The 275,571-nt window shown below is 44.4% G+C and overlaps 3 protein-coding genes and 1 pseudogene across 5 annotated transcripts; 1 reads left to right on the plus strand and 3 right to left on the minus strand.

Annotated features, from left to right (window-relative positions):
- Positions 1-20,154: 20,154 nt before the first annotated feature.
- On the minus strand, positions 20,155-137,213 carry LOC129863335 (neuronal migration protein doublecortin-like). The gene is made up of 8 exons (XM_055935240.1): positions 137,104-137,213; positions 126,960-127,381; positions 111,471-111,811; positions 66,488-66,590; positions 59,230-59,286; positions 53,177-53,254; positions 27,824-27,966; positions 20,155-22,549 (listed from the first exon to the last, which is right to left on the minus strand). Exons 2-8 carry the CDS (start codon positions 127,318-127,320, stop codon positions 22,493-22,495), a joined length of 1,140 nt encoding a protein of 379 aa, XP_055791215.1. The 5' UTR covers positions 127,321-127,381; positions 137,104-137,213; the 3' UTR covers positions 20,155-22,492.
- Positions 137,214-199,597: 62,384 nt separating this feature from the next.
- LOC129863336 (transmembrane protein 47-like) lies at positions 199,598-216,173 on the plus strand. The gene is made up of 3 exons (XM_055935241.1): positions 199,598-200,157; positions 203,649-203,789; positions 214,535-216,173. The coding sequence occupies exons 1-3, from the start codon at positions 199,962-199,964 to the stop codon at positions 214,714-214,716; spliced, it is 519 nt and encodes a 172-aa protein (XP_055791216.1). The 5' UTR covers positions 199,598-199,961; the 3' UTR covers positions 214,717-216,173.
- Positions 216,174-237,219: 21,046 nt separating this feature from the next.
- Positions 237,220-243,559, minus strand: LOC129863337 (monocarboxylate transporter 8-like). Of its 3 annotated transcripts, none has more exons than XR_008760955.1 (7): positions 243,062-243,559; positions 242,730-242,805; positions 242,016-242,481; positions 241,616-241,762; positions 239,647-239,875; positions 237,559-239,042; positions 237,220-237,448 (listed from the first exon to the last, which is right to left on the minus strand). XR_008760955.1 is itself a non-coding variant. In XM_055935242.1 (6 exons), the coding sequence occupies exons 1-6, from the start codon at positions 243,411-243,413 to the stop codon at positions 238,423-238,425; spliced, it is 1,959 nt and encodes a 652-aa protein (XP_055791217.1). In that variant the 5' UTR covers positions 243,414-243,558; the 3' UTR covers positions 237,220-238,422. The 3 variants fall into 3 exon arrangements, 1 of the variants encoding a protein (XP_055791217.1); XR_008760954.1 differs by having other exon boundaries at positions 242,635-242,779; positions 243,062-243,558; XM_055935242.1 differs by having other exon boundaries at positions 237,220-239,042; positions 242,635-242,779; positions 243,062-243,558.
- A 13,112-nt stretch (positions 243,560-256,671) lies between these two features.
- On the minus strand, positions 256,672-274,039 carry LOC129863338 (interleukin-13 receptor subunit alpha-2-like; annotated as a pseudogene).
- Positions 274,040-275,571: the final 1,532 nt, after the last annotated feature.

Raw genomic sequence — 275,571 nt, forward strand, 5'->3', positions numbered from 1 at the left:
GAGGAGTGGAGGAGAGGAGAAGAGGGAAGAGGAGAGAATAGGAGAGGAGAGGAGGGAAGAGAGAGGTGGAAAGAAGAGGGAGAGGAGAGGAGAGGAGAGGAGAGGAGAGGAGAGGAGAGAGAGAGAGAGAGAGGTGGAAAGAGGAGGGAGAGGGGAGGAGAGGATAGGAAGGAAGAGAGAGGTGGAAAGAGGAGAGGAGGGAGAGGAGTGGAGAGGAGTGGAGGGAAGAAAGAGATGGAAAGAGGAGGGGAGGGGAGGAGAGGAGGGAAGAGGACAGGAGGGAGAGAAGGGGAGAGGAGGTAGGTCAGAGGAGAGGAGGGAGAGGGAGGAGGGAAGAGGAGAGGAGGGAAGAGTAGAGGGAGATGAGAGGAGGGAAGAGGAGAGTAGGGAATAGGAGAGGAGTGGAGGAGAGGAGGGGAGGGAAGAGGAGAGGAGGGAGAGGAGGGAAGAGGAAGGCAGAGGAGAGGAGGGAGAGGTGGAAAGAAGTGAGAGAGGGGAGGAGAGGAGGGAAGAGGAGAAGAGGGAGAGAAGATGAGAGGAGGGAATAGGAGTGGAGGGAATAGGAGAGGAGTGGAGGAGAGGAGGGGAGGGAAGAGGAGAGGAGGGAGAGGAGGGAAGAGGAAGGCAGAGGAGAGGAGGGAGAGGTGGAAAGAAGTGAAGAGGGGAGGAGAGGAGGGAAGAGGAGAAGAGGGAGAGAAGATGAGAGGAGGGAATAGGAGTGGAGGGAATAGGAGAGGAGTGGAGGAGAGGAGGGGAGGGAAGAGGAGAGAATATGAGAGGAGGGAATAGGAGTGGAGGAGAGGAGGGGAGGGAAGAGGAGAGAATAGAAGAGGAGATGAGGGAGAGGAGGAAAGAGGAGAGGATAGGAGGGAAGAGGAGAGGAGAGGGAAGAGAGGTGGAAAGAGGCGGGAGAGGGGAGGAGATGAGGAAAGAGGAGAGGAGGGAGAGGAGAGGAGAGGCCTAGTCAGATGCATTGAACCGAAACGTGTCTTCTGCATTTTTTAACCCAACCCCTCTGAATCAGAGAGGTGTGAGGGGCTGCCTTAATCAAGGCTCAAGAGAAGAACAGCAGATTTTTCCTTACCAGGTAGAGGATTCAAACCAGCAACCTTTCAGTTACTGGCCCAACGCTCTTAACCTCTAGGCTACCTGCCGCCCCGAGAGGGGGAGCGTATGGAAGAGGAGGGGAGGGAAGAAGAGAAAAGGGAGAGGAGGCAGAGGAGAGGAGAGGAGAGGAGAGGAGGGAGGAGGAGAGGAGGGAAGAGGAGAAGAGAGAGAGGAGGGCAGAGGAGAGGAGAGGAGAGGAGAGGAGAGGAGAGGGGAGGAGAGGGGAGGAGGGGAGGGGAGAGGGGAGGGGAGGAGAGGAGAGGAGAGTAAAGGAAAGGAGAGGAGAGGAGAGGAGAGGAGAGGAGAGGGGAGGAGAGGGGAGGAGAGGGGAGGAAGGGAGGGGAGAGGGGAGGGGAGGAGAGGAGAGGAGAGTAAAGGAAAGGAGAGGAGAGGAGAGGAGAGGAGAGGAGAGGAGAGGAGAGGAGAGGAGAGGAGAGGAGAGGAGAGGAGGGCAGTGGAGGGAGAGTTTGTAGGAGGTAAAAGTCAGGTGGGAGGAGAACTTTACTGCCACTCTCTGTTTTTAGTTTAGTTTAGTTTATTAATTCGGCCATTTAAAAAAACAAGCACACATAAAACTTAAAAGCCATATATGCACATGAATAAAATCATCCAGGATAACACACAATAAAGTCTGGGACATATTTCTATTGTGGTCCTCTTGAGACAAGATGGCTATACAAGATCGAACACAGTATGGCAGTGAAATAATAAAACAAAAACTTGATCAAAGTACTAGTGGGAGCTCGTCCGGCTGGGCGCTACCTGTCTCTTCTCCTGATAGGCCCATTCAACAATAGTTAGCATACCTGTTCCATTGTTGCGGATAGAGCAGAGCTAACAGTCCCATGATACTCCACAGCTGTTTGGATGAAACCACAGAAACTAGATTTACCTGCATGATTACCTTTATGCTTCTCTATTGAGATGTCATCAACCGAAAGATACTGTGAGCACTGATAGACTTACAGCAATACAGTCTGGTTCCCTTCAATGTTTCGTCATGCACCTGTAGTCTGTAAAACTGACTGTTTGCATAACTACACCTTATTGACGGATGGTTGCTCTGTCTAAGTTTGTGGAAATTCAGTGCCAAATTAAAAAATAAATGGCCTGGAAATATGCCACATAATTGTCTGTATACAGAGCCATGTACTGTCTTAGTGAGGTAGCATTGGTAATGGGATGAGCTGTATGGTTGTCCACACCATGTAGTGGCCTGGTGGTCCCTGTATGCCATGAGACAGGCTTTAGGAGGAAATTACAGTTATTAGTTTAAAATTCCAGCAGACAGAGAGACACAAATCCTGTCTGGCTGCCTGGCCTCGGTCTGTGTGTGGCAGGGCCAAGTGCTCAGCCAAGGGACAGTCACACAACTCTGAACATGGCAGCAGCAAATGAGGTCAAATCCATGCTAGAGTGAAACACGGCCTGAAGAGATTCCCAAATAAAGGGGAAGCATCTGGACCAGCAGAGATGGAAGAGGGCCATTGAGCAACTCTGAGGTCTCATATACAACCCACAGTTCACAATACCAAGACCAGTAGAACTTGTGATGCAACATAATATAAACTAGCAGACTGGTCTCAGAATAGACGTAACACAGTAAAAGTAAATCCTAGAAACTCAAATTAGTATGATATGGTTACGTAAGATAGGTTACTTTTAAGGGGAAAATAATAGAAAAGGGATTGGGTGGGTGGGCAGGTATATAACATGAACATCTAGCAACCTAAAGGTTGCGTGTTCAAATCTCATCAGAGACAATTTTGCAACTACTTGCTACTTCTCAAAAACTTAGCATGTTAGTTAACGCTTCCCCTAACCTTAACCCCTAGTAATAGCTAACATTAGCGTCAGCCACCTAGCTAACATTCATAACATATCATACGCATGATGAACATCCACAAATTAATACATACCATACAAAATGTGACATATCATACTAAATGGAGTGTCCCCGGATTTCTGTACAGAATAATACGAAATGCTCTGAGACAATGTTGAAACTAGGCTTACGTGACTGAGGCTTCATGAGGAATTTATGTACATGTAGTTGTAACAGCCCAGGGCAGCCCAGCTCTCTCAAGGGTCCAGTTCTAGATTGTGTAACACAACATGACTAGTAGTCTCCATGCTGATGGAACAGGCAGGGCACTTCTTCAGGGCACTTCTTCCCTACTAGGGACCCAGATAGAGAGGAAACCCACCCTGACTCACCCCACACACAACAACTCTCAAGATCCCTCCTAAACATTCTCACCATCAATTGCGTACACAAAGTCAGCGTTAGGACATCATTCATAAGAATAGTAATGGGAAGTCAGTGCAAACGTTGATTCACATTGTTGCTGATTCATTCTCAGAAACCATGTGGGGAATATAAAGCTATATCCTGTCATAGGTCTGTGGAGCTTTGTGTTCAAAGGCAAACAAAGCACAGCCCTCCACTTGTGAGTGTACTGGCAGAGTTGTGTCCCATGAACGGCTATTTATATCAGAATCAGCCTGATCCCTTCTCATCAGTATGAAATCTCCCAATAACCCCTGGTACCATTCCAGTTTCAGAGACATGCTGTCTGAGTCTGAGTTTGAGTGAATATGAAGTCACTTACTGTAGTTAGCGCAGAATTAACCGTGACTCTTCTATTGGTAACTTGTGTCTGGCCCTGCCTGTGTCGGTTAAATACCACAAGACAGGATTGTTAACTATGAACCCATTTCCCTTCTAAATACAACTCTATGGTAACACTCCCTATTCTCAGCAGTTCACACAGAGTGTTGAAACATCTCAGTTGTTTCAGTAATTGCAGTAATTACTCAAAAGCCAGAGCCCGAATTAGTGACCTTGTCATGATGTCTAATATCAGAGTCCTCCCCTGTTGAGGGGGATTCTTAGCAAGTCAGTCTAGTGAAAAGTAGCCAGTGGTGCCAAATAACCTGGTGTAAACCTCAGGATGAACATGTCCTGTTTAATTGCCAACCAGAGCTACAGTACAACAGCCTCCCCTGTCTCAAATCAGTTTCACCATCACCCTTCAGGCAGATGGAACCCAGACTCCTGATCCTCACGCCAGACTCCTAGTGGATTCCTTAGACAATGAATCCATGCAGTGGCAAGTCCTACACATTCCTAGGGAAACGCGCCAAATAAAGGGATGAACTCGTCATGCCCTGACAAGCCGCCAGATGGCAGACAAACCATGTTTTTGTTCTTGCCAATGCCAGAAGTGGTATGGCAAGTGGTTCAGTTGAGCTGGAGCTACAGGGCAGATCTGTTCAATCAGGTAGGTTTTTGGAGTGGCCTGTGTGAACTTTTCCCCTAACCTCTCTGGCAGCTTCATGAAATGTTCCTACGCGCCCTTGCGCCCAGTCCCCCTCGTGGGTAACATACTGTACTGTACTTTTAGTCCCCTAATCTAACCTTAACCCTGGAGACAGGGCCCAGAGACATAAAAACATACATTTTGTCCTGTCAAAGGTTTCTCGGTGGATTATGCTTGACTATCAACTACTCTTGCAATTAAGCTTTTGGGCCATCCTGGATATTGCCCCAAAATCCAATATGTCTGCCTCAATACCATTAAATGGAGGTTTAGGCACCTATAAATAGAAAAAGATCTATGATAGAATACCATTTTCTGAGTTGTGTTATATATCTATGCTTTACTGTGAATCCAAAATGTCTGCCATACTGAGCATTAAAGCCAGGCATCACACCCAAATATTTCCCCCCCTTCTTTAATTCATGTCACAATCAACTTTCACCAGTTGAATAAAGACACAAATATAATACTTTGTTGTATTACACTTTTTCTGAAATATTTTATTATATGCAAGTAAGGCAATACGTGCGATTTCAGTGGGATGCAGACTGTGGCCTTCTCTCAATTGGATTAGCTCACCTCCTCCGTCCTCTCTCGCCTCCTTTTCAAAAAGGTCAAAGGTAATCGAGGAAAGTCAACGAGGAGAGTGAATGTGGACAGAAATGCACTTGTTTAAAATGAGACAGCCCTTCTTCACTCCCATGTCATCAGGCAAATTATCCGAAAAGAAATGCGTAAAATAAAATAAAATAATAAAATATCAAATGTAGCTAGTTGTGCAATACATTTCCTAGATAAAAGGAGAAGTAGGCCTGTCATGTTGTTTTTAACAATGCAACAACTGATTCAAAGAGGGTCAACTACCTCTTACATTATTATGATCCACTTCCATGTCATTGAGTGAATATGAACACACAGCTTTAATAATTAAGGAATAGATTTTGTGTCAATTTGTGTCAATTTGGGGTTGTGTGCAGTAAAAGTTTGGGAGCCTCTGCTATTGTGCAATCTTGTCTGTCCATAGTGGTAACGAAATGTGGTCTTTTGTAGGCGAAGTCACACACACACACACACACATACGAACACACACACACACACACACACACACACACACACACACACACACACACACACACACACACACACACACACACACACACACACACACACACACACACACACAGACACACACACACGTACACACACACACACACACACACACACACACACAATATGTAGTAACTTACTTTGAAGAGATGGTGATTGTGCCTGAATAGCGATTGGTAGTCAGTGTACTTCTCTTTAAAACCTTGTACTGCAGTGGGCTAAATCAGGGTCACACAGAGTGTTTCTTAGCAGTCTTAAACAAGTCTACCTTGACACAAAAGTATACACCTCAAACACATGGTTATGGGCAAATCATAAAGAAGACAACTGTACCATGTCAGTTATAGAGTTGAAATGTGTTCAAGTATGAGTTTGCATCTCAGTATTACACTTTATATACATGCCACTTTATATACATGCCACTTTATATACATGATACTTTATATACATGATACTTTATATACATGATACTTTATACACATGATACTTTATACACATGATACTTTATATACATGATACTTTATATACATGACACTTTATATACATGATACTTTATATACATGATACTTTATAGACATGATACTTTATATACATGACAGAAGACTGAAATACGGTTTGATAAATAACATATTTAGGCTGATTTAATCCAGTTTTCAGACAAATTGATTTGTGGTGCATGCACATATTTAATGAGGTATTGATTAATTTGAATATTTTGTATTAATATTTACAAAAAGTGTTATGCAAAGTATTATATTTGTGCTTACATTCAACTGGTAAAAGTTGATTGGGATATGAATAAAGGGGAAAGAAAGACCCTATAAGGGTATGATGCCTGGCCTTAATATGCTCATACAACAAAATACAACAAGTGTGTGTGTGTGTGTGTGTGTGTGTGTGTGTGTGTGTGTGTGTGTGTGTGTGTGTGTGTGTGTGTGTGTGTGTGTGTGTGTGTGTGTGTGTGTGTGTGTGTGTGTGTGTGTGTGTGTGTGTGTGTGTGTGTGTGTGTGTGTGTGTTTGGTTTGGTATTGTGACAGCAAAATTATCATTTCTATTGTGAAATGCATTCAGTTAAGACTACTGCACTGTCTGATGATGTGTGAAACATGACTACTGATACAATCTCAGGAAATAAGTAGAAGTTGCATTAATATCCAATACAAAATGTGTGAGAGAGGGAGAGAGAGAGGGGGGGAGAGAAACAGAGAAACAGAGAGAGAGAAACAGAGAGAGAGAGCGGGAGAGAGAGGGAGACAAAGAGAGAAAGAGAGAAGGAGAGAGAGAGAAAGAGAGAGAGAAAGAGAGAGAAAGAGAGAGAGGAGGAAGTGTTGTACACTGAATGCTACTCTATGTGTTACAGTATGTTGTCATGGGGATGTTAAAACACTTTCTCACAAATCCTGTTTAGTTTGATGTCACATTTCATCAACAAAAAAGTTACCTTTATTTAACTAGGCATATTCTTATTTACAATGACAGCCTACCCCGGCCAAACCCGGACGACGCTGGGCCAATTGTGCACCGCCCTATGGGACTCCCAATCACGGCCGGATGTGATGCAGCCTGGATTCAAACCAGGTACTGCATTGACGCCTCTTGCACTGGGATGTAGTGTCTCAGACCACTGCGCCACTCGGGAGCCTAAGTCCAATGCTTTTAGTTTTAGAAAAAATGAGGGCTAACTTATTCCTTGCCACCCACTATGAAACTAACTGCAACTCTTTGTTGAGTGTTGCAGTCATTTTAGTTGCTGTAGTAGCTGACGTGTATAGTGTTGAGTCAACCGCGTACATAGACACTTTGGCTTTACTCAAAGTCAGTCGCATGTTGTTAGTAAAAATTGAAAAAAGCAAGGGGCCTAAACAGCTACCCTGGGGAATTCCTGATTCTAACCGGATTATATTTGAGAGGCTTCCATTAAAGAACACCCTTTGTGTTCTGTTAGACAAGTAACTCTTTATCCACATTATAGCAGGGGGTGTAAAGCCATAACACATATGTTTTTCCAGCAGCAGACTATGATCGATAATGTCAAACACTGCACTGAAGTCTAACAAGACAGTCCCCACAATCATTTTATCATCAATTTCTCTCTGCCAATCATCAGTCATTTGTGTAAGTGCTGTGCTTGTTGAGTGTCCTTCCCTAAAAGCGTGCTGAAATTCTGTTGTCAATTTCTTTACTGTGAAATAGCACTGTATCTGGTCAAACACAATTTTTTCCAGAAGTTAACAAAGGGTTGGGAACAGGCAGATTGGTCGGCTATTTGAGCCAGTAAAGGGGGCTTTACTATTCTTGGGTAGTAATGACTTTAGATTCCCTCCGGGCCTGAGGGCACACGCTCTCTTGTAGGCTTAAATTGAAGATAGGATAGGAGTGGCAATATCGTGTGCTATTATCCTCAGTAATTTCCCATCCAGATTGTCAGACCCCGGTGGCTTGTCATTGTTGATAGACAACAATATTTTTTTCACCTCTTCCACACTTACTTTACGGAATTCAAAGTACAATTCTTGTCTTTCATAATTTGGTCCGATATACTTGGATGTGTAGTGTCAGCGTTTGTTGCTGGCATGTCATCCCTAAATTTGCTTATCTTGCCAATCAAAAAGTCATTAAAGTAGTTTATAATATCAGTGGGCTTTGTGATGAATGAGCCATCTGATTCAATGTTGGCTTTTTTCCCCAAAAATGTCATTTATGGTGCCCCAAAGCTTTTTTACTATCATTCTTTATATAATTGATCTTTGTTTTATAGTGTAGTTTCTTTTTCTTTTTCTTTAGTTTAGTTACATAATCTCTTAATTTGCAGTACGTTTGCCAATCAGTTGGGCTGCCAGATTTAATTGCCATACCTTTTACCTCATCCCTCTCAACCATACCATTTTTAAATTCCTCATCAATCCAAGGGGATTTAACATTTTTTACAGTCATTTTCTTAATGGGTGCGTGCTTATTAGTAACTGGTATTAGTACTTTCATAAATGTGTCATGTGCAGCGTCTGGTTGCTCCTCATTACACACCACCGACCAGCAAATATTCTTTACATCATCAACATATGAATCACAACAACACTTCTTGTATGACCTCTTATACACTATATTAGGCCCAGCCTTTGGAACTTTGGTTTCCCTAGATATGGCTACTATATTGTGATCACTACATCCGATGGATCTGGATACTGCTTTAAAGCAAATATCTGCAGCATTAGTAAAGATGTGATCAATACATGTTGATGATTCCATTCATGTGCTGTTTGTAGCTACCCTGGTAGGTTGACTGACAACCTGATCCAGGTTGCAGGCACTGGTTACAGTTTGAAGTTTTGAGTGGGCAGCTTGATGATAGCCAGTCAATATTTAAATCACCCAGAAAATATACTTCTCTGTTGATATCACAGACATTATCAAGCATTTCACACATATTATCCAGATACTGACTGTTAGCACTTGGTGGTCTATAGCAGCTTCCCACAAGAATGGGCTTTAGGTGAGGCAGATGAACCTGTAGCCATATTACTTCAACAGTATTTAACATTAGATCATCTCTAAGCTTTACAGGAATGTGGTTCTGAATATAGACCGCAACACTGCCTCCGTTGGCATTTCTGTCTTTTCGGTGGATGTATTGTTATAACCATGTATTGCTACCACTGTATCATCAAAGGTATTATCTAAGTGAGTTTCAGAGATAGTGAGAATATGAATGTCATCTGTTACAAGCAAGTTATTGACTTCATGGACCTTGTTTCTTAGGCTACATATGGTAATATGGGCTATTTTGAGCACTTTTCTGGGTTGCTTAGATGTTTTTAATGCTTTACTGGGAAGCTTATCAGAGGTAGACTTACTCATGTTATTTACATTGGAGCTGATAGTGCAGGGTGAGCTGCATAAAGTGGTCTTCCTACTATTGCACACCGCCTCAGTGCTAACAGTGTAACTCTGGTTTATAGGCTCATGATTACTGCTTACAAAAGCTGTAGGATAAACAGAGGTATTCAGTGCAATTAGGGGTGCATAAATTAAATGACTTACATTGTGTTTGCCAATGCCCTTAAGATCATGTACATTTTATGCAGCATTATGACGATTCATTGTCACAATGGTAGGGATTAACTGAGCTGGTCTATTGACCAGTTATTGTTTCAACGCAGCCTTGAAAAGCATGGACAGGAGTCCAGGAGCCAAGATGATTTGGATGGACTCCGTCATTCCTGTAAAGTATCTTCTGTTTCCAGAAGGTGTCAAAGTTATCAATAAAAGTAACTCCAGCAGAGCTACAGTAGTCTTTTAGCCAGATGTGTAATGCCAGCAGTCTTCTGAATCTTTCACACCCACGGCCCAATGATGGTACTGGACCTGAAATTATTGGCCGTTTTTGGAGTCTTTAATGCTAAATCAGTTCTTTGAAATCCATTTTCAAATGTTCCCGAGATAGCCTTCCTGATGTCGTTTGACCCCACATGGACTACGACAGTGTCAGCTCCCGGCATCTGTGGTAGAACAGTCGGAAGCAGCCTTGTCATGTCCTGTACTTGTGCTACTGGGTAGCACAGGGTTTTTGCCTTGGGGACCAAAATGTTTCTCACCATAGAGCTGCCTATGATGACAGCCAGTGATGTTGAACGGGCCGGTTTCTCAGGCAGCCTCATCTCTCTCTCTCTCACCTCTTCCTCCTTGCTTTTATGATCACCAGGTGTGCTACTCTGTTGATACAGTGCAGTCTGCTCTCCTCCCATGTTTTAGTCTTGTTGGAAATGTAGTACCAACCTTTAAAATCATCTCTCTCTCCTTCTGTAGCTGGTCTTTCTCTTTAGTCAGGTTGTTGTAACTGATCTGTCGCTGGTCTCTCTCTTCAGTTGCATTGGTCTTGTAAAGGGAAAACCTTAAAGAACCCTTTTGGTTCCAGGTAGAACCCTTTTGGGTTCCACCTAGAACCAAACGTGTAGATAAACTTACAGTGGACAGACATACCTATCATCCCTGCCAGTAGGAGAACACACAGCAGCCTCAGATACACTGCAACAGCTAGGAAGGGTCTCTGTGGACACATAAAAAGATGAGTATATTATTTGTCTGTATAGTATGTGTGTGTGTGTGTGTGTGTGTGTGTGTGTGTGTGTGTGTGTGTGTGTGTGTGTGTGTGTGTGTGTGTGTGTGTGTGTGTGTGTGTGTGTGTGTGTGTGTGTGTGTGTGTGTGTGTGTGTGTGTGTGTGTGTGTGTGTGTGTGTGTGTGTGTGTGTACATTATCTGAGTGTTCAGGTTGTGCTGTTCTTCCTGGGGTCACTGCATCCTCAGTCTCGTTTCTCAAGTCAGGAGATGTGTTTGGAGTTTGGCTCTTCATAGACACCGGCATAGTTGTCGGCTCCACCAACCAACGGGTCCCCTAAAATACACTGTTTTCCACTAACATCTTCATAGACATAAGCAGTGGACCCAGACATCTCCATGATCTACCACTGACTCTGTATGAAAGCTGTCCAGTGAGTTCCTGGACAGGGAACTATCATACCAGGAAGACATAGACTACAGAGGGGAAGTAGAAAACAAAGGCTAGATGTTGACATATTTAAAAAATCATACAAATATCAAACAGCCCCAAGAAAATGCAGGGAGAATCCTGAAATCCTCCTTCCTTTCACCTTCATGCAGATTTGGACCCTCTGTTTCCTCCCAAATATACATCAACATGTTCAGACAGTCCAGGACTAGAAACATGGATCATTATAATGTCCATAACATTGATGAGTAGGTAGGCTTAAAGCTCATTACATTTACATTTTAAATTTAAGTAATTTAGCAGACGCTCTTATCCAGAGCGACTTACAAATTGGTGCATTCACCTTATGATATCCAGTGGAACAACCATCATTTACATTACATTTACATTTTAGTCATTTAGCAGACGCTCTTATCCAGAGCAACTTACAGTAGAGTGCATACATTTTATTACATTTTTTACATTTCATTACATTTTACATACTGAGACAAGGATATCCCTACCGGCCAAACCCTCCCTAACCCGGACGACGCTATGCCAATTGTGCGTCGCCCCACGGACCTCCCGGTTGCGGCCGGCTGCGACAGAGTCTGGGCGCGAACCCAGCCCAGCCTGGGCGCGAACCCAGAGACTCTGGTGGCACAGCTAGTACTGCGATGCAGTGCCCTAGACCACTGTGCCACCCGGGAGGCCTAGAACCACTTTAGAACCACCATTTAAAACCACTTTACAATAGTGCATCTAAATCTTTTAAGGGGGGGGGGGGGGTTAGAAGGATTACTTTATCCTATCCTAGGTATTCCTTAAAGAGGTGGGGTTTCAGGTGTCTCCGGAAGGTGGTGATTGACTCCGCTGACCTGGCGTCGTGAGGGAGTTTGTTCCACCATTGGGGTGCCAGAGCAGCGAACAGTTTTGACTGGGCTGAGCGGGAACTGTACTTCCTCAGAGGTAGGGAGGCGAGCAGGCCAGAGGTGGATGAACGCAGTGCCCTTGTTTGGGTGTAGGGCCTGATCAGAGCCTGAAGGTACGGAGGTGCCGTTCTCCTCACAGCTCCGTAGGCAAGCACCATGGTCTTGTAGCGGATGCGAGCTTCAACTGGAAGCCAGTAGAGAGAGCGGAGGAGCGGGGTGATGTGAGAGAACTTGGGAAGGTTGAACACCAGACGGGCTGCGGCGTTCTGGATGAGTTGTAGGGGTTTAATGGCACAGGCAGGGAGCCCAGCCAACAGCGAGTTGCAGTAATCCAGACGGGAGATGACAAGTGCCTGGATTAGGACCTGCGCCGCTTCCTGTGTGAGGCAGGGTCGTACTCTGCGAATGTTGTAGAGCATGAACCTACAGGAACGGGTCACCGCCTTGATGTTAGTTGAGAACGACAGGGTGTTGTCCAGGATCACGCCAAGGTTCTTAGCACTCTGGGAGGAGGACACAATGGAGTTGTCAACCGTGATGGCGAGATCATGGAACGGGCAGTCCTTCCCCGGGAGGAAGCGCAGCTCCGTCTTGCCGAGGTTCAGCTTGAGGTGGTGATCCGTCATCCACACTGATATGTCTGCCAGACATGCAGAGATGCGATTCGCCACCTGGTTATCAGAAGGGGGAAAGGAGAAGATTAATTGTGTGTCGTCTGCATAGCAATGATAGGAGAGACCATGTGAGGATATGACAGAGCCAAGTGACTTGGTGTATAGCGAGAATAGGAGAGGGTCTAGAACAGAGCCCTGGGGGACACCAGTGGTGAGAGCACGTGGTGCGGAGACAGATTCTCGCCACGCCACCTGGTAGGAGCGACCTGTCAGGTAGGACGCAATCCAAGCGTGGGCCGCGCCGGAGATGCCCAACTCGGAGAGGGTGGAGAGGAGGATCTGATGGCTCACAGTATCAAAGGCAGCCGATAGGTCTAGAAGGATGAGAGCAGAGGAGAGAGAGTTAGCTTTAGCAGTACGGAGCGCCTCCGTGACACAGAGAAGAGCAGTCTCAGTTGAATGACTAGTCTTGAAACCTGACTGATTTGGATCAAGAAGGTCATTCTGAGAGAGATAGCAGGAGAGCTGGCCAAGGACGGCACGTTCAAGAGTTTTGGAGAGAAAAGAAAGAAGGGATACTGGTCTGTAGTTGTTGACATCGAAGGGATCGAGTGTAGGTTTTTTCAGAAGGGGTGCAACTCTCGCTCTCTTGAAGACGGAAGGGACGTAGCCAGCGGTCAAGGATGAGTTGATGAGCGAGGTGAGGTAAGGGAGAAGGTCTCCGGAAATGGTCTGGAGAAGAGAGGAGGGGATGGGGTCAAGCGTGCAGGTTGTTGGGCGGCCGGCCGCCACAAGACGCGAGATTTCATCTGGAGAGAGAGGGGAGAAAGAGGTCAAAGCACAGGGTAGGGCAGTGTGAGCAGAACCAGCGGTGTCGTTTGACTTAGCAAACGAGGATCGGATGTCGTCGACCTTCTTTTCAAAATGGTTGACGAAGTCATCCGCAGAGAGGGAGGAGGTGGGGGGGGGGAGGATTCAGGAGGGAGGAGAAGGTGGCAAAGAGCTTCCTAGGGTTAGAGGCAGGTGCTTGGAATTTAGAATGGTAGAAAGTGGCTTTAGCAGCAGAGACAGAAGAGGAAAATGTAGAGAGGAGGGAGTGAAAGGATGCCAGGTCCGCAGGGAGGCGAGTTTTCCTCCATTTCCGCTCGGCTGCCCGGAGCCCTGTTCTGTGAGCTCGCAATGAGTCGTCGAGCCACGGAGCAGGAGGGGAGGACCGAGCCGGCCTGGAGGATAGGGGACATAGAGAGTCAAAGGATGCAGAAAGGGAGGAGAGGAGGGTTGAGGAGGCAGAATCAGGAGATAGGTTGGAGAAGGTTTGAGCAGAGGGAAGAGATGATAGGATGGAAGAGGAGAGAGTAGCGGGGGAGAGAGAGCGAAGGTTGGGACGGCGCGATACCATCCGAGTAGGGGCAGAGTGGGAAGTGTTGGATGAGAGCGAGAGGGAAAAGGATACAAGGTAGTGGTCGGAGACTTGGAGGGGAGTTGCAATGAGATTAGTGGAAGAACAGCATCTAGTAAAGATGAGGTCAAGCGTATTGCCTGCCTTGTGAGTAGGGGGGGAAGGTGAGAGGGTGAGGTCAAAAGAGGAGAGGAGTGGAAAGGAGGCAGAGAGGAATGAGTCAAAGGTAGACGTGGGGAGGTTAAAGTCACCCAGAACTGTGAGAGGTGAGCCATCCTCAGGAAAGGAACTTATCAAGGTGTCAGCTCATTGATGAACTCTCCAAGGGAACCTGGAGGGCGATAAATGATAAGGATGTTAAGCTTTAAAGGGCTGGTAACTGTGACAGCATGGAATTCAAAGGAGGCGATAGACAGATGGGTTAGGGGAGAAAGAGAGAATGTCCACTTGGGAGAGATGAGGATACCAGTGCCACCACCCCGCTGACCAGAAGCTCTCGGGGTGTGCGAGAACACGTGGGCAGACGAGGAGAGAGCAGTAGGAATAGCAGTGTTATCTGTGGTAATCCATGTTTCCGTCAGTGCCAAGAAGTCGAGGGACTGAAGGGAAGCATAGGCTGAGATGAACTCTGCCTTGTTGGCCGCAGATCGGCAGTTCCAGAGGCTGCCGGAGACCTGGAACTCCACGTGGGTCGTGCGCGCTGGGACCACCAGGTTAGAGTGGCAGCGGCCACGCGGTGTGAAGCGTTTGTATGGTATGTGCAGAGAGGAGAGTACAGGGATAGACAGACACATAGTTGACAGGCTACAGACGAGGCTACGCTAATGCAAACGAGATTGGAATGACAAGTGGACTACACGTCTCGAATGTTCAGAAAGTTAAGCTTACGTTGCAAAAATCTTATTGATTAAATGATTAAAATGATACAGTACTGCTGGCTGGTGAAGTAGGCTAGCTAGCAGTGGCTGCGTTGTTGACTTTGTTTGAAAGTGTAGCTGGCTAGGTAACCTCGATAACTGGCTAGGTAACCTCGATAACCTCGATAATTACTCTAAACTACACAATTATCTTAGATACAAAGACAGCAAAGACAACTATGTATCTAGCTAACACTACACTAATCAAATCGTTCCGTTGTAATGTATTATTAGTTTCTACAGTGCTGTTAGTCGGTAGAAGTTGACTAGCTAGCTAGCAGTTGTTGACTAGGTAGGAGAACGGTGGCGCGGCGACGAAAATAGCTGGCTAGTTAACCTCAATAATTACTATAAACTACACAATTATCTTAGATACAAAGACAGCAAAGACAACTATGTAGCTAGCTAACACTACACTAATCAAAATGTTCCGTTGTAATGTATTAGTTTCTACAGTGCTGCAAGTCGGTAGAAGTTGACTAGCTAGCTAGCAGTTGTTGACTAGGTAGGAGAACGGTGGCGCGGCGCGACGGACGAAAATAGCTGGCTAGCTAACCTCGATAATTACTCTAAACTACACAATTATCTTAGATGCAAAGACAACTATGTAGCTAGCTAACACTACACTAATCAAGTCGTTCCGTTGTAATGTAATAGTTTCTACAGTGCTGCTATTCGGTAGAAGTTGGCTAGCTGGCTAGCTAGCAGTGTTGACTACGTTAGAAGGACGAAAATAGCTGGCTAGCTAACCTCGATAATTACTCTAAACTACACAATTATCTTTGATACAAAGACGGCTATGTAGCTAGCTAAGAAAAATTGCTCAGATCAAACAAATCAAACCGTTGTACTGTAATGAAATGTAATATTACCTGTGGAGCGAAGCAAAGTGCGACTACTCGCTCCAACCCATTATGGTAACCATTTTTGGATTATGGTGGACATTTTATAATTACCCCCAAAATAGTCAAAATTAGTATAGATAATATAACACAGATCAGAAAATGGTTTTCTATCATACAGTTATTTTTTACATTCATAGGTGCCTACACCTCCCTTCAATGGTATTACATTAGAGCACAGTGACATGACCATTAGAGCACAGGGACATGGCCTAGAGAGCACAGGGACATGGCCATTAGAGCACAGGGACATGGCCTAGAGAGCACAGGGACATGGCCATTAGAGCACAGGGACATGGCCATTAGCGCACAGGGACATGGCCATTAGAGCACAGGGACATGGCCATTAGAGCACAGGGACATGGCCATTAGAGCACAGGGACATGGCCTAGAGAGCACAGGGACATGGCCATTAGAGCACAGGGACATGGCCATTAGCGCACAGGGACATGGCCATTAGAGCACAGGGACATGGCCATTAGAGCACAGGGACATGGCCATTAGAGCACAGGGACATGGCCATTAGAGCACAGGGACATGGCCATTAGCGCACAGGGACATGGCCATTAGAGCACAGGGACATGGCCATTAGCGCACAGGGACATGGCCATTAGAGCACAGGGACATGGCAATTAGAGCACAGGGACATGGCCTAGAGAGCACTTATTTGCTTGTGTTTTCTCCTGTTTGATCAGTGTCATGTGAGGCATTTGGGGTTGTGCATGAAGCGATTGTAATTATTCACAAGGGAAATTGTGCTACGCATTGTGTATATGCATTATATCTGTTGTGCTTCTGTACAGGAATAACAAATGTTGTGACAGTGTTCACAACGAACGAATCAGGGACTCAGACAAAGCAGATCGTGTTTTCTTTGTAATCACATTTATTTATTTGTGATCTTTTTATATGACAGCAATGTTCACAAAAATGAAAGCTTCGGATTCTAATTTCACGCAGTTTTGATCTTTACATTGTATAGTTGTGTCCATATAAGGACCATAGAAAACCCCTACCTAACCCAATATTGGTACATACATTAATGTACTAAGCATGCAATCTTACTCAAAAAAAAATCTTACTTAAAAATGTTTAGTTTTACAAAGATAAGTAATTTTTAAAGACAAAACTCACCAGAACTAAATGGACATACGACATATGGCAAGACATATGGCAAGACGTACATGTTGAATTCTATAATTTTGCAAACTATCCTCTAAACTACAGAACCTTTATTTCTTTGCCTTCTAAAGTCTATAACAGTAGAAATATCCATGTGCAAAATGAATATCTCACAAGAAATATTCATTTCAACAAAGGCCAAAAAGTGGGCATGACTGAGAATCGTACACAAGGACAGCCAAATAATCAACACATGAGAAGGAGTTCAGACAATCATGATTATGTTTTTCTGTGCTTTGAATAATCAGTGTTGATCACTCATTGTGATCAGTAATGACCACAGATTTATAATCCATGGCTGATAGGGGATGATTTATGACTGTTTATTCTGTTTTTGACATGCCTTCAAAGGTAAACTGGACTTTGCGTTGTTCCAAATAATACATACAAACATGGTTTAGTTACTTAGCTACATTATCTAAGAAATTAACCATTATATCAATCTGTTTATTATTCTTGAGTAAATATTGTAGTTCATTTCTTTGCAAACCCATTGGTGATACTATTGGTTATTCATCAGAACGTTCTTGAATACAGTACTGTAGACTAGAGAACAAAGGTTTGAATGGTCCGCTATTAGGAGATTCCTAGACTAGACTAGAGAACAAAGGTTTGAATGGCCATCTATTAGGAGATTCCTAGACTAGACTAGAGAACAAAGGTTTGAATGGCCCTCTATTAGGAGATTCCTAGACTAGACTAGAGAACAAAGGTTTGAATGGCCCTCTATTAGGAGATTCCTAGACTAGATGAGGGAAAAAAGGTTTGAATGGCCCTCTATTAGGAGATTCCTAGACTAGACTAGAGAACAAAGGTTTGAATGGCCCTCTATTAGGAGATTCCTAGACTAGATGTGAGAACAAAGGTTTGAATGGCCCTCTATTAGGAGATTCCTAGACTAGATGTGGGAACAAAAGTTTGAATGGCCCTCTATTAGGAGATTCCTAGACTAGATGTGAGAACAAAGGTTTGAATGGTCCTCTATTAGGAGATTCCTAGACTAGATGAGAGAACAAAGGTTTGAATGATCCTCTATTAGGAGATTCCTAGACTAGATGTGAGAACAAAGGTTTGAATGGTCCTCTATTATTTATTTATTTTACCGTTATTTTACCAGGTAAGTTGACTGAGAACACATTCTCATTTGCAGCAACGACCTGGGGAATAGTTACAGGGGAGAGGAGGGGAATGAATGAGCCAATTGTAAACTGTATTAGGAGATTCCTAGACTAGATGAGAGAACAAAGGTTTGAATGGCCCTCTATTAAGAAACTCCTAGCACCATGGTAGAAAGTAGAGTATGATAAGGTACTATTTACAGATTTGCCCAACTGCCCAGTCCATTTCCAATAGACTTTGTCATATAGTGTGTATAGCATGTCTGTCTGTGTGTGTGTGTGTGGAGGGGTTGGTGTGTGTGTTTTGTTTTACTATCCTTGTGGGGACCAAAAGTCCTCACAAGCATATTAAAACAAGGACAATTCATTTAGCCTGTTCCCACAAGCAAAAAAATACTGTTTTAGGCTCAGGGGTAAGGTTTAGGGTTACAATTAGTTTGAGGGTTAGAATTAGGGTTGGGGGTTAGGTTTAGGACTATGGTTAGGTTATGGGTTAGGTTTAGGGAAAATAGAATTTTGAATTGAAATCAATTATTTGGTCCCCACAAGGATAGTAAAACAAACATGTGTGTACAAGCATTTGTGTATCTATGTGTGCATATTTCTGTCTGTGGTGAATAGTCCTGTATCCTTCATAGGGTTGACCAACTCTCAGCAAAAAGATTAATGCCAGAGTTGATTTATTTCTGTAATATGTTATATTCTAGTGGATGAATGACATGAATCTGTATTGATTTATATAAGGTACAAAGTAATTGTGGATGTTTTTAGCCCATACAGGTGGTTGGGTGCATGTGTTGATAAATGCTTTATCTTAGGATTGTCTTATTGCAGTTTTGGTTGCACGCTCCCCAGTAAAATATGAGTAACAATGAAGATATACTGTAGTAAATATGATGGATTTTGGCAGGTTTTGTCTGTCTGTATGGATGCATTTACTAGTAGAAAATAATTGACATGCTACTCTCTCTTCACAACCATCTTGGACACTGCTCTTCAGAGAGAAAGGATGTCTTCCAGCCGCCCTGTTAAGTTTTACCAGAGGAAACCGTACAGAACAGCAGCAGTTATTTAGTGCTTGGCTGTGTTTCCAGCAGGTCTACTAATGTGCCACGGTCACAGCTGCATTGAAAGCAGTGTAAACGTGAGGGGAACTCCCCAGTAGTGTACATCGCAATGAATTCCCCAGACACCCCTGTTTATACTGGAGATGAATGTTTACTGTTGAGACTCGGAGTTTCCATGGCAATGGAGACGGACAAAATGGTGAGTTCTCATGAACAGAATAGAAATACAGCGTTTCTCACTGTGGTACTGCTTGTGGCATTCCTTCTATATAACCATGTTATTATTTACTCATTGTTATGTGTTACTCACTGTGTATTTATTCCTCATGTCACTATTTCCATCTGTTTATCTTTAATTTGGAAATATTGGAACAGGACCTGTAAGCATTTCACTGTTAGTCTACACCTGTTGTTTCCGAAGTATGTGACAAATAACATTTGATACAATGTTTTTGTACCTCTTGATGTCTCAGCATATCTATGCAGCTCTGCATCTCTTTCAGACTTCCCCCTATGACAAACACACATGCATGTGCACACAGACAACCACACGCACAACAAAATACACCCATGTGCAAGTCATTCTGCTGAGCGCTACCAAGGGACATATGAATAGGATACGGACTGTATTGTTACCATGGTAACTTAAACATCATTTTTTACTTGCAGTTTTAAATGGGGGCGATACGATCATCACTTAAAATTCCTTCCAAATTCACCCATGCTTGCATGTTTCTAGAATACAGCTAAGAGGAGCTGCTGCTAATATTACACAGAAGAATCCACTGCAGCACAGCCTGCTTAGTTCAATAGCCTAATAATGGTCAAAAACAGCTAGGACATGGACTGTCATGTGATTTCAACATGATTTATGGATATGACTATGTGTGGATATTGATGTATGGTAGTGGTGTGAATAAAACAATGAGAAAGAAGTGGAAAACAGTGTTGCTCAGTTAAGACTGAGCTAACAGCCATCATTGGAATACAGCCAGAGGGAGAGGTGGAATACAACTCTTTTAATTGCAAAAGGGAATTGATTAATACATAGAACGAAGCACTGAAACAAGCCACTGTGACATTGCAAAAAACACCATCAAAGACATTGTACATTTCCCAGTAACCCAAGTCATAAAGAGAATGATACATTTGCATCATGATAAAGTTATTATCCTGGCAGTCTACAAACAATGAGAGTTCACACTGCGCTGACCGCAGCGCTACAATTCAAGACATTTAAAAATGCTTTACAGTTGGTTAACAAAGAACAAGTCTTAGTTTCCTCTTTATTATTATTTTTTATCCCAAAAAAAGGCACCACTGGAGCTGAGAGGTGTTTCCCACCTCCTGTCTTACATGGTGACTGCAGCTTCACACAAAACAACTGACACTTAATGCTAAGCTGAAGAAAATCTGGGGCAAAGACAAAAGATATCAAACAGCTGGTGAGATAAAGTAGAACTGAAATGTCCACAAAAGAAAAACAAACTCTTAAGGTTTTATTTTACACAGTGTTGATTCCCAGACGGGGTAAAAGTGGACCTGCAGTTGGACTAGCTGTAATGCTGACATCACAATGACATCACCCTGCAGAAGGAGGATGGGAGGAGTCTAGTTGCTTGGCTGCTCAATTGGGTCCAATTTAGATGATTATTTCTGCAGAGTCAGGTAGATCCAGAGAGAGGTGCACACCTGACATACGTAATACATAGTCTGTCTACCTAATAGACTAGTATGTCACTATTCCTTGCGATGACTGCCACAGAAAAATGTCCCTGTATGCCTGCACTAATTCACTTTCCATTACACACTGTGCCCATCAGATTTAATTGGACATTCTCTCCAGGAACATGACATTATTATAACCATTCATGTGTTATTGTTTTAGACATATACGTATATTACTTAGAACGTCATTTTATCAACAATAAAATTCTACTTTTTTTTTTAGAACAAATCCAAAAATGCAATTTCCTCCTATCTAAAAATGTTGCATTCAATCATTAAGCACTAAGAAAAAAATAAACAAGATTTAGCCATGCAAAATGTGAGAAGCTCTACATATTGTTTTTCTATGCTGGTGAAAATCTATTTCCCCCATATGGACATGGTCTGGTCAGATTGGACTAATGGGAGGTCCCAGTAACATACAGACAGTACATGTAGCCTACACGTATGACTACTGGGGCATTACAGATTATCTACATTTCAGATTTCCACATTGCTCGTTTATTAAAAACTTGCCTCAATATAGTACACCTGGCTTTATCACATGAACATTAAAGTCTCCTTAAAATCAGTTTGAAAAAGGAGGAAAGATAATCATGCTAAAATAGACTTAAAAATCCTAAACCCTTTTTTAATAAAAAAAAGATGTGCTTGTTTGTTTTAAAAAAAGGGCCACATTTTCTGGCTTTGGTTGGTTGGTTGGCTTCTACACACTAAGAGGACTTCTCCCCAGTACTCCTACTCTAACGCTTTCAGAGCTTCTTGGCTCCTGTGCCTTGCAGTTTTTTGCCCCTCATAGATAGATGAAAAACATGTTATGTTGATTCAACGTTTGGCAGACATTGTATTGACGTTTGATGAAAGCATGAATGTTAGGCATTAGCTGGGATGTAGCGATGGCTATACACAGTATTTACAGCAGATGAAAAGGACATTCACATCTCATGGCTAAAGAGCCTTCCCCTAAAAATTTTCATTACTTTAACACCTTGAACCATAGCACAGAAAGAGAGATGGACACAGAGGGACATTATTAAAACTTTGACTCAAGTCTGACTACTACACCCCTGGATAAATAGTCCATTTGCTGCTTGGAATTGTTCACATGAATTTGGAAAGTGTGTTGTTTGCACTATATCAGAATGCATGGTTTTCAAGTTAAAAAGACATATTATTAGATATATTGTGGAAACTGCTTTTTTGAAATTGCTTGTAAATAAATGCTCTCCTTTGAAAGTATAACAATAAACATGTAATAGTGAACTTTCACACAATATAATGATTTGGTGAATTTGTTAGAGGCGGTAAGTCGTACATCATTGTCGTATACGCCCAGCATATACATTCTTAACAACATAGGGTATAAAAACATGATCTAGTTGTGAATTCTCAAGCAGCAAAAGGTGGAACAGCCATGGTGGCCAAGGCCAGGTAGACTTAACGCGTGGCACCAGGGAGAGATCAAATGGAGAAGTCCACCAGGAACACTAGAGGGTGCTGGCCGTTAGTGAAGGTGGAGAGCATCAGAGATACATCTGAGTGGTAGGTAGGCCTGGGTGAGAAAGGCAGGCAGCAGCAGCTGACTGACAGACAGAGACAGACAGACAGGAGGCTCTACATAGACTCGCCAAGAGAATCCTCATCATCCAGAGATAGGGGCAGGTAGAGATCCTACAGGGGAAAAGATGGAGGATCATTATCTGAATGAGCTGGGGCAGGGATTTTCAAACTTCTCAAACTAACTTCTTAAAGCTAATTTCCTGCAATTCTATGCATTTTGCCATGGCTACTGCGGTGTTCCTCTGCGGAAACAATGTAAAATAATATATGGGCTTGTGCCCTGAAAACCTGGATTTTGTCATTTTCGATTCTCCCTGACAAACCATGTTTCCATCCACAGTTTTTATGCGAGCCAAGTCATACCGTATGAAAAAAATAACGAGAGTTGTGATGGAAACAGGAACGGTCGGTACAATTACATAATATGGGGTATCTTTTGTGACTAACTATTATTATACATTTTTTGCTTTAATATTGCAGATACAGTGCATTCAGAAAGTATTCAGACCCCTTGACTTTTTCCACATTTTGTTTCATTACAACCTTATTCTAAAATGAATGAAATAATCCCCCCCCCCCTCACCAATCTACACACAATACCCCAAAACCATATATTTTTTTTTGTGCAAGATTATTTAAAAAAAACTGAAATATTACATTTACATAAGTATTCAGACCCTTTACTAAGTACTTTGTTGAAGCACCTTTGGCAGCGATTACAGCCTCGAGTCTTCTTGGGTATTAACCTACAAGCTTGGCACACCTGTATTTGAGGAGTTTTTCCCATTCTTCTCTGCAGATTTTCTCAAGCTCTGTCAGGTTGGATGGGGAGCGTCGCTGCACAGTTATTTTCAGGTCCCTCCATGTTCAAATTGGGTTCAAGTGCGGGCACTGGCTGGGCCACTCAAGGACCTGTCCCAAAGCCACTCATGCGTTATCTTGGCTGTGAGCTTAGGGTCGTTGTCCTGTTGGAAGGAGAACCTTTGCCCCAGTCTGAGGTCATGAACGCTCTGGAGCAGGTTTTCATCAAGGATCTCTCTGTACTTTTCTCCATTCATCTTTCCCTCAATCCTGACTTGTCTCCCGGTCCCTGCCGCTGAAAAACACCCCCACAGCATGCTGCTGCCACCACCATACTTCACCGTAGGGATTGCGCCTGGTTTCCTCTATACGTGACGCTTGGCATTCAGGCCAATGAGTTCAATCTTGGTTTCATCAGACCAGAGAATCTTGTTTCTCATGGTCTGAGAGTCTTTAGGTGCCTTTTGGCAAACTCCAAGCAGGCTGTCATGTGCCTTTTACAGAGGAGTGGCTTCAGTCTGGCCACTCTACCATAAAGGCCTGACTGGTGGAGTGCTGCAGAGAGTGTTGTCCTTCTGGAAGGTTCTCCCATCTCCACAGAGGAACTCAAACTCTGTCAGAGTGGCCATCGGATTCTTGGTCACCTCCCTGACCAATACCCTTCTCCCTCAATTGCTTAGTTTGGCTGGGCAGCCAGTTCTTCCATTTAAGAATGATGGAGGCCACTGTGTTCTTGGGGACCTTCAATGCTGCAGACATTTTTTTGGAACCCTTCCCAAGATCTGTGCTTCGACAGAATCCTGTCCAGGAGCTCTACGGACATTTCTTTTGACCTCATGGTTTGGTTTTTGCTCAGACATGCACTGTCAACTGTGGGACCTTTATATAGACTGTGTGTGCCTTTCCAATTCATGTTCAATCAATAGAATTTACCACAGGTGGACTTCAAGTTGTAGAAACATCTCAAGGATGATCAATGGAAACAGGATGCACCTGAGCTCAATTTTGAGTCTCACAACAAAGGGTCTGAATACTTATGTAAAAAAGGTATTTCTGTTTTATATTCTAGATTCTTAAAAGTAGCCACCCTTTGCCTTGATGACAGCTTGGTACACTCTTAGCATTCTCTCAACCATATTCATGAGGAAAGCTTTTCCAACAGTCTTGAAGGAGTTCCCACATATGCTGAGCACTTGTTGCCTGCTTTTCCTTCATTCTGCGGTCCAACTCATCACAACCCACCTCAATTGGGTTGAGGTCGGGTGATTGTGGAGGCGAGGTCATCTGATGCAGCACTCCATCACTCTCCTTATTGGTAAAAGTAGCCCTTACACAGCCTGGAGGTGTGTTGGGTCATTGTCCTGTTGAAAAACAAATGATAGTCCCACTAAGCGCAAACTAGATGGGATGGCGTATCGCTGCAGAATGCTGTGGTAGCAATACTGGTTAGTGTGCCTTGAATTCTAAATAAATCACAGACAGTGTCACCATCACACCTCCATGCTTCATGGTGGGAACCACACATGCAGAGATCATCCGTTCACAACCGCATCTCACAAAGACACTGCAGTTGGAACCAAGGATCTCAAACTTGGGACTCATCAGACCAAAGGACAGATTTCCACCAGTCTAATATCAATTGCTCATGTTTCTTGATTGAGAGAATGCCAAGAGTGTGCAAAGCTGTCATCAAGGCAAAGGGTGGCTACTTTGAAGAATCTCAAATATAAAATATATTTTGATTTGTTTAACACTTCTTTTGGTTAATACATGATTCCATATGTGTTATTTCATGTCTTCAGTATTATTCTACAATGTAGAAAATAGTAAAGGTAAAGAAAAACCTTGGAAGGAGTAGGTGTGTCCAAACGTTTGACTGGTACTGTATGTATGAAATTTGTTTTGATTTAGAATGGACCATTATCATGCACCTGTATCGAAACAGGCTCAGGAAAAAAATTACAAGCATGCTTTTCCCAATGGTTTATTTTCATGCCAGCCAGGTAGGCTATACTCCTTGTCATGTCTACTCCCGCTCCTTCCCTCCGGAGTTCGAGGTCGCCGGTTTACTAACCACCGGTCCTGGCATTCATCATTACACGCACCAGGCATTCTTCATTAGGCACACCTGGACTCCATCACTTCACTGATTACCTCCCCTAAATCTGTCACTCCCTTAGTCAATACTGCCTGGGGAATGGAACTGTGTGTTTCATGTTTATTTTTTATTTATTTATTTATTTTACCGTTATTTTACCAGGTAAGTTGACTGAGAACACGTTCTCATTTGCAGCAACGACCTGGGGAGTAGTTACAGGGGAGAGGAGGGGGATGAAAGAGCCAATTGTATTACTGGGGATTATTAGGTGACCATGATGGTTTGAGGGCCAGATTGGGAATTTAGCCAGGACACCGGGGTTAACACCCCTACTCTTACGATAAGTGCCATGGGATCTTTAATGACCTCAGAGAGTCAGGACACCCGTTTAACGTCCCATCCGAAAGACGGCACCCTACACAGGGCAGTGTCCCCAATCACTGCCCTGGGGCATTGGGATATTTTTTAGACCAGAGGAAGGAGTGCCTCCTACTGGCCCTCCAACACCACTTCCAGCAGCATCTGGTCTCCCATCCAGGGACTGACCAGGACTAACCCTGCTTAGCTTCAGAAGCAAGCCAGCAGTGGTATGCAGGGTGGTATGCGCTACTCGTGTTTGTTATATTGTTCTCTGTTCCCTTTATTATTAAACTCACTACCTGCAAGTGCTTCCCTACTCCCAGCGTCTACGTTAAACTCCTGTTGTAAATATAAGCAATGTGCTTAATTTCAGGAAAGTTGAGAAATAAATATACTAGGCCTAGCCTATAGAAAGCTGATGGGATCCTCCTCTTTTTATTAGAGGCCATCACTCCGTTTTCTCCTGTAATTGCATAGCCTATAGAAATGTTGCGCAACATGAGCTCATGGGCTCTCATGAAGTGTTTGATTAGATTTTTGATTACATTTGCATCGATGTCAGAGTGATTAGAGGGGCAAGAGAGTGCTGAGTATCAAGCAGTAGCAAGTTTGGTAGGCTACTAACGACCAGCAGCAGCATCAAAGCTTTGAGAAGCCTAATTACCATGACTAAACGGTCATGTGGAATTTGACTGCCTTCATGACTCGTGACCGCGCCATAATATGGTCACCGCAACAGCCCTAGTCCTCCCACTACGACTCTGGAAACAATGCAGTTTATTAGGCTACATATTAAATAACTTATGATAAACTTCACAGGGTGGGGAAAGTGCACAGTAATCTTAATTATCTTTTCCAATAAATATCGAGGGTCTGATTCCGGTGACATGATGATCGATGATTGACTGCCGTTTGATAAATAAAAATATTCTCCATAATAATCTCATCATGTAGACAAGCATGGCACACCCTACTGTATCTGCAAGCCATTGGCTAAAGCCCCAAGAACAGAGTAGACACATTTGCTATTTAACGCAACAGTTTTTGTGACAAAACTATCGGTAGAGCTGAACATGTATTTGGTACATGAAAACTTAAGCAAAAAAGTACTTTGTGTGCACTACATCATCACGCTCGGATTTCTATCTCAACAAGTCTGTTTGGTGGAAACACACCACTGTGTATATATAAAGGTGTATATTTTCTTTATGCGGATTTTAGAACATTCACATGAAAATCTGTCGCCAATTGAGTGGAGACCTAGCTAGTGTCTAGCTTTAATTTGATTGTTAGTTCTCAAAGATGGTATTAATTATTCTTTGATCTGGTTTTGGTCGTTTAAGTTGACAGTTTTCCATCCTGAAAATTGCCCACTTAGTCTTAGTCTAAGAATTTTCTATACAAAAAAAACGTGTAATTGGCTCCAATGACTGTAATTTCCTCGATATCAAATGGGTAGTTCAAGATAGCCATTTATCTACTTCCCTAGAGTCGGATGAACAGAAACAGCTAGCATGCTAACTGTTCCTGTAGACTTCCAGTCATTGCACTAACGCTAGATAGCATTGGCTTGTGAAACTACCTCTAACTTCCTTCATATGGGATGCAGATACATAAAATAAAAATGTTAAAAATCCCCAAAAAATGCAGACCCCCTGAGTACTTCAGCGGACCCCGTGGATCCTCGTTTGAAAACGCCTGAGCTATGGAACAGATCCTGTTCTATGAGTTCTGAGCTGAGCTATGGGACAGATCCTGTTCTATGAGTTCTGAGCTGAGCTATGGGACAGATCCGGTTCTATGAGTTCTGAGCTGAGCTATGGGACAGATCCGGTTCTATGAGTTCTGAGCTGAGCTATGGGACAGATCCGGTTCTATGAGTTCTGAGCTGAGCTATGGGACAGATCCGGTTCTATGAGTTCTGAGCTGAGCTATGGGACAGATCCGGTTCTATGAGTTCTGAGCTGAGCTATGGGACAGATCCGGTTCTATGAGTTCTGAGCTGAGCTATGGGCTTATAGGTGAAGTATGAGAGAGATGAAGAGAGAAGGCAGTATGAGGGAGAACAGGGAAAGAGAGAGAGGGGGGAAGAGAGGGAGGGATAGGTAGTGGAGAGGATGGGGTACCTTCTGCTTGCGGTGGATGCCTGGGCTGTTGGGGGTGGAGGTGGGGGACTGCTTGCGGTGGATGCCTGGGCTGTTGGGGGTGGAGGTGGGGGACTGCTTGGAAATTGGGGTAGAGAGCTGGCTGCTGGAGCCCGTCCCGTTGGCTGTGAGAACCCAGACAGAGTGAGAAAGAAAAGGTGTAAAGAGAATAAGAGAAAGAGAGAGAAAAAGAGAGAGACCAGTGATTTAGATTGTGTAAGACCTGTGTGCCAGTAGTAATGTCTATCACAGCCAGAAGAGGTCTGGCCACTCCTCAGAGCCCGGTTCCCCTCTGGGGGTTTTCCTAGATTCTTGCCTTTCTAGGGTGTTTTTGCTAGCCACTATGCTTCTACATCTGCATTGCTTGCTCTGTGGAGTTTTAAGCTGAGTATCTGTATAGCACTTTATGACAACTGCTGATGTAAAAAGGACTTTATACAATACATTTGATTGATTCATTGAGTGCTTGGCCCTCACTTGGCTGTGGACAGAGTCTCTCTGGGCGGCTGACTGAGTGGGTCCCTGTTTGTTCCTCTCTGCCGGGGGACATTTGGCCATTGCTCTACAGCCCTTTCAGGTTGCTAAGATACCCCTGGCCTAGACAGTGTTCACATCAGAGTGGTGTGATGTCGTAGTTTGTGGAGCAAGACTTTTTAAAAGAGCAAAACTGAATCCCGAAGGAAAGACTAAAACAGATGGCCACTCTCTCTTCCAGGCTGGTAACAGGTACAGTAGCACAAGAGCAGCGCTTCGCAGATGAAGCCAACTTTAATTCCATTAAGCTCATATCTTCATCCAGATCTAAAATGTCTATTTAACTAAATCCAGACAACCAGAACTAAAAAGCCAAGAATGAATGATATGAAAGCAGTATGGACAGAACTAGGTTGGGAAGGCAATGAAGATATGGACTATTCTAGTCCATGCCTATTTCAGAAGATTGGTCTATGGGTGTATATGCTGTAAAGCAGTATAATGACCAGGAGATTAACTTTTCCTGTCACATACAGACAACTTTTAGTCTGATTCCAGGGGTACACAGAAACATGCATCATAGAAAACCTGGATTTTATTTCAAATGAAGAAAAATAACAAAAAATGTGCAACAAAACTAAACAAACAAACAAAACAGCCAAAACAATGAAATACCAAACATAAACAGTGTGATGTCCTTCAAAACCAAACTATTTTGATAATGTGTCTGACTGCAGTGTAAAATTGGGGCCTCTGTTGAGGCTGTAAAAATCTTTTCATTGAGACATTTGTCTTACGTTCTCCTGCTCATGACGTGGCTGCATCAGATCAAATGAAACAGGCCAACACTGGTACCCTCTACCCCTGTCTCTACCCTGTGTTCCCCCACCCATCCTGATTCCATCACCCACCCGGGTGGTTACTCCACCCTCATCACAATAAAGAGGCTGGTTAACCTTGGACACATTAGAAGGACTAGCCACTTGGCTGTCCATCTGCTGCCTTGACAAGCCTGGGCCCCGCCAGTACGCACTGAAATATTAAACCTAACACAACATACCTAATGGAGGTGCACAAATTGAGATAAAAGAGCCAACGTTTGATCAGTGAGTTCAGTCTGAGCCAGCACCTCACTGTGGAGTGACATCAGACCAGGGAGCACGCGACACTAAACCAATCAGTCGGCGTGACATCAGACCAGGGAGCATGCGACACTAAACCAATCAGTCGGAGTGACATCAGACCAGGGAGCATGCGACACTAAACCAATCAGTCGGAGTGACATCAGACCAGGGAGCATGCGACACTAAACCAATCAGTCGGCGTGACATCAGACCAGGGAGCATGCGACACTAAACCAATCAGTCGGCGTGACATCAGACCAGGGAGCACGCGACACTAAACCAATCAGTCGGCGTGACATCAGACCAGGGAGCATGCGACACTAAACCAATCAGTCGGCGTGACATCAGACCAGGGAGCATGCGACACTAAACCAATCAGTCGGAGTGACATCAGACCAGGGAGCATGCGACACTAAACCAATCAGTCGGCGTGACATCAGACCAGGGAGCATGCGACACTAAACCAATCAGTCGGAGTGACATCAGACCAGGGAGCACGCGACACTAAACCAATCAGTCGGAGTGACATCAGACCAGGGAGCACGCGACACTAAACCAATCAGTCGGCGTGACATCAGACCAGGGAGCATGCGACACTAAACCAATCAGTTGGCGTGACATCAGACCAGGGAGCATGCGACACTAAACCAATCAGTTGGCGTGACATCAGACCAGGGAGCATGCGACACAAAACCAATCAGTCGGCGTGACATCAGACCAGGGAGCATGCGACACAAAACCAATCAGTCGGCGTGACATCAGACCAGGGAGCACGCGACACTAAACCAATCAGTTGGAGTGACATCAGACCAGGGAGCATGCGACACTAAACCAATCAGTCGGCGTGACATCAGACCAGGGAGCACGCGACACTAAACCAATCAGTTGGAGTGACATCAGACCAGGGAGCACGCGACACTAAACCAATCAGTTGGCGTGACATCAGACCAGGGAGCATGCGACACTAAACCAATCAGTCGGCGTGACATCAGACCAGGGAGCATGCGACACTAAACCAATCAGTTGGCGTGACATCAGACCAGGGAGCATGCGACACTAAACCAATCAGTCGGCGTGACATCAGACCAGGGAGCATGCGACACTAAACCAATCAGTCGGCGTGACACGTCAGCAAGGATAGTTCCTTAATGGTGTCTAGTATGTATAACAGGTCTAGTATGTAAAACAGGTCTAGTATGTATACCAGTACGTATAACAGGTCAAGTATGTATAACAGGTCTAGTATGTATAACAGGTCTAGTATGTATAACATGTCTAGTATGTATACCAGTATGTATAACAGGTCAAGTATGTATACCAGGTCTAGTATGTATAACAGGTCTAGTATGTATACCAGTATGTATAACAGGTCTAGTATGTATAACAGGTCTAGTATGTATAACAGGTCTAGTATGTATAACAGGTCTAGTATGTATAACAGGTCTAGTATGTATAACAGGTCTAGTATGTATACCAGGTCTAGTATGTATAACAGGTCTACTATGTATACCAGTATGTATAACAGGTCTAGTATGTATAACAGGTCTAGTATGTATAACAGGTCTAGTATGTATAACAGGTCTAGTATGTAAACCAGTATGTATAACAGGTCAAGTATGTATAACAGGTCTAGTATGTATAACAGGTCTAGTATGTATAACATGTCTAGTATGTATACCAGTATGTATTACAGGTCTAGTATGTATAACAGCTCTAGTATGTATAACAGGTCTAGTATGTAAACCAGTATGTATAACAGGTCAAGTATGTATACCAGGTCTAGTATGTATAACAGGTCTAGTATGTATACCAGTATGTATAACAGGTCTAGTATGTATAATAGGTCTAGTATGTATAACAGGTCTAGTATGTATAACATGTCTAGTATGTATACCAGTATGTATTACAGGTCTAGTATGTATAACAGGTCTAGTATGTATACCAGTATGTATAACAGGTCTAGTATGTATAACAGGTCTAGTATGTATAACAGGTCTAGTATGTATAACAGGTCTAGTATGTATAACAGGTCTAGTATGTATACCAGTATGTATAACAGCTCTAGTATGTATAACAGGTCTAGTATGTATAACATGTCTAGTATGTATACCAGTATGTATTACAGGTCTAGTATGTATTACAGGTCTAGTATGTATAACAGGTCTGGTATGTATAACAGGTCTAGTATGTATACCAGTATGTATAACAGGTCTAGTATGTATAACAGGTCTAGTATGTATAACAGGTCTAGTATGTATAACAGGTCTAGTATGTATACCAGTATGTATAAAAGGTCTAGTATGTATAACAGGTCTAGTATGTATAACAGGTCTAGTATGTATAACAGGTCTGGTATGTATAACAGGTCTAGTATGTATAACAGGTCTAGTATGTATAACAGGTCTAGTATGTATAACAGGTCTAGTATGTATACCAGTATGTATAACAGGTCTAGTATGTATAACAGGTCTAGTATGTATAACAGGTCTAGTATGTATACCAGTATGTATAACAGGTCTAGTATGTATAACAGGTCTAGTATGTATAACAGGTCTAGTATGTATAACAGGTCTAGTATGTATAACAGGTCTAGTATGTATACCAGTATGTATAAAAGGTCTAGTATGTAAAACAGGTCTAGTATGTATAACAGGTCTAGTATGTATAACAGGTCTAGTATGTATAACAAGTCTAGTATGTATAACAGGTCTAGTATGTATAACAGGTCTAGTATGTATAACAGGTCTAGTATGTATACCAGGTCTAGTATGTATAACAGGTCTAGTATGTATAACAGGTCTAGTATGTATAACAGGTCTAGTATGTATACCAGTATGTATAACAGGTCTAGTATGTATAACAGGTCTAGTGTGTATACCAGGTCTGGTATGTATAACAGGTCTGGTATGTATAACAGGTCTAGTATGTATAACAGCTCTAGTATGTATACCAGGTCTAGTATGTATAACAGGTCTAGTATGTATACCAGCATGTATAACAGGTCTAGTATGTATAACAGGTCTAGTATGTATAACAGGTCTAGTATGTATACCAGGTCTAGTATGTATAACAGGTCTAGTATGTAAACCAGTATGTATAACAGGTCTAGTATGTATGACAGGTCTAGTATGTATAACATGTCTAGTATGTATAACAGGTCTAGTATGTATAACAGGTCTAGTATGTATGACAGGTCTAGTATGTATAACATGTCTAGTATGTATACCAGTATGTAATACAGGTCTAGTATGTATAACAGGTCTAGTATGTATAACAGGTCTAGTATGTATAACAGGTCTAGTATGTATACCAGTACGTATAACAGGTCTAGTATGTATACCCGTATGTATAACAGGTCTAGTATGTATAAGAGGTCTAGTATGTATGACAGGTCTAGTATGAATAACATGTCTAGTATGTATACCAGTATGTATTACAGGTCTAGTATGTATAACAGGTCTAGTATGTATAACAGGTCTAGTATTTATAACAGGTCTAGTATGTATGACAGGTCTAGTATGTATAACAGGTCTAGTATGTATACCAGTATGTATAACAGGTCTAGTATGTATACCAGGTCTAGTATGTATAACAGGTCTAGTATGTATAACAGGTCTAGTATGTATAACAGGTCTAGTATGTATAACAGGTCTAGTATGTATACCAGTATGTATAACAGGTCTAGTATGGTATAACAGGTCTAGTATGTATAACAGGTCTAGTATGTATAACAGGTCTGGTATGTATAACAGGTCTAGTATGTATAACAGGTCTAGTATGTATAACAGGTCTAGTATGTATAACAGGTCTAGTATGTATACAAGTATGTATAACAGGTCTAGTATGTATAACAGGTCTAGTGTGTATACCAGGTCTGGTATGTATAACAGGTCTGGTATGTATAACAGGTCTAGTATGTATAACAGCTCTAGTATGTATACCAGGTCTAGTATGTATAACAGGTCTAGTATGTATACCAGCATGTATAACAGGTCTAGTATGTATAACAGGTCTAGTATGTATAACAGGTCTAGTATGTATACCAGGTCTAGTATGTATAACAGGTCTAGTATGTAAACCAGTATGTATAACAGGTCTAGTATGTATGACAGGTCTAGTATGTATAACAGGTCTAGTATGTATAACAGGTCTAGTATGTATGACAGGTCTAGTATGTATAACATGTCTAGTATGTATACCAGTATGTAATACAGGTCTAGTATGTATAACAGGTCTAGTATGTATAACAGGTCTAGTATGTATAACAGGTCTAGTATGTATACCAGTATGTATAACAGGTCTAGTATGTATACCAGTATGTATAACAGGTCTAGTATGTATAACAGGTCTAGTATGTATGACAGGTCTAGTATGAATAACATGTCTAGTATGTATACCAGTATGTATTACAGGTCTAGTATGTATAACAGGTCTAGTATGTATAACAGGTCTAGTATTTATAACAGGTCTAGTATGTATGACAGGTCTAGTATGTATAACAGGTCTAGTATGTATACCAGTATGTATAACAGGTCTAGTATGTATAACAGGTCTAGTATGTATGACAGGTCTAGTATGAATAACATGTCTAGTATGTATACCAGTATGTATTACAGGTCTAGTATGTATAACAGGTCTAGTATGTATAACAGGTCTAGTATTTATAACAGGTCTAGTATGTATAACAGGTCTAGTATGTATAACAGGTCTAGTATGTATAACAGGTCTAGTATGTATACCAGTATGTATAACAGGTCTAGTATGGTATAACAGGTCTAGTATGTATAACAGGTCTAGTATGTATACCAGTATGTATAACAGGTCTAGTATGTATAACAGGTCTAGTATGTATACCAGGTCTAGTATGTATAACAGGTCTAGTATGTATAACAGGTCTAGTATGTATACCAGTATGTATAACAGGTCTAGTATGTATAACAGGTCTAGTATGTATACCAGGTCTGGTATGTATAACAGGTCTGGTATGTATAACAGGTCTGGTATGTATAACAGGTCTAGTATGTATAACAGCTCTAGTATGTATACCAGGTCTAGTATGTATAACAGGTCTAGTATGTATACCAGCATGTATAACAGGTCTAGTATGTATAACAGGTCTAGTATGTATACCAGGTCTAGTATGTATAACAGGTCTAGTATGTAAACCAGTATGTATAACAGGTCTAGTATGTATAACAGGTCTAGTATGTATACCAGTATGTATAACAGGTCTAGTATGTATAACAGGTCTAGTATGTATACCAGTATGTATAACAGGTCTGGTATGTATAACAGGTCTAGTATGTATACCAGTATGTATAACAGGTCTAGTATGTATAACAGGTCTAGTATGTATAACAGGTCTAGTATGTATACCAGTATGTATAACAGGTCTGGTTTGTATAACAGGTCTAGTATGTATACCAGGTCTGGTATGTATAACAGGTCTAGTATGTATAACAGGTCTGGTATGTATAACAGGTCTGGTATGTATAACAGGTCTGGTATGTATAACAGGTCTGGTATGTATAACAGGTCTGGTATGTATAACAGGTCTATTATGTATAACAGGTCTAGTATGTATACCAGTATGTATAACAGGTCTAGTATGTATAACAGGTCTAGTATGTATAACAGGTCTAGTATGTATACCAGGTCTAGTATGTATACCAGGTCTAGTATGTATAACAGGTCTAGTATGTATAACAGGTCTAGTATGTATACCAGTATGTATAACAGGTCTAGTATGTATAACAGGTCTAGTATGTATAACATGTCTAGTAGTTAAAACAGGTCTAGTAGTTAAAACAGGTCTAGTAGTTAAAACAGGTCTAGTAGTTAAAACAGGTCTAGTAGTTAAAACAGGTCTAGTAGTTAAAACAGGTCTAGTAGTTAAAACAGGTCTAGTAGTTAAAACAGGTCTAGTAGTTAAAACAGGTCTAGTAGTTAAAACAGGTCTATTAATTAAAACAGGTCTAGTAGTTAAAACAGGTCTAGTAGTTAAAACAGGTCTAGTAGTTAAAACAGGTCTATTATGTATAACAGGTCTAGTAGTTAAAACAGGTCTATTATGTATAACAGGTCTAGTAGTTAAAACAGGTCTATTATGTATAACAGGTCTAGTAGTTAAAACAGGTCTATTAGTTAAAACAGGTCTAGTAGTTAAAACAGGTCTAGTAGTTAAAACAGGTCTAGTAGTTAAAACAGGTCTCGTAGTTAAAACAGGTCTAGTAGTTAAAACAGGTCTAGTAGTTAAAACAGGTCTAGTAGTTAAAACAGGTCTAGTAGTTAAAACAGGTCTAGTAGTTAAAACAGGTCTAGTAGTTAAAACAGGTCTAGTATGTATAACAGGTCTAGTATGTATAACAGGTCTAGTATGTATAACAGGTCTAGTATGTATAACAGGTCTAGTATGTATACCAGGTCTAGTATGTATAACAGGTCTACTATGTATACCAGTATGTATAACAGGTCTAGTATGTATAACAGGTCTAGTATGTATAACAGGTCTAGTATGTAAACCAGTATGTATAACAGGTCAAGTATATATACCAGGTCTAGTATGTATAACAGGTCTAGTATGTATACCAGTATGTATAACAGGTCTAGTATGTATAACAGGTCTAGTATGTATAACAGGTCTAGTATGTATAACATGTCTAGTATGTATACCAGTATGTATTACAGGTCTAGTATGTATAACAGCTCTAGTATGTATAACAGGTCTAGTATGTAAACCAGTATGTATAACAGGTCAAGTATGTATACCAGGTCTAGTATGTATAACAGGTCTAGTATGTATACCAGTATGTATAACAGGTCTAGTATGTATAACAGGTCTAGTATGTATAACAGGTCTAGTATGTATAACATGTCTAGTATGTATACCAGTATGTATTACAGGTCTAGTATGTATAACAGGTCTAGTATGTATACCAGTATGTATAACAGGTCTAGTATGTATAACAGGTCTAGTATGTATAACAGGTCTAGTATGTATAACAGGTCTAGTATGTATACCAGTATGTATAACAGCTCTAGTATGTATAACAGGTCTAGTATGTATAACATGTCTAGTATGTATACCAGTATGTATTACAGGTCTAGTATGTATTACAGGTCTAGTATGTATAACAGGTCTGGTATGTATAACAGGTCTAGTATGTATAACAGGTCTAGTATGTATACCAGTATGTATAACAGGTCTAGTATGTATAACAGGTCTAGTATGTATAACAGGTCTAGTATGTATAACAGGTCTAGTATGTATAACAGGTCTAGTATGTATACCAGTATGTATAAAAGGTCTAGTATGTATAACAGGTCTAGTATGTATAACAGGTCTAGTATGTATAACAGGTCTGGTATGTATAACAGGTCTAGTATGTATAACAGGTCTAGTATGTATAACAGGTCTAGTATGTATAACAGGTCTAGTATGTATACCAGTATGTATAACAGGTCTAGTATGTATAACAGGTCTAGTATGTATAACAGGTCTAGTATGTATACCAGTATGTATAACAGGTCTAGTATGTATAACAGGTCTAGTATGTATAACAGGTCTAGTATGTATAACAGGTCTAGTATGTATAACAGGTCTAGTATGTATACCAGTATGTATAAAAGGTCTAGTATGTAAAACAGGTCTAGTATGTATAACAGGTCTAGTATGTATAACAGGTCTAGTATGTATAACAAGTCTAGTATGTATAACAGGTCTAGTATGTATAACAGGTCTAGTATGTATAACAGGTCTAGTATGTATACCAGGTCTAGTATGTATAACAGGTCTAGTATGTATAACAGGTCTAGTATGTATAACAGGTCTAGTATGTATACCAGTATGTATAACAGGTCTAGTATGTATAACAGGTCTAGTGTGTATACCAGGTCTGGTATGTATAACAGGTCTGGTATGTATAACAGGTCTAGTATGTATAACAGCTCTAGTATGTATACCAGGTCTAGTATGTATAACAGGTCTAGTATGTATACCAGCATGTATAACAGGTCTAGTATGTATAATAGGTCTAGTATGTATAACAGGTCTAGTATGTATACCAGGTCTAGTATGTATAACAGGTCTAGTATGTAAACCAGTATGTATAACAGGTCTAGTATGTATGACAGGTCTAGTATGTATAACATGTCTAGTATGTATAACAGGTCTAGTATGTATAACAGGTCTAGTATGTATGACAGGTCTAGTATGTATAACATGTCTAGTATGTATACCAGTATGTAATACAGGTCTAGTATGTATAACAGGTCTAGTATGTATAACAGGTCTAGTATGTATAACAGGTCTAGTATGTATACCAGTATGTATAACAGGTCTAGTATGTATTCCAGTATGTATAACAGGTCTAGTATGTATAACAGGTCTAGTATGTATGACAGGTCTAGTATGAATAACATGTCTAGTATGTATACCAGTATGTATTACAGGTCTAGTATGTATAACAGGTCTAGTATGTATAACAGGTCTAGTATTTATAACAGGTCTAGTATGTATGACAGGTCTAGTATGTATAATAGGTCTAGTATGTATACCAGTATGTATAACAGGTCTAGTATGTATACCAGGTCTAGTATGTATAACAGGTCTAGTATGTATAACAGGTCTAGTATGTATAACAGGTCTAGTATGTATAACAGGTCTAGTATGTATACCAGTATGTATAACAGGTCTAGTATGGTATAACAGGTCTAGTATGTATAACAGGTCTAGAATGTATACCAGTATGTATAACAGGTCTAGTATGTATAACAGGTCTAGTATGTATACCAGGTCTAGTATGTATAACAGGTCTAGTATGTATAACAGGTCTAGTATGTATAACAGGTCTAGTATGTATACCAGTATGTATAACAGGTCTAGTATGTATAACAGGTCTAGTATGTATACCAGGTCTGGTATGTATAACAGGTCTGGTATGTATAACAGGTCTGGTATGTATAACAGGTCTAGTATGTATAACAGCTCTAGTATGTATACCAGGTCTAGTATGTATAACAGGTCTAGTATGTATACCAGCATGTATAACAGGTCTAGTATGTATAACAGGTCTAGTATGTATACCAGGTCTAGTATGTATAACAGGTCTAGTATGTAAACCAGTATGTATAACAGGTCTAGTATGTATAACAGGTCTAGTATGTATACCAGTATGTATAACAGGTCTAGTATGTATAACAGGTCTAGTATGTATACCAGTATGTATAACAGGTCTGGTATGTATAACAGGTCTAGTATGTATACCAGTATGTATAACAGGTCTAGTATGTATAACAGGTCTAGTATGTATAACAGGTCTAGTATGTATACCAGTATGTATAACAGGTCTGGTTTGTATAACAGGTCTAGTATGTATACCAGGTCTGGTATGTATAACAGGTCTAGTATGTATAACAGGTCTGGTATGTATAACAGGTCTGGTATGTATAACAGGTCTGGTATGTATAACAGGTCTGGTATGTATAACAGGTCTGGTATGTATAACAGGTCTGGTATGTATAACAGGTCTGGTATGTATAACAGGTCTATTATGTATAACAGGTCTAGTATGTATACCAGTATGTATAACAGGTCTAGTATGTATAACAGGTCTAGTATGTATAACAGGTCTAGTATGTATAACAGGTCTAGTATGTATACCAGGTCTAGTATGTATAACAGGTCTAGTATGTATAACAGGTCTAGTATGTATACCAGTATGTATAACAGGTCTAGTATGTATAACAGGTCTAGTATGTATAACATGTCTAGTAGTTAAAACAGGTCTAGTAGTTAAAACAGGTCTAGTAGTTAAAACAGGTCTAGTAGTTAAAACAGGTCTAGTAGTTAAAACAGGTCTAGTAGTTAAAACAGGTCTAGTAGTTAAAACAGGTCTATTATGTATAACAGGTCTAGTAGTTAAAACAGGTATATTATGTATAACAGGTCTAGTAGTTAAAACTGGTCTATTATGTATAACAGGTCTAGTAGTTAAAACAGGTCTATTATGTATAACAGGTCTATTAGTTAAAACAGGTCTAGTAGTTAAAACAGGTCTAGTAGTTAAAACAGGTCTAGTAGTTAAAACAGGTCTCGTAGTTAAAACAGGTCTAGTAGTTAAAACAGGTCTAGTAGTTAAAACAGGTCTAGTAGTTAAAACAGGTCTAGTAGTTAAAACAGGTCTAGTAGTTAAAACAGGTCTAGTAGTTAAAACAGGTCTAGTAGTTAAAACAGGTCTAGTAGTTAAAACAGGTCTATTAATTAAAACAGGTCTAGTAGTTAAAACAGGTCTAGTAGTTAAAACAGGTCTAGTAGTTAAAACAGGTCTAGTAGTTAAAACAGGTCTATTATGTATAACAGGTCTAGTAGTTAAAACAGGTCTATTATGTATAACAGGTCTAGTAGTTAAAACAGGTCTATTATGTATAACAGGTCTAGTAGTTAAAACAGGTCTATTAGTTAAAACAGGTCTATTAGTTAAAACAGGTCTAGTAGTTAAAACAGGTCTAGTAGTTAAAACAGGTCTAGTAGTTAAAACAGGTCTAGTAGTTAAAACAGGTATATTAGTTAAAACAGGTCTAGTAGTTAAAACAGGTCTAGTAGTTAAAACAGGTCTAGTAGTTAAAACAGGTCTCGTAGTTAAAACAGGTCTAGTAGTTAAAACAGGTCTAGTAGTTAAAACAGGTCTAGTAGTTAAAACAGGTCTAGTAGTTAAAACAGGTCTAGTAGTTAAAACAGGTCTAGTAGTTAAAACAGGTCTAGTAGTTAAAACAGGTCTATTAATTAAAACAGGTCTAGTAGTTAAAACAGGTCTAGTAGTTAAAACAGGTCTAGTAGTTAAAACAGGTCTAGTAGTTAAAACAGGTCTATTATGTATAACAGGTCTAGTAGTTAAAACAGGTCTATTATGTATAACAGGTCTAGTAGTTAAAACAGGTCTATTATGTATGACAGGTCTAGTAGTTAAAACAGGTCTATTAGTTAAAACAGGTCTAGTAGTTAAAACAGGTCTAGTAGTTAAAACTGGTCTAGTAGTTAAAACAGGTCTATTAGTTAAAACAGGTCTAGTAGTTAAAACAGGTCTAGTAGTTAAAACAGGTCTAGTAGTTAAAACAGGTCTCGTAGTTAAAACAGGTCTCGTAGTTAAAACAGGTCTAATAGTTAAAACAGGTCTAGTAGTTAAAACAGGTCTAGTAGTTAAAACAGGTCTCGTAGTTAAAACTGGTCTCGTAGTTAAAACAGGTCTCGTAGTTAAAACTGGTCTAGTAGTTAAAACAGGTCTATTAGTTAAAACAGGTCTATTATGTATAACAGGTCTAGTAGTTAAAACAGGTCTAGTAGTTAAAACAGGTCTCGTAGTTAAAACAGGTCTCGTAGTTAAAACTGGTCTAGTAGTTAAAACAGGTCTATTAGTTAAAACAGGTCTAGTAGTTAAAACAGGTCTATTAGTTAAAACAGGTCTATTAGTTAAAACAGGTCTAGTAGTTAAAACAGGTCTAGTAGTTAAAACAGGTCTAGTAGTTAAAACAGGTCTAGTAGTTAAAACAGGTCTCGTAGTTAAAACAGGTCTAGTAGTTAAAACAGGTCTAGTAGTTAAAACAGGTCTATTATGTATAACAGGTCTAGTAGTTAAAACAGGTCTATTAGTTAAAACTGGTCTAGTAGTTAAAACAGGTCTAGTAGTTAAAACAGGTCTAGTATGTATAACAGGTCTAGTATGTATAACAGGTCTAGTAGTTAAAACAGGTCTAGTAGTTAAAACAGGTCTATTATGTATAACAGGTCTAGTAGTTAAAACAGGTCTATTATGTATAACAGGTCTAGTAGTTAAAACAGGTCTAGTAGTTAAAACAGGTCTAGTAGTTAAAACAGGTCTAGTAGTTAAAACAGGTCTAGTAGTTAAAACTGGTCTAGTAGTTAAAACAGGTCTAGTAGTTAAAACAGGTCTATTATGTATAACAGGTCTAGTAGTTAAAACAGGTCTAGTAGTTAAAACTGGTCTAGTAGTTAAAACAGGTCTAGTAGTTAAAACAGGTCTAGTAGTTAAAACTGGTCTAGTAGTTAAAACTGGTCTAGTAGTTAAAACTGGTCTAGTAGTTAAAACAGGTCTAGTAGTTAAAACAGGTCTAGTATGTATAACAGGTCTAGTAGTTAAAACAGGTCTAGTAGTTAAAACAGGTCTATTATGTATAACAGGTCTAGTAGTTAAAACAGGTCTAGTAGTTAAAACAGGTCTATTATGTATAACAGGTCTAGTAGTTAAAACAGGTCTAGTAGTTAAAACAGGTCTAGTAGTTAAAACAGGTCTAGTAGTTAAAACAGGTCTAGTAGTTAAAACTGGTCTAGTAGTTAAAACAGGTCTAGTAGTTAAAACAGGTCTATTATGTATAACAGGTCTAGTAGTTAAAACAGGTCTAGTAGTTAAAACTGGTCTAGTAGTTAAAACAGGTCTAGTAGTTAAAACAGGTCTAGTAGTTAAAACAGGTCTAGTAGTTAAAACAGGTCTAGTAGTTAAAACAGGTCTAGTAGTTAAAACAGGTCTAGTATGTATAACAGGTCTAGTATGTATAACAGGTCTAGTATGTATAACAGGTCTAGTATGTATAACAGGTCTAGTATGTATACCAGGTCTAGTATGTATAACAGGTCTACTATGTATACCAGTATGTATAACAGGTCTAGTATGTATAACAGGTCTAGTATGTATAACAGGTCTAGTATGTAAACCAGTATGTATAACAGGTCAAGTATATATACCAGGTCTAGTATGTATAACAGGTCTAGTATGTATACCAGTATGTATAACAGGTCTAGTATGTATAACAGGTCTAGTATGTATAACAGGTCTAGTATGTATAACATGTCTAGTATGTATACCAGTATGTATTACAGGTCTAGTATGTATAACAGCTCTAGTATGTATAACAGGTCTAGTATGTAAACCAGTATGTATAACAGGTCAAGTATGTATACCAGGTCTAGTATGTATAACAGGTCTAGTATGTATACCAGTATGTATAACAGGTCTAGTATGTATAACAGGTCTAGTATGTATAACAGGTCTAGTATGTATAACATGTCTAGTATGTATACCAGTATGTATTACAGGTCTAGTATGTATAACAGGTCTAGTATGTATACCAGTATGTATAACAGGTCTAGTATGTATAACAGGTCTAGTATGTATAACAGGTCTAGTATGTATAACAGGTCTAGTATGTATACCAGTATGTATAACAGCTCTAGTATGTATAACAGGTCTAGTATGTATAACATGTCTAGTATGTATACCAGTATGTATTACAGGTCTAGTATGTATTACAGGTCTAGTATGTATAACAGGTCTGGTATGTATAACAGGTCTAGTATGTATAACAGGTCTAGTATGTATACCAGTATGTATAACAGGTCTAGTATGTATAACAGGTCTAGTATGTATAACAGGTCTAGTATGTATAACAGGTCTAGTATGTATAACAGGTCTAGTATGTATACCAGTATGTATAAAAGGTCTATTATGTATAACAGGTCTAGTATGTATAACAGGTCTAGTATGTATAACAGGTCTGGTATGTATAACAGGTCTAGTATGTATAACAGGTCTAGTATGTATAACAGGTCTAGTATGTATAACAGGTCTAGTATGTATACCAGTATGTATAACAGGTCTAGTATGTATAACAGGTCTAGTATGTATAACAGGTCTAGTATGTATACCAGTATGTATAACAGGTCTAGTATGTATAACAGGTCTAGTATGTATAACAGGTCTAGTATGTATAACAGGTCTAGTATGTATAACAGGTCTAGTATGTATACCAGTATGTATAAAAGGTCTAGTATGTAAAACAGGTCTAGTATGTATAACAGGTCTAGTATGTATAACAGGTCTAGTATGTATAACAAGTCTAGTATGTATAACAGGTCTAGTATGTATAACAGGTCTAGTATGTATAACAGGTCTAGTATGTATACCAGGTCTAGTATGTATAACAGGTCTAGTATGTATAACAGGTCTAGTATGTATAACAGGTCTAGTATGTATACCAGTATGTATAACAGGTCTAGTATGTATAACAGGTCTAGTGTGTATACCAGGTCTGGTATGTATAACAGGTCTGGTATGTATAACAGGTCTAGTATGTATAACAGCTCTAGTATGTATACCAGGTCTAGTATGTATAACAGGTCTAGTATGTATACCAGCATGTATAACAGGTCTAGTATGTATAATAGGTCTAGTATGTATAACAGGTCTAGTATGTATACCAGGTCTAGTATGTATAACAGGTCTAGTATGTAAACCAGTATGTATAACAGGTCTAGTATGTATGACAGGTCTAGTATGTATAACATGTCTAGTATGTATAACAGGTCTAGTATGTATAACAGGTCTAGTATGTATGACAGGTCTAGTATGTATAACATGTCTAGTATGTATACCAGTATGTAATACAGGTCTAGTATGTATAACAGGTCTAGTATGTATAACAGGTCTAGTATGTATAACAGGTCTAGTATGTATACCAGTATGTATAACAGGTCTAGTATGTATACCAGTATGTATAACAGGTCTAGTATGTATAACAGGTCTAGTATGTATGACAGGTCTAGTATGAATAACATGTCTAGTATGTATACCAGTATGTATTACAGGTCTAGTATGTATAACAGGTCTAGTATGTATAACAGGTCTAGTATTTATAACAGGTCTAGTATGTATGACAGGTCTAGTATGTATAACAGGTCTAGTATGTATACCAGTATGTATAACAGGTCTAGTATGTATACCAGGTCTAGTATGTATAACAGGTCTAGTATGTATAACAGGTCTAGTATGTATAACAGGTCTAGTATGTATAACAGGTCTAGTATGTATACCAGTATGTATAACAGGTCTAGTATGGTATAACAGGTCTAGTATGTATAACAGGTCTAGAATGTATACCAGTATGTATAACAGGTCTAGTATGTATAACAGGTCTAGTATGTATACCAGGTCTAGTATGTATAACAGGTCTAGTATGTATAACAGGTCTAGTATGTATAACAGGTCTAGTATGTATACCAGTATGTATAACAGGTCTAGTATGTATAACAGGTCTAGTATGTATACCAGGTCTGGTATGTATAACAGGTCTGGTATGTATAACAGGTCTGGTATGTATAACAGGTCTAGTATGTATAACAGCTCTAGTATGTATACCAGGTCTAGTATGTATAACAGGTCTAGTATGTATACCAGCATGTATAACAGGTCTAGTATGTATAACAGGTCTAGTATGTATACCAGGTCTAGTATGTATAACAGGTCTAGTATGTAAACCAGTATGTATAACAGGTCTAGTATGTATAACAGGTCTAGTATGTATACCAGTATGTATAACAGGTCTAGTATGTATAACAGGTCTAGTATGTATACCAGTATGTATAACAGGTCTGGTATGTATAACAGGTCTAGTATGTATACCAGTATGTATAACAGGTCTAGTATGTATAACAGGTCTAGTATGTATACCAGTATGTATAACAGCTCTAGTATGTATAACAGGTCTAGTATGTATAACATGTCTAGTATGTATACCAGTATGTATTACAGGTCTAGTATGTATTACAGGTCTAGTATGTATAACAGGTCTGGTATGTATAACAGGTCTAGTATGTATAACAGGTCTAGTATGTATACCAGTATGTATAACAGGTCTAGTATGTATAACAGGTCTAGTATGTATAACAGGTCTAGTATGTATAACAGGTCTAGTATGTATAACAGGTCTAGTATGTATACCAGTATGTATAAAAGGTCTATTATGTATAACAGGTCTAGTATGTATAACAGGTCTAGTATGTATAACAGGTCTGGTATGTATAACAGGTCTAGTATGTATAACAGGTCTAGTATGTATAACAGGTCTAGTATGTATAACAGGTCTAGTATGTATACCAGTATGTATAACAGGTCTAGTATGTATAACAGGTCTAGTATGTATAACAGGTCTAGTATGTATACCAGTATGTATAACAGGTCTAGTATGTATAACAGGTCTAGTATGTATAACAGGTCTAGTATGTATAACAGGTCTAGTATGTATAACAGGTCTAGTATGTATACCAGTATGTATAAAAGGTCTAGTATGTAAAACAGGTCTAGTATGTATAACAGGTCTAGTATGTATAACAGGTCTAGTATGTATAACAAGTCTAGTATGTATAACAGGTCTAGTATGTATAACAGGTCTAGTATGTATAACAGGTCTAGTATGTATACCAGGTCTAGTATGTATAACAGGTCTAGTATGTATAACAGGTCTAGTATGTATAACAGGTCTAGTATGTATACCAGTATGTATAACAGGTCTAGTATGTATAACAGGTCTAGTGTGTATACCAGGTCTGGTATGTATAACAGGTCTGGTATGTATAACAGGTCTAGTATGTATAACAGCTCTAGTATGTATACCAGGTCTAGTATGTATAACAGGTCTAGTATGTATACCAGCATGTATAACAGGTCTAGTATGTATAATAGGTCTAGTATGTATAACAGGTCTAGTATGTATACCAGGTCTAGTATGTATAACAGGTCTAGTATGTAAACCAGTATGTATAACAGGTCTAGTATGTATGACAGGTCTAGTATGTATAACATGTCTAGTATGTATAACAGGTCTAGTATGTATAACAGGTCTAGTATGTATGACAGGTCTAGTATGTATAACATGTCTAGTATGTATACCAGTATGTAATACAGGTCTAGTATGTATAACAGGTCTAGTATGTATAACAGGTCTAGTATGTATAACAGGTCTAGTATGTATACCAGTATGTATAACAGGTCTAGTATGTATACCAGTATGTATAACAGGTCTAGTATGTATAACAGGTCTAGTATGTATGACAGGTCTAGTATGAATAACATGTCTAGTATGTATACCAGTATGTATTACAGGTCTAGTATGTATAACAGGTCTAGTATGTATAACAGGTCTAGTATTTATAACAGGTCTAGTATGTATGACAGGTCTAGTATGTATAACAGGTCTAGTATGTATACCAGTATGTATAACAGGTCTAGTATGTATACCAGGTCTAGTATGTATAACAGGTCTAGTATGTATAACAGGTCTAGTATGTATAACAGGTCTAGTATGTATAACAGGTCTAGTATGTATACCAGTATGTATAACAGGTCTAGTATGGTATAACAGGTCTAGTATGTATAACAGGTCTAGAATGTATACCAGTATGTATAACAGGTCTAGTATGTATAACAGGTCTAGTATGTATACCAGGTCTAGTATGTATAACAGGTCTAGTATGTATAACAGGTCTAGTATGTATAACAGGTCTAGTATGTATACCAGTATGTATAACAGGTCTAGTATGTATAACAGGTCTAGTATGTATACCAGGTCTGGTATGTATAACAGGTCTGGTATGTATAACAGGTCTGGTATGTATAACAGGTCTAGTATGTATAACAGCTCTAGTATGTATACCAGGTCTAGTATGTATAACAGGTCTAGTATGTATACCAGCATGTATAACAGGTCTAGTATGTATAACAGGTCTAGTATGTATACCAGGTCTAGTATGTATAACAGGTCTAGTATGTAAACCAGTATGTATAACAGGTCTAGTATGTATAACAGGTCTAGTATGTATACCAGTATGTATAACAGGTCTAGTATGTATAACAGGTCTAGTATGTATACCAGTATGTATAACAGGTCTGGTATGTATAACAGGTCTAGTATGTATACCAGTATGTATAACAGGTCTAGTATGTATAACAGGTCTAGTATGTATAACAGGTCTAGTATGTATACCAGTATGTATAACAGGTCTGGTTTGTATAACAGGTCTAGTATGTATACCAGGTCTGGTATGTATAACAGGTCTAGTATGTATAACAGGTCTGGTATGTATAACAGGTCTGGTATGTATAACAGGTCTGGTATGTATAACAGGTCTGGTATGTATAACAGGTCTGGTATGTATAACAGGTCTGGTATGTATAACAGGTCTATTATGTATAACAGGTCTAGTATGTATACCAGTATGTATAACAGGTCTAGTATGTATAACAGGTCTAGTATGTATAACAGGTCTAGTATGTATAACAGGTCTAGTATGTATACCAGGTCTAGTATGTATAACAGGTCTAGTATGTATAACAGGTCTAGTATGTATACCAGTATGTATAACAGGTCTAGTATGTATAACAGGTCTAGTATGTATAACATGTCTAGTAGTTAAAACAGGTCTAGTAGTTAAAACAGGTCTAGTAGTTAAAACAGGTCTAGTAGTTAAAACAGGTCTAGTAGTTAAAACAGGTCTAGTAGTTAAAACAGGTCTAGTAGTTAAAACAGGTCTATTATGTATAACAGGTCTAGTAGTTAAAACAGGTATATTATGTATAACAGGTCTAGTAGTTAAAACTGGTCTATTATGTATAACAGGTCTAGTAGTTAAAACAGGTCTATTATGTATAACAGGTCTATTAGTTAAAACAGGTCTAGTAGTTAAAACAGGTCTAGTAGTTAAAACAGGTCTAGTAGTTAAAACAGGTCTCGTAGTTAAAACAGGTCTAGTAGTTAAAACAGGTCTAGTAGTTAAAACAGGTCTAGTAGTTAAAACAGGTCTAGTAGTTAAAACAGGTCTAGTAGTTAAAACAGGTCTAGTAGTTAAAACAGGTCTAGTAGTTAAAACAGGTCTAGTAGTTAAAACAGGTCTATTAATTATAACAGGTCTAGTAGTTAAAACAGGTCTAGTAGTTAAAACAGGTCTAGTAGTTAAAACAGGTCTAGTAGTTAAAACAGGTCTATTATGTATAACAGGTCTAGTAGTTAAAACAGGTCTATTATGTATAACAGGTCTAGTAGTTAAAACAGGTCTATTATGTATAACAGGTCTAGTAGTTAAAACAGGTCTATTAGTTAAAACAGGTCTAGTAGTTAAAACAGGTCTAGTAGTTAAAACAGGTCTAGTAGTTAAAACAGGTATATTAGTTAAAACAGGTCTAGTAGTTAAAACAGGTCTAGTAGTTAAAACAGGTCTAGTAGTTAAAACAGGTCTCGTAGTTAAAACAGGTCTAGTAGTTAAAACAGGTCTAGTAGTTAAAACAGGTCTAGTAGTTAAAACAGGTCTAGTAGTTAAAACAGGTCTAGTAGTTAAAACAGGTCTAGTAGTTAAAACAGGTCTAGTAGTTAAAACAGGTCTATTAATTAAAACAGGTCTAGTAGTTAAAACAGGTCTAGTAGTTAAAACAGGTCTAGTAGTTAAAACAGGTCTAGTAGTTAAAACAGGTCTATTATGTATAACAGGTCTAGTAGTTAAAACAGGTCTATTATGTATAACAGGTCTAGTAGTTAAAACAGGTCTATTATGTATGACAGGTCTAGTAGTTAAAACAGGTCTATTAGTTAAAACAGGTCTAGTAGTTAAAACAGGTCTAGTAGTTAAAACTGGTCTAGTAGTTAAAACAGGTCTATTAGTTAAAACAGGTCTAGTAGTTAAAACAGGTCTAGTAGTTAAAACAGGTCTAGTAGTTAAAACAGGTCTCGTAGTTAAAACAGGTCTCGTAGTTAAAACAGGTCTATTAGTTAAAACAGGTCTAGTAGTTAAAACAGGTCTAGTAGTTAAAACAGGTCTCATAGTTAAAACTGGTCTCGTAGTTAAAACAGGTCTCGTAGTTAAAACTGGTCTAGTAGTTAAAACAGGTCTATTAGTTAAAACAGGTCTATTATGTATAACAGGTCTAGTAGTTAAAACAGGTCTATTATGTATAACAGGTCTAGTAGTTAAAACAGGTCTATTAGTTAAAACAGGTCTATTAGTTAAAACAGGTCTAGTAGTTAAAACAGGTCTAGAAGTTAAAACAGGTCTAGTAGTTAAAACAGGTCTAGTAGTTAAAACAGGTCTCGTAGTTAAAACAGGTCTAGTAGTTAAAACAGGTCTAGTAGTTAAAACAGGTCTATTATGTATAACAGGTCTAGTAGTTAAAACAGGTCTATTAGTTAAAACTGGTCTAGTAGTTAAAACAGGTCTAGTAGTTAAAACAGGTCTAGTATGTATAACAGGTCTAGTATGTATAACAGGTCTAGTAGTTAAAACAGGTCTAGTAGTTAAAACAGGTCTATTATGTATAACAGGTCTAGTAGTTAAAACAGGTCTATTATGTATAACAGGTCTAGTAGTTAAAACAGGTCTAGTAGTTAAAACAGGTCTAGTAGTTAAAACAGGTCTAGTAGTTAAAACAGGTCTAGTAGTTAAAACTGGTCTAGTAGTTAAAACTGGTCTAGTAGTTAAAACTGGTCTAGTAGTTAAAACAGGTCTAGTAGTTAAAACAGGTCTAGTAGTTAAAACAGGTCTAGTATGTATAACAGGTCTAGTAGTTAAAACAGGTCTAGTAGTTAAAACAGGTCTATTATGTATAACAGGTCTAGTAGTTAAAACAGGTCTAGTAGTTAAAACAGGTCTATTATGTATAACAGGTCTAGTAGTTAAAACAGGTCTAGTAGTTAAAACAGGTCTAGTAGTTAAAACAGGTCTAGTAGTTAAAACAGGTCTAGTAGTTAAAACTGGTCTAGTAGTTAAAACAGGTCTAGTAGTTAAAACAGGTCTATTATGTAAAACAGGTCTAGTAGTTAAAACAGGTCTAGTAGTTAAAACTGGTCTAGTAGTTAAAACAGGTCTAGTAGTTAAAACAGGTCTAGTAGTTAAAACTGGTCTAGTAGTTAAAACTGGTCTAGTAGTTAAAACTGGTCTAGTAGTTAAAACAGGTCTAGTAGTTAAAACAGGTCTAGTAGTTAAAACTGGTCTATTAGTTAAAACTGGTCTATTAGTTAAAACAGGTCTAGTAGTTAAAACAGGTCTAGTAGTTAAAACAGGTCTAGTAGTTAAAACAGGTCTAGTAGTTAAAACAGGTCTATTAGTTAAAACAGGTCTAGTAGTTAAAACAGGTCTAGTAGTTAAAACAGGTCTAGTAGTTAAAACAGGTCTATTATGTATAACAGGTCTAGTAGTTAAAACAGGTCTATTAGTTAAAACTGGTCTAGTAGTTAAAACTGGTATAGTAGTTAAAACAGGTCTAGTAGTTAAAACAGGTCTAGTAGTTAAAACAGGTCTATTAGTTAAAACAGGTCTATTAGTTAAAACAGGTCTAGTAGTTAAAACAGGTCTATTATGTATAACAGGTCTATTAGTTAAAACAGGTCTATTAGTTAAAACAGGTCTAGTAGTTAAAACAGGTCTAGTAGTTAAAACTGGTCTAGTAGTTAAAACAGGTCTAGTAGTTAAAACAGGTGTAGTAGTTAAAACAGGTCTAGTAGTTAAAACAGGTCTAGTAGTTAAAACTGGTCTAGTAGTTAAAACTGGTCTAGTAGTTAAAACAGGTCTAGTAGTTAAAACAGGTCTATTATGTATAACAGGTCTAGTAGTTAAAACAGGTCTAGTAGTTAAAACAGGTCTATTAGTTAAAACTGGTCTAGTAGTTAAAACAGGTCTAGTAGTTAAAACAGGTCTAGTAGTTAAAACAGGTCTATTAGTTAAAACAGGTCTAGTATGTATAACAGGTCTATTAGTTAAAACAGGTCTAGTAGTTAAAACAGGTCTAGTATGTATAACAGGTCTATTAGTTAAAACAGGTCTAGTAGTTAAAACAGGTCTATTATGTATAACAGGTCTAGTAGTTAAAACAGGTCTAGTAGTTAAAACAGGTCTAGTAGTTAAAACAGGTCTAGTAGTTAAAACAGGTCTAGTAGTTAAAACAGGTCTATTAGTTAAAACTGGTCTAGTAGTTAAAACAGGTCTAGTAGTTATAACAGGTCTAGTATGTATAACAGGTCTAGTATGTATACCAGGTCTAGTATGTATAACAGGTCTAGTATGTATAACAGGTCTAGTATGTATAACAGGTCTAGTATGTATAACAGTATGTATAACAGGTATAGTATGTATAACAGGTCTGGTATGTATAACAGGTCTGGTATGTATAACAGGTCTGGTATGTATAACAGGTCTAGTATGTATAACAGTATGTATAACAGGTCTAGTAGTTAAAACAGGTCTATTAGCTAAAACAGGTCTAGTAGTTAAAACAGGTCTAGTAGTTAAAACAGGTCTAGTAGTTAAAACAGGTCTCGTAGTTAAAACAGGTCTAGTAGTTAAAACAGGTCTAGTAGTTAAAACAGGTCTATTAGTTAAAACAGGTCTAGTAGTTAAAACAGGTCTAGTAGTTAAAACAGGTCTCGTAGTTAAAACAGGTCTATTAGTTAAAACAGGTCTCGTAGTTAAAACAGGTCTAGTAGTTAAAACAGGTCTAGTAGTTAAAACAGGTCTAGTAGTTAAAACAGGTCTAGTAGTTAAAACAGGTCTAGTAGTTAAAACAGGTCTAGTAGTTAAAACAGGTCTAGTAGTTAAAACAGGTCTAGTAGTTAAAACAGGTCTCGTAGTTAAAACAGGTCTAGTAGTTAAAACAGGTCTAGTAGTTAAAACAGGTCTCGTAGTTAAAACAGGTCTCGTAGTTAAAACAGGTCTATTAGTTAAAACAGGTCTCGTAGTTAAAACAGGTCTAGTAGTTAAAACAGGTCTAGTAGTTAAAACAGGTCTAGTAGTTAAAACTGGTCTCGTAGTTAAAACAGGTCTAGTAGTTAAAACAGGTCTCGTAGTTAAAACAGGTCTAGTAGTTAAAACAGGTCTAGTAGTTAAAACAGGTCTAGTAGTTAAAACAGGTCTCGTAGTTAAAACAGGTCTATTAGTTAAAACAGGTCTAGTAGTTAAAACAGGTCTAGTAGTTAAAACAGGTCTATTAGTTAAAACAGGTCTAGTAGTTAAAACAGGTCTCGTAGTTAAAACAGGTCTAGTAGTTAAAACAGGTCTAGTAGTTAAAACAGGTCTAGTAGTTAAAACAGGTCTCGTAGTTAAAACAGGTCTAGTAGTTAAAACAGGTCTCGTAGTTAAAACTGGTCTAGTAGTTAGTGCTGAGGGAGATTGCTGCCCACTCCTGATTGTTCTCTTCAAATCTATGTCTGTCTATCTATCTTGTTGCCCCCCCCCCCCCCCCGGCACAGACAGCATATGTCACGGATAATAATACCTCCAAGCTCTAGAGACAGATGTGAGGTATTTACAATCTTCCACTACCTTTGTTTCCTTTTCATTTTTAATATTTTCACCAATGCTTAAGGAAAGCAGATCTGGATTAGTATCATTTAGTAATTCATAATCTGCTCACATTATCCTGATCAGACAAAGGCTGGATTTTCTTGTGTCCCCATTTTGATTTGTTACTGGCTGTATTGGGCAACACAGCATGCAGAAAGTGTTGTGTTGAGGTTAGAGGGCAGTGCCCACCAGTAAACACTGTCTGCCTCATTGTCTCACTCACAGTATAGACAGACATGGCAGACGGAACAGACAACAACGGGAACCAGGGTTTAAACACCACGACTGTGCAATCAAATCCTGGACAACAACATGCAAAATACAGACATATAATTCAACATTAAAAAATGAATGAAACAAAATCAATAGAACAGGAAGTCACATTATGATAATGACATATAAAAACAATAACCACCACATGCATCCATGTCAGTTGGTTTAAATCTAGCTGCGTTTAGAATCAGGGTGGGTGGATGGATGCACATAGTAAAGGTGAGTAGTAGTATCTGTAATAAAGTCTATGTGGGCCAGCATGGAGTCACATAGTAGATGAGACAACAATGAGCTCACTCGATTCAGCAGGAGACTTGCTGCGCCGGATCGGACCTGGACTCTTAGAACCTTTCTTCTTCATCATCCTGCACCCTTCTGTGAAGAGAAACGCACGCACAGATAGACAGACAGACAGACAGACAGACAGACAGACAGACAGAGACAGTGTGAGCATCAGACAAACAGGAATCACAGTAGCATCTTTCATGTGAAAGGCAGCATTGACAAAGAAATAGACGTTCATACAAACAGATTGACATGAACACTATAAAATGTTAATTGATACCAAATGGCATACAGATGTGTCTTTAATGAAGTCCATTGTTGCTAAAATGTTTTCAGCAAGGTGGGTAGTTTGGTTGTCTCTGTTGTACAAAGACTAGCTTCATAGTGAGCTTCAGTCTATGTGGTTTCTGTGTGTACAGCAATTATATATTGTGTACGCAAAGCGGTGGGGTTTACTGTCTGTAGACAGTATGCAGAGCGGTGAGGTTTACTCTCTGTAGACAGTATGCAGAGCGGTGAGGTTTACTGTCTGTAGACAGTATGCAGAGCGGTGAGGTTTACTGTCTGTAGACAGTATGCAGAGCGGTGAGGTTTACTGTCTGTAGACAGTATGCAGAGCGGTGAGGTTTACTGTCTGTAGACAGTATGCAGAGCGGTGAGGTTTACTGTCTGTAGACAGTATGCAGAGCGGTGAGGTTTACTGTCTGTAGACAGTATGCAGAGCGGTGAGGTTTACTGTCTGTAGACAGTATGCAGAGCGGTGAGGTTTACTGTCTGTAGACAGTATGCAGAGCGGTGAGGTTTACTGTCTGTAGACAGTATGCAGAGCGGTGAGGTTTACTGTCTGTAGACAGTATGCAGAGCGGTGAGGTTTACTGTCTGTAGACAGTATGCAGAGCGGTGAGGTTTACTGTCTGTAGACAGTATGCAGAGCGGTGAGGTTTACTGGCTGTAGACAGTATGCAGAGCGGTGAGATTTACTGTCTGTAGACAGTATGCAGAGCGGTGAGGTTTACTGTCTGTAGACAGTATGCAGAGCGGTGAGGTTTACTGTCTGTAGACAGTATGCAGAGCGGTGAGGTTTACTGTCTGTAGACAGTATGCAGAGCGGTGAGGTTTACTGTCTGTAGACAGTATGCAGAGCGGTGAGGTTTACTGTCTGTAGACAGTATGCAGAGCGGTGAGGTTTACTGTCTGTAGACAGTATGCAGAGCGGTGAGGTTTACTGTCTGTAGACAGTATGCAGAGCGGTGAGGTTTACTGTCTGTAGACAGTATGCAGAGCGGTGAGGTTTACTGTCTGTAGACAGTATGCAGAGCGGTGAGGTTTACTGTCTGTAGACAGTATGCAGAGCGGTGAGGTTTACTGTCTGTAGACAGTATGCAGAGCGGTGAGGTTTACTGTCTGTAGACAGTATGCAGAGCGGTGAGGTTTACTGTCTGTAGACAGTATGCAGAGCGGTGAGGTTTACTGTCTGTAGACTCCGCCAGCGCCCACCCATCCGTCTAGCGCCCACCCCTCCGTCTGGCGCCCACCCCACCTCTAGCGCTCATTCCTCTAGCATCAATCCCTCTAGCATCAATCCCTCCGTCTAGCGCCCACCCCACCTCTGGCGCTCATCCCTCTAGCATCAATCCCTCTAGCGCCCACCCCTCCTCCAGCGCCCACACCTCCTCAGCGCCCACGCCTCCTCCAGCGCCCACACCTCCTCTAGCGCCCACCCCTCCTCCAGCGCCCACACCTCCTCAGCGCCCACGCCTCCTCTAGCTCCCACCCCTCTGTCTAGCGCCCACCCCTCTGCCCTCCTCTAGCGGCCACCCCTCCGCCCTCCTCTAGCGGCCACCCCTCCGCCCTCCTCTAGCGCCCACTCCTCCTCTAACGCCCTCACTTCCTCTAGCGTCCATCCCTCCGTCTAGCGCCCATCCCTCCGTCTAGCGCCCATCCCTCCGTCTAGCGCCCACCCCTCCGTCTAGCGCCCACCCCTCCGTCTAGCGCCCATCCCTCCGTCTAGCGCCCACCCCTCCGTCTAGCGCCCACCCCTCCGTCTAGCGCCCATCCCTCCGTCTAGCGCCCACCCCTCCGTCTAGCGCCCATCCCTCCATCTAGCGCCCATCCCTCCGTCTAGCGCCCACCCCTCCATCTAGCGCCCACCCCTCCATCTAGCGCCCACCCCTCCATCTAGCGCCCACCCCTCCATCTAGCGCCCATCCCTCCATCTAGCGCCCATCCCTCCTCTAGCGCCTGCTCATCCCTCCTGCGCCCATCCCTCTATCTAGCGCCCTCCTCTAGCGGCCACCCCTCCTCTAGCGCCCACCTCTCCTCTAGCGGCCACCCCTCCTCTAGCGCCCACCCCACCTCTAGCGCCCACCCCACCTCTAGCGCCCACCCCACCTCTAGCGCCCACACCTCCTCTAGCGCCCACACCTCCATCTAGCGTCCAACCCTCCTCCCACCTCTAGCGCCCCTCCATCCGCCCTCCTCTAGCACAAATCCCTCCGCGCTCCTGTTGCGCCCATCCCTCCTCTAGCGCCCATCCCTCTAGCGCCCATCCCTCTAGCGCCCATCCCTCTAGCGCCCATCCCTCCTCTAGCGCCCATCCCTCCTCTAGCGCCCATCCCTCCTCTAGCGCCCATCCCTCCTCTAGCGCCCATCCCTCCTCTAGCGCCCATCCCTCCGTCTAGCGCCCATCCCTCCGTCTAGCGCCCATCCCTCCGTCTAGCGCCCATCCCTCCTCTAGCGCCCATCCCTCCTCTAGCGCCCATCCCTCCTCTAGCGCCCATCCCTCCTCTAGCGCCCATCCCTCAACCCTCCTCTAGCGCCCATCCCTCAACCCTCCTCTAGCGCCCATCCCTCAACCCTCCTCTAGCGCCCATCCCTCCTCTAGCGCCCATCCCTCCTCTAGCGCCCATCCCTCCTCTAGCGCCCATCCCTCAACCCTCCTCTAGCGCCCATCCCTAATCTAGCGCCCACCCCTCCGTCTAGCACCCAACCCTCCATCTAGCGCCCATCCCTCATCAATCCGCCAGCGCCCACCCTTCCTCTAGCACCCACCCCTCCTCTAGCAAACACCCCTCCATCTAGCGCCCACCCCTCCTCTAGCGCCCACCCCTCCTCTAGCGCCCACCCCTCCTCTAGCGCCCACCCCTCCGTCTAGCGCCCACCCCTCCGTCTAGCGCCCACCCCACCTCTAGCATCAATCCCTCTAGCGCCCACCCCTCCTCCAGCGCCCACGCCTCCTCAGCGCCCACCGCTCCTCCAGCGCCCATCCCTGCGCCCTCCTCCAGCGCCCATCCCTCCGCCCTCCTCTAGCGTCCATCCCTCCGCCCTCCTCTAGCACAAATCCCTCCGCGCTCCTGTTGCGCCCATCCCTCCTCTAGCGCCTATCCCTCCTCTCGCCTCTAGCGCCCATCCCTCCGCCCTCCTCTAGCGCCCATTCCTCCACCCTCTAGAGCCTTTCACTCCACCCTTCTCTGTTGTCCATCCCTCCACCCTCTAGAGCCTTTCCCTCCATCTTCCTCTAGCGCCCATCCCTCCTCCAGCGCCCATCCCTCCGCCCTCCTCTAGCGCCCATCCCTACTTCTAGCGCCCACCCGTCCTCTAGCGCCCATCCCTCCGTCTAGCGCCCATCCCTCCGTCTAGCGCCTATCCCTCCGTCTAGCGCCCATCCCTCCGTCTAGCGCCCATCCCTCCATATAGCGCCCATCCCTCCGCCCTCCTCTAGCGCCCACCCCTCCTCTAGCGCCGATCCCTCTGTCTAGTGTCCATCCCTTCGCCCTCCTCTAGCGCCCATCCCTCCCCCCTCCTCTAGCACCCATTGCTCCGCTCTCATCTAGCGCCCCTCCCTCCTCTAGCACCGATCCATCCTCTAGCGCCCATTACTTCACCCTCTAGAGCCTTTCACTCCACCCTCCTCTGGTGTCCATCCCTCCACCCTCTAGAGCCTTTCCCTCCACCTTCCTCTAGCGCCCATCCCTCCTCCAGCGCCCATCCCTCCGCCCTCCTCTTGCGCCCATCCCTCCTGCAGCGTCCATCCCTCCGCCCTCCTCCAGCGCCCATCCCTCCGCCCTCCTCCAGCGCCCATCCCTCCGCCCTCCTCTTGCGCCCATCCCTCCTGCAGCGTCCATCCCTCCGCCCTCCTCCAGCGCCCATCCCTCCGCCCTCCTTCAGCGCCCATCCCTCCTCCAGCGCCCATCCCTCCGCCCTCCTCTAGCGTCCATCCCTCCGCCCTCCTCTAGCGTCCATCCCTCCGCCCTCCTCTCGCGTCCATCCCTCCGCCCTCCTCTTGCGCCCATCCCTCCTGCAGCGTCCATCCCTCCGCCCTCCTCCAGCGCCCATCCCTCCGCCCTCCTTCAGCGCCCATCCCTCCTCCAGCGCCCATCCCTCCGCCCTCCTCTAGCGTCCATCCCTCCGCCCTCCTCTCGCGTCCATCCCTCCGCCCTCCTCTCGCGCCCATCCCTCCGCCCTCCTCTCGCGCCCATCCCTCCGCCCTCCTCTCGCGCCCATCCCTCCGCCCTCCTCTAGCGCCCATCCCTCCGCCCTCCTCTAGCGTCCATCCCTCCGCCCTCCTCTAGCGTCCATCCCTCCGCCCTCCTCTAGCGTCCATCCCTCCGCCCTCCTCTCGCGTCCATCCCTCCGCCCTCCTCTCGCGTCCATCCCTCCGCCCTCCTCTCGCGTCCATCCCTCCGCCCTCCTCTCGCGCCCATCCCTCCGCCCTCCTCTCGCGCCCATCCCTCCGCCCTCCTCTCGCGCCCATCCCTCCGCCCTCCTCTCGCGCCCATCCCTCCGCCCTCCTCTCGCGTCCATCCCTCCGCCCTCCTCTCGCGTCCATCCCTCCGCCCTCCTCTCGCGCCCATCCCTCCGCCCTCCTCTCGCGCCCATCCCTCCGCCCTCCTCTCGCGCCCATCCCTCCGCCCTCCTCTCGCGCCCATCCCTCCGCCCTCCTCTCGCGTCCATCCCTCCGCCCTCCTCTCGCGCCCATCCCTCCGCCCTCCTCTCGCGTCCATCCCTCCGCCCTCCTCTCGCGTCCATCCCTCCGCCCTCCTCTCGCGTCCATCCCTCCGCCCTCCTCTCGCGCCCATCCCTCCGCCCTCCTCTCGCGCCCATCCCTCCGCCCTCCTCTCGCGCCCATCCCTCCGCCCTCCTCTCGCGCCCATCCCTCCGCCCTTCTCTCGCGTCCATCCCTCCACCCTCCTCTCGCGTCCATCCCTCCACCCTCCTCTCGCGTCCATCCCTCCACCCTCCTCTCGCGTCCATCCCTCCACCCTCCTCTCGCGTCCATCCCTCCACCCTCCTCTCGCGTCCATCCCTCCACCCTCCTCTCGTGTCCATCCCTCCACCCTCCTCTCTGTCTGTCTTTCCTGCCTGCGGAGAGCTGATTACACAGTGTCTGTTTGTCTTCTCTCTCCTAACCTTCACGCACCAGGAGTCACACAGCCAGATGTCTGTGTGCCAGTGCTCGTGTGAAATGCCACCGGGTATTCAAAAATCCTTCACACCTAAAGAGCATATTAGACACTCACTTCCCCTCTACACCACGCTCACCCCGCCCCTCTCTGGCAGAGTGGTTTAGTCTATGAAATGCTCTGCTACACCCCCAGGGAGAGGAAATTGTGTAACCCAACGATGACAGAAGTGTTCTTAAAATGACAGAGTTGACTTATCTGAAATAGCCTTATGTATTTAGACTTTTAAAGGGTTAACTAAAGGGCTTTGAGTTCAGTCCACATTTGCCATGGCCAATTGAAGGTGATCCAATTCTGCTTGTAGTGATGCTTATTAAATACTGAGCTACATACTCCCCTCTGTCTCCTGCAATGGCCATCAAAACTGGCTACATTTTTATGTGCAAATTCGATTAAGCAACATGATCCAAATCTATACCAAATATGTCTGTGTATGGTGATAGGGTTGGATTATCTCTGACTGTGCTGTATCAGTTTGGACCAGTGCAGTGTGTGAAAGACAGGGCCACTCTGTTCCTGGCCCCTGGCCCCACCCAGGCCAACTCAGTGGTCTCCAGCAAACATAATATGATGTCAGTGTGATGTCGGCATGACCCCACTGACCTTGGTTATTAAAGGCTCCCTGGGCTGATTTGGGTTTGGTTCCAGAGGGGTAGAGCGCTGAAAGAAAGGAACCACAACATTAAAGCACACGGGCCAACTCCTTCAGTCAAGGACCCAGTGAGAGGGCAGGCAGGGGGTTAGGAAATGGACCCTGCCTAAAACATATCAATCCTACACTGATAGTGTACCGTAATCATGTATTTGATGACTTTCCCTTGTTACTGAGCTCTCTGCTATAGAGAGGTGTGACGAGCTATGGGAGAGGGTGCTGAGTGTGCAGTGGCCCGTGTAGCTATTGTGTGAAAATAGCCTTTAAACACCTGTAGGAAGTGGCCAGGCTGGGTAGTGTAGCTCTACTTTTCTCCTCCACTCAGAGTCAGTATCAGCACCAATGATCTCAACCTGTTACCAACAAGATGAATGGCTGTTCCTCCACCCAGACTTATCTTTCCCTGCTGCTTACTGCACACAACACAGCAGACCAATACTTTACCTTTACATTCACTACACACACACACATGAATACACAAATGGCACACACTATATTTATATTTATTCTGGTATGTAAGAGGTATCTGTTCTAGTGTAGCCTGGAAATGCCTGTCCTACATGTAGGCCTGTCTTTTAAAATGTCATGGGAGGAACACATAGAATGGCCATTCTTAAGCCCTTTCCATTATGGCCCTGGCGGTGCCTGATCCTGTTTGGCATTTGAGGTGCCCTAGAGACTACTTACCACTCTATTTACATGTCTAAAACCTCATTTACATAAACCCCATCTAAATAATGAGCTCTAGTGCAATACTGATTTGAAAGACCTAAGCATTGGACTATAAAGAAAAAACTCCAAAAGGAGGCAAAAGAAGAAGGCTATGTGATGTATTTGCCAGTCACTCCATTGAACAGATAGCTACCATAATCTACATGTGGACTGAGCTGGATGTTGACATAACTGAGTCCGGCCTCTAGCCAAAATCTGGGTTTTCTGGGGTGCTGATATTTTATTTAACTATATATTTCAGAGAGATTATTTCCTTTCTAAATCAGACCTGCGAGTTCCTATCTGCACTGTGCGTGTGTGTGAGTGTGTGTGTGAGTGAGAGAGAGAGAAATATACAGTGACTAAAATATCACAATCACATTGACAGATTAGAGAATTTCACAAAAGGTTACAACACTTCCTATGTTGCAGTGTATACAGTACAAATATAACACACGTCACATCATAGAAAATTGACAATATTGTAGATAGAACAGTAACAGTAACATTTGACGACAGTAAATCAGTGACTTTTGCAGTGTATGAGGGAAACAGGTTCTGGTCCCAGGGACTTAAGCAGGGAACAGTGATTCAGTGAGAGTGGTGTGAAGGGTGACTGGCCGTGTTACAGCGGTGCAGTTAGTGACTGGCCGTGTTACAGCGGTGTAGTTAGTGACTGGCCGTGTTACAGCGGTGTAGTTAGTGACTGGCCGTGTTACAGCGGTGCAGTTAGTGACTGGCCGTGTTACAGCGGTGCAGTTAGTGACTGGCCGTGTTACAGCGGTGCAGTTAGTGACTGGCCGTGTTACAGCGGTGTAGTTAGTGACTGGCCGTGTTACAGCGGTGTAGTTAGTGACTGGCCGTGTTACAGCGGTGTAGTTAGTGACTGGCCGTGTTACAGCGGTGCAGTTAGTGACTGGCCGTGTTACAGCGGTGTAGTTAGTGACTGGCCGTGTTACAGCGGTGCAGTTAGTGACTGGCCGTGTTACAGCGGTGCAGTTAGTGACTGGCCGTGTTACAGCGGTGCAGTTAGTGACTGGCCGTGTTACAGCGGTGCAGTTAGTGACTGGCCGTGTTACAGCGGTGTAGTTAGTGACTGGCCGTGTTACAGCGGTGCAGTTAGTGACTGGCCGAGTTACAGCGGTGCAGTTAGTGACTGGCCGTGTTACAGCGGTGCAGTTAGTGACTGGCCGTGTTACAGCGGTGCAGTTAGTGACTGGCCGTGTTACAGCGGTGTAGTTAGTGACTGGCCGTGTTACAGCGGTGTAGTTAGTGACTGGCCGTGTTACAGCGGTGTAGTTAGTGACTGGCCGTGTTACAGCGGTGTAGTTAGTGACTGGCCGTGTTACAGCGATGTAGTTAGTGACTGGCCGTGTTACAGCGGTGTAGTTAGTGACTGGCCGTGTTACAGCGGTGTAGTTAGTGACTGGCCGTGTTACAGTGGTGTCGTTAGTGACTGGCCGTGTTACAGCGGTGTAGTTAGTGACTGGCCGTGTTACAGTGGTGTAGTTAGTGACTAGCAGTGTTACAGTGGTGTAGTTAGTGACTAGCGGTGTAGTTAGTAACTAGTGGTGTTACAGTGGTGTAGTTAGTGACTAGCTAGTGACAAGCAGTGGTACAGTGGTGTAGTTAGTGATGTTACAGTGGTGTAGCTCGTGACTAGCGGTGATACAGTGGTGTAGTTAGTGACTAGCAGTGTTACAGTGGTGTAGTTAGTGATGTTACAGTGGTATATAGTTAGTGATGTTACAGTGGTATATAGTTAGTGATGTTACAGTGGTATATAGTTAGTGATGTTACAGTGGTGTAGTTAGTGATGTTACAGTGGTATATAGTTAGTGATGTTACAGTGGTGTAGTTAGTGATGCTACAGTGGTGTAGTTAGCGATGCTACAGTGGTGTAGTTAGCGATGTTACAGTGGTGTAGTTAGTGATGTTACAGTGGTGTAGTTAGTGATGTTACAGTGGTGTAGTTAGTGATGTTACAGTGGTGTAGTTAGTGATGTTACAGTGGTGTAGTTAGTGATGTTACAGTGGTGTAGTTAGTGATGTTACAGTGGTGTAGTTAGTGACTGGCCGTGTTACAGCGGTGTAGTTAGTGACTGGCCGTGTTACAGCGGTGTAGTTAGTGACTGGCCGTGTTACAGTGGTGTCGTTAGTGACTGGCCGTGTTACAGTGGTGTCGTTAGTGACTGGCCGTGTTACAGCGGTGTAGTTAGTGACTGGCCGTGTTACAGTGGTGTAGTTAGTGACTAGCAGTGTTACAGTGGTGTAGTTAGTGACTAGCGGTGTAGTTAGTAACTAGTGGTGTTACAGTGGTGTAGTTAGTGACTAGCTAGTGACAAGCAGTGGTACAGTGGTGTAGTTAGTGATGTTACAGTGGTGTAGCTCGTGACTAGCGGTGATACAGTGGTGTAGTTAGTGACTAGCAGTGTTACAGTGGTGTAGTTAGTGATGTTACAGTGGTGTAGTTAGTGATGTTACAGTGGTGTAGTTAGTGATGTTACAGTGGTGTAGTTAGTGATGTTACAGTGGTGTAGTTAGTGATGTTACAGTGGTGTAGTTAGTGATGTTACAGTGGTATATAGTTAGTGATGTTACAGTGGTGTAGTTAGTGATGTTACAGTGGTGTAGTTAGTGATGTTACAGTGGTATATAGTTAGTGATGTTACAGTGGTATATAGTTAGTGATGTTACAGTGGTGTAGTTAGTGATGTTACAGTGGTGTAGTTAGTAATGTTACAGTGGTGTAGTTAGTGATGTTACAGTGGTGTAGTTAGTGATGTTACAGTGGTATATAGTTAGTGATGTTACAGTGGTGTAGTTAGTGATGTTACAGTGGTGTAGTTAGCGATGCTACAGTGGTGTAGTTAGTGATGTTACAGTGGTGTAGTTAGTGATGTTACAGTGGTGTAGTTAGTGATGTTACAGTGGTGTAGTTAGTGATGTTACAGTGGTGTAGTTAGTGATGTTACAGTGGTGTAGTTAGTGATGTTACAGTGGTATATAGGTAGTGATGTTACAGTGGTGTAGTTAGTGATGTTACAGTGGTGTAGTTAGTGATGTTACAGTGGTATATAGTTAGTGACTAGCAGTGTTACAGTGGTATAGTTAGTGACTGGCAGTGGTACAGTGGTATATAGTTAGTGACTAGCAGTGTTTTTTTTTTTTTTTTTTTTTTTTTTTTTTTTTTTTTTTTTTTTTTTTTGGGGGATGGATCAGCTTAGTATTGCGGAAAGAATGTTGCTTCCAATGTAATTGTCTGCATCATTTCCATTCCCCCATATTTTTTTGGGTAAATATATATATCCACATACGTATGCATACATATACACATATATACATACACATACCTATATAGACATACATACTTTTTTAAAGAATATGCCTTTATTATTATTCCCCGCGACCCTACCACCAATCCCCCAATTGGAGTAAACTTATAAACACTTCTGCTTTTACCTTCAATTTCTACATCTTATACCTATCTTACAGACACAGTCCACTTTACAATAGTTCTCTCTTATTTGTTCTTAGTCCTTCCTCTATTTCTGTTGTCCATCCAATTTTATTTCCACTTGTAACTGTGCTATTTCACAAAAGCTCCGCACCTATACACATTTCACAGATCCCGTATGCCCTATATTGTTTATCTTGTTATTAGTCCCACCCTTCAGCTCCACCCAACCCCTCCCATCTATCTTCCAACATCATCCATTTCGGATTTCTATTTGCCATACATTTCTCAACTGTGCTGTGATGCTTCACAAAAGACCTGAACCTTCCTATTCTCATAGCTTCTACAGATTGTAAATTAAAAATAAACATCTTTGCCAAAATAATTATTATATTATTGATTGATTGACTATGGCTTTTCAAATCCCCCAGTATTGCTATCTGTAGCGTTAGTTTTAGGCAAATGTTGCAATTCTTCAGCCATTCCTGGACCTGTGACCAAAAACGAGCTACATATGGACAATACCAAAATAAATGATCTAATGACTCTGCCTCCTCACAACAGAATCTGCAGAGCTGGGAAGATTGTATACCCCATATATATAACATTCTATTAGTTGCAAGAATTTTGTACAGTAATTTATATTGAAAAATTCGAAGTTTTGAATCCGGCGTTGTTTTGCGTATCAATTCATAAACCATGTGCCATGGAATGGGTACATCGAAAATCTCTTCCCAACTATTTTGCAATTTGTATGGCACAGCTGTTAGTTTTTTGGTCCTTAAATGAAATTGGTATATGTTTTTATTTATCACACTTTTCTTTAACCATTTTTGTTCTTTAATACAGGGCCGACATACAAGTTCCTTACTTTTTTCCCCTTCTACTTGCCTCTTCCATTTTTGTGGTAATGCTGCAATTAATTGGTTGTAATTTTGGGTAGAGCAGACTTTTCCATATGTCTGTGTTAGCTGCATGTGTGACATAACTCCACCAGTCCTATTTATGATATCATTCACAAAAATTATACCTTTTTTAAACATTTCTTCGATAAATACAGTTTTTTTATCAATTATTATATTTGAATTTAACCACAATATTTGTTGTACTATTTGTTCCGTCCTTTCAGGTGGATTAAACTGAAATTGCAACCAACTTTCTAAGGCTTGTTTAAAGAATAAGGATATTTTGGAGATCATTTCCTTTTCAAACAACCGAAAATGAGCAGGTGTAATCTGAATAAAGGGAAAAAGGCCCTTCTTGAACATAGGATGAGACATTCGTACCAGTTTACTAGAGAACCAGTTTGGATTTAAGTATAACTTTTGTATGACCGATGCCTTTAGTGAGAGGTCTAATGCTTTAATATTTAATAATTTCTGCCCTCCGAATTCATATTCGTTATATAAATAGGCCCTTTTAATTTTATCTGGCTTGCCGTTCCAAATAAAATTGAATATTTTTTGTTCATATAATTTAAAAAACAGGTCACTAGGTGTAGGCAAAACCATAAGCAAATAGGTAAACTGTGATATGACTAAAGAGTTAATTAGGGTGATTTTTCCACAAATAGACAGGTATTTTCCTTTCCATGGTAGCAAGATCTTATCTATTTTTGCTAACTTTCTATAAAAATTTATTGGAGTGAGATCATTTCTTTCTTTTGGGATTTTTATACCGAGTATGTCCACATCTCCGTCAGACCATTTAATTGGTAAACTACATGGCAATATAAAATGTGTATTTTTTAGTGATCCAATACGTAATATGGTACATTTATCATAATTTGGTTTTAATCCAGAGAGGATAGCAAAGGTATCTAGATCCTCTATGAGGCCCTGGAGAGACTCTAGTTGTGGTTTTAAAAGAAAACATGAATCATCAGCGTACAATGACACCTTAGTTTTTAAGCCATGGATTTCTAATCCTTTAATATTAATGTTTGATCTAATTTTAACAGCTAACATTTCGATGGCAATAATAAATAGATATGCCGATAGTGGACAACCTTGTTTTACTCCTCTAGATAGTTTAAAACTTTCTGAGATGTAGCCATTATTTACTATTTTACACCTAGGGTTACTATACATAATTTTAACCCATTTTATAAGAGATTCCCCAAAATTGAAATATTCTAGGCATTTATATATAAACTCCAGTCGTACTTTATCAAAAGCCTTTTCAAAATCAGCTATGAAAACCAGGCCTGGTGTCCCCGATATCTCATAGTGTTCTATTGTTTCCAGTACTTGCCTTATATTATCTCCAATGTATCGTCCAATGTATCGTCGTGACTAGCAGTGTTACAGTGGTGTAGTTAGTGATGTTACAGTGGTGTAGCTCGTGACTAGCGGTGATACAGTGGTGTAGTTAGTGACTGGCAGTGATACAGTGGTGTAGTTAGTGATGTTACAGTGGTGTAGTTAGTGCTTGTGGTGTAGTTAGTGACTAGCAGTGTAGTTAGTGGTTTGTGGTGATAAAGTGGTGTAGTTAGTGCTTGTGGTGTAGTTAGTAACTAGCAGTGTTACTGTGGTGTAGTTAGTAACTAGTGGTGTTACAATGGTGTAGTTAGTACCTAGTGGTGATAAAGTGGTATAGTTAGTGACTAGCAGTGTTACAGTGGTGTAGTTAGTGACTAGCAGTGTAGTTAGTGCTTTGTTGTGATAAAGTGGTGTAGTTAGTGACTAGCAGTGTAGTTAGTGATTTGTTGTGATAAATTGGTGTAGTTAGTGACTAGCAGTGTTACAGTGGTGTAGTTAGTGACTAGCAGTGTAGTTAGTGATTTGTTGTGATAAAGTGGTGTAGTTAGTGACTAGCAGTGTAGTTAGTGACTAGCAGTGTAGTTAGTGATTTGTTGTGATAAAGTGGTGTAGTTAGTGACTAGCGGTGTTACAGTGGTGTAGTTTTCAGCTAGTGGTGTTACAGTGGTGTAGTTCGTAACTTGTGGTGTTACAGTCGTGTAGTTAGTAACTGGTGGTGTAGTTAGTGACTAGCAGTGTTACAGTGGTGTAGTTAGTAACTAGTGGTGTAGCTGCTCTCACCATTCTCATCCAGAGAGAAGTCATCCTGGGCATAGCGGAACTTCTCTGGGCCACAGGCAATGAAGACATCATCATCACCAAAGAAATCCTGAAGACAGGTGACCTGGAGGAGCAGAGAGACACAGTACCATTTGAGAATGCAGTCCTGCAACAACACATATCAGATGTAAAATAAATCCATCTTAGACAGTGACCAGTGTAACATCTCAGCACTACTACCTCCTTGAGTCCTCATGTTCTCCCAGATCACATCATGCTACTAACAGTGGCGGGAGCAGATTGGCTGAATACCCGGGGCACGGGTGGAGGGGTGTTTGGAGTGTCAACAAAGTAGCATGAGAGAAATATGATGCCAAGTTTTCAAACTACTGGTAGTTTCTTTGAGAAGATATAGCTACTGTATAAAGCGATCAATGCATTTGAACAACAGCATAAATACACCCATTTCACTGTTGCATGTCAAAAACCAAATGAAATGCTAAGTTCCTTAAATCTGCTGAGAATGTTCCAAAGACAAGCAACTATTCTGCACTATTCCCATACGATGTGGGAAGGTTCTATGCAAAATAACCAATGGACAACAAAGCTCTCACCAAGATCTAAGAAGCATATTGTTCTCAGAATGTTATGTGCTAGCTGGGATATTAGTTTGAAATTGGCATGGCAGCTAACTAGCTAGCTAGCTGCTTATCAAAAAAGTACAGCATATAACTGGCTAATTTGACCTCGCAAAAAATTGACCAAACCATTTCTCAATGTTTCTCAAAATTACTGTAGCTGGGTAATTCATTTGATAATGCTTTGTGATACACCCGGTTTGATGATGATTTAGTCCACACAACATGTCACCCTGTCACCTACAGTAGAACAGCCACAGTCATGCTTTTTTTGTCCTAGATAGTGTATCCCTCTGTCCTTCGACTGATATTGGATGTAGATGTCCGATTGATCAGGTCCCAGGCTCCCACGACTGTTATGATTATTTATTTACACGCTAATAAACAAGTTAATTGTACCTAATTGTCACGCCCTGGCCGTAGAGAGGTTTTTATTCTCTATTTTGGTTAGGTCAGGGTGTGACTAGGGTGGGCATTCTAGTTTCCTTATTTCTATGTTGGTGTGGTTGATTCCCAATCAAGGGCAGCTGTCTATCGTTGTCCCTGATTGGAGGTCATATATAAGTTGTCATTTTCCTTTTGGGTTTTGTGGGATGTTGTTTTCTGTTTAGTATCTGTTACCTGACAGAACTGTTCGCTTTCGTTTTCGCTTTGTTATTTTGTTTGAGTGTTTTTTTGATAATAAAAATCATGAAGACTTTCCACGCTGCGCTTTGGTCCACTCCTTTCGACGAGAGCCGTTACACTAATAGAGCAGATATAGTTTCACATGCAGAAGTACACGTATGGCGCGAGAGACTCAACGGGAGGGAGACTAGAACAGACCCAGAAGTTCTGACTGGGCACACGTTTGAGTGCCCCAGGACAGTCCATTAACTTCGTGCTGTTAAATTTTATGGTATGAAATCCTGTGATTTCATTGGGGCAGTTCCCCCCTCATAGAAAATAGCTGTAAAAACATTCCAAGCAATGTTGGCACAGCCTATGCGCCAGCGGTGCTGCTGTCAGAGTCACAGAGGGGCAGAGAAGTAACTGAACAGCTTATTTTGAACAACACATTTTAGAAACAGGAACAATTCACACATTTACCACACTTTCATGAGCATTTAAAACATCATTCATGAATAATATACACACACATATATATATATATATATATATATATATATATATATATATATATATATATAGTTGAAGTCGGAAGTTTACATACACTTAGGTTGGAGTCATTAAAACTCATTTTTCAACCACTCCACAAATTTCTTGTTAACAAACTATAGTTTTGGATAGTCAGTTAGGACATCTACCTTGTGCATGACACAAGTAATTTTTCCAACAATTGTTTACAGACAGATTATTTCACTTATAATTCACTGTCTCACAATTCCAGTGGGTCAGAAGTTTACATACACTAAGTTGACTGTGCCTTTTAACAGCTTGGAAAATTCCAGAAAATGATGTCATGGCTTTAGAAGCTTCTGATAGGCTAATTGACATCATTTGAGTCAATTGGAGGTGTTACCTGTGGATATATTTCAAGGCCTACCTTCAAACTCAGTGCCTCTTTGCTTGACATCATGGAAAATCCAAAGAAATCAGTCAACACCTGAACCAGACTTGTAAAGGTCTACAATTATTTTCTGAATGCTTGGCTGATTTCTTTTGATTTTCCCAGACCTTTAATTATTCCTTATACACGCTACATCAAATATAATCCCTAATGGTTAAGTTTCAGGGTAGAATTATTTAATCATTATCTCTAAACATATAAATAATTTTATCAGGTTCCCACCATGAAGAATGGAGGAGGAGGTGTGATGGTGTGGGGGTGCTTTACTGGTGACACTGTCTGTGGTCTGTGATTTATTTAGAATTCAAGGCACAACTTAACCAGCATGGCTACCACAGCATTCTGCAGCGATACGCCATCCCATCTGGTTTGCGATTAGTGGAACTATTTTATTTGTATTTTTTTTTTTCACCATTATTTAACCAGGTAGGCTAGTTGAGAACAAGTTCTCATTTAAAACTGCGACCTGGCCAAGATAAAGCAAAGCAGTGCGACACAAACAACAACACAGAGTTACACATTGAATGAATAAGCGTACAGTCAATAACACAACAGAAAAAATAAAGTCTATATACAGTGTGTGCAAATGGCGTGAGGTGGTAAGGCAATAAATAGGTCATAGTAGCAAGTAATTACAATTTAGCAAATACCACTGGAGTGATTGATGTGCAGATGATGATGTGCAAGTAGAAATACTGGTGTGCAAAAGAGCAGAAAAGTAAATGAAATAAAAACAATATGGGGATGAGGTAGGTAGATTGGATGGGCTATTGACAGATGGGCTATGTACAGCTGCAGCAATCAGTTAGCTGCTCGGATAGCTGATGGTTAAAGTTAGTGAGGGAAATATAAGTCTCCAGCTTCAGCGATTTTTGCAATTCGTTCCAGTCATTGGCAGCAGAGAACTGGAAGGAAAGGTGGCCAAAGGAGTTGTTGGCTTTGGGGAAGGCCAGTGAGATATACCTGCTGGAACACATACTACGGGTGGGTGTTGTTATCGTGACCAGTGAGCTGAGATAAGGCGGAGCTTTACCTAGTAAAGACTTATAGATGGCCTGGAGCCAGTGGGTCTGGCGACGAATATGTAGCGAGGGCCAGCCGACTAGAGCATACAGGTCGCCGTGGTGGGTGGTATATGGGGCTTTGGTGACAAAACGATTGTCACTGTGATAGACTGCATCCAGTTTGCTGAGTAGAGTGTTGGAGGCTATTTTGTAAATGACATCGCCAAAGTCGAGGATCGGTAGGATAGTCAGTTTTACTAGGGTATGTTTGGCGGCGTGAGTGAAAGAGGCTTTGTTGCGAAATAGAAAGCATATTCTAGATTTAATTTTGGATTGGAGATGTTTAATATGAGTCTGGAAGGAGAGGTTACATTGTAGCCAGACACCTAGGTATTTGTAGATGTCCACATATTCTAAGTCAGAACCATCCAGAGTAGTGACGCTAGTCGGGCAGGCGGGTGCGGGCAGCGAATGGTTGAAGAGCATGCATTTAGTTTAACTAGCGTTTAAGAGCATTTGGAGGCCACGGAAGGAGTGTTGTGTGGCATTGAAGCTCGTTTGGAGGTTTGTTAACACAGTGTCCAAAGAAGGGCCAGATGTATACAGAATGGTGTCATCTGCGTAGAGGTGGATCAGAGAATCACCCGCAGAAAGAGCGACATTGTTGATATATACAGAGAAAAGAGTCGGCCCGAGAATTGAACCCTGTTGTACCCCCATAGAGACTGCCAGAGGTCCGGACAACAGGCCCTCCGATTTGACACAATCTGTCTGAGAAGTAGTTGGTGAACCAGGCGAGGCAGTCATATGAGAAACCAAGGCTGTTGAGTCTGCCAATAAGAATACAGTGATTGACAAAGTCGAAAGCCTTGTCCAGGTTGATGAAGACGGCTGCACAGTACAATCTTTTATCAATGGCGGTTATGTTATCGTTTAGTACCTTGAGCGTGGCTGAGGTGCACCCGTGAACAGCTCGGAAACCGGATTGCACAGCGGAGAAGGTACGGTGGGATTCGAAATGGTCAGTGATATGTTTATTAACTTGGCTTTCGAAGACTTTAGAAAGGCCTGACTTCCCTGAACAGTTGCTTATCGTGGGGACTATTCGATTCTATTGCAGTCTGCCACAGGATGTTTTTGTGCTGGTCGAGGGCAGTCAGGTCTGGAGTGAACCAAGGGCTATATCTGTTCTTACTTCTACATTTTTTGAAAGGTGCATGCTGTCACGCCATGACCTTAGAGAGCCTTTTTATGTTTCTAGTTGGTTTGGTCAGGGAATGATTTGGAGTGGGCATTCTATGTTTTGTTTTCTATGTTTCTTTATTTCTATGTTTTAGCCGGGTATGGTTCTCAAATCAGGGACAGCTGTCTATAGTTGTCTCTGATTGGGAATCATACTTAGGTAGCCCTTTTTCCCTACTATCAGTGTGGGTAGTTAACTTTGTTAGTGGCACTATAGCCCTGTTTAGCTTCACGGTCATTTATTTGTTTTCTTGTTTGGTTGGCGACATTTACTAAAATAAAAGGAATATGTACGTTCACCACGCTGCACCTTGGTCTTCTTCCGACAACGGCCGTGACACATGCTTATTTAAGATGGTGAGGAAATTACTTTTAAAGAACGACCAGGCATCCTCAACTGACGGGATGAGGTCAATATCCTTCCAGGATACCCGGGCCAGGTTGATTAGAAAGGCCTGCTCGCAGAATCAAATCAAATCAATATATAAAGCCCTTCTTACATCAGCTGATATCTCAAAGTGCTGTACAGAAACCCAGCCTAAAACCCCAAACAGCAAGCAATGCAGGTGTAGAAGCATGGTGGCTAGGAAAACTCTCTAGAAAGGCCAGAACCTAGGAAGAAACCTAGAGAGGAACCAGGCTATGAGGGGTGGCCAGTCCACTTCTGGCTGGGCCAGGTGGAGATTATAACAGAACATGGCCAAGATGTTCAAATGTTCATAGATGACCAGCAGGGTCAAATAATAATAATCACAGTGGTTGTCGAGGGTGCAACAGGTCAGCACCTCAGGAGTACATGTCAGTTGGCTTTTCATAGCCGATCATTCAGAGTATCTCTACCGCTCCTGCGGTCTCCAGAGACAAGAAGTGTTTTAGGGAGCGTTTGACAGTGATGAGGGGTGGTCGTTTGACCGCGGACCCATAGCGAATGCAGGCAATGTGGTACTGATCGCTGAGATCCTGATTGAAAACAGCAGAGGTGTATTTGGAGGGCAAGTTGGTCAGGATAATATCTATGAGGGTGCCCATGTTTACGGATTTAGGGTTGTATCTGGTGGGTTCCTTGAAAATTTGTGTGAGATTGAGGGCATCTATCTTACATTGTAGGACTGCCGGGGTGTTAAGCATATCCCAGTTTAGGAGCAATCAATTCACACATAGTGTCTAGGGCACAGCTGGGAGCTGAGGGGGGTCTATAACAGGCGGCAACAGTGAGAGACTTATTTCTGGAGAGATTCATTTTTAAAATTAGAAGCTCGAATTGTTTGGGCATAGACCTGGAAAGTATGACAAAACTTTGCAAGCTATCTCTGCAGTAGATTGCAACTCAATCCCCTTTGGCAGTTCTATCTTGACGGAAAATGTTGTAGTCTGGGATGGAAATCTCAGAATTTTTGGTGGCCTTCCTAAGCCAGGATTCAGACACGGCAAGGACATCAAGGTTGGCAGAGTGTGCTAAAGCAGTGAGTAAAACAAACTTATGGAGGAGGCTTCTGATGTTAACATGCATGAAACCAAGGCTTTTTCAGTTACAGAAACAGAAGTCAACAAATGAGAGTGCCTGGGGACACGCAGGGCCTGGGTTATCCTCCATATCACCCGAGGAACAGAGGAGGAGTAGGATGAGGGTACGGCTAAAGGCTATCAAAACTGGTCGTCTAGTGCGTTGGGGACAGAGAATAAAAGGAGCAGATTTCTGGGCATGGTAGAATAGATTCAGGGCATAATGTACAGACAGGGTCATGGTGGGGTGCGGGTACAGTGGAGGTAAACTCAGGCATTTTGTGACGATAAGAGAGGTTGCATCTCTGGACGTACTAGTTATGCTGGGTGAGATAATCGCATGTGTGGGAGGTGGAACAAAGCAGGTATCTGAGGCATGTTGAGTGGGACTAGGGGCTACGCAGTAAACTAAAACAATGATAACTACCCTAAACAACAATATACAAGGCATAGTGACATTTGAGAGAGACAAAGCGAGGCATAAAGCAATCACAGGTGTTGATTGGGAGAGCTAGCTAAGTCAACGACGGGTAAGACAACAACAGCTAATCGGCTAAGACAACAACAGATAAAATGGCAATGAATGGGCAGAGAGGGTCAGTTAACTACACACAGGGCCTGAGTTCGAGGCTGTGGCCGACAGATAAACAAAAATAAACAAAATGGAGTACTGTGATTAATGAATAGTCCAGCAGGCATCAGCTATGTAGCCAAGTGATGATAGGGTCCAGTGAACAGCAATAGATGAAACAGGGAAGCCGCTGGGTAGTCGTTACTACCTAGCAAGCTGTAGACACAGCGTTTAAAGTTAGCAGGCGCTCCGACGTCCGGCAAAGGCCGTTGGGGGCACAGCGGATGGAGTTACGTCGGCAGACCAGTCGTGGTGGAACGGCGGGGCTTCGTGTCATTTGTTTCTCAACAGGACAATGACCCAAAACACAACTCCAGGCTGTGTAAGGGGTATTTGATCAAGAAGGAGAATGGAGTGCTGCATCAGATGACCTGGCCTCCACAATCACCCGACCTCAACCCAATTAACATGGTTTTGGAGTTGGACTGCAGAGTGCAGGAAAAGCAGCCAACAAGTGCTCAACTCCTTCAAGACTGTTGGAAAAGCATTCCTCATGAAGCTGGTTGAGGGGATGCCAAGAGTATGCAATGCTGTCATCAAGGCAAAGGGTGGCTACTTTGAAGAATCTAAAATATGTTAAACACTTTTTTGGTTACTACATGACTACACATATGTTATTTCATAGTTTTGATGTCTTCACTATTATTCTACAATGTAGAAAATAGTAAAAATAAAGACAAACCCTTAAATGAGTAGGTGTGTCCAAACTTTTGACTGGTACTCTATCTATTTTTAACAATCAGAAGTGGAGCGCCGCCTCTAACGCCCTGATGGGCGGGCCGCCACTGATCAGTAACAACATTACAGTAACAGCTACACCCAGAAAGAGCAGGGAAATTCAGCAGTAAACTTGTGCTCCAAATAGAGGGCCAGTCTCATACTTCATTAGCATTCTCTATTTCTCTCAAGTGTTATTAAAATGCTGACTGTGTGTTCATTTAAAAAAATGTTGCTTATAATTGTGCAAGGTTTGAGATTAGTGAATAGCTATGGGGCTAGCTCCTAGAATTACTTAAAACCTTGTGTTTAATACCACTTAAATTGTAGATGGTTGCGGATTATAAATGATGTGGATAGCAAAGGACTGACTAAAACATGGGATAAAAGACTAACATCCTAGATCAAGAAATTGTATTAGGAGGAACTGAAATCTTCAGTATACAGGAGACGGAGGTGAATGTATCTAAGATGACATCTAGGCAGATCTCCTTCAGCCTTCTAGGCTTGGGCGGTGTACCGCACATACCATATACCAGGGTATTCAGAAAGAGCCACGTGATACTTTTTCAATACCATCTAAACTATTTCTTTTAAGTTTTTTTTTTATACATTTAAATATTTGTAGCTACTTTTAAGTAAAGACCTGCAGTCAACTTGTACTTGTTAGGCGATAAAGAAAATCGTGTTCTTCATTTCAACGGTCACATAATATTTCCTTATGAAGCTTACCGGTAGTTCCCAGTCATGTGGTGTTTGTTTACAAACACACAACATGAGACCGGAACCTTGTGAGTCACTCACTGTTGTGTAGCACGTATCAGGTGATCTACTGTAGTTAGGGTATGGCATTTTAGAACTAAATGTTTGCCAGCTAGAAATGTTATAACTATTAAGTTAACTGTCTAAAATGTGTTAAACGTTCTGAGGTTGTGCATTTGATTTGCTAATTTAGTAGGTGGTTAGCTATCTAGCTAAGTGGTTAGCTTCTTCCAAAATCAAGCTTTGCTTGGTAACAGCAGAAAATCCCCTACTGGATCAAGAGCCTTGCTGTGTAATATTTGTTTTGTGCAGCAAACGATGAGTAGCACTTTTTTTATAACTTCATGAGCTGGGATGTCTGTCCAGCAAATAGTTTAGGTTAGAGATTGTATAAAATGTTTGCAATTCGCTTGTTAGCATTTCGTTTGCATTGTCTATGGGATTTTACTTGTACTTGTTAGCATTGCTAATCTTCGGATTACAGAGGCTCAGTAGGGTTTGAAAATAGTGCCCCTTATGGTCAGTGCCAGTATTACTAAATACCCCGGGATGGTACAAGGTCGGTATGAAGGTATAACAATCTGGATAATGTCAAAGCCTTCAAATGTAGTCCAACAGCAGACAAAAACATTGGTTTACGGCACAGGTGTCAAACTCATTCCATGGAGGGCCGAGTGTCTGCGGGTTTTCGCTCCACCCTTGTACTTGATTGATGAATTAACATCACTAATTAGTTAGGAACTCCCCACACCTGGTTGTCTAGGGCTTTATTGAAAGGAAAGACCAAAAACCTGCAGACACAAGGCCCTCCGTGGAATGAGTTTGACACCCCTGGTTTACGGTATGTAACCACGATTCTCATTGGTCACTATGGGACCAATGACCCGCCAATGACCTGCACAATCTCCCATAGTGAGATGTTGAACCGAGTTGCCTGAAAGAGAACTCGCCTATAACAGCTAGTCCTATAGGTAGTATTCAGCCAATGGAAGAAAGCTGCTTGTGCCTCTTAAGGACACTTGACATGTTAGCATGGCTATTAGAGCCACACATTACAATCACACACACAGTCTAACGTTACTGAGTCTTTCATAAATCACTAATTAGTGTGTTTAACACAGCTCAGTTTAAACCATTCCTCTAGGGTATGCTCCCCTCCACTGCAGCTGTTCATATCAGAGGCTGCTTACTGGACAGATGTCTCTGGCCACACCCCTTTCACTGATGATCCTCCAATAGAAAAGCCCTGTTACTGGGTAACAGGTTTAACCCTGTGGCGCTAGGCTAGGCTATGCTAGTCAGCATTTTTGATGAGGAGGATCCCGGATCAGGGAGGGAGAAGCGGTAGAGGTTTTAATAGGCCCTCCCACACTCCACCTTCAAAACACAGTCCTACTCTCTGGTCTCCCTGGTGACAGGGGGTCCAAGCAGGGGGCCACGCCCCAGAGGTTCAGGCCCTGGAAGGTATTACATCACATCACAACCTCTTTTGTGATACACGTCTAAACTATGAGCTGCTGCTAATTGTGGCGCGCCACACCCCGGCAGCTGCCATGATGCTTGTCTTCTCTACTGGAAATTCTGCCAAAAGTGGAGGATTGTCCGGACGGCATGGCGTCTGGAAGATGTACCCCTTCCATGTCCCACGGGTCCAGGCCATGGCCAGGGGGTAGGAGTGGCACAAACCCTGGGGTCAAACAAAATGACTATATATAATCCCTTTCTTGCTTGCTTTGTAGACCTCTAATTAACGGAACTCTTTCATCGAATGAATGTCTGAGTGTCTGTTGAACATAATATTGTAAGCTTAAAAGTAAATAACTTTTCTATTTCCTTTAATCTTACAATTGCTGTGTGGCATTTAACAGGGATGTAGCTATAATGGTGACCTTTTAAGGATGCCTCTCAGGCAGTCAATCATTTCTCAGATGGGGAGCGTGATGGGGTCCCTCCAACCCCCAACCCAGCCCCCCACCACATCCCTAGTTGGTGCTGATTGAGATGGGATGTAAATGGGGGTCTTTGGAGGTCTCTGGGGGATCCAGGTGTCAGACCCTTTTTGTTGACAACAGCCCATCAAGGCTGGCCGGGCTCCCCAGCTGCACCGATAATGAAATCAATGCAGAGCGGGAGGAGAGGGGGGCTGTGGGGGTGAAGCAAGCCACAGGGCCCTATGAGAGAGGTCATAGTTGGACCCCAGTATGACTATGGTTCATATTTGTCTCTGTCTTTCTGTGTCCCCCACACTCACTCCCCCAAGCTTTTGTTCATGGTCACTCTGGATGAGTCAGAGGTCATTATTAGAGTGATGAGGATCCAGCAGACAGACAAAAGGAGCAATACAGTATAGAGGTCGACTAATTAAATCGGCATGGCAGATTAATTAGGGACGATTTCAAGTTTTCATAACAATCGGTAATTGGCCTTTTTGGATGCCGATTATGGCCGATGAGGAAACTGCATGGCAGGCTGACCACCTGTTACGCGAGTGCAGCGTCAAAATGACCTTGTGGCTGCAAGGAGCCAAGGTAAGTTGCTAGCTAGCATTAAACTTGTCTTTTAAAAAACAATCAATCTTCACATAATCACTAGTTAACTACACATGGTTGATGATATTACTAGTTTATCTAGCTTGTCCTGCGTTGCATATAATCAATGCGGTGCCTGTTAATTTATCATCGAATCACAGCCTACTTCAACTTTGCCAAACGGGTGATGATTTAACAAAAGCCCATTCGCGAAAAAAGAACAACCATTGAACAAATGTACCTAACCATAAACATCAATGCTTTTCTTAAAATCAATACACAGAAGTATATATTTTAAACCTGCATATTAAGGTAAAATAAACTCATATTAACTAGGGAAATTGTGCCACTTCTCTTCGTTCAGTGCAAGCATAGTCAGGGTATATGCAACAGTCTGGGCCTCCTGGCTCGTTGCGAACTCTGTGAAGACCGTAATTAATTTGCCAGAGTCGTAAGCATTCATTCAAACAGCACTTTACTGCGTTTGCACAGTGCTGTTTATGACTTCAATCCTATCAACTCCCGAGATTAGGCTGGCAATAATAAAGTGCCTATAAGAACATCCAATAGTCAAAAGGCATATGAAATACAAATGGTACAGAGAGAAATAGTCGATGCGTCATAATTCCTATAATAACTACAACCTAAAATTTCTCAACTGGGAATATTAGAGAACTGGAAATATTGAACCACCAGCTTTCATATGCTCTCATGTTCTGAGCAAGGAACTTAAATGTTAGCTTTTTTACATGGCACATATTGCACTTTTACTTTCTTCTCCAACATTGTGTTTTTTGCATTTTTTAAACGAAATTGAACATGTTTCATTATTTATTTGAGACTTAATAGATTTTATTTATGTATTATATTAAGTTAAAATAAAAGTGTTCATTGTTCATTCAGTATTGTTGTAATTGTCATTAATACACACACACACACACATATATATATATTATATATATATATAAAAAAAACATTTAAAAAAAATAATAATACATTTGGCCGATTAATCACGATCGGCTTTTTTTGGACCTCCAATAATCGGTATCGGCATTGAAAAATCATAATCGGTCGACCTCTAATGCAGTATAACTTCTTAGAAGACAGAACATTTTGGTCAAATATAATGGTCTATAGAGAATAAGCCTCCCATGTATTGCTTTATGCAGTGATGGTCAACATTAGAATTATATCTCATACTATCTATCAAGTCCACTACTTTAGAATGACAGGTCAGTGACCAGAGTACTGGCCTGAGGGCATCCAAACATGTCCGTGTATGAAATCAGATCATCAATACAATCAGTGACCCTAGACTTGTTATTTTGAGAATTCATCAATTTCTGGAGAAAAACATTGGAACTCATAGCCAGCGAGAAGCGTTTTGGAAACTGTGGTTTGTGAATGTGGGCTGAATAGAAAACGAATGAGTGTGTTGCTGCTGTATGGTGCTATAGGCAGCCCACTCAGCAAAACCATGCGCTTTAGACAAGAGGAGCTGTCATGTCATCCAGTGTGACAGCCACTGATTTTGTGTGGATTTGTGCTGCCAGACACGTAGAGCTAATTGACTGCAGAGCTCCTGATTATAGAAATGCCTGTCTGATCTGACAGCACTATCACTGTGACACACATGGCCTAGAAAGGTCCAGAATGGACATGGACAGTCGGAGGTCCTGGGGACAAAGGCAGGGGAGACTTCCTAGTGAGCAAGACGGCCATTTTGACATCTCTGCAACCAGTTTTGCCAGCTGTGTTGTCCTGTCCTCCATCTTGCTAAGGAAGTATTACATTGAGAAGAGTATTCACGGAAGTCGGAGCAGATCAGGTCTGAGACAGCAGAGAGCATGACACGTTGCCTGTAGACACCAGCTTAATCCTGATTGGGCTCGCTTCCACCAGCTCACATAAGGAACTGTGTCGAGCTAGCCAGGGTAAGGTGGGGCCACTAACCCTCATCTGTCAACTCCTTTCACCTCTCAGCACCACAGCTTACACGGACCAGCCAACCAATAACAACCCTCAGCCAGGCAGACACCACAGCTTAAATTGACCAGCCAGCCAATCACAACTCAGCCAGGCAGATACCACAGTTTACACCGACCAGCCAGCCAATCACATCTCACTAACCATAAGGAGTAGAGGGGTCGGTCAGAGACACGCTGTACACTTACACTAAGATCAAATATCTAATCACCACAAGGCTTTACCCAACCATTAACAGTAAGGATGAGGTTAGGAAATACTGTATGGGTCATTTCAATCATGCCTTTGGTTGCTCTTATTAAAGTACTTATCCAGAGCGATTCAAGTTGTCACCTTTCAAGTCAATACATCACAATTGCAGTTTGATTTCAACTGTGCATTTACTTACATTGTAGTTGCATTGATACTAAATGTATATAAAGTTATACCCTAACATACAGCCACATTTGTTCATAGACCCTCCTCTCAGCCTAGACTTATCACTGAATATTAAAGAGGAAAGCTGTGCTTCCTGGGAGAATAGTGGGTCTGAGTGAGATCATCCTCCAGATATCATATGACGCTTACTGCTGTGAAGATAGAGGCACATCTACATCTATATTAAATGGCTTTGCTCAGGGCTTCATTTTTGCAGGGCAACAGTCACATTGCCACACAGTGAGACAGAGGAGGTTTGGGAGCACAGTCGTAGGATGAGGCTGTGGCTGACAGGGCAGCAGGCAGTGGTGATGTGATCTGAGTGGATGGGAGAGAAGACACCCACAAACATGGACCAGGGAGGAAAGGGGAGGGGGTGACCTTCAACGCGGGTGTGCCTGTCAGACTGGCCACCAGCATTCATATATACAGTAGACACACTCACAGAGAGAGCTGGAGATGAACTCAGGGGAGGAGCCGTCTAGGCCACCAACTAGGCCAGACACTATGCAATAAGAGGAAAGACAGTGCTGTAGCCTCAACAGAGGAACACATCAAGGCCAATCAACAGCTCCCTCAGCACATCAAGGCCAATCAACAGCTGCCTCTTCAACACATCAAGGCCAATCAATAGCTCCCCCCTCAGCAGCATCACTGACATATCATCACACCACTCAGAAAGGGGGATCTACACTGCCTCAAAGAAGAAAAGGAGTTCAAAAACATCTGATGTGAGATGACAGGTCAATGCCGATCCATTCTGTCTGAGTTCATGCAATCGCAGACAAGGCCTTTCTTACTCTTCTGTAAGTCCAAGTCCTTTATTACTACTCTGCCATTGGTCTGATTAGACAGCGCAATTAGATTAGTAGCTAACACTGTAACTAAAGACCTCCACTTCGGGGGTCTGTGAGAATGAGCACGTAACACTAGAACCGCCATAGGCCAACGGCCACTGACGTTTGATTTAGTAAATACATTTTAAAAATCTTCCCGCAAAAAAAGCTACAGTGCATGTCCTGCGCCGACCCGGACTTTTCCTAAATGTTTGTATTTGACACTATTTATTACCTTAAGTTTTTTTTCTCCGCACTTATTCCGCCAAGAAATGTGCTGTAGGACGTTGGTACCCAGCCAGACGCTTTCCTCACTGAATGAATGACAAATAGATGAATGGTCGATAATTGTGCACCTTACTGTACAATATAATAAAAAATTAGGCCTAACAATGATAAGGAGGGTGAATTTAGAAAGACAGAGTTTGTGTTATGTTTATTTATCAGCAGCCTTGCGGGGTGATGTCATTCTATTTTACACTTTACTTTGTAAAAATAAGCTGTTTTGGGAATGTTTTATTTACTATAACTATTTTTCAAATCAAATGTATTGTAAGGGAAACAGAAACATGCTACGTGTTGCAGTAGGCCTTTAGAATAATGCTAAACATTTCCTTGACTCTATCCAGCAAAGCAAACGATGCCAGCCCACTGAATTAATGACAAGTGGATCGAATGGGCGATAAATGTGGAAGTTACTTCACAATCAAATTTTAGTTAGGCCAAACTGAATGATGAGTTTGAAGAGGTTGATTTAATATAGAACAACAATAGTGTAATGAAGAGTTTGAAGAGGTTGATTTAATATAGAACAACAATAGTGTAATGAAGAGTTTGAAGAGGTTGATTTAATATAGAACAAGAATAGTGTAATGAAGAGTTTGTGTAATGCCTATTTATCAGCATTGGCCCTCATGTTATTAATTTGACCGTGTGCCTTGAGGGTTGATACCATTCTCTTTTATGTTTTACTTTGTAAAAAGAAGCTGTTACAGGACTCTTTTTATTTACAGTAACTCTTATTACTAATCTAATTTATTGTAAGGGGAACGAAAACATGTTATGTGTTGCCTAAGATATCTCTGATTTTCTATATATTTTGGTTAGGTCAGGGTGTGACTAGGGTGGGTACGCTAGTTTTGTATGTCTAGGGTTTTTGTATGTCTAGGGGTTTTTGTATGTCTATGGTGGCCTGATATGGTTCCCAATCAGAGACAGCTGTTTATCGTTGTCTCTGATTGGGGATCATATTTAGGTAGCCATTTTCCCCGTTTGTGTTGTGGGATCTTGTCTACATTGAGTTGCCTGAGTGCATACCTGTAGCGACACGTTTCGTTGATTGTTTTGTTAGGTGAGTTTCAGTTGATTAAAATGATGTGGAACTCTACTCACGCTGCACCTTGGACTCATCTTTACGATGAGCGTGACACAGTAGGCCTTTTGAAAAATGCAAAACATTTCCTTGACTCCATCCAAGTTGATGAGCGGGAAACAAACAATGCCAGTCAGCCTGCACAGCCGGCCCATTGAAACTACCCTGAAACTATACCCAAACTAATTTCACACATAATAAAAGTTAGCCTATAGACCTGATTAAATTGACAATAATCTGATGGGTGATAATATTAGGACTATCAGTTGTCAAACTGTACAATACATGAAGCGATGGGTGCATCTTGTAATTGACAGAAAGGAGTATCACTTATCATATCCTCCTTCAGAGTCACATGTAGGTAAAACATTTTGATTTCTATATAGTATCAGAGAGAGCATATTCTGCAGTTTCTATGACACATTTGTCAAATAACTCTCAAAATTCAAGAGGTGCAGCTTCATTTCCAAACGTCATTTTTCTAAGAATATCCGTGCTGTCCATGCATTCGCCACATGACCACTCGCGCGGCAGCATTCCTCTGGCTACTACTCAAAAACTAGTAACATATTAAAATATGCTATTCTGTTGTCAATGTTAGAATTGGAGATAGAAACTGATAATGGTGAATCTTCCACTGGGAGAGTCAAATCAGACACTGAGTACAACATACAATGTGTGTAGTTCACCAAGGCAAGCCCAACCAACGACTGGATGCACTGAGTTGGAGTCGGATGGAGGATTGGATATTGAGCTTGCTGATGAAGAGTCTTCATCTGATTCTGATGTTGATTTTGAGCGTCCGCCTCTGATGCCTGAGCCTCGCTGCAGAAAAACCAGAACAGAGCCAACTGAGACAGTGATTCCACCTGCCACGGTGAGACAGGAGTCTGGGAGGGATGGCACGGTGCAACCGGAGTCTGGGAGGGATGGCACGGTGCAACCGGAGTCTGGGAGGGATGGCACGGTGCAACCGGAGTCTGGGAGGGATGGCACGGTGCAACCGGAGTCTGGGAGGGATGGCACGGTGCAACCGGAGTCTGGGAGGGATGGCATGGTGCAACCGGAGTCTGGGAGGGATGGCACGGTGCAACCGGAGTCTGGGAGGGATGGCACGGTGCAACCGGAGTCTGGGAGGGATGGCAAGGTGCAACCGGAGTCTGGGAGGGATGGCACGGTGCAACCGGAGTCTGGGAGGGATGGCACGGTGCAACCGGAGTCTGGGAGGGATGGCACGGTGCAACCGGAGTCTGGGAGGGATGGCACGGTGCAACCGGAGTCTGGGAGGGATGGCACGGTGCAACCGGAGTCTGGGAGGGATGGCACGGTGCAACCGGAGTCTGGGAGGGATGGCACGGTGCAACCGGAGTCTGGGAGGGATGGCACGGTGCAACCGGAGTCTGGGAGGGATGGCACGGTGCAACCGGAGTCTGGGAGGGATGGCACGGTGAGACAGGAGTCTGGGATGGATGCCACGCTGCAACAGGAGTCTGGGAGGGATGGCACGGTGCAACCGGAGTCTGGGATGGATGCCACGCTGCAACAGGAGTCTGGGATGGATGGCACGGTGCAACCGGAGTCTGGGAGGGATGGCACGGTGCAACCGGAGTCTGGGAGGGATGGCACGGTGCAACCGGAGTCTGGGATGGATGCCACGGTGAGACAGGAGTCTGGGATGGATGCCACGCTGCAACAGGAGTCTGGGAGGGATGGCACGGTGCAACCGGAGTCTGGGATGGATGCCACGCTGCAACAGGAGTCTGGGATGGATGGCACGGTGCAACCGGAGTCTGGGAGGGATGGCACGGTGCAACCGGAGTCTGGGATGGATGCCACGGTGAGACAGGAGTCTGGGATGGATGCCACGCTGCAACAGGAGTCTGGGAGGGATGGCACGGTGCAACCGGAGTCTGGGATGGATGCCACGCTGCAACAGGAGTCTGGGATGGATGGCACGGTGCAACCGGAGTCTGGGAGGGATGGCACGGTGCAACCGGAGTCTGGGAGGGATGGCACGGTGCAACCGGAGTCTGGGATGGATGCCACGGTGAGACAGGAGTCTGGGATGGATGCCACGCTGCAACAGGAGTCTGGGATGGATGGCACGGTGCAACCGGAGTCTGGGATGGATGGCACGGTGCAACCGGAGTCTGGGATGGATGGCACGGTGCAACCGGAGTCTGGGAGGGATGGCACGGTGCAACCGGAGTCTGGGAGGGATGGCACGGTGCAACCGGAGTCTGGGAGGGATGGCACGGTGCAACAGGAGTCTGGGAGGGATGGCACGGTGCAACAGGAGTCTGGGAGGGATGCCACGGTGCAACAGGAGTCTGGGATGGATGCCACGCTGCAATAGGAGTCTGGGAGGGATGGCACGGTGCAACAGGAGTCTGGGAGGGATGGCACTGTGAGACAGGAGTCTGGGAGGGATGGCACGGTGAGACAGGAGTCTGGGAGGGATGGCACGGTGCAACAGGAGTCTGGGATGGATGCCACGGTGAGACAGGAGTCTGGGAGGGATGGCACGGTGCAACCGGAGTCTGGGATGGATGGCACGGTGCAACCGGTGTCTGGGATGGATGCCACGCTGCAACCGGAGTCTGGGAGGGATGGCACGGTGCAACCGGAGTCTGGGAGGGATGCCACGGTGCAACAGGAGTCTGGGAGGGATGGCACGGTGCAACCGGAGTCTGAGAGGGATGCCACGGTGCAACAGGAGTCTGGGATGGATGCCACGGTGCAACAGGAGTCTGGGAGGGATGGCACGGTGCAACCGGAGTCTGGGATGGATGCCACGGTGCAACAGGAGTCTGGGATGGATGCCACGCTGCAACAGGAGTCTGGGATGGATGCCACGCTGCAACAGGAGTCTGGGAGGGATGGCACGGTGCAACCGGAGTCTGGGATGGATGCCACGGTGCAACAGGAGTCTGGGATGGATGGCACGGTGCAACCGGAGTCTGGGATGGATGCCACGGTGCAACAGGAGTCTGGGATGGATGCCACGCTGCAACAGGAGTCTGGGATTGATGGCACGGTGCAACCGGAGTCTGGGATGGATGCCACGGTGCAACAGGAGTCTGGGATGGATGCCACGCTGCAACAGGAGTCTGGGATGGATGGCACCGTGCAACCGGAGTCTGGGATGGCACGGTGCAACCGGAGTCTGGGATGGATGGCACGGTGCAACCGGAGTCTGGGATGGATGCCACGGTGCAACCGGAGTCTGGGATGGATGCCACGGTGCAACCGGAGTCTGGGATGGATGCCACGGTGCAACCGGAGTCTGGGATGGATGCCACGGTGCAACCGGAGTCTGGGATGGATGGCACGGTGCAACCGGAGTCTGGGATGGATGCCACGCTGCAACAGGAGTCTGGGATGGATGCCACGATGCAACCGGAGTCTGGGATGGATGCCACGCTGCAAACGGAGTCTGGGATGGATGCCACGGTGCAACAGGAGTCTGGGATGGATGCCACGGTGCAACAGGAGTCTGGGATGGATGGCACGGTGCAACAGGAGTCTGGGATGGATGCCACGCTGCAACAGGAGTCTGGGATGGATGCCACGCTGCAACAGGAGTCTGGGATGGATGCCACGGTGCAACAGGAGTCTGGGATGGATGCCACGGTGCAACCGGAGTCTGGGATGGATGGCACGGTGCAACAGGAGTCTGGGATGGATGGCACGGTGCAACAGGAGTCTGGGATGGATGCCACGGTGCAACAGGAGTCTGGGATGGATGCCACGCTGCAACAGGAGTCTGGGATGGATGCCACGATGCAACAGGAGTCTGGGATGGATGGCACGATGCAACAGGAGTCTGGGATGGATGCCACGATGCAACAGGAGTCTGGGATGGATGGCACGGTGCAACAGGAGTCTGGGATGGATGGCACGGTGCAACAGGAGTCTGGGATGGATGGCACGGTGCAACAGGAGTCTGGGATGGATGGCACGGTGCAACCGGAGTCTGGGATGGATGCCACGGTGCAACAGGAGTCTGGGATGGATGCCACGCTGCAACAGGAGTCTGGGATGGATGGCACCGTGCAACCGGAGTCTGGGATGGCACGGTGCAACCGGAGTCTGGGATGGATGGCACGGTGCAACCGGAGTCTGGGATGGATGCCACGGTGCAACCGGAGTCTGGGATGGATGCCACGGTGCAACCGGAGTCTGGGATGGATGCCACGGTGCAACCGGAGTCTGGGATGGATGGCACGGTGCAACCGGAGTCTGGGATGGATGCCACGCTGCAACAGGAGTCTGGGATGGATGCCACGATGCAACCGGAGTCTGGGATGGATGCCACGCTGCAAACGGAGTCTGGGATGGATGCCACGGTGCAACAGGAGTCTGGGATGGATGCCACGGTGCAACAGGAGTCTGGGATGGATGGCACGGTGCAACAGGAGTCTGGGATAGATGCCACGCTGCAACAGGAGTCTGGGATGGATGCCACGGTGCAACAGGAGTCTGGGATGGATGCCACGGTGCAACCGGAGTCTGGGATGGATGGCACGGTGCAACAGGAGTCTGGGATGGATGGCACGGTGCAACAGGAGTCTGGGATGGATGCCACGGTGCAACAGGAGTCTGGGATGGATGCCACGCTGCAACAGGAGTCTGGGATGGATGCCACGATGCAACAGGAGTCTGGGATGGATGGCACGATGCAACAGGAGTCTGGGATGGATGCCACGATGCAACAGGAGTCTGGGATGGATGGCACGGTGCAACAGGAGTCTGGGATGGATGGCACGGTGCAACAGGAGTCTGGGATGGATGGCACGGTGCAACAGGAGTCTGGGATGGATGCCACAGTTTGGGTAGAAAAGAGATGAGTTTGTGACATGCAGATGTTGCAGCACATCAGAGATTGTACTGTTGACTTTGTAAACAGAAAAATAAACATTACATGGGACATGTCTAAGGATGAAGTCAAAACATTTATTTCACTCCTTTATGTCCGTGGGGCACACGGTGGAAAGAGCATGGATGTGGAGTCATTTTGTTCTCATAGGTATGAGATGGACTTTTTCCGGCGAGACCATGCCACACAACCGCTTCAGAGAGATTATACGACACCTGCAACAGCTGCACACGAAGCTGTGTGCTGACTGTGAACCCAAAGCATAAAGAGATTGATTAATGTGTAAAGGCACAATACAAATAAAATTGTATTAGTCACATGCGCCGAATACAACAGGTGTCACACCTTACAGTGATATGCTTACTTACGAGCCCATAACCAACAATGCAGTTTAAAAAACATACGAATAAGAGATAAAAGTAACAAGTAATTAAAGAGCAGCAGTGTAATAACAATAGCAAGACTATATACAGGGGGTACCGATACAGAGTCAATGTGTGGGGGCATCGGTTATTTGAGGTAGTATGTACATGTAGGTAGCGTTATTAAAGTGACTACGTATAGATGACAACAGAGTAGCAGTGGTGTAAAGAGGGGGTGGAGGTGGCACTGCAAATAGTCTGGGTAGCCATTTGACTAGATGTTCAGGAGTATTATGGCTTGGGGTAGAAGCTGTTTAGAAGCCTCTGGACCTCTGGTACCGCTTGTCATGCGGTAGCAGAGAGAACCGTCTATGACTACGGTGGCTGGAGTCTTTGACAATGTTAAGGGCCTTCCTCTGACACCGCCTGGTATAGAGGTCCTGGATGGCATGAAGCTTGGCCCCAGTGATGTACTGGGCCGTTCGCATTACCCTCTGTAGTGCCTTGAGGTCGGAGGCAGAGCAGTTGCCATACCAGGCAGTGATGCAACCCGTCAGGATGCTCTCGATGGTGCAGCTGTAGAACCTTTTGAGGATCTGAGGACCCATGCCAAATCCTTTCAGTCTCCTGAGGGGGAATAGGTTTTGTCGTGCCCTCTTCACGACTGTCTTGGTGTGCTTGGACATTGTTAGTTTTTTTTGGTGATGTGGACACCAAGGAACTTGATGCGCTCAACCTGCTCCACTGCAGCCCCGTCGATGAGAATGGGGGCGGGCTCAGTCGTCTTTTTCCTGTAATCCACAATCATCTCCTTTGTCTTGATCACATTGAGGGAGAGGTTGTCCTGGCACCACACAGCCAGGTCTCTGACCTCCTCCCTATAGGCTGTCTCATCATTCTCGGTGATCAGGTCTACCACTGTTGTGTCATCGGCAAATTGAATGATGGTGTTCGTGTCGTGTTTGGCCATGCAGTCTTGAGTGAACAGGGAGTACAGGAGGGGACTGAGCACGCACCCCTGAGGGGCCCCTGTGTTGAGGATCAGCGTGGCGGATGTGTTGTTACCTACCCTTACCACCTGGGGTCGGCCCGTCAGGAAGTCCAGGATCCAGTTGCAGAGGGAGGTGTTTAGTCCCAGGGTCCTTAGCTTATTGATGAGGTTTGAGGGCACTATGGTGTTGAACGCTGAGCTGTAGTCAATGAATAGCATTCTCACATAGGTGTTCCTTTTGTCCAGGTGGGGAAGGGCAGTGTGGAGTGCAATAGAGATTGCATCATCTGTGGATCTGTTGGGGCGGTATGCAAATTTGAGTGGGTCTAGGGTTTCTGGGATGATGGTGTTGATGTGAGCCATGACCAGCCTTTCAAATCACGTCATGGCTACAGATGTAAGTGCTATGGGTCAGTAGTCATTTAGGCAGGTTACCTTAGTGTTCTTGGGCACAGGGACTATGGTGGTCTGCTTAAAACATGCTGGTATTACAGACTCGGACAGGGAGAGGTTGAAAATGTCAGTGAAGACCCTTGCCAGCTGGTCAGTGCATGCTCGCAGTACATGTCCTGGTAATCCGTGTCCAATACAATCAACAAATGATGGTTTTTATATCTTGTCATGAATATATTTCCAGAAATATTTATTGTGGCAATTCATCCTTTACAATTGTTCATGCACTGATGCTTTGGTTTAGGAATATAGCAAAAATGTCACCTGTGACCTGTTTATATTATCATCATCATCTTGTTTGTTTCTACATTGTCAGGTTGATATGCATATGCTAAAGGTGACGCCCGGAAACGTTCTCTAGCGAGTACTGATAGGCTGAAAGGCCAGGCAGTTCTAGTGTTAATGGTTAATCCTCTAGCCTTGATACTATTGAACACAGTGGAGGAGTTATACAGCAGCTCAGCCTAGCCCTCTGTGTATGTGTGTGTGTGTGTGTGTGTGTGTGTGTGTGTGTGTGTGTGTGTGTGTGTGTGTGTGTGTGTGTGTGTGTGTGTGTGTGTGTGTGTGTGTGTGTGTGTGTGTGTGTGTGTGTGTGTGTGTTCTGAGTGATTGTAGGGAGACAACTCCCATCTATAGGCTTTACATTACCATAATTACATGTACACTTCATCTAGAAAGCCATTGAGTAGAATGAGTGAAATCAATGAGCAGGGTAACCACGGAAACACAGGCTCCACACTGTGCAGGGAGCCTGAGAACAGTCTGCCTATCCCAGTTCATCTCCGTCATCTATGTCCACTACAGCAGTCAAGGTTACACAACATACGACAGTTACTACTGGAGAGTTTCCCAGAATTCAGCAGCTCATCTCCTGGACATAGACTTCACATTGCTGCAATGCATCTCCTTCAGTCTGAGAGACAACTGGCCCACTGAAATAACACTTAGGAGGATTCACTGGGTCAAATGTAATTTCATTATATATATATACACTGCTCAAAAAAATAAAGGGAACACTTAAACAACACAATGTAACTCCAAGTCAATCACACTTCTGTGAAATCAAACTGTCCACTTAGGAAGCAACACTGATTGACAATAAATTTCACATGCTGTTGTGCAAATGGAATAGACAAAAGGTGGAAATTATAGGCAATTAGCAAGACACCCCCAAAAAAGGAGTGATTCTGCAGGTGGTGACCACAGACCACTTCTCAGTTCCTATGCTTCCTGGCTGATGTTTTGGTCACTTTTGAATGCTGGCGGTGCTCTCACTCTAGTGGTAGCATGAGACGGAGTCTACAACCCACACAAGTGGCTCAGGTAGTGCAGCTCATCCACGATGGCACATCAATGCGAGCTGTGGCAAAAAGGTTTGCTGTGTCTGTCAGCGTAGTGTCCAGAGCATGGAGGCGCTACCAGGAGACAGGCCAGTACATCAGGAGACGTGGAGGAGGCCGTAGGAGGGCAACAACCCAGCAGCAGGACCGCTACCTCCGCCTTTGTGCAAGGAGGTGCACTGGCAGCGCCCTGCAAAATGACCTCCAGCAGGCCACAAATGTGCATGTGTCTGCTCAAACGGTCAGAAACAGACTCAATGAGGGTGGTATGAGGGCCCGACGTCCACAGGTGGGGGTTGTGCTTACAGCCCAACACCGTGCAGGACGTTTGGCATTTGCCAGAGAACACCAAGATTGGCAAATTCGCCACTGGCGCCCTGTGCTCTTCACAGATGAAAGCAGGTTCACACTGAGCACATGAGCACATGTGACAGACAAGACAGAGTCTGGAGACGATGTGGAGAACGTTCTGCTGCCTGCAACATCCTCCAGCATGACCGGGTCAGTCATGGTTTGGGGTGGCATTTCTTTGTGGGGCCGCACAGCCCTCCATGTGCTCGCCAGAGGTAGCCTGACTGCCATTAGGTACCGAGATTAGATCCTCAGACCCCTTGTGAGACCATATGCTGACACATGCACATTTGTGGCCTGCTGGAGGTCATTTTGCAGGGCTCTGGCAGTGCACCTCCTTGCACAAAGGCGGAGGTAGCGGTCCTGCTGCTGGGTTGTTGCCCTCCTACGGCCTCCTCCACGTCTCCTGATGTACTGGCCTGTCTCCTGGTAGCGCCTCCATGCTCTGGACACTACGCTGACAGACACAGCAAACCTTCTGTGTGGGTTGTAGACTCCGTCTCATGCTACCACTAGAGTGAGAGCACCGCCAGCATTCAAAAGTGACCAAAACATCAGCCAGGAAGCATAGGAACTGAGAAGTGGTCTGTGATCACCACCTGTAGAATCACTCCTTTTTTGGGGGTGTCTTGCTAATTGCCTATAATTTCCACCTTTTGTCTATTCCATTTGAACAACAGCATGTGAAATTTATTGTCAATCAGTGTTGCTTCCTAAGTGGACAGTTTGATTTCACAGAAGTGTGATTGACTTGGAGTTACATTGTGTTGTTTAAGTGTTCCCTTTATTTTTTTGAGCAGTGTATATATATATATTTTTTTACATTAACTCAACTCTGCCCCCCCAACGACCAGATCGACAGAATGCAGTGTCAGCCAGCAGCAGCCAGAAGAGGATATGATGTCATCCCAGTATACCTGCTCCCTTCCAGGCCTGGCTAAAATGGCCATACTAGTGTAATCCCATTAGAGTTAATCCCAGCTCGGTGCCTCTTTCCTGGGTACAGCTCCCTGCTCCGTACCCCTCCACCCCCTCTCCTTCCCTTCTCCCTGGCCCTGCCTCGCTGAGGGGTAGGGCGGGGTGAAGGCACACGGGGGGGGGGGGGCTAGGGTGCGCCACTAATTAAGATGTAGACGTACATTGACATCCGAACATGCAGATTGGCTGTGAGAATAACTTGTGGGCCCGGAAAATGTGTGTAATCCAAACATAGGCTCTCAGTATCATGCTGGGGATAAAATTGTGTTTTTGGCTAATCCTATCCAAGTGCATCCTGGGACAGTGCCCATAGGGGCTGACACACACACACCAGCTCTATTAGGTCTATTGTTATACTGTATGGAACTGTCTTTGGAAACATGGATATACTGCAAGGGGTGTTAGAAATGAGTAGAACTAATCTAGTATCACAGATCAAGTGATAGTGTGTTAGGCTCTGGAACACTGTTGTGTGTGGTATGTTTCTCTATATGGAGCCCGGCAGCAGCTTCTACACACAGCTGAAAGGTGAAAGCACAGGTTGGAATCTTCCCCCGTTGCCATAGAGAAACATGATATATGCTTGTTTTACATTCAACTCTTACGTAGATTTGATCCATACAAATGAGCTCTAAATATTTCAGCGTCTTGTCTCACCATAACCAATTGTACAGCATACAGCTAGGCTCCTATATACAGCTAGGCTCCACAGGAGGTTGGTGGCACCTTAATTGGGGAGGACGGGCTCGTAATGACTGGAGCGGAATCAGTGGAATGGTATCAAATACATGTAATTTCATTTGCTCCGTTCCGGCCATTATTATGAGCCGTCCTCCCCTCAGCAACCTATGCTAGGCCCCTATATAAACAGCAGTTGATCCATACATTGTATGCTATACAGCATTTCCTGTTGCTGCAGGATTATTTCCCTGGTGAAGCAAACTGGCTCAAATTAAGATCCTACATCTGTAGCAGTGATAATGGCACTAGAACCAGCGTTGTTCCATCCTGGCCCCTGGCTGATTCCCCTGGGAGTCTGATAGGTCAACATGGAGCTAATCCTCCACAGCTACTGCCACACTGACCTGTCAATCAGAACATAGATCTGTCAAACAGAGATAACCACCTGATTAAGCAATCATACATAAATATGGCACTGCTCTGTGGATCAATACCCCCTGCAATCACAATGACTGGAAGGATCTCGCAAGCTAATCATGTAACCAAGCAAGCAAAATGTTTTATCTTATTTAATATTACTGAAACAATTAGACTGCAGGCGAGGCACACTGCATTCTCCACTCTGTTGTCTTCGGTTACTGAATCTACAGTATGAAGCCAGCCAAAGAGGAAAAGAACAATGTAATGGGATAGGACTAGGTCTCTCATTCTACATGATCTACATCCCTGTAGTTTCTAAACAGAACCCAATGACCTTTCAACAAAAAGCCCAGTCCAGCAAAATGGAGACAGCAAGTCTTCCACTAGGCACCAACACTTGTCTGAGCCAAAACTAAAGCCCTCTTCAAAGGAAAAGACAATGTGTCTGTTGACTGTAGCCTTTATGCAGTGTGACTGACTGGGCCCTTGAGGAGCATGAGGCTAGTTAGAGAGGCTGGGGCAGAGGCCGAGACCAAGGCAGAGGCAAAGGGATGGTGAGGGAGGGAGACTGAGGCTGCCCAGACAGACAGAGCCAGAGCCAGTGCAGCTCCCTTCTCTAATCCCCTCCCTGTTAAACGTTGACAGCAGGAGAATGATTAGTCCTGTACTCGGGCTCTCAGGGGTGCCAAGGAGAAGCTGACATATTCAAAAGGAAGTCTTATCAGCAACCGCTCACAGGGTGTTTGCGCTGTGATTTCCATAAATCAGGAGTAAGTTGAGGAAGTGAGAGAGCTCACACTCTCCACCCTCCTGCTCTCATCTGCACCGCACTCCCAATACTGGAAGAAGGATGTAGTGTTTGGAGGGGTTGGGTGGGCTGGGATGGGGGTGGGGATGCTAGTTTTCTTTCCTCTTCAGTCTTCCTCACAGCCATGTGGTCCCAGGTGGCCTGCTGCATCTACAGGTTCTATATGGACTTGATCAAACAAATGCAAACTCAATGTGTCCTTGAGGATATTTGTCATGAGTGTTTTTGAAAATACAAGGGGAGTCTGAGAATCTGGAAAACACACACTAGAGGCAACATTCAAATCTGACAGAATCTGTCAGGGTATAACACAAAAGCATGAATGCACTATCATCTTTACACCTCTAGGGACAGATGCTACAAGAGGCAGATGTCTGTACTTCCCTACAAAGACAAAGTGTTGTAACTCTGCAAAAAAATGAACTGCAAAATCTGACTTCAAAGTCTTTTTCTGTCTAGACAGACAGGAATTACTGGTACTTCATGATATATTCTGATCGACTGGCGTGTTCTTGTGTCAGTAAACTAAATACCACATGAATCAGATAAAATACGTGTCCATTACAAGAGATCCATTTTTCTTTTGTAAACCTACCTTCTTTTCTGAGAACTGTCTTATATTTCCAGACATGTTGAAGCAGACATCTGTGTAGGCAGCGTACCGGAGGCTGAAATGTGAAATGTCACAGTCCCTCACAGCCATGACTGTCAAGATTGGGCAATATTAAATAAGATGAGCATCATGTCTCTGTGTGAAAAGGTCAAGCCACGTAGTCATCTAAGCCTCATTTATACCTGGCGCTAACATGCATCCTTTGCCCTGATTTTATCCATATTCTGATTGTGCCCACATTTTCAGATGTGCGTCTACACATGGTATTCAAATGTGTCTCATATATGTCCATGTCCGCATTGTGACCAGATTTCCCGGTCCCTCTCTGTATGCTAATTATTTGACAGCTATTCTTTCAAAATAATATTTATTTGTTATTTTAAGACACATATTGATGCCATAAGTCAATGGCGGTACCTGTCAATGATTTTAGAAGGAGGATAATCATGATTTAAATAGTTTCACTGTCCAGATCAGTCTACACTTGTAAGATATCCAGACACAATGCGTGCCTGACGACCTCTGGAGGTGGTCGGAAGATCAGATCACAATCTGTCTGAAAATGTGGACACAATCAGAATGTGGACAAGATCAGGACAAAGGATGCATGTTAGAACCAGGTATATATGGGGCTCTAGTGTCACCTAGCAACAGGATCCAGTGGTGGGATGACACAAGACACTTTCAAGATGTTTTAATATTAATCCCTGTATTGTCTACATATACAGTACCAGTAAAAAATGTGGACATCTACTTTACTACCTACCTACCTAACACCTATTTTTACTATTTTCTACATTGTAGAATAATAGTGAAGACATCAAAACTATAAAATAACACATATGGAATTATGTAGTAACCCAAAAAGTGTTAAACAAATCAAAATATATTTTAGATTTGAGATTCTTCAAAGTAGCCACTCTTTGCCTTGATGACAGCTTTGCACACGGGTGGCATTCTCTCAACTAGCTTCACCTGGAATGCTTTTCCAACAGTCTTGAAGGAGTTACCACATATGCTGAGCACTTGTTCGCTGATTTTCCTTCCCTCTGCGGTCCAACTCATCCCAAACCATCTCATTTGGTTTGAGGTCGGGTGATTATGGAGGCCAGGTCATCTGATATAGCACTCCATATAATATAAAATATAGATTATTTGGTTACCACATGATTCCATATGTGTTATTTCATAGTTTTGATGTCTTGTAGAAAATAGTAAAAATAAAGAAAAACCCTGGAATGAGTAGGTGTGTAAACTTTTGACTGGTACTGTATGTTCATTTAAATGTGTCTACACAGTCTACATGTATGATCTGTACCACAGTACAGTATGTACAGTATTTACAAAGCATAGTCTATGCCAATATGAAGTGTGTGTGTCTGGGTCTATAGCCACCCTCCCTGGGTGTCCTGTTAAGAGCCTGGCTCCTCCCTGATCTGCAGCAGCAGTAGTGGGTGTCCTGTTGAGAGTCTGGCTCCTCCCTGATCTGCAGCAGCAGTAGTGGGTGTCCTGTTGAGAGTCTGGCTCCGCCCTGATCTGCAGCAGCAGTAGTGGGTGTCCTGTTGAGAGTCTGGCCCCTCCCTGACTCCAGGTGTCCCCCACGCCTAATCCCTGTCTTACCAGCTGTCAGGGCCACATGGCCCCCCCAAACTACCACCAGTACCAGCAGCCAAGCAGGGACCCCACAACTACACCAACTGAATTATTCAAAGCTCTTTTCTTGACACAATTCCAAACAATTGTTCATTCTCCCAGATGCTTTACAATCTGATAGCAGTGGATTAGTGAGTAATAAAGTCAAATCTATTCCTATAAACCACCATCTCAGCAAAACTATTGAGAGTGCCCTCAAGCCTATGGACAATTCTATAATTTCTCTAAAGGCAGTGAAAACATTTGTTTTCCTTCCAATATCAAGTGTAAAGAAATAGTGGAGAAACAACCCAATTACCTAGTCCTAGGCCCAGACGCTTTGCCTTTGAAAGGAATTAATTTTCACAACCTTGGAGAAAGAGTTGCTAGAGGCACGGCTAAGAGAAAGCACTACAGATCACCTCCAGGAGGAGAGCTGATATAGCAGGAATGAAACATACACGCTAGTGTAACCTCGTTCTGAGGTTGAATGATGTGGATTACTGTAGCTATGATATGATTCATGTTATACAAGCCAATAAGAATAACAGAAAATATATGCCTCCCTCATTTTTCAGATAGCAGATGGGGTAATATTTCACAGTTTGACAGCAGAAGATTGGCGCTGTATTTGAAGCAAACATGTACTGCAAACAAAAGGTCCATCATTTGACTATTAATTATAAGTCAGCTGGTTTCAAATAAAAAAATGCACCTAGGCTTTCGATTTAGTGTTGAAAGATAGTCGAATTCCAACAAAAATATATCTATACACGTCGATACACAGCGAACAACCTTTCTTACGACTGGCTTACCATTTTGTCTGAGAAACAAAGACTTCAGTAGTGTCTGAACAAAGCAACACGATTTAATGCCAGATAATTATGGCTGAACACCAGTTCCTTGACTCTGACCTTGATTATTGTGCCAAATCTGACAAGCAGCAGGAAGCATTTCCCCCAATCCCAACTCTGGAATCATCTCTCCTTGTAGAAGAACAGCCACGGGAGGTTTGGCTTGAATACATTTATTCCCATATCACTTTTGGACGGAAATAAATGAATGAAGAAATGACTAGCCCTGAGATACCTCTTCCCTCTCTCTGCATCTCTGCCTGGACTGTCTCCATCCCTACTGTTGCCCCGGGAAAGCATGTTCATTCATCTCCATGCACAACAAAAGCAGAGCAATTAGTGCATTTTGGGTGAGATGGTTGGCTAATGTAATCAGGAAGGAGCACAGGTCTGGGACATGGGAGGGATCTAACTTATCTTACCAACACTTGAGACTCACAACTAATGTTAACGAGGAGTCAAAAGAGATGGAGTTAGAGTCAATGAGTAAACCATCAGTGATCTGCTCCTATTTCATCTGAAAAACAGATATCAGTTGGTGACAGTCAGATGCATGTCTGCTTTCTATTACAGGATGCAGCTGTTTCATATGCATCCAGTGCTCCCCGTTCACATTTATCTTACTATTAAACAATCATGCAAAGATTTATGTAACTCATACAGTATTGCTTAGCATAAGTCAAAAGGAACAACCGTAAACTTTGAGAGCACTTTGTTGGGGTTGTCTTGTGTATTTCAGTCAGTATGGACGGTCAGGTGAGGCCAATCGATAGCCTGTGATACCTTTTGATCTGCCGGGGGCTGTCTGTGGGACTGTGGGGCTTTGCTAGCTGTTGTTGTAGAGCCAGCACAGTAACAGTCAGCAGGCCCTACCACTGCTGTACTTTCCAGAAGACAGGAGCGAGAGGCAAGGGGCGAGGGGAGACAAGCGAGGGATCTTCTTTCTACAGAGCCAAGCAGCCATGCTAAATCATTTCGGCAGCTCTTCCCAGAGCAATTTAGCAACATCTCCGATTCACTATATCATCTCCTTCCATAGACACAGGCTATGATATCGAGAAACAAAACAAGCACCACGTGAAATATTAAAGACCTAGGAACATGGGAAATGAGGTGTAGCAGAGGAGTGCACGCTGCAGTAGTTTCTGCCGCACTAGGCTTTCTCAGAGACATGGAGAGAGCGGGGGGTAAGATGAGCAGAGTAATGTCCCCCATGAGATGAGAAGGGGGGCAGTGGGCAGGACAAGCATGCAGGTGGAGAAGACATGGCTAGGTTTTCTTTAGAAATACATACATGTGCATTCCCAATGTCTGAGTTCATGGCTGAATGGCATTAGAAATGTGAAAGATATAAGATAAAAAATAAATTCCTTTGTGAATGTCATAAGGAACATGCAAAGGAACAGTAGGTATTTATATTTAAGCTGTCTCCACCACCATTACCCACACTATGCACAAGCACAGTGACAGAATAAAGTCCTGAGCCTGAATCCAGAAGGAACTTGCACCTGACCTGAGGGCAAGGCCCCGCTCTACTCCTTCCTCTGCAGACTCCTCCCCATGACTGATAGTGTGGGCTCTGAAGCATGCCTAAAACAGGACCCTTGTATCGTCACAAAACACTGCAATTCCCTCATCACTGCCTGAGTGCAGTTGATAAAGCACTGGGCTACTTTTTCCTATAGATTGTGTGAAAGGTAATAGTGTATGTGCTTTCGTTCTTAATCACATCTGGTCTGTAATGTTGAGCAGAATTGATTACAACATTTTTAGAACAAGCCTAAATCACACTAGGCTGATAATCAACATTTGTTTCAGATATTTTAATTGAAAGGAAGGAATTCGATAGCAAATTTCTTTGCCAGGAATTATTCTGGAAATATATGAGCTTCAGAAATAAAGGAAAATAACACATTATGTAATCCCTCTCGGTCTCTAAGAACAATATGAGTTATATGAAGATGGTGAAATACCATGTGAGTAGTCATAATGGCAAAGATCTCCCTCCCTCCAAATGTTTCTGCTACACATATCAATAAAACCATAGAGCCAATAAACATGCATTGCACACATTTGAGTGGTTGGACACTGACTCCATGTCCCATTTCTATCCATACAGAACACAGATCAAGGAACAACTGCAGGGGAAGGACTGGTGGCCAATAACACCGTGTACTGTGGCTCCTCTGACGCAATGTGGCTTTGAGACGTGTTTGAATGTCAGAGCCTAATCCAGACCGGGCATTAGAAAATAGATTATTTTATATTAGTGTACATCAGCATTCTTTGGGGGGGGGGAAAACCTCTGAAATACCTCCAAGTCCACAGTTAGCTCTCTGATAACTGAACAAGCGTTTTGGTCCCGGAGAGATTGGGAAGGGATCAGGCGTGTCAGCAAAGCAGCATCTTTGATACACTTTACCAAAGTGTCTTAGAAAGTCAAACATCAATGTTCCCCAATAATGTCATTTTTGACAATACCATTTGTTCCAATATATCTTCGTATTACAGTACAGGTAGTGCCACAATATTAGGATATTTGGGGAAATTCTATGAAAGGATGGTGTTTCTTTTCAAAATGGCATATATGTTTACCTCAACGGGGATTAGAATCCTAATCTTTGATTCCAGAGCCATGTTTCAGAACCTCCGCTCCATTACTCTCCAAACAGCCAACTGAAATGACCTATTTACAAAAAAATACAAAATACCTTATCTAGCCCAGCAGTCATGTGTGTTTTCCTGAGGGAGGTAGGGAGTAGGACTGTGATATTTTGGTGCGACCGGCGCTTTGACGCCAGAGAAGAGGAAGCGAAGAGGCTGGTTTAAGGATAAGACAGGCCCATGGAAAGGAGGATTAGCAGGATTTAGAGGCAGTGTCGTGGGTGTGCAGCTCACAACACAAAATATGCTGTTTCTATCTTAGTCACTGTTCTGAAACTTTGAGAACCCTTCAGAGCGGAGACCATGACTTTGTGAAAGCTTCGAGGTGGGAGGTAGAAAACACAAAAACACAATGAGCTACAGGTCACTGTGGTCAATACACCTACTGTGTTCTCTGGCTTAAATGGTTGTCTCATACACTATGGGATCTTCTGAAGCTTTTGTAAAATGGATGACACACCTATGACAAAACGTGAAGTAGGTCACCATATGAGACAGTGACAACAAACATTAAGACAACTTTGGTAAATCCAAGTGTTCAGCAGCGCTGCTGACAGTGCATTGTGACAACGTGTACTGTAAGGGAGGGGGCTCTGCAGCAAATAAGCCGTTTTCTGAAATTCCCATTAGCGGTCAGGTTCAAACGATGGGAGAATCTGGAGAAAATAACGATGCTCCGACATGGGCGCAGTGTTTTGACTTAGGGATGTAAGGCGACCAGAATAAGGGATGCGAGAAACAAGCCTGGGTATATTCAGCAAACAGGGCTGCATGCAGCTCATCAGCATATTCAGGCTTCACGTATTGTTGGGGGGATGGTGAGTCACTGGAGGTGGACTCGGGCTCTGTGGTGGGTTTAGTTACGTATTAACCAAGCTTTTCAGATGGCTCTCTGGGTGGTTTCTCCCCTGCTCTCAGTGTGCCGAGTTGGACTAACTACCCTAAGTAGAGCCCGCTACTAAATAGGACTTCAAGTGAGTGCTTGTAACTGCCCTCTCAACAGACATATGAGCCCTTCTTCAGTGTAACACACTAGATTATTAATTACTGCAACAACCGCTGACACAAATAGAGGTGCGCCACACACACACACACACACACACACACACACACACAAAAAAATCTGTGTTCAGGGAGCCTAGAGGTGGATATTGGACCTGCTTTCTCTGTTACTACACTCCTCTGTTTGTAATCTGATAAGGGCTGACTGAAGAGCCTCTTGCTGGTGAGGTTAAATTAACTCCTATTCTTTTCTCTATATAGAGGTATAGAGTGGCAGTAGGGTAGAATGTGTTAGGGAGCCTGGGAACAGGGTCAGTACTATGGACTGCACATCATCCCCCTCCATCCCATCCCTCTCTCCTTGTGCACTCTGGTAATTAAGTCAGTCCTGTGTATCAGGAAGCATCAGGCAGAGAGGACTGAGGCTTCCCGGGCTTATTTAGGTTGAGATGGTTATGACACTGAAACATTCCCAGCAAAGTACTCAAAATAAATACACACTCAAGTCAAGGAAATGTTCAAATAATGAAAGTTGTTTGCGGGGGACAAAACAAAGGGAGAGTCAAGAGTCTGGTCTTCTCATCTCTCCTACCTTTCAGAATGCCTCGCTTCTCATTCTTTATTTCTAACCTTATTATCTATCCAATTAAAAAGTCTAGAGGGAATGTTCTGATTTATATGCAGCTTGTTTTCTTCCATATAAGGACAAATACTGTAGGTCGTAAGGAGTGGTCACAATCACAGACTCCGGGACAGGAGAGTCGTGTTGTGTGCAGACCACCCAGAGGAACCAGGAGTGAAGGAAGGAGACTACGATGTGTAATGACAACATCCTATGGTCTAGTATTTCATAACCATGGCAGTCAAACCATGCTCAAATCACTACGTTGAAGTTAACATCTGTCCACTGGTCAGTACTATTATAATTAAACATGGTCTTAACAGTCAATCACCATGAACCTTTCTTCCTTAAGCACCAGCTAAGCCCAGCCATGAACTGTTTACACCCTTACCATCGATCAGAAAGTATCGGAGCATGAGGGCCAATGTCAACAGGCTCAGAGACAGTTTCTATCTACAAGCCATCAGACTGCTGAACACTTGACCTGGACTGACCAGCACACACAAACACATCACAACTGCTGCTACCAGACTTATGTTTTCTAAATACTGCACAATTCAAAACACTTGCCTCCCAATTCCCCCTTCTCAAACACATGTAAATATTGAACTATAAATTGTGCCTTCCTGTATTATACTGATGCTAAAATGCTTATTTTAATTACCTTGTTCATATTCTTATCTTTTCTTATTTATTATTGTTGTTACATTGTCGAGACGAAACCTGCAAGTAAGCATTTCATTGGACGGTGTATACCACAGGTGTATCCCATAGATATGACTAATAAAACATAAAACTGTTAAATGAAGAGGTCCCTGCCTGTAAAAGACCATGATCAGCCTATTACAGAGCTCTGATTGGCCCATGCTTGGTTCTTTCAACAGTGGTGAGGGCAGCAGTAGTGAAACAGAAGTCAGCCAGCCGGGCAGCCAGCCAGGCAGCCAGCCAGGCAGCCAGCCGAGCAGCCAGCCGAGCAGCCAGCCAGGCAGCCAGCCAGGCAGCCAGCCGAGCAGCCAGCCGAGCAGCCAGCCAGGCAGCCAGCCAGCCAGGCAGCCAGCCGGGTAGCCAGCCGGGTAGCCAGCCAGCCAGGGCAGCCAGCCAGCCAGGGCAGCCAGCCGGGCAGTCAGCCGGGTCAGCCAGCCGAGCAGCCAGCCGGGTCAGCCAGCCGAGCAGCCAGCCAGGCAGCCAGCCAGCCGAGCAGCCAGCCGGGTAGCCAGCCAGCCAGGGCAGCCAGCCAGCCGAGCAGCCAGCCGGGTAGCCAGCCAGCCAGGGCAGCCAGCCGGGCAGTCAGCCGAGCAGCCAGCCGGGGCAGCCAGCCGGGGCAGCCAGCCGGGGTAGCCAGCTCCGCAGAGTTATGGGGGCCAGCTGGTGCCTGATGTTCCGGAGGCCCCCAGGGTCACACATCACAGCTGTGATGTCACTAATGGGCTCCAAATGCTTCCGAGGTTCCGCCATGCTATCTCCATTGAGACGGCCTGGCTGGCCATGTGGCTCTGACTGATGTGGCTCTGGTGTTATTAGATTTATTCTGCTCATCCCCACAGGTTGTGGCCACTTGTTGATGTGGGCTAGATATGGGGGTTGGGGTGAGGGCAGCACCGGATGCCTGCAGCTATGTTCAGTCAGGATGCTTTATGATGTGGCCATGCCCCTTGTTCAGCTCCTCCATCTCTCTCTCTCTCTCTCTCTCTCTCTCTCAAATCCTGTACTAGCGAGTCAGGGTAGGAAGAAGGAATGATTGTGAATACGAATGTGAGAGGTTAGGAGTTCTGCGGCTAGCTCCGTTACAGAATGTAAAGAGCACACTCAGCGTATTTTGCTGCGTAGCCATTGTCACAGACACCGAGCCAACCACTGTGGAGTAAATTGCCATGACAACCACCTCCACTGCATGCCTTGCAAACCCTCCCCTGATCAGAGGAGCAGACAGAAAGAACCCTGCAATCTCCAGAGGAAAGTCAGATTTTCAGGCATTCAACCTGGGAACATTTAAACATGAAGCATACGTACCTAAACCATATTCACTGATTCACTGGCCAAACTGGGTGGGGGGGGGGGGGGGGGGGGGGGGTGTACTGTGCTAAGACCATTGCAGTGTGACCTTGTGCAGGGAACATGGATGTATGAGATTGAATTGAGTGCTAATTAGCATCTATAGTGCCTCTTTGTAGGAAATGAGTTTACAAGACATATGGCCAAGCTCAGCTCAGGACCTTGATGCAATAACGAACATTCTAAAACGAGGGCCACAACAGTGTACTCATCACTTCATTAAATGAATAGATGATTTAAAGAAAGATTGGAGAGCTACTCCCAATACAGCAAATATTAGAAAATTATTGTGGTGTAAGTCACAAAGAATCTGATCGACAATTTGCCTGAACTTGCTGTTAAAAGCCAAGGACAAGCTAAAAAAACACCTGTTCTGGGAGAGCCCTCAAGTTAAAAGGACAGTGGCATTTAGTGAGTCACTCTACCATGAACACAGCTATTAGGAAAAAATAGGGACAAAATGGCTGCCAGGAAAATAAGTCTCTCCTCCCTGATGTACCCTGGAAAGACAGGAGAGGGCGAATGAAGGAATTCACTCAAGCTTTTTAGATACAAGGAATAATTATCCCCTGCAGTGAATATAAAACAGATCCCAATTTTCTGTTTTTTAAACTGGAGAATGCATCCTGTATCCCATCACCCCGCCCCTGTTCTCCTTGGGTCTGAATGCGCAGGCTGTTGAGGAGAAAATTGTGGCGTTTTACTCACTGACAGCGAAGGAGGGGGCGGCGGCTGGTGGGGGGGGGCTATATCTTCACATAGCAATAAACAGTGGTGAAGTCCGCATTCAAGGACAAATTGCTGGATAACATGCAATAAGCTGGCCCCACGAATCTGCCTCTCTCTCTCGCTCCCTTTTACACACACACTGTCAAATTATTATGCAAAGCACACACACACACACACACACGTACCCAGACAGTGTACAATGAACATACCTTACATACATGCAGTACTTGACTTGGGCAGGAGTACCGGCATCTTAAATGTTCTAGCTACTGCTTGAGCTCCTGTTCCTCTTATGGAATGATAGCTCAACGGTATTGTGGAGCTAAATAGAAACAATACCTGTACCCAAAATGAGTACAGACACCTATTTCAGTCCAAGTCAAGCACTGCATACATGGCAGCTGATATTGAAACACACACACACACTGGATGTGGTGACTGATAGACCAGTCCACACCAGCTGGGCTCTCTTTGTGCTTCGGATGTGGTCTCCTAGCAACCAGTCACACCAGCTGTCGGTGTGCGGAATGGGAAGAGGAGGAACGGTGCAGGATCAGGGAGGGGCTGGCACTGCATCAAGACTCCCCCTACCATATCACCAGCAGCACATCGCCCCTGCCTCGCCTGCAGTCTGCAGCTAACCTAGCAGCTAGCCTAGCCACCCTGCCTCGCCTGCAGTCTGCAGCTAGCCTAGCCACCCTGCCTCGCCTGCAGTCTGCAGCTAGCCTAGCCACCCTGCCTCGCCTGCTGTCTGCAGCTAGCCTAGCCACCCTGCCTCGCCTGCAGTCTGCAGCTAGCCTAGCCACCCTGCCTCGCCTGCAGTCTGCAGCTAGCCTAGCCACCCCGCCTCGCCTGCAGTCTGCAGCTAGCCTAGCCACCCCGCCTCGCCTGCAGTCTGCAGCTCGCCTAGCCACCCCGCCTCGCCAGCTTCAGCACACAAAGAGAGCCCTAACACTACTCACATCGCAGTTTCATCACTGCAGAAGTGGAGGTGAACCCTACGTGTCTGTGCATTACAATGAACCTCAGGACTGGAGACACATTCTGAGAAACAGACACAGTGTATTATAATACACTTTGATTAGGCTGGTGAACACATGGTTAGAGTGGGTTTGTTACTGCTACACACTAGGGCATCTGAGAGCCATGTGGGTTTAAGAGTGTACTGCGTAATACACAGACCAAAGGCAAACGTGTGGGTTTCACACAAAAAAAAACAGATGATATGTACAATCATATCACATCAAACTATACATATGGCACATGCAATCATACAGCCAGCAATAAAATCAGTGTGTGAAGTGCATCTTATTAAACATTCATAGCATGCAACAGCCAACAGTTCCTAGAGATAGAGTTAGAGAGAGAAAACAGATCTGAGATTCAATCCAAAAGAAGGTCTCGTGCCTTTAAGCAGACAATGAACGTTTGACACCGTCTCTCGTTTAGGAAAAACATCCCCATTTTGTATAAACGCTAAAGAGGTTTGGCATATTATTACAGGTATGGCTGTGATGGTACAGTATAACTGTGTAACTGACGGTTAGGGATGAAGACGGCCATGAAAATAAAATAACCGTCAAAACCGTTTAAACAGGCTTACATTCATTTTTTTTTTATGTAGATAAAGCAATTATTTAGCTAACTTAGTCCGTCTGTCTTTTAAACTGTCTACATCTCCTCTTTACAGCTGTCGTTTGATGCTCCAGCAGCTAATCCCACGGTGGCGTAGAAGCAGTATCCTTGCTATCTATAGGCTATGCCACTTCAGTTTAAAAAAAAGAGGACTTTCTTTTATACAATGCACATTTTCATTGCTTGCCAGTAAATACATAAATTGGTCTTCTCTTAAAAAAGGTTGGATGTGTCTGACTATTCATGAATTATTCAACAGCAGTTGACAAGGTTGTTCTGGCTCAGTCTATCGCCTACAGTATGTCCATTCTGATAGTTTCCTAAAGTAGCCTGTCAAACGCTCCCATCATGTAATATTTTCAGTAAAGGTCCTTTCTAAAAAAGTCTGTTATTTTTATCAGAAAAATTGAAGAAAATAATAAATACGAGCACATTTGTTTATGACACCGTTCACGCCAACTGCGAAAATATCATCCTGCCACAATCCCTCAATTATTTATTCGGAACAAGTTTGGTGTGTGAATTGAATTAATACATTTCTCTCTGCCTGTTTTTTACATTTGCAATGCATCAGTGCATCAGTGCAGCAAGGTATGAATTTAGCCAATGTGATCACACCACACCAGAGCTAGGCTACACGTCTCTATCACCATTCAAACTTTCCCACCAGTTCATTGTAGACTATTTTATAGCTATTCAGCAAGCAAGAGGATCGATCGATGCTTCTCTAGGCCTATTAGTTTTTTTTTTAAATGCTCTAAATAAGTTTCAAACTATATTGCTATTCATTGTGTACCCGGAAAGTATTCAGACCCCTTGATTTTTTCCACATTTTGTTATGTTACAGCCTTACTCTAAAATTGACCATTTTTATTTTCCCCTCACCAATCTACACACAATGGGCTGACAAAGCAAAAACAGGTTAAGACATTTTAGCAAATGTATTAAAAATAAAAATAAATGAAATATTACATTTACATAAGTATTCAGACCCTTTACTCAGTACTTTGTTGAAGCACCTTTGGCAGCGATTACAGCCTCGAGTCTTCTTGGGTATGACGGTACAAGCTTTGCACACTGTATTTGGGGAGTTTATCCCATTCTTCTCTGCAGATCCTCTCACAGGTCAGGTTGGGTGGGGAACGTTGCTGCACAGCTCTTTTCAGGTCTCTCCAGAGATGTTAGATCAGGATGGTGCCAGGTTCCCTCCAGACGTGACGCTTGGCATTCAGGCCAAAGATTTCAATCTTGGTTTCATCAGACCAGAGAATCTTGTTTCTTATGGTTTGAGAGTCCTTTAGGTGCCTTTTGGCAAACTCCAAGCGGGCTGTCATGTGCCATTTACTGAGGAGTGGCTTCCGTCTGGTCACTCTACCATAAAGGCCTGATTGGTGGAGTGCTGCAACGATGGTTGTGCTTCTGGAAGGTTCTCTCATCTCCACAGAGGAATTCTAGAGCTCTGTCAGAGTTACCATCGGGTTCTTGGTCACCTCCCTGATCAAGGCCCTCCTCCCTTGATTGCTCAGTTTGGCCAGTTTGGCCTCAGTTTGGCCGGGCGGCCAGCTCTAGGAAGAGTCTTGGTGGTTCCAAACTTCATCCATTTAAGAATGATGGAGGCCACTGTGTTCTTGGGGACCTTCAATGCTGCAGACATGTTTTGGTACCCTTCCCCAGATCTGTGCCTTGACACAATCCTGTCTTGGAGCTCTACAGACAATTCCTTTGACCTCATGGCTTGGTTTTTGCTCTGACATGCACTGTCAACTGTGGGACCTTATATAGACAGGTGTTTGCCTTTCCAAATCATGTCCAACCAATTGAATTTACCACAGGTGGACTCCAATCAAGTTGTAGAAACTTATCAAGGATGATCAATGGAAACAAGATGCACCTGAGCTCAATTTAGAGTCTCATAGCAAAGGGTCTGAATACTTATGTAAATAAGGTATTTCTGTTTTTTATTGTTAATACATTTGCAGTGCCCGGTCTGAGGTTTCTTTTGTTCTCTCTTCCTACTTGCGGTTCCGAACCGGGATGTGTCTGTTTGGGTCTGTTTTTCCACTGGCCTTTTCGGAACAGGTCCGACTGTCCTCAGGTACAGTCAGACTTTTTGGGACCCGTGAAGAACTCTACTTTGAACAACATATTGCAACAGAGAATGAGGTGACGTTATGCGACTTGTTAGGAAAAGTGGAGGGCAAAACACATCGGACTTGGTGTGAATGGTTTAGTGCTTCAAAATCAGAAATCTTTATTCTTTCAGTAATTCCTCTCCAATCTGATATTTCTTCATTTGTAAACCTGACTAATACTTAGAGGTAACAATAACTTGAATAATAATGAAATGCTTCTGATAATAACAAAGTGTAATGGTAATAGTGAAGTTGCAGAGAAAAGCAACGTGTTTATTTTGAGTCTGATACAGTGGGGCAAAAAAGTATTTAGTCAGCCACCAATTGTGCAAGTTCTCCCACTTAAAAAGATGAGAGAGGCCTGTAATTCATCATAGGTACACTTCAACTATGACAGACAAAATGAGAAAGAAAAAAAATCCAGAAAATCACATTGTAGGATTTTTAATGAATTTATTTGCAAATTATGGTGGAAAATAAATATTTGGTCAATAACAAAAGTTTCTCAATACTTTGTTATATACCCTTTGTTGCCAATGACAGAGGTCAAACGTTATCTGTAAGTCTTCACAAGGTTTTCACACACTGTTGCTGGTATTTTGGCCCATTCCTCCATGCAGATCTCCTCTAGAGCAGTGATGTTTTGGGGCTGTTGCTGGGCAACACAGACTTTCAACTTCCTCCAAAGATTTTCTATGGGGTTGAGATCTGGAGACTGGCTCCAGGACCTTGAAATGCTTCTTACGAAGCCACTCCTTCGTTGCCCGGGCGGTGTGTTTGGGATCATTGTCATGCTGAAAGACCCAGCCACGTTTCATCTTCAATGCCCTTGCTGATGGAAGGAGGTTTTCACTCAAAATCTTACGATACATGGCCCCATTCATTCTTTTCTTTACACGGATCAGTCGTCCTGGTCCCCTTGCAGAAAAACAGCCCCAAAGCATGTTTCCACCCCCATGCTTCACAGTAGGTATGGTATTCTTTGGATGCAACTCAGCATACTTTGTCCTCCAAACACGACGAGTTGAGTTTTTACCAAAAAGTTCTATTTTGGTTTCATCTGACCATATGACATTCTCCCAATCTTCTTCTGGATCATCCAAATGCTCTCTAGCAAACTTCAGACGGGCCTGGACATGTACTGGCTTAAGCAGGGGGACACGTCTGGCACTGCAGGATTTGAGTCCCTGGCAACGTAGTGTGTTACTGATGGTAGGCTTTGTTACTTTGGTCCCAGCTCTCTGCAGGTCATTCACTAGGTCCCCACGTGTGATTCTGGGATTTTTGCTCACCGTTCTTGTGATCATTTTGACCCCACGGGGTGAGATCTTGCGTGGAGCCCCAGATCGAGGGAGATTATCAGTGGTCTTGTATGTCTTCCATTTCCTAATAATTGCTCCCACAGTTGATTTCTTCAAACCAAGCTGCTTACCTATTGCAGATTCAGTCTTCCCAGCCTGGTGCAGGTCTACAATTTTGTTTCTGGTGTCCTTTGACAGCTCTTTGGTCTTGGCCATAGTGGAGTTTGGAGTGTGACTGTTTGAGGTTGTGGACAGGTGTCTTTTATACTGATAACAAGTTCAAACAGGTGCCATTAATACAGGTAACGAGTGGAGGACAGAGAAGCCTCTTAAAGAAGAAGTTACAGGTCTGTGAGAGACAGAAATCTTGCTTGTTTGTACGTGACCAAATACTTATTTTCCACCATAATTTGCAAATAAATTCATAAAAAAATCCTACAATGTGATTTTCTGGATTTTTTTTCTCATTTTGTCTGTCATAGTTGAAGTGTACCTATGATGACAATTACAGGCCTCTCTCATCTTTTTAAGTGGGAGAACTTGCACAATTGGTGGCTGACTAAATACCTTTTTGCCCCACTGTATACGCCAATCCCCCCTCCCAACGGTTATGACGGTGACCATGTATATTGGCCTGGCCAATTACCGTAACCTCAAATTCCAAGACCGTCACAGCCCTACATCCAGGTTTTGTGAGTTTCAGTTTCCTGGTGTGAGATCGCTCCAGACTGGGTCAGTGAAATATGCTGATCAGACTTAATGTGAGACTGAATATGAATATAAATCCTGGACAGTATTGTGTCCACATACAAACACGCATGTGCACACGCACAGACATAAGTCCAGCATGTTTCCATCCATATTGATCCACAGCTGCCTTATATCTAAAAATAAATACACAACACTGCCTAGGCTCAAAGTGACAGAAATCTTAAGGGGCCTACTAGGAGACAGTGACCTGGGGCAGACATGCAGTGAGCCCCTGGGGTGGGATAGTGAAGTCGAATCAGCCTGCTATCTCCACACTGCAGCTCTGTCCTCCTCTAAAGCCTGCTGGACTTACATCTTGCCGTTATTAACAGGAATAATAATGAAGAAATAACAGAGACAGAGGGAGCACAATCCCTTTCTCCTCAATCAGCAGAACAAAAAGCAGAGGAAGGGAGATCTGACTTCTCCACAAAGGCAGAGAGAGAGGGGGGGATCTCCTTAGTTAGTCTGCCGACCGTGGTCTCAGATGCGTGTTTGATGACTGATACAATCAGAGTGGTCCAGACACAAGAGATTAGCAGTCAGTTTAACCATATCTGTAAACACTCAGCCTGGCTAAGACTGGGACTATAGTACTGGAGCCTAATTGAGCCTGGCCTCTTGCAGCACTGAGTGGTGTTGGACAGCCAGGAGAAGAGAAGAGGACATTCTAACGAACAGGGTCAGATGCATTATGACGGGGCAGAATTGTCTTTTGCTCCCAGCAAGGACATGAAATAAAAAAAACGAAAAATTGCAGATTTCACTCTACCACTGCCGACACCCTTTAGAACGTGGATGTAATGTCCTCTCTCTATGTCAGGTCATCAGGGTTGTTTGTGCCTCCTGATGTGTCCTCTGTGTGTCTCTGGGGCTGACCAGGCCAGGGCTGTGGCTGCCTGCTGAGGTAGAGGCACTTTAACCTCTCAGAGGAGCCCTCAAACACTGTCATTACCTCCATTTCTACTACTCTATTGTACCGAAAACCTTTAAACTGCTTTAAGAGCCTACGGACAGCTGGCCGTTTGTCTTTACAGCTGCTAATTGCTGCACTTTGAGTGGCCTCCTGGCAGTGTAAATAGATTCATATGGATATTAGTCATTTAAATGTTCATATGCCTTATGGTGCATTACAACCCCTCATAACAAGGCAATGTTCTTTTCATGGTTGGGCTGTAGAGGTCTATTCTATCTCATCTGAGTCATGAAGATCATGAAGAAACAGCCAATTCACATATTGATTATCAATAACTAGCCTATATGGGTGTTTCCATTCCACTGCAGGTCTGGTAGAGAGCTGGGAGCCAAGGCAGCAAAAGAGTCGATCTCCTGCCTCCCTCTGCCTTCCTTTCTGACTGAGTGATGGATGGATCGCTGTGGGACTATCTGATGACAGTCCAGCTCTCTGAAGAAGCGTCAGTCTTTGATCTGAGCAATCTGCACGGTTTCTGATGAAGTTTCCCACCTCAGCCAACTGGTAGGCTGCTTAGTCAAGTCAGGGGTGTGTGGGTATGTCTCAACAGACAAATGAGTTGCACCTCGTCAGTGAGTCGCCCCCGACCTATGGACTCAACTTCCTGGTGCTGGTGCTGCTGTGGAGCGGTTGGTTTCTCTACACAGCACCTAACAACCCAAAATGAGATGATCAACCTGCAGGAACACATAAAGCTTGGCCCAGGCATACACCAGGTAACACCTTATTGTGGTCATAGGAAACGTCTTTGGGATGACATAGCATGACTTCATTCTCTTCTTTGAATGATTTGAAATTACATCAGTATTTAAAACATACTCTTTACTTATTCCAGCTTTTATCCTCTTATTCCAGTTTGCATGTTCCCCAGAGCCTCAATAGAAACAACCTTATAGGGACAACAAAACAAACTATACGGCATTATCAGGCTGCCTCAATATCAACAGAGACAGAACTAAACATAAGAGACTTCTTAGGTATATTTTTGATTCATTTTTGTTTCAGATGTTTGTATAATGACTCCGGGTTGGTAGTGTTGAATGCGACCTTAGTCTGTCATCTGAGTCCAACTAACATTCTGGAGGTGAACTGGGCGTTGAGGTGTGCCAGTGTGAGTGAATGTGTGATCTACCTGCTTTCCGTCCAGTGTGAGTGAATGTGTGACCTACCTGCTTTCCGTCCAGTGTGAGTGAATGTGTGACCTACCTGCTTTCCGTCCAGTGTGAGTGAATGTGTGACCTACCTGCTTTCCGTCCAGTGTGAGTGAATGTGTGACCTACCTGCTTTCCGTCCAGTGTGAGTGAATGTGTGATCTACCTGCTTTCCGTCCAGTGTGAGTGAATGTGTGATCTACCTGCTTTCCGTCCAGTGTGAGTGAATGTGTGATCTACCTGCTTTCCGTCCAGTTTGAGTGAATGTGTGATCTACCTGCTTTCCGTCCAGTTTGAGTGAATGTGTGATCTACCTGCTTTCCGTCCAGTTTGAGTGAATGTGTGATCTACCTGCTTTCCGTCCAGTTTGAGTGAATGTGTGATCTACCTGCTTTCCGTCCAGTTTGAGTGAATGTGTGACCTACCTGCTTTCCGTCCAGTGTGTAGATCTTCTTGACCACTCCGCTCTCCAGCTTGATGGCCTCTGTGATGTCGGTGAGCACCTGTTCGAAGGAGTGCGCTGTCTTCTTGTTGAGCAGCACGCGGACGGCCTTCCTCGGCTTCACGCCACTCCGCATCACCGTCACCAGCTTGGGCCGAACAAACTCCTTACCCTCCCGGGCCTCGTTGGCCTGCTTGCTGGCCAGGCTCTGCAGGTTCTTCTGGCTGGCCGAGGCCTTCACGTTCACAGACCAGTTGGGGTTGACGTTCTTTGTGTAGTCGACCTTCTTGTAGATGTTCTCGGACGCACAGACGTAGCTCTCTCCTGAGGGGGTGAGAGGAGAGACAAAGAGAGAACGCCGTAAGGAATATGAAATATTCAACTTTGTTTGACATAAACTGAGGAAATATTTGCTTCAACAGGAACCCAACATCAGTACTATTGTAAGTAGAGGTGTGGAGTTAAAGCCTGTAGGATAACCAGCTCAGATGTCACATAGACCTTTGTGAGGGAGAAAATACCAACACATCTTCGTGTAAACTATGCATCCCCACTACATCTGATCTAAATGCATGGATTCAAGATAAACTGAGGACAGAAAAACAGCTTCCTACTCAAACAGGACAATCTAGCTCTACCGAATCTCATAGTGTGTTGGCAAACTAGCAGTTATTTTCCCAGAAGTTTAAAAAACGAGCCAACAATGTGTGCTTCCACCCTGTCAGTAATTGCTATAACATCTCCATGAACCTAATCCAAAGCATGTTGACCTGTGCACTGAACTCTCCCCCAATCATCAAACAGCAGGAGACCGCTCTGACAGAGATACGCCATCCCCCATTCTCTCAAACACATACAGAACATAGAATATTGTAATGTCATACCACTCCATGAGTACTCCTCCACCATGCTTTATTACAGCAATGTGAAGAGGGCGTTATTACACCTAAGCTGAAGCATTAGTCCCTACTCATACTCTGGACTTCCTGTTACATCACTCACACTCCACTACCTGCACTCTAGGGTCACCTGCATCAACACACGGTGACACTGACATGGTCCTCTTTGTGGGTGTATCAAGTTGGTTCTACTGTGACCTGCAGGAGGAGGGTGGTTCTACTGTGACCTGTAGGAGGAGGGTGGTTCTACTGTGACCTTTTAGGTAGTGTACTGTAGGAAGAGCAGTAACAGGTCACTGTGGATCAGGGGTTTCATCACACCAGGGCCAGCTATAGGTGTTCTCTATAGACCAGTGACGGGATGACGTCTATACTGGCCTCCAGTTAAGAGAGTCAGGGATAAACGTTTGATATAGAGAGAGACTAGGTACATGAAAGGAGCTAGAAATTAGGTATAACTATTCAAACCACATGACCCTAAAGTGGAGAGGAGAAGTGAACGTAATGTTTAGAGGCTGGAGAGAGAAGAGGAGAAGAGACAGGAAGTCAGTGGATAGACTGATGATCCCTGTCACAGAGATGAAGTGAACCAAAGAAAGATAGATGGAATCTGCAGGAGCGAGAGCTGGGAGACAAAACTCATCAGGCTGGTGATGAGAGCTAGCTAAGTGCCAGAGGAGCAAAGACACACCAGAGGACAGGAAGACCAGAACAACAATGACACACCAGAGGACAGGAAGACCAGAACAGCAATGACACACCAGAGGACAGGAAGACCAGAACAACAATGACACACCAGAGGACAGGAAGACCAGAACAACAATGACACACCAGAGGACAGGAAGACCAGAACAACAATGACACACCAGAGGACAGGAAGACCAGAACAACAATGACACACCAGAGGACAGGAAGTCCAGAACAGCAATGACACTATGACAAACCTTTACTTGTCTTTACTTTGAAAGGCAGTGGGCTTCTGCTTCCACATAGTCAGCCCTGAACTCCCCCAGATCTGCCTGTCAGTGGGTGTATGTGACAGGTCACATGGTTGATGGACAGAGCTCACTCTACATTTACATTTTACTAGATGCTCTTATCCAGAGCGACTTACAGGAGCCATTAGGGTTAAGTGCGTCGCACAAGGGCCCCGACAGATCTGTCACGTAGTCGGCTAGGGGATTCAAACCAAACCGTTCGGTTGCTGGTCCAATGCTCATAACCGCTAGGCTACTTGGCACCTCCTTCCTACTCATTATATTCTCTGCATTTGTTCCAGACAGCACACAGAGAAGGCGCTGTCATTGAGACGTGATCATAGCTACATAGTCTACTGTAGCATGGTCATCCCTGGAGAACGCACACTATTATTTACATGACTTTGCCTAAGCAAATGCATAAGTTAAGTCTAAAATGAGCTCTTTGTCCATCAAAACACTGTTATAATATAATATTCCATGTCTAGCTGAAATACTACTGTGAATTTCTACTAAAGTCTTCCTACATGTGGTGCTCAAAATCATGATATGTTGTGTCATGAGATCCAACACAGTATCATAGGTATATTTCTACAGATGTTTTTCCAATGGAAAGTGAATAAATTACGCTAGCACATACCGCTGCATCTGAAACGGTGGCTGTCCTGTGTAAAAGTGCAGAGACAGCAGAAACAGCTTTTCAAACAGTGTTATGACATCATCTACCTAGAGTGCACTGCTTACTCACAGCACCTGGAAAGAATATATTAAATCTCTCTCTTTCATCAGATCTAGCAGATTCAGTAGTAGGACGGTGGAGAACTGCCTGCTACCTCTCACTATTATAATTGAGCGAGTCTATACAGTAGGGCATTCTGCCCAGCAACAGTGTAAATACTCAACACTTCCATCCAGGTAAGCAGGTCCTGATTTCTCTTAAGGTCAGATCGTAAGAGTCAGCCAGTCCCACTAAGCCTTATGCCTGGGTGGACTGTCAGCTTGGGCTGAGATCCAGTACTCTGACCCGTACAGTACCGTAAGGTCTAGAGGCCTGTAAGGTGGTGCGGCAGCTAACTCAGGCTAATACTGTATCATGTAAGCCTTCCTCTAAACGGTCTTCCGTTACGGGTATTTCGGCTGTTCGTGCACACGAAAGTCTATGCCCCTTCGTCTGTGATTGGTCAATGGTAGGGATTCTTCAATTAAGTGTTCGTTGTCATTCAACAGTCGACGACTCATTTTCATGAGAAATACTGCACCAAACATCTTAGATTGTGCGACTAAGATATCCTCTGCAAAAAACGTTAAAACGAATGACAGATTTCTTGAGTTATCTTAGATTAATTCTGACCATTTTGAGGAAGTGTATACTGGCTACAGCGTCTCAAGATGGACAAACAGTACTGTTGCCACTTTTCTCTCGTTTTTCAAGCAAAGGTATTTTAAGGGAGAATGCTTCGGTTCTCCTTACCGGTTCGACCGGTGCCCGAAGCATCCGGAAGCCTCCTTCAGCAGTCTGGGTTAATTTCCCTACATGCACTGCACTGTTAGTGACCTAAATGAGAAAGAGGAGCAGCCAGCCACTCTATCTGTTTTTCATAATACCCTCCATCTCTCCTCCATTTCTCTACGCATCTCTCCTCCATTTCTCTACGCATCTCTCCTCCATTTCTCTACGCATCTCTCCTCCATTTCCATGTGTCCCTCCCTGGTCTCCCCATCATGTAGCCCAGACAGTCAGACACTGCAGTGTGGAGGCTCTCTCATGTAGGCAGAGAGATCCAGAGGACATCCCTCCCTGTGCCACTGCAGCACCAGACAAAGGACAGTGGGGGATAATACAGCGCAGAGTTCATTATCCTCTGTAAGAGGAGGACCTGTCCTCTTCCCGCCACCACACACAAAATCTCACTCTTGCACAAACACACACACTCTCCCTGCTGTGCCATACACTGGCGTACCACACACATCTTCTTATGATGGGATAAAGGTCAGACATTTTGGTCAGGGAGCTCGTAGACCATAGTTTGCTAGTGCTGTGATAAGATCGTGTAAAATAATACATTTGAAGAATGTATCTGCACTGTATGTTTGTTAGCTAGCTATCCAGACATTTTTTGAGGAATTATTTCATACATTTTTCAAATTAAGTGCCAATATGTCAACTTTCCATTCAAACTATGCATTCAATTCCCACTCATACACTGGCTGAAATCATAGGACTTAGACAAGTTACAAGGACTGATACTGTATCATATAAAAAGGACTCTCCGCTTTCCAAGAAAACAAACATGGAGATATTTAAGGTCTGTTTGCATATATTTTTTAGGCTATTCATACAGAAAATGTGTATAAAACCCATAATAAACTGTTTTTATGATTATATGACAATATTTTAGGTTGACAAGTATTCTATTATAGAATTTCTGACATATCACATGTTTGTTTAATTTTCCTGCATAAGTAAAAATCAGGAGTATGCCTCTACTGCCATTCATTCCAATTAGACTGGTTTGGACCCAATTCTGTAACGTTGAGGCTTTATGACATAACCCCTAATCATTTTATAGGATCTCTATGGTCGCTCGCAAAAAGAAAAACGGCCCATGGCCATGTGTCATAAACCCTCAACCTTCCAGAATGGGGTGAAAATGGCAGCCGTATTGGTAGAATTGCAAGTAATAAGCTTAAAAAATCCAAAATTCTCTCAGCCTGATTGCAAAATGTGTAGAATAGCATGAGATTATCTATTATCTATCTCCTCTGGCCCGCCTCAGCCGCCCCACACATACAGTCACTCCCTCAAGGCCCCTCTCTTTCCTAAACAGTAAACAAGAGATGATCACCTCATTTTGATCAAATTAAGCCAGGGTTTATCTCTTTGTATCATTTGTATAATCCCCGCCCCTTTCACACCCCCTGAAGGCCTTCCAAGCTTTTTGGAAAATACATCTGCTGCACACTGGAATGAATTGGCATGTTGTTTTGTGTTCCTGTTCATTGGTGTCAGTAGAAAGATAAGACATAATGGTTGATGTGTCAGTAGGAAAGAGGGAGGGTATCCAGGGAAGTGAACAGCACAATTAGCCAGGGGTGTGAGTGTAATTGAAAAACTCTGCCTCCAGGGCAGATGGCGTTGAGGGAGAGTCTTAATCAACACTGGCAGAGGACACTGAATTCCCGGGTCATGCGAGTCGAGAGGAAGAGGTAAGTAATTACATCAGAGTGAAGTGTATAAGGTTACAGGGTTTTCTTACTCTGAGGGGTGTGGTCTCAAGGTAATGAACCCAAAGGTAGAGTACATTACTGCTGTACTTCAAATAGCATAGTGTAATGAACTAACTGCTGTATAGTGCAACTAGAAGAAATCTTTTATTGCCTTCTACATCCCTTCTCTTTCACTACATGGCCCTTCATACCCTTTTTCATTTGTCCTTGCTTTTTTTCTCTTTGGTTGTAGTCCCAACATGCAGGCTCTCTTTTTTCCTCAAGTCATCCCTTTTAACAAACATAGATCATTTCCCAGCTGGCAACATAACATAATCTAAAACGTTTTATAACGCTAAGTAGCAGTAATATCTATTTATATTCTATTAATAGGGCCCAATATGATCTATTTCTCTTGGCAGGCAGCAACAGTTCTTCTCCCCTATACAGGGAACCAGCTGGTGTCTGGAGAGAGAGAGAGCTCAGCTCCACCTATCTGTCAGCCTCCTCAGACTGTGAATCACTTAATTCCCGGGAGAGCCTGTTTTACATAGTTACAGACCCACTTCCACCTTATTTTTGGGCTTTCTAACAAGGAATAGAGTTGCAAAGCTACTGGTAACTTACCAAATTTACCTGAGTATTCTGTAACTTAAGTAATTAACAGGTAATCTATAGCAACTTTGGTAATTTATAATTGAATAACTTTAAAAATATATATTTTTTTATATATCTGTGTCCCTATTGTCCATGAGTTTCTAGTGGATAGATCATATGATTCAAGAGAAAAATTATAGAATCAACAAATGCATTATTTTTTATGAACTCTGCAACTCTTTCAATGATTGACTTGTTTTCACAACTGCCACCAGTTTGGCGCCAACACATTTACAAAGACATAGTCAAATAAACTTGTGTAAAAAATACACTGCTCAAAAAAATAAAGGCACATTTGTGGCCTGCTGGAGGTCATTTTGCAGGTCGCTGGCAGTGCACCTCCTTGCACAAAGGCGGAGGTAGCGGTCCTGCTGCTGGGTTGTTGCCCTCCTACGGCCTCCTCCACGTCTCCTGATGTACTGGCCTGTCTCCTGGTAGCGCCTCCATGCTCTGGACACTACGCTGACAGACACAGCAAACCTTCTTGCCACAGCTCGCATTGATGTGCCATCATGGATGAACTGCACTATCTGAGCCACTTGTGTGGGTTGTAGACTCCGTCTCATGCTACCACTAGAGTGAGAGCACCGCCAGCATTCAAAAGTGACCAAAACATCAGCCAGGAAGCATAGGAACTGAGAAGTGGTCTGTGGTCATCACATGCAGAATCACTAGATTTTTGGGGGTGTCTTGCTAATTGCCTATCATTTCCACCTTATGTCTATTCCATTTGCACAACAGCATGTGAAATTTATTGTCAATCAGTGTTGCTTCCTAAGTGGACAGTTTGATTTCACAAAAGTGTGATTAACTTGGAGTTACATTGTGTTGTTTAAGTGTTCCCTTTATTTTTTTGAGCAGTGTATATACTGTGTATATATAGGCTGAAACCTTTGCCCTTGAGCAAGGCATTGCTCCTGTGAGTCACTCTGGATAAGAGCTTTTGCTAAATTACTAAAATAAAAATTAAATGAAAAATATATTAAATACCAATGTTAATAACAGAGTTTATATTTAGGAGAAAGTTTTACAGCTTTGTCATTCAAATTTTTATTTTCAAATCCTCTTATTTTATTATTTTATATATTTTGCATGCAGTAAGGCAACACAGAGGGTCAGAGATAGACACGTGTGACAATCTGAAGTACCCAAAAATGCCACTAGATGTCATTTGATAAAATTCCAAACAAACCCTGAAAGTTACCAAAATTCTGTTAGTTTACTGGTAGACTTTGATAGTTCCCACTAATATAACCTCCCTTTGCAACCTTAAGAAGGAATAACAGATACTACTACTGTTGAGGGGGGTATTAATATAACAGAGTAAGAGATGTACAGGGGGCCGAGCATGCACCCCTGGGAGGCCCCCCTGTGTTGAGGGCCACCGTGGCTGAGGTGTTATTGACTACCCTCATCACCCGAGGTCTGCCCGTCAGGAAGTCCAGGATCCAGTTGCAGAGGGAGGTGCTCATACGCAGGTCCTTGAGCAGTGTCAAGCTTGGAGGGGACTATTGTGTTGAATGCTGAGCTGTAGTCGATTAACAACATTCTCACATACAGTGGGGCAAAAAAGTATTTAGTCAGCCACCAATTGTGCAAGTTCTCCCACTTAAAAAGATGAGAGAGGCCTGTAATTTTCATCATAGGTACACTTCAACTATGACAGACAAAATGAGAAAAAAAATCCAGAAAATCACAATGTAGGATTTTTAATGAATTTATTTGCAAATTATGGTGGAAAATAAGTATTTGGTCACCTACAAACAAGCAAGATTTCTGGCTCTCACAGACCTGTAACTTCTTCTTTAAGAGGCTCCACTGTCCTCCACTCGTTACCTGTATTAATGGCACCTGTTTGAACTTGTTATCAGTATAAAAGACACCTGTCCACAACCTCAAACAGTCACACCCCAAACTCCACTATGGCCAAGACCAAAACGCTGTCAAAGGACACCAGAAACAAAATTGTAGACCTGCACCAGGCTGGGAAGACTGAATCTGCAATAGGTAAGTCGCTCTGGATAAGAGCGTCTGCTAAATGACTTAAATGTAAATGTAAATGTAATCAGCTTGGTTTGAAGAAATCAACTGTGGGAGCAATTTTTAGGAAATGGAAGACATACAAGACCACTGATAATCTCCCTCGATCTGGGGCTCCACGCAAGATCTCACCCCGTGGGGTCAACATTATCACAAGAATGGTGAGGGAAAATCCCAGAACCACACGGGGGGACCTAGTGAATGACCTGCAGAGAGCTGGAACCAAAGTAACAAAGCCTACCATCAGTAACACACTACGCTGCCAGGGACTCAAATCCTGCAGTGCCAGACGTGTCCCCCTGCTTAAGCCAGTACATGTCCAGGCCCATCTGAAGTTTGCTAGAGAGCATTTGGATGATCCAGAAGAAGATTGGGAGAATGTCATATGGTCAGATGAAACCAAAATAGAACTTTTTGGTAAAAACTCAACTCGTCGTGTTTGGAGGACAAAGAATGCTGAGTTGCATCCAAAGAACACCATACCTACTGTGAAGCATCGGGGTGGAAACATCATGCTTTGGGGCTGTTTTTCTGAAAAGGGACCAAGACGACTGATCCGTGTAAAGGAAAGCATGAATGGGGCCATGTATCGTGAGATTTTGAGTGAAAACCTACTTCCATCAGCAAGGGCATTGAAGATGAAACGTGGCTGGGTCTTTCAGCATGACAATGATCCCAAACACACCGCCCGGGCAACGAAGGAGTGGCTTCGTAAGAAGCATTTCAAGGTCCTGGAGTGGCCTAGCCAGTCTCCAGATCTCAACCCCATAGAAAATCTTTGGAGGGAGTTGAAAGGCTGTGTTGCCCAGCAACAGCCCCAAAACATCACTGCTCTAGAGGAGATCTGCATGGAGGAATGGGCCAAAATACCAGCAACAGTGTGTGAAAACCTTGTGAAGACTTACAGAAAACGTTTGACCTCTGTCATTGCCAACAAAGGGTATATAACAAAGTATTGAGATAAACTTTTGTTATTGACCAAATACTTATTTTCCACCATAATTTGCAAATGAATTCATTAAAAATCCTACAGTGATTTTCTGGATTTTTTCCCCTCATTTTGTCTGTCATAGTTAAAGTGTACCTATGATGAAAATTACAGGCCTCACTCATCTTTTTAAGTGGGAGAACTTGCACAATTGGTGGCTGACTAAATACTTTTTTGCCCCACTGTAGGTGTTCCTCTTGTCCAGGTGGGATAGGGCAGTGTGTAGAGCATCCAGCAGTCTTCATGATATTCTGCTTGAGAGATTGGCTGAGCTGGCTGGAAGACTCCCGTATGGATAATTATGAAGAGTCTGAGACTCAGCAATCACATCAAACGTGGGGGAGTCCCCCTAATGAGGGGAGGAGACGTTACATTACATCACGCCAAGGAGAGGGGCCGAGACCCCGTCTGTCGGCTCATCAAACAGAATGCTGCCTGTGCTCCAGCCTCCAGGCAGATGGATGGATGGTTCCACTGGGACAACAGGCTCCGTTTAGGAACCATTTCCTAATTCCTGGATGCAGACGCAGCGATTACGGCTTTGGATCCTGCCAAGCACTCATTGCAATGCTCTCTCTCCCTCCACTTCTGAGCGGAGAATTCCACATCTACATTCCAGTGAGAGTCACTGACCGGATAAAAACCTCAGTGAGAATCTCTAATAACAGTGTAGGGTTTCACACAACGACAGCAACAGACTATCACTACACCATGCCTATCAATGAGAGGAGGAAGACATAATTGTGAAAACTGTTTCACTATCCGTGTCCACCCTACTGACTATGATGCTCATGAAGACAGTAGGATGCATCATTATCACAATCCATCAACCTTTAAAAAGACCCACAGAACACTAAAGCAGTCAGTAAAGTGGTGGACACCAACAGTGGAAAGGTAGTGGAACAGTGGTGGAAAAAAGAAGGAACAGTGGTGGTACAGTGGTGGTACAGTGAAGGAACAGTGGTGGTACAGTGGTGGTACAGTGAAGGAACAGTGGTGGTACAGTGAAGGAACAGTGGTGGTACAGTGGTGGTACAGTGAAGGAACAGTGGTGGTACAGTGGTGGTACAGTGAAGGAACAGTGGTGGTACAGTGAAGGAACAGTGAAGGAACAGTGGTGGTACAGTGAAGGAACAGTGGTGGTACAGTGGTGGTACAGTGAAGGAACAGTGGTGGTACAGTGGTGGTACAGTGAAGGAACAGTGGTGGTACAGTGAAGGAACAGTGGTGGTACAGTGAAGGAACAGTGGTGGTACAGTGAAGGAACAGTGGTGGTACAGTGAAGGAACAGTGGTGGTACAGTGAAGGAACAGTGGTGGTACAGTGAAGGAACAGTGGTGGTACAGTGGTGGTACAGTGAAGGAACAGTGGTGGTACAGTGAAGGAACAGTGGTGGTACAGTGAAGGAACAGTGGTGGTACAGTGAAGGAACAGTGGTGGTACAGTGAAGGAACAGTGGTGGTACAGTGAAGGAACAGTGGTGGTACAGTGAAGGAACAGTGGTGGTACAGTGGTGGTACAGTGAAGGAACAGTGGTGGTACAGTGGTGGTACAGTGAAGGAACAGTGGTGGTACAGTGGTGGTACAGTGAAGGAACAGTGGTGGTACAGTGAAGGTAAAGTGGTGGTACAGTGGTGGTACAGTGAAGGAACAGTGGTGGTACAGTGGTCAGACATACTGAGACTGCTGCTCTCTGACTCAAGGCGCTGACTGAATCACTGCTAATGAATTACTGAGATTTAACAGCATGACTGAAGTGACTGTACTTCTGCTGCTCAACAAGTAGCAGCTTTTAGCAGAGTGGCAGAGTCTCTGGAGGACACTGTGTAAACTAGCATAGCACACCGTCCCACTGCTCCATCGCCCTGTAAACCATCAGATGATCATATTTAATATGCAGAGATTACAGCCAGCTAGACCAGCCAGACTAGACTCCTCATCTCAGAGCAGAAGACGTTCATGCCTCTCGTGATTCCCGTGTTACAGGTGATGACAGACAGAGCTGGTGATGGCCATCAGAATAACGCTGTGTAACCTTTCCTAATCACATTAACAGAACGTAGAATGACAGGTGTCACCTAAGGAGAAAACTATGCACAAACACCCCCACTCCCTACCACCCAACCCCCGTGACCTCACCTTCATCCATAATGACCCCCACTCCCTACCACCCAACCCCCCTGACCTCACCTTTATCCATAATGACCCCCACTCCCTACCACCCAACCCCCCTGACCTCACCTTTATCCATAATGACCCCCACTCCCTACCACCCGACCCCCGTGACCTCACCTTTATCCATAATGACCCCCACTCCCTACCACCCAACCCCCGTGACCTCACCTTTATCCATAATGACCCCCACTCCCTACCACCCAACCCCCGTGACCTCACCTTTATCAATAATGACCCCCACTCCCTACCACCCAACCCCCGTGACCTCACCTTTATCAATAATGACCCCCACCCCCTACCACCCAACCCCCGTGACCTCACATTTATCCATAATGACCCCCACTCCCTACCACCCAACCCCCTGTGACCTCACATTTATCCATAATGACCCCCACTCCCTACCACCCAACCCCCGTGACCTCACCTTTATCAATGACCCCCACTCCCTACCACCCAACCCCCCGTGACCTCACCTTTATCCATAATGACCCCCACTCCCTACCACCCAACCCCCGTGACCTCACCTTTATCCATAATGACCCCCACTCCCTACCACCCAACCCCTGTGTTCTCACCTTTATCCATAATGACCCCCACTCCCTACCACCCAACCCCCCTGTGACCTCACCTTTATCCATAATGACCCCCACTACCTACCATCCAGACCTCCCTGTGACCTCACCTTCCTCCACAATGACCCCCACTCCCTACCACCCAACCCCCGTGACCTCACCTTTATCCATAATGACCCCCACTCCCTACCACCCAACCCCCGTGACCTCACCTTTATCCATAATGACTCCCACTCCCTACCACCCAACCCCCGTGACCTCACCTTTATCCATAATGACCCCCACTACCTACCATCCAAACCCCCTGTGACCTCACCTTTCTCCATAATGACCCCCACTCCCTACCATCCAAACCCCCTGTGACCTCACATTTATCCATTATGACCCCCACTCCCTACCACCCAACCCCCGTGACCTCACCTTTATCCATAATGACCCCCACTCCCTACCACCCAAACCCCCTGTGACCTCACCTTTATCCATAATGACCCCCACTCCCTACCACCCAACCCCCGTGACCTCACCTTCCTCCACAATGACCCCCACTCCCTACCACCCAACCCCCGTGACCTCACCTTTATCCATAATGACCCCCACTACCTACCATCCAAACCCCCTGTGTTCTCACCTTTCTCCATAATGACAGCCACTCCTGACCTCCCTGTGAGCTCACCTTCCTCCATAATGACCGCCACTCCCGACCTCCCCGTGAGCTCACCTTCCTCCATAATGACCTCCACTCCCGACCTCCATGTGAGCTCATCTTCCTCCATAATGACCGCCACTCCTGACCTCCCTGTGAGCTCACCTTCCTCCATAATGACCGCCACTCCTGACCTCCCCGTGAGCTCACCTTCCTCCATAATGACACCCACTCCCTACTTGGGCTGTTGCAGTGACAATATTACTGCCACACTGGCAGTCATGAATCATGACCGCAGTAAAATTCTGTATGACTGTTGAGTCACGGTAATTTCATTTTATGCACTCTGGACATGCATTGGAAGTACCCAACCCCCTAACAACCAGCAGGTCCTACTGGCCCGGTGCTCTGGGCTCTATTGTCCCTCTAACCACTCTGACAATGTAAATCCAATTGAAAATCCCATCAAACACTTATCATCAAAACTGTATGTGCTTTTAAAACTCACCTTACTGTGATTGATCAATTAGAAGAAAGAAGTTCACCGACAGGTTGAAACTGAGTGGAAAACATGGTCGTTGTGGATGTTTTTTCAAAGCCTAACACAACGAAATGGACAACGCTTTCTAAGTTGATGATTCATTCAAAACACTCACATGCATATTATAACTTATGCATAAGCATTGGCCGATACTGTATATGAGCCCAAGCCCGAAAGAAAACACAGAATTACAATTATGTTTGTGCCATTACACAATAAATAGCCTACCACATATTACACACAGCAGAAAAACACGAAACAAAACTGATTTAAGATAATATGAATTTGTTTAATTTAGGCTTAGCCTACAATTATAGTGCATTTGTATTTGATTTGGAATAGCCTAGTAATAGGCCATTTGTATAATTAATAGGCTGACATTACATTTAGCTACAGAATATCTCACCACCGTGAGTTTCCATCTCCTCTCTCTTCTTCATTCCTTTCTTCAGCTGTCAACCGTATAATTAAATATGTTTCATTGTGAAAACATGTTACTATTGATGTTGTCGAACAAATTTCACCTGGTTTCCGAAATGAAGCCCCGGGTAGCTGCAGGAACAGGGTTGGAAAGCCCATGGCATACAGAGTTTGGGGGGAATATCACCTGTCCTGCAGCGAAAATACCTAAGTAGCCTACCCGACATGACTTAAAAACGTACTGTCGGGAAAGTGGACTCCATTTGCTATTCCAGACATCTTTTTTGTCTTGCTCCTGTTCTTGCCCATTTGATAAATAGGCCATTCTAAATCTAATTAAATGTTACATATTAGTAAAGATGAGAGAGTAGCCTGACGGGTGAAAATATGATCACTTGATGAGAGGACACACAGCATGTGCAGCCTGAGGCAAGGAACAGAGATCAAGCATTTTGTTTTTGACTTTCTCAAATCATCAATAGCATATAGCCCATATACATATACATTTAGATTTCTAAGACATTCTAAGGTTTGTATCATTCACAACTAAAGTTGCCAAATAACTCAAAATCAAGGATATAGGACCTGTTTCAAATGATCACTTTTACGCTCCACATATCCACTTCATATTTGCTCTCGCGCCAGAATGGGAAAAATATCACTTCTATTTCTTTCAGTTAAGTTCAATTCTACTCTTATTATAAAATAATGGCATGGGACATAAACATATCTTGTCGGGTAAATGAACAAGCCTACAGCCTATGACATGGCGCAAAGCCAGAAAACATACAGTAGGGCAACTCCTATTCTGTTCTTCTGAAATACATTTTCTTCATATCATCATGTTTCTTTAGACCGGTCTAACATAAATAATGGATTTGTTGTGATGGTGTAAATTAAATTGATTTATTAAACTTTTTAAATGTAGCTGTTCCAAAGGTGCGTATCAGCATCTTAAATACAGATTGTGTGGAGGCCTGGAAATGCTAAACATGTTTATGTTAATTAATGTCAATTACCGTGAAACCGGCAGTCTTCTGCAAGACAATTATCGGTTGGCAAAATTTTATGACATAGCCTACAGCCCTACTCCCCATCACCAGACCTCCCTGTGACCTCACCTTCCTCAACAATGACCCCCACTCCCTACCACCCAACCCCTGTGAGCTCACCTTCCTCCACAATGACCCCCACTCCCTACCACCCAACTCCTGTGAGCTCACCTTCCTCCACAATAACCCCCACTCCCTATCATCCAACCCCCTGTGAGCTCACCTTCCTCCACAATGACCCCCACTCCCTACCACCCAACCTCTGTGAGCTCACCTTCCTCCACAATGACCCCCACTCCCTACCACCCAACCCCTGTGAGCTCACCTTCCTCCACAATAACCCCCACTCCCTATCATCCAACCCCCTGTGAGCTCACCTTCCTCCACAATGACCGCCACTCCCTACCACCCAACCCGTGAGCTCACCTTCCTCCACAATGACCCCCACTCCCTACCACCCAACCCCTGTGAGCTCACCTTCCTCCACAATGACCCCCACTCCCTACCACCCAACCTCTGTGAGCTCACCTTCCTCCATAATGACCCCCACTCCCTACCACCCAACCTCTGTGAGCTCACCTTCCTCCACAATGACCCCCACTCCCTACCACCCAACCCCTGTGAGCTCACCTTCCTCCACAATGACCCCCACTCCCTACCACCCAACCTCTGTGAGCTCACCTTCCTCCACAATGACCCCCACTCCCTACCACCCAACCTCTGTGAGCTCACCTTCCTCCACAATGACCCCCACTCCCTACCACCCAACCCCCCTGTGAGCTCACCTTCCTCCACAATGACCCCCACTCCCTACCACCCAACCCCCCTGTGACCTCACCTTCCTCCACAATGACCGCCACTCCCTACCACCCAACCCCCTGTGAGCTCACCTTCCTCCACAATGACCCCCACTCCCTACCACCCAACCTCTGTGAGCTCACCTTCCTCCACAATGACCCCCACTCCCTACCACCCAACCCCTGTGACCACACCTTCCTCCACAATGACCCCCACTCCCTACCACCCAACCTCTGTGAGCTCACCTTCCTCCATAAAGACCCCCACTCCCTACCACCCAACCTCTGTGAGCTCACCTTCCTCCACAATGACCCCCACTCCCTACCACCCAACCCCCTGTGAGCTCACCTTCCTCCACAATGACCCCCACTCCCTACCACCCAACCCCCTGTGAGCTCACCTTCCTCCACAATGACCCCCACTCCCTACCACCCAACCTCTGTGAGCTCCCCTTCCTCCATAATGACCCCCACTCCCTACCACCCAACCCCCTGTGAGCTCACCTTCCTCCAGCTCGTCCATGGTGGTGATCTTGCGCATTCCGTCGATGGAGAAGATGAAGCGGACCCCCTGAGGCAGGTTGATGTGGTCGGAGAGGGAGCGCGTCAGGTCGGCCAGGAGGGCGTCGAAGGTGCGGAAGCGTTCCACGGCCACGGCGTACACGATGCCCTTGAAGTAGCGGTCTCCGTTGCGGTAGAACCTCACCTTCTTGGCCTTCTTCTCGTTGGTGAGGGCCTGCAGGGTGCGCGTGCGGTAGAAGCTGCAGTGGGCGCTGTGGGTGGGGCTAGGCAGCCCGTTCATGCGCCCACCCCGTGGGGTACGGGGCTTGTCGCGCTCGTCAAAATGGCCGAAGTCCAGCTCCATGGTGACAGATGTCAGGGAGGGTCCGTGGTAGAGAGGTGCTGGTTGTGGAGTTCTGGGAAGTCTAGCATTGGAAAAACATAACACTGAGTTATATTGATGCTCATACAGTATAAAACTAAGGAGACTTGGTAAAGATATTTTAGTTTAGGCATGAACATCTAAAAAGTGCTATTCAATAACAGAGTACCAAAGTGGTAAATTAATCCCTCAACATGCCACCATCTAACTACTGTGAAATTCCCCTGCAGTGGGTATCCCTTTCCATCTCTATCCCTCTAATACAGTAGTGTACCATGCACCACAGGTGTGCTGGGGTTCACATGCAGTAAACTAAGCCAAGCCTCCCATGCCCTGCTCCCCCATGCCTCCCATGCCCTGACTCTCCCTGCCTCCCATGCCCTGACTCCCCAAGCCACCCATGCCTCATCTCATAATGCCCTGTCTCCTAATGCCCTGTCTCCTAATGCCCTGTCTCCGTCTCCCCATGTCTCCGTCTCCCCATGTCTCCCCATGCCCTGTCTCTGTCTCCCCATGTCTCCGTCTCCCCATGTCTCCCCATAGCCTGTCTCTCCGTGTCTCCCCATACCCTGTCTCTCCGTGTCTCCCCATACCCTGTCTCTCCGTGTCTCCCCATACCCTGTCTCTCCGTGTCTCCCCATGCCCTGTCTCTCCGTGTCTCCCCATGCCCTGTCTCTCCGTGTCTCCCCATGCCCTGTCTCCCCATGCTTCTCCATGCCATGTCTCCCCATGCTTCTCCATGCCATGTCTCCCCATGCTTCTTCATGCCATGTCTCCCCATGCTTCTTCATGCCCTTTTTCCCCATGCCCTGTCTCTCCATGCCCTGTCTCTCCATGCCTCCCCATGCCATGTCTCTCCATGCCCTGTCTCTCCATGCCCTGTCTCTCCATGTCTCCCCATACCATGTCTCTCCATGCCTCCCCATGCCATGTCTCTCCATGCCCTGTCTCTCCATGTCTCCCCATACCATGTCTCTCCATGCCCTGTCTCCCCATGTCTCCCCATGCCCTGTCTCCCCAAGCCACCCATGCCTCCGTCTCCCCATGCCTCCGTCTCCCCATGCCTCCGTCTCCCCATGCCTCCGTCTCCCCATGCTTCTCCATGCCATGTCTCCCATGCTTCTCCATGCCCTGTCTCCCCATACCATGTCTCCCCATACCATGTCTCCCCATACCATGTCTCCCCATACCATGTCTCCCCATGCCATGTCTCCCCATGCCATGTCTCCCCATGCCATGTCTCCCCATGCCATGTCTCCCCATACCATGTCTCCCCATGTCTCCCCATACTCTGTCTCCCCATGCCCTGCCTCCCCATGTCTCCCCATACCCTGTCTCCCCATGTCTCCCCATACTCTGTCTCCCCATGCCCTGTCTCTCCATGTCTCCCCATGCCCTGTCTCCCCATGCCCTATCTCCCCATGTCCTGTCTCCCCATGTCCTGTCTCCCCATGCCCTGTCTCCCCATGCCCTGTCTCCCCATGCCCTGCCTCCCCATGCCCTGTCTCCCCATGCCCTGTCTCCCCATGTCCCCCCATGCCCTGTCTCTCCATGTCCCCCCATGCCCTGTCTCCCCATGCCCTGTCTCTCCATGTCTCCCCATGCCCTGTCTCCCCATGCCCTGTCTCCCCATGCCCTGTCTCCCCATACCATGTCTCCCCATGCCCTGTCTCCCCATGCCCTGTCTCCCCATGCCCTGCCTCCCCATGCCCTGTCTCCCCATGTCTCCCCATGCCCTGTCTCCCCATGTCTCCCCATGCCCTGTCTCTCCATGTCCCCCCATGCCCTGTCTCCCCATGCCCTGTCTCTCCATGTCTCCCCATGCCCTGTCTCCCCATACCATGTCTCCCCATGCCCTGTCTCCCCATACCATGTCTCCCCATGCCCTGTCTCCCCATGCCCTGTCTCCCCATGTCTCCCCATACCCTGTCTCTCCGTGTCTCCCCATGCCCTGTCTCCCCATGCCCTGTCTCTCCATGTCTCTCCATGCCTCCCCATGCCCTGTCTCCGTCTCCCCATGTCTCCGTCTCCCCATGCCATGCCTCCCCATGCCCTGTCTCTCCATGCCTCCCCATGCCCTGTCTCTCCATGCCTCCCCATGCCCTGGCTCTCCATGCCTCCCCATGCCCTGGCTCTCCATGCCTCCCCATGCCCTGTCTCTCCATGTCTCCCCATGCCCTGTCTCTCCATGTCTCCCCATGCCCTGTCTCTCCATGTCTCCCCATGCCCTGTCTCTCCATATGCCCTGTCTCTCCATGTCTCCCCATGCCCTGTCTCTCCATGTCTCCCCATGCCCTGTCTCTCCATGTCTCCCCATGCCCTGTCTCCCCATGTCTCCCCATGCCCTGTCTCCCCATGCCCTGTCTCCCCATGCCCTGTCTCCCCATGCCCTGTCTCCCCATGCCCTGTCTCCCCATGTCCCCCCATGCCCTGTCTCCCCATGCCCTGTCTCTCCATGTCTCCCCATGCCCTGTCTCCCCATGCCCTGTCTCTCCATGTCTCTCCATGCCTCCCCATGCCCTGTCTCCGTCTCCCCATGTCTCCGTCTCCCCATGCCATGCCTCCCCATGCCCTGTCTCTCCATGCCTCCCCATGCCCTGTCTCTCCATGCCTCCCCATGCCCTGGCTCTCCATGCCTCCCCATGCCCTGGCTCTCCATGCCTCCCCATGCCCTGTCTCTCCATGTCTCCCCATGCCCTGTCTCTCCATGTCTCCCCATGCCCTGTCTCTCCATGTCTCCCCATGCCCTGTCTCTCCATGTCTCCCCATGCCCTGTCTCTCCATGTCTCCCCATGCCCTGTCTCTCCATGTCTCCCCATGCCCTGTCTCTCCATGTCTCCCCATGCCCTGTCTCTCCATGTCTCCCCATGTCTCCCCATGCCCTGTCTCTCCATGTCTCCCCATGCCCTGTCTCTCCATGTCTCCCCATGCCCTGTCTCTCCATGTCTCCCCATGCCCTGTCTCTCCATGTCTCCCCATGCCCTGTCTCTCCATGTCTCCCCATGCCCTGTCTCTCCATGTCTCCCCATGCCCTGTCTCTCCATGTCTCCCCATGCCCTGTCTCTCCATGTCTCCCCATGCCCTGTCTCTCCATGTCTCCCCATGCCCTGTCTCTCCATGTCTCCCCATGCCCTGTCTCTCCATGTCTCCCCATGCCCTGTCTCTCCATGTCTCCCCATGCCCTGTCTCTCCATGTCTCCCCATGCCCTGTCTCCCCATGCCCTGCCTCCCCATGCCCTGCCTCCCCATGCCCTGCCTCCCCATGCCCTGCCTCCCCATGCCCTGCCTCCCCATGCCCTGCCTCCCCATGCCCTGCCTCCCCATGCCCTGCCTCCCCATGCCCTGCCTCCCCATGCCCTGCCTCCCCATGCCCTGCCTCCCCATGCCCTGCCTCCCCATGCCCTCCCCAGAGGGTGTTTGGTTTCTGCAACATGAAGAGAGGCTAGGCCAGCCCAATCAATTACAGCCCTCACTATCGATTAGCCCACCCACTCACAGTCAGACACAGAGATGTGTTAACCCTCAGCCCTTCTCTGTGTGTGTGTGTAAAAACACAAGCCTCGTTTAGGATGTTCCCAAGTGAACAGGGGATCAGTATTTAACGTCAGGTGAACAGAATCACTCTGCTGTATACTCAGTAGTACATGTCCTATGTAGGCATTACAACCCTTCAGTGACCCCTAAAACTAAGGCCATTAGTTCTGAACATACACTACATACTAAACATGGTATGCACTAAATGGGATGTACAGGTCTCCTGTAGAGCGGAGGTTGCTCCGCCTGTACGTCTGTCTGTCATCTACCCTACATTCAGCCCGTGTCCTTCAGAGAGGGAAGGGAGTGGCCAGTAAGAGACTATTATTAAGAAGGCCAAGTGGATGTGTGATATTTTGGAGAAAAATGTCTCATCGGGGAGTGTTGGTGTTTCTGGTCTGACCAGGGTGGGAAACGAGACACTTTCCCTCTGGCTCCAGGATATGTGCGCAGGTTGACATTGATTGCATGAGTCTTGACCTGGAGGCAGAACTGAGCGATTTCCGCTAATGGGCCAGCTGTAAAGTCAAAATTGTCTATAATGTAAAAATTCATTTAAAAAAAATTAAATGCTTTTTGGTCTTCATTTAAGGTTAGGGTTAGCAGTGTGGTTAAGGTGATGGTTATATTTAAAATCCGATTTTATGACTTTGTGGCTGTGACAGCTAGTGACCACTCTGTCTCCAGGTAAAGATTCATGACAATAAATGCCAGCATGCAATCTGTGCTTAATGTGATTCTGGTTTCTGATCTCTGTACAGTTCCCCATTGCCTTACATCCATGACAATATACTCATTTTTGGGATGTGCATTTGCAAGTACCGTATATCTTACATGAAAAGGCTAACAAAAATGTTTCACCACCTGGGTCGTTTTAAAGAACAGATATGGCAGAAACAAGCCAGGACCATCTGAATCAGAGGATCCTCCCACACCTCGGGGTCTGAGCAGCAGGGAAAGTTCTGGATCTACTGTAGAATCATCATCCCATAAAGGGCTCTTGGACCAGAGAGCTGAGCTGAACATTTGGAGCGTTAGTCACTGATGTAAAGTCCATGGTATCCTAGTCACTGATGTAAAGTCCATGGTATCCTAGTCACTGATGTAAAGTCCATGGTATCCTAGTCACTGATGTAAAGTCCATGGTATCCTAGTCACTGATGTAAAGTCCATGGTATCCTAGTCACTGATGTAAAGTCCATGGTATCCTAGTCACTGATGTAAAGTCCATGGTATCCTAGTCACTGATGTAAAGTCCATGGTATCCTAGTCACTGATGTAAAGTCCATGGTATCCTAGTCACTGATGTAAAGTCCATGGTATCCTAGTCACTGATGTAAAGTCCATGGTATCCTAGTCACTGATGTAAAGTCCATGGTATCCTAGTCACTGATGTAAAGTCCATGGTATCCTAGTCACTGATGTAAAGTCCATGGTATCCTAGTCACTGATGTAAAGTCCATGGTATCCTAGTCACTGATGTAAAGTCCATGGTATCCTAGTCACTGATGTAAAGTCCATGGTATCCTAGTCACTGATGTAAAGTCCATGGTATCCTAGTCACTGATGTAAAGTCCATGGTATCATAGTCACTACATCAATGTGTGGTGCTGAGCACCATGTGTGAGAGTATATTCACACGTTTCAGTGGTTACTCATCCTCTACCACTGGGAAAGGTACATGGGGTGATCCACCCACAAGTTTACATTATCCAATGTACAAAGGAAGCCGGTCTAAAACCTTATAGCATACAAAGACTGAAAGAAAGAACAATGACTAAGGTTGAGGGTAAAAAAATGAGTCAATGTATTTTTTAAAGGGTTTTCTATTTGGTGTCTTTTGGCAGATAACATAGCTTGTGTAAAGGCCTGAGCAGCCTAGCAGGAATGGTCTCTTTCTGGGTAGTCCAGATCTCTCTGTAAAGCATGTAGATGCGGCGAGGGGTAGAGAGCACAGCGCGCTCCTGCCAAAACTCTCCACTAACATCTGCCCTTTTTAAACACGAGCAGACCGTTTTATATCCTCCGCAAAAAGACTGAAGAAAAGAAAGCATAGTGGGAGGGACTGGCTGACTGGTTGGCTGGCTGGCTGACTGGCTGGCTGACTGGCTAACCAGAGACGCGTTTGCTGCTACCCAGTTCGGACTGGAACGTTGCAATAGACTGTTTGGAATAATGAGGAGATTATCCACTAAACGGGCAGAGAGCACTCATTACTGTGCCACTCTGAATGGGATCCCAGCAGCAGTCACCCTCTCTGCCATGTCTCACATCTCACACCAGTCATAACAATGTCCCAGCGATAGGAGGACAGAGGGCACAGTGAAGGTCATCGTTGAAACGCCGTTCCCTGGAACATGCTCGGAGTCCTGCCCTGCCCAGGTCAGACTGGCAGTCTGTCTGTTCGGTCCAACAAACATTTAGATTCCGAGCAGTCAGGAGTGGAACTAGTGTTTCAGTGGAACTAGCCGACTGCAGAGCAGACAAAGAAACACGTCAGAGTCGTGGGGCAGGTTGCTTCGCTACAACGACACACAAAGCCCCCTTTCCAATGAATGTCATTAGCCATCTCTGTGTGATCTAATCAAAGTGAATATTATTCCTCTGTATGAGATGGAAAACGTGAGGTTATGATGACCGCACAGTAGAGCTCAATGCTAGCTGCTCCATGTCAGAACAAAGACTCACTGCACTACAGCAGTATCCACGTGCTAGAGCACAGGCACAGCAGCCATATTGTACTGTACAAGACTTGTGAATGAGGTTAGCTGCAGTGGGACAAACCTCATCTACACCTGCCTAGAATGTGCTGACACTCAAGTCTGGGCTGTCTGGCTGCATTTGTAGCCATGTGTTGCAAGGCGAACAGCTTCTCTGTAAAAGACACATCTGATAACAGGAACTAGTGGCTTTGTATTTTACACTGCAAGTCACAAGGTATGCCATCTTTTTATCTTTCTTCTTCTATCAAAGTACAGTAGTTATCAAGTAAAACAACATCACTACTCTAGGGACAATATGGTGCTCTGTTTAGCTCCAGGCCTATCTTTTTCCTATATCGTTCAACCATCATCAATAGCCCCTCTCACTCAATTGCCCCAAAATGCCTCTTCTAAACAATTCTGATCAATAACCACTCGTCAATAAGCTCACGCTCATTGTTCACAAACAAAGCATTTGTCACTGTCGCCCCCCCAAGCTGACTCCCAGGATATGGGCCAGTAGGGTGTTGTGTTGAAGTGGGCAGGAGGTGTGGCGGCTGCAGGAGGCAGGAGCAGATGATGTGTGATAAATGAGAGTCATTTATGACAATCTGACCCCCGCCCCACAGCCCACTGAGCCCTGGAGACCACATCCCCTTCCTGGAGTGGACCAAAACACATAACAGCACCCCCTCCATCTCACCTCCTACTAACATCACATGCCTCTGCCTGATGACAAGCCCTTTTCAAGTGGCCTTAACTATCCAACCCATCCCGCAAAAATATTGTGTTCTTGTTGTGAGCCCCCTGGGGCACTTTCATATCCTGTCGAGAATTACATTTGTCTGCTAAATTCCTAATGCAGTGTTAGTATTAGAACGAGGCTGGAGGTGCTGCTCTCTGGGGAAATGTAGCAAAGCTAGGCCTGTGTTTAGGAAAAGAGAGGTAGAATCCCAACTCTGATTCACTGGTGACAGACTGACTGACACTATTCCAGAATTGCTGCTGCTGCCTCTGATACACAAGATTATCACTCACAATCAACTCCACAAACACCTTCTTAAGACTATTTGTGAACATTGATTTATCAATCATCATATGCAGATGATCAATGACTCAGTAATTCATTTTTTACAGAGTGAGTCTTAAGTGAGAAACATGTGTAAAGAATGTCACATTGTAAGGTAACTTTATAATACACCTCAATGCACCATGTGGTTAAATCAACTTTTAAACAGCACATAATCCCAGTGCTCAGGACAATTATTGGATTTCTAGGTGTTAGAGCTGGGCTTGTCAGTTTGACTGAAATCCCCTATCTGAAATAAACAGCCACCTCCAGAGGGTAGCACTGTAACAGCCACTGTTCACCATGCCCCTACCCAACAGTTTCCACTTCGTACAACACACAGACCCTCATGTGAGGAGGGAGATGAGGCTAGGTTATATCTGACCGCTGATCAACACAGTGGGGGAGTTTTACTAATGGCCGCACAAAGCTTTATCACACATTAATGAACTGGAAAAACAGCTTTAACTAGCAATAAAAGGGCTTTGGCACACATTGTTATGTCAACACGTTCAGTCCATCTTGGCCATTAATTAGTGGGCAAGATAACATTTTTCGGCATGAATCTTGTTCAAGAGACAGCTCTGCAGAGTGATGGTCACTAGCTGGCACAGCTACAAAGTCATAAATTTTGATTTTAAAATGTAACCCTAACCACAATGCCTAACAGTAACCTTAAATTAAGACAAAAAGCGAATTTTTGTTTTTTGTTAATTTTTACAATTTGGCCAATTTTGGCTTTACAGCTGGCCCATCTAGTGCAAATTGCTCAGTCCTGCCTCCAGGGCAAGACTCGTCCCAATAAACATCAACCTGACGCTAGCGAGGGTGTGTAGACTAGAGGCTGCTATCTGTGACATTTAAAGCTCTGATCTGTGCCAGACAGACCAGTCCTGGGCTGGGCCAAGGATTGAAGCAGCTTTACCAATTAAAGCCTGGCCACTTCCTGTCAAATCCTCACCTAGTGGCTGTGACCAGTGACCACACCTCGATTGCTTCAGATAAAGACATGCAGCCTAACCCCTCAACACCTTTGCTATCACCCGCTCCACATACAATGCCCACACATGGCTCTACTGCTGGATAATGGCAACCAAATGTAGACTCCATGACTTAACAGGGGCTTGTTAACTCATTTCTGCTTAAACAATGATTGTGTTGGACTGGCAACGCCCCAATGCCAAAGGTCATGAAACTCACAGCTTTTAATGGCGAAATACTGATTATGATTGATATGTCCTCCTCCCCTTGTCTCTTCACAGCCCCATCACACATGTGTCCTCCTCCATGAAGACAAACAGAGAGGACCACATTGTCCCCACCCTTAGGAGGAGGGGACCTCCCCTCCCCCGCACACCCTGGCCCTGAGTCTGGCTGAGCTTTTATGACAGATCCTGAGATGGGGATGGGGGTAGGTCCCAGACCAGGGAGGGATGGGTTATGGGTAGTGGTACTCCTCCCGACAGACAGAGGCCGGGAGCCCATCTGCTCGCCTAATATAATGGACAGAGACCCTCTCCCTATGACGTCACTTAGGACTATATATGGTCTACGCTCAGGACAGCCCATTGTCTCACAGGGACACCCCTATCACTACTACTACTGTAGTGCTACATCACACACGGATACAACTACAAATAATAGTATTATTACTAGACTAATGATTCACCCCAGTGAATTACAACCATCAGGGCTCAAATTACAGGAGGGGCCCCTATGTATGTAAAATGGCCATCCCCATAAGGTCCAGACCACTACTCATAACGCACCCCAACAGATAACATGTCATTCAATCCCTGAATATCACAAATAAATGGATATATGTAAAATATTACAAATGTTCTCACCATGCTTACCTAACCAGGGCAGGCTACTAATTCCTGCTCACAGCGCAGCAGACAGACTGCAAAGCTGTTCTATTGTGTGACTGTGACATGTCTAACTGCACGACAGAGATGTGAGGCTGGGTCTGTGCTACCAGCGACACAGCAGCCCAGATAACAACTCTGACCTCCCCAACAGCGTCCTGCATCAAATCACCCCAAACATCCTCATCACAGCAGATCTGTGTCTTATCTAGTAACACTAAGCCAGTCTGAGCTGGTTTTAAGTCTTTTTTTTTTTTTTTAACAACAAAAGTTTTTCAGTACCCCCTCTAGCTATCAGTAACAAAAAAAAACGGATCAGTTGTCCATATGAGCTCAGAGAAAAGCGGTGGGCGCCGTACATACAGATGAGCCATGACAGTTTTGTACCAACGGGTACGCGCACACCTATAATCACCTGCTCATATAGCCGACAGCCTAAATAGGCAAAAATTCTACCAATCCTTAACAGTGTCCAATACTACTGAACACAACAACTTAACTCACCGTCAGAAACATAATTTAAATACTGACATGATATTTTTTCGCCATTTAATTATGTTTAACCAAAATATTAAAAGTATCGGGTACTCACCCACGCTGGAGCGTTTGGAGTGAGGTGGGTGGGTGTGGATGCTGCAGGATAGCGGCACGAGCTCTCTCTGCCTTTGTCTGCCTCTCTCTAGTCTACGAGCTGAGCCTACCTGACCGGCTGCACTGCTGGGTCCTAGAGGCGACCCTTGCAAAACCCGCCCTAGCATGGCAATGGCACGGACCGGCATTTTGGGGTATTTCTCACAAAAGGATGATGTAAACCTTTTCAGAGCTGATTTTTTTAACTTTCGGGAATCTACTGTGCCATGATGAATAGTTTTTTATTCATTCAGACACCCATGCACTGTATATGCTGCCTATTGAAATTAGAAATGCAAATCTGGAGAGAGAAAAAATCTGCCTGCTGAGTTGATTTGATCCCTGTGTTTTGAGAAAATGATGCCACAGGATCTTTCCACTATTTCTATTGTAAAGTAATGTAGTGTTGATAACCCCCTCCCAACAGATTGAACTGTGTGGGTGTTGCTCCTCTCTTCACACCATCCATGTTATATTTCCAGAGGCAGAAACAGCAGGATTGTAGATTGATTTATTGACGAATGTGTGTGTGTTTGTGTGTGTGTGTGTGTGTGTTGGCTTCTGAAGGTAAAAGCCCATTATCTACACCACTGCCAGAGAGAAAGGAGAAAGGATAGCTCTAAAGAGCTGATGTCCTTCCAGATAAGAGGCTCTTTATATGGGAGGCATCTGGTGTGTGGTGTGTGTTTCACGTGAAAGTGTTTATGAGCACCTGTGTTTAGCACCTGTGTGTGTGTGTGTGTGTGTGTGTGTGTGTGTGTGTGTGTGTGTGTGTGTGTGTGTGTGTGTGTGTGTGTGTGTGTGTGTGTGTGTGTGTGTGTGTGTGTGTGTGTGTGTGTGTGTGTGTGTGTGTGTGTGTGTGTGTGTGTGTGTGTGTGTGTGTATTAAGTTGTCATCATACAATCCTCTGTGTAATGAACTGAGACAAAGTAATCCCGGACTATCTGCATTGCCCCCCCTTTGCACTAACTCTTTTGACTCATCACATATGCTGCCACTACTGCTTATTATCTATCCTGTTGCCTAGTCACTAAACCCCTACCTATATGTACATACTGTACCTACCTCAATTACCTCGTACCGCTGCACATCTACTCTGTACTGGTACCCCATGTATATAGCCAAGTTTCGTTACTCATTGTGTATTTATTCCTTGTGCTACATGTTCATTGTTTTTCTATTTTTCTCTCTGCTTTGTTGGGAAGGGCCTGTCAGAAGGCATTTCACTGTTAGTCTACACCTTTTGTTTACGAAGCATGTGACAAATAAAATAGGATTTGATTTGATCTCTTTCAGACTAATCAGTAATGGCGTTGTGATGCAGGGCCTCTTTGGGGAGTATTGATAAAAGCCTAAACACCTCAATGCATGTGTCCAATCTGCCTTGCTTCCGTGGAGTTGTGGTTTTAAGACGAGTCGACTCTTTAAATCAAATTTGTGTCTTGGTCCAGTCAACAACACACACACTACATCACCCTGTGGTGACAGAGGGGAGTAGTGTGGTGTCATATAACACCATCACCTCTTTGTAAGGCTCCTGTCACTGTCAATAACAATATCGCTCTCTATCAGATATAGGATCCATTGGACTCGGTCCAAGTGAGTCACCAGAGCATTTGATCTAGCTGATTTCACACTGATTTGCAAAGCTGTGCTGTCTACATTTGTCACCTCACCTCATGGCCAGGCACAATGTATCATAAAATGAGAGTGTGGTGTAGAATTGATGTTAGTCACTCACAACTCTGACAGAGCAGTGCAGGCATGAAGTGTAGCCAGGTGATAGCTGACCTGAGGGACCTGACCTAGAGCATGTCAATGGATACTCTCAGAACTCTAGTCAGGTTGATTCTTGCTTGTCCTAACCCATCGATAGGTCAAAGTGTATCAACGAGGAAAAATCATGACAGAGTACAATGACAAATAAAACACAAAATGTTCTACCAAGCCAGGTATGAACACTGGAACAGTGGCTGGTGACTTCAGCGCCGATGGGGACCGCTGGAGCAAAGCGAGGGTTGATTTTCCAAATTTGTGAAACTATTTCCATCTGACATTTTCAGGAAATAGTTTCCAATTTATCTTGCAGTTCACAACAAGAAATGAGGTGTGGCCATTCATACCAGAGAAACCACCAATCTCTGCCTCTGTGACACTAGGGAGACAGTACTACTGTTTAATGTTTCATGCTCTCTGGCACTGCTGGTGCCAAGAACACGGGAAGGGTGGCCTTTCTTTTGGTTATGTATCCATTTGTTTCTCTATCCATTGTTTTTTATTAGATACAGACAATGGTTTGTACAATATTTAAATCCCAGGGAGTTTGAGTGTTTAAAAGCCTCCCTCTGTCAAAAAGACTGCCTCTGTCAAAAATACTGTCTCTGTCAAACAGATCACCTAAATAGAGCAGCCCAATTCTTCACAAATGTTCTTCCTATTTAACATGACATAACACAAGGCCACCATTTTTCGCCTAAGAGAGCTCACAGAAACATTAGTCCTTTAAAAATATATATTTTTATTTCACCTTTATTTAACCATGTAGGCTAGTTGAGAACATGTTCTCTTTTGCAACTGCGACCTGGCCAAGGTAAAGCATAGCAATTCGACACATAAAACAACACAGAGTTACACATGGAATAAACAAAACATACTGTCAACAATACAGTAGGAAAAGAAAGTCTATATACAGTGAGTGTAAATGAGGTAAGATAAGGGAGTTAAGGCAATAAATAGGCCATGGTGGCGAAGTAATTACAATATAGCAATTAAACACTGGAATGGTAGATGTGCAGAAGATGAATTTGCAAGTAGAGATACTGGGGTGCAAAGGAGCAAGATAAATAAATAAATATAGTATGGGGATGAGGCAGATAGATGGGCTGTTTACAGATGGGCTATGTACAGGTCCAGTGATCTGTGAGCTGCTCTGACAGCTGGTCCTTAAAGCTAGTGAGGGAGATATGAGTCTCCAGCTTCAGTGATTTTTGCAGTTCGTTCCAGTCATTGGCAGCAGAGAACTGTAAGGAAAGGCGACCAAAGGAGGAATTGGCTTTGGGGGTGACCAGTAAGATATAGCTGCTGGAGCGCGTGCTACGAGTGGGTGCTGCTATGGTGACCAGTGAGCTGAGATAAGGTGGGGCTTTACCTAGCAGCGTTTTGTAGATGACCTGGAGCCAGTGGGTTTGGCAACAAGTATGAAGCGAGGGCCAACCAACGAGAGCGTACAGGTCGCAGTGGTGGGTAGTGTATGGGGCTTTGGTGACAAAATGGATGGCACTGTGATAGACTGCATCCAATTTGTTGAGTAGAGTGTTGGAGGCTATTTTATAGATGACATCGCCAAAGTCGAGGATCGGTAGGATGGTCAGTTTTACGAGGGTATGTTTGGCAGCATGAGTGAAGGATGCCTTGTTGCGATATAGGAAGCCGATTCTAGATTTAATTTTGGATTGGAGATGCTTAATGTGAGTCTGGAAGGAGAGTTTACAGTCTAACCAGACACCTAGGTATTTGTAGGTGTCCACGTATTCTAAGTCAGAGCCGTCCAGAGTAGTGATGCTGGACGGGCGGGCGGGTGCGGGCAGTGATGTATTGAACAGCATGCATTTCGTTTTACTTGCATTTAAGAGCAGTTGGAGGCCACGAAAGGAGAGTTGTATGGCATTGAAGCTCGTCTGGAGGTTAGTTAACACAGTGTCCAAAGAGGGGCCAGAAGTATACAGAATAGTGTCACCTGCGTAGAGGTGGATCAGAGAATCACCAGCAGCAAGAGCGACATCATTGATGTATACAGAGAAGTGAGTCGGCCCGAGAATTGTGGCACCCCTATAGAGACTGCCAGAGGTCCAGACAACAGGCCCACCGATTTGACACACTGAACTCTATCCGAGAAGTAGTTGGTAAACCAGGCGAGGCAATCATTATAGAAACCAAGGCTGTCATGTCTGCCAATAAGAATGTGGTGATTGACAGAGTCGAAAGCCTTGGCCAGGTCGATGAATACGGCTGCACAGTAATGTCTCTTATCGATGGCGGTTATGATGTTGTTTAGGACCTTGAGCGTGGCTGAGGTGCACCCAAGAACAGCTCTGAAACCAGATTGCATAGTGGAGAATGTACGGTGGGATTCGAAATGTTCGGTAATCTGTTTGTTAACTTGGCTTTCGAAAACCTTAGAAAGACAGGGTAGGATAGATATAGGTCTGTAGCAGTTTGGGTCTAGAGTGTCACCCCCTTTGAAGGGGGGGGATGACCGCGGCAGCTTTCCAATCTTTGGGAATCTCAGACGATACGAAAGAGAGGTTGAACAGGCTAGTACTAGGGGTTGCAACAATTTCGGCAGATAATTTTAGAAAAAGAGGGTCCAGATTGTCGAGCCCGGCTGATTTGCAGGGGTCCGGGTTTTGAAGCTCTTTCAGAACATCAGCTAACTGCATGTCACGATCGTGTGGGAGTGAGACGGACCAAAACGCAGCACGTGGAAAATAAGCCATCTCCTTTTTATTTTGAAGAAGGCACAAACGAAACAAAACACTTACAAACTAACAAAACAACCGTGAAGCTACAAAGCGAAAGTGCACACACAAGCTACTAACGTTTAGACATAGACAATTCCCCACAACAAACTAAAGCCTATGGCTACCTTAAATATGGCTCCCAATCAGAGACAACAGAAACCAGCTGTCTCTAATTGGGAACCCATTCAGGCAACCATAGACTTTCCTAGACAACTACACACAACATAGACACAGCTAGACAACTATACTAAACATAAACCCAGCTACTCTAAATAAACCCCCTAAACCTTACAATCACCCTGGACACTACAAAACCCACATAAATACCCATGTCACACCCTGACCTAACTAAAAATAATAAAGAAAACAAAGAATACTAAGGCCAGGGCGTGACACTGCATTTGGGTGAAGGAGAAATGGTGGGGGCTTTGACGGGTTGCTGCGGAGGGTGCCGGGCAGTTGACCGGGGTAGGGGTAACCAGATGGAAAGCATGGCCAGCCGTAGAGAAATGCTTATTGAAATTCTCAATTATAGTGGATTTATCGGTGGTAACAGTGTTTCCTAGCCTCAGAGCAGTGGGCAGCTGGGAGGAGGTGCTCTTATTCTCCATGGACTTTACAGTGTCCCAGAACTTTTTAAAGTTTGTGCTACATGATGCAAATTTCTGTTTGAAAAAGCTAGCCTTAGCTTTCCTAACTGCCTGTGTATATTTGTTCCTAACTTTCCTGAAAAGTTGCATATCACAGGGGCTATTCGATGCTAATGCACAACGCCACAGGATGTTTTTGTGCTGGTCAAGGGCAGACAGGTCTGGAGTGAACCAAGGACTATATCTATTCCTAGTTCTAAATTTTTTGAATGGGGCATGCTTATTTAACATGAGGAAGGAACTTTTAAAGAATAACCAGGCATCCTCTACTGACGGGATGAGGTCAATGTTGTTTCAGGATACCCCGGCAAGGTCGATTAGAAATACCTGCTCGCAGAAGTGTTTTAGGGAGCGTGTTTTTAGGGGTTGCAGGCAATGAGGCAGTGATCGCTGAGATCTTGATTGAAAACAGCAGAGGTGTATATGGAGCGCGAGTTAGTTAGGATGATATCTACGAGGGTGCCCGTGTTTACGGATTTGGGGTTGTACCTGGTAGGTTCATTGATCATTTGTGTGAGATTGAGGGTATCAAGCTTAGATTGTAAGATGGCCGACACATATGGTGTCGAGGGCACAGCTGGGGGCAGAGGGTGGTCTATAGCAAGCGGCAACAGTGAGAGACTTGTTTCTGGAAAGGTGCATGTTTAGAAGTAGAAGCTTGAATTGTTTGGGTACAGACCTGGATAGTAAGACAGAACTCTGCAGGCTATCTTTGCAGTAGATTGCAATACCGCCCCCTTTGGCAGTTCTATCTTGGCGGAAAATGTTATAGTTAGGGATGGAGATTTCAGAGTTTTTGGTGGTTTTCCTAAGCCAGGATTCAGACATGGCTAAGACATCTGGGTTGGCAGAGTGTGCTAAAGCAGTGAGTAAAACAAACTTAGGGAGGAGGCTTCTAATGTTAACATGCATGAAACCAAGGCTTTTACGGTTACAGAAGTCAACAAATGAGAGCACCTGGGGAGTGGGAGTGGAGCTAGGCACTGCAGGACCTGAATTAACCTCTACATCACCAGAGGAACAGAGGAGAAGTAGGATAAGTGTACGGCTAAAGGCTATAAGAACTGGCCGTCTAGCACGTTCGGAACAGAGAGTAAAAGGAGTAGGTTTCTGGGAACGATAGCATAGATTCAAGGCATAGTGTACAGACAAAGGTAAGGTAGGATGTGAGTACATTGGAGGTAAACCTAGGCAATGAGTAATGATGAGAGAGATATAGTCTCTAGAGACGTTTCAACCAGGTGATGTCATCGCATATGTAGGAGGTGGAACAACATGGTTGGTTAAGGCATATTGAGCAGGGCTAGAGGCTCTACAGTGAAATAAGACTGTAATCACTAACCAGGACAGTAATGGACAAGGCATATTGATATTAGAGAGAGGCATGCGTAGCCAAGTGAACATATGGGTCCAGTGAGTGGTTGGGCTGGCTGGGGACACGATTCAGACAGTTAGCAGGCCGGTGCTAACAAGCTAGCAGTTAGTAGGCCTGGGCTAACAAGCTAGCAGTTAGCAGACCAGGGCTAGCAAGCTAGCAGTTAGCAGACCGGGTTAGCAAGCAAGCAGTTAGCAGACCGGGGCAAGCAAGCTAGCAGTTAGCAGACCGGTGCAAGCAAGCTAGCAGTTAGCAGACCGTGGCTAGCAAGCTAGCAGTTAGTAGACCGGGGCTAGCAAGTTAGCAGAAGGGCCTTTTGGGGACGTCGCGATGGAGGTAAGTCTGTTTTGCCTCTTCGTGCGGTGACGTCGACAGACCAGTCGTGGATTAGTAGGGTTCCAAGTAGCTCTAGGTAGCTAGCAGGCCGCGGTTAGTAGAATGGGCCTTCAGCGGACATCGCGCCTGAGGGGCCTGTTGGAATCCTCAGGAAGATTATGTCGGCATTCCAGTCATAGAGGATCGGCGGGGTTCCGTGCCCCGTACCGGCAGTAAAAGAGGTTCGGATATTGTAGCCCAGGAGTAGGCTTCGGTGGTAGCCCAGGAGCCCTAGCCGGGCTAGCTTCAGGTAATTGGTGCTTGCTCCGGGATGGAAACGCTAGCCAGGAGTAGTCACCTTGCGGTTAGCTAGTTGCGAAGATCCAGATGAAAATGTTCAGAGTTTGCGGTAGGAATCCGGGGATATGGAGAGAAAAAAATTGGTCCGTTATGCTCTGGTTTGAGTCACGTTGTATGAACTGGAGAGAGCTTTCCGAGCTAAAGGTTAGCTGATGACCGCTAGCAGTGGTTTGCTGACTGATAGCTGGTAGGTAGTTAGCTGGCTAGCTTCAGTTGAGGGATTCCAGATCCGAAGTAAATAGAAATACTTTAGAAAAAAAACAGATCCACGCCATGTTGGGTGAGACGGGTTGCAGGAGAGTATTTAGAAGTCGAGGTTTAGGAAAATATTTTTAAAAGATATGCGAAGAAAAATATATAAAAATATATATAAAAGGGACACGACAGAAGAAAGACAAAGACGTCTGACTGCTACGCCATCTTGGAAATCCCCCCCCAAAAAGTGACCCACTTTTCAGATGGGTCACTATTTTGACTCCCCCTCAGGCGTTATACACACACTTTCAGACTCAGCTGTTGCTGCATTCTGGAGCCTCTCCTGTGCATGTCACACATACAGTGGGGCAAAAAAGTATTTAGTCAGCCACCAATTGTGCAAGTTCTCCCACTTAAAAAGATGAGAGAGGCCTGTAATTTTCATCATAGGTAACACTTCAACTATGACAGACAAAATGAGAAAAGAAAATCCAGAAAATCACATTGTAGGATTTTTAATGAATTTATTTGCAAATTATGGTGGAAAATAAGTATTTGGTCACCTACAAACAAGCAAGATTTCTGACTTTCACAGACCTGTAACTTCTTCTTTAAGAGGCTTCTCTGTCCTCCACTCGTTACCTGTATTAATGGCACCTGTTTGAACTTGTTATCAGTATAAAAGACACCTGTCCACAACCTCAAAGTCACACTCCAAACTCCACTATGGCCAAGACCAAAGAGCTGTCAAAGGACACCAGAAACAAAATTGTAGACCTGCACCAGGCTGGGAAGACTGAATCTGCAATAGGTAAGCAGCTTGGTTTGAAGAAATCAACTGTGGGAGCAATTATTAGGAAATGGAAGACATACAAGACCACTGATAATCTCCCTCAATCTGGGGCTCCACGCAAGATCTCACGCCGTGGGGTCAAAATGATCACAAGAACGGTGAGCAAAAATCCCAGAACCACACGGGGGGACCTAGTGAATGACCTGCAGAGAGCTGGGACCAAAGTAACAAAGCCTACCATAAGTAACACACTACGCCGCCAGGGACTCAAATCCTGCAGTGCCAGACGTGTCCCCCTGCTTAAGCCAGTACATGTCCAGGCCCGTCTGAAGTTTGCTAGAGAGCATTTGGATGATCCAGAAGAAGATTGGGAGAATGTCATATGGTCAGATGAAACCAAAATAGAACTTTTTGGTAAAAACTCAACTCGTCGTGTTTGGAGGACAAAGAATGCTGAGTTGCATGCAAAGAACACCATACCTACTGTGAAGCATGGGGGTGGAAACATAATGCTTTGGGGCTGTTTTTCTGCAAAGGGACCAGGGCGACTGATCCGTGTAAAGGAAAGAATGAATGGGGCCATGTATCGTGAGATTTTGAGTGAAAACCTCCTTCCATCAGCAAGGGCATTGAAGATGAAACGTGGCTGGGTCTTTCAGCATGACAATGATCCCAAACACACCGCCCGAGCAACGAAGGAGTGGCTTCGTAAGAAGCATTTCAAGGTCCTGGAGTGGCCTAGCCAGTCTCCAGATCTCAACCCCATAGAAAATCTTTGGAGGGAGTTGAAAGTCCGTGTTGCCCAGCAACAGCCCCAAAACATCACTGCTCTAGAGGAGATCTGCATGGAGGAATGGACCAAAATACCAGCAACAGTGTGTGAAAACCTTACAGAAGACTTACAGAAGACTTACAGAAAACGTTTGACCTCATTGCCAACAAATGGTATATAACAAAGTATTTAGATAAACTTTTGTTTTTGACCAAATACTTATTTTCCACCATAATTTGCAAATAAATTCATTAAAAATCCTACAATGTGATTTTCTGGATTTTCTTTTCTCATTTTGTCTCTCATAGTTGAAGTGTACCTATGATGAACATTACAGGCCTCTCTCATCTTTTTAAGTGAGAGAACTTGCACAATTGGTGGCTGACTAAATACTTTTTTGCCCCACTGTAACTCTAATTCAGTCTGACTGATGCCTCCTCACCACCTCCCCCAGCTGTCTGAGAGGGGCTGCCTCCTCACCACCTCCCCCAGCTGTCTGAGAGGGGCTGCCTCCTCACCACCTCCCCCAGCTGTCTGAGAGGGGCTGCCTCCTCACCACCTCCCCCAGCTGTCTGAGAGGGGCTGCCTCCTCACCACCTCCCCCAGCTGTCTGAGAGGGGCTGCCTCCTCACCACCTCCCCCAGCTGTCTGGGAGGGGCTGCCTCTTCACCACCTCCCCCAGCTGTCTGAGAGGGGCTGCCTCCTCACCACCTCCCCCAGCTGTCTGAGAGGGGCTGCCTCCTCACCACCTCCCCCAGCTGTCTGGGAGGGGCTGCCTCTTCACCACCTCCCCCAGCTGTCTGAGAGGGGCTGCCTCCTCACCACCTCCCCCAGCTGTCTGAGAGGGGCTGCCTCCTCACCACCTCCCCCAGCTGTCTGGGAGGGGCTGCCTCCTCACCACCTCCCCCAGCTGTCTGAGAGGGGCTGCCTCCTCACCACCTCCCCCAGCTGTCTGGGAGGGGCTGCCTCTTCACCACCTCCCCCAGCTGTCTGAGAGGGGCTGCCTCCTCACCACCTCCCCCAGCTGTCTGAGAGGGGCTGCCTCCTCACCACCTCCCCTAGCTGTCTGGGAGGGGCTGCCTCCTCACCACCTCCCCCAGCTGTCTGAGAGGGGCTGCCTCCTCACCACCTCCCCCAGCTGTCTGAGAGGGGCTGCCTCCTCACCACCTCCCCCAGCTGTCTGAGAGGGGCTGCCTCCTCACCACCTCCCCGAGCTGTCTGAGAGGGGCTGCCTCCTCACCACCTCCCCGAGCTGTCTGAGAGGGGCTGCCTCCTCACCACCTCCCCCAGCTGTCTGAGAGGGGCTGCCTCCTCACCACCTCCCCCAGCTGTCTGAGAGGGGCTGCCTCTCGCCTGCAGACTGCCGGGACACAGACAGGAAGGGCAACGGGTGCATTTGGTTGGGGGGCTGGCACAGGAAGGGGGTCAGATTTGGACCTTAGCCACTCAGTGGGGTGCTATGTCACACAATGCTTCGGCCAAACTGAACATGATCTGTGCCTCATTAAAAAGCTCTTGTGGATTAAGCGTATTCGGGCTTCACTTCAATTTTGACTACGTTTACCACCGCAGAGAACCTAAATCAGATTAAGCTTATGTGTTTTCCTTTGACTCCTAGCTTACTGTACACATACTATTTCAACATGAGTCAATTAGCAATTTGTTCAAATGATGAACAGATTATCTACAGTGAATTAGCTATTACTGTGCCTACAACATTCACTTTGATACACAATGTAGGAGTGAGGTGAGAGCAGATCTTTAGATGATATTTTGGGGAAACATGAGAAAAAAGGCCTGCAATGGGGAGGGGAGCTGCTATGTCGACGGATTGACGAGGATGTAAACAGACGATGAGTCATGGAGGCAGATGTCCAAGAGGCTAGCAGAGAGGGACATGGTCCAGGCCGGTATAGAGAAGCATGGTCCAGGCAGGTAGAGAGGGGCATGGCCCAGGCCGGTAGAGAGGGGCATGGTCCAGGCCAGTAGAGAGAAGCATGGTCCAGGCCGGTAGAGAGAAGCATGGTCCAGGCCTGTAGAGAGGGGCATGACCCAGGCCTGTAGAGAGGGGCATGACCCAGGCCGGTAGAGAGGGGCATGGTCCAGGCCTGTAGAGAGGGGCATGACCCAGGCCTGTAGAGAGGGGCATGACCCAGGCCGGTAAAGAGGGGCATGGTCCAGGCCTGTAGAGAGGGGCATGACCCAGGCCGGTAGAGAGGGGCATGGCCCAGGCCGGTAGAGAGGGGCATGACCCAGGCCGATAGAGAGGGGCATGGCCCAGGCCGGTAGAGAGGGGCATGGCCCAGGCCGATAGAGAGGGGCATGACCCAGGCCGGTAGAGAGGGGCATGACCCAGGCCGATAGAGAGGGGCATGACCCAGGCCTGTAGAGAGGGGCATGACCCAGGCCGGTAGAGAGGGGCATGGTCCAGGCCGGTAGAGAGGGATCCTGGCCCAGGCTGGTAGAACTATAGGAGACATGTGGAGGAGGGGGGTCCTGGCCCAGGCTGGTAGAACTATAGGAGACATGTGGAGGAGGGGGGTCCTGGCCCAGGCTGGTAGAACTATAGGAGACATGTGGAGGAGGGGGGTCCTGGCCCAGGCTGGTAGAACTATAGGAGACATGTGGAGGAGGGGGGTCCTGGCCCAGGCTGGTAGAACTATAGGAGACATGTGGAGGAGGGGGGTCCTGGCCCAGGCTGGTAGAACTATAGGAGACATGTGGAGGAGGGGGGTCCTGGCCCAGGCTGGTAGAACTATAGGAGACATGTGGAGGAGGGGGGTCCTGGCCCAGGCTGGTAGAACTATAGGAGACATGTGGAGGAGGGGGGTCCTGGCCCAGGCTGGTAGAACTATAGGAGACATGTGGAGGAGGGGGGTCCTGGCCCAGGCTGGTAGAACTATAGGAGACATGTGGAGGAGGGGGGTCCTGGCCCAGGCTGGTAGAACTATACATGCCCATAGAAATTCACCCACTATCCTTCTGTAATTCAGTGGAAACAGAAGCAGTGATTGACACTAGACTATCAAATATTACAGCTGTTGTGTCTCTAGCTGTTGTGTCTCATCAGCTACCATGCTGTCAGATCTAGCCAAACAAATAAAAACAATGGTATTCATTTCAGCTGTGATCAAATAAGGATCATATAATCAAATCCTGACCTGAAAATGGATCCCATAATTCAGTTTGTGCTAAATTGCATTTTATCACCCTGGTGGTGTTTCTAGAAAACCACCAGCTTCATCCCTCAATCATTTAACAAAGGATCTGATCATACAAACAGTTCAAGATGCATATCAAATGTTTATATGCATGAATATGTCTCTTCATAAACGTTAAGTGATGTAAATGTCCGCTGTGTTGTATTTAAATGATGGTGAGATGGCTGTGTTTTGAGATAACATATCTTTCATCTTTTAAAGAGGGTTTAGAAGGAGCACCTGCTTGTGTATCAGACTGATGTTATCATAATCTCCAGACTAGAACGGTGTGAAGTCTGACACATAGTCAGCCAGTCAGTCAGCCAGCCAGTCAGCCAGTCAATCAGCCAGTCAATCAGCCAGTCAGCCAATCAGTCAGCCAGTCAGTCAGCCAGTCAGCCAATCAGTCAGCCAGTCAATCAGCCAGTCAGTCAGCCAGTCAGCCAGTCAGCCCGTCAGTCAGCCAGCCAGTCAGTCAATCCATCAACGATGCACATGTTAATAACATTAACCATCATGCACCACAGTTTTCAGTCTAAATACGCTGATAATGAATCTCATCATGATAAAAGTTATCAGCAAGACCACTGTGACCACTTTGATTGATCATATTTCAGCAGCTCCTTTAGACTTTCTGCTACATTCATTGATGATTGAGCCGATGAGCTAATATGATTCTGAGAAACTAATTAGTGGTGTTAGAAAGCTTTTTATCACAGCAGCAGTCTGAATGGATCCATCAGGCGGCCTCTTCCTGTTCCTTCCTGGCTCAGTCAGCACTCTGCTGGAGCACTCAGTGACATCATCAGTAAGTGGCTGACCAGCAGGAAGCATGACAGGGCATCATCACATCGACCCAACATGCAGCCCTGACTCAAACAGACAGGCCATGAGGCAAGCCAAGGGTTGGAGGGTCCAGTGGGGTTGAAATTGGTTGCCACAGATTTCAGAAGACTGGGTGGAAAGGGAGGAATTAGTAGTGATGACAGTACCAGTAGGATGATGACCCCTCCATAAAACTGTGTCTAATGAGACCCCGTTCATGCTCTGAGGAGCCATAAGTGGTTTACAATCAGAGGCCCAGGGTTAGGGATGAGCTCAGTCACACACACTGCCAGGAAACCATGTGCACACTAGCGGACTAGAGGATGACATCATGTGTGTATGGAAGTACTGTGCTTTCTATCCCTCAAAGATACTTATCATCACATCTGGTAAATCACAGCTGCTCCCCGCACCACATGTATGTGTGTGTGTGTATGTTTGTGTTTGTGTGTGTGTGTGTGTGTGTGTGTGTGTGTGTGTGTGTGTGTGTGTGTGTGTGTGTGTGTGTGTGTGTGTGTGTGTGTGTGTGTGTGTGTGTGTGTGTGTGTGTGTGTGTGTGTGTGTGTGTGTGTGTGTGTGTGTGTGTGATTACACTTTGCAAGGTGACACACCCCTCTGGCACACCCCTCTGACCGACTGCAGGAGATAAAGAGTTACAATTGTTTCAGGGGCTTTTCATGCGGGTTACACTGTATGAAAGCAAAGAGGCATGAACGTTGAGGGTGTTGTAGAGCCTGTGTAGGCATGTGGGGTCTGAACATTGTTGCCATATTTATTGTATGGCGTGGATGAAATTGGAGGTTAGTGGGTGGGTATGGAGGATAGTGGGTGGGTATGGAGGTTAGTGGGTGGGTATGGAGGTTAGTGGGTGGGTATGGAGGTTAGTGGGTGGGTATGGAGGTTAGTGGGTGGGTATGGAGGATAGTGGGTGGGTATGGAGGTTAGTGGGTGGGTATGGAGGTTAGTGGGTGGGTATGGAGGATAGTGGGTGGGTATGGAGGTTAGTGGGTGGGTATGGAGGTTAGTGGGTGGGTATGGAGGTTAGTGGGTGGGTATGGAGGATAGTGGGTGGGTATGGAGGTTAGTGGGTGGGTATGGAGGTTAGTGGGTGGGTATGGAGGATAGTGGGTGGGTATGGAGGTTAGTGGGTGGGTATGGAGGTTAGTGGGTGGGTATGGAGGTTAGTGGGTGGGTATGGAGGATAGTGGGTGGGTATGGAGGTTAGTGGGTGGGTATGGAGGATAGTGGGTGGGTATGGAGGTTAGTGGGTGGGTATGGAGGTTAGTGGGTGGGTATGGAGGTTAGTGGGTGGGTATGGAGGTTAGTGGGTGGGTATGGAGGATAGTGGGTGGGTATGGAGGTTAGTGGGTGGGTATGGAGGTTAGTGGGTGGGTATGGAGATTAGTGGGTGGTTATGGAGGTTAGTGGGTGGGTATGGAGGTTAGTGGGTGGGTATGGAGTTAGTGGGTGGGTATGGAGGTTAGTGGGTGGGTATGGAGGTTAGTGAGTGGGTATGGAGGTTAGTGGGTGGGTATGGAGGTTAGTGAGTGGGTATGGAGGTTAGTGGGTGGGTATGGAGGTTAGTGGGTGGGTATGGAGGATAGTGGGTGGGTATGGAGGTTAGTGAGTGGGTATGGAGGTTAGTGGGTGGGTATGGAGGTTAGTGGGTGGGTATGGAGGTTAGTGGGTGGGTATGGAGGTTAGTGGGTGGGTATGGAGGTTAGTGGGTGGGTATGGAGGTTAGTGGGTGGGTATGGAGGTTAGTGGGTGGGTATGGAGGTTAGTGGGTGGGTATGGAGGAAGGTGGGTGGGTATGGAGGTTAGTGAGTGGGTATGGAGGTTAGTGGGTGGGTATGGAGGTTAGTGGGTGGGTATGGAGGAAGGTGGGTGGGTATGGAGGATAGTGGGTGGGTATGGAGGTTAGTGAGTGGGTATGGAGGTTAGTGGGTGGGTATGGAGGTTAGTGGGTGGGTATGGAGGAAGGTGGGTGGGTATGGAGGTTAGTGGGTGGGTATGGAGGTTAGTGAGTGGGTATGGAGGTTAGTGGGTGGGTATGGAGGTTAGTGGGTGGGTATGGAGGTTAGTGAGTGGGTATGGAGGTTAGTGGGTGGGTATGGAGGTTAGTGGGTGGGTATGGAGGTTAGTGAGTGGGTATGGAGGTTAGTGGGTGGGTATGGAGGTTAGTGGGTGGGTATGGAGGTTAGTGGGTGGGTATGGAGGATAGTGGGTGGGTATGGAGGTTAGTGGGTGGGTATGGAGGTTAGTGGGTGGGTATGGAGATTAGTGGGTGGGTATGGAGGTTAGTGGGTGGGTATGGAGTTAGTGGGTGGGTATGGAGGTTAGTGGGTGGGTATGGAGGTTAGTGAGTGGGTATGGAGGTTAGTGGGTGGGTATGGAGGTTAGTGAGTGGGTATGGAGGTTAGTGGGTGGGTATGGAGGTTAGTGGGTGGGTATGGAGGATAGTGGGTGGGTATGGAGATTAGTGAGTGGGTATGGAGGTTAGTGGGTGGGTATGGAGGTTAGTGGGTGGGTATGGAGGTTAGTGGGTGGGTATGGAGGTTAGTGGGTGGGTATGGAGGTTAGTGGGTGGGTATGGAGGTTAGTGGGTGGGTATGGAGGTTAGTGGGTGGGTATGGAGGTTAGTGGGTGGGTATGGAGGTTAGTGGGTGGTTATGGAGGTTAGTGGGTGGGTATGGAGGTTAGTGGGTGGGTATGGAGTTAGTGGGTGGGTATGGAGGTTAGTGAGTGGGTATGGAGGTTAGTGGGTGGGTATGGAGGTTAGTGGGTGGGTATGGAGATAGTGGGTGGGTATGGAGGTTAGTGGGTGGGTATGGAGGTTAGTGGGTGGGTATGGAGGTTAGTGGGTGGGTATGGAGGAAGGTGGGTGGGTATGGAGGAAGGTGGGTGGGTATGGAGGTTAGTGGGTAGGTATGGAGGTTAGTGGGTGGGTATGGAGGTTAGTGGGTGGGTATGGAGGTTAGTGGGTGGGTATGGAGGTTAGTGGGTGGGTATGGAGGTTAGTGGGTGGGTATGGAGGAAGGTGGGTGGGTATGGAGGTTAGTGGGTGGGTATGGAGGTTAGTGGGTGGGTATGGAGGTTAGTGGGTGGGTATGGAGGTTAGTGAGTGGGTATGGAGGTTAGTGGGTGGGTATGGAGGTTAGTGGGTGGGTATGGAGGTTAGTGGGTGGGTATGGAGGTTAGTGGGTGGGTATGGAGGATAGTGGGTGGGTATGGAGGTTAGTGGGTGGGTATGGAGGTTAGTGGGAGGGTATGGAGGTTAGTGGGTGGGTATGGAGGTTAGTGGGTGGGTATGGAGGTTAGTGGGTGGGTATGGAGGTTAGTGGGTGGGTATGGAGGATAGTGGGTGGGTATGGATGTTAGTGGGTGGGTATGGAGGTTAGTGGGTGGGTATGGAGGTTAGTGAGTGGGTATGGAGGTTAGTGGGTGGGTATGGAGGATAGTGGGTGGGTATGGAGGTTAGTGGGTGGGTATGGAGGTTAGTGGGTGGGTATGGAGGTTAGTGGGTGGGTATGGAGGATAGTGGGTGGGTATGGAGGTTAGTGGGTGGGTATGGAGGTTAGTGGGTGGGTATGGAGGTTAGTGGGTGGGTATGGAGGTTAGTGGGTGGGTATGGAGGAAGGTGGGTGGGTATGGAGGTTAGTGGGTGGGTATGGAGGTTAGTGGGTGGGTATGGAGGTTAGTGGGTGGGTATGGAGGTTAGTGGGTGGGTATGGAGGTTAGTGGGTGGTGATGGAGGTTAGTGAGTGGGTATGGAGGTTAGTGGGTGGGTATGGAGGTTAGTGGGTGGGTATGGAGGTTAGTGGGTGGGTATGGAGGTTAGTGGGTGGGTATGGAGGTTAGTGGGTGGGTATGGAGGTTAGTGGGTGGGTATGGAGGTTAGTGGGTGGGTATGGAGGTTAGTGGGTGGGTATGGAGGAAGGTGGGTGGGTATGGAGGTTAGTGAGTGGGTATGGAGGTTAGTGGGTGGGTATGGAGGTTAGTGGGTGGGTATGGAGGTTAGTGGGTGGGTATGGAGGTTAGTGGGTGGGTATGGAGGTTAGTGGGTGGGTATGGAGGTTAGTGGGTGGGTATGGAGGAAGGTGGGTGGGTATGGAGGAAGGTGCAGTGTGAGGTTGGGGCGGTTCAAACAAAGACATGACCTGGATTTCCTTTATCCGTTCTCCCATCACTATGGTTACCACAGCCAGTTACCTTTTGTGCAGAGTAACAAGTAGCCTGTTCTCTTTACCCCATTTTCTAATGAAGAGGTTTGGAGAGGGATGACAGCACACGCTGCATGCTCACAGGGGGACCGGAGGGGCATGAAAAGAGAACGTCCATTAGGATGTCGTCTCAGACTGAAACCCCCTACGCCCTCCACCCTGCTGGCAGTTTGACAGTACTATGTAGACAGAGTGGCATTAGTCTGTTATTTCACCCACTGAATGTCAGACTCACTGAAAGCCTCTAATTTAGACACTGTTTAGGAAAATAGTTCGGGCAGAGGGAGCACACAGCCTTTTGAGAAAAAAATAGGAGTTCAGACAGAGGCTTGCTAGGAGTTCAGACAGAGGCTTGCTAGGAGTTCAGACAGAGGCTTGCTAGGAATTCAGACAGAGGCTTGCTAGGAGTTCAGACAGAGGCTTGCTAGGAATTCAGACAGAGGCTTGCTAGGAATTCAGACAGAGGCTTGGTAGGAGTTCAGACAGAGGCTTGCTAGGAATTCAGACAGAGGCTTGGTAGGAGTTCAGACAGAGGCTTGCTAGGAATTCAGACAGAGGCTTGCTAGGAATTCAGACAGAGGCTTGGTAGGAGTTCAGACAGAGGCTTGCTAGGAATTCAGACAGAGGCTTGATAGTGTAACGGCAGCCTTCCCTCTCTTCACTAGAAGAGGGGGTGTAACAGGGATCGGACCAAGACGCAGCGTAGCTCGTGTTCAACATGATTTTAATTACGTAAATACTGAACACTAAACAAATACAAAATAACAAATGTGGCTTACTGATACAGCCCTATCTGGTGCAGAGAAAACACAGAGACAGGAAACAACCACCCACAAATCCCCAACACAAAACAAGCCACCTATATATGATTCTCAATCAGGGACAACGATTGACAGCTGCCTCTGATTGAGAACCATATTAGGCCGAACACAGAAACAGACAAACTAGACACACAACATAGAATGCCCACCCAGCTCACGTCCTGACCAACACTAAAACAAGCACAACACACAAGAACTATGGTCAGAACGTGACAGATAGGAATTCAGACAGAGGCTTGGTTGGAGTTCAGACAGAGGCTTGGTAGGAGTTCAGACAATGGCTTGGTAGGAGTTCAGACAGAGGCTTGGTAGGAGTTCAGACAGAGGCTTCTAGGAGTTCAGACAGAAGCTTGCTAGGAGTTCAGACAGAGGCTTGCTAGGAGTTCAGACAGAGGCTTGCTAGGAGTTCAGACAGAGGCTTGGTAGGAGTTCAGACAGAGGCTTGGTAGGAGTTCAGACAGAGGCTTGGTAGGAGTTCAGACAGAGGCTTGGTAGGAGTTCAGACAGAGGCTTGGTAGGAGTTCAGACAGAGGCTTCGTAGGAGTTCAGACAGAGGCTTGCTAGGAGTTCAGACAGAGGCTTGCTAGGAGTTCAGACAGAGGCTTGCTAGGAGTTCAGACAGGGGCTTGCTAGGAGTTCAGACAGAGGCTTGCTAGGAGTTCAGACAGAGGCTTGGTAGGAGTTCAGACAGAGGCTTGGTAGGAGTTCAGACAGAGGCTTGGTTGGAGTTCAGACAGAGGCTTGGTAGGAGTTCAGACAGAGGCTTGGTAGGAGTTCAGACAGAGGCTTGCTAGTGTTTTGTGTCTTATAGTGTCTAGTGAATAATAGAAGAGGAGCAAAGCTCTTACATATTTACAATGCCTTTGGAAAGTATTCAGACCCCTTGACTTTTTCCACATTTGGTTACGTTACAGCCTTATTCTAAAATGGATTAAATACAAAAATACCCTCATCAATCCACACAAAATACCCCATAATGACAAAGCGAAAACAGATTTTTTTAACATTTTTGCAAATGTATTAAAATAAAAAACAGAAACACCTTATTTACATAAGTATTCAGACCCTTTGCTGTGAGACTCCAAATTGAGCTCAGGTGCATCCTGTTTCCATTGGTCATCATTGAGATGTTTCGACAACTTGATTGGAGTCCACCTCTGGTAAATTCAATTGATTGGATATGATTTAGAAAGGCACACACCTGTCTATATAAAGGTCCCACAGTTGACAGTGCATGTCAGAGTAAAAACCAAGCCATGAGGTCGAAGGAATTATCCGTAGAGCTCCGTGTCAGGATTCTGTCGAGGCACAGATCTAGGAAAGGGTACCAAAACCTTTCTGCAGCATTGAAGGTCCCCAAGAACACAGTGGCCTCCATCATTCTTAAATGGAAGAAGTTTGGAACACCAAAGACTCTTCCTAAAGCTGGCCGCCCGGCCAAACTGATCAATCGGGGGAGAAGAGCCATGGTCAGGGGGGTGACCAAGACCCGATGGTCACTCTGACAGAGCTCCAGAGTTTCTCTGTGGAGATGGGAGAATCTTCCAGAAGGACAACCATTTTTGCAGCACTCCACCAATCAGGCCTTTATGGTAGAGTGGCCAGACAGAAGCCACTCAGTAAAAGTCACATGACAGCCCGTTTAGAGTTTGCCAAAAGGCACCAAAAGACTCTCAGACCATGAGAAACAAGATTCTTTGGTCTGATGAAATCAATATTGAACTCTTTGGCCTGAATGCCAAGCATCACGTTTGAAGGAAACCTGGCATGGTGGTGGTAGCGTCATGCTGTGGGGATGTTATTCAGCGGCAGAGACTGAGAGTCTAGTCAGGATCGAGGGAAAGATGAACGGAGCAAAGTACACAGAAATCCTTGATGAAAACCTGCTCCAGAGCGCTCAGGACCTCAGACTGGAGCGGAGGTTTACCTTCCAACAGGACAATGACCCTAAACACACAGCCAAGATAACGCAGGAGTGGCTTCGGGACATGTCTCTGAATGTCCTTGAGTGGCCCAGCCAGAGCCCAGACTTGAACCCGATCAAACATCTCTGGAGAGACCTGAAAATAGCTGTGCAGCGACGCTCCCCATCGAACCTGACGGAGCTTAAGAAGATCTTCAGAAAAGAATGGGAGAAACTCCCCAAATACAGGTTTGTCAAGCTTGTAGCGTCATGCCCAAGAGGACTCGAGGCTGTAATCACTACCAAAGGTGCTTCAACAAAGTACTGAGTAAAGGGTCTGAATACTTATGTAAACAATATTTGTATTGTTTTAATTTGCAAAAATGACCAAAAAAACAGTTTTTACTTTGTCATTATGGGGTAATGTGTGTAGATTGATGAGGGGAAAAAAACATTTAAACCACTTTAGAATAAGGCTGTAACATAACAAAATGTGTAAAACGTCAAGGGGTCTGAATACTTTTCGAATGCACTGTACATTAGGGGGAGAAAGTCTTTGTTGTACATCAGCACTTCTCACGTAGTAGCTGACTCCAGGCCAACACTGGATGTGATGAAACAGCCTCCAGGTCAGCTATTAGGACGACAGGTAGTCTAGGGGTTAGAGGGACAGTAACCGAAAGGTCGCTGGTTTGAATACCCTTGCTGACAAGGTGAAACATCTGTTGATGTGCCCTTGAGCAAGGCACTTAACCCTGATTTGGTCCAGGGGCGCCGTACTACTATGGCTGACCCTGTAAACAACATATTTCCTTGTACCTATTCAGTGACAATAAAACCCTTTTTTATTATGCTGCCTTGATGTCAAATATGAACACTCTCCTAATATCCTAAAAACACAGAAAGGGAATATGAAAGCATATCTTATTCCGGGGGTCAGACAAAAGGACAGTGGTAGTTCAATCCCATGTTGACCACGACACTACTAGAAATACTAATCAAAAGAAACCTGGATCTTGCCTGGGTACCAGTTTGTTTGTGACAACATTCCACTCTTTTCCACTCCTTGCGCTTTGTGACAACTGCTGATGTAAAAATGGCTTTATAAAATATGAATTGATTGATGCCAAACATACTGTATGACACAGAGTACAAGGAGTGAAATACTAAGACAAAACAGGTCTGGATTCAGACTAACCTGGATCATGTTAGATCCACAAATATTTGAGGAATTAAATAACATTTAAAGCTGTGGGATTTTGTGTGCAGAAGGCAGCTGGAGCCAACACAACACAGCCTCTCCTCCACTTGAGATGCCAGACAAAACAGTAGCATGTTATTACGGTGGCACAGGGCTGGCACCCTATTGTCAGCATGCGCCCACGTGCCTCCCTAATCTTAACTTTCCATGGAAACATTTCAGGGAGATGTTGTTATGCTGGCGTTATCAGCTGTATTATGGTTTATCATTTGTGTCATATTCACTCGAAACTTCAAATGGATTAAAATAACTATTTTTATGATGAAAATAGGATCTGTGATTTAAAAAGTGTATAGCCATTAGATGACCCAGTTCAGGGATTACACAACAAATACAACCCTCACTCACCCAGCAGGCGACAACTAACTTAGCTGAAAGGAAAAAGGGTATTCCTACTGAGCGGAACAAAAATGAACTGGTGGAGCATGAAGGCTTTGCCACAAAACAATCTATATTGTGTGGATAGTGGATACTCACTCTGTCAGTCCTCTTTGATCAATAGCTGTGCCCTCAAAGTATTAGTGAGGACTCTCTGTTTGACATGAAATGAAACACAAAAAGTGGACACTGGACAAAAAACATCACAGGTGAGTTCAAACTGACGTCACAGATCAAACAGGCAAGGACTCAGGACTCCACCCAGCCACGCCTTGCCTCTGACCTCTACACAATAAAATGGTTTCACATGAAGGAGAAGATCAAAGATTGACAAATAAACTCTCTAGAAGAAGCTCAAGGCTCTTTGTAACAGAGGGTCAAAAGAGAAAGGCACCCATTGTTAAGAGACATTATCTCTCTCAACCAGTGCTCTCAATCCCAGAAACACCAAAGGAAGAGACATTTACTACTATCTGTTTTATCTTGACATATCTAAAGCAAAATGATCCATCATATGAGGATCAATAGCCGTAGCCCAATAGAAATGCTTGATTTTTACCACAGACAAGATTTCTAGTAGTGAGATACAGCATATGATCACAAGGGCCAAGCATCACTTGCGATGTGCTAATTGTGAGACTGAAGTTCCACCTTGTGGACAATCTAAAAACTGCACTCGCCTTTTTCTTCCTTACATTTTACGAGCAGAAGGACAAAAGTACAAACATGATCCGTTTAATCCCTTAATGATCTGCTCCAAGATAATATTAGGTACAACATAAATAATAAGAAAAAATATATATATATTGTCACATACAACGGATAGGTGCAGTAAAATGTGTTGTTTTACAGAGTCAGCTATAGCAGTACGTCGCCCCTGGATCAAATTAGGGTTAAGTATTTTGGCCCTTTTATTCTGTGATCACTTGTCAGCAATTAGGTAGTGTGGGCTAATGAGTTGACATATTAAACCAGGATGTAATCTATGAGTGATTGTAAGCTATCTTTTGAGTCTTGGTGAATCTTCGAACACGGTGATGTTATTATTGCCAGAGCCTGTCAGATAAGCTGTTCTAGTGCCCCCTGGTGTGAAGGCTCATAACCACACTCCATATTAGCCTCTGGAAGCCTCACTGAAATATTATGAGTGGTGTAGCCTAAAGCGCAGGCGAAATCTATGTGGACTAAAAAGCGTTGCTGCACTAATCTAAAACCCGGTCATATGTACAGTGCATTCGAAAAGTATTCAAATCACTCCACTTTTTCCTATTTTGTTACATTACAGCCTTATTCTAAAATTGACTAAATTGTTTTTCCCCCTCATCAATCTACACACAATACCACATAATGACAAAGCAAAAAACTGTTTTTTAGAAATTCTTGCACATAAGTATATCACATAAGTATTCAGACCCTTCCCTCAGTGCTTTGATGAAGCACATTTGGCAGCGTTTACAGCCTTGAGTCGTCTTGGGTATGACGCCACAAGCTTTGCACACCTGTATTTGGGGACTTTCTCCCATTCTTTTCTGCAGATCCTCTCAAGCTCTGTCAGGTTGGATGGGGAGCATCGCTGCACAGCTATTTTCAGGTCTCTCCAGAGATGTTCGATCGGGTTCAAGTCCGGGCTCTGGCTGTGCCATTCAAGGACTTGTCCCGAAGCCACTCTGCCATTGTCTTGACTGATTGTTTAGGGTCGTTGTCCTGTTGGGAGGTGAACCTTTGCCCCAGTCTGAGGTCCTGAGCGCTCTGGAGCAGGTTTTCATCAAGGATCTCCCTGTACTTTGCTCCATTCATCTCGAACATGACTAGTGTCCGAGTCCCTGCCACTGAAAAACATCCCCACAGCATGATACTGACACCACCTTGCTTCATTGTAGGGATTGTTCAATCTTGGTTTCATCAGACCAGAGAATCTTGTTTCTCATGGTCTGAGAGTCCTTTAGGTGCCTTTTGGCAAACTCTAAGTGAGCTGTCATGTGCCTTTTACTGAGGTGTGTGTTCCGTCTGGTCACTCTACCTTAACTTCTTATGGCTGGGGGCAGTATTAAGTAGCTTGGATGAATAAGGTGCCCAGAGTAAACTGCCTGATACTCAGGCCCAGAAGCTAAGATATGCATAGCATTAGTAGATTTGGATAGAAAACACCCTGAAGTTTCTAAAACTGTTTGAATGATGTCTGTGAGTATAACAGAACTCATATGGCAGGCAAAAACCTGAGAAAAAATCCAACCAGGAAGTGGGAAATCTGAGGTTTGTAGGTTTTCAAGTCTTTGCCTATCCAATATACAGTGTCTATGGGGTAATATTGCACTTCCTGAGGCTTCCACTAGATGTCAACAGTCTTTAGAACCTTGTTTCAGGCTTCTACTGTGAAGGGGGAGAGAATAAGAGCGGATTGACTAAGAGGTCTGTCAGAATGCCATGAGCTCAGTCAGGCACGCGCCCGTGAGAGGTAGCTGTGTTCCTTTTCCTTTCTAGAGACAAAGGAATTCTCCAGTTGAAACATTATTGAAGATTTATGTTAAAAACATCCTAAAGATTGATTCTATACATCGTTTGACATGTTTCTACGAACTGTAATGGAACTTTTTGACTTTTTGTCTGGCCTGCGCCTCGTGAATTTGGAATTGTGAACTAAACGCGCGAACAAAAAGGAGGTGTTTGGACATAAATGATGGACTTTATCGAACAAAACAAACATTTATTGTGGAACTGGGATTCCTGGGAGTGCATTCTGATGAAGATCATCAAAGGTAAGTGGATATTTATAATGCTATTTCTGACTTCTGTTGACTCCACAACATGGCGGGTATCTGTATGGCTTGTTTTGGTCTCTGAGCGCTGTACTCAGATTATTGCATGGTGTGCTTTTTCTGTAAAGCTTTTCTTTTGAAATCTGACACAGCGGTTGCATTAAGGAGAAGAATATCTATAATACCATGTATAACACTTGTATTTTCATCAACATTTATGATGAGTATTTCTGTAAATTGATGTGGCTCTCTGCAAAATCACCGGATGTTTTGGAAGCAAAACATTACTGAACATAACGCGCCAATGTAAACTGAGATTTGTGGATATAAATATGAACTTTATCAAACAAAACATACATGTATTGTGTAACATGAAGTCCTATGAGTGTCATCTGATGAAGATCATCAAAGGTTAGTGATTAATTGTATCTCTATTTCTGCTTTTTGTGACTCCTCTCTTTGGCTGGAAAAATGGCTGTGTTTTTCTGTGACTAGGTGCTGACCTAACATAATCGCATGGTATGCTTTCGTCGTAAAGCCTTTTTGAAATCGGACACTGTGGTGAGATTAACAACAAGTTTATCTTTAAAATGGTGTACAATAGTTGTATGTTTCAAGAATTTTAATTATGAGATTTCTGTTGTTTGAATTTGGCGCTCTGCACTTTCACTGGCTGTCGTCATATCGATCCCGTTAACGGGATTTCAGCCATAAGAAGTTTTAAGAATGATAGAGACCACTGTGTTCTTGGGGACCTTCAATGCTGCATACATTTTTTGGTACTCTTCCCAAGATCTGAGCCTCAACACAATCCTGTCTTGGAGCTCTACGGACAATTCCTTTGACCTCATGGCTTGGTTTTTGCTCTGACATGCACTGTCAACTGTGGGACCTTATATAGACAGGTGTGTGCCTTTCCAAATCATGTCCAACCAAATGAATTTACCACAGGTGGACTACAATCAAGTTGTAGAAACATCTCAAGGATGATCAATGGAAACAGGATGCACCTGAGCTCAATTTCGAGTCTCATAGCAAAGGGTCTGAATACCTGTTTTCACTTTGTCGTTATGGGTTATTGTGTGTAGATTGATGAAGATTTTTTTTTATTTCATACATTTTAGAATAAGGCTGTAACGTAACAAAATGTGGAAAAAGTCAGTCGGTCTGAATACTTCCCGAATGCACTGTATATGCCCAAGCCAGCAATAACTGTCAAGGCAGGTTCCCCCTGAGAATACCTGGCAGCAACCATCGCTTATTTTTGACTGAATGTGACCACATGACTCAGAGGGGCCCAGGACAGCAAGTCATTTAGGCTTCCGGAATGCTCAGGGGTTTCATTCCCCTGTATTAATCTGGGAACTTGGTGTCATGTCCTAAAAGTCCTCAGATTTGCTCACTAGACCTTGCTACCTGCTCTGGCATAAGGTGATGACGTAAGCATCTCTCTAGGGCCAGAGAGCAAGCAATTATGGGGAGAAAGAAAAGGGAAATGGAGCAACAATTAAAGCCATCTGAGTCAATAGAGGGGGAGAGATGGACTGTTCCGCCATCCCTGCCGAACAGACAGTGAGTTTCTGTGTGGATTGGCTACTCCGACTGGGAGGCTGTGGTGGCTCCTGAGCATCAGGTGTTTCAGGTAAAACACTGATTTCAAAATGCCTAAAATCAAGGAAGACATTTACAATCCTGCTCATCATTTAATCAAAGTAGTAGCATCAGTCACATGAGAGAATTGAGAGGTGTGCACCAAAAGCAGGAAAGTCCTTACAGTGCAATGACACAACATGAGAGATAAAAGTGCCAATGGTGGTCATAGAACAATACATAGGACACACAAAGACATTGATACGGAGGCAGAATAATGCATTATATTACACAGATACCAACAGTACAATCCAGAAAGCAGACACATTGCGTAAAAAAAATAAGGCTGAATTGTATAAATATGGTCCATGTTACATTCATCCTGTTATTCTAACATAGATGAGCCAACGCCTCAGACTAGCTGGGCAGATCCCCAGCGGTGTTCTAGCCTGCCTGGAGTCTGCCCCTTAGTGATTATGTCAGTCAGGCTGTCACGTCAGGTGACTGACTCTTCACTGCTGTGGATCCTGTTATGCAAAAGATGCTACAGGTGAGGTTGTAGGGGGGGGGGGGGGGGGGGGCTCTCACCACAAGAGGGCAACTCACTCTCTGCCTCAATTAGCTTTCATGTACTGGAGAGTAGTGAGGCTTGGTCCATTATCTTCCCAACACCACAGCTCAGGCACCAGACTGATCTTAGAGTAATACAGGAATATTTTAATGTTAATTTACTGCGGGAGCTTTAATTAAGCATTTCATTAAAACATGACAAAAGAAAGTGTACTTGAAAAAGATGTGTCTAACCCCTGTATGCAAAACATCGTAGCAAGTTAACCCTGTAGGGGAACCTACACAAGAAATAAGCAAATAAATGCTCTCCGATCTGATTCATTGTGTTGGGTGAAATTATGGCTCTGTAATATCAATGTTACAGAAACAATCTGCAGGGGTTAAATGTTAAATGTGGATATATTACATGTCAAAAGAGTCAAAACTAAATTCAAGATGACAAGTATGGCACTATTTTCTGACATCAATATGTTCCACTCCTTCAATGATCCAGAATTTGTTGACAACTCTGTTTAGTTAGCACTTGCCATGTTGCCTTCTACTACTGAGTAAGGTGAGAGAAACTGTGCAATATCATTATCTGTTTATCAAAAAGGAAACCCAGTTCATAAGACAGGTCCATAGAACATAAGATAACGTTTTCTCTTAGTTTATATTTTCTAAACATTGTTAGAACGTTTTCAGTCAAGCATAACAAAAATGATCTGCCACAAAAGAAAGTGCTTAAAATGTTTCACATGTAAAACAAAGTATTTGACAGGTGTAAATATTTATAGCATATAAATCACAAAACAATTTATTAGACTAGTAATTTATACTATAGTTTGATCAGCACAAAGGTGATGAGAGAGGCAAGACGATGCGTCCGAGTGGGCTCCGATCATCCGAAACAGCTACATGGCGGCCAGTTTAACATCTGGAAACATTTCCATATGACCTGCATTCTCCATATCTGTGGTCAACGGAGCAATTTTGTGTTTCATTCGGTAAAGCATTACGATCAACATGACAAGCAAAAATAAGAACAAACATACAAAAAGTCCAACGTATGTCGATAAACTTGGTAGCGTTGGGTCTTGACGTTCTATTTGCGCGACAGTTGTTGTCCAGATGTGCTCCTCGCTGGAGTTGAATACAATTTTGGAAAAACCATCACGTCTTGGAGTAAAAAAAATCCTCCAGATTATTTGGTGATTCATCATGGTGAATATTACAATGGTGTCATCAAGCTGTTGACTGCGGGTTTCACGTGAACGAATGGTTTATGTCCAGTCGCGCAATGCCCAATGTATGTCCCAATTACATTTGAATGTGCATTCGTCGACATAATTCAAACGGTTTGGTGAATGAAGACCGTTGGCCAGTCCGAGGACAGGTTTCTAGGATACACCGTGACGGTAGTAGACGTTAAGGTGTGCATATAAACACACGGGCGCGCATATAAGCACACGGGCGCGCGGACTTGTGTCACGCCTGTGAGTGCGCTCTTCGCGTTTTCTCGGTAGGATTACGTCGCCCTTATAATGAGAGCAAATGCATGACACAAAGCTTACGAGGAGACCGCTGTTAATTTGAATGGATTTAAAATTGACTTCTAATATACTTTACATTTAAAATATATACATTGCCTAGGCTTTTTGCGCACTGTCGTGGCCGCGTTTATCTTTGCCTCCTCCCAGTGACATTAAACAAATTCATGAACGGATGAGTTTTGTGTCATAAAACTAGAAGCAGTGACCTTGCATCCTCTTAAAAATACCCTGAACGTCGAAACATTGACTGAAGGCATTGATTGGGAGGCTGGAGCACAACGGTTAAGAAATTCATTTATGGTTTTATTCTTCAGAAATTACAATCACGTTTGATGCTCAGTATTTTAAAATATGATCTATCTTCTGGTTGTGGCGATGGGTGGGGGGTCCTCTTATTTGGCCATTTACTGTAAATAGACTATCCTTGAAAGCTAGAATCCGTAATTGAAACAATAACAAAGCGTATTCCCTGCCTCAGTTTTATTTATTTTTTAAAGCTGATGGATGGGGTTGGAGAAATGTTACCACTCTTAAATTCATTGACAGATGTATGGTTGCAAGGACTGACCATTCATGATATCAAAATTATAGTTTTAACCATGGTATGAGGCTATATACAGTGTTGGTTTACATTATATTGTTTACAAACTTTGGAGTAAAACCAGCTAATATTTCGGGTTCTGATGGGGTAGGACATTTGAACTAAGCTCATAAGGCATTTATAAGTTATATTCTTATGATTATTCTAAACGGGGAAAACATGGAGGGGGAGGTGGAGAGGGATGGGTTTAGCGTGGGAGAGGCAAGGCAAATTTAGCTATACTACAATGTAAATGTTATTTATTTTTGCGACTTGCAAACCTGCTGTAAAATTAACAATAGATCTGTATAGATAGGGAGAGGATGTCAAGTCATTACTTCTTGTTTGTTATTATAGCTAAGATTCAATGGTGGTTATTGGTGAGAGTGGAGAGGGGCTCTATCCGGGGGATAGGGTGACTGGGAGGGTATCTAAGCCGTGTCTGAATCCTGAATCCTGGCTTAGGAAGGCCACCAAAAATTCTGAGATTTCCATACCTAACTATAACATTTTCCATCAAGATAGAACTGCCAAAGGGGGAAGAGTTGCAATCTACTGCAGAGATAGCCTGCAAAGTAATGTCATACTTTCCAGGTCCATTCCCAAACAGTTCAAACTTCTAATTTTAAAAATTAATTCTCTCCAGAAATAAGTCTCTCACTGTTGCCGCCTGCTACCGACCCCCCTCAGCTCCCAGCTGTGCCCTGGACACCATTTGTGAATTGATCGCCCCCCATCTAGCTTCAGAGTTTGTTCTGTTAGGTGACTTAAACTGGGATATGCTTAACACCCCGGCAGTCCTACAATCTAAGCTAGATGCCCTCAATCTCACACAAATCATCAAGGAACCCACCAGGTACAACCCTAAATCCGTAAACATGGGCACCCTCATAGACATTATCCTGACCAACTTGCCCTACAAATACACCTCTGCTGTCTTCAATCAGGATCTCAGCGATCACTGCCTCATTGCCTGTATCCGCTACGGGTCCGCGGTCAAACGACCACCCCTCATCACTGTCAAATGCTCCCCGAAACACTTCTGCGAGCAGGCCTTTGTAATTGACCTGGCCCGGATATCCTGGAAGGATATTGACCTCATCCCGTCAGTTGAGGATGCCTGGTCATTCTGTAAAAGTAACTTCCTCACCATCTTAGATAAGCATGTGTTACGCCCCTGAAAAAGGGGAGAAATAATCACAAGAGTGATACGGTAATGTTTACTCATTGAGAACTTTTAGTGCAATCATTTTACAAAAGTAACACATTTTACAGAATAACAGATCTACAGGAAATAGAGTTTTGTAGGGTACAAGGCTTATTCAAGTCATAACAGTATACACTGTAATTCACTGAAACAGACACTAATTTCAATATAACTGTCAAGCACAAAGCTTTAACTCAGTAAACCATAACTCAATTTATCAACAGGCAATAAAGTGTTTGAAAAACCATTATACAAATAACACCGCAAACTCTCTTATTAACAACGCACATGTTCATTCACAATCGACATAAAATGGCAGCTACTCTCAGTACGAAGCTATTCTTCGTTGCAACCGAGCAGGGCTCATATTTCTCTCTGCAAACTTAACTAACTTCCTCAATATGTTACTAAGACACACCTTAAACACTCTTGACATGTTAGCGAGTTATTACATTTAAATTACTCTTTTTAATCATCAATAACGTACCTGAAAAAGGGGAGAAATATGATACTGTAATGTTTACTCATTGAGAACTTTTAGTGCAATGAGAAAAGACCGCGGTTTCTCTGGGAACTTGAGTGGAGACCAGAGCAATCGATCTCAGGCTTATAGATTAAGAGCATTTAGTAGATCACAGATTAACACTTTTACCCAAGACAAAATAAAGTCATCAACATAACATTTACACATTCCTCTCACAATTCGTACCCTTTGTACGCTTGACGGATTTTAACACAATTATATGAATGTTATCAATCTCTATCAACTAATACTGAATGCATGATCTTCTTAACCTTAGATGTTTTAAGATCCTCACATACTATGAATTTACTAATACTTTTTAATGCATAACAGGCTATTAGTATTTCCTTTAACGTGTCACACATGCCCCGTTCAAAAAATGCAGAACTAAGAACAGATATAGCCCTTGGTTCACTCCAGACCTGACTGCCCTCGACCAGCACAAAAACATCCTGTGGCAGACTGCAATAGCATCGAATAGTCCCCGCGATATGCAACTGTTCAGGGAAGTCAGGAACCAATACACGCAGTCATTCAGGAAAGCAAAGGCTAGCTTTTTCAAGCAGAAATTTGCATCCTGTAGCTCTAACTCCAAAAAGTTCTGGGACACTGTAAAGTCCATGGAGAACAAGAGCACCTCCTCCCAGCTGCCCACTACACTGAGGCTAGGTAACACGGTCACCACCGATAAATCCATGATAATCGAAAACTTCAACAAGCATTTCTCAACAGCTGGCCATGCCTTCCACCTGGCTACTCCAACCTCAGCCAACAGCTCCGCTCCCCCGCAGCTACTCACCCAAGCGTCCCCAGCTTCTCCTTTACCCAAATCCAGATAGCAGATGTTCTGAAAGAGCTGCAAAACCTGGACCCATACAAATCAGCTGGGCTTGACAATCTAGACCCTCTATTTCTGAAACTATCCGCCGCCATTGTCGCAACCCCTATTACCAGCCTGTTCAACCTCTCTTTCATATCGTCTGAGATCCCCAAGGATTGGAAAGCTGCCGCGGTCATCCCCCTCTTCAAAGGGGGAGACACCCTGGACCCAAACTGTTACAGACCTATATCCATCCTGCCCTGCCTATCTAAGGTCTTCGAAAGCCAAGTTAATAAACAGATCACTGACCATCTCGAATCCCACCGTACCTTCTCCGCTGTGCAATCCGGTTTCCGAGCCGGTCACGGGTGCACCTCAGCCACGCTCAAGGTACTAAACGATATCATAACATAAAAGACAGTACTGTGCAGCCGTTTTCATCGACCTGGCCAAGGCTTTCGACTCTGTCAATCACCATATTCTTATCGGCAGACTCAGTAGCCTCGGTTTTTCTGATGACTGCCTTGCCTGGTTCACCAACTACTTTGCAGAGAACTACTCTGGCAGTCTCTATGGGGGTACCACAGGGTTCAATTCTCGGGCCGACTCTTTTCTCTGTATATATCAATGATGTTGCTCTTGCTGCGGGCGATTCCCTGATCCACCTAAACGCAGACAACACCATTCTCTATACTTCTGGCCCTTCCTTGGACACTGTGCTATCTAACCTCCAAACGAGCTTCAATGCCATACAACACTCCTTCCGTGGCCTCCAACTGCTCTTAAACGCTAGTAAAACCAAATGCATGCTTTTCAACCGTTCGCTGCCTGCACCCGCACGCCCGACTAGCATCACCACCCTGGACGGTTCCGACCTAGAATACGTGGACATCTATAAGTACCTAGGTGTCTGGCTAGACTGCAAACTCTCCTTCCAGACTCATATCAAACATCTCCAATCCAAAATCAAACCTAGAGTCGGCTTTCTATTTCGCAACAAAGCCTCCTTCACTCACGCCGCCAAACTTACCTTAGTAAAACTGACTATCCTACCGATCCTCGACTTCGGCAATGTCATCTACAAAATAACTTCCAATACTCTACTCAGCAAACTAGATGCAGTTTATCATAGTGCCATCCGTTTTGTTACTAAAACACCTTATACCACCCACCACTGCGACCTGTATGCTCTAGTCGGCTGGCCCTCGCTACATATTCGTCGCCAGACCCACTGGCTCCAGGTCATCTATAAGTCCATGCTAGGTAAAGCTCCGCCTTATCTCAGTTCACTGGTCACAATAACAACACCCACCCGTAGCACGCGCTCCAGCAGGTATATCTCACTGATCATCCCAAAAGCCAACACCTCATTTGGCCGCCTTTCCTTCCAGTTCTCTGCTGCCTGTGTAACAGTATAACTTTAGACCGTCCCCTCGCCACGGGCGCGAACCAGGGACCCTCTGCACACATCAACAACAGTCACCCACGAAGCGTCGTTACCCATCGCTCCACAAAAGCTGCGGCCCTTGCAGAGCAAGTGGAAACCCTACTTCAAGTCTCAGAGCAAGTGACGTAACCGATTGAAATGCTATTAGCGCGTACCCGCTAACTAGCTAGCCATTTCACATCCGTTACACTCACCCCCCTTTCGACCTCCTCCTTTTCCGCAGCAACCAGTGATCCTGGTCAACAGCATCAATGTAACAGTATAACTTTAAACCGTCCCCTCGCCCCGAACTCGGGCGCGAACCAGGGTCCCTCTGCACACATCAACACCGGTCGCCCACGAAGCTTCGTTACCCATTGCTCCACAAAGGCCGCGGCCCTTGCAGAGCAAGGGGGAACACTACTTCTAGGTTTCAGAGCAAGTGACGTAACCGATTGAAACGCTATTAGCGCTTACCCGCTAACTAGCTCGCCATTTCACATCCGTTACACTCACCCCCCTTTCAACCTCCTCCTTTTCCGCAGAAACCAGTGATCCGGGTCAACAGCATCAATGTAACAGTATAACTTTAGTACTTCCCCTCGCCCTGACGCGAACCCTCTGCACACATCAACAACAGTCACCCACGAAGCGTCGTTACCCATCGCTCCACAAAAGCCGCGGCCCTTGCAGAGCAAGGGGAAACCCTACTTCAAGTTTCAGAGCAAGTGACGTAACCGATTGAAACGCTATTGGCGCGTACCCGCTAACTAGCTAGCCATTTCACATCCGTTACACCTGTGGCTGGAACGAATTGCAAAAATCGCTGAAGTTGGAGACTTTTATTTCCCTCACCAACTTTAAACATCTGCTATCTGAGCAGCTAACCAATCGCTGCAGCCGTACATAGTCCATCTGTAAGCAGCCCACCCAATTTACCTACCTCATCCCCTTACTGGTTTTATTTATTTACTTTTCTGCTCTTTTGCACACCAGTATCTCTACTTGCACATGATCATCTGATGATTTATCACTCCAGTGTTAATCTGCTAAATTGTAATGATTCGCTCCTATGGCCTATTTATTGTCTACCTCCTCATGCCTTTTGCACACAATGTATATAGACTCATTTATTTATATATATATATATTTTTTTCCTACTGTGTTATTGACTTGTTTATTGTTTACTCCATGTGTAACTGTGTTGTTGTCTGTTCACACTGCTATGCTTTATCTTGGCCAGGTCGCAGTTGTAAATGAGAACTTGTTCTCAACTAGCCTACCTGGTTAAATAAAGGTGAAATAAATAAATCAGACATTTCTCTGAGGTGAGTGTGGGGCCTCCACTCATCTCACTTCAGTCTCTAGGTGGTCCTACACTCCAAGTTTCTTAAATATAGCCTCAACGTACATAGAAGTACTTTATGTTATATTTTTGTTTTCTGTTAAATTTCTGCTCAGCCCACACTGTAAAAAATGACCCACAGGCTTAGTAAATATTGCAAAAAAAAAATTATGATTTTTATTGAAAATAATAGGTTTCTGGTTTTACTTGCATTTTTGAATATACTTCATTTATATGTGTTGAAAAAGACTGGCATTTGCAAATAAAAATCCAATGTAATATGCTGCTAAATTTGAACAAATATTTCTAAGTAACAACCAACAACTTAAAAATATGATATTCAAATTATCATTATTATGTTGGACCGACATGCTAGATCTAACGTTAGTTATGAACGTCAATTGTGCTTGGAACATTTCAACGGATGCCTCTTGATCTTTCTCCTCTGGAATGGCCATGCGGCAGGTAAGGACCAAATTATAACTTGGAATGTAGTTTGGATCTCTATACACATATTTTCGACGAAATGTCAAAACTATTGGTGGAAAACGTTAAAAATATTATTGAAGTTCGAAAAGCCTTTAGCTAGCTATATTGCCAGAGTACGTTATATATTTGCACGTTGATAAGCTAGCTAGTTAACGTCCGTGATGTCTGTATAGTTAGCTAGTGGTAGGCATGCTACTAGCTAGTAAGTTAGCAGTACATTTACTCGCCTCAGCGCTGTTTCTAACGTTTGTCATTTTTGTGTAAGTTTTATATTAACCGAAATAGCTATTTAACATATTAGCTACCTAGTTTACCAAAAAATGCATCGTCAGCAAACATTACAGTAGAACTGAACACATGTGCCCCTGCAATTTAATGTTTGCCTGCTAGGCAAGCTAACGTTACCCAGGAAGAGACGGGTAGGAACAATACGTAGCTAGCTAGCTAACTACACCTAGCTATCTCGCTACACCTGTCCTTGCAGAAACCTTGTTGTTGTTCATGTATTCACAACATGTTCAAGGCAGCACTGCAAACATTGACCTTGTGCAGTAGTTATCCAGTCAATATCTAACAGACAAACTAGCTAAATTAAATAACTGTGCTGCTAATAAGATAGACAACAATCAGCTCTTCCAAGTCAGCTTGGATTGCGATGTTTCCATTTTTTAGCTAGCTAGCTATCTAAAGCTGAAGTAATTGAAGTTTTATTTTCCTGACATTGTCATAGATTTTAATACAACTTTTTTTCTTTAGGTATAGGTATTCAGACGTTCCTGAGTACTGGACAGACCATATTTTCCAGAATAAAATTGACAAGGTATGTCAATATATTCAAATGTCTGTGTGTTTTCATTGTAACTCACATTAGGGCTTGTAGGGCCCCATGATTTCCGCAATGCCTAAAACTCAGACGGAATCCTATGGAATCCAGAAATGTAAACAGAATACAGGTACCCCTCGGACAGGATACACAGGATATTTTTATTACAGTAACCCAACATTAGTGTGAATAGTAGGTATTAGATATATACTGTATTTTCAAATCAACCAAATGGATTGAACACATTAGGCAACAAAAAGTTAACACGGAATTCCGGAAAATAAAACAGCATTTGGGGGAAAAGAACAAGGATTTCATAGGGCCCTATTAGTGTTTTATGCGTTGTCTCCCAGGCAGGTATTGACAATGTGTGTCTTCCTTATTTTAGAATGAGATAGCATATGGGGGCAGCAGGTAGCCTAGTGGTTAGAGCATTGGGCCAGTAACTGAAAGGTTGCTGGATCGAATCCCTGAGCTGACAAGGTCAAAATCTGTCATTCTGCCCCTGAACAAGGCAGCTAGCCCACTGTTTCCCCACAGGCTGTCATTGTAAATAAGAATTTGACTTGCCTAGTTAAATAAAGGTTACACAAGTAATAATATGTTTGTGCTTATGTATACACAAAACATGAATTGATGATATCTTAATTCTGTAGGGATCAGGCGACACATGCAATGCAATGTATTCAAATACAAATACGTGACAACCACAACCACAACATTGTGAGTGCCAAAATGGAAACGACCTTCTCATATCAAAGACAAGATATCTTTCAGGCCCTTCCAGGGAAGGACTTCAAAGAAAGATGCCCAGCCCTGTTTGAGCCCACTCAGGTACAAAATACAGATGAATGAAAATAGTCAATGTAGGTAATTTGTTTTATATTCATTTAAATATTTTGTAATATAATAATAATAATAATATAATATCCTATTCTACAATTATATATGCATTAAAGATTAGTCTGAACATTCTCACTCTGCACATGCTTTTGGAGGTGTTTCCAAATAGCATTCTGGCTCTCAGATCATCTTTTCACATCTGTTCAGAAGATGTTTCCTCCCCCTTCTCCTCTCTCTCTCTCTCAGATTAAGGAAGAGTTCAGAAGAATTACAACTGTTTCTCTTGAGTCCACCTTTATCCAGAAGCTGGACGAATTTACACCAAAACTATTGGACTTGTTTAAGTCAAAAGGAGGTGCTGTAAAGGTATGAATGCCGAAGATCTTTGAAGTTCTGTACGGGGTATGCACAGTAACACCTTTACAATAGTATATAGGTTATACTGTATGTATTTAGTTGGCGATATTAAATGCAATTATTTGTATAACATTATATTACAGTGAAACACCATCCAGGAAAGAAGAGAGTGTGATCCATGGCCTGATCATATACCTCGGTGAGAGGGTTGAAGACCTTATTACAGAAGACAAGGTAAAGGTTTTTGTTTTCTTATTTTTTTATTTTTTTTATTTTTTATCCCATTTTCTCCCCAATTTTCGTGGTATCCAATCGCTAGTAATTACTATCTTGTCTCATCTTGTCTCAAGGATATCCCTCCCTAAGGATATCCCTACCGGCCAAACCCTCCCTAACGACGCTATGCCAATTGTGCGTAGCCCCACGGACCTCCCGGTCGCGGCCGGCTGCGACAGAGCGCGAACCCAGAGACTCTGGTGGCGCAGCTAGCACTGCGATGCAGTGCCCTAGACCACTGCGCCACCCGGGAGGCTGTATCCTTATTTATCTCTAAATTAGGTATCTTCCTTTGTTTCCCTCTCCTCCTCAAGTTGCACAGTTAATGTAATAGCCTAGTCTGTTATTTCTTAATTGTCTCTGTTACGTTCCCCAGTTTCTGTGTTGTGGTTTTGTTTGTATGTGTGTGTTTCAGGATGGCGTCCTGAAATTCCCCCAAGCAGCTGATTGGTCGGCCCCATTGATGATTGGAGCTAACCACGCCCTCTCGTCAGAAACAGCTGTCTTCAATTACCGACTCCTTCTGAAGATAGAAAAGCAAGTGTTCCTTTGTTAGGAAAAAGATGATTGATATGTTCTGTGTTGGTTGTTGCTGAGAGAGAGCTGATGGTTATGTCCTGTGTTAGTTGTTTCTCAGAGTTTTTTGTTGTTGTGAAGTAGTTTGTATTATTCTGTTTCATTTGTTCCCAGGGGGGAAGGGACCTAGGGTGTGCTTAGGCAAGAGGCCTGCGGGCATACATAACCCGTAGTATTTACTGTCTATGCACACTAGGTAAGACCTGGGACGGACCACCCCCTTGTATTTTGTTTAGCGCACCAGGTGGTGCTAAAATAGGTAATTAGTGGGTAGGCAGGTAAGGTTAGGAGAGGGGGCTTTGACTTTTATTTTCTTTGCTTTGGTTCCGTCCAGCCCCTTTTCCCCAAATTACCGAGTGATGGAATAAATTCCCAGTAAACGATAAATTCTCTGCCTTTTGTCATCCTTACTCGCACCTACAGTCCCATACCTCTTTCACACCACGGGGAGTTGAGTTGTAGCAGGGTGTTGCGTTCCCTCTTCCTAGAGGCGTATGTAACAAAATGGGGGCTCATCCGGGATCTCATTAAACCCACCGGACCCTGCTGCTCTGAGCTCTCTGTGGTTAGTGATTGAGGTGTGATGGTAGGTTGTGAGTTTGGATGACTTGTTTAGTTTGTACACTGTTCAGTAGGCTGCAGTGTACAAAATGGCTGCCTCAGCCATATCCAAGTTTATTGAAGCGCCCTCTGTTGATTGTTTGGTGGGGTTGCGGAAAGTAGACCTTTTCGCTATAGCTGACCATTATGGACTCTTCGTCCTTGAGAAGGCCCTAAAGGCTGAGCTTTTGGTGCTAGTCAGGGAGGGTTTATAGAGAAAATGACTTTTCTCATTGAAAGATGAGGAGAGGGAGGCGAGGGAGGGGAGACGGGTAGACCTTCCGATGCCAAGTCGGAGGACGGTACGGAGGAAGGGGTTGCTCGTACCCCCTTTACATTGCCCCGATTTGACCCTTTATCTTCTGCTTCGGGTTGTTCAAACAGGACCGCCAGGCTAAAAGTGTGGCTGGCCCGTTTGGAAATGGAGTAAAAAGATAAAGAGAGACAGAATAAGTTCGATCTAGAAATTAGGAAAATGGAAATCGACAAGGAGGTGAGGGTCCGACAACTGGAGCTAGACACTAGCTCTACACTACACCCTGCTCATAATCCAGCCCACTTCGATGTGAGTAAAAATATAGCTTTAGTCCATCCATTCCGGGAGTCGGAAGTTGATTCCTTTTTCTCTCCGTTTGAGCGTGTGGCCGCTGCGCTGCGCCACTCGAGGTTTGGTTTGGCAGGGAAAAGCGAAATCGCACCCCCATTACATTCTTTTGTCTGTCACCCCCGAGAAGGTGATTGAATGTTAAAAAGGAGACACCAGTCTTCGCAAGTGTTTTGCTTTGGTCATTTTTATTGAGGAAGCTAAAACTAGAAAGACCTTCTACTTTATGGAAGCAGGAGTTTTGATGTGTAAATGGGTAGCTCATGACACCGTTAGTGACTTGAGTGAAGTGTGTCAAGTGGTTGTTCCTACACCGTTCCGACAGCAGGTGCTGTCACTCGCTCATGACCAGGCGTGGTCTGGACACTTGGGGATCACGAAGACTTATAACCGAGTCCTTCAACATTTTTTCTGGCCAAGTTTGAAGTCTGACGTTGTCCAATTTTGTAAAACATGTCATGTATGTCAACTCACTGGGAAAGCGAATCAAACACGTCCTCGTGCGCCGCTCTGCCCGATTCCTGTGGTGGGGGAACCGTTTGAAAGAGTGATAATCGATTGTGTAGGTCGTAACTGCAGGTAACCAGTTCTTACTAACAATAATGTGCAGTGCTACTCGATACCCAGAGGCTATCCCTCTCCGTACTATAACAGCTAAGACTGTGGTGAAGGCACTAATGAAGTTCTTCTCTACGTCTGGACTCCCTAAAGTAATCCAAACTGATCAGGGAACCAACTTTATGTCAAAACTGTTCTCAAATGAGTTAGACGCTGTGTATTTCCCATCAGGTCTCCAGTCCGTATCATCCGGAGAGTCAAGGGGCCCTTTAACGCTGCCATCAGATGCTAAAGGCAATGCTACGCAAGTATTGCATGGATCCCAGTACCGATTGGGATGAGGGGGTGTCCTTTGACCTATTTGCTATTAGGGAAACAATACAAGAGTCCTGAGGGTTCAGCCTTGCTGACCTTGTGTTTGGACACACCCCACGGGGTCCGCTAAAAGTTTTGAAGGGGCATTTCTTATCTCTTACACCCAGTAGCGCCCCTAAAAATGTGTTGGATTATGTCAGTAAGATGCGGGAGAGACTGCACGCCGCATGTGCGTTAGCCCAAAAGTCTATCTCCTCGTCTCAAAAACGCATAAAGTTGCATTATGACAAAAAGGCTGTTGGCCGTTCTTTTGCACCAGGGGATCAAGTTTTAGTTTTGTTGCCAATCCCTGGTTCATCTCGGTCGGCACGTTTTTCTGGGCCATATCTTGTGGAAACAAAACTCAGTGACACCAATTATGTGATAAAGACCCCAGATCGGAGGCGTTCTTCCCGTGTGTGTCATGTTAAAATGCTGAAGGAGTCCTGGGACTGCATTCCGACGAAGATCAGCAAAGGTAAGTGAAGATTTATAATGCTATTTATAACTTTTGTTGACTCCACAATTTGGCAGGTAACTGTATGGCTTCCTTTTGTGGCTGAACGCTGTTCTCAGATTATTGAAAATTGTGCTTTTGCCGTAAAGCTTTTTTGAAATCTGACACAGCGGTTGCATTAAGAACAAGTGTATCTTTAATTCTATGTAAAACATGTATCTTTCATCAAAGTTTATGATGAGTATTTCTGTTATTTGATGTGGCTCTGCAATTTCTCAGGATATTTTGGAGGCATTTCTGAACATGGCGCCAATGTAAACTGAGGTTTTTGGATATAAATATGAACTTTATCGAACAAAACATATATGTATTGTGTAACATGAAGTCCTATGAGTGTCATCTGATGAAGATCATCAAAGGTTAGTGATTAATTGTATCTCTATTTCTGCTTTTCTTTACTCCTGTCTTTGGCTGGAAAAATGGCTGTGTTTTTCTGTGATTTTGCGGTGATCTAACATAATCGTTTGTGGTACTTTCGCTGTAAAGCCTTTTTGATATCGGACACTGGGTGTATCTTTAAAATGGTGTGAAATACTTGTATGTTTGAGGAATTTTAATTATGAGATTTCTGTTTGAATTTGGCACCCTGCACTTCACTGGCTGTTGTCATATCGATCCCGTTAACGGGATTGCAGCCCTAAGAAGTTTTAAGTGTGGCAAAGAAGGGGGTCGAGTGATAAATGGCAGATATGTGAGAGCAGAACTAATAAATGGGCTCTGCCCGATCACTAAAATGGCCACCCCGATCAGAACTACAGATCACAAAATGGCCGACTGCCAAAACTACAAGTCCCAGAAGCAAGGGGAACCCACAGAAGGTGGAGCCGACACACAGATAAAGGGTCAAGGAAAACCAGGAAGGGGAAGTGAGGGCTGGAAGGATCTGTGAACCATAGAGAAAGAGACAATAGATATTGGCTGGATTTACTGTGTATGAGCTGGACTGTTTTGGACTTACCTGTTGGCGTTTGGACCTGGACCTACTGAGAACCCGATTCGTGTACCGAACCCTGCTATCCTTGACCTTGCCTACGACCTGGGTGGACCAGGACGGAGAGACAAACACACAGGTACTGTCCTGTTCGAAAGAACTCTCATTCTGGGGTAATTTGGTGACAGTTTCCCACTTAATTTGTGACAAATGCTCATAACCTTGAAGAGGTTTGCCACACGTGGTGGAGAATGTGGGCATATGGACTAACCATTCCGCTGGTTAGGTAAAAAGAAAAAAAGAAAAAATAAAAAATAAATCAGTTAGCACTCCAAAGGGGAGTCAGGTTTTTTTTTTGTGGCTTTGTTTGGTTAGGACAGTTTCTCAGGAAAATGAGTATGGAGGGAGCCATACAAGCCCTGTTACAAGCGGCGGCCACCCAACAAGAGGCAACTAGAGCTCAACAAATAGCTCATCAGGATGCAATGCGAATGTACCAGGACACGTTACAGGTCCAGCACCGCACCAACCAGCTGCTCAGAGAAGAGCAAGAGAGAAACACCCAGGAGTTAAGAGAAGGCCTAAAGGGGCTAGCGGACCAAATTGGGGCTCAATTACCAGCTGCAAATACCCAGAGGCGGGCCAATCATTTTCTTCAAAAAATGACAGCACAGGATGATGTGGAAGCATATCTTACCACCTTTGAAAGGACTGCAGAGAGGGAGAAGTGGCCGAAAGAAGAATGGGCAGGGCTTCTGGCACCATACCTGGCAGGGGACGCTCAAAAAGCGTATTTCGACCTGGAGTTGACAGATGCACAGGATTACGATAAACTAAAGGGAGAGATTCTGGCAAGACTGGGAGTGACCGATACCGTGAGGGCACACCGCTTTCACCAGTGGTCCTACCGATCTGGACAACCGCCCCGAACACAGATGTTCGACTTGATTCACCTGGCAAGGAAATGGTTACGACCGGAGACCCGTTCCTCCGCCGAGATTGTCGAGACCATCGTACTCAACCAGTTTCAGCGAGGTCTACCCCAAGAAGTGCGACGATGGGTTGGCCAGAACGAGGTATTTTCCGCCGACCATCTCGTGGGCCTAGTTGAACGGTATTGTACGGCAGGAACAGCTGAGCAGGCACAGGAGGAAAGATTCCCATTCCCCAGGCCTGGGCGAACCAGCGGACAGGGTAAGACTGTCCCAACAGGTGGAGGGGGAAGAGAGCAGCGTGGGGGCATGAGGAAAGAATCAGAATCGGGCCGAGACACTAAGGGAGAAAACGGAAACCGGGACCGGGGGTTGAGGGGGTCTCCCGCCCGAACGCCTTTTATCTGTTACAATTGTAATCGACCAGGACATATTGCAGCCTACTGCCCTATTAAAGAAGAGCCAATGCAATGTAACCTCGGTGAAAAAGAAGATGATATGTGGTATGCATGTCCTGTTGTAACCACTGTACTTGAAAGATCAAGAAACAAACATATGTGCAGGGTGACAGTTGAAGGGAAAGAGGTTGAAGCACTGCTGGATTCCGGCAGTATGCTAACCCTGGTCGTTGCAAACCTAGTGCCAACTCATAAACTGGATACAAGTCAGGATATCAGTGTTACCTGCATTCATGGGGATACCCGTCTGTACCCCACAGCCTTAGTGAGCATACAAACAGAGGACGATCTGCTGAATTGTGAGGTCGGCGTGGTCCCAAAGATGCCATATGATGTAATATTGGGTAGACACTTTCCTAACTTTGCGAAGTTAGGCCAAAAGAATGGCATATTTGAGAAGCCAACAACCCTGACCAAGCAGGAAGAGGCATGGGGCCTTCAACCAAAACCAAGAAAAGAGGTATCCCAGGGGCCAACCTCACAGGTGCTAGTAGGGGAGGATGAGGATGAAGTGGTAAACCTCGTTGACAACGAACAGCCTGGTACTACTGGGGCTGGGGTCGATCTGAATCCAGAGGATGACAATCTAGAACCAGCAGACCTGGCAGGGTCTTTGACTAATTTTGGGACGGCCCAAAACCAGGATCCAACCCTGCAGCAAGCCAGAGCAGACGTGCAGGTCGTCGATGGTACTCCCATAAATGATGGGATGAGGCCTAATAGTTTTCCCCACTTTATTATGAAAAAGGGTTTGGTGTACAGAGTCTCAAAAATAGGGGTTGATGTGGTTGAACAGTTGTTGGTCCCCACCCGGTACCGGAGGACAGTACTGGATCTAGCTCATGGGCACATTCTGGGTGGACACCTTGGTATCGATAAAACCCGAGACCGGATTGTAAGGAGGTTTTACTGGCCAGGAATTCAGGCTGAAGTGGCTCGGCATTGTGGAGAGTGCCCGGAGTGCCAGTTAACAGCTCCCCGACCAGCTGTTAGAAGCCCGTTAGTGCCACTCCCCATAATCGAAACGCCATTTGAGAGGATAGCGATGGATATAGTGGGCCCACTACCCAAGTCCGCCAGAGGACACCAATACATTCTGGTCATTCTAGATTATGCCACTCGCTACCCAGAAGCCATTCCCCTTCGGACGATGACTTCCAAAAATATTGCCAAGGAATTAGTGCTCTTGTTCACCAGGGTTGGGGTTCCAAAGGAGATCCTTACTGACCAGGGGACCCCCTTTATGTCCCGCCTTATGGCGGACCTTTGTAAATTGTGGCAGGTGAAACAGTTGAGGACATCGGTTTACCATCCTCAGACGGACGGGCTGGTTGAGAGATTCAACAGGACCCTGAAGTCAATGCTCAGGAAGGTAATCGATAAGGATGGGAAAAACTGGGATTGCATGTTGCCGTATCTGATGTTTGCCATTAGAGAGGTTCCTCAAGCCTCACTGGGGTTTTCTCCCTTTGAGCTGGTATATGGGAGGCACCCCCGGGGAATCTTAGACATCGCCCGGGAAACCTGGGAGCACCAATCCACCCCGTATACTAGTGTCATAGAGCACGTCACGGCAATGCAAGACAGGATAGCCACAGTCATGCCCATCGTCCGAGAGCACATGAGACAAGCACAAGAGCACCAGCGGCACTCTTATAACCGGCAGGCTACCCTGAGGGAATTTCAACCGGGAGATAAGGTGTTAGTGCTGATCCCCACGGTAGAGTGCAAACTACTAGCCACATGGAAAGGACCATATGAAGTACTGGAGAGAATAGGAGAAGTGAATTATCGGATCCGACAGCCAGGTCGACGGCCACAGGAACAGATCTATCACATAAACCTGTTAAAAGCATGGAGAGAGAGAGAAACACTAATGGTCACATACCCTACACACACTCAGGGGGCAGCCGAAGTAAATATTTCACCTACTCTGTCCCCAGCACAAGTACAGGAAGTAAAGACCCTGATCCAGAAAAACAGAGATGTGTTTTCAGAGGTACCCGGCCGAACTGAGGTTACGGCTCACGATATCGTTTCCCTACCAGGGAGAAAAGTGAGCATGAGGCCATATCGGGTACCCGAGGCTCGACAGGCCGCGATTAGAGCAGAGACAGAGAAAATGTTGACAGCTGGAGTGATCGAGGAGTCACATAGTGAGTGGTCTAGCCCAATTGTGATGGTCTCCAAGCCCGATGGGTCTTTGCGGTTCTGTAACGACTTTCGGAAGGTAAATGAAATCTCCAAGTTTGATGCCTACCCCATGCCCCGAGTAGACGAACTACTGGAGAAAGTTGGTAAAGCTCGGTACATTACGACCCTGGACCTGACAAAAGGGTACTGGCAAATTCCTCTGACCCCCAGGGCCAAAGAAAAGACAGCCTTTGCAACCCCTGACGGTTTGTTTCAATACACCGTCATGCCATTCGGCTTACACGGGGCCCCAGCCACCTTTCAACGGCTCATGAACAAGGTCCTAAAACCGCACCAGGCATACGCCGCAGCTTATTTAGATGACGTGGGAATCTACAGCCCTGATTGGGAATCCCACTTACCCCGGGTACAGGCGGTGTTAGACGCCCTTAGAAAGGCAGGGCTCACGGCGAACCCTGCCAAGTGTTATGTGGGGTTAGGGGAAACAGAGTATCTGGGATACACCGTGTGAAGAGGGTTAATCAAACCCCAACAGAAGAAGGTGGAGGCAATTAGAGAATGGCCGAAACCAGTAAATAAGAAGCAAGTTCGAGCGTTCCTAGGGCTGACTGGTTACTACCGGAAGTTCATCCCAAGTTATGCCACAGTGGCCGCCCCACTCACCGACATGACTAGAGCCAGAGGGCCAAACATGGTCAAATGGGATGAAAGGGCCACCAAAGCATTTAGGACATTACAGGAGGCTCTCTGCTGTAATCCAGTGCTGGTGGTACCAGACTTTGAGAAAGAGTTTGTGGTTCAGACGGATGCCTCAGAGGTCGGCTTGGGAGCAGTGCTATCCCAAGAGGTAGAAGGGGTGGAACACCCCATCCTGTTTTTAAGCAGGAAGCTGGAACCACGGGAAACCAACTACGCGGTCGTTGAGAAAGAGGCGCTGGCAGTAAAGTGGGCTCTAGAAAGCCTGAAATACTACCTGCTGGGGCGCCACTTCACCCTCATCAGTGACCATGCCCCACTCACCTGGATGCATTGGGCTAAAGAGAAGAACGCTCGGGTGATGCGGTGGTTTTTGAGTCTCCAACCGTTTCACTTTGACTTGAAACACAAAGCAGGGAAGGAAATGGGAAATGTGGATGGGTTATCCCGCATGCACGCATATTTTGCTGCGGTAGCCCGACCTAGGGGGTCGGATCTAGGGGGGGAGATATGTGGCAAAGAAGGGGGTCGAGTGATAAATGGCAGATATGTGAGAGCAGAACTAATAAATGGGCTCTGCCCGATCACTAAAATGGCCACCCCGATCAGAACTACAGATCACAAAATGGCCGACTGCCAAAACTACAAGTCCCAGAAGCAAGGGGAACCCACAGAAGGTGGAGCCGACACACAGATAAAGGGTCAAGGAAAACCAGGAAGGGGAAGTGAGGGCTGGAAGGATCTGTGAACCATAGAGAAAGAGACAATAGATATTGGCTGGATTTACTGTGTATGAGCTGGACTGTTTTGGACTTACCTGTTGGCGTTTGGACCTGGACCTACTGAGAACCCGATTCGTGTACCGAACCCTGCTATCCTTGACCTTGCCTACGACCTGGGTGGACCAGGACGGAGAGACAAACACACAGGTACTGTCCTGTTCGAAAGAACTCTCATTCTGGGGTAATTTGGTGACAGTTTCCCACTTAATTTGTGACAAATGCTCATAACCTTGAAGAGGTTTGCCACAAGTATATCGAACTTATAACTTCTTGCCACTAGGGGGGTGCCATTTCGACATAGCACAAATTCGTATCCAAATTAAACTGCCTTGTACTCAATTCTTGCTCGTACAATATGCATATTATTATTACTATTGGATAGAAAACACTCTCTAGTTTCTAAAACCGTTTGAATTATATCTGTGGGTGAAACAGAACTCGACTTAGAGCAATTTTCCTATGTATATGTCAGAGTGCAGAATTTTTCTGGCTGTTCCCAGACCTGTGTATTAATTTGCCTGTCCTCTATTGGTTGAGATGCACTGCATACGCCTTCCCCTGGTTGTTAGCGAATAGGGAGAGTTGAAATGGAGTCTCTACGCAGTTCAGAAAGTTGATAAATTGATTGGAATCGAGGTGACCACCCTTTTGGATCTTCGCGCTGACGCAGAAAGGGTCTTGGAATGTCTTTTTAGAAGCTCTGGTTTTAGAAATTAGATATATCCGGCTCTGTTTTTATTCGATATAGGCTTTAAAGACATCATAATCTTGTTATTTTAAACCGATTTATCAGTTTATGTCAGTATATTGCGATTTTCGTGCATTTCATTTTCTGACGTTGTATTGAGTTGGGTATCTCTCTCTCGAATGCCATTGTGTACTGCTAATTGCAACGTCGAAGGAAACATTCTCCAACCCAGCAACGATTCTTTTGGCTAACGGACACCTTTCCCAAGATTCTGATGGGAGTTCAGCTAATAGTAAGTACTATTTATGCTGATAATTCGTAGTTCTGTTGAAAAAGTAAAATGCATAAGACGCCATTATTTGCCGTGTAGCCTTGCGCTATCGCACCCTGTATTGCACCCAGTATTGCGCAGTAAGGTTAATTTTAAAAATGTAATTCAGCGATTGCATTAAGAACTAATTTGTCTTTCAATTGCTGTCCACCCTGTATTTTTTAGTCAAGTTTATGATTATTTATTGATTAGACTAGGTGACTCTCCAAGATGGCGCCCGAAATTTTCTGGGGAGCTTGGCAACTTTTCTCATTGTATAAGCACGATTTGTGCCGCTAAATATGCACATTTCCGAACAAACTCTATATGCATTGTGTAATATGATGTTACAGGACTGTCATCTGAAGAATTCTGAGAAGGTTAGTCAAAATTAATATATTTTGGTGGTGAATACGTTATCGCTGTTTGGCTGGAATCAATGCTGTTGTTTGGTTTGCTACTGTGCTAAGCTAATATAATGCTATATTGTGTTTTGCTGTAAAACACTTAGAAAATCTGAAATATTGTCTGGATTCACAAGATCTGTGTCTTTCAATTGCTGTACGCTGTGTATTTTTAAGAAATGTTTTATGATGAGTAATTAGGTAATACACGTTGCTCTCTGTAGTTATTCTAGCCGAGTTGTGATGGTGGCTGCAATGGTAAACTATGATTTATACCTGAAATATGCAAATTTTTCTAACAAAACATATGCTATACAATAAATATGTTATCAGACTGTCATCTGATGAGGTTGTTTCTTGGTTAGTGGCTATTTCTATCTTTATTTGGCTGAATTTGTGATAGCTACTGATGGAGTCAAAAACTGATGGAGTAATAAAAGTGGAGTCTTTTGCTAACGTGGTTAGCTAATAGATTTACATATTGTGTCTTCCCTGTAAAACATTTTAAAAATCAGAAATGATGGCTTGATTACCAAGATGTTTATCTTTCATCTGGTGTCTTGGACTTGTGATTTAATGATATTTAGATGCTACTATTTACTTGTGACGCTATGCTAGCCTATGCTAGTCAGCTTTTTTACTGGTGGGGGTGCTCCCGGACCCGGGTTTCTGAGGAAGTAGAGGCATTAGTTCTGGGACTTGAATGACTTAAGCAGGTCAAACAAAAAAAAAATGTTTTGAACCTGATAAAATTAAGTTGAATGAAAGGAATTTTTGAGATCCTGTTTGCACTTAATATATTTGAGTTTATAATGCACTAAAAGCAAAGTATATTATACTTAAAATATCCTCCTTGTTGGATTTACTGACAAATAGTTACCTAAATTTTTTTTAGAGTAAAAGGAGCACAATATTTTTTACAGTGCACATGCTCTATATATGTAATGTATACAATAACTATGTATTCATACTATGACTCTCCCATTTCATGGAATGCCCACAGCCCTCATACGACATGTCTGCTAAAATGTTTTATCACAGTTTTCAATGATAGACGGAACAGACAATGTTAACTTTGATTGTATACAAGTAAAAACAACCTAAATCCAATTTATTACATGGAAGGTGCATATAGTAGTTGAACACTTAGAGATTGTCAGCAGATGTACTTTTCTTGCAGGAGTAGGTGGGTTGGAGAGGCCTATGCTGCCATCTACTGTAGTAACAGCAGATGCTTTTTACCTCCATGGGATCGGTGTACATTAGGATAATGATAATCTCATACTCGGCAAAAACTAAATCTGAGAGAAATTTAAATGAAAGAAAAATAAATCACTATTTCAGAAAAAGCCCATAAAAATCTTAAGGAAGAAAATACAATTTCTGAATTTAAGCGAACCAACAACTACAACTACAGGTTAAACAACAAAAAAGTCATACTATTTAATGGCAAATAAACCTGGTAAATATCTCGCAGTGCTCACAAAACGAATACACGCCAAACCAGTATTAGTTTTAAAAGATAAAGATACAAATGCGTCAATTAGAAACAACAGTGCTATTAATTACAAATTTAAAATCTTCTAAGAAAATCTATATAAATCAGAACTATTAAATAGTTGGACTGATCCTACAGACTTCTTAGACTCAACAATCCTGAAGCAATTATCAGCAGACAAAAATAATCACTAAAAATAGAGATCACCCAAGAATAAATATTGGATACTGTTAAAACATACTTGCGGAGAAAAGCACCAGGAATGAACAACTTTCCCAAACATTTTTATTTAACATTCTGGGACAAAGTAGCGCCCCTATTTACTCAAATGACGACACACATGTCACTCAATTCAGTGCTTCCTAGGTCCTTGTATCAAACAGTTATTTCAGTTATATTAAGACATGGAAATTCTGGAGAGTCCCCTGCTGATCACAGACCCGTAACTTTAAAAAATTGTGACAAAATAATAACAAAGCTCATAAGAAATAGAATGACACAAGTCTTTCCCAGACTTCAAACATATCAATCAAACAGGGTTTATTAAAATATAAACTTACAAACAAATACAAAAACATGTTTCAGCTTCTTACAATATGCTAAAAAACAAGATATAGATTGATCAATAATGGCTGTTGATGCCAAAAAAGGCTTTCGACCATCTTTGAATCCAAGATGGCGTAGCAGTGTAGGCGTGTTTTGTTTCGTCCTCTCATGTACTTTTGTATTTTTCGTATTTTTTGTATATATTTAAAAAAGAAAATCTATCTCTTTTCGATTTTTAATTCGATTATACCTTCCGGTAACCTACCTCACCCAATGTGATACGGAATCGCTATTATTTTTTTTACTTTGGAACACATTCAAGAACCTCCAGTAGCTAACCAGCTAATCAGTTACAAGCAATTTAGTCATTTTTAGCCACTGCTAGCAGCGTACCTTCTGCACAGACACCAGCCCTGTTATTAGCCTGGATATTACTCACCAATTTACCAGCATCGGACTGTCTCTCCACAACAACGCAGGATTCCTGCCGTAATCCCTGAGCCACTACTTTTGATCCTCACAGCTAGCTTGCAGCTAGCGCCACTGCCACGAAGCTAGCACCAGTTAGCAAACAAATTCTACAATACCTCTTTCGCCATCTGGCTTGGATTCTCTGTCGACACGGCGCCCCGCCGCACCACCACGTCTGGTCTGCCGACGAATACCCCATCCGCTGTGCCCTCAACCGGCCTCCGTCTGAGCAGACCTCCTCCGTCTGAGCAGACCACCCTCGGGCTACTAACTTTAAACGCCGCATGCTAGCGTAGTGGCGGCTTCCCTGCTCCATCTACGGCTGCCCCCTGGACACTATGATCACTTGGCTACATAGCTGATGCCTGCTGGACTGTCCATTAATTCACGGTACTCCATTCTGTTTATTTGTGTTTTATCTGTCGACTCTGTGTTTTAACTCAGGCTCTGTGTGTAGTTAATCCGACCCTCTCTGCCTAGTCATCGCCATTTTACCTGCTGTTGCTTTGTTAGCTGACTAGCTGCTGTTATCTCACCTGTTGTTTTAGCTAGCTCTCCCAATCAAGACCTGTAATTACTTTATGCCTTACTGTATGTCTCTCTCAAATATCAATATGCCTTGTATACTGTTGTTCAGGCTAGTTATCATTGTTTTGGTTTGCAATGGAGCCCGTAGTTCCACTCCCCGTACCTCTGATACCTCCTTTGTCCCACCTCCCACACATGTGGTGACCTCACCCATTGTGACCAGCATGTCCAGAGATACAACCTCTCTTATCATCACCCAGTGCCTGGGCTTGCCTCCGCTGTACCCGTGCCCCACCATACCCCTGTCTGCACATTATGCCCAGAATCTATTCTACCACGCCCATAAATCTGCTCCTTTAATTCCTTGTCCCCAACGCTCTAGGCGACCAGTTTTGATAGCCTTTAGCCGCACCCTCATCCTACTACTCCTCTGTTCCTCGGGTGATGTGGAGGTAAACCCAGGCCCTGCATGTCCCCAGGCACCCTCATTTGTTGACTTCTGTGATCGAAAAAGCCTTGGTCTTATGCATGTCAACATCAGAAGCCTCCTCCCTAAGTTTGTCTTACTCACTGCTTTAGCACACTCTGCCAACCCTGATGTCCTTGCCGTGTCTGAATCCTGGCTTAGGAAGGCCACCAAAGATTCTGAGATTTCCATACCCAACTATAACACTTTCCGTCAAGATAGAACAGCCAAAGGGGGAGGAGTTGCAATCTACTGCAGAGATAGACTGCAAAGTTCTGTCATACTTTCCAGGTCTATGCCCAAACAGTTCGAACTTCTAATTTTAAAAATGAATCTCTCCAGAAATAAGTCTCTCACTGTTGCCGCCTGCTACCGACCCCTCTCAGCTCCCAGCTGTGCCCTGGACACCATCTGTGAATTGATCGCCCCCCATCTAGCTTCAGAGTTTGTTCTGTTAGGTGACTTAAACTGGGATATGCTTAACACCCCGGCAGTCCTACAATCTAAGCTAGATGCCCTCAATCTCACACAAATCATCAAAGAACCCACCAGGTACAACCCTAAATCCGTAAACATGGGCACCCTAATAGACATTATCCTGACCAACTTGCCCTCCAAATACACCTCTGCTGTCTTCAATCAAAATCTCAGCGATCACTGCCTCATTGCCTGTATCCGCTACGGGTCCGCGGTCAAACGACCACCCCTCATCACTGTCAAACGCTCCCTAAAGCACTTCTGCGAGCAGGCCTTTCTAATCGACCTGGCCCGGGTACCCTGAAAGGATTTGACCTCATCCCGTCAGTTGAGGATGCCTGGTCATTCTTTAAAAGTTACTTCCACACCATCTTAGACAAGCATGCTCCGTTCAAAAAAATGCAGAACTAAGAACAGATATAGCCCTTGGTTCACTCCAGACCTGACTGCCCTCGACCAGCACAAAAACATCCTGTGGCGAACTGCAATAGCATCGAAGAGTCCCCGCGATATGCAACTGTTCAGGGAAGTCAGGAACCAATACACGCAGTCAGTCAGGAAAGCAAAGGCCAGCTTTTTCAAGCAGAAATTTGCATCCTGTAGCTCTAACTCCAAAAAGTTCTGGGATACTGTAAAGTCCATGGAGAACAAGAGCACCTCCTCCCAGCTGCTCACTGCACTGAGGCTAGGTAACACGGTCACCACCGATAAATCCGTGATAATCGAAAACTTCAACAAGCATTTCTCAACGGCTGGCCATGCCTTCCTCCTGGTGACTCCAACCTTGACCAACAGCCCCCCCCCCCCCTGCTGCTACTCGCCCAAGCCTCCCCAGCTTCTCCTTTACCCAAATCCAGATAGCAGATGTTCTGAAATAGCTGCAAAACCTGGACCCATACAAATCAGCTGGGCTTGACAATCTGGACCCCCTATTTCTGAAACTGTCCCCCGCCATTGTCGCACCCCCTATTACCAGCCTGTTCAACCTCTCCTTCGTATCATCTGAGATCCCCAAGGATTGGAAAGCTGCCGCGGTCATCCCCCTCTTCAAAGGGGGAGACACCCTGGACCCAAACTGTTACAGACCTATATCCATCCTGCCCTGCCTATCTAAGGTCTTCGAAAGCCAAGTTAATAAACAGATCACTGACCATCTCGAATCCCACCGTACCTTCTCCGCGGTGCAATCCGGTTTCCGAACCGGTCACGGGTGCACTTCAGCCACGCTCAAGGTACTAAACGATATCATAACCGCCATCGATAAAAGACAGTACTGTGCAGCCGTTTTCATCGACCTGGCCAAGGCTTTCGACTCTGTCAATCACCATATTCTTATCGGCAGACTCAGTAGCCTCGGATTTTCTAATGACTGCCTTGCCTGGTTCACCAACTACTTTGCAGACAGAGTTCAGTGTGTCAAATCGGAGGGCATGTTGTCCGGTCCTCTGGCAGTCTCTATGGGGGTACCACAGGGTTCAATTCTCGGGCAGACACTTTTCTCTGTATATATCAATGATGTTGCTCTTGCTGCGGGCGATTCCCTGATCCACCTCTACGCAGGCGACACCATTCTGTATACTTCTGGCCCTTCCTTGGACACTGTGCTATCTAACCTCCAAACGAGCTTCAATGCCATACAACACTCCTTCCGTGGCCTCCAACTGCTCTTAAACGCTAGTAAAACCAAATGCATGCTTTTCAACCGTTCGCTGCCTGCACCCGCACGCCCGACTAGCATCACCACCCTGGACGGTTCTGACCTAGAATACGTGGACATCTGTAAGTACCTAGGTGTCTGGCTAGACTGCAAACTCTCCTTCCAGACTCATATCAAACATCTCCAATCCAAAATCAAATCTAGAGTCGGCTTTCTATTTCGCAACAAAGCCTCCTTCACTCACGCCGCCAAACTTACCCTCGTAAAACTGACTATCTTACCAATCTTCGACTTCGGCGATGTCATCTACAAAATAGCTTCCAATACTCTACTCAGCAAACTGGATGCAGTTTATCACAGTGCCATCCGTGTTGTTACTAAAGCACCTTATACGACCCACCACTGCGACCTGTATGCCCTAGTCGGCTGGCCCTCGCTACATGTTCGTCGTCAGACCCACTGGCTCCAGGTCATCTACAAGGCTATGCTAGGTAAAGTGCCGCCTTATCTCAGTTCACTGGTCACGATGGCTACATCGCTCCAGCAGGTGTATCTCGCTGATCATCCCTAAAGCCAAAACCTAATTTGGCCGCCTTTCCTTCCAGTTCTCTGCTGCCTGCGACTGGAACGAATTGCAAAAATCTCTAAAGTTGGAGACTTTTATCTCTCTCAACAACTTTAAACATCTGCTATCTGAGCAGCTAACCGATCGCTGCAGCTGTACAAAGTCCATCGGTATATAGCCCACCCAATTTACCTACCTCACCCCCATACTGTTTTTATTTATTTACATTTCTGCTCTTTTGCACACCAGTATCTCTACTTGCACATGATCATCTGACGATTTATCACTCCAGTGTTAATCTGCTAAATTGTAATTATTAGATTTATTGCCTACCTCCTCATGCCTTTTGCACACATTGTATATAGATTCTCTTTTTTTCTACCATGTTATTGACTTGTTTATTGTTTACTCCATGTGTAACTGTGTTGTTGTCTGTTCACACTGCTATGCTTTTATCTTGGCCAGGTCGCAGTTGCAAATGAGAACTTGTTCTCAACTAGCCTACCTGGTTAAATAAAGGTGAAATAAAAAATAAAAATAAAATCTTAAATGGCCTTTTCTATTCAACTTTGGAAGCTTTCCACTTTCCAGCTGAAATAATACATTTAATAAAAAAGACTATATAAATGTCCTAATGCAGAAATATACATAAATAATACATTATCTGATTACATTTCTTCAGAAAGGGGCACAAGACAGGGATATCCTCTCTCCCTCCTCCTGTTTGTACTGGCAATTGAACCGCTTGCAGAAAGAATTAGACAGGACCCAAACTTAACAGTATTGTATCAGTATTGGTAAACATGAATATAAACTAAACTTATTTGCAGATGATCTCCTGATATACCTGACCAATACTGAAAACTCAATGCCCCCTTGCTAAAATCTCAGGATATAATATTAACATGGAAAAAACAAAATGGCAATAGGTTTTTTTTTTTTAAATAACTCATGATTTACAGCAATCCTTTAAGTGGACTACAAAAAAATATAAACTACTTAGGATGCTTAATAAGTGACAACAAACAACAAGTATATCAAGATAAAATTATCCCATTACTCAACAATATGAAAACAGATCTAATTAAATGGAACAATCTTCCAATAACAGTTAGAATAAACCTCTTCAGAATGGCTTCTAAAGTTTTTATATTTATTCTTGGTAATACCAATTACCCCGCTAAAGACATTGTTAAAAAATCTATACTTGGTCATAAGACTTTTTACGGGCAAATAAAACTCATAAAATAAAAAGGAATATTTCACATATTCCTAAATCAGAGGGTGGTTTTAACCTTCCAGACCTGGAATTGTATCAACTCGCCACTTAGGGCCTTTACTTGCTACTTATAGAGGGCATGCAGTTGTGTTACAAATCACCTAGCAACTGCACCAGGCTCCATGTTGGAAGACCAGTCAGTCTGGTGGAAGTCCTTCAATCATCCACATGGCTAGCTGCATTTTGCTATCACCAGAATCTTCGGGAACATTGCCCATTATTTTGTTTCTCTAAGGACCCAGAAAACAAAGGCGGTGGGAGAACCTACAGTACGTTATGAAAGTATTCAGACCCCTCGACCTTTTCCACGTTTTGTTACGTTACAGCCTTATTTTAAAATTGATTAAATTGTTTTTTCCCCACCATACCCAATACATTTTGCACAAAAAAAACTGAAATATCACATTTCCGTAAGTATTCAGACCCTTTACTCAGTACTTTGTTGAAGCACCTTTGGCAGCGATTACAGCTTTGAGTCTTCTTGGATATGACCCAACAAGCTTAGCACACCTGTATTTGGGGAGTTAATCCCATTCTTCTCTGCAGATTCTATCAAGCTCTGTCGGGTTGGATGGGGAGTGTCACTGCCACAGCTATTTTCAAGCCTCTCCAGAGATGTTTGATTGGGTTTAAGTCCGGGCTCTGGCTGGGCGACTCAAGGACATTCAGAGACTTGTCCCGAAGCTACTCCTGCATTGTCTTGGTTGTGTGCTTAGGGTCGTTGTCCTGTTGGAAGGTGAACCTTGGCCCCAGTCTGAGGTCCTGAGCGCTCTGGATCAAACTTTCATCATGTACTCTGTACTTTGCTCCGTTTAGCTTTCCCTCGATCTTGACTAATCTCCCAGTCCCTGCCGCTGAAAAACATCCCTACAGCATGATGCTGCCACCACTACCAGAATCTTGAGCAGGTGGGTCTGGGCAGGGGTGATGTCGCTAATGTATGTGTGCATCTGTATTTTGTAATTTATATGTCTTTGTTTTGTATTGTAAAAAATAAAATCCTAACTAATAAATAACTAAATAAAAAATCAGTTATATTCTTCTAAAATCATAATTTAAAAATAAAAATTTGATGTAGAAACTAAGGACTAGCTTTAAATAGTCTATTAAAAATATATATTTGGCCCACCTCCACCACATTCACCCCCACCCCCTTTCCCTCATGGGAGGACAACCTCATTATTTTTTTATTTTTTTTTAAAACATGTTGCAAATTCATCACTTATGGAATATATAAAAACCAGAACACCAGGCACCAAATACTATCTAGTGTCCTCTCGATCTCTAGTGTCCTCTTGAATCCCACTCCCATCCACAACTCCTCCACCGCTTAACCTTCCCCATCCCATGTACATACAACTGCATTAAAGTGAAGGTAGGTAGTCTATTAAAAATCTATTTACTAAAACAGACTTGGATAACTAGTTTTGATTGAAATCTAAATTGCATAAAATAATTTGTTGGACTCAGTCTGTAGTTAGCCTATGTTAGATCTATATTTAGACATAAGGATAGGCTAACGTTACAGTGCTTGTGCTCTCTTCAAGCCTACTGTGTTTGTGAGAACAATATGGATGGGATTCTGATTACCTTTCAACAGAGTTTGATGTCAATGTGTAGGATGTGTTTACATATTCAATTGGGAATAATAAGAATTATAAACCAGGTAGTTTGGGTCCTGGATGCTGTTTGGCTGAAAGCTGTGGTATATGAGAATATATACCACGGGTATGACACAAAAATACTTGTTTACTGTTCTATTTATGTTGGTAACAACCAGTTTATAATAGCAATAAGTCACCTCGGGGGTTTGTGGTATATGGGCAATATACCATGGCTACCCAGCTAGCAATGAGGAATCGGCCCAGAAGCGGGTGTCGGACTCGGCCCGGAATCAAAATGAATGACTGCGCTTTGTACATCGGGCCGTTTCCATCTACCGTAATTCAGCCGACTTTGCCGGCATCTTACCAGAATCCCACCAGAAGTGGCCCAATGCAATTTTAAATAAATGCAAATAAATAAATTTTTTAATATTACTATTATATATTTTATCCATACAAATTATACCCATCCACAATTTTTTTAAATAATTGTATTTTACCCCCTTTTCGTCATGTCCAATTGTCTTGTCCCATCGCTGCAACTTCCGTACAGCTTTGGGAGAGGTGAAGGTCGAGAGCCATGCGACCTCCGAAACACGACCCACCAAGCCGCACTGCTTCTTGACACACTGCTCACTTAACCCGGAAGCCAGCCGCACCAATGTGTCGGAGGAAACACTGTACAACTGGCAACCGTGTCAGTGTGCATACGCCCGGCCCACCACAGGAGTTGCTAAAGTGCGATGGGACAAGGACATCCCAGCCGGCCAAAACCTCCCCTAAACCGGATGACGCTGGGCCAATTGCGCTTCGCCTCACGGGTCTTCCGGTCGCGGCCGGCACATGAATCGAACCAGCATCTGTAGCAACGCAGTTTGAACTGCGATGTAGTGTCTTAGACTTCTGCGCCCCTCGGGAGGCCCCATCCACAAAGGTTTTAATGCTTATCAATTGCCTTGCACAAAGTATCAAAATACTAAAATACTACTTAAACAGTACTCCAAAGTACGTTCATCTCTAGGAGACAACGCGTCTCCTTCCTGAGCGGTATGACGGCTACGTGGTCCCATGGTGTTTATACTTGCGTACTATTGTTTGTACAGATGAATGTGGTACCTTCAGGTGTTTGGAAACTGTTCCCAAGGATGAACCAGACTTGTGGAGGTCTACAAAAAAAAATCTGAGATCTTGGCTGGTTTCTTTTGATTTTCCCATGATGTCAAGCAAAGAGGCACTGAGTTTGAAGGTAGGCCTTGAAATACATCCACAGGTACACCTCCAATTGACTCAAATGATGTCAATTAGCCTATCAGAAGCTTCTAAAGCCATGACATCATTTTCTGGAATTTTCCAAGCTGTTTAAAGGCACAGTCAACTTCGTGTATGTAAACTTCTGACCCACTGGAATTGTGATACATAGAATAACTGAAATAATCTGTCTGTAAACAATTGTTGGAAAAATTACTTGTGTCATGCAAAAAGTAGATGTCCTAACCGACTTGCCAAAACTATAGTTTGTTAACAAGAAATTTGTGGAGTGGTTGAAAAACGAGTTTTAATGACTCCAACCTACAGTGGGGCAAAAAAGTATTTAGTCAGCCACCAATTGTGCAAGTTCTCTCACTTAAAAAGATGAGAGAGGCCTGTAATTTTCATCATAGGTACACTCCAACTATGACAGACAAAATGACGAAAAAAAATCCAGAAAATCACATTGTAGGATTTTTAATGAATTTATTTGCAAATTATGGTGGAAAATAAGTATTTGGTCAATAACAAAAGTTTATCTCAATACTTTGTTATATACCCTTTGTTGGCAATGACAGAGGTCAAACGTTTTCTGTAAGTCTTCACAAGGTTTTCACACACTGTTGCTGGTATTTTGGCCCATTCCTCCATGCAGATCTCCTCTAGAGCAGTGATGTTTTGGGGCTGTTGCTGGGCAACATGGACTTTCAACTCCCTCCAAAGATTTTCTATGGGGTTGAGATCTGGAGACTGGCTAGGCCACTCCAGGACCTTGAAATGCTTCTTGCGAAGCCACTCCTTCATTGCCCGGGCGGTGTGTTTGGGATCATTGTCATGCTGAAAGATCACCATTTTAAACTTAGATTTTTAACAAGAGTAATAGTTAGTATATTATATTTGCGCAAATCATGAATGCTTTTAAAAATATATTTATTACTTTCCAAATAAACTTTATATTTCCATGGAAATACATGGGTCCCCATAAGAAAGACCCCCCCCCCCCCCCAATAGCGATCAGGGAGCAATTGGGCAATTGTGTACAAGCCTACATTGCCCGATTGCGCCCCGATCGCTATTGGGAGGGGGGGGGGGGTCACTGTGTGTGTGTGTGTGGTTACAGTAGGCTAACATTTGTCAATGGCTTTAGGAACAGTAGTAACATCAGGAAGGATTTAGGCTACCAACTGCCTAGCCAGTTGTAGCTCAATCTTGGGTGCAATGATCACGTTCCCGGACTGACTGACTGTGTGGAGGCTCATTGATTTAACGTTACGTTAGCCAACATGCTACACTGGAAAAGTAATGAATGATATAGCTGTCAGCTATATTAGCCACGACTTACCTTTCTTTGTGCAGCTTCAAATGTCGAACAAAGTTGAAAGTTGTTGCGCCTTTGTCTGTAATTTTCTTCCCGCATGTTTTGCAAGTTGCAATCCGTTTTTTGTTGATACAGCGTAGTCTTTATATCCGAAAATAATAATTTTGGGTATCATCTTTCCAAGGGCTCCATCTGAATTCACTCGCCGACGTTCCTCTGCACTGCCATGTGCAACTTTTTTTCAGCTAGCACAATGTGATTGGCTGCTGTCCGATTAAAACTGTAATCCGTTAAAGTAAGAGTTGATGCGCTGCACACTTTTTTTTAATAGCATCATTTTTTATATTTGGCTTGGGGAGGGTATCAAGTCAGTTCGAGTCAAAAGGCTCAAGTCCTAGTTAAGTCACGAGTCATTGGTGTTAAAGTCAAAGTCGAGTTGCAAGTCAACATATTTGTGACTCGAGTCCAAGTCATGTGACTCAAGTCCACACCTCTGAGTACTTGTATGAGGTGGCTACCTCAAGCTCTAAACCCTCAGAGGTAGTAATCACACCTGTGTGGAGAGGGGCATTCTTTTTACCAAACCACATGACCTTTGTTTTGGAGGTGTTCAGAACAAGGTTAAGGGCAGAGAAAGCTTGTACACTAAGAAACCTTTGTTTTAGAGCGTTTAACACAAAATCAGCTGGAGGGGCCAGCTGAGTATAAGACTGTATCATCTGCATATAAATGGATGAGAGAGCTTCTTACTGCCTGAGCTATGTTGTTGATGTAAATTGAGAACAGCGTGGGGCCTAGGTTTGGGCCTTGAGGTACACCCTTGGTGACAGGCAGTGGCTGAGACAGCAGATGTTCAGACATTATACACTGCACTCTTTGAGGGAGGTAGTTTCAAACCAGGCCAAACACCCCTCAGAGACACCAATAGTCCTTAGCCGACCCACAAGAATGGAATGGTCTACCGTATCAAAAGCTTTGGCCAAGTCAATATTGCTTAGAATCAAGGGCAATGGTGACATCATTGAGGACCTTTAAGGTTGCAGTGGCACATCCATAACCTGAGCAGAAACCAGATTGCAAACCAGAGAGAATACTATAGACATCAAGATAGCCAGTCAGTTGATTTGACAGGTTTTTCCAACACTTTTGATAAACAGCACAAAATATAAATATGTTTATAACAGTTAGGATCAGCCTGATCTCCCCCTTTAAATAAAGGACAAACCGTGGCTGCCTTCCAAGCAATGGGAACCTCCCCAGAGAGAAGAGACAGGCTTGGCGATTATGGGGGCAGCAACCTTAAAGAAGAATGGGTCTAAACCATCTGACCCAATGTTTTTTGGGGATCAAGTTTAAGGAGCTCCTTTAGCACCTCGGACTGACTGATCGCCTGCAGGGAGAAACTTTGTAGCGGGGCAGGGGATAAAGAGGGAGGTACATCGGGGCTAGACGCATTAGAAGGTGTGGGAGATGAGGAAATGTTGGACGGGCAAGGAGGCAGGGCTGAATCAAATAGGAATCCAGACTTAATGAAGTGGTGATTAAAGAGCTCAGCAATGCGCTCCTTGTCAGTAACAACCACATCATCAACTTTAAGGGACATGGGCAGCTGTGAGGAGGAGGCTTCATTCTCCAGGTCATTAACCATTTTCCAGAACTTCTTGGGGTTTAGACCCAGAGAGAGAACTCCTCCTTAAAGTAACTAACTTTGGCCGGATAGCCTGAGTGCACTGAGTGCACCAAAACATCTGGATTGGAGCTGTGAACCCACACTTTCAATTGATCCATTTTAGGTAATAAGCTTCTAGTGTTAACGTGCAGAAACCCCAGGCTTTTACGACAGCAGAAATCAGTGAAGCACATATTAGAGCACAAGTCAGAATTGGGGCTAGAAACAGTAGATGGGCACATTTCCAGATATCATCAACAGTAATACAATCAAGGTACAGCAGAGGACAGGGAGAGCTCTGCAGTGCTGATTTGTGACATCTGAATGTGCATCAGATGGCAACAAGATCATATGATACAGCAATTTCATCATGTACCATGAAGTTGCAGAAATGCCACGTGTCCATTTATATCAGTACATTCGTAACAACCTAACCATGATGCAACTTCTATTCTGTCAAATAAGCATCAGATAGCAAATTATCAAATCAAGTTTTATTTACCAATTTCGACACCCCATTGCCCTCCATACAAAATTCCTCACTTAGTAGGGTTATTGTCAAGGACAGATTTTGGGCGGAATAAAACCTCTCGCTTCGCCTCTTTATCTCTGAAATAACCAAACCACAGATGATCCATTATATTGGCCAGATACTCCATTGGCCGCTCTAACAATAAATACATTTAAGGCAGTCTGGTTGAGGCAAAGCCAGGTGGGACAATTCTAGCCAATGAGAGGGCAGATATGAGTGTGATAACAGGCACTACTCTGATATAAAGTGTTTTTTTCTCTCAAAGTTCCCAGGATGTCACATGTCCTACTTATACCAGTACAGTTGTAACAACCTAAGTATTCCGAAACTTATATTCGAGCAAATAACCCATTACATTTTTTGTTAACTAAATTTGACACACACTCATTGGGTTTTAGGCCCAGTTATCCCTCTCGCTTCGCCTTTTCCTCTCTGACCAAACAAAACTCAGGTGAGTTAATTTATAGCCTGCGGTCCAAACACTTAAAAGACACACCCTCTTCCACTTACCCTCGCCTTATGCCCTTGGGGGAATCCGTGTTTTTAGTTGGCTTTGCGAGTGTACAATTATGTTCACTCCGGGGCCTGAAACTCTCCATTAATTCAAATAGCGACTTTTGTACATCCGCTAAGACATACAAGTGTAAGTAAAAACGAATGCAAGTAAGTTAGAAATTGTGCTACTAATGCACATGACAGCACAAACACCTCTCTTAAAAGTGAATATGTTTTTGTTTGGTTATCTTTTGGAAATTGTAGAAATAAAACATTTTCCTTCAGCTAGTTCCAGCTAGGCAGGCTAACATTAGTTAGCTAATTAATTTTCTAGCTAACATACAGTAGGCGTATATTCATAATTATATATTCATATAAGTAGACATGCTGAAGCGCATATAAAGCACCCACAAGCTACCCGGTGGCGGAAAACACAATCATGGCGGGATGAACGAGTGACGAATTTCCAGCCAAGGGTGGTCCATTTAAAAGTAATTCCTTCCTCCCTCCCCCATCGCCCTGCAAGTGTATACTCGTCAGACGTCATGTTACGTCATCAGAAGTGTCCACTTAATTTAAAGGGGGAATATGGTGTCTTTTAAGTGTTTGGATAGCAACCATAGATTTGAGGTCCAGCCTCTGACCAGGTGGTCGTTATGGAACGGTCATGTGACCTTGTTAGAGGTGTTAGGCGACCAATGACTGGCGGGATGGTCCAACGTGGGGAGGAATTTGGGATTTTGATTGGTTTCCAGTCCATGGTATCCAAAACGCCTCCGTCTGTAATCTCGGTTAACCCAGAAGTAAAATCTCGAGTAATTTGGTCAACTACACGCATAATCTGCCCACAGGAGACTACTCCGTATTTAATCATTCTTATATTGATGGATCGTATATTTACATCCTTATCTCAACTGTAGTAGTGAAATTAGTTCCGCAGTGACTGTGGGAGCTGCCATATCAGTTGTCCAGATGGGGGCGCACGGGATCTGAGTAAAGCGCATTGTGCGCACAGACAGACGCGGGGAGGAGAGGACTTTATGAGGGGTTGCACCACAACTTGCTGTAGTCGATTCTGAACTTTCGGATCTGATCGTGCTTGAGGACCCTGTCGCAGCTTTTCTTTTCTCCTCAATTTCAACACGCGTGGATCCAAGTCAACTTAATATGAAAAAATGTCGATAAATGAAGTGTACGTTTTCCGACCGTTCAAATTGATTGCTTTACTTTGTGTATTTCTGGCATTGTGTCTGGACATCGTAGCGTTATTGAGCCCCGCCTGGGTAACGGCAGAGCGTTTTTCTTTGTCGCTATGGGAATCATGCACTGAAACAGAGGCTGGCTGGGGATGCCTTTCCACCCTCACATCTGGTAAGAAGCGATTAACGTTTTTTTCCTAAAGTTATTCTGTATCTTGATGTAAATCACGCCTTTCAAGTGGTTTTCTGTCCAGATGGAAAGGGGTCCCCATAATTAGTTAGAATCCTTTGACTCCCAAAATCGTGGGGAAGTAGGCCTTTGTTGGCATAGCATGATTTGGGACTATAGGAACCCAAACATTGTGATATTGGCCTTTAAAAATATATATTATTTCCCATCATCTGTTGTAAAACACGTTATAGAACCTGGCTATAAAGCCTGCCTTCATGCTGTGGCATGGACACTGGGGGTCATCTGTTGTAAAACACGTTATAGAACCTGGCTATAAAGCCTGCCTTCATGCTGTGGCATGGACACTGGGGGTCATCTGTTGTAAAACACGTTATAGAACCTGGCTATAAAGCCTGCCTTCATGCTGTGGCATGGACACTGGGGGTCATCTGTTGTAAAACACGTTATAGAACCTGGCTATAAAGCCTGCCTTCATGCTGTGGCATGGACACTGGGGGTCATCTGTTGTAAAACACGTTATAGAACCTGGCTATAAAGCCTGCCTTCATGCTGTGGCATGGACACTGGGGGTCATCTGTTGTAAAACAGGTTTTAGAACCTGGCTATAAAGCCCGCCTTCATGCTGTGGCATGGACACTGGGGGTCATCTGTTGTAAAACACGTTATAGAACCCGGCTATAAAGCCTGCCTTCATGCTGTGGCATGGACACTGGGGGTCATCTGTTGTAAAACACGTTATAGAACCTGGCTATAAAGCCTGCCTTCATGCTGTGGCATGGACACTGGGGGTCATCTGTTGTAAAACACGTTTTAGAACCTGGCTATAAAGCCTGCCTTCATGCTGTGGCATGGACACTGGGGGTCATATGTTGTAAAACACATTTTAGAACCTGGCTATAAAGCCTGCCTTCATGCTGTGGCATGGACACTGGGGGTCATCTGTTGTAAAACACATTTTAGAACCTGGCTATAAAGCCCGCCTTCATGCTGTGGCATGGACACTGGGGGTCATCTGTTGTAAAACAGGTTTTAGAACCTGGCTATAAAGCCTGCCTTCATGCTGTGGCATGGACACTGGGGGTCATCTGTTGTAAAACAGGTTTTAGAACCTGGCTATAAAGCCCGCCTTCATGCTGTGGCATGGACACTGGGGGTCATCTGTTGTAAAACAGGTTTTAGAACCTGGCTATAAAGCCCGCCTTCATGCTATGGCATGGACACTGGGGGTCATCTGGTGCAGTTAATTTATTTCACCTTTTATTTGACCAGGAAAAGCCCACTGAGAACCAGAGTCTCTTTTTCAGTTGTTTCTCTTTATCAAAGTTCTAGCATAGGCTATACAATGTTTAGTCTATACACATGAACAGACTGGCCCAGATGGATAGAAGAACAATGCGTGAATCAATCTGATTATAGTGAGAGAAATGTCTGGAATTTACGGTGAATTTCTATGTACATCATGGATGAAGAGATCAAACAATGGACCATTGTTAGTGTACTGTAATCGCTCTCGGTCCGGCTCCACACATGCGTGTCTACTGTAACATTTGCGTTCCAGGCCAGTGGTAATATTTTGCTCTCTGCCCTGTCAGTCAGAGCGCGCCAATATAGCGGAGTTTCGCCACCTATGTGAGTAATTCTCGAGATACAAGTAGCTGTTTAGGCCTATCGGTTCTCTTTTCGTGTCCTCACTGGTTTTTTGATCTTGCAATTTAAAGTTTTCTTTCTCCGATGAGAGTTGTCCCTATGACGTGATGTGCCATCTGGGTGCTCCACTGGCCTTTGTAAGCTTTGTGAATGCAGGTGGGTGTGTTCCACCTATTGTTGCTCCACTGGTGTAGGCCACTCTCTTTTTGTGAATGTCTCTCTCCCCCTCACTCTCTTTGAATGGGGGGTGGGGATTGAGGGTCCTTGGTTATGGACTGAAAGCATTATCATAGATAGATTTCACAGTTTGTTTTAAGGAGACAGAGTTCTCACACATTCCTACAGGGTTCAAGACACATTTAAGGGAGAAAAAAATCTTTCCTTTGTCCATAAAAATGTTTGAGAATGTGTTCTATCTATTTATGGCAACAACATGTTATCATATTGCACTACTGAAACCTATTGTTGGTCTCTTTCAATATCCCATGCTCCTTCCTAACAAGAGTTTCTTCCTTGTTCCCTTCTGCTTCTCAGTATCTCAGTAGCTGTTTTGTCTGAACCTCCAAGCAGAGTAGAATGTGCTGTTTGTTTTACCTGCAGGGAGAGCATTAGTGATGACATTACTGCCACTGCAGCCAGCTTTATGACTCTAGCACAGAGCAGAGAGGCTGGCAGGCAGTGGAGACTGAGACAGACACCAGATGGGTGCTGTGCTCAGGCGAGGCAGGTTAACCCTGACTGTCTCCTCTGTGCCCAGCCAGCGACACCCTCCCTCTCCCAACCCAGCTTGATGGTCCGTCTCTGTCAGAAAAACACCTGTCATTCTCCTGCCAGAGCCTCCTGCTATCCCCACCTCAGAGGTTTGTCTGGACAGACTGTGTCGTCAATGGAATGGTCTCTGTATTGTTCCTCTGGTCCATCCTGGTGTTGTGGTTGGTTCTAAGTCCAGCTCGTTTGAGTAGGGGTGAAATGAGGAACCATCATCATCCATCCCCAGTGGGTCTGCGAAGGCCTCTCATCTCACACAGCTTGATGAGGTGGAGCAGAGGGGGCATTATGAGCTGCTGTGATGGATCTCCTCCCCTCTGTTGTTGTGGTGGAATGTGGAGAGTGGGGGGGGGGGGGGGGGGGGGTGAATGTGAGGTTGGCCCTGAGAGATGAGCTTGTCCCTGGGCAGTGAGAGAGAACGCCTGCCTGGCGGAGCGCATTAGGACAAGGGCATCAGGGTTGTGGGGTTAACATTACAGGAGACAACGGAGTAAATGGCCTGGGAGGCAGAGAGAGACATGACAGAGGACAGACAGAGCCCATTAGCTGCCTCGAGGGGTGCTTCTCACAGTTCTCTGAGATGAGCCAGCCAACCGAGACGCAACAGACCTGAGGGAGAACTGAACAGTCAGCAGGATTTTGGAGCACTGTACCTCAGCACTTTCTGCACAGCCAGAACCTGGACAGAGGAGAGGCAGTGGCAGATGGGATGGAGGATATGGGAGAACCTTTTTGGCACATAGTCAAGTGAACATGTTTGAAGTAGCTGTATGAGTTAAACTCCCTGTTCACTGTCTGCTAACACTGACGAGGGGGAGCTGTGTGTGTTGGGGGATTTTAATATCTTTCTTGACCACAAACACACGTGTTTTGCGTTGTAACGAGCAGTAGGTTATTTGTTTCCTGCTTGTCTGTCATCACTGATCTGAGTTAATGGGGGATTCAACTCCACCATTGTCTGATTTCAGTGAGTGACTAGAGTAGGGTACCCTGTGAATCGATGGCGATGGTTGTCTGGAACGTGCGTGTCGGTAACATGTCTCCTCCTCCTGCAGACTGGCAGATCGCCACTCTGGTGCTGCTGCTGGCCGGTGCTGCGGTGACTCTGGTGACCTTCCTGGTGGCCCTCATCTCCCTGTGCCGGGGGACACACAGACAGCACTACCGCATGGTGGCCGTGTTCCTGTTCACTGCAGGTACATCCATCATGCTCCAACATAAACACCATACATGGACATACTGTACAACACTCTACAATAATCCACAACACCATCACTTATATCTCTAATGTTTCCACTATATTCATTTAGGAGCAAGGGCCAACCGCTGTTAAATTCTTGCCACCACTGCAAAAAATATGATGTTCATTTTTAATATATATACAGTACCAGTCAAAAGTTTGGAAACACCTACTTATTCCAGGGTTTTTCTTTATTTGTACTATTTTCTACATTGTAGAATAATACTGAAGAGATTAAAACTATGACATAACACATATGGAATCATGTAGAAACCAAAAATGTGTTAAACAAGTAGTCACGCTTTGCCTTAATGACAGCTTTGCACACTCTTGGCATTCTCTCAACCAACTTCATGAGGTAGTCACCTGGAATGCATTTCAATTAACAGGTGTGCCTTGTTAAAAGATCATTTGTGGAATTTATTTTCTTCTTAATGTGTTTGAGCCAATCAGTTGTGTTGTGACAAGGTAGGGGTGGTATACAGAAGATAGTCCTAGTTGGTAAAAGACCAAGTCCATATTATGGCAAGAACAGCTCAAATAAGGATTGCAAGAAATGTCACTCCATCATTACTTTAAGACATGAAGGTCAGTTAATGCAGAACATTTCTAAGAATTTTGAAAGTTTCTTCAAGTGCAGTCTCAAAAACCATCAAGCGCTATGATGAAACTGGCTCTCACTTCTCTGCTAAACAATTAATCAAATAGCCACCCGGACTATTTACATTAACCCCCCCCCCCCCCCCCATTTTTACACTGCTGCTACTCAATGTTTATTATCTGTGACAAATAAGGTTTGATTTATTGAAGTGCATAGAGATAACATGTATTTTTCCCTGTTCCTGTTCCCAATGGGCCATTCTAAATCTAAACAAATGTTACATATTAGTAAAGATGACAGAATTGTCTGACAGGTGAAAATATGATCACTTGATGAGAGGACACACAGCATGTGCAGCCTGAGGCAAGGAACAGAGATCAAGCATTTTGTTTTTGACTTTCTCAAATCATCAATAGCATATAGCCCATATACATATACATTTAGATTTCTAAGACATTCTAAGGTTTGTATCATTCACAACTAAAGTTGCCAAATAACTCAAAATCAAGGATATAGGACCTGTTTCAAATCATCACTTTTACGCTCCACATATTTGCACTCGCGCCGGAATGGGAAAAATATCACTATTTCTTTCAGTGAAGTTCAATTCTATTTTTCTTATTATAAAATCATATAAAATAATGGCATGGGACATAAACATATCTTGTCGGGTAAATGTGGAGCATAGCCAGATCTATGGCGTGGAGCATAGCCAGATCTATGGCGTGGAGCATAGCCAGATCTATGGCGTGGAGCATAGCCAGATCTATGGCGTGGAGCATAGCCAGATCTATGGCGTGGAGCATAGCCAGATCTATGGCGTGGAGCATAGCCAGATCTATGGCGTGGCGTTTTGAAGCTGTTCTGGCTCACGGTGACCCAACGCCCTATTAAGACGCTTTATGTTGGTGTTTCGTTTATTTTGGCAGTTACCTTTATTTTCCCTTCACACCACAGTTGGTCTACATAGACACATAATTACCATTTGAGAAAATGGTCACGTTTTTTGCACAAAGCTAAATAGACACTGACTGAGACTGAATGTGAGAGTGAGGTAGTGATGTGTTAAAAGTACCAATCTGTCTGTTTTTAATTGATTAGCACACAGCTCAGACACTCATACGTACCCCACAAGACATGCCACCAGAGGTCTTTTAAAAGTCTCCAAGTCCAGAACAGTGGCTAGTAAAAGCACAGTACTATATAGCGCTAGGATGGAACTCTCTTCCACCTCAGGTAACTCAAGCTAGGAGTAAAATCTAATTTTTTTTAAAGCGATAAAATAACACTTCACGTCACAACGGGGACTCACACACACACACACACACACACACACACTCTAAAACATGCACTCTACACACACCCACACACTATTCTTAGTAATGTGGTATTGTAATACTGTAATGGAGAAATCTACATTAATATAATGCACAGTTTTGTTTGATGTCATGTTTTATCTCTGTTTGGACCTCAGGACAGGAAGAGTAGCTGCTGCCTTGGCAACAGCTAATGTGAATCCTAATAAAATACTAAATACTAAAGTGTGGAGAAGGAGAAGGAGAGGGTGGGGAGGGGAGTTGGGTTTTAGCTAACTCTTTCTGTGGTGAGGGAGCTGTTGTGAGACCCAGAAAGCAGGCTGCTGTGTGCCAAGAAAAAGCAGCCACAGAATTTGCACAGTTACCAATGAAGAGAGGAATGTATTCCCTCCCCATAGCTCGCTCTTTCTTTTTCTCTCTCTCTCTTCTCTCTGCCTGCTCTTTTCCTTTTCAGGTTCAGTGAAACACAACAAATAGTCCTGGAATGACAGTGCAGAGGAGCACTCAACTCATAGTCATAGTTCAAAAAACAAATTTCACAATACTTTGTATTTTTCTTGTGTGAACTGTACTGTTGCAAATTAACAGCTGCATATTACAACCAATACATCACCATATAAAACATTCACAGAGGGGAAAAGCATAGTAGACTAGGGCTCCTGAGTGGCGCAGTGGTCTAGAGGCGTCACTACAGACCCTGGTTCAATTCCAGGCTGTATCACAACCGGCCGTGATTGCGAGTCCCATAGGGCGGCGCACAATTGGCCTAGCATCGTCCGGGTTAGGGTTTGGCCGGGGGTAGGCCTTCATTGTAAAGTAAGAATTTGTTCTTAGCTGACTTGCCAAGTTAAATAAAGGTTAAAATATAAGAAAGCAATATTAAAACACACATTGTTTTTGTTGTTTCTAATAATGAAAAACAAAAGGTGTGTCTGTGTGTTATGTGATGTCAGGAATAGAGTGGTGTACAGTGCAGTCAATACATCTTGTGGTTTGAAAACAATGATGAAGCAGAGACCACAGCCTTACTTGAGTGGTGCTCATTACAACTTTCCCCAATATAAAACGTGTTTATATAACAGACATGCATCCTGCTATGCCATTTATGTCGAATGCTAACATACCCTTACTCCTACTCCCTGTACTTTCTCTTCTTAGGCCTCAACACATATCTTTTCTAAGTGTTCTGTTTGGGAAGTGTTCTGCAAGTCCATTGGGACAGGTGTAAGGATGAATACAGCAAAACATTGGTTCCATCACAAGGTTACTTAAGCACGCTCTTGGAAAAACCTAAACAGCATGAAAGCCTGCAGTACTGTAGGAACAGTATGTAGTGGGGTAGATATGATGTCTGAGGCTTTTGCTGTTTGTCATTTGCTGAGAAATGTGTAAGAGGCAGTGCTTTCAGGCCTGGTGAGGATAAAGGTCTCCTTATGGCAGGAAAGCCCCCAGTCACAGGAGGGAGGCGGAGGGAGGGACCAGAAGGAGGGGAAGAGAGCCCTCCGTCACAGGGGAGAGGGAGAGAGCCCTCCGTCACAGGGGAGAGGGAGAGAGCCCTCCGTCACAGGGGAGAGGGAGAGAGCCCTCCGTCACAGGGGAGAGGGAGAGAGCCCTCCGTCACAGGGGAGAGGGAGAGAGCCCTCCGTCACAGGGGAGAGGGAGAGAGCCCTCCGTCACAGGGGAGAAGGAGAGAGCCCTCCGTCACAGGGGAGAGGGAGAGAGCCCTCCGTCACGGGAGAGAGGGGGGAGAGGGAGAGAGCCCTCCGTCACAGGGGAGAGGGAAAGAGCCCTCCGTCACAGGGGAGAGGGGGGAGAGGGAGAGAGACCTCCGTCGCGGGAGAGAGGGGGGAGAGAGCCCTCCGTCACGGGAGAGGGAGAGAGCCCTCCGTCACGGGAGAGAGAGGGGGAGGGAGAGAGACCTCCGTCACGGGAGAGAGCCCTCCATCACGGGAGAGGGGGGGAGAGGCTGAAAGCCAGCAGTCACGGGAGAGGGGGGGTAAAGGGAGAGAGCACTCCCTGATGGGAGTGAGCTCTCAGTCACGGGAGGGAGGGGGAGAGATGGGAGGGAGGGGAAGCGAGGGAAGGGGAGAGAGTGGTACATTTCCCAACCTTTCCCCTAGTCAGAGAAAAGCTTGGAGTCAATAGAGTTGTGCATAACTGCTGGCCAGAGTTACAGCCCCAGCCCAGCCGCTTCAGTCTGGCCTCCTTCAACAGAGTCATGTTCCTTGGCTTATGTCTCAGCCTACCCCCTTCTCCATCTCCTCCTCTCCTCCAGGCCCCGCCGCCTTGTACAGCAGGAAGGAAATAGGTGGTCTCAGTAAATTACACAATGTCCTCGCTCTGAGTCCAGTACTCACGTGTATACACACACACACACACACACACACACGTATACACACACACACACACACACACGTGTATACACACACTCACTCACACGTATTCACACTCATTCACACTCACTCACACGTATACACACTCACTCACACGTATACACACTCACAAGGAACAGTAATTAACATGTCTAGAGGGCCCACAGTGTGGTATTTCTCTCTTTTAACTAGGCGCCCTACTGTTTGACTCTAAAAGTAGGAAGAACACACATGCGTGATCGCACACACACGTATAAGCAGACATGTACACACACACACACACACACACACACACACAGCTTCCTGCTCTTAAAATGATTTATTAAGAATGAGTTGACTCAGAATGTGAGGAATGTGATGTGAGGGATGAGTTTACACAATGTGACCAAAGGGAGCCAAAGTGAATCATAACTTTAACAGTTGTAGCGTTATTAGATAAAAGTTCAATCATCTAACACTGGTGACTATTCCACAGGATGTACAGAAGACACTCACTGAGCTTCATAACAATCTGACAACTGTGTGGCAACTACTGTGTTAAACCTTTCCTGCTCCGCAAGTTGCACCGAACAATGTTAACACGATGTCCATAATGAAAGTTGTGTCGCTATAGGGATATTTCAGTGTGACGCGTCAGGTTTTCTATTATGACCTCTGCCACTACAGTCTATAGATAAGTTTGTGGGCATATGCACATCTTTAAAAACATAAAGAATACTAGTAAAGAACAAGAAGGCCTGCACACTGTTAAAGCTCCCAATTCACCTCTGTGTTGACAACGTTTCCATCCCAAACGGATCTTTGTCAGGTCAAACGTTGTCAATGAAGCGGTGAATTGGGATCTTTGTCAGGTCAAACGTTGTCAATGAAGCGGTGAATTGGAATCTTTGTCAGGTCAAACGTTGTCAATGAAGCGGTGAATTGGGATCTTTGTCAGGTCAAACGTTGTCAATGAAGCGGTGAATTGGGATCTTTGTCAGGTCAAACGTTGTCAATGAAGCGGTGAATTGGGATCTTTGTCAGGTCAAACGTTGTCAATGAAGCGGTGAATTGGGATCTTTGTCAGGTCAAACGTTGTCAATGAAGCGGTGAATTGGGATCTTTGTCAGTTCAAACGTTGTCAATGAAGCGGTGAATTGGGATCTTTGTCAGGTCAAACGTTGTCAATGAAGCGGTGAATTGGGATCTTTGTCAGGTCAAACGTTGTCAATGAAGCGGTGAATTGGGATCTTTGTCAGGTCAAACGTTGTCAATGAAGCGGTGAATTGGGATCTTTAACAGTGTTGTTTACTCTGCCACTACAGACTCAATACAGTCCAGTGGAACATTTGACTTTTCTCTGGAGTTGAGGATCATATGACAGTATTATGTCTACATAGAGCTAGTTATAGTACACGTGTCAGATCTTACACTGAACAAAAATATATTCGTGTTGGTCCCATGTTTCATCAGCTGAAATAAAAGATCACAACATTTTTCCATAGGCACAAAGAGCTTATTTCTCTAAAATGTTGTTCACAAATTTCTTTACATCCCTGTTAGTGAGCATTTCTACTTTGCCAAGATAATCCATCCACCTGACAGGTGTGGTATATCAAGAAGCTAATTAAACAGCATGGTCATAAAACACAATGCCACAAGATGTCTCAGGTTGAGGGAGTGTGTTATTGGCATGCTGACTGCAGGAACGTCCACCAGAGCTGCTGCCAGAGAACTTAATGTTAATTTCTCTACCATAAACTGCCTCCAACGTCTTTTTAGAGAATTTGGCAGTACGTCCAACCGGCCTCACAACCGCTGACCACGCCAACCCAGGACCTCCACATCTGGATTCTTCACCTGCGGTATCGTCTGAGACCAGAAATCCCGGACAGCTGATGAATCAGTGGGTTTGCACAACCAAAGAGTTTCTGCACAAACTGTCAGAATTCGTCACAGGGAAGCCCACCTGTGTGCTCGTCGTCCCCACCAGGTTCTTGACCTGACTGCAGTTCTGCGGCATAACTGACTTCAGTGGGCAAATGCTCACCTTCAATGGCCACTGACACGCTGTAGAAGTGTGATCTTCACAGATGAATCCTGGTTTCAGCTGTATCGGTCAGATGGCAGACAGCGTGTATGGCGTCGTGTGGGCGAGCAGTTTGCTGACGTCAGTGTTGTGAACAGAGTGCCCCATGGTGGCGGTGGGGTTATGGTATGGTGCAGGCATAAGCTACTGACAATGATCACAATTGCATTTTATCGAGGGCAATTTGAATGCACAGATATACCAGGACGAGATCCTAAGGCCCATTGTCGTGCCATTCATATTCCGCCATCACCGTTTCAGCATGAAAATGCACGGCCCCATGTCACAAGGATCTGTACACAATTCCTGGAAACAAAAAATGTCCCAGTGCTTCCCTGGCCTGCATACTCACCAGACATGGCACCCATTGAGCATGTTTGGGATGCTCTGGGTTGACGTGTACAACAGCGGGTTCCAGTTCCTGCCAATATCCAGCAACTTCGCACTGCCATTGAAGAGGAGTGGGACAACATTCAACAGGCCACAATTAACATCCTGATTAACTCTATGTGAAGGAGATGTGTCGCGCTGCATGAGGCAAATGGTGTCACACCAGATACTAACTGGTTTTCTAATCCACACCACTACCTTTTTTTAAAGATATCTGTGACCAACAGATGCATATCTGTAGTCCCAGTCATGTGAAATCCATAGATTAGGGCCAAAGGAATTTATTTAAATTGACTGATTTTGTTATATGAGCTGTAACATAATTGTTGCATGTTGGCATTTATATTTTTCATTGTAATTTGATCTTTCTTTTTTTTTGCTGATAGTTTTAAAGGTGAGCGTATTGCACTTTTCATGTAGCCTCATTTTTCCACATAATAGCATAACCACCGATCGAGCAACATTATGGACTATTATGCCGTAGGATTATTTTGCTACGACAATACTGGTCAAATTAAGATCCAGTATCTGTAGGCCTTTACCTAAATACTTCAGTACAGTGTGTAAAATACTGGACCAGAATTGTTTAATACAATGGCCTGTATTCATAAAGCGTCTGAGAGTAGGAGTTCTGATCTAGGATCAGGTGCCTGCTGTCCATATAAACCTATTAATTTTGACCTGAAAGGCAAAACTGATTTTAGATCAGCACTCGTCTGAGTTGCTTTGTGAATACGGGCCAATGAGCCTATATTTAGGCTGTGGTCAATAAAGCCCAAGAATGTTATGCCACAACCATTGAGCAGTACTCTACCATATGTTATACTCTGAGTCAACCGAAAGGAGGATGCATTAGAACGTTACAAGAGAACTAGAGATTGGATACAGGATGTTGTTTGTTTACTGTGTGGTGAAGTATGGGCCAGTGTGTTGTGCTGCAGTAATGAGTCTGGTGGGTGGTTTGTGCATGGTAGGGCGGTGGTATATGTTTCGTGATTATCCACTCATGGTGTGATTGTGATAACGTACAGAAACCTCACAATCAAGTGCTGACCGCATTACCTCCCCAGAGAATTCTCTTCGGTTATAGTCACAGCTGTGTATATTCCCCCTCAAGCCGATACCATGACGACCCTCATGGAACTACATTGGACTTTGTGCAAACTGGAAACCACATATTCTGCATTTTATTGTAGCTGGGGATTTTATCAAAGCAAATTTGAAGAAAACACTACCGAAGTTCTATCAACACATTGGCTTTAGTACTCACGCTGGGAAAACACTCGACCACTGCTATTCTCTCCTCACATATGCCTACAAGCCCTTCCCCCGACCTAACTTCGGGCAAATCAGATCACAACTCCATTTTGCTCCTCCCTTCCTATAGGCAGAAACTCAAACAGGAAGTACCTGTGCTAAGGTCTATTCAATACTCATCTGACCAATCGGAATCCATGCTTCAAGATTGTTTTGATCACGTGGACTGGGATATGTTCTGGGTAGCCTCTGAGAATAACATTGACGTATACACGGACATGGTGACTGAGTTAATCAGAAAGTGTATAGAGGATGTTGTTCCCACTGGGATTATTAAAACCTACCCAAACCATACACCGTGGATAGATGGCAGCATTTGCGCTTAACCATGGCAAGGTGACTGGGAATATGGTTGAATACAGTGTAGTTATTCCCTCCAAGGCAATCACACAGTGCCATCGACGTGGCCCACTCCCAAGGAATGTTGGCTCTTGTTCTCCGTGGCCGACGTGAGTAAGACATTTTATGCGTGTTAACCCTCACAATGCTGCCGTTCCAGACGGCATCCCTAGCCGCGTCCTCAGAGCATGCGCTGACCAGTTGGCTGGAGTGTTTACGGACATACTCAATCTCTCCCTATCCCAGTCTGCTGTCCCCACTTACTTCAAGAAGTCCACAATTGTTCCTGTACCCAAGAAAGCATAGGTAACTAAATGACAATCACCCCATAACACTCACTTCTGTCATCATGAAGTGCTTTGACAGGCTAGTTAAAGATCATATCACCTCTACCTTACCTGACATCCGAGACCCACTTCAATTTGCTTACCGCCCCAATAGGTCCACATACAATGCAATCGCCATTGCACTGGACACTGCCCTATCCCATCTGGACAAGAGGAATACCTATGTAAGAATGCTGATCATTGACTGTAGCTCAGCCTTCAACACCATAGTACCCTCCAAGCTCATCATCAAGCTCTTGGCCCTGTGCATCTTGGGTCCACCCCTCTAACTCAATCATCAAGTTTGCAGACAACACAACCATAGTAGGCCTGATTACCAACCATGGCAAGACAGCCTACAGAGAGGACATGAGGGGCTGGTGGAGTGGTGCCAGGAAAATAACCTCTCCCTCAATGGCAACAAAACGAAGGGGCTGATCATGGACTTCAGGAAACAGCAGAGGGAGCACGCCCTTATCCACATCAACGGGACCGCAACAGCGCCTCTTCAACCTCAGGAGGCTGAAGAAATTTGGCTTGGCCCCTAAGAACCTCACAAACTTTTACAGATGCACAATTGAGAGCATCCTGTCGGGCTGTATCACCACCTAGTACGGTAACTGCACCGCCCGCAACCGCAGGGCTCTCCAGAGGGTGGTGCAGTCCGCCCAACGCATCACCGGGGGCACACTGCCTGCCCTTTAGGACACCTACAGCACCTGATGTCACAGGAAGGCCATAAAGATCATCAAGGACAATAACCACCGAGCCACGGCCTGTTCACCCTGCTATCATTCAGAAGGAGAGGTCAGTACAGGTGCATCAAAGCTGGGACCGAGATACTGAAAAACAGCTTCAATCTCAAGGCCATCAGACTGTTAAATAACCATCACTAGCTGGCTACCACCCGGTTACTGAACCCTGTACCTTAAATGCTGCTGCCCTATATACATAGACATGGAATCACTGGGCACTTTAATAATGTTTACATACTGCTTCACTCATTTCATATGTATATACTGTATTCTATTCTACTGTATTTTAGTCAATGCCACACCGATATATTTCTTAATTCCATTATTTTACATTTTGATTTGTGTGTATTGTTGTTAGATATTACTGAACTGTTGGAGCTAGAAACACAAGCATTTCGCTACACCAGCAATAACATCTGCTAAATATGTGTATGTGACCAATAAAATTGGATTTGATTTGATTAGTTGGCTGCAGGCTGCAGTAATGAGCCCGGTGAGTGTGTTGTGCCTGGTAGTTGGCTGCAGTAATGAGCCCGGTGGGTGTGTTGTGCCTGGTAGTTGGCTGCAGTAATGAGCCCGGTGGGTGTGTTGTGCCTGGTAGTTGGCTGCAGTAATGAGCCCGGTGGGTGTGTTGTGCCTGGTAGTTGGCTGCAGTAATGAGCCCGGTGGGTGTGTTGTGCCTGGTAGTTGGCTGCAGTAATGAGCCCGGTGGGTGTGTGGTGCCTGGTAGTTGGCTGCAGGCTACAGTAATGAGCCCGGTGGGTGTGTTGTGCCTGGTAGTTGGCTGCAGGCTACAGTAATGAGCAGCTGTTGGGCCTCTGAGGGTAGGAGCAGACAGAGTGTGATAGGACCTGTGGAGGAGGAACAGGGTTTATAGAGTGTAGTGGACGCTGGGTAAGGGTTGGGTTGTGATATCTATCTACCACCCTTTTCCTGGCCTTGGCTTTTGTCCCCTCTCTGACTCACACACAGCTCCAGTTTCCCATCAGCAGCCTTGGCATAAATGGTTCTCTACCTGCACACAGGTAGCCATTCATTCATACAACAAAGAGCCTTGTCAGGCAAGCAGAAGTGATGATGGCTATCTGGTGATGTTCCCTTTACCATCTCACATAGTATACAGAGATAGTAGACATAGGTACATTGTCTAATTGCTAAAATGCTAACTCACAGAAAGATGTAAATATGTTATCTGTTTTTTCCCCCCTTTCTTTCAGTGGTCCTTCAGGCCTGTGCACTGGTCCTCTACCCAATCAAGTTCATTGATGGAACTGTCCTCCAGACCTACCATGAGTTCAACTGGGGCTACGGACTGGGCTGGGGAGGCACCATCTTCATGCTAGGGGGAGGCATCCTCTTCTGCCTCCGGACGGACATGTACGAGGACGCTATGTACTGAATCCTCTCTCTCTCTCCTACTCTCTATATCTCTCTCTTGTTCTTTCTGTCACACACACAAACAAATATTGACATTCACTCTCTTGTGCGACAACACACCCACACAAACACATCCTTCCTCTGCCCACATAGACAAGCTTCGACACCTACATACAGTACATCTCTGTTATTTATAGACAGCGTGTGAGGGCTCCTGGCTCTGGCTGATCAGCAGGAGAGATGAAGTCGGAGGAGCAGCTGTGTGGAGAGAATGTCTGCCTGTCCCCAGTGGGGTGCCAGAGACCCTCACCACGGTCAGATAGACAGCCATGATGTTAAATCACAGAAATGGTTTTGGACAGACGGGCCACTCGACCTATGAACTTTTCTACAGCGCATCCCATGAATCTCCATTTGTAGAGCAACAAGAAAGTAGATTCTCTGAGCCCTACCCTCTGGGCTGAGGTGTTTATATAGGGGATTGTTACAGTATATGGGCCATCCCACCAGTTCGGTGCCTTTTGAAAAAAATTACTTTTGATTTCACATTTTAACATTCTGTCATAAAGAGCAAATGTTCAACTTAATAAAAGTTTTCCCATCTCAAAATAAATAAAAAAGACAATAGAAAGTGCCTATTAAGTGCCAAATAAAGTAACAGTGTTGACAATTGAATCTTAAATCAGCCATGGATCCTGTTTTGACTTGGGAAAGGAAGCTTGTTGTTTGCAACAGGGAGGGGCAATTGAATGCAAGCTTCACCAAAACGGTTTAATTGTTTAAACATTTCTAGTATATCTATCTATGGGTAACAGGGTTGATGTGTTGTGCTCGACCCCTCACTTTCCACCACGACACCAGAAAATGTCTAATAGGAGTAGAGCCAGCTCACCTGCTTTTACACTATGATTTGACTATTAATTACTAATGACTACTAAATTTCAGAAATAATTTTGTCAAAGCAACTTCATAACTAGGGCTTTACAATGATGGTGAAAACGTACAGAATTTTCGGGTTAAGTGGGTTAAAATATTACAAGTCACAGAGGGTGCATGGAGGGACATGTCAAAATACACAATTTGGGCTCTTTAGCAAGTCTTTATTCATATAAAAAATGTGATTTTATAGAATTCTCCATGTGGTCTATATTCATTTAATATAAAAGTATATTAATATGTAATAATGTTTATTTAAAATAGCAAATGGATGCAAAAGGCACTCTTAGTGGAACGACCCATATATTCTTTTGTGTATTTTTTTGTGATGACAACTAATATTGTTAATGTATTGATGGTATCATTTATCTTGCTATCTATTCTCCCACAGGAAGATATATATATTTTATGTATTACTGTTTCATAATTGCAGTTTCTGAACACTGAGAACTTAAAATGGGTGAATCCCAAAACATGCCTGGTTTTCTAACTCCTCCTGACATTTGTAGTGTAAAATAAACAGTACTGATATATATGCAATAATGACCAAACGCTTCTCATTTGTTTTAAATTATTACAGCAGTCTTAAGCGTTTTCTCTAGATTATGTCAAATGCTTTGCAAATTGATTTGGTGGTCTGAACATATGCACAACTATGAAGAGTGAAAGTCATGTGAACATTCATAACATAGTCTTTGAACAGTATAGTTCCAGTCATAACTCTGGCCCAGAAATACCCCGTGAAAACTATGGCAGGAATGTACCACTGAGGAGAAAGGTAAATGATCGGTACCTCGCTTTGGAGGAAGCGGCATGGCAGGGAGCCACTTGCAAACTCTTACATGTCTGCACCATTCTATCATGACCCAGCACACAAGGACCTCGCAGGCCAGAACGAAACAGCCGCAGCAGGGCAAGTATCGTTGTCATTACCAGTGTGACTGCTTGCGGCTAAATGGGACGTGGGAATGAGACTCCTGGGCTGGAGCGTAATGAGGTTCGGAGCTATTGGCTGGCAGGTTATTGATGGTCTCTCAGGGCTTCACACAGACACTTATAGTGGTTCCTGTCCACTAGATGAAAGTGGGGCCAAACAACAATGGCAAAATAGTTCAGGACCCCACCATTTATTACATGCCTATTGTGCTATTAGAGTGGTGCAGTATCATTATTGCCTATTTTGACATTTTGAATCTTCGGGACCTAATGAATATGTAAATATCAAACACGTCCCAAGCACGTCTCATTTGTGAAATTCTCATTTGACAGAATGTGGGTAGATTTGGGTATAACAAAACATTCAAGTGAAAGTCATTCTACTAGATTCAGTCCAACCCTCTTCCCTTTTCCTCCCTGCATTCCTTTAAACACTTGTAACTACTGTTCCATATAATCCCATTTCCTCCTGTATATTCCACAGAAGCTCAGGGTTAAATAAACAAGTCATTTAAAACAGCCCCCTGAATGGAAAGCTTGATTACGTGAAGTCAAGCTCTCCGTTCAGGGGCTGTTTTAAATGACCTGTTTATTAGTTCCTCAAAACAAACCATCAGGGTTGCTGTTCCCCCTCTGTGACTCCAGACTGTTTTCCCTGCAGGATGTCTTTTTAAGGCAGAGAGAGAAATGGAATGCACTGCCTGGGATTCTGTTTCAGTGCAGCACATCTCATCTGGATTCAATTCCCTGGGATACTGAGGACTGTGATCAAATTTGCCTTGATATTTTTTGAAGAAAAACGATGGCTTTCTCAGCGAGGGAGGTCTTGTTGTGTCTGGGGTCCTAGCATAGTTGCTGTGTGACTGACTGTGTGTTCAGTAGAGTAGGAACCAGAGGAGTTGCCCCCCAGTACTCAGCTGTTCCTCCTGAACCACTAACTCTCAGGTGTCAGGTGGAGAGTCAGCCCACCTGGTGCCTCTTTCCTGTGTCATGGGCTCACTCCTCTCCTCTCCCTGGCCAGCAGAGCACACATTGCAGCAGCTGGGACTCCCTGCCTTGAATGGGGTCATCCATCCTCAACACCATCTAACTAGTTTTACTGCATCAGTGATAAAAGGGCCCATTTTCCTGTGTGAGGATGCTCTTGTAGAATACGTCTTCCACGGCGTCGGCCTCTGTCCCCAAGCTGTCAGCAGCTTCTTATAGGAGTCTGGAAGGTGTTAGGTCAAATGGATCTTTAGCCTCTCTGATAGTTACTGAAGTGGCTGTTCTAGGGCCAAAGTTTATATTTTTTTATTATTTCTTTATTACTTTTGAAGAATTCATGGACTGCAGCTTGTTGGTTAGGGGGTCATGGTCACGTGGTGTGGTGTATTGGGTACATATACTCTACATGGGGGGGCTTCTATAGAATGACAGGTATGCAGCTGTGTTACACTAAGGTGTGTCCTCGGTTGTAACTGAGGAGTCTAAGTTATCTGTAGCTCATTACATATTGGGTTTGGTAGCAAAGGCATGGCCTTGTCTTTAGCCTGCATTTATTTGACCACGCATACACCCACTTATGAATAGACAATAAAAGTTTGCACAAACACTGTCAATTCAAAACCATAAACAACAAACCATAAACCGTATGGAGCTAAATTACATGTTTACTGCCACAATTGTTTTGTTTACTTTACAATCTCTCTCATTATGGTAGGTAGAGCATCCCACAGCATTGAGGTCATTGGAGCAATGATCCCGTTTCACAGTCTGACCACACCTGCACTATAAACACATCTCCTTCTCGACTTCTAGTGGACAAATATAACACTGCGATACTGCTGGGAAAAGGCACGGCCTCATTGGCCTGATAAAATAAGTTGTGTCATTCTTGAATTGCAGTGGCATTTGGGCATGCATTTTGGAAAAAATTTACTGAATTTTTCTCGATTTGTATTTTATTTAAATGGATTTGAGTACATCTTCCCATTCTAAATCAACTAATATGGTCGTTTAATTACTTTAAATCATTTGTAACATTATGATAACATTGTACCACCAGTAGTAGTACTAACAATAATGTTGGTAACACCAATTATACACTTTAGGTAAATTAGGATTTTTTAAATGGAAGGCACAAATGTTCAAATCTAAGGTCATCAATCCTTTAAAAATCATTTACGAAAGCGATAAGATTCATAATTTTGCTCACAATGTTATTTCCCTTCATTTAAAAAAACAGGTTACACTTTTTATTTTACCACCAAATTATCATTTGAATCCTGAAATCTATGACAAATTAGATTTGATTAGCTAATAATTTTCTTAAACATAAACCTCTCCCCTAGTTTTCTACTGGAGGAAAAGGTCCTTGTATAACTTTGTAATACTGGAAGTGATTTTCAAGGCGGAAACTCCAATGATATACAACTGAGGGACACACATTATATAAAATAGGTATTCTAATAGCCTTCTTTGTTTTTATTGCTCTACCAGGTATTCCCAAACTACACCAAATCAAAACAGTCCATTTATATTTTCCAACGGGGCTATGCATTTGGGTGAGTTTTTTTTCTCGCCTGAGTAGCTTCGTTTCACTGGCAAAAACAAAATGAAACCATCTAGTGTTCAGCGAAATAACAATGTCAAATACAGGTAGCCTAGTCAAATAATTAACATCCAATCACATTAACCATTAATCTCTCGCGGGAAACCTTCACTCTTGCGCAGACATTTAGAAACGAAACATGACAATTTGAAAAATAAGCCACGGGAGTTTTTTGAGTGAGAATAAAGACGACTTTCGAGTAGTAAGACATCTATAAAAGCAACAGATACCATTAATAAGAAGGGTCTAGAAGTGTCTTATATGGTGAGTTACCGAGTGGCTAGGACAGGCAAGCCCCATACTATTGTGGAGGACTTAATTCTTCCTGCTGCCTCGGATATGGCTCGGATAATGCTGTGGGAAAAGGCCCCAAAAACTATACAGACAATGTCTTCATCAAACAACACTGTTTCACGACGCATCAGTGACATGGCAGGAGATGTTTACAAACAAGTACTGCTTCGCATACAAGCCAGATGAGTCAACAGACCTCATCTGGGCCTGGCACAGCTCCTGGTATATGTCTGTTACGTTTATGGGGGGTAAATTAAGAAAGACATCCTCTTCTGCAAACCACTGAACACCAGGACAACATGAGAGGATATTTTAAAGTACTGGACAGCTTTGTGACATCAAATGGACTTTGGTGGTCAAGATGTGTTGGTATCTGTTTTGATGGCGCAAAAGTCATGACAGGGAGACATAGTGGAGTGGTAACGTGCATGCAAGCAGTTGCTCCTGACGCTACTTGGGTACACTGCAACATCCACTGAGAGGCTCTTGCTGCCAAAGGGAATGCCTGACAGCTTGAAAGACATTTTGGACACTACAGTAAAAATGGTTAACTTTGTTAAAGCAAGGTCCCTGAACTCTTGTGTATTTTCTGCACTATGCAATGACATGGGCAGTGACCATGTAACACCTTTACAACATACAGAAGTGCGCTGGTTATCAAGGGGCAAGGTATTGACACGTTTTTTTGAATTGAGAGAAGAGCTTAAAGTTTTCTTTACTGACCATCATTTTCACTTGTCTGACCGCTTGCATGATGACGAGTTTCTCACACGACCTGTCTGGGTGATATTTTTTCTCGCCTGAATGATCTAAATCTAGTATTATAGGGACTCTCTGCAACTATATTAAATGTGTGGAACAACATTGAGGCTATGATTAAAAAGTTGGAGCTCTTTTCTGACTCCATTAGCAAGGAAAACACAGGTCTTTCCATCATTATATGATTATTTTGTGTGCAAATGAACTCAAGCTTACGGACAATGTCAAATGTCATATAGTGAAGCGCCTGAGGTAGCTGGGTGCGCAATTACGCAGGCACTTTCCAGAAACGGGCGACACAAACAGCTGGATTCGTTGTCCCTTTCATGCCCTGCCTCCAGTCCACTTACCGATATCTAAACAAGAGAGCCTTTTCGAAAATGCAACAAGCGGTTCTTTGAAAATTGAATTTAATCAGAAGCCACTGACAGATTTCTAGATAGGGCTGCGCTCAGAGTTTCTTGCCTTGGCAAATCGCGCTGTTAAGACACTAATGCCTTTTGCAACTACATACCTATGTGAGAGTGGATTCGCGGTCCTCACTAGCATGAAAACGAATTACAGGCACAGACTGTGTGTGGAAAGTTATTTAAGACTGAGACTCTCCAGTTATGTGCATCCTTTCAAGCACACCCTTCTCATTAATTAACCTGTGGTGAGTTATTCACAATTGTGTTATATGTAAGATGGCTAAATAAAGAGCAAAATTATTGATTATTATTATATTATTATTTGTGCCCTGGTCCTATAAGAGCTATTTTTCACTTCCCACAAGCCGGGTTGTGACAAAAACTGTCATTCATTCTTATATTTAATAAATGTATCGTATAGTGTGTGTGTGTGGCTGGCTTACAATGATGGCAAAAACAACATTTGAGAGTGCGCTGACCCTGGTTGTTAGGTGTGTATAAGGGAGGCGAAGTCAGGTGCAGGAGAGCAGAGTGAAATAAATAGGCGCACTTTAATTCCGTTCCACAAATGACATACATGAAAAATCAACGTGCCAAAATAACACGGAAACAATAATAAAGTATAGCGCCAGACAAAACACCAACTAACAATAAACAATTACACACAAAGACAATTAGGGGAACAGGGGACTAAATACATTCAGTATGATTAGGGAATAAAAACCAGTTGTGTATGGAACAAGACTAAACAAATGGAAAGATGAAAAATGGAGCGGCGGTGGCTAGAAAGCCAGTGACGTCGATCGCCGAACGCCGCCCGAACAAGGAGAGGAGTCTTGTGACAGTACCCCCCCGTCCCCCGTCCCTTACGCGCGGCTCCAGCGGCGCGCCGACACCGGCCTCGGGGACGACCCGGAGGGCGAGGCACAGGGCGATCTGGCCGGCGACGGTGAAACTCCCGCAGCAGTTCGGGGTCCAAAACATCCGCAACCGGAACCCAGCAACTCTCCTCCGGACCGTACCGCTCCCACTCCACGAGGTACTGAAGGCCCCCTGCCTGATGCCTCGAATCCAGGATGGAACGAGCGGAGTACGCCGGGGCCCCCTCGAACCTCCCGCACCTCAGATTCCTGGAGCGGACCAACCACCACCGGCCTGAGGAGAGACACATGGAACGAGGGGTTAATATGGTAATCAGAGGGAAGCTGTAATCTGTAACACACCTCGTTCACCCTCCTCAGGACTTTGAATGGCCCCACAAACCACGGACCCAGCTTCCGGCAGGGCAGGCGGAGGGGCAGGTTTCAGGTCGAGAGCCAGACCCGATCCCCTGGTGCGAACACCGGGGCCTCACTGCGGTGATGGTCCGCACTGGTCTTTTGGCGTAGTGCGGCTCTCTGGAGGTGAACATGGGCGGCCTCCCATGTCTCCTCCGCGCGCTTGAACCAGTCGTCCACTGCAGGAGCATCGGTCTGACCCTGATGCCACGGTGCCAGAACCGGCTGGTACCCCAATACGCACTGAAAGGGGGAGAGGCCAGTGGAGGAGTGGCGAAGCGAGTTCCGCGCCATCTCGGCCCAGGGCACGAACGCCGCCCACTCCCCCGGCCGGTCCCAGCAATAGGACCGCAGAAACCTGCCCACATCCTGGTTGACTTTCTCTACCTGCCCGTTACTCTCGGAAAACCCGAGGTGAGACTGATCGAGACCCCCAGACGCTCCATAAACGCCTTCTAGACTCTCGACGTGAACTGGGAACCCCGATCAGACACTATATCCTCAGGCAGCTCGTAGTGCTGGAAGACGTAGTAAACAGGGCTTCCGCAGTCTGTAGGGCCGTAGGAAGCCCGGGCAGAAGGAGGAGACGACAGGACTTAGAAAAACGATCCACAACAACCAGGATCGTAGTGTTTCCCTGTGAGGGAGGAAGATCTGTTAGGAAATCCACTGACAGATGTTACCAATGTCGTTGTGGAACGGGTAAGGAATGTAGCTTACCTCTGGGCAGGTGTCCCGGAGCCTTACACTGGACACACACCGAGCAGGAGGAATCATAAACCCTCACGTCCTTTGCCAAGGTGGGCCACCAGTACTTCCCAGTCAGACAGAGCACGGTCCGACCGATCCCCGGATGACCAGAGGAGGGAGACGTGTGGGCCCAATAGATCAACTGGTCACAGACAGCAGACGGAACGTACATACGCCCAATGGGACACTGGAGGGGAGCGGTCTGTGTACGCAACGCCTGCTCAATGTCCGCATCCAGCTCCCACATGACCGGCGCTACCAGGCAGGAGGCCAGGAGTATGGAAGTCTGATCCATGGGCCGCTCCTCTGTGTCATACAGTCGGGACAGTGCGTCTGCCTTCTTATTCTGGGAACCTGGTCTGTAGGATAGGGTAAACACAAAACGGGTAAAGAACATGGCCCACCTTGCCTGACGAGGATTCAGTCTCCTCACTGCCCGGATGTACTCCAGGTTGCGGTGATCAGTCCAGATGAGGAAAGGGTGTTTAGCCCCCTCAAGCCAATGTCTAAACGCCTTCAACGCTTTAACCACAGCCAACAACTCCCGGTCCCCCACATCATAGTTACGCTCCGCCGGGCTGAGCTTCTTCGAGAAGAAAGCACAGGGGCGGAGTTTCGGTGGTGTACTCGAGCGCTGTGAGAGCACGGCTCCTATCCCAGCCTCGGACGCGTCCACCTCCACTATGAATGCCAAAGAGGGATTCAGATGGGCCAGCACGGGAGCCGAAGTAAACAGAGCTCTTAGCTGCCCAAAAGCCCTGTCCGCCTCAGCCGACCACTGCAACCTTTCAGGACCCCCCTTCAGCAGTGAGGTAATGGAAGCAGCAACCTGGCCAAAACCCCGGATAAATCTCCAGTAGTAATTGGCAAACCCTAAAAATCGCTGCACCTCCTTTACCATGGTGGGAGTCGGCCAATTACACCCGGCTGCAATGCGGTCACTTTCCATCTCCATCCCTGATGTGGAAATGCGATACCCTAGGAAGGATATGGCCTGCTAAAAGAACAGGCATTTCTCAGCCTTGACGTACAGGTCATGCTCCAACAGTCGTCCAAGTACCCTGCGCACCAAGGACACATGCTCGGCGCGTGTAGCGGAGTATATCAGAATGCCATCAATATAGTTGGTCAAAGGAGATGGTGGCATCCCTGCAGGCCAGCTCACGTCGGACGTCCTCTTGCAGGCTGCACCGATAGTGGTCGATGAGGGCCCTGTCATTCCAGCCTGCTCCGGCGACCAAGGTCCGGAATTCCAGTGTGAATTCCTGGGCGTTCCTCGTCCCCTGCCTTAAATGGAAGAGCCTTTCTCCCGCCGCTCTACCTTCGGGCAGATGGTCGAAGACGGCCCGGAAGCGACGGGTGAACTCCTCGAAGTGGTCCAGCACTCCAGCACTCTTCCTGTGAGGCAGGAGACGAGGGCAGCCACTCTCTCCCTTCCCGAGGGAGCTGGGTACACAGTGACCAGGTAGAGGTCCAGTTGTAACAGGAATCCCTGGCACTGTGCTGCCGTCCCATCATATTCCCTGGGAAAGGAGAGACGTATCCCACTGGAACTGGCTCCGGACGGGACGGGTGGAGGCAACCCCGGTTGTGCTGGTCGAGGCACTGGAGAGAACTCCTGTCTCTCCCAGCTGGTCATGGTTTGAACAACGCTATCCATCATGGCACCAAGATGATTTAACATTGCCGAATGTTCCTGGACGCACTCCTCGACTCCTCTAACCGGGGTACCTGCTCCTACTGACTCCATGGTGGGTGTGTAATTCTGTTAGGTGTGTATAAGGGAGGCAAAGTCAGGTGCAGGAGAGCAGAGTGAAATAAATAGGCGCACTTTAAATCCGTTCCACAAATGACATACATTAAAAATCAACGTGCCAAAATAACACGGAAACAATAATAAAGTATAGCGCCAGACAAAACACCAACTAACAATAAACAATTAAACACAAAGACAAGTAGGGGAACAGAGGACTAAATACATTCAGTATGATTAGGGAATGAAAACCAGGTGTGTATGGAACAAGACAAAACAAATGGAAAGATGAAAAATGGAGCGGCGGTGGCTAGAAAGCCGGTGATGTCTATCGCCGAACGCCGCCCGAACAAGGAGAGGAGCCGACTTCGGCGGAAGTCGTGACTCTGGTGCTAGAGGGGAAACGTAGCTGGGGATTGAATGTTTGAAGGGGTACGGGACTATGAAAAGTTTGGGAACCACTGCTCTATGCAATATATTAGACACTTGTGTTTACTTTCCAATATTCAAAATAATAGATATCTCTTAATCCCCAAAACATGTCTCTACAACTTTACACATCACTACTGGAACAAGCCAATTTGTTTACCTTAAACAATGCATAAACATAAGATTTTGCAGTATAAATGGCTAGTATGATGGTTTATCGTTTATAAACAGTTCAATAAAAACAAAAACATGCATAATGTGTAACTAAGTCATCAGCTCTAAGTCAACATTCTCACTCTGCTGAACTGAGGGGGGGGGGGGGGGGGACGACGACACACTGTTCCTAGCAGTGCAAATGGTTGACTTTTTAAAATAATTCAAATCTAGAGACAGATGTGAGTCTCAGTATATATTTAACGTGAGTGATACATACAACCAACCAACTCCCCCCATGCAAGCTTTACATATAATTCCCCAATGAGACCTCTAAAAGTGTGAGCAGCCATGGAGGTGGGACACCTAAGTAAGATGAGGACGCTGCCTAGACCCACCAGTGGCCTGAGTGGACCAGAGAGCTCCCTAGCTGTCCCAGCCCAAAGCCTCTGTCAGAGCCTGACAGGTATTATGTGGCTGTGTCAGTGTACAGCAAGACCCTCCCCCCTGATCCTGCCCTCCAACACAGCCACATCCTAAATGAAATAATAAATAGAAGAATGACCCCCCTCTGCCAAACATCTGGTCTCTACTCATCATGCCATCATGCATCAGAGCGAAACAGCGCCCCTCTGTCTCTCTACGTGTAGGCCATCTATTTAATGCTGTCTGGTCAAAATGAGTATGACATTGTTGTGTATGACCTGACCTGACCATACTCTTACCCTTGACCTGTAGCATTGAAGGCAAGGGAAGCCAGCGAGCATCCCTCCTATCAAATCCCATTGAGAGCATACATCATTGACAAAAAACTTGAATTGTTGCATTTCATCTTCTGCATTTAACCCAACCCCTTTTTAAGGTGAGTCAACATGTTTTTCTACTTTTACATTTTAGTAATTTAGCAGACGCTCTTATCCATAGCGACTTACAGAAGTGAGTGCATACATCTTCAAATTTGTTCATACTGGTCCCCTGTGGGAATCGAACCCACAACCCTGGAGTTGCAACTGCCAACAAAGATACACACACTGTAACGGTTTTGACTTGAGGTTATTTCAAGGGGTGCCAGGTAGGTTGTGCCTACCAGAGAAAGCATTGGTTTCTCCTTTTAGTTTGGGAGGGAATGAGTCCCATCTGGTCCGTCAAGTCACACCAATACAAAGGACTTATTAAAAGTAAGGATGGAAATATACTTTTCATAAACCCCTTAAAACATTGGAAAGAACTTCAAACAAGTGTATTCTTTTGCGTGGTTGTATTAACAACATAAATGATCACACACACAACAATATAACAAATAATGCACTTATGTTCCTTTAGAAATGTCCTGTACCTCGGGCATAAAAAGAGTCCAGCCCGGTAAATAAGTTCAGTGACTCAGCACTGAGACGGTTCAGAAATATTCAGGGCCGTCACAACACGCACGCACGCACACACACACACACACACACACTCATTCTAATCATAACCCTAAACCCTCTAGAAATAGCATTTGACCTCATGGGGACAAAGAAAATGTCCCCAGTTGGTCAAATTGTTGTTCATTTACTATTCTTGTGGGGACTTCACACACACACACACACACACACACACACACACACACACACACACACACACACACACACACACACACACACACACACACACACACAAAGAAATCACAACCATGGACAGCCACATCATATTTAGCTTACGTTGATTGGACTAAATTGTGTTTGGTATCTTTTAGTTGTCACTGCATTAGACTAAGCAGAGGTGGTTTGATGATGTTGAAGTTGAAATGGTGCTGGAATAGTGGAGGCAGCGCCTGTTTTCTTTGTGACTTGTAGTAACTCTCTGTGGTTCTATATCAATAGTTGTTTAGTGAGCCGAAAAATCCAGAAACATTAACTTGCTTGACCATTAACTTGCTTGACCGTCTGTTACTGTACATGCAATATGCTTTGTGGACTTCACTGGACAGAGGTTGCTATCGGGTTTGGTGATAAAACAAAAGTGTGGTTGAATTTATTCTGCCACTGTGTCTTCTTATTGTCTCTGCCTTTAGGCCTATATAATCACGGTCGCAAGGCATATTCATTAACAGGCTTGGCTTCCCCAGTGACTTCACCCATGCACCGCTACTAGTGCTCACGCCCCCTGGAGACCGGGCATTTTCCAGTGTATTGTCTTCTGACTGAACAAAATGTTTCAGTCATTAAGTCTCAGAATTAGGCACACGTTATTCATCAACGCTGAATGCTTTGTGAACTAAGCTGTGTGAGTCAGGGCTTTAGCTCTCAAACTGATTGTTTGTCTCAATCATTTGTTTCCTCTGATGTCGCAGAGGAAACAGCAGCTACCAGTTTACAATAGCTACATAATACTATCATACCATCTGCATATCTATTCGTACTCGTTATGTGCCAATCAAACATGTGATCAAGATCAGACATTGGTATGTGTGTCCACGTGTATGTCTGAGTGTGTGAGCCAGTCTGACATATTCTGACACATCCCTGAGGCGCGAGCTCTGTATTCCTCTGCAGACTTGTTACATCAATGCCTTTGTCCCTGAGCTCTCAAACTGAGTGTGTGTGTGTGTGCGTGTGTGCATGCGTGCGTACCTGTGCACGCGCCCAGACGCTTCATCAGCAGTAGCTGTCCTCTGTCTCTGGCGGTTTGTGATTAATTAGTAGAGAAGTGTTCCATGAGTGACAACAGAACTGCAGTATTGTCTGCCTGTACAACTCCTCTGTCTCCTCACTGGGTCCTCACTGGGCTGAGAGGTCATAGAACAGGGTGATATTAGAGTTTCACTTTTACTCATGTAACCTGGTGAGAGTAGAACGGCATGTGTTCCTGTCCTCCAGTCTTTATCATGTGTCCTGGACAGATACACAATTAGAAAAGAGGGTTCTTTGGGAAGGGTGATGGTTCTATGTGGAACCATCATGACTCAAAAACCCTTTGAGCCCTTTTAAGTGATAAACAAAATGCAGGGGCGGCGGCTCATTCAAATATTTTGGGGCGTGGTTTGCGCTCCGCTCTTTTTGCTCAACCATGAATGAGAGTGTCATTCCAGTTCATGTCATCTGTTGTGTTATGCCTTTACATGTTAAATATAACTATAGCCAGTAACTGTGTCTTGTGAAAGACTCATTTACAGCCTTGTGTCAATTGAGAACAGTGGACTAAGTCAGTGGTTCTCAATTCTCTCCTCAAGGAGAGCTGTTCCAGAGCTAGCACACCTGATTCAACATGTCTATTAAGACAATAGTAGCACCTATGGGATTTTTACAATGTCATATGGCTAACCAGAATAAGAAATTATGGTTCTTCAAAGGATCTAAAATAATCTTTCAGATTGAGAAACCATAAAAAAAGGGTGCTATATAGCCCCCAAAATGGGTTGTAACCATTTTTTTTGTGCTCTGCACAAACAGTTTAAATGAAATGAAAAATAGTTGCCAAAGGGTTTGAGCAGGTGCTGTAATCAAATGGTGCTGTGCACAAATCTTCCTCAGCAAAAAGACACCTCTGCACACTAGAATAAATTCTCCCAGGTGTGTCTAGAAGGTTTTGACCCTTCATCAGGTTTCAATGGGTTAAACGTCACTATAATGGATACTTGGAAGTGTATATTGTAGTGTGCAGTATTTTTTGCTGATTTTAAATGTTCAGTTCCAACATCAAGTAATTCACTTTTAGTAGTGGACAGGATATTGTCTGTTGTGTTGATATAAACAGTTTTGTGTGCATATCAAAGTGATAACACTATATCGCCATCTAGTGGTGTTGTATGTCACATGCTCACCCCTTTGTAGGGGTGACCCAAACACATTTAAGGCAATGCACAGTATATAATAGAGCCATGGTTACAGGGAACTCCCTTCCATCTCAAATTATCCAAGCAAACAGCAACATTAGCTTTAAAAAACGAATAAACCAACACCTCCCCTATCTGACCTAAATAACTTGAATGTATATGTCAACTAATTATGTATGCAAGCATGAAATTGCTAAATGTGACAGAATGTAGGCCTATAGTCTTCAGTGTCTTCAGTGTTTTGTCAGTACAGGACCTTTTATGTCTATCTTTGTTTTAAATGTATGTAGTTCTGCTGTTCTTGTCTATTATTGCTCTGTATAATGTAAGGTTTTATGTTTTGTGTGGACCCCAGAAAGAGTAGCTGCTGCTTTTGCAACAGCTAATGGGGATCCTAATAAAACATTACATCATAAAACTATCACAAATGAATCAGCGATTATATATCATCTTTATTACAGATGTTGATTGAATCTGGACTGAATGTTAACTTGAGTCTGTCAAATGTATCACCTGGAGTCTGGTCGGACAGAAACTGTGTCATGGTAGGTCTATTAGTGCCTCTGTGCAGCAGGCATAGGCTGGCCACCTGCCCCAGAGAGAAGTATATTTTCAGAGTACATTTTAATAGGTCCATTTTTACTCTGAAGAAACCCCATTAGGAACATAAAGCCATGGAGAGCTGCAATACTGAGCTATTTATTTACCTAGCCAGGAGACTACTCTCTGTGTGTGTGTGTGTGTGTGTGTGTGTGTGTGTGTGTGTGTGTGTGTGTGTGTGCGTGCGTGCGTGCGTGCGTGCGTGCGTGCGTGCGTGCGTGCGTGCGCGCGTGTGTGTGTGTAGACTCTCAAAACCCCACTGTCTCTGTAGGTTTCTCTCTACAGGATTCAAGAACAGTACAGACCAATAGGTGTTCAACAAGAGGTTAAAGCTGCAGTTTAAATGACTCATCTGTGCAGAGTCATCAGTAAAATATTTAATACATACTGACATCTGCTCTGGGATATATATTATATACTGTATACGCATATTAATAAGTCCTGAGAAATATGTAACACCCTGACCACATGTCCAGTTTCAATACTCAAGAAAGAGGAGTGTGTCGTTTGAATGTTTGTACAGCAAGGCAATATAACACTATACGGTGCTTCAAGTAAAGAGCCATCATCATTCGTAGTTTATGTAAACTCAACCTATGTAAAGGAGGTATAGGATCCATAGTATCATAAATGACTGCATAACCTGCCAAATAAAACATTTATTAGACACCTACAATAACATTAAACTCAACATTTTACAATTTCCTAATCCCAATATCACCGTCACAAAGTAAATATCACACATGTAGTAAACAGCAGAGTATTGATAACAGTATATTCAGGTTATAATTTAAAGCCAATCTGAGCCCTCCTGCTGGTGGACAGATTATGGCATCATCCTCTTCCCTGGTTGTTCACACTTGGCAGTGAATCAGCTGTCTGCCATCTTCCTCTTATATGTGACCTCCAAGCATGTTTTACCACACTGTCTGAGCACGTTGCAGTTTGACCGGTAAAGTCTGTCGAATCCTCGGCACAGAGCCCAAAAGTGTAACTGGTAATGGTTGAACAAGGCTCTTTTATGCCACGGATCTGCATCTATAGGGGGACAGAACATGATGACTACACTCTTAGAATTAGTGGTGACTCAAGGAACCCCTGGAGTTCCTGAAGGAAACATTGCAAGTCAATGGTTCATATTCGCACATTCGGTTAGTTGAGGGGTTCTTGGAGGAACCTTTAATGGAGAAACCCTGGAGTGGAGGCGTGGCTTAGTAGTGGCGTGGCTTTGAGATAGATCTTTTCTGGGCCACTCGTTAGAGTAAATGTCATTCCTGTTCTGTTGTGTTGTCATCACATGTTAAGGTTGAACATTGAGAGTTGTGTAGCTTCAATGAGGCTAACAGAGGTGTATGAGTTCCTCAAGAGCCTATGAAAATCCGAATAACCTCTGTATGTAATCAGCAATGTTAATATTATTTATATTATATTTGAATATGTCATATGCATAGGTATTCAAGGGAAATGTTCATTTCAGTGTACAAACTTGAATGACAAGAGGCTGTCTGCGCTCTTTAAAGGTCCTTATTATTAAATAGTGTCTGTACAAACTTAACATAATGAACAGGACATTTACACCAATGGATAACCAAAAATAACAATTTGAATGCCAGGGCTCCAATAAGCCACACCTCCAATCTGATAAGCTGCCAGCTCTTCAATATATTATTAAAAAGGTTAAAAATGTCACCCTCCCATCACAAAAAGGTTCCGGTTTAAACCTTTACACAGGTGTTCCTCAAAGACCCTTTTCAAAGGGGTTCCTCAAGTAACCAATTTTATATATGTTTATTATCTACATTTTACAGAGTGGGATGAAATACAACAAAGAGGCAATATTTTGATACAGGAATGTACATCTTTATGGATAAACCCATACAGCCTTTCATTGCTGTCCTCTTTTGACCTTCTGAATGGTTCACCTTCAGAAGGTGACTGAACAGAAGGTGACTGAACAAATGACTGAACAAAAGAGAGATTATTTAATAAAAAATATTGAACCATATGGAACTGTCAATCGATTGACTTACCAAATTGATCTGGTAGGTAGTAGGCTACAGTACAATGGCATTTGATAGATGCAACATAGCCTAAGCTGCCTAAGCTAAGCACACAATGGAAAAAGTCTGGTAGCATCATTTGGATCATTTATTTATTTGTTGGATGAAAATCAAAGACATTAAAAGGAATTTGACAAAATGGCACTGTCCAACAGATGCCATTTCTGTGATGCGTAATAAACAAGCACCGCTTGAATGATAACAGTTCGGTCAATGCCCTTCTCTTACCTTGGGAATTCAGTCATTTCCATAAGTGACCTTCATTTGTTTAGATGTAGTCATTGTTGACGTCTCGGCATATATTCCAGAGCATGACGTATAGGAGGAGCAGGATGGCAAAGAGAAACAGAGCTGTGAATGTGGCTTTGGTGACAGGGGACACTGACTGCATGACAGGGAGGACAGTTGAACGGAGCTGTGGAGCTCTCAGACTTCTCTGGTGATCAGGAAGCACCTGTCCCACAGCCAATCTAATAGGAAACGATCGTGCCCTCTACAGTATACTGTATATATATTTAATTTTTTCTTCAAGGTGCTTGAGGTATGGTAGGCTATGGCTTGCATTCTATTAAAACTTTAACTTCAATTAGCTAAGCTACAAGGAGCCTATATCCATCTTCCTAATAATATTACAATATCCAAAAGAGTCAACGTATCACCCCATTCCTCAGATTCATTTGAAGTTTAGTTCTTTATTTTACTTTAATTTATAATGGATTATGGTTTTTAGTTTTATTTGGGTCTGAGACTGCCCTCTCAAGACGAATCAGGTTAATTGGTGATGCTGGAGTACTCAGAAGCATCATCCTCATCCTCATATTCAGATTCATCTTCATTTTCATCCTTCCCCCCCTCATCTGCGACACAAAACTCAGAGGGCAGTGGTCTCTTGGGAGCATTAAGGTAGTATGGAAGGGGACTTGTTGTCTTAGGCATGGGCACAGTTGTCTGGAGTGTGGGCTGGGACACACTTTGGTTGTCGGGCATATTCTCAGTGGGTACAGGAAGTGGTGCAGGGGATGCCATCCTATCAGTGGGTGACACCACAGTGGGTAATGTGACTGAAGTAGGGGGTGGCAGTGGGGTATTTGGGCCAGCACCCTCCAAGCGACGGACACGCCCCACAAGCATCTCCACCAGCTGAGTGGCATGACTCTGATCAGTCCTGATTTTCAGGGTGAATTTGGCCTGGGTTTCTCTCTCTAGTCCATCACCTGCTGAGATGATCTCTATTTCAGTCAATTTCCTGCAAAACGTCAGACAGGCGTTGTTAATCTATATGCATGCTCACATACGGTTGATGTTGAAAAAATGCCTCCACGTCATTGTGACCCTATGTGACCAGACCTTGATCCTCTCTTACATTGCTGTAGCCCTCTGGGTTCTATTGCGTCTGACGAACCAGCAGCACACTGCTCCCAGCACCAGGAGGACGAGTAACAGAACCACCACAAAGATGATGAAGATGTCTGAAGCAAACCATTTGGACGCTGTTGCATACCTGTTCCCACTGGTACTCATGCCTGAGGTGTCTTGAGGACAGGGTGCCTCCTGGAATAGTGCCAGTATGCGTGGCGTATGCGAGTCTAACAGAGGTCCAGATGTTTGTTGGTCCACTACTGTCTGTTCTTCAGTCACATCCATGCGTTAGTGAAGGGATAATGACAACTTAAACAGATCCATGCCGCTACGTTTGATCTGATCACACATGCCCTCATATAGCCTGTATCTTTCTCCCTCTATTGTTTAATGATTATCCATCAGCATTTCAAAACCAAAGAAACACACTGACAGCAAATAAGAACAGGATGAGAGACTACCTCCCTCATGGAATGGAATGTGTTTACTGTTATGATGTCACAATTAGATGTATCTTCCAGTGCAGACACCATAACAATGGAATCATTGAAACATACAGTATCTACCCATGTGAATCTGTGCTATTCTGGAAAGATATATCCACAGGGAAAAGCACATGCAGGATATCTAAGTACACAGCACATCCTTGAAAAATACCTATCGAAACGTTAGGTGTTTATGTGCTGGATCTAAATAAATGAAGATACTAAGCCTATACACTACCGTTCAAAAGTTTGGAGTCACTTAGAAATGTCCTTGTTTTTGAAAGAAAAGCAAATATTTTGTCCATTAAAATAACATAAAATTGATCAGAAATACAGTGTAGACATAATGTTGTAAAAGAGTATTGTAGCTGGAAACGGCAGATTTTTTATGGAATATCTACAAGGCCAGCATCCCGGAGTCGCCTCTTCACTGTCGACATTGAGACTGGTGTTTTGCTTTAATGAAGCAGCCAGTTGAGGACTTGTAAGGCATCTGTTTCTCAAACTAGACACTCTAATGTACTTTTCCTCTTGCTCAGTTGTGCACTGGGGCCTCCCACTCCTCTTTCTATTCTGGTTAGAGACAGTTTGCACTGTTCTGTGTTGTATGAGATCTTCAGATTCTTGGCAATTTGTCACATGGAATAGCCTTCGTTTCTCAGAACAAGAATAGACTGACGAGTTTCAGAATAAAGTTCATTGTTTCTGGCCATTGTGAGCCTGTAATCGAACCCACAAATGCTGACGCTCCAGATACTCAACTAGTCTAAAGACCAGTTTTATTGCTTCTTTAATCAGAACAACAGTTTTCAGCTATGCTAACAGAATTGCAAAAGGTTTTCTAATGATCAATTAGCCTTTTAAAATGATAAACTAGGATTAGCTAACACAACGTGCCATTGGAACACAGGAATGTTGGTTGCTGATAATGGGCCTCTACACCACATATGTCAGAGTCAAGGCCCGCGGGCCACATCCGGCCCGCGAGAAGGTTTTTTACGGCCCCTGGGATGATCTTGATTTATTATTAGAACCGGCCCGCAGACCGCAGCAAGCCGGCAGCCCGCAGATCTTTTACACGCACCAATACTACATTTCCCACAATGCAACGGTGACGCACCGAGCAGTAGGCTGCTTCATTTCAATATTTATTGGCACAGCAGTCGTCAGCATCACAGTAAAATTAACTTTCAGATACCCATCAAAAATGGCAAAACGGAAGGTGGACACTGAGAACCGGGGGTTTCAAACAAGGTGGGAGTCGGAGTATATGTTCACGGAGGTAGCTGGAAAACATGTGTGTCTTCTGTGTGGAGAAAGTGTGGCGGTACTGAAAGAGTATAATCTGAGACGACATTATGAAACGAAACACGCGGACAAAAACAAGAATATGGACATGGAACAAAGGCTACAAAAGGCAGAGGAATTAAAACGAGGCCTCAAATCTCGACAGGCTCTGTTCAAAAAAGCCAAATCACAAGGCCAGGCTGCTGTCAAGGCCAGTTTTATTTTGGCAGAAGAGATCGCTAAATCAGCCCGGCCATTTACGGAGGGGGATTTCATCAAAAACTGCATGATTAAAGTTTGTGACGAAGTTTGCCCAGAAAAAAGGCAACTCTTTTTAAATGTGAGTCTGAGCAGAAACACCATTGCCGAGAGAGTAGACCAGTTGTCCATCAATCTAAAAGAGCAGCTTGTGAAAAAGGGAAAAGATTTCATTGCATATTCCTTGGCTGTGGATGAGAGCACCGACATTTCTGACATTGCCCAGTTGTCAATTTTCATCTGCGGAGTGGACTCCAGCCTAAGCGTGACAGAGGAGTTTTTGGCTTTACGTCCTATGCATGGCACAACTACGGGGCATGATTTGTATGAAGAGGTGTCAAGATGTGTAAATGAGATGGAGCTGCCTTGGGAAAAACTCGTGGGTTTGACAACCGACGGAGCACCTGCGATGTGTGGACACAGGAGCGGACTGGTGGCGAAGATACGGGAAAAGATGCAAGAGGAAAACGCGACAGGTGAGCTGACAGCTTATCATTGTATCATACACCAGGAAGCGTTGTGCGGTAAAGCCTTGAAAATGGAGCATGTAATGAGCATCATCACGCGCACAGTTAACTTTATCAGAGCCAAAGGTTTGAATCACCGCCAGTTCAAGGCATTTCTGACGGAGTTAGAAACGGAGCATGGTGATTTGCCTTATCACACAGAGGTGCGATGGCTAAGCCAGGGAAAGGTGCTTCAAAGATGTTTCGAGCTTCGTGAGGAGATTTGTCTGTTCTTGGACAGCAAAGGGAAAGACACAACACAACTCCGAGACGAAATGTTTCTGTGTGAAATGGCTTTTCTGTGTGACATTACGAGTCATCTGAATGCAATGAACTTGCAGCTGCAGGGTCGGGATCATGTCATCTCTGATATGTACAGTACAGTGAAGGCATTTAAAACCAAACTGACTCTGTGGGAGACGCAGATGCGGAAAGAAAATTTGAGCCACTTTCCCAGCTGCCAGACCATGAAAGAGAAGCTCTCTACCAGTGCGTTCCCGAGCGCACAGTTGGCTGATACAATAGGTATGCTTGCCGCTGACTTTCGACGCCGATTTGCTGACTTTGAAGCACAAAAAAGCAGGTTGGAACTGTTCGGTAACCCATTTGCTGTTGACGTGGAAAGCTCACCACCAAACCTCCAAATGGAGTTGATTGACCTCCAATGCAATGATGCACTGAGGGCAAAATATGCGGCAGTGGGTGCTGCGGAGTTCGCCCGTTTCCTCCCCGACACAATGCCCCAGCTGCGCATCCAGGCTGCTCAAACGTTGTCTATGTTTGGCAGCACATACCTGTGTGAACAACTGTTTTCTTTGATGAACCTGAACAAAACATCACACAGAAGTCGACTTACTGCTGAACACCTCCACTCAATTCTGAGGATTTCCTCAGCTCAGAGCCTTACCCCGAACATTGATGAACTTGTGGAAAAGATGGGACACCACCAAGTATCACCCTCAACCTCAAACAAGTGAACATTACTGTGCAATCACATATTTAGAGTTTTTACTCAGTTCAAGTTTAAAAGTTAAAGTTTAATATTTGTTTTCACTGCATGTTACTTCTCCTTAAACAAAGTGTTGTTTTTGATTAATAGATTTTTGCACTTTATTTTATTGTATTTCAATCCAATTATATTTTAAAAATATTTCAGTTGAGTGGATGATAGAAAATTGCTATTATTGTTTTTTTCTTTGAAGTAAATTTAGCCCACTTTTGCTAAAATAGAAAATATAGGCTACTGATGGTGCCTTGAATACCGGTTTCTTTCATTTAATGTTCATGTTATGGGGATTTTTATATAAAGGAAATTTGTCTTTTGTGTCTGTTGAAAATTAAAGATTACTGACAGAGCCATAAGAAAATATTGCTTTATTTATCTGATCATATTGGAATATATTTGTTAGGTTTTCAGTAGGTTCAATTAGGTTCACTAGACTATATGCGTCATTTAAAAAAATTTCAATGAACATTCGAACAGTCCGGCCCTCGGCTTGTAGCTAAATTTTTTATTTGGCCCTCCGTCCATTTGACTTTGACACCCCTGCTCTACACCTATGTAGATACTCCGATAAAAAGTCAACAGTTTCCAGCTACAATAGTCATTTACAACATTAACAATGTCTACACTGTTTTTTTTTATTAATTTGATGTTATTTTAAATGAACCACATTTTTTTTGCTTTCTTTCAAAAACAAGGACATTTCTAAGTGACCCCAAACGTTTGAACGGTAGTGTATATACAGCGCATCTAGAAAAAAATATTCCTTTGGAATTTGCCTCTAGTTTTTGAATGGTTGGAGAAACAATTGTTAAGCAGAGGGACACAGGGGAACCCAAGAGCAGACTCAGATGAGGAAACAGGGATGAATGAACCAAAATATTTATTGTTACACAGAGAGATATGGAGTGCAGATCCGGGGAAGCTCGGATGAGTTGCAGAAAAACCAGATGTGGTGACTGAGGTTGGAGTTGGCGGAGTAGAACAGGGTAAACAGGTCCTGAGGGGAATCAAGGTAGTGGTGGTGAGTAAAATCCAGAGCAATGTAGCTGGGTGGTGAGATGTGGAACGGGAGATAGGAGCCAGAGCAGTAAACTGCAATGAGAGGATAAACGGTGTCAGGCAGGGAAACAGGCACAGCAGAGTAACAGGATCTTGAATAATCATAAATGGCTAAAATCATGAATTGACTGAGCAGAGATTACAATCTGGCAGAGTGGAACTGGCAGGACTGAGTATTTGTAGAGGTCTTGATTATGGAACGAGTTGCAGCTGGTTGGGATCTGTTCTGACTCCAGCACACCTGTCTCCAACCACACAATCACACAGAGAGGGAGAGAAAGAGAGTGTAACTGCAGGTCAAGAAGACACCGCATGAACACCAGAGGGCGTAGCAGGAGCAGTTGTGACACCAATTACTGAAAGCTAACACTCATGAACCTGGGAATTTAACCCACTATCCTGGTACTGCAAGCACGTATGCTCTATCAACTGAACTACAGAGAACCACACTGATGCATTTCAATCACTCCAAAGAATATACTTCCTTCAGACTGAAATTTGACATTAACAGATTTAACATATTGTATCTTTGTGTTATAAACTTTATTGAGATAATGGCAAAGGCCATATTTAATAGATTCCTAAAATTATTTTTACACATTTGTTTCTGATATATACGATATATAATAAAATAGCTTGATGGTCCATGTTAATAGTATCTAAAATATCATGTGTGAATCCATTTGATATCATGTATGAATCAATTTGACTTTGTGAACCCCTAACTCCCTATGTGTATGACGGCTCGCTCAGTGAGGTTGTTTCACAGAAGTGGCTACCTCAGAAATATTAGTGACTGCCCCTGCCCTAAAGCCAACAATGTTAGAAAATCATATATGCAAATAGGTCATAGAGTACAAAGCTTATTCAGAATTCAATAACTTTAGACTGGTGGTTTAAAGATGTTTATAACAAACGTCCCTTGGAATATCATGGAACAAGACTTCCCTCATTATACATCTTATGGGATCTCTGACTTGTCACAGTGTCTTCACCACAGTGGCCTCTCACTTGGTTACTGTTGGCAACATTCTTGAGTCGTGGCAGCGATGGTGATGACCAGGGATGGGAGGGGACTGTTGGTCAGGGCTGGTTGGGGGGAGCTGGTGACCAGGGATGGTAGGGGACTGGTGGTCAGAGCCAGGGGGGGATAGCTGGAGGTCAGGGCTGGTTGGGGGCAGCTGGTGACCAGGGATGGGAGGGTACTGGTGGTCAGAGCCAGGAGGGGATAGCTGGAGGTCAGGGCTGGTTGGGGGCAGCTGGTGACCAGGGATGGGAGGGTACTGGTGGTCAGAGCCAGGAGGGGATAGCTGGAGGTCAGGGCTGGTTGGGGGCAGCTGGTGACCAGGGATGGGAGGGTACTGGTGGTCAGAGCCAGGAGGGGATAGCTGGAGGTCAGGGCTGGTTGGGGGCAGCTGGTGACCAGGGATGGGAGGGTACTGGTGGTCAGAGCCAGGAGGGGATAGCTGGAGGTCAGGGCTGGGTCTGGGGAGGGTTTCTTGCTGGCCCTCCAGCAGGCGTTGATGAATATTCGGGACAAAGAAGAGCAGGACACCTCCGATCATGGGAGGAACCCCAGCCAGGTAGAAGGCCATGTGGTAATCTCCAAAGTGGTCATGGAGTAGCCCTGCGAAGACACACAACTCAGTATCACACAGAGAGGCACCACTAAGGAGCACTTCAAGGTGATTCACACAGTCAGAAACATTAAACAATTTACAATAAGGCTCATGTGCATACAGTACTGATGATATTAATATATACTGAACAAAAATATAAAACGCAACATGCGACAATTTCAAAGATTTTACTGAGTTAAAGTCGATTTGAAATAAATCAATTAGGCCCTAATCTATGGATTTCACATGACTGGGCAGGTATGCAGCCATGGGTGAGCAGGGAGTGCAGAGGCCCATCCACTTGGCAAGCCGACACTGGGGAGCCAGGCCCATACTGGGGAGCCAGGTCCAGCCAGTCAGAATGAGTTTTTCCCAACAAAAGGGCTTTATTACAGACAGAAATACTAATCAGCCCATGAAACATGGGACCAGCACTTTACATGTTGTGTCAATATATTTTTGTTCAGTGTATATCCAATTGATATGTAAGGGTTACACAGGGGATACAGGATAATACAGACATTTTGCATCAAAACAGTAATAATTTGTATCTGAGACAATGACACAGTGGGTTAATGGTCATTTGAATTACTGTCCGAAAGGAGGTGAGACCTGCGAGGGGGGGTCCGGCGGTCATGGGGAGGGCCATGAGGCCCATCAGGTAGCCGATGGCCTGGGAGGCTCTCTGGGGGCCCACCAGTTCAAATGTCACAGGGGCCATGAGGGTGATGACGCAGCCGTCACACAGCCCCAGCAGTAGACACACTGCAACCAGCCCCTCAAACCTGACACACAGAGGAACCAGCATAGACACCAAGCCAAGCACCATGAAGGAGCCTGCCTGGAGGATGATGACAAGGACGGGGTTAAAGAGGTTTGTCCACTACTGTTTCATTCTAATCCTGTTCAACATTTAGTTCTAAGCACAACCTCAGACTACTAGAGTGTATAGTCGCTATGCCATCCAGGGGAGGACAGGGTTCCTCTCTTATCTAGTCACGGTACTTCCTATGTCAAGGAGTGTCAAACTCAATCAGCGCACAGGCCATATTGAAAAAACACAAGGAATTCACAGGCCAGACATATTATGTTTGTTTTTACAAAAGAAAGTGCATACAACTGGCCATTGTTTTATTTGAAAAAATATGGCCCTTTATAATGTCTACTTATGCTGTGTACAGGATGCTGTATACAGCATTTTAATGAAAGACCCACACACGGTCGAAAAATAAGAATATTCATCTATATAGCATTTCAACATGTTAAAACAAAATAAGAATATTCCTCTATATAGCATTTCAACATGTTAAAACAAAATAAGGAGCACTCAAATCATTGCCCCGCTGATAGAAATGTGTCCCGGGCCTTGTGTTTGACACATGTCCTATGTTTTTGAAAAACAAAAGCAGAAATGATAAACACAAATAGGTGCTGAGTGGCGTAAAGAATCCAAGTCCAGGTCTGAAAATAAAAAGCCTTTAACGTGTGGGCTAAGTTAATTAAAATTATTACATTTTAAAATACACCGAGGTGTATCGGCTTACGCCTTCCCCAGGGTGTCTGAATGTTAACTTGGCACCTGTCTGGGGTTATACTTTTCCTTTTGCTTTTCCTTCAAGAGTACCTGAGGTTGTTTTTGGAATACTTGAAGCACTCCTGCTACTTCTTTGACTTCCTTTATGAATATCCATATGCACAATATATACAAAAGCATGTGCACACACCTCTTCAAATTAGTGGATTTGGCCATTGTATAAAATTGAGCACACATCCATGCAATCTCCATAGACAAACACTGGCAATAGAATGACCTTACTGAAGAGCTCAGTGACTTTTGAACGTGACACTGTCAAAGGATGCCACCTTCCCAACAAGTTAGTTTGTCAAATTTCTGCCCTGCTAGAGCTGCACCAGTCAACTGTAAGTGCTGTTATTGTGAAGTGGAAATGTCCAGGAGCAACAATGACTCAGCCACGAAGTGGTAGGTCACACAAGCTCACAGAACGGGACAGCCGAGTGCTGAAGCGCGTAGCACATAAAAATAGTCTGTCCTTGGTTGCAACACTCACTACCGAGTTCCAAACTGCCTCTGGAAGCAACATCAGCACAAGAACTGTTCATCAGGAGCTTCATGAAATAGGTTTCCATGACCGAGCAGCCACACACAAGCCGAAGATCACCATGCGCAATGCCAATCGCTGGCTGGAGGGGTGTAAAGCTCGCCGCCATTGGACTCTGGAGAAGTGGAAACGCGTTGTCTGGAGTGATGAATCACACTTCACCATCTAGCAGTGCGATTGACGAATCTGGGTTTTGGGATGAATTGGGGTGAATTGGAACGCCGACTGCGAGCCAGGCTTAATTACCCAACATCAGTGCCCGACCTCACTAATGCTCTTGTTGCTGAATGGAATTCAGCAATGTTCCAACATCTAGAGGACTGCCTTCCCAGAAGAGTGAAAGCAAATGGGGGACCAACTCCATATTAATGCCCATGACCTTGGAATGAGATGTTTGACGAGCAGGTGTCGACATACTTATTTTTGGTCATGTAGTGTATGTTCTGTTGGATGTAGTTTACCTGCAGGTAGATCTTGCGTGCCCCATGGAGCAGGTCTCCCACCCTGCCAAACAGCAGGTGTCCTACGCAGGAGGTCACCCCGATACACACCAGGAGGACCCACTCCTTCACTGGCGTCTCCACAAACTGCTCCTCCACAAAACTCATCTGACAAGAGGCATCAATCAATATGATACACTGAATCATTGGCCAGGTATTGTCGAACAATCAATATTAACAAAAGGCAAGGCCAGAGTTCAAACAGGGAATGTTTCCAAGTTCCTAGAGATTGCATTCAAGTTAAACGTGCATATGTCAGATCAATCGGAAATTACCTTTAAATGTCAAGTGTTCTACAAAACGCCTCAGATTAAATCCCGTCCTAAATGACCAAATTTAAATAATTACACAGCTAACTCACCAGGTAAATGTAGGGCACAAAGTTGCCCAGCATAGCCGTTGCCACCCCAAAAGCCCACACCCTGTAATTATGGAGGTGAAACACTCCAAGGTTGCAGTACCTCCTGGTCTGTGCCAGGCCCTGCTGCCAGCCACTGCTCAGGTTGGCAGATGAATGCTGGGCCGTGTTAGTGGACATATTCCTGTGGTAAAGGCGTGAGCTGAAGGAGAATGCCAGGGCTGCCTGGATTAGCATGAGGGCACTGAGGATCTGAAAGGTGGTGCTGAGGCCCAGCGGTGTCCCCACCTCCTCCAGCAGGGCGGGCAGGCTTATGGAGAAAACACTGCTGCCTGCCATCACCACCCCGTTGACCAGGCCGAGGCGCTGAGGGAAGTAGTGTCCCAGGGTCACCAGAGAAGGCAAGAAGACAAAGGAGGAGCCACAGCCAAACAGAACCCCATAGGTGAAGTACCACAAACCTAACGACCTTGGAGAGAAATACACAGTGACAGCAGCAATATAATGAAAATACTTGATTAAATTCTTGAAAATACATCACTAGGATTTTCAGATTAACCAGTTTTCATTTGTACAGTAATTTATTGGAGAAAAGGTGCTAGAAAGAAGCATCCTAAGTTACATGGTGAATGAACTTGTCAGAAGTCCCAAGAAAGCCACAAGGGCCCCACAAATGGCCGTCACCCTGCAGCCAAAGTGATCAGTGACAATACTGACCAGGGGGGAGCAGAGAAAGACCATTCCCATGGCCAGAGCACCAACCCAGGCTGAGGAGAGAAGGGGTGAAGATCATCTACTATTTTAATTATAGAGTAATACAGCAATAAAACAGTCATTAGGTATTTTGCAGGAGAATCATCAACTGGATTGTGTGCGTGCATGTGTTTGTGTATGGCCAATAATCTGTGCATAACGGAGCGGCCCCACTGACGTCATGCTTTGTCAATGTTTGGAGACGCACAAATAAAACAAATTAAAGTTCAAATTGATCAACTATTCAGAGTTGTCTGAACAATACTGTAGGTACCCAAGCAAAACTTTCCTCTCACCTATTGCAAACTGAGAAACTTCATTATTTGAGTCCTCGTGAGCTTTAACAAGCATCATGTGTATGATTCCAAAAGACTTCTGAATCCCAAAGATTGATCCATTGCACCAGGTGGCTGCCAGGACAACAAGCCAGACGAAGCGTCCCTCCGGGAACCACTCCAGGTCGGGAGCTGAATCTGCATGGGCACATGAGACAATCTGAGATGATGGGTCCTTGTTTTCCTCTGTCTCACAGTCAGGACGACTGCCATCTCTTTTCATTTCTTCATGCTCGTAATATGATAAATATGTTCCTAAGGACTGTGCAAGGCCTGGATCAGGTTTCTCAGACTGTGTTTTTTGGCTCTCCATCCTCTGAGATGCTGTCTCCAATTATCAGGCCTCTCATTTTCCCATGAACATTGTGTTAATATCCCTGCATGATGTCTTAGCTTCCCAGCATGAACCAATGAACCAAATCAATGCTGTTGCATGTGCGTCACAGAGGCTGTGAGCTGAGAGTAAAGATAACAAGTGTTACGCTCAATCATTAACCACAATGAAGAAGCATCATGGTCATGTTTGACCTTTATTTAAGCAGGGAGTCACCATTGAGACCAGGGTCTCTTTCACAAGGGAGCACTGCATATACAATTTCATAGACAAAATAAAAAAATCCAATTCAATATAAAACAAGTAAAATACAGCACAATACAAATATTAGTGATGAGCCATTAGCCCTTTATGAGGTCGGTGTGGTGTCAGTTCGATTATTGAAAAAATAATCACAGTTTTCGACTTCAGTTTCGATAGTTTTTTCGGGCATTAGATGTGCTATGCATTATCTGGGTTGAATGCTGTAACAACACAGAATAAAACAATTAGACCTAATACAAGTCCCATGTGGAGGTGACTGCCCATTACTTATTAACTATAATTTATTCACATTACTTTACTTTAATAAAATATTTCAGATGTTGTGTATATTACTGACTTTATTTTTTAATTCCAAGTTATTATCTCATCTCTATAGAGCTGCTGCCTATGCTGTCTGACAAAACCACTATTTTAGTAGTTCTTCAAAGTAAATAAGGCTTTTATGACTGCTGAATACCAACTATCAATCACTTAGATCATGTATTGTCAGGTAGAGATACATCGCGAAGCAACTTTTCTCTATTCCTCTCGATTGCGAGTTCTCTCTTCTCTCTGTCTCTGGACAAGCACAATGGATTATGGTCAATCTAGTTAATTACCATGTTTTCTTCGCTAAACTAAATAGAATATTGACCTGTTGGAAACTACAACTCCCCACTACATCACACAGTTTGGGCTTTATCCGTTGAGAAACTGCAATGAATAAATGCACATTGAGCTCACAGAAGAAAAAAAAATACTAAATGGTATTCAAATAATTGAACCGATGTCGGTTAATTAGTTGTTTAAAACCCCCAAAATAACGACATTTCGGTTAATTGCTCAGCACTAACAAATATTTAAAAAAAAGGTTTAGTCCAGGGTGGGTTCATGTCATTTGTAATCGAAATTGCTAATTGAATTTGACTGTGTAACTTTGATGCATGACCCTGGTCTCTCTTTCTCGCTCTCATTCCCCTCGCTGAGCCCGGCTGCATGGGCATTTCACTTCCCCTTTCCATTGACTGTTCAATTAGTCCCTCTTTGTGCCTTTACCCAGAACATGGGTGCTCAGAGTATGTGACGAATCAAATAGGCTCGTAGTGATGAAGGTAGGGAGAAAACGCACTACAGTGGTAGAAAAATGTTTTGTTTATTGCTGCATTCAAAACAACTGGGAACTCGGAACTCTCAGACTTCAGTGCGTTCAAGACAACTGAGAACTCAGAAAAAAATGACCACCGACTGGCAAAAATCGTTTTGAATTGTCATACAACTTGGAATTCCAAGTCAGGAACTCAGGCATCTTTCTAGAGCGCCGACTTTCCAACCTGAAGATCACTGATGTCATGATTTGATCTTGTCCCCCCCCCCCCCCCCCAGAGTTCCCAGTTGTCTTGACAGCACCATTAAACAACAACAAGCATGGCATTGCACAATTACACAAGGACCACAGCTTGTGAAAAAAGTTATCTTCACAACAATTTAAGGATATATTTGCTGTCTCTGTACACTGAAGAGAGTTTAGAAAAGTTCAATTGAATTTTGGAGTTGGAAGGAGATGGTTCCTTAAAGCGGAAAAAGTGAATGGATGAAATCGGGTCTTTGGAGGAGTTGCTGCTACCTAATGGGGAGGACAACAGTCCATGCGGATGACTGTACTATCTGTATGCCTATGAGTTGTTCTCCTCCTTTCTATTTAACTGTGTAAATTCATTGGGTAGGCATAAACGCTATTCAATGGAGTATTATTCCTAATAATTACTCTTCAGCTCTTGGAGTCCCAGGAAAAGCTAGACTAGGCCTACAATAGCTAGGCCTACCTTATTTCAAGCATTTCATTTTCTACTACTAGCCTACCGCCTATCTAGGAGAGATTCCAGCTTTCTCTTGCTTGCTGAATATAAAATACAGACACCGAAAGAACTGGCTGTGAGTTTGAAAGACACTGAAAGAACTGGCTGTGAGTTTGAAAGACACTGAAAGAACTGGCTGTGAGTTTGAAAGACACTGAAAGAACTGGCTGTGAGTTTGAAAGGAGCGAAGGCAGTGATTTCAGCATGAAGCATTCCAAGCAGGACGTTTTAGCTCACATCACTGCAGTTTACAGCCCTGGCCAATAATAGTGTAGGCCTACTCACTTGATTTGTTTTATTTAACCAGGCAAGTCAGTTCAGAACAAATTCTTATTTTCAATGACGGCCTAGGAACAGTGGGTTAACTGCCTTGTTCAGGGGCAGAAAGACAGATTTGTACCTTGTCAGCTCGGGGATTTGAACTTGCAACCTTTCGGTTACTAGTCCAACCACTAGGTGTAACAGGGCTGGTTATGTTTCCACTTGCCTCTAAAGAAATGTGTATTTAATGTTCAAGCATTCTTATTGGTTAGTTCAACTCTGATGACAATAAGGTGTGTTGTGATTGGCCCCGCTTGCAGATAGGGGAAGATCGCGAACGTCAGGTCTTCCTAGTATGAAAATGTGATGCAAGGGGTAGGTCACGTTCTGAATACTGTTTTCTATTTTACAATGTGTACAGGTTTGCTGTACGTTACTGATTTATACATGTGTGGGTATATGGTACCTGTTAGGGATTGAGGGGCTTTCTGGGATGTGCTTTGGCATATGATTGCTGTAAATAAGTGTGTTAGCTAGCATACACCGATGTCATGGTCAAATAAGCCACTGCTAACACAGTTGTCTTCATGCTACAGATTTTGCCATTGACAGCCATCAACACTGTTAAGCCCCGCACAACTAATGTGCTGTTTCCCATTTAACAACAGAAATAAATGATGCTCAACTGGGACCACTGGCCGAAGTGATTTATTTTGAGAAAACACAGCGCATGGAGAGTACATATACATCTGTTACATAGGCTACCCTGCCGCCCCAGGGTAGCCTGCCCACTTGATAACAATGATACATTCCTCATTGCACTGTGTTGTGGAAGCCTATAGTTAGAATAATGTTGTCTAAAAACATAGGACTAATCAATAGTGGAGCTTTGCATGGCCGAGCCCCCAGGGACTGCAGTGCAGCCTGGAGGAACGCACAGATCTGCCATTTCATAATATGTTTTTTCCTTGCACTTTGACAGGTAAATATTTATAGACCTACTATTTAGCTAATGAGTGGCCTAAGAACTAGATAATATTTAACTTCTTCGCCTACACAACTCTGGCGCCTCTCTTGCAGCTGTTCTCGTGCGCAATGGGCTAGGCTAGGCTAAGGACAATAGGCTATAGCCTAGGTTACGGACAATAGGCTATAGGCTAGGTTACGGACAATAGGCTATAGCCTAAGTTACAGACAATAGGCTATAGGCTAGAATACGGACAATAGGCTATAGCCTAGGTTACGGACAATAGGCTATAGCCTAAGTTACAGACAATAGGCTATAGCCTAAGTTACAGACAATAGGCTATAGCCTAAGTTACAGACAATAGGCTATAGCCTAGGTTACGGACAATAGGCTATAGCCTAAGTTACAGACAATAGGCTATAGGCTAGGCTACGGACAATAGGCTATTGGCTAGGCTACGGACAATAGGCTATAGGCTAGGCTACTGACGCATGCCTTCTCCATTCCTTTTCTCGCGAACTGTCAGGAAAAGCTATAGGCTTCAAAAGCTATAATAGGGCTAGGCTATTAGGCTTTTACTGGAGAGAGACAGGCTAGCTCTTGCTAATTGCCGGATGTTAAAACCAAATCAAATAGCTAAATGATCCATAGTAGGACCATCTTAAAACAACTGCCTTGTTCAGGGGGTGAATGACAGATTTTTACCTTGTCAGCTCGGGGATTCGATCTAACAACCTTTCAGTTACTGGCCCAACGCTCTAACCACTAGGCTACCTGCCGCCCTTAAACCTAACCCCTAGCCTAGCCAATGTTAGCCATCTAGCTAATGTTAGCCACCTATGTAGAATTCCTACGTTTTGCAAATTCGTAACATATATCACGTTTAGCAAATGTTCAACATATAATAAGAATTGTAATTCGTGACATGGACATCAACAAATTAATACATACCATATGAAACGTAACATATCATACTAAATGGAGTGTCTTGGATTTAAGAATATATAGGAAATGCTCTGAGACCAGACAGCGAAGTTAGGTCAAGTCGGAAGCTTGTGCAGTAGAGATTTGTAAACAAAAAGGGAATAATTAAGTGATCTAGGGACTTTAATGAGGACCAGCCAACCTTTCGATACAGGATGCAGTGATGAATATTACAACCGTCACGTGTGAAAAAGTGAAGGGCGCTATGGTAGACGGCATCGAAAGATTTAAGAGTAGTCTTACATTCTGGTAAATGGTTTCCCCATAGTCAAGAAAAGGCATGTAATGTATTGTACAATCTGGTTCCTGCTATTTAGGGACAGGCCAGATCTATTTCTAACACTGAAGCCCACTTTAAAGCTTAGCTTTTTAACTAGCTCATCCATATGTTTATATGTTAAATATTAGTCAATCCAAAAGCCCAGTTATTTATAGGCGGGAACCCGATCAATGGGAGAACCATCCAATTAATAAATATGTGGTCCATCTGAAACATTTTTGTGAGAATTAGAAACCACATACACTGAGTATACAAACATTAAGAACACCTGCTCTTTCTATGACATAGACTGAATAGATGAACCCAGGTGAAAGCTATGATCCCTTGTTGATGTCGCTTATTAAATCCACTTCAATCAGTGTAGATGAAGAGGAGACAGGTTAAAGAAGGATTTTTAAGCCTTAAGACAATTGAGAATTTTTTTATTTTATTTCACCAGGTAGGCCAGTGGAGAACAAGCTCTCATTTACAACTGCGACCTGGCCAAGATAAAGCAAAGCAGTGCGACAAAAAAAAACACAGAGTTACACATGGTATAAACAAATGTACAGTCAATAACACAATAGAAAAAGCTATACACAGTGTGTGCAAATGTAGTAAGATCAGGGAGGTAAGGCAATAAATAGGCCATAGTGGCGAAATAATTACAATTTAGCAATTAAACACTGGAGTGATAGATGTGCAGAAGATGAATGTGCAAGTACAGATACTGGGTGCAAAGGAGAAAAAAAACTATATGGGGATGAGGTAGTTGGGTGGGCTATTTACAGATGGGCTGTGTACAGCTGCAATGATCAGTAAGCTGCTCTAACAGCTGATGCTTAAAGTTAGTGAGGGAGATATAAGTCTCCAGCTTCAGTGATTTTTGCAATTCGTTCCAGTCATTGGCAGCAGAGAACTGGAAAAAAAAGCAGCCAAAGCAGGAGTTGGCTTCTGGGATGACCAGTAAAATAAACCTGCTGGAGCACATGCTACGGGTGGGTGCTGCTATGGTGACCAGTGAGCTGAGATTTTTTATTTTATTTTATTTTTATTTTACCGTTATTTTACCAGGTAAGTTGACTGAGAACACATTCTCATTTGCAGCAACGACCTGGGGAATAGTTACAGGGGAGAGATAAGGTGGGGCTTTACCTAACAAAGACTTATAGATGACCTGGAGACAGTGGGTTTGGCGACGAATATGAAGCGAGGGCCAGCCAACGAGAGCATACAGGTCGCAGTGGTGGGTAGTATATGGGGCTTTGGTGACAAAACAGATGGCACTGTGATAGACTGCATCCAATTTTCTGAGTAGAGTGTTGGAGGATATTTTGTAAATGACATGGCCGAAGTCAAGGATCAGTAGGATAGTCAATTTTACGAGGGTATGTTTGGCAGCATGAGTGAAGGAGGCTTTGTTGCGAAATAGGAAGCCAATTCTAGATTTAATTTTGGATTGGAGATGCTTAATGTGAGTCTGGAAGGAGAGTTTACAGTCTAACCAGACACCTAGGTATTTGTAGTTGTCCACATATTCTAAGTCAGAGCCATCCAGAGTAGTGATGCTAGACGGGCGGGCGGGTGCGGGCAGCGATCGGTTCAAGAGCATGCATTTAGTTTTACTTGCATTTAAGAGCAGTTGGAGGCCACGGAAGGAGTGTTGTATGACATTGAAGCTCGTCTGGAGGTTTGTTAACACAGTGTCCTAAGAAGGGCCAGAAGTGTAAAGAATGGTGTTGTCTGTGTAGAGGTGGATCAGAGAATCACCAGCAGCAAGAGTGACATCATTGATGTATACAGAGAAAAGAGTCAGCCCGAGAATTGAACCCTGTGGCACCCCCATAGAGACTGCCAGACGTCCGGACAACAGGCCCTCCGATTTGACACACTGAACTCTATCTGAGAAGTAGTTGATGAACCAGGCGAGGCAGTCATTTGAGAAACCAAGGCTGTTGAGTCTGCCGATAAGAATGCGGTGATTGACAGAGTCGAAAGCCTTGGCCAGGTCGTTGAAGATGGCTGCACAGTATTGTCTTTTATTGATGGCAGTTATGATATTGTTTAGGACCTTGAGCGTGGCTGCGGTGCACCAATGACCAGCTAGGAAACCAGATTGCATAGCGGAGAAGGTACGGTGGGCTTCAAAATGGTCGGTGATCTGTTTGTTAACTTGGCTTTTGAAGACTTTAGAAAGGCCTAACAGTTTGGGTCTAGTGTCTCCCCCTTTGAAGAGGGGGATGACCGCGGCAGCTTTCCAATTTTTTAGGGATTTCAAACAACACGAAAGAAAGAGGGGTTGCAACAATTGAGGCGGATAATTTTAGAAAGAGAGGGTCCAGATTGTCTAGCCTAGCTGATTTGTAGGGGTCCAGATTTTGCAGCTCTTTCAGAACATCAGCTATCTGGAATTGGGTGAAGGAGAAATGGGGAGGCTTGGGCAAGTTGCTGTGTGGGGTGCAGAGCTGTTGACCGGGGTAGGGGTAGCCAGGTGGAAAGCATGCCCAGCCATAGAAACATGCTTATTGAAATTCGATTATCATAGATTTATTGGTGGTGACAGTGTTTCCTAACCTCAGTGCAATGGGCAGCTGGGAGGAGGTGCTCTTATTCTCCATGGACTTTTGTGTCCCAGAACTTTTTGGAGTTTGTGCTACAGGATGCAAATTTCTGTTTGAAAAAGCTAGCCTTTGCTTTCCTAACTGCCTGTGTATATTGGTTCCTAACTTCCCTGAAAAGCTGCATATCACAGGGGCTATTCAATGCTAATGCGGTACGGCAAAGGATGTTTTTGTGCTGGTCAAGGGCAGTCAGGTCTGGAGTGAACCAAGTGCTATATCTGTTCTTAGTTCTACTTTTTTTTGAATGGGGCATGCTTATTTAAGATGGTGAGGAAAGCACTTTTAAAGACTAACCAGGCATCCTTTACTGACGGAATGAGGTCAATATCCTTTCAGGAGAGCCGGGCTAGGTTGATTAGAAAGGCCTGCTCGCTGAAGTGTTTTAGGGAGCGTTTGACAGTGGTGAGGGGTGGTCTTTTGACCGTGGACCCATTACGGACGCAGGCAATGAGGCAGTGATTGCTGAGATCCTGGTTGAAGACAGCAGAGGTGTGTTTAGAGGGCAGGTTGGTCAGGATGATATCTATGAGGGTGTCCGTGTTTACAGATTTAGGGTTGTGCCTGGTAGGTTCCTTGATGATTTGTGTGAGATTGAGGGCATCTATCTTAGATTGTAGGATGGCCGGGGTGTTAGAATTTCCCAGTTTAGGTCACCTAACAGTACAAACTCTGAAGATAAATCGGAGGCAATTAATTCACATATGGTGTCCAGGGCACAGCTGGGGGCTGAGGGGGGTCTATAACAGGCGGCAACAGTGAGAGCCTTATTTCCAGAGAGGTGGATTTTTAAAAGTAGAAGCTCAAACTGTTTGGGCACAGACCTGGATAGCAAGACAGAACTCTGCAGGCTGTCTCTGCAGTAGATTGCAACTCCACCCCCTTTGGCAGTTCTATCTTGGTAGAAAATGTTGTAGTCTGGGATGGAAAGTTCAGAATTTTTGGTGGCCTTCCTAAGCCAGGATTCAGACATGGCTAGGACATCCGGGTTGGCGGAGTGTGCTAAAGCAGTGAATAAAAAACTTTGGGAGGAGGCTTCGGATGTTAACATGCATGAAACCAAGGCTTTTACGGTTACAGAAGTCAACAAAAGATAGCGCCTGGGGAATAGAAGTGGAACTGGGGGCTACAAGGCCTGGGTTAACCTCTACAACACCAGAGGAACAGAGGATAAGGGTACGGCTAAAGGCTATAAGAACTGGTCGTCTAGTGCATTGGGGACAGAGAATAAAAGATTTCTGGGCATGGTAGAAAATATTCAGGGCATAATATACAGATAATAGTATGGTAGGATGCAAGTACAGTGGAGGTAAACATAGGCGTTGAGTGACGATGAGAGGTTTCGTCTCTGGAGGCACCAGTTAAGCCAGGTGAAGTCTGTGCATGTGTGTGGGGTGGGACAAAAGAGCTAAGGCATTTTGAGCAGGACTGAGGGCTCTACAGTGAAATAAAACAGTAAGAACTAGCCAAGACAGCGGTAGACAAGGCATATTGACATTAGAGGCATAAAGCAAACACAGGTGATGATCAGGAGACCTAAGACAACAACGGGTAAATGGCGATGAATGGGCAGAGCGGGTTAGTTAGGTACATACAGAACATGAGTTTGAGGCCGACAGGAAAACAAAATGAGGTACCGTGTTATTGAAACAGTCCAGGGGGCTTCAGCTGTGTAGCCGAGTGATCATAGGGTCAAAAGAGCAGCAATAGGTGAGTCAGGGTGCCGTTCGGTAGTCACTACTACGCTAGGCGAGCAGGGGACACAGCGTTCAGAAAAGCTAGCGGGCCGGGGCTAGTAGATGGTTCATCGGCGACATCGTAACAGAATAGCCTGTTACGTCGGTAGACCAGTCGTGATGGATCGGCTGGTCTCCGTGTCGGCAGTAAAAGGGTCCAGGCCAATTGGCAAAAAAGGTATTTGTTACGGGATTTTTATGAATAATGACTAAAATAGGTATACATTTGACTTAGAATTATAACTAAACAGAATACTACTATGTTACTGTATGGATGAATGAATCTTATTATAATCATAATGCTGAATATAATGTGTTCCTTGTTAGAAAGAATGGAGTTATCTTCAGACAGGCTGGAATGATGTGTTACTTACAGGAAATTCTGTCTCTACCCAGGGAGGGGAGAGACCTTGGACTGGTTGTAGATTGTTTAACAGGTGGCAGACAACGTAATGAGGCTGTGAACTGTATTGCCATTGTATCCGAGAGGAGGAAGGACATTTTAAAACCTATGACGTCATTATTATTATATAACCTGATATAAATTGTACTATGATCAGTACTCTCGAGAATAAACGCTATTGATTGATTGATTTTGAGACTGGTTTCTGTCCATTTTATGCTAATAAGTGCTAAGTATCTTACAAATTCTTAGGAATGGGCAGAGTGTTTTAATTGAACATATTGGAATTAAATTCCTTAACAGTATTGTAGCCCAAGAATTGGCTGAAGGACGGCTAGCTCCAGTCTAACTGGTGCTTGATTCGGGACAGAGACGTTAGCCAGGAGTAGCCACTCGTATAGCAGCTAGCTAGCTGCGATGATCTGGTGTAAAGGTTCAGAGCTTGCGGTAAGAATCCAGAGATGTGGTAGAGAAAGCAGTCCAACATGCTCTGGGTTGATATTGCGCTGTGCAGACTGGCAGGAATTGACCAGGCTGAGGCTGGCTAATGTCCGTGTTAACGGTGATGACCTCTAGCAGTGACTAATTGCCTACTAGCTAGTTAGCTGGCTAGCTTCTGATAAAGTGTAAAAAAATAGCAGATCCGTAGATGGAAATTGAGATTAAAAATAAATACGAAATATATACGAAGAAAAATGATATATACACAGGATGGTAAAGGACAAATAGATGTCTGACTGCTACGCCATCTTGGAAAACAAAACATGGATTGTGTATGTGTGCCATTGAGAGGGTGATTGGGCAAGACAGAAGATTGAAGTGTCTTTGAATGGGTTATAGTAGTAGGTGCCAGGTGCACCAGTTTGTGTCAAGAACGGCAATGCTGCTGGGTTTTTCACGTTCAGCAGTTTCCTGTGTGTATCAAGAATGGTCCACCACCCGCCAGGCGCAGTGCACGCCGACACAGTCACCAGGTGTTTCCTCCGACACATTGGTGCAGCTGGCTTCCGGGTTAAGTGGGCATTGTGTCAACAACAAAAAAATGTCCGGCTTGGTTGGGTTTCGGAGGACGCACGGCTCTCGACCTTCGCCTCTCCCAAGTCCGTACAGGAGTTGCAGAGATGAGACAAGACTAACTACCAATTGGATAGAAAAAAATAACTATGGTCCACCAAAGGACATCCAGCCAACTTCACACAATTGTGGGAAGCATTGGAGTAAGCGTGGGCCAGCATCCCTGTGGAATGCTTTCGACACTGTGTAGAATCAATCCCCCGATAAATTGAGGCTGTTTTGAGGGCGAGGGGGGGGGCACTCTAACAACACCTGGTCAACAGTTGGGGCAATGGCATACATAACAGTGTAGTCTGCATACAGATGAATATTACAAGTTAACAGATATAAATAATATTGGTCTATAAATAGTAAAGAGAGCAGGTCCCATACTGATCCCTGTGGTACACCTTTTGTAATATCCAGGGAAATAGACTTGACACCATCAAAAATCAGGCATTGTGTCCTATCTGACAGATAATTGTCAAACCACACGCAAGAAAGCCTGATCCAGGCCTATTTCCGTCATCCTTTGAATGAGAATGTAACGATCAACTGTGTCGAAGGCCTTGGAAAGGTCTACAAATAAGGCAGCACAATGGTTTTAATTATTTAAGCAATGATTATTTAAGCAATTGAACACATCTAGAACAAGTGTAGCAGCTGAAACTGTGCTATGTCCAGGTCTAAAACCAAACTGTGCTATGTCCAGGTCTAAAACCAAACTGTGCTATGTCCAGGTCTAAAACCAAACTGTGCTATGTCCAGGTCTAAAACCAAACTGTGCTATGTCCAGGTCTAAAACCAAACTGTGCTATGTCCAGGTCTAAAACCAAACTGGTATTTAACCTCAGCAAATAAAGAAACATCCCTTTTTCAGGACCCTGTCTTTCAAAGATAATTCGTAAAAATCCAAATAACTTCACAGATCTTCATTGTAAAAGGGTTTAAACACCATTTCCCATGCTTGTTCAATGAATCATAAACAATTAATGAACATGCACCTGTGGAATGGTCGTTAAGACACTAACAGCTTACAGACAGTATGTAATTAAGGTCACAGTTATGACTTAGGACACTAAAACTTAGGACACTAAAAAGGCCTTTTCTACCGACTCTGAAACACACCAAAAGAAAGATGCCCAGGGTCCCTGCTCATCTGCGTGAACGTGCCTTAGGCATGTTGCAAGGAGGCATGAGGACTGCAATGTGGCCAGGGCAATAAATTGCAATGTCCGTACTGTGAGATGCCTAAGACAGCGCTACAGGGAGACAGGGCGGACAGCTGGTCATCCTCGCAGTGGCAGACCACGTGTAACAACACCTGCACAGGATCGGTACATCCGAACATCACACCTGCGGGACAGGTACAGGATGGCAACAACTGCCCGAGTTATTCCAGGAGCTAACAATCAGTGCTCAGACTGTCCGCAACTGGCTGAGAGAGGCTGGACTGAGGGCTGTTGTAAGGCAAGTCCTCACCAGACATCACCGAAAATGTCGTCGCCTATGGGCACAAACCCAGCGTCGCTGGACCAGACAGGACTGGTAAAAAGTGCTCTTCACTGACGAGTCGCGGTTTTGTGTCACCAGGAGTGTTGGTTAGATTCGCATTTATCGTCAAAGGAATGAGCATTACACCGAGGCCTGTACTCTGGAGTGGGATCGATTGAGGTGTAGGGTCCGTCATGGTCTGGGGTGGTGTGTCACAGCATCATCGAACTGAGCTTGTCATTGCAGGCAATCTCAAAGTTGTGCGTTACAGGGAAGATATCCTCCTCCCTCATGTGGTACCCCTCCTGCAGGCTCAGCCTGACATGACCCTCCAGCATGACAATGCCACCAGCCGTACTGCTCGTTCTGTGCGTGATTTCCTGCAAGACAGGGATGTCAGTGTTCTGCCATGGCCAGCGAAGAGCCCGGATCTCAATCCCATTGAGCACATCTGGGACCTGTTGGATCGGAGGGTGAGGGCGATCCCCCCCAAGAAATGTCCCGGAACTTGCAGGTGCCTTGGTGGAAGAGTGGGGTAACATCTTAACAATAACTGGCAAATCTGGTGCAGTACATGAGATGATGCACTGCAGTACTTAATGCAGCTGGTAGCCACACCAGATACTTTTGACCCCCCTTTGTTCTGGGACACATTATTCCATTTGTTAGTCACATGTTTTGTGGAACTTGTTCAGTTTGTGCCTCAGTTGTTGAATCTAATGTTCAAACAAATATTTAAACATGCTAAGTTTGCTGAAAATAAACAGTTGACAGTGAGAGGACGTTTCTTTTTTAGCTGAGTTTAGAATAGAATTATAAGTTTAAGAAAGCTCTTAGCTGAGGGTTGGCCAGGGATTTTAAAACTTTGGAAAGGCAAGATAACTACCATCCAATTTATCTAAGTCAGAAAGATCTCCTTTGTGTAGAGGGAGGACATGCCGCTTTCCAGATCTTAGGGAGAACACCAGAAACAATTGTGAAGTTAAGAATATAGGTCAATGATTCTGCAATAAGTGGGACAGAGATGCTGTACGGGATCAAGAGAATCAGCTCCTGATGATATTTTTACAGATTTTTAGTAAGACACTTAGTACATCATAGATATAAAATGGTTGAAATTAAAATAGAGAATGTGTATCTGGGAGTGCATCATTCTCTAGTCTGTTTTGAGGTGGATAAAGGACTCCTACTGGAATTAGAGGAATTTCCAGAAACTTATTTCAAGTAGATGGCCAGTTAAGGCAATGAAATAAAGACATTTCAGCAACATGTCATTGTAAGAGCAACAAGGTCCACTTAGTCGCCATGACTGGCCACATGGTGCCATACGTCGCAAGCGCTCTGAAACAGCAATCACTACAAATACAATACACATCTTTATAGGTATAGACGAGAAGCATAGTTTTATAAAACATGACTTCACAACACATTTCATTTTAACAGGCTTGGGAATTCTATGCAAAGGACTTAAAAGATACATTCAACTTAATACAATGGCATCAAACTACTACAAACAATTACTCCAGTAAGTATAATTTGTGATTTAAAATACATGTAGTAAGTAAACAAAATGGGTATAAAGAGCTGTGGCATTTTCTTTAAGGATATATTGTGTAACTTAATGCCTGGAGTCTTACATTGCATAAACAGTTTGGCAAGACTATTTAACATTGTATTGAGTTACCTTAACCTGTTTGAACACATCAGTACATAAGAGATGAATCAGTATACACATCAATATTACTCTGCCTTGAACATGACAATGGTTATTTACTGTCTCTTCTTCATGTATTTGTGCATAAGGGTGTGTGGGTGCGTGTGTGCACATGAGCGTGTGTGTTTTAATCACCTGTGTAACTTCTATGTCTTCATGGTTTGTGTGCCCCCAGGTAATGTTTGCAAAGGCTACTACTTGTTCCTTCTTGTTTTATTGGGAAAAGGATCACAAGCAGTGAGTCCTTTGGAGTATTCCATCAGTTTGTGCAGGGGACAGAAATGCATAGTTTTCCACTCTCTGCCTTTACACCTAAGAGACAGAGTAGATTAAGATTTGCAATGATTCTTCACCAGTCTTTCAGTGTTAGCTATATGGATTGTGTGTGTGTACTCACTTTGTCCAGAGTGCCAGGCCACACAGAGACAGGACCACCATGGAGATAATGACCACGATGACCAGCGCACAGACCACCACAGCATCTGACACAAAACCAGGAGGTTGCTCTATATCAAGGAAAAAGAGATGGGTTCAAATATCTATTCTTACAGGGGGGGAAATATATCTACAGTATGTCCAAACATGGAAGAAAGTGCGTTGATCCAGTAATTAGTATGAGTTTTTTTAATGTAAAAGTGAGGCATTTGCATGGAAGAGGAACAGGCAACTCTATAAATTGCATTTAAGGATATACACCAGGATATAATTTCTGTATGGAGAAATGTTTTACCACAATGTTACCTGGGTGACAAAACCAACGACTCCAATCACTCCAGAAGCCTCTGTCAGCACAGTAGTGGTGCACCCTGGACCTGACCCGGAAGCAGTGGGCTCCATCAATTGAGAGGAAAGTGAGGGTCATCTCCCTGGTTACATTCCTCTGCTTTTGGTGAGAGGAACAGTATCAGATTTGAGGAAAATTCCAGAAAGTTTGTTCTCTAACCAATAACAGAATTTGCTTCTTCAAAGCGTCATCTAAGTACTTATGAATCAGTCAATAATGTTGTGTGTCAAAACATTAAAGGTGGGAAAAGATAAAGCAATATATGAACTCAGTTAATCCATGCATGTCATAAATACAGGGCGCGGTAAGGGCATACCAACAACTGCTGCCCGCCTACGCCCTCGCTGGTTTCCACCTCATACTCCAGGCAGTGGCTGGGGATACTTTCGTGGGGTAAGTCCCAGTGCACCTGGAGCCTCCTGTCTAGACCAGCCTCCAGATGCACGGCCTCTATGGCTGCAGGCTTCACTGCAGAGTACACACAAACGAGTCATGTTTTCACAAAGAAAATATAAAATATAATGATGTCATTACAAGTATCAGTGTGTGCACTGAGACAGAACAGTTAGTAGGAAAAACAGTCATTTACGCAAGACTCTTCGATGGAACGCAACACCCTGCTACACTCAACTTCCCGTGGAGTGAAAGACTTATGTGATTGTAGGTGCGGGTAAGGATGGCAGAGAATATGACTGTTTACTGGGAATTTATTTCCTTAACATGGTAATTGTGGGGAAAAGGGGCTGGACGGAACCAAAGCGAAGATATTAAAAGTTAGAGTCCCCTCTCCTACCTATCTTAACACCACGTGGCACACTAACCAAAATACACAGGGTGATCCACCCAGGTCTTACCTAGTGTGCATAGACAGAGTACATACTATGGGTATATGTATGCCCGCAGGCCTCTTGCCTAAGCACTCCCAAAGTGCCTTCCCCTTCCCCCCTGGGAACAAATGAAACAGAATAATACAAACTCAAAGTGAACAATTTCAATAATCAAAACACTGAGTCCTATTGGCACACACATACCACAGAAGTAGCGGCTACAAAATAAGTTCAATAAAACTGTCTCTGCGCAACAACCAACACAGGACATCCCAGAAACACTCTCTTCCACAAAGGAACACTGGCTTTTCAAGCTATGAAGGAGTCGGTAATTGCCAACAGCTGTATCCCCTAACGAGAGGGCAGGATCAGAGCTCCAATCTGCAATGGGGCAGACCAATCAGCTGCTTGGGGGAACCCAGGAAGCCATTTCCTGAAATACACATACACAAACAAACCCAAAACACAGAAACTGGGGAACGTAACACGCCCACTCCAAAATCTGCAAACTCCCAGTTTGCAACAATAAAAACCAACACGCATCCCCAGTTACTAAAGTAGATGATATCTGTTTGGATATGTTAACACTGATTAAAAGACGTTATGGAAAGGAACTGTATGGGTAGTTGAACAATGTTTATGGAAAATAGCAAATATCCAAACAATAGCAGTATTGCATTGAAAAGGTGAGGCATATCATGGCCTGATGTGAGTGTTACCGTGGTTCTGAACTTGCAGGGAGAAGAATGCCGACCTCAAAGCCACCTTGGGGGAGGAGCTGTTTACACATATGTTGAAAGCACTGAATTCTGTGAGAGTGTCCCTGGTGAATGTGCAGCCAGTCCTGACTCCATTGGAGTGGATGTACTGAGGGCACTCCTCAGCCTGCTCCATCTCCCGATGCCTGGAGAAGCACACAGACACCCACAGAATGCAATTTAGAGCAGCATTCACAGAGATTATATTAATGCAGTGAAACCAGTCTACACAGGTACAGACATGTAGGTACTTCATATGGCAGGAGATATTTTATCATGTACATAATGTTATGATAGGGTGACATACCAAAAGTACAGACTGTGCTTGGAGTGGGCTGGCTCCTCTAATCCCGTCTCCCAGGTGCAGTCCATGACCTCCTTCTGATAGAACACACAGCCAAATCCCTGGACCCTGGAGTCACCCGGACCTGGTAGGAATTCAAAAGAGATGAAGGGATTCATAGATTATCATGATGGGGCCTGTAGAGAATTCCGTCCACACAGCACTCCCCTATCATTGATCATTTCTTATATATAGGATAATGAGGGGAAAGAAGTCTCTCCCTCTTTCTGTCAGGCTATCGGTGTAATTTAATCCGAACCAAACAACTCCATATTTACAAAAGCATATTGTCCTCCTGACCTCACCTGTGTATTTGGGTGGCAGGACCATCTCTGTGAAGGGGCTCTTCAGCTCAGTGCCGTTAGTGCAGGCTCCCCTCAGTACGGTTGAGATCCGTACCCTGACCTCCTTCTCCAGGTCAAACTGAGCACGGTACCATGTCCGTACAGTCCTGATCACCTATTCGTACACAGACAATATTACATTCATGTTATTCATACCTCAGGCACTTGGTCACCACTCTGATCTAATAGCTATAGACACAGATCATATTGAAAAGATTTGGAAAATCTGAAAATCTATTCATGATTCTCTCATGAATACATTGATGAATTTGTCATTCCTACTCCCCCTAAGAATACTGTTTGCTGTTTTACAATTACAAGGAACACCACAGTATAATTTAATGGAAACTAAATGCCGTTATGTCTAAGCAACCACAAATGTAAACAGAGCCAAAGGATAACATTGTAGGGAAATATTCCCCCATGCGCATCAACACTGGCACACTTTGATCCACCCCGCTTCTCTGGCTCCATGTCCTGGCAAACATCCCTCCCCCCACATATCCGGAGATGACAAACTACCCACAGAATGATTGGAAAGGTCCAGAACGCCCCACAACTGCTGCTCCATAAGACCTCCTCAACCCACCAAAGATATGCCTCCAATTAAGTAAGCCAATCTGGGAAGACCCATCCAATAACAACTTCAACACATATCTGACCTGGACACAATAATGGGGGTTACTGGACCTAACAGATAAGCACCTCATCACTATCCCCACACAACATCAGCCTGGTTTCAACCACACCAGGAAGGAGTAGTCCACCTTCAATATTTCCAGAACTGGCCCATGCCTCGCCAACCTCCACCGACGGAACATTAAAGAAAGCCCCCTATGTGCCTGTGGGGTGGAGAAAACCATGCACCACATTCTTGAAGTCTGTCCAATCTACAAACTCAGCGGAGGCCTACTCAGCCTCAACACAGCAGGACCGGAAGCAATTGCTTGGCTAAGGGACTCTGCCATCTCTAAATAAAATACAGTGCCTTGCAAAAGTAATCACCCCCCTTGCCGTTTTTCCTATTTTGTTGCATTACAACCTGTAATTTGAATGGATTTTTATTTGGATTTCATGTAATGGACATACACAAAACAGTCCAAATTGGTGAAGTGAAATTAAAAATAAAGAAAAAAAGGTAAGAAAAAATATATTATTATTATATTTTTTTTAAAGAAAAGTGGTGCATGCATATGTATTCACCCCCTTTGCTACGAAGCCCCTAAATAAGATCTGGTGCAACCAATTACCTTCAGAAGTTACATAATTAGTTTAATAAAGTCCACCTGTGTGCAATCTAAGTTTCACATGATCTGTCACACGATCTCAGTATATATACAATTGTTCTGAAAGGCCCCAGAGTCAGCAACACCACCAGGCAAGTGGCACCACCAGGCAAGTGGCACCACCAGGCAAGTGGCACCACCAGGCAAGTGGCACCACCAGGCAAGTGGCACCACCAGGCAAGTGGCACCACCAGGCAAGTGGCACCACCAGGCAAGTGGCACCACCAGGCAAGTGGCACCACCAGGCAAGTGGCACCCTGAAGACCAAGGAGCTCTCCAAACAGGTCAGGGACAAAGTTATGGAGAAGTACAGATCAGGGTTGGGTTATAAAAAAATATCAGAAACTTTGAACATCTCACGGAGCGCCATTAAATCCATTATTATAAAATGGAAAGAATAAGGCACCTAAACAAACCTGCCAAAACTTACGGACCAGGCAAGGAGGGCTTTAATCAGAGCGGCAACAAAGAGACAAAAAAATTATCCTGAAGGAGCTGTAAAGCTCCACAGCGGAGATTGGAGTATCTGTCCATAGAAGAACTTTAAGCCGTACACTCCACAGAGCTGGGCTTTACGGAAGAGTGTCCAGAAGAAAAAAAACATTGCTTAAAGAAGAAAATAAGCAAACACGTTTGGTGTTCGCCAAAAGGCATGTGGGAGACTCCCCAAACATATGGAAGAAGGTACTCTGGTCAGATGAGACTAAAATTTAGCTTTGTGGTCATCAAGGAAAACGCTATGTCTGGCGCAAACCCAACACCTCTCATCCCTCCGAGAACACCATCCCCACAGTGAAGCATGGTGGTGGCAGCATCATGCTGTGGGGATGTTTTTCCATCGGCAGGGACTGGGAAACTTGTCAGAATTGAAGGAATGATGGATGGCGCTAAATACAGAGAAATTCTTGAGGGAAACCCGTTTCAGTCTTCCAGAGATTTGAGACTGGGCTTGAGGTTCACCTTCCAGCAGGACAATGACCCTAAGCATACTGCTAAAGCAACACTTGAGTGGTTTAAGGGGAAACCACTCTGGGAAACCACAATTTTTGTCTTATTCCACTAAAAGATATATTGCATCTTCAAAGTGGTAGGCATGTTGTGTAAATGAAATATTACAACCCCCCGCCAAAGAAAAATCCAGGTTGTAAGGCAACAAAATAGGAAAAATGCCAAGGTGGGTGAATACTTTTGCAAGCCACTGTAAATTGGGAAATATTAACATTACTGGTCTTGCCAGGCTGTTTATGGATGGTGTACCACATTTTTTTTATTATTCTGTGTATAAGAATATAGTGTCCTTGGCCAGGGCCTCAGTGGCCTTAGGACACACAGTCTTGACAGACAGGCAACACTGTACAAGTGTTTCTAGAATAACCCTCCAGTGTGTCAGGTACACATTTGGCAATGTCTAGTTATGTGTCCAGTGACTTACAGTCCATCTGTTCTGGTATGTGTTGAAGTATTCCAGGTGGTATCTCATTGAGCAGTCAGTCAGGTTGGTCAGGCTGACAGGAGACGTCCAGTGGATGTCGAGCTGCCCAAGGTGGCCAAGGTCATCAACCCCAACGTTCTCAGGAGGATCCACTGAAAGTCAATGAAGTACACAGTATTTCCAGGTCAAAGGTTGATAGAGCAAAGGCACCAAGCATTAAAGGGGCAATCTGCAATTGGTACATGTATTTCTTGACATTGAAATTATTTTTTCTTTATTTTTACTATTTTCTACATTGCAGAATAATAGTGAAGACATCAAAATTATGAAATAACAAATATGTAATCATGTATAATATTTAAAAAAGTGTTAAAAAAAATCCAAATAGATTTTAGATTCTGTAAAGTAGCCACCCTTTGCCTTGATGACAGCTTTGCACATTCTTGGCATTCTCTCAACCAGATTCACTTGGAATGCTTTTACAATGGTCTGGAAGGAGTACCCACATATGCTGTTCACCCTGCTACCATCCAGAAGGCGAGGTCAGTATAGGTGCATCAAAGCTGGGACCGAGGGCCTGAAAAACAGCTTCTATCTCAAGGCTATCAGATTGTTAAACAGCCATCTCTAACACAGAGAGGCTACTGCCTACATACAGACTCAAATCATTGGCCACTTAGTTGTCCCGCTAGCGGGATAATTCCGACAACATCCGGTGAAATTGGAGAGCACCAAATTCAAATGACAAAATCGTAATATTAAACATTCATGAACATACAAGTGTCTTATATCATTTAAAATCTTAACTTCTTGTTAATCCAACTGCGTTGTCAGATTTCGAAAAGGCCTTACGGTGAAAGCATACCATACGATTATCTGAGGACAGCGCCCCACCAAAATATTTTTTCAACCAGCACAGGCTTAACAAAATCCCAAATAGCAATTAAATAAATCCCTTACTGTTGAAGATCTTCCTCTGTTTGCAATCCCAAGGGTCCCAGCTACAACATGAATGGTTGTTTTGTTCAATAAAATCCTTCTTCATATCCAAAAAAGTCAGTTTAGTTGGCGCCATTGATTTCAGTAATCCACTCCTTCAACATACAGAAAAAGGAATCCAAAAAGCTACCGGTAAACTTCTTCCAAACGAGTCAAACAATGTTTCTATACAATTCCCAGCTACCCTAATATGTAAATAAACGATAATATTTCATACGGAAAGAACGGTGTTCAATAGGAAAGGAAAATAACGAAGAGCGCGCCCTCATTCATGACTGCCAAAAGACTACTTTGCCTGTTGAGCTCCCTTTGGAAAGACTACTATTACTTGTTCGTTTTTCAAGAAACAAGCCTGAAACCCTGTATAAAACTGTTGACATCTAGTGGAAGCCATAAGTACTGCAATCTGGGAGGAATTTTTTATATATAGACCCATAGACTTGCATTGGAAAGGCCTGTGACCCCCCCAAAAAAATCCAGATGGACTTTCCTTGGGTTTTCGCCAGCCATATCAATTCTGTTATACTCACAGACATTATTTTAACAGTTTTAAAAACTTCAAAGTGTTTTCTATCAAATTCTACCAATTATATGCATATCCTGGCTTCTGGGCCTAAATAACAGGCAGTTTACTTTGGGCACGTCAGTCAGGCGGAAATTCAGGATACAAGTTAATAAATGGGTCACTTTAAATAATGCCACTTTAATAATGTTTACATCTTATTGCATCTTGCCTATGCCGCTTGGTCATCGCTCATCCATATATTTATATGTGCATACTCTTATTCCATCCCTTTAGATTTGTGTGTATTAGGTAGTTGTTGTGGAATTGTTAGATTACTTGTTAGATATTACTGCACTGAACTAGAAGCACAAGCATTTCGCTACACTCGCATTAACATCTGCTAACCATGTGTAAAATTTGATTTGATTTGCTGAGCACTTGTTGGCTGCTTTTCCTTCACTCTGTGGTCCAACTCATTCCAAACCATCTCAATTGGGTTGAGGTCGGGTGATTGTGGAGGCCAGGTCATCTGATGCAGCACTCAATCAATCTCCTTCTTGGTCAAATAGCCCTTACACAGCCTGGAGGTGTGTTGGGTCATTGTCATGTTGAAAAACAAATTATAGCCCCACTAAAGGCAAACCAGATTGGGTGGCAAAGCGCTGCAGAATGCTGTGGTAGTCATGCTGGTTAAGTGTGCCATGAATTCTAAATAATTCACTGACATTGTCACAAGCAAAGCAACCACACACCATCACACCACCTCCTCCATGCTTCACAGTGGGAACCACACATGCGGAGATCATGGGGAAGGAATCGGGCACACACAGAACAGGAGTTGACGTAGCGAATAACGTCCTGCGTCAAGGTGTGCTACCAATACTTTTGGAGCGTGATTGTATAGTACGGGTGATCCCAGGATGTCGAGCGACGACAGCTGTGTGTGCCCAAATCATCAGCCGCTCCCTTACCCCCATGGGAACGTAGGTGCGCTCAGGAGGACAGGTAGACGGTGCGGGTTCCCTCTCCAGATCCTGGCAAATGTCCACATCTACGTCGCAGACCACAGGGGCTAGGACTCGAGAAGGAACAGGAAAACAGGTCCTCCGGCATTTGGGTGACCAGTCCGTGATTCTCATCCTCGACCATGAGATGGTGGGGTTATGGAGTTGGAGCCATGGGAGGCCGAGAATGATCTGGTGAGCTGGTGCCCTAATGATGAAGAAGGGAATGTTTTCCTGATGAATAAGCTCCACGGTGAGGATGAGTGGTGTGGTGATGTGTGTGTGTGATGGTTCTGGATCCTAGTGGCTGATTATCAACGGCTTGAACCAGAAACAAAGAGGAGAGCGGGTATGAGGGGATGTTCAGAGACGAGGCAAGGGTCTGGTCAATAAAGTTCCCCGCAGCACCAGAATCCACTAGCACTGTAGAAACAGGACAGGAGGGACAGCCAGCTAGTGTGATCAACACTAAAAAGTGTTTGGCAGACAATTATGAAGATGGGATACTCACACCTGCCCCAGGAGATGGAGGATTACATGACCGTCCCTCTGCTCTCGTGGATCCCGAGTTGGGATGTACCGGACACTGCTGAAGCTGGTGTCCCCCTTGACCACAATAGAGACAGAGCCCCAGCTGTCTCCGTCTGCATCGGATGCTGCTACTGTCCAGAAGGTGAGCGCGTACTGGGCAGTGGTCTGGTCATCCTGCCGTAGTTGGAGTAGGCGCTGACCCCTCTCTCTGCCCTCCGGTGGATGATCAAAGATATCTCTGAACAGAGCCATGAACCCCTCATACGAAGCCAGCTCCTCCTCTCCTCTCACGCAGACGCCTGCCCAGTCAGCAGAGAAATAATTGTGGCAACCTTGGACCTCTTGGTGGTGGGGAATCCCATCTGATGCGCAAAATAGAGGGAGCACTGGAGTAGGAAGCCACGGCATTTAGATAATATTCCGTCATATTTATCCCGGAGTGACAAATGGGCATCGCTGACCTAGGCAGACAGCTGAATGGGCTGGTGTGCTTGCTCGCTGGGTCGACTGGTGGCAGAATATCCTACGCTAGAAGAAGGCAACGCTACTCAGGTATGTTTGAGACGTTGAAGACTGCGAAGAACCTCTTTCATAGCCGTCCCCAGTTGAGCCAGTTGATCGTCAGTATCACAAAGTAGGTATCCCTGTTCGTCAATCGTCTGGGACATGATTTCTTGCTGCTTCCATTTGTCGAGGCAGTATTCTGTAACATAAACGCTGGGAGTCGAGAAGCAGGTGCAGTTTAATAATATAGTAATAATATAATGATATAACGATACAAGACAAGAGTAGTGTCTAGACATGAAACACATAGTCAATACTGCCTGGGGAATGGAACTAAGGGAGGGATGATATAGGGGAGGTAATCAGTGAAGTGATGGAGTCCAGGTGTGTCTCATGATGAGGTGCAGGTCCACGTAACGAAGGAGCCAGGTGTGCGTAATGATGGTATTCAGAGCCAGTGATTAGTAAACCGGCGACGTCAAGCTCCAGAGAGGAGGAGCGGGAGTAGACGTAACAGTCACAGACAGCTAATGTGTTGTGCACTGAAGTCCACAAGCAAAGGGAAAAGGTGAGAGGAGGAAAGTGGATAGATGCGAGAAGGAAGTATATATATATATATACATATATATATATATATATATATATATATATATATACAATGAGCTGTTTGTATGTTGCTGCTATGAAAGTGAACTGTTTGTGTTTGATCAGGGGTGTGTTCATTGTGCCGATTCTGTTGGAAAATGTTTCTTAAACAGAAGCAAACGGAACGAAACAGGGATTCTCCTATAGAGCTACATTTTTATGGAATGGTCTGCCTACCCATGTGAGAGACGCAGACTCGTTCTCAACCTCTTTACAGAAGACTCATCTCTTCAGTAGGTCATATGATTAAGTGTAGTCTGGCCCAGGAGTGTGAAGGTGAACGGAAAGGCTCTGGAGCAACGAACCGCCCTTGCTGTCTCTGCCTGGCCGGTTCCCCTCTCTCCACTGGGATTCTCTTTATCTAACCCTATTACAGGGGCTGAATCACTGGCTTACTGGTGCTCTTCCATGCCGTCCCTAGGAGGGGTGCGTCACTTGAGTGGGTTGAGTCGCTGACGTGGTCTTCCTGTCTGGGTTGGCGCCCCCCCTTGGGTTGTGCCGTGGCGGAGATCTTTGTGGGTTATACTCAGCCTTGTCTCAGGATTGTAAGTTGGTGGTTGAATGTATACCTCTAGTGGTCTAGGAGCTGCGCTTTGGCAAAGTGGGTGGGGTTATATCCTGCTTGTTTGGCCCTGTTCGGGGGTATCATCGGATGGGGCCACAGTGTCTCCTGACCCCTCCTGTCTCCGCCTCCAGTATTTATGCTGCAGTAGTTTATGTATCGGGGGGCTAGGGTAAGTGTGTTATATCTGGAGTATTTCTCCTGTCTTATCTGGTGTCCTGTGTGAATTTAAGTATGCTCTCTCTAATTCTCTCTCTCTTTCTTTCTTTCTCTCCGTCGGAGGACCTGAGCCCTAGGACCATGCCTCAGGACTACCTGGCATGATAACTCCTTGCTGTCCCCAGTCCACCTGGCCGTGCTGCTGCTCCAGTTTCAACTGTTCTGCCTGCGGCTATGGAACCCTGACCTGTTCACCGGACGTGCTACCTGTTCCAGACCTGCTGTTTTCAACTCTCTAGAGACAGCAGGAGGGGTAGAGATACTCTCAATGATCGGCTATGAAAAGCCAACTGACATTTACTCCTGAGGTGCTGACTTGTTGCACCCTCGACAACTACTGTGATTATTATTATTTGACCACGCTGGTCATTTATGAACATTTGAACATCTTGGCCATGTTCTGTTATAATCTCCACCCAGCACAGCCAGAAGAGGACTGGTCACCCCTCATAGCCTGGTTCTGTAACGTTCGTTCTCCTCCTCGTCTGAGGAGGAGCAAGGATCGGACCAATATGCAGAGAGGTATGAAGACATAATGATTTATTTAAAGAAAGATGAACACGAAAAACTCTTAACAAACTACAAAACAATAAACGACGTAAACAGACCTGAACATGAGAACTTACAGACAACGAAGAACGCACGAACAGGAACAAACTAACAAACGAAACAGTCCCGTGTGGCATAAACACTAACACAGGAACAATCACCCACAAACAAACAGTGAGAACAGCCTACCTTAATATGGTTCTCAATCAGAGGAAACGTAAAACACCTGCCCCTAATTGAGAACCATATCAGGCTAATACATTGAACCCAACATAGAAACACATAACATAGAATGCCCACCCAACTCACGCCCTGACCATAATAAACAAATACAAAAACAAGGGAAAACAGGTCAGGAACGTGACAGGTTCCTCTCTAGGTTTCTTCCTAGGTTTTGTCCTTTTCTAGGGAGTTATTCCTAGCCACCGTGATTCTACACCTGCATTGCTTGCTGTTTGGGGTTTTAGGCTGGGTTTCTGTACAGCACTTTGATATATCAGCTGAAGAAGGGTGTAAGAAGGGCTATATAAATACATTTGATTTGATAAACATACCTGAATTTGTCCAATAGAAACTCTCATTTGCAACTGTTGGACTAATGATTACACCCTAGTTCAGGTAGATGCAGGCAAGAGTGTGCAACGCGGTATTGAATGTGTTGCTGTCTGTCACCTTGATTACTCAAAATTCTCTCAACCTGTGCACCTACATTGTAAACTTTCATTCACAGGCTAAGTTGTAGCAACCTCATGATGGGTATTGGAAAATGTGTATCGTGTAGTTGTCACGCCCTGACCGTAGAGAGCTTTTTATGTCTCTATTTTGGTTTGGTCAGGGTGTGATTTGGGTGGGCATTCTATGTTTTGTATTTCTTTGTTGTTTGGCCGGGTGTGGTTCTCAATCAGAGGCAGCTGTCTATCGTTGTCTCTGATTGTGAACCATACTTAGGTAGCTTTTTCCCACATGGTTTTTGTGGGTAGTTGTTTTGTGTCTGCACCAGACAGAACTGTTTCGTGTTGTTTCGTGTTGTTCTATTTTTGTTATTTTGTCTCAGTGTTCAGTTTTAATATAAAAAGCATGAACACTGACCACGCTGTGCTTTGGTCCACACCTTCTTCAACAGACGATCGTTACAGTAGTAGGCTAAATCTATCGATGTTACATTGAGCTGGGTGAATGGAATATCATCTCAAAGTATCATCTTCCCTCATCTTAAACGACACCGACCGACACTGATTTATTGCCACAAGGGCCCACCTCTTGCCTTAAGAAAGCATTTATACCCCTTGACTTATTACACATTTTGTTGTGTTACAGCCTGAACTCAATATTGATTAAATATTTATTTTTTCTCACCCATCTGCACACAAGTGAAAACATGTTTTTAGAAATGTTTGCAAATTTATTGAAAATAAAATGCAGAAATATCTCATTTAGATAGGTTTTCACACTCCTGAGTCAATACTTTGTAGAAGCAACAATTACAGTGGTGAATCTTACCCAGAAAGTGTCCAAGAGCTTTCCACACCTGGACATTTGCCCATTATTCTTTTCAAGATTCTTCAAGCTCTGTCAAATTGATGTTTTGATACACCATCCAAAGTGTAATTAATAACTAAAAATCATGTTAAACACTATTATTGCACACAGAGTGATACCATGCAACTTATTATGTGACTTGTTAAACACATTTTTACTCCTGAATTTATTTAGGCTTGCCTTAACAAAGCGGTTGAATACTTATTGGCTCAAGATGTTTCAGCTTATCATTTTTAATTCATTTGTAAACATTTTTAATAACATAATTCCAATTTGGCGCTGTGGGGTATTGTGTGTAGGCCAGGGGAAAAAAAGTCTAAATTTAATTAATTTTAAATTCAGGCTGTAACACAACAAAATGTGAAAAAAGTCAAGGGGTGTGAACTTTCTGAAGCTATTGCAGATAAGGGGAGTGTCACGCCCTGGCCTTAGTATTCTTTGTTTTCTTTATTATTTTAGTTAGGTCAGGGTGTGACATGGGGAATGTTTGTGTATATGTATATGTCGACGTAAGTGAGTTTGTGTGTGCACTTACGTTTGAAGTTTTTCACGATCATTTGTTGTTTTCGTTAGTGTTGTATAAGTGTGTTGTGTTCATCTTCGTCGTTGTTATTAAAAGAAGATGTATTCAAATCATGTTGCGCCTTGGTCCTCTCGTTCATGTCAACGCGATCGTGACAGAATGACCCACCAATACCAGATCAAGCAACATGACCAGCGGCAACAGGAGCAGGCAAAGAGGAATGGAAATGGGAGCGTAATCTGGACTACACTACGTGGGAGGAGATCGACAGGTGGGCGATCGACCCAGGGCGAGTGCGGAGCCAGCCTGGGATTCTCTGGCGCAGTGTGAGGAGGGATACCGGCGAATGGAGGCAGCACGACGACGCGGTAGGAAGCCTGTGAGTCAGCCCAAAAAATTTCCTGGGGGGGGGCTAAGAGGTAGTGGGCCGAGGGCAGGTAGGAGACCTGCGCCCACTTCCCAGGCTAACCGTGGAGAGCGGGAGTACGGGCGGACACCGTGTTACGCAGTAGAGCGCACGGTGTCTCCTGTACGTGTTCATAGCCCAGTGCGGGTTATTCCACCTTCCCGCACTGGTAGGGCTAGATTGGGCATTGAGCCAGGTGCCATGATACCGGCTCAACGCGTCTGGTCTCCAGTGCGTCTCCTCGGGCCGGTATACATGGCACCAGCCTTAAGCATGGTGTCCCCGGTTCGCCTACATAGCCCGGTGCGGGTTATTCCACCTTCCCGCACTGGTCGGGCGACGGGGAGCATTCAACCAGGTAAGGTTGGGCAGGCTCGGTGTTCAAGGGAACCAGTACGCCTGCACGGTCCGGTATTTCCGGCGCCACCTTCCCGCCCCAGTAAAGTTCCACCAGTGCCTAAACCACGCACCAAGCCTCCTGTGTGTCCCCAGAGTCCTGTGCGTCCTGTTGCTGCTCCCCGCACTAGCCCTGAGATGCGTGTCCCCAGCCCGGTGCCACCAGTCCCGGCACCACGCACCAGGCCTACAGTGCCCCTCAGCCGGCAGGAGTCTGCCGTCTGCACAGCGATGCCTGAACTGCCCGTCTGCCAAGCGCCATCTGAGCCATCCGTCTCCCCAGCGCCATCTGAGCCATCCGTCTCCCCAGCGCCATCTGAGCCATCCGTCTGCAATGAGCCTGCAAAGCCGCCCGTCTGCCATGAGCCTGCAAAGCCGCCCGTCTGCCATGAGCCTACTGAGCCGCCCGCCAGACAGGAGCCGCTAGAGCCGCCCGCCAGACAGGAGCCGCTAGAGCCGCCCGCCAGACAGGATCTGCCAGAGCCGCCCGCCAGACAGGATCTGCCAGAGCCGCCAACCAGACAGGATCTGCCAGAGCCGCCAACCAGACAGGATCTGCCAGAGCCGCCAACCAGACAGGATCTGCCAGAGTCGCCAACCAGACAGGATCTGCCAGAGCTGTCAGCTAGCCATGAGCAGCCAGATCCGTCAGCCAGCCATGAGCAGCCAGATCCGTCAGCTAGCCATGAGCAGCCAGATCCGTCAGCTAGCCATGAGCAGCCAGATCCGTCAGCTAGTCATGAGCAGCCAGATCCGTCAGCTAGCCATGAGCAGCCAGATCCGTCAGCCAGCCATGAGCAGCCAGATCCGTCAGCCAGCCATGAGCAGCCAGATCTGTCAGCCAGCCATGGGCCGTCCCTCAGTCCGGAGCTGCAGTCCCTCAGTCCGGAGCTGCCGTTCCTCAGTCCGGAGCTGCCCCTTATCCTGGTGCTGCCCCTTATCCTGGTGCTGCCCCTTATCCTGGTGCTGTCCCTTACCCTGGTACTGCCCCTTAGTCCGGAGCTGCCCCTTACCCTGGTACTGCCCCTTAGTCCGGAGCTGCCCCTTAGTCCGGAACTGCCCCTTAATGCAGTGGGGTTAATGTGGAGGGGGGTCATTTGGAGGAAGCTAAGGAGGCGGTTAGGGACTGTGGTGACGTGGGGAACACGACCAGTGCCGGAGCCGCCACCGTGGATGGAAGCCCACCCAGACCCTCCCCTAGACTGTGTAATGGTGCGCCCGGAGTTCGCACCTTAAGGGGGGGGTTATGTCACGCCCTGGCCTTAGTATTCTTTGTTTTCTTTATTATTTTAGTTAGGTCAGGGTGTGACATGGGGAATGTTTGTGTATATGTATATGTCGACGTAAGTGAGTTTGTGTGTGCACTTACGTTTGAAGTTTTTCACGATCGTTTGTTGTTTTCGTTAGTGTTGTATAAGTGTGTTGTGTTCATCCTCGTCGTTGTTATTAAAAGAAGATGTATTCAAATCATGTTGCGCCTTGGTCCTCTCGTTCATGTCAACGCGATCGTGACAGGGAGGAGTTGATACTCGAAGTAAAGTACATGGGAGGCATCTGAAATAATCTAGTAAAGGTCTGTTAAAAAATTGTCTGCATGGATGGATTCTGCCTCACATCCATTGACCTTCACAACAATTTATTTGGGACCACCGTTTGTTTTAGATCAATCTGATGTAGAATGGAAATCTGCCTGGGATTACAAGTTATTACAGTAAAACAGTGATGAATGAATAGAAATACACCTTAAGATACTAACCTGTAATTTCTTGTGGCTTGATGCACTGACTCCAGTCAGATATAAGCATTAATATGGCTGTCAGCCACCACCATTTTTTACTCTTCAGCATTCTCTTAACTGGCCCCTGGAACATCATGAGATTTGAATTGTACTATTTAGTATTGATAAATCAATCACATATCATATCTTATCATGAATTATACTCTCAGCAAACACCAATATAGTACAGTACAGTAAAGTATGGAATCTGAAGGGTACGGAATGATCCTGATAAACACAATATTATGTAAATGAAAACAATAACATGCATTATTTAAAATAAATGTGTAATTGTCTTTATATAAACCTCAGGTACAGTGCCTTTAGAAAGTATTCATAACCCTTGACTTATTCCACATTTTGTTGTGGGATTAAAATTGATTTCATTGTAATTTGTCAACCATCTACACAAAATACTCTAATGTCAAAGTGGAAGAAATCTCCTTTACTTTCTGAAGGCACTGTACCTTTTAAGTCTTAATAATGTGAAGAAAATACATTGTTGACATGCACAAGTTATAATCTATTGTACTGTATGCCATTGAATTCTCTATAGAAATCAGTATAAATATACTGTTATTAATGTACAAAGTAAATGTTTTCAAGCATGTACAGTAGAGAATGCATACACTATACAGTGAACGCATGCTTTTAAATCAAAGCGTGTGTTTACAAAGGCAACCCAGAACTTGTATGTTCGCTTTATATCAACAGTTTAGTAGAATATAAAGATGATATCATTTGGATACAATACAGAGAGAACAGAGAAGATAAAAGTGCATATCCACAGACAAGGAGTACTTACTGTGAATCGAGTGAGAGAGCTCCTGTGTATGTTTGACAGCCTGCACCATCTAATCAGGGCTGTGCGAAGTGCCTGCTTTTGTATTCTCTGGTGAACTACAGCGCAGCAGAAGCAGCAGGGAAAGACTACAGTATGTCTCAGGGGTCATGTATTGATGTCTCAGGGGTCATGTATTGTACTCTGTAAGTCTGGATTCTCTACCAAACAAGGAAGCTCATATTTAGTGTGAATCTGCTGTTTTATCAGATTCCTGATGAACAGATTTATAAATAGAATACGAAAGCCCTGTCAGCCTGTCCACCCAGCCTGTGAGTGTGGTCATGGATGTGGTTCTGTGGAAGGGGAGTCAACTGTGCTGTTGCTCTGACCTGGATGGGTGGGGGTTGCAGGCTGAAGGTCTCTCATACTAACGGATGTTTTGTTTCCCCTTTCCCAGGAATCATATATATATACACACACTCTAAGTGGCGAGGGGGGAGGGGGCAGGTAGCCTAGCAGTTAACAGCATTGGGCCAGTAACCGGAGGGGTTGGGTTAAATGCAGAAGACAAATTCCGATTGAATGATTTCAGTTGTGCAACTGACTAGGTATCCCCTTTCCCTTCTCTTAGGCCCCTTTGTGCACAAGTACCAACCAGGCATCAGCCAGCCTTGATCCAATTTCAGTTACTGGCACTGGAGTTATGTTTCCAAAATGTACACTTTACTGTATTATGACAAAAGAAGTTTCACAAATTGTGTGGCTCAGTTGGTAGAGCATGGCGGCTGCAACACCAACGATCAGGGGTTCAATGCCACCCATATAAAAAATATACAGTACTAGTCAAAGTTTGGACACATTTACTCATTCTAGGGTTTTTCTTTATTTTTATTATTTTCTACATTGTAGAATAATAGTGAAGACATCAAAACTATGAAAAAAAGTGTTAAAAAAAATATATATATATTTGAGATTCTTCAAAGTAGCCGCCATTTCCCTTGATGACAGCTTCGCATACGCTTGGCATTCTCTCAACCAGCTTCATGAGGTATGAGGTCACCTTGAATGCATTTCAATTAACAGGTATGCCTTGTTAAAAGTTAATTCGTGGAATTTATTTTATTCTTAATGCGTTTGATCAATCAGTTGTGTTGTGATAAGGTAGGGGTGGTTTACAGAAGATAGCCCTAGTCCATATTATGGCAAGAACAGCTCAAATAAGCAAAGAGATACGACAGTCCATCATTACTTTAAGACATGAAGGTCAGTCAATGCGGAACATTTCAAGAAAGTTTCTTCAAGTGCAGTCGCAAAAACCATCAAGTGCTATGATGAAACTGGCTCTCATGAGGACCGCCAGAGGAAGGAAGACCCAGAAGTTACCTCTGCTGCAGAGGATACGTTCAGTAGAGTTACCAGCCTCAGAAATTGCAGCCCAAATTAATGCTTCACAGAGTTCAAGTAACAGACACATATCAACATCAACTGTTCGTAGGAGACTGCATGAATCAGGCATTCATGGTCAAATTGCTGCAGAGAAACCACTACTAAAGGACACCAATAATAAGAAGAGACTTGCTTGGGCCAAGAAACACAAGCAATAGACATTAGACCAGTGGAAATCTGTCCTTTAATCTGATGAGTCCAAATTTAAGATTTTTGGTTCCAATCACTGTGTCTTTGTGAGATGCAGAGTAGGTGAATGGATGATCTCTGCATGTGTGGTTCCCACCGTGAAGCAAGGAGGAGGTGTGATGGTGTGGGGTTGCTTTGCTGGTGACACTGTCTGTGATCTATTTAGAATTCAAGGCACACTTAACCAGCATGGCTAC

This window comes from Salvelinus fontinalis, chromosome 10, assembly GCF_029448725.1.
Source record: "Salvelinus fontinalis isolate EN_2023a chromosome 10, ASM2944872v1, whole genome shotgun sequence".
Lineage (NCBI taxonomy): Eukaryota > Metazoa > Chordata > Actinopteri > Salmoniformes > Salmonidae > Salvelinus > Salvelinus fontinalis.

Bases quoted from the DNA above. Each gene is read 5' to 3' on its own strand.
- LOC129863335 (XM_055935240.1), bottom strand. From the start codon at position 127,320: ATGGAGCTGGACTTCGGCCATTTTGACGAGCGCGACAAGCCCCGTACC. The intron at 53,255-59,229 runs GTCAGTGGGGTC...TTCTCTTCACAG, and splicing joins GGGAGCCTTTAATAACCAAG to AAGGGTGCAGGATGATGAAG. The intron at 22,550-27,823 runs GTACCCCATCCT...TTTCCCCTGTAG, and splicing joins GCATCCACCGCAAGCAGAAG to GATCTCTACCTGCCCCTATC.
- LOC129863336 (XM_055935241.1), top strand. From the start codon at position 199,962: ATGTCGATAAATGAAGTGTACGTTTTCCGACCGTTCAAATTGATTGCT. The intron at 200,158-203,648 runs GTAAGAAGCGAT...CTCCTCCTGCAG, and splicing joins CCTTTCCACCCTCACATCTG to ACTGGCAGATCGCCACTCTG. The intron at 203,790-214,534 runs GTACATCCATCA...CCTTTCTTTCAG, and splicing joins CGTGTTCCTGTTCACTGCAG to TGGTCCTTCAGGCCTGTGCA.
- LOC129863337 (XM_055935242.1), bottom strand. From the start codon at position 243,413: ATGGAGAGCCAAAAAACACAGTCTGAGAAACCTGATCCAGGCCTTGCA. The intron at 242,482-242,634 runs GTAACTTAGGAT...TTTCTCTCCAAG, and splicing joins CTGACAAGTTCATTCACCAT to GTCGTTAGGTTTGTGGTACT. The intron at 239,876-241,615 runs GTAAACTACATC...ATCATCCTCCAG, and splicing joins CACGCAAGATCTACCTGCAG to GCAGGCTCCTTCATGGTGCT.